Source organism: Notamacropus eugenii, chromosome 1 (genome assembly GCF_028372415.1).
Source record: "Notamacropus eugenii isolate mMacEug1 chromosome 1, mMacEug1.pri_v2, whole genome shotgun sequence".
Lineage (NCBI taxonomy): Eukaryota > Metazoa > Chordata > Mammalia > Diprotodontia > Macropodidae > Notamacropus > Notamacropus eugenii.
In genome coordinates, this window is record NC_092872.1 from 712,897,891 (window position 1) to 713,186,248 (window position 288,358).

General features: G+C 44.9%; 5 protein-coding genes, 1 long non-coding RNA gene and 1 pseudogene across 10 annotated transcripts in view; 3 read left to right on the forward strand and 4 right to left on the reverse strand.

Annotated features, from left to right (window-relative positions):
* Positions 1-1,455: 1,455 nt before the first annotated feature.
* On the reverse strand, positions 1,456-2,365 carry LOC140521479 (GTP-binding nuclear protein Ran pseudogene; annotated as a pseudogene).
* A 17,706-nt stretch (positions 2,366-20,071) lies between these two features.
* Positions 20,072-128,345, forward strand: BCAR1 (BCAR1 scaffold protein, Cas family member). Of its 2 annotated transcripts, none has more exons than XM_072636539.1 (7): positions 20,072-20,346; positions 100,628-101,293; positions 123,531-123,689; positions 123,895-124,011; positions 124,451-125,653; positions 126,797-126,886; positions 127,419-128,345. In XM_072636539.1, the coding sequence occupies exons 1-7, from the start codon at positions 20,335-20,337 to the stop codon at positions 127,929-127,931; spliced, it is 2,760 nt and encodes a 919-aa protein (XP_072492640.1). In that variant the 5' UTR covers positions 20,072-20,334; the 3' UTR covers positions 127,932-128,345. The 2 variants fall into 2 exon arrangements, with proteins under 2 accessions (XP_072492640.1, XP_072492639.1); XM_072636538.1 differs by lacking the exon at positions 20,072-20,346 and adding an exon at positions 86,473-86,813.
* On the reverse strand, positions 75,156-78,007 carry LOC140521482 (uncharacterized). The gene is made up of 3 exons (XR_011972947.1): positions 77,530-78,007; positions 76,481-76,738; positions 75,156-75,982 (listed from the first exon to the last, which is right to left on the reverse strand). It is a non-coding gene; the product is annotated as an uncharacterized lncRNA (long non-coding RNA).
* A 12,219-nt stretch (positions 128,346-140,564) lies between the features above and the next one.
* On the reverse strand, positions 140,565-146,828 carry LOC140528473 (chymotrypsinogen B-like). The gene is made up of 6 exons (XM_072646342.1): positions 146,686-146,828; positions 146,397-146,476; positions 145,614-145,692; positions 142,905-143,085; positions 142,609-142,742; positions 140,565-140,771 (listed from the first exon to the last, which is right to left on the reverse strand). The coding sequence occupies exons 1-6, from the start codon at positions 146,800-146,802 to the stop codon at positions 140,589-140,591; spliced, it is 774 nt and encodes a 257-aa protein (XP_072502443.1). The 5' UTR covers positions 146,803-146,828; the 3' UTR covers positions 140,565-140,588.
* Positions 146,829-184,018: 37,190 nt separating this feature from the next.
* LOC140521483 (chymotrypsinogen B2-like) lies at positions 184,019-192,157 on the forward strand. The gene is made up of 7 exons (XM_072636540.1): positions 184,019-184,445; positions 185,693-185,796; positions 186,305-186,381; positions 186,543-186,621; positions 188,834-189,014; positions 190,383-190,516; positions 191,921-192,157. The coding sequence occupies exons 1-7, from the start codon at positions 184,394-184,396 to the stop codon at positions 192,080-192,082; spliced, it is 789 nt and encodes a 262-aa protein (XP_072492641.1). The 5' UTR covers positions 184,019-184,393; the 3' UTR covers positions 192,083-192,157.
* Positions 192,158-195,927: 3,770 nt separating this feature from the next.
* Positions 195,928-205,195, forward strand: LDHD (lactate dehydrogenase D). Of its 2 annotated transcripts, none has more exons than XM_072636541.1 (11): positions 195,928-196,087; positions 197,493-197,605; positions 198,319-198,460; positions 199,782-199,923; positions 200,299-200,458; positions 201,644-201,843; positions 203,354-203,482; positions 203,646-203,773; positions 204,016-204,106; positions 204,220-204,331; positions 204,661-205,195. In XM_072636541.1, the coding sequence occupies exons 1-11, from the start codon at positions 196,016-196,018 to the stop codon at positions 204,824-204,826; spliced, it is 1,455 nt and encodes a 484-aa protein (XP_072492642.1). In that variant the 5' UTR covers positions 195,928-196,015; the 3' UTR covers positions 204,827-205,195. The 2 variants fall into 2 exon arrangements, 1 of the variants encoding a protein (XP_072492642.1); XR_011972948.1 differs by having other exon boundaries at positions 195,942-196,087; positions 203,904-204,106.
* Positions 205,196-212,409: 7,214 nt separating this feature from the next.
* ZNRF1 (zinc and ring finger 1) overlaps positions 212,410-288,358 on the reverse strand; it is a 95,353-nt gene continuing 19,404 nt past the window's right edge. Inside the window, exons 2-5 of one of the 3 annotated variants that reach the window (XM_072636544.1) lie at positions 243,704-243,799; positions 216,329-216,434; positions 214,564-214,654; positions 212,410-213,582 (exon numbers count right to left, since the gene is read on the reverse strand). In XM_072636544.1, coding sequence (XP_072492645.1) covers positions 214,597-214,654; positions 216,329-216,434; positions 243,704-243,799 — 260 coding nt within the window. In that variant the 3' untranslated portion in view covers positions 212,410-213,582; positions 214,564-214,596. Of the gene's footprint in view, positions 214,293-214,563; positions 214,655-216,328; positions 216,435-243,703; positions 243,800-288,358 lie in introns of all 3 variants that reach the window. The other 2 variants (XM_072636545.1, XM_072636543.1) reach the window with 2 other exon arrangements.

The following is a 288,358-nucleotide window of genomic DNA, read 5'->3' on the forward strand; positions in this document are numbered from 1 at the left end:
CTTAGGAAAAGGGCAATGAGTAAATTCTCCTTTTGGACTGGGCACAAAAAATCCCTTCTCATTGGTCCCAGCAGCTTGCTTGGAAGCTTCCCATTTGGAGGCTAACTCTTCCAGATCTCTGTGCCTCAGGAGTTCAGTCCCAGTAACAGCAGGGGCCCCAACGATCAACAAAATTAAGTAGGTAAGTCACCTTCACATTAAATAGAAAGAGTACTGGTAAATTCCCAGAAGTCAGGGATCTTGCCTCATTCATCTTTGAAACTTTCCAGTACCCCAAAGCACAGTGTATATAACAGGAGTTGAATGAATGTTTATCGAATTCCTTGAAACCTTGGCACATTCACAACTAGCCAAGGACATCCTTCCCCAAAACAAAGCATGTTTATCCAGGAGGGTAGCCTTGAATTGGAGAAAAGTCATAATGTGGAAAGGGGGGGGAGGATGAAAAGTCACCCTGATGCTTTGATGATGGTAGGAAATTATGAGATGATTATGTAAGACACTCAGGTCTTTTTTAATTTTTTTTTTAAATTAAATGCTTCACTTTTATTATAGAACCCAAAATACAAAACTCATTCCAAGGCTTCAATTTAGATTGACATCTCTGAATATGGTCCATTTTCTCACTCTTCTGGTGGTGTTCATCACAGCATTACCTGATTAATGACTTTTTGTCTTGATATGCTTCCTTCCCAACAAGAACACTTTGCCTACAGTGGATTTAAAAAGCTTATCAAAGTTGAAGTTAACAGAATCTAGCTTTCTTCCACAATTGCCTTAAGCCACCCTTTTAAAGCATGGTTACCATTCCCATGTATGTTAAGCAACAGAGTCTTTTAAAAGCTGCATTCAATTGATACTCAACCCACATAAATTAAAAATTCTATTCTATTGACAGCTCATACACAGGAAAAATGAATAACACTCGTGATTTTTTTTCTTCAACTTTACCCCTTCTTCCACAAGCCACCTTAAGTGAGATATACTACTTAGCTAGTGTGAAAACTTTTAGCTTAACGGTCTCAGATTATATATGCTCACACCTTTTAACTGTATTACCAAGTTGTGACCAGTCATCTAACAGCAGCACAAAGTTTTTAACCTGTCCAGCCCCTAGCTTTATTTCATGAAATATATGACTCAGATGCATCTTATTGATATGTTTGAAATACATTTTTAAAACAACCAGTCATGTGTGAAGGCCATTTAAACAGTAACATGGTACACATCTACCACAGACCTTAAAACAAGTTTTAAAATGCTTATTGTAAACAAGGGATAAAAGCTCACTTGCTTAGATATTTGAAATACAACTTTATTACGATCTAAATGAAAAAGGAATGGGAATGACAGTAACAAACAAGATTCACCACTGAATATGGTGATGGGAATGCAGCAGTCTTATATTTGAAACTCAAGGGGACGTAATTGCAGTCCAAAACAGCTAAATACACAGATCCAAAATATGAATTATATATATTTTAAACTGCCACATTCACTCCAAAGCCCATTCATTTCCTTCAGCATCCCAAAGATTAAGCACATGTTCTGCTCAGCTATATAATAAAGTAGCAAACACGCTACACCACTGACATCACAGGACAGTTGCCTTTAAAACTAGACCTCTGACGCTGGGCTCTAGCTTCATTCCCTTACAGGTCATCATCTTCATCAGGGAGCGCAGTTGTCTGAGCAATCTGTAAGTCCTGCTCATACCGTGCGGCCAGTGCTGGATCCCTGACAATCTCTGGAGGTGCAAGAGCAAGCATGGCAACAAACTCCAAATTAGGGTCTCCAATAAGTTTTCTAGCAAGCCAAAGGAAGGGCTTCTCAAAGTTGTAGTTACTTTTGGATGAGATGTCATAGTACTGGAGATTCTTCTTCCTATGGAAGACAATTGATTTTGCCTTGACTTTTCTGTCCTTAATATCCACTTTATTGCCACAAAACACTATAGGGATATTTTCACATACTCGTACCACATCTCCACGCCAGTTAGGTACATTCTTGTAAGTAACTCTTGATGTTACATCAAACATTATAACGGCACACTGAGCTTGGATGTAATAACCATCTCTCAGACTTCCAAATTTCTCTTGGCCTGCTGTATCCCATACGCTGAATTTAATAGGACCTTTGTTAGTATGGAACATGAGAGGATGGACCTCAACACCCAGAGTGGCTACATACTTCTTCTCAAATTCACCAGTCAAGTGACGTTTTACAAATGTGGTTTTTCCAGTACTTCCATCTCCAACTAATACAAGTTTGAACTGTACTTGGGGTTCTCCTTGGGCGGCCATCACGATGGTTCTTCCAGAAGCGTCTCCGTCTCTGCCTGACTGTCAGGTCTTCTTTTAATCATCTGCTGGAAGTCCTTCTTCCACCACCCCCATCACTTGTCTCCCAGATTTGGTCCTTAATGGAAAAGTACTGTTCGATCTTCTGTGCCCTCAGGAGGTCCTGGGATGAGACCACTATGATTGGGAACAGGTATGTGTCTTCTCTGCCTCAAATAGTCTTCCTCCTCATCTTTGCTTTTCAGAATCTCCATCTTCCTTCAAGGCTATACTCAGTTGCCACCACCCCTGTGTAGTTAGCCTCCTGTTGGTCCCCTCTTTCTTCCACTAGCTCTTCCTCTTCAAATATTCCTAGTATTTATCCCCTTCATTCTCTAGTCTGTGAAGCAAATATACCCAGGAATGCCTTAGGAGGAGCCCCGCCCCCTCTCATGTCTCCTCCTTACCCAACTGATAAGACCTTTGTTTGGGTGGCAACTCAAGTTCAGAGCTAGTTCACATACCTGAGCAACTTCTTTGGGGAGCAGAGAGGGGCTCAACCACACACAAATATGCACTTGGTTCCTTGGAGAGAGGTTTACGCAACTACCATGGACCCTCCAGGATACTACACAGAGATTAGTAAATAAAAGGAGCTGAAGACTGGCAAAGAATTCCCAAACCAAGTCAAAGACACGGTTCAAGGCAGGAAATTCAGGAATCAGAACGGAAAATGAATGACACTGGTACTGTGAGTCCTATGGGCTGCGCAGGTCCAGAGGATTGGGGAAGGGGGGTGGGGAAAGGTGTTAACATCGGACCTGCTCTATGTTAGCACAACTGCTACACTCATAGTACATTTACTTATGTTCATTTTATCCTGTAGCTCTGTTAGAATATAGGTTCCTTGGGGGCAGGGAATGGTTACATTTTGGATTTTGTATTCCTAGTGCCTAGCAGTGGGGGAGTGAAAGGAAAGGAATAAGCATTGACTACATACCAGGTGCTGTGCTAAGCTGTTAGTTCATATGATTGATCCTCATAACAACTCTGGGAGGCAGAAGCTATTATGATCCTCATTTTGCAGTTGAGAAAACTGAGGCAGACAAAGATGGAGTGCCTTGCACAGAGTCACACAGTGACAGCGTGTAAGTGTCTGAGACTGGATTTGAACTCAGATCCTGCTGAATTCAAGCCTAGTGCTCTATGCACTGTTCCACCCAGCTGCCTTTACACCCCATGGTACTTTGTACATATTGTTCAGTCATGTCTGACTCTCCATGACCCAATTTTGGGTATTCTTGGTGAAGACACTGGAGTAGTTAGCCATTTTCTCCTCCAGCTCATGTTACATATGGGGAAACTGAGGCAAACAGGGTTGAATGGCTTGCCTACAGTCACATAGCTAATGTCTGGATTTGAACTCAGGTCTTCCAGACTCTAGGCCCAGCACTCTATCTAGTGTACCAACTAGCTGCCCATTTTACACGTAGTAGTTGCTTAATAAAAAGGCTTGAGTTGAATTAAATGGAAGTTTTATTTGTAACAGTAAAAAGTTAGAAACAAACCATATGCCCAAGAATTTGGAATGACTGAACAAATTATTGTATACGAGTGTAATGTAATATTATTGTGTCTAACCATTAATGAAAAAAAGATGTAGGTTCAATAAAAAGAGGTGTTTGAAGCATTTCTACAAAGAAAACCAGACCTGAACAAATTATTTGCTTTTCAAACACCCCAGACAACAGAAATACAAGAAATGTAAATAGATACAGCAACCAAGGACAGCAACCATGAAATAACAGAGATTTCTTCTTAAAGTACACGAGGAGACAAGGGTGAAAGCCAAAAGCAAACCGAAGGGATGGTGGAGAATGAAGTTTGAACCATCATGTACTGAACCTCATAAAGCTGGGGGGAAATAATGCCTTTCATGGGACTACACTCAGAATGGGAGAGCACATACAAAGGGAGAGAGGAGAAGATTGAAGAGAACATGGCACGCACCCTAATCAAGTCAAAAGTTAACAAAAAGGGGAAAATAACTCCCAGGCATAGGCAAAGGGGCAAAGGGGCAACTGAAAAAATGCTACCATTGAGGAAAAGAGATATTCTACAAGGGAAATGGGGAATCTTACCGTGAATGTAACTTCAGGAATTTGGTGCTTAGAGAGATTAGTCATCCTGTTTCAGGAAAAAAGGGGAACCATCACTCCTGGGGGCAACTGACACCCAAAACAGTGGGAAGGCATGGATCTAGGGTAGGGGATGACCACAGGGAGGGCAAAAGTTAACTGAACAATCATGGACATAGGAATAATCCTACCATAGAGCAATACTACTTTTCTGTCTATCACCTGCAGGATTTGGTATTTCTAAGAGTGAGGCACACCAGGAAAAGGGTACTAGGGGACAAGATAGACAAGGTTAAAAACAGAAACTATTCAAAAGAGGGAATCCAAAATACATGCTTTGATTTCATGAGAAATACAGAGACTAAATAAATATAAAGGACCAAATAAATGTCAAGGACTAAGTAAATATAAAGACCGTGAATCAAAGAATAAGAAGTCTAGAATGGACAAAAAGGGAAGAAAAATAATGAACAAAACAAGGAAAAGGTTCTTTTTTGCTTGTTTTTTGTTGTTGTTGTTGGTTTTTTTTAGAAAAAGGCACAGAAAAATTTTAAAAGCTAACAAATTAGTTGGGAGGGAAGAAAGGAAAGGGTATTTTACTTCTCTACTTAACTGAGAGAAAAAAGAAGGGAAGAATTGGATAACTAGACCAAAGGAGGAAAGAAAAAGGTAAAGTAATAAGCTAATTGAACCTAGGGAAAGGGTAACAACAGGGAGGTCCTGCAGGGTAGAAATAGGGTTGCCTTAAAGTAGATTAACATAAATAATGGAAGAGACAAAATACTGTCTTTATAAAGGAAGAAGGAGGAAAAAAATCCTAATCTGGAAAAACACCAATGTTAGAGACAAATGGAGGAACACATAAACGTAATTCAGAACTCTGAATGTGAATGGGTTAAACAATCCAATAAAACAAAAAAGAATGACAGATTGGATGAAAAAACAAAAACAAACCCCTCAATCTATTGCTTATAAGAAACACATCTAAAAAACAAAGATATTCATGGAATAAAAATGAGGGTCTAGAACAAAATTTATTTCTTTTATTTAAAAGAAGAGAAAATCTGGATGTTAAAATACAAAGGTCATTTGAGGATACCCCAAACTACAGATACTCCTGTAGAAATTGGGATCATGATACACTGAGAAGAGTTTGCTCATTTTTCACATAAAGGTGATTTATTTCTAGATAGTTCAAAGGCTACCAATTCGATCAAAATCTTCCTGAAATAGAAAAAAAGACTCATAGGAAAACAACTGAATACCAAAAACTATTTGAGTTGGTGTTGCTATGAGAAAGTGAACTTCTGCTCTTTAGGTTTAAATTTGTGACCTGAATGTGGCAACGACGGAGTTTGGCTATTTAATAATTCAGAGAATGTATACTATTCGACCCAGCTGTTTCATTCCCCAAATACAGTATTTATAAATTCAATCACAATCCCCTGGAGATTATTTCCAGTGAAGAGTGATGTTCCATTTGTTAGCATGGAAGAAGATGAAAGCCTTTTGCTGGAACAGACTCTGTGTCATTAGTTATTTACGAACATCCAACCTGCCTAAGGCAGCTGACAATCTATATGGTTGAACAGAACCCACTGCAGACCCATATCTGTGGGCAAAACCCAGGACTTCACAGCAGGCCCTGGGCAGAACAGTAAAGTCAGGATAGTTTCCTTCGTTACTCATCAAATAGCCAACAAGCATTTATTAAGCACTTGCTCTGTATCAGGCACTGTGCTAAATGCTGGGCATGCAAAAAAGACAAAAATACATGATCTGTCCCCTCAAAAGAGCTCATTTGAAGCTGGGAATATACAAACAACTTAGAATGGTTGAGAATAAGGAAAGATGGGAATATACAAACAACTAAATACATTCAGATATCTATAGAGTAGATGGAAGGTAACCTCAGAGGGAAAGTCCTGGGGCTTTCCTGAGTGGAAGATGTTTTGGAGTAGGGATAGAACAACCAAAAGACCTACTGTCATAGTTACTGTATGGAGTGTTGAGAGCCTGCACCAAGATGGTGGCTGTATTAGGTAAGATAAAAAGACAAAAAAGAGTGATGTGGAAGTAATGATTACAAGACTTGGCAACAGATTGGACATATGAAATGAACCAATAGTTAATCAACATTTATTAAGTGCCTATTGTGTGCCAGGAACCGTGAAAGAGAAGAAAGGGAAGGAAACAAGCATTTATGAAGCATCTACTATGCTAACTGGGGTGTAAGGTGCGTTCAAGGAGGACCAGTACTTTTGATGTGATGGCTGCCAAGCCCTTTTTGGGGCTCTTTCTCCACCCAACTCTCACCTATGGCTCCAAGAAGTTGTAGCTTGTGCAGTGGCCACATTCCGGTAAACCATTTCAGCAGACGTGGAAAACTAAGTTGAAGGTAACCAAGGGGTCTCAAACCCATTGGTGAGTTAGGGGGGTGTCTACCCCAAGCATTTGAAGATTTCCACTGGTAGAATGAGTGGATGAAAACAATTTGTTCCAATGGCCATGAAGGCAGCTAAAGCAGGAGATATGGAGCGCTTAGTGTTTGGTTAGACAATGAAGACACGAAGGTCATTCACTGCATCCTGAGCCATCACCAGCCATCTTGACTCTGTCCTGCCACTGGACTATGATGACTCTGGAGGAGAGAGTGAAGCTGATGCACACTTATAGACAACAAAAATCCAGTAGACCTGAAAGATGAACTGCTCTTGTTGCAAGAGAACTCAACAGGTATCCCATCCAAATAGCAGCCCTGAGTGAAATAAGGTTGGCAAATGATAGCCAGCTTACTGAAATTGGAGTTGGATACACATTTTTCTGGAGTGAGTGCAGTGAAGGGGAATGCTGTGAAGCTGGCATGGGTTTTGCAATCAAAACTAATCTAGTCAGCAAGCGGCTATGCCTACCAAAAGGAGTGAATGACAGGCTCATGACAATGCAATTGTCACTTGCAGGAAAATGCCATGCCACCATCATCAGTGACTATGCTCCCACCATGATGAACCCTGAAGAGGTCAAAGAAAAATTTTATGAAGACCTAGAGACCCTTATCATCAATGTGCCAAAAGAGGACAAGCTTATAATTCTGGGTGATTTTAATGCTAGAGTAGGCTCAGACTACCAGACTTGGCAGGGAGTCCTAGGAAGGAATGGAGTCAGCAAGAGCAACAGCAGTGGTCATTTACTGCTGAACACTTGTGCATCGCATGACCTTATCACCAACACTGTTTTCTGTTTACCTAAATGCAGTAAAACTTCATGGATGAACCCTTGGAGCAAACTAATAGACTCACATCTAATAGACTATGTGATTTTAAGGAGAAGAGACAGACAAAATGTGAGAGTGACAAAGGCAATGTGTGGTGCAGAGTGCTGAACTGATCATAGACTTATCCTTTCCAAACTAAATATTCACATGCATCAAAAGTGCTGGCTTCAAGGCAAAATGACTACCAGAAGAATTAATGTTAACAAATTAGAGCATGAATGCTAGCTTGGAGGGAAAGCTGAGCCAACACACAGTTGGCAGTTGTGGAGCAGAAAAGGAGTGGGCAGCTTTCAGAGATTTGGTGTACAGCACTGCATTTGCTCATCTGGGTCAGAACACTTGCAAACACCAAGACTGATGTTGGATGAAAATGATGGGGAAATTCAGAAACTGCTAAACGAAAAATGAGGACTCCATGGGCCATACCAGCAGGATAGTTCATCCACCTCTAAGAAGGCAGCATTTAATTCCATCAAAAGCAAAGTACAAGCAAAGCTTAAAGAGATGCAGGATGCCTGGCTCAGTAAGAAGGAAGATGAAATTCAATTTTATACTGATAGTAGCAATCCAAAGTGCTTTTATGATTCCCTGAAAGCTATTTATGGACCAAAAACCTATGATGTATCACAACTACTCAGTGCTGATGGAGCCACATTGATTAGTGATAAGGACATGATCCTAGAGAGATGGGCTGAACACTTCCATAGTGTTCTCAATAGACTGTCATCAATCAATGCTGAGGCCACTGACCATTTACCTCAGGTTGAAGTCAATCCCTCCTTAGCTGAACTTCCAACTGAAAAAGAGGTTTTGAGGATCATCATGCACCTTTTCTGTGGCAAAGACCTGGTGCTGATTCTATTCCAGCTGAGATTTCCAAGGTAGGGGGACCATTGCTTATACAAAAGGTGACTTAAATTTTCCAGATTATGTGGCAAGAGGAGGTTATCCCCCAGGGGTTCAAAGATGTCTCCATTGTACATCTCTATAAAGGTAAAGGGAATAGATTGTCCTGAAACAATAACAGCTGGCGGGAGTGGGGGTGGGGGGTGGGGGGGAGGGGGTGTGTCTCTCTCTTATTCATTGCTGGTAAAATTCTTGCTAGAGTTCTCCTTAATAGGCTGATTCTTCACCTGGAAGATGGTCATCTACCTGAGAACCAGTGTGACTTCAGAAAGGGTCAAGGAACAGTCGATATAATGTTTGCTGCCTGACAACTCCAGGAGAAATGCCAGGAGCAGAACAGAGGTCTGTACACAACATTTGTAAATCTGACCAAGGCCTTTGACACTGTTAGTGTCAAAGTCGTGAGGGCTTATGGAAAATTATTTCAAAATTTGGTTGCCCGGAGAAGTTCATCAGTATTGCACTTCAGTTTCATGATGGCATGTTTGCCTGAGTTCTGGATAATGGACAATGCTCTCATGCCTTCCCAGTCACCAATGGAGTGAAACAGGGCCGTGTGCTTGCTCCTATGCCTTTTAGCATGATGTGTTCAGCCATGTTGACAAATGCTTCCAATGAAGATGAACATGGCATCAAGGTCAACTGCCATACTGATGGTAAGTTCTTCAATTTGAAAAGGCTACAAGCCAAGACCAAAGTAGAGGGTGTGTTGGTGCATAATTTTCTGTTTGCACATGATTGTGCACTCAATGCAGCCTCTGAAGCTGAGATGCAACAAAGTAGGGATCAATTCTCTGCTTCCTGTGCTAATTTTGGCCTAATAATTAACACCAAGTAAACATAGGTGCTCCATCAACCACCACCACACCATCCATATGTGAACCATTGATTACAACAAATGGAGAAGTTTTGAATGCTGTGGATAAGTTCACTTATCTTGGTAGTGTACTTTGCAGGGATGTACACATTGACAATGAGATTGATGTATGCATTGCCAGAGCTAGCTCAGTATTTGGGAGACTCCAGAGAAAAGTTTGGGAGAGAAGAGGTATTAGACTGACTACCAGACTGAAAGTCTACAGAACCCTTGTGCTGACCTCATTGTTGTATGCCTGCGAAACATGGACAATGTACCAGTGCCATGCCAGGAAACTGAATCACTTCCATTTGAACTGTCTTAGGAAGATTCTGAAGATCACCTGGTAGGATAAGGTACCAGACACTGAAGTCCATGCTTGAGCTGAACTGCCAAGCATTCAAACTATGCTTCAGAGAGTGCAACTCTGATAGGCTAGTCACATTATTCGAATGCAAAATGTATGCTTGCCAAAAAGACTATTTTATGGAGAACTCACATGGGGCAGGCGATCACATGGTGGTCAGAAGAAGCGATATAAGGACACTCTCAAGGTCTCTCTCAAGAACTTTGGATTTGACTGTGCAACATGGGAGACGCTGGCACGGTACCGTGGCCTGCCCACATCAGAAAGGGTCCTGTGCTCTTTGAGCAAAGCAGAATTGAGACAGCACAAAGTAAATGCAGGTTGAGCAAATTTGTAGTAACCACCCCAAATCTTCACACGGACTATCTGTGCCCAACCTGTGGTAGAGCATTCTGAGCTCATATTGGTCTGATCCTCCACAGTTGGACACACTGAAACTTCACTTTATCATGGTGATGTCATTTTGATCCTCTTTGAAAACAAAGGACAACAAGCAACCAACTATACTTAGTGCTTTACAAACATGATCACATTTGATCCTTCTAATAACCCTAGGGGATGGGTGCTATTATTACCCTCATTTTACAAATGAGGACACTGAGATAGAGAGAAGTTAAATGGCTTGCCCATGGTCACTCAAGTAGTAAGTATCTGGGGTTGGATTTGAACTCAGGCCTCGTGACTCAAGTCCAATAATTACCACTAATTTTGACTGCTCTTAGGCTTGGATCTTTAGGACAACTGGGAGTTAGGACACTATACTGAAGAAATTCAGAACCATGTTGAAAGTTTGATGTCTGTGTGGTTGGGAGGAACTCTATGGGGAAAAGATCCCTTCCATCCCTGCTTGGACCTTGACAAAGAGAGGCTAGGAGAGGTGGGTAGAAAGGCTGGAGGCATCAGCAGCTTACACCATAGGAAACAGCTGCCTGCCCACCCCTCCAATCTTTCTCATCTGCCTTTGCCTCCCTTGGGTCCTGGCACCAGCTTATTCAATAGTGGGAGCAGAAGGGATCAGAGTACAGTAGCCCTGAGCATGAAGGGATAATTCTTCTCCCCTCCCCATCCCACTCCACCCCCTACTTGCTCCTTCCTAAGGGCCCATTGTCTGCTGCTGACACTGGGCAAGGGAAACAATCCTTTCCCTCTGCCCTCAAGCAACCTCTGCCATTTACCCAGCACTTTATCCACAGGGCTCAGGCACCAGGGCTCTGCAAAGACCTGCAGTTAGCCGTGGGAAGGAGCGAGTCTTTAGGCAGAGACCATCCTTGGTCAATTTATGAAATAGGCGAAATTTATCTCCAGTTTCCCACAGTCCTGCTTTTATGCCCTTTTCCTGCTGAACATTCCCATTCCTCCCATGCCCCATCCTTCCTGGCCCCTCCAACAAAATCTGGACTGGGAAGGATTTGGGGAACTCATTTTCAGATGTAAATAACTGAGAATTGCAATTCTTTGAGGAGTGGTAGAATTTAAGGCCTATGAGAAGGGGGTGTTGGGGCTGCCTCTTCCACCCTCTCTATAAGTCTATAAGGCTGTCATTAATTCACTTGGACCAGTCATTTCCTTCTGGGACTCACTTTTTCCTCTGTACAAGAAAGAGGTTGAAATAAGGTCCCTTATAGCTCTAACGTTGCGTGATCTAAAGTTGATTGTATCTCTAAGGGACATGAAGAAGAAAGGCAGATTTCCTACATTCCAACACAGTGAGGAAGGACACAGTGATAGGAGAAGAGTCCCCAGGGGAAAGAGGAGGATAAAAATAGTTAGAGTTCTGTGAGGCTGGACCAGTGAATTCATTTAGCCATTCTTGGAGGTCATCTTGGAGAGTTATAGAATCATCTTCCTAACTCTTAGGTCTCAGATGTTCACTGACAGTTTTTCCTCATGAGTATGTACTGCTATAACCTGAGACATCTAAAGCCAACTCCCAAGGCCAATTCTGTTGGTCTTAACTGTTGATTTAGGTGCCCCAACTGCTGTGTTCTTTATGGGAGATAAAGCAATGTGTATTTCTTAAGTTTTTTTAATTATTCGGGCCATTCCCCCCAAAAAGTCCGTTTTCTGTCTTTACAGAACTTAGCAGGGGTGCCCTAGTCTACTGACCCTAACCTAACCACAGCATCTGTGCAGTGTTTTTCTCTCCCCCATCTCTAAGGGAGAGAGAAACAGGATTAGCACTAGGAAACTGAGCAACCTTGGGCTGTGGGATTAGTTTGCCTGCCCTACTGCCTGATTTAGACTTTACAAACACATTGTGGGGAGAGGAAGAAAACTTGTCACACTGGCTTAGAGAGGAAACTAACTCTGAAACCTACATTCCTATTGATACTCTCAGTTCAAATGAAGTCCGTGAATACTCACAGAAAACCTACTCAGTACCTACCTGAAAGCATACTTTCTCGTTTTTTTATTCTGCCACATATATGAGGGATATTTCTCATTCCATTTTCTTATGAAAAGAGTCACATTCTGACCCTGATAATTAGACTACCCTCATAATATTTTAGAAGTTCAACCACCAGGGGCCACTGATTGCCACTTGCCTGATCCTGTTCAATAATAAGACCCAGAGACTAACAATCCTACACTCAAGCCAGAAGTTATTTATCCCTGACTTAGACCAGAGGGGGAACTGTCAAGTTCCCTATGCTTCTCAGAGAGTTAGTCCATCCTTTTGGTGAGTAATAGAGCTTGTTTCCTTAGTCTAAGGTTGTCTTGTATATATATCCTATGCGGTTATCTAATTAGACCTTGGCTTAGCCCTCACACAGGATTTTTCCTTTGGTGCTATGTTTTAATTCAATAACTTTAGGATCATAGGTTTAGAGCTAGAAGGAAACTGAGAAGCCAATCCTCTCATTTTACAGCTAAAATAACTGAGGCCTAGAGAAATTACATGATTTGCTTAGCGTCACACAGCTAGGAAGCGTCTGAGGTAGGATATGAACTTGGGTCTTCCTGCCTCCAAGACCACTGCCCTATCCACTACACCATGGAATTAGGAAAACACAACTAAATCATTCTTTCCTAAGTATCCCAGAAGCAAAAGGGATTAAAACAACTGCCTTAGCTCAGATATCAGTAGTATAATATAAGCACTTAGATTCAGACATCCTTTTTAAAAAAAAACAACATTGCAAGGAGAAAGAAACATTAGCCACTCATAGGGTTACTGCTGTCTGACCTTTCTAGGTCTTCAACAGTTCCTGATATACCACTGATTTTTCTCTCATATCTCTACATCAACAAGTATGGTAGATGCTGGAATCCATATGACATAGGCAGCCCAGGAAAGGACCTTGTTCGGTAGCCTGGGGGAATCGTGTAGAGATGAGCCAACACATTACTGTTTTTACAATATTCTCCACCTTTTTTCCCCCAAGATTGCATACTGCCCCCATCCTATGTCATTTCCACCTCAGGCCCCTCTGGACTCCTCCACATACCAGCTTTCTGTCCTTCAAAGGCAGCCAAAGCTTGATAGACATATCCATCATCAGCTTTCTCTAAACCTTTTTAGGCAGGGTCAACCAAAGACACAGGATCAACAGCTGTCAGCTGAGGGCATAAATACAATCCTTATACATAAGTGAATTCATGGACACTCTCTGTAGGACCTTTATATCTGTGCTGTCAGGGTTTGTTGAGGTCCTGAGTCCTGGGAGAGCTTTCTTAACTCTTTCAATATAGCACCAAAAACAGTACTATGTTTCCTGGGTCACAAATAAATGCTTTTTGATGAAGGTAGAGGTGATGGTAACAGTGTCCTCCCCTTTCACCCACAGCAGCAAACTAGAGCCTCAGCCCAGGGCAGTAGTATGTCCACAGATCCCTCAAAGAGGAGAAAATAGTAAGCAGGAGTGGGAGCTCTGAGGAGCCTCTCTGTTTGGAGTTTAGAGAAGAAGGGATTATTTAAAGGTCCCAGCTGCAGGAAGTCCCCTGCCTTTAGCTGTTTTCAGACTCCCTGCTCTAGGAAGGGTCCCTTGTTTCTCCAAACTTGGATGAGCAGCCCCTCCCTAGCTCCTGGGCTAGAGTTTCAGGAGTACCACAAGAGAAAGGGAAAAGGAATGAGACAGAAAATAAGAATGAGACGCTGAGGAAGCAAAGGAGATAGAGACAAGACTGAGCAAGTGTGGAGCAGGCGTCAAGTGGACTTAGTGGAGCCAGCCCAGAGGGCCACAACTGAGGTTCCAATCCCTGCACAGAGACCTTCTCATGCCAGCTGGACAGAGGCATGGGGGGAGGACAGATAGGGCCATATGCCAGGAGCGGACAGAGATTCCTTTCAGGAGAGGACAGATGTCAAAATATATTAATACTTATACCACTGTGGCTCTTTCACTCCCTAAACCCCTGGTGTGTACTAATGCAGGCAGCTGAGGAAACTGAGGCACAGAGAAGTGGGTCAGCTTCCAAGATGAGAATCCTTGCTCTACCCTCCAGTCTCTAATCATAAAGGACATTTCTTTAGCACTTTAAGGTTTGCTATTTATATGTATGTATGCATGTATGTATATATATATGTATATATACATATATAAAATCTCTATAATCTATCATATAGGTAACATCTCATTTCATTTTTAGTAAGGTAAAAACTATTTATTGGTTCATTTATTCAACAAGTATTTATTAAGTGTTTAATAAGGTACTGGGGATACAAAGACAAAATGCAAGCTGTAGTGCCTGACCTCAGGGAGTTTATATTTGACAAACAGGAAAATCTCAGAGAGTAAAAAAAAAGCTCAGAGGGGTCGCCCAGGTGAGTTTCCAAAGATCACACATTGATTAAGGGTCTGAGGTTGGATCTCCAGGTCCAAGGCACTTTCCTCTACAAAATCTCTATTACATTTGCTCACAGTGGTGTTATTGATGTTTGACCTTCGTTCTCCAAGAGGACCATGACATTAGGAAGGGGATGCCATGATGTGCATGTCAATTGGATTGAAGTGAGGCAAGGCTGTGCAAAGTCACCAGCCTCACTCTCTCCCCCAGAGCCATCTGGGTCCAGTGACAACTTATAGATCAGGATGACTGGAGATGGCCCTCTGCTCACATGAGGTGGGGAGCTCTTTGAGGGCAATGACTGTCCTTTACCTCTCTTTGCATCCCTAGGGCTTAGCACAGTTCTTAGCATGTAGTTGGTGCTTAATAAATATTCTTTGAGTGACTATTGCAGAACCTGATCTGAGTAAGGTTAATTATGTACCCAGAATTCTCTGTGGCAGTTCCACTTTCAAGGGGAGAAAATGGATTATTAACAAGACTTGGGAAATGGACAAGCCTTTATCAGATCATGTACCCAACTTCTAGTTCAAAGATTACAGTCATCAAAGTCCTATGACCAGGGCATAGTGTGTGCAGGGGCAAAATTCTGAAGGCAGAATTCTGTGTTCTCCTTTGGTCCTTTGCTGTCTTTCTGTCAGCTTATTCTTCTCTATTTGTGCTGTCAACCAATCCCTTCTAAAGTGTCAAGATAACTAAGGTGTTTTCCCTCCCACAGTACTGGCATTTGCTCAGCTTTTCTGGGATGATTTGAACTCAGATCTTCCTGACTACAAACTCAGCATTTAAGGCTTAAGATTTGTGGCTTGGATTTTGTAATGCCAAGACAGCTCTAGCAGGGAAGGGAAATGAAATATCTGGTGGCTTGGAGACCTTGAGTACCTTTCAAGTCAAACTACTTACTGTCTGCTTGGGAGGGCATCTTTGCTGGTCTTCAAATGGAAGGGGCTTCCAGCTACACCTGTTTGGAGGGAGGGTGAGAGAGAGAGAGAGAGAGAGAGAGAGAGAGAGAGAGAGAGAGAGAGAGAGAGAGAGAGAGACAGAGACAGAGAGAGAGAGACAGAGACAGAGAGAGAGACAGAGACAGAGAGAGACAGAGACAGAGAGAGAGAAAGAGAAAGAGAGAGAGAGAGACAGACAGAGAGAGACAGACAGAAATGGAGAGACAGGGAGAGAGAGAGGGGGAGAGAGACAGAAAGAGAGAGGGAAACAGACAGAAATGGAGAGACATGGAGAGAAGAGAGAGAGAGGGAGACAGAGAGACAGAGAGACAGAGAGAGAGAGAGAGAGAAAGAGAGAGACAGAGAGAGAGTCCAGAGAACAAGTTCAGTTGAGTTAGTCCATATTATAATCACTGAAATTCTCTCCAGGGGGTAACTTCTTTGCATTTTGCCTGAGGGTAAAGGACACGGTGAGTCAGAGAGGGACCAGACTTCCCAAACAATTTGAGATCTGCAGTTTGTAATCAGTCTTGGCCCCATCTGTATCCAGATAGAGTCTGAATTCCCTGAAGCTTTGCCCACTCTCTTCAAAATAATTTCTTTCTTTTCTCCTCCCTCCCAACCCCCAGCAGGATGCCCAGAAGCTTCTGTCAGGCTTTTTTTTAGGCTCTTGTTTAGGCTTTTCTTAGGCTCTTGTTCTGGAATAAACATGACCTGTTTCAAACCAGTGCCCTGAGGATTTCTCACCTAGCCAGGGAGCACTGTCCTGGACCACTTTTCTTGGTATTCATCCTTCAGAGAAGAGGAAGAGGAACTGAAAATCAGGTGGATATTTCTCTGGGTTATTCAGGTCAGGTAGTTTAAAGCATCCAGCAGCAAGAGGCAGGAAAGCTCAGACTTCTGGAATTGGAAAAAAGAACCCTGTTCTTTTTTCTTCACCGAATCCATCCTGACACCTCTAGCCAGGGTAGTCCTTAAATTATTCCTGACAAACAGTATCTAGCCTATTAAAGTCAAGGTCCAGAGCATTGTGGGTGCTCAGTGAATATTCATGTTAATTGATGATAGTGCAATGATGCTTTTTGAGAAATTCTCCAATTTCTTCTCCTCTGGGAAAGTAGGTAGGCCTACAAGAGAGAAGGTCTGGAAAGAGGAGAAATGTCTATTCCTCACAGTCCCGGTGACAGCAGAATATTTCAAAGGGCTCTTAGGCCTCACGGAGGAGATGATCAGCAGCTGTGTCCAGGAAGGCAATTTCCCCTCTGGGATTGTGCAGCACAATTAAGGGCAGAGCTCTGCCTCCTTCATTGGCTGAGACTTGGGGTGTAATTACTGGACCAGGTGAAGCAGGACATCTTGCCTGTAGGGCCAAGCCTGCGTTCCTAAGGGAATCAAATGTTGGTTAACAAACCATAGGTTCATTTCACTTACCCTAATCCTCTTTGAAGAAAAACACACCAGGCCATGCCTCCTTTCCTCTCCTGCCCCATTAAATGCCTAAGTGGCACACTAGAAAGACTCAGGCCAAGGGTTTAAGACACCAGGTGAGCTCTCAGCAATTACTGAAGCCACCTACAGGGTCCTACTCAGTTTCCTGATGACAAATATAGGAATCCCAAGTGTCTCTGGGTGGCCCAGGTAATGTCACTTTCCAGGAACCTGCACAGTTACTCACAGGTCACCCAGGAGGAGGCACTTTACAATTCAATTACTCTAAAAAAAAAAAAGACTTAAAAAGGCTGGATTAAGAGATCAGAAGAGGTTTCCCCACTTGCAGGAGACAAGGAGGTCAGAGATGGTAATGCCTTCCTCCATTTTGTACATAGCTAGCTGCTGAAAAATTTCTCTCTCAAGCAGGAGGAGGATCATGGAGAGGATTTGGAGCCAGGTTTCCTGGGTTTATTTCTTGACGCTGTTACTTCTATTTCGTGTTATCTTGGATCAGTCACCTCACATACACACCCTCTCCTGCCTCAGTTTCTTCATCTGTAAAATGAAGTATTCCACTATCTAATCTCTATATTTCCTTCCAGCTCTAACTCTTATGATCCAAAGAATTCCACCTTTACCTTCCTGTCTTGTATCACCAAGGGATCAATAGAGAAAATGCTAGAAGTTGCTGCTGGCATAGTGTATGGTGGACTGAACCTAGAATTAAGAAGACCTGGGTTCATATCTGACCTCTGATTCTAACTGTGTGACCATGGACAAGTCACTTAATCTCTTTGAGCCTGTTTCCTTAGCTGTAAAGTGGTTGGAACAATGTCTTTACAAGGATAAATAAAAGCATGGATGAGTGGGGGGGAAAGCCAACAACATTAAGTGTTTAGAACATGATGATACCTGGGCCATAGATCCAAGAGCAAAGAGCAAGGTAGCCTCTGTTGTCACTGGGGGTGGGGTTGGGGGGAATGTAACATAGGTATAGAGGAATAACACAGCCAAAGAGGCTATCCTGTGACTGGGAAGTGACAGGAACACTATGCATAGGCATAGCACAACTGATTGTACCTTTGTAGGTAGTGGTAATGTTTACAGAGCTAGCTTGCGCAGCTAGATGGTACAGTGGATAGAGCCCCCAGGTGGAGTCAGGAAGACCTGAGTTAAAATCCAGCTTCAGATGCTTACTAGCTGCATGATCCTGGGCAAGTCACTTAACCCTGTTTGCCTCAGTTTCCTCATCTGCAAAATAAGCTGGAGAAGGAAATGGCAAACCCACTTCAGGCATAAAAACCCCCAATGGGGTCACAAAGAGTCTGACATGACTCAACAAAAACAATATACGAATAGTGCCTTTAAGATTTGCAAAGCATTTTATAACATCACATTTTATTCTCATACCAATTCTGATGTTATTACTATTTCCATTTTACAGTTGAAGAAACTGAGGCAAACTCAGTTAAGTGACTTGCCCAGGGTCACAGAGGTAGTAAATATTGAAGGCCAGGTCTTCCTGATTCCAAGTCCAGTCACTATTTATGCCATGTTGATTTGATTACTGTTTCTAGACCAAGAAGTGAGAAGGTGGGTGGGTGGATGAGTGAGGATGCTTTGGAATGGCAGAAAGAGGGTGTTAGCAACTCATAAATCCTGTCCATCAAGCCTGGGAGGAATTGCCGTCTCCAGGAGAGGAAGGAGTTCCCTGACTGGATGAAATCAGAATGCTTAATGGATTTACCCATGAGGAAACTGAGCCTTGGAGAGGCTAAAACAGCTTGGCACGGTGGAAACAACACTAATCGATCAGGTAGACAGTTTATGTTTAAATCTTCCTTCCTTTTCCACAAACGTCGTGGACAGTTCCTCCAGCCCCCTTCCCATAATCTGGCAACAACCCAGCCAACTTTTGTCTTAGTTCCCTATTGATCTAATCTCCTAGGGCTCTATTCACCAGCCTAGGAACATCTGGACCAAAGAGCCCCTCCCTGGGAGCATCAATCTTCTAGAGGGGTTGTTTACTGTATTAGAATATAAACTCCTTGAGGACAACAGGGACTAATTTTGTAAGTGTAATCCCAGCCTTTAGCTTAGTTCTGGGCACATAGAAAACAATCATCCCCCCTTCCCTCCTTCCCTTCCTTTCTTCCTTCTTTCCTCTGCTGGCTGTACTCACTTCTGTGACCTTGGTTGAGTCACCGCCTCCACGAGATAGCGGTCCCTTCTGGCTGTAGATCCAAGCCTCCATGACCTTAAGTAGACTTGGCATAAACACTGAATTAAGAAGAGAAGGCTCCCGAATCAATCTCAGGTCCTCTCATTATTCCCTAACTGCCTCTCCAGTCCGCTTTCAACCTCCACAAAGATTGATTAAGCGTTTACTATGTGCCAGGTGGAGGCTAGCCACCCCGCCCCCCCACTCCCCCTCGTGCCTGGACAGTGGTGCGGGGTCTTCAGCCCTGGTAAAATCTCTCGGATGGATTATCCACCCTTCCCGCGAGTTTACTCCGTCCTGAGAACTGCGAATACAAAGAGAGGCACAAATACAGCCCCTGCCCTCAAGGAGCTTATTTTCTAGCGGAGAGACGATGGGCACACCGCGGTCACCTACGAGATCTAGACTGCAGTGTGAATGGGAGGCGATCTCCTAGCGCCTCAGCCTGTCTCGGGAGCCCCTGAACCTCAGGGAGGGTGTCGGGGGCGGGGTGAAGCAGTCCCCTGAACTCGCCTTGGGCCGACAGAAAAAACCGGGGCCGGGGTCCTTCCCTTTAACGCAGCCCTGAGCTCTGAGAGAGGAGGGGAGGGAGAGAGGGAAGGAGGAGGAGGAGAGGAGGAGGAGGAGGAGGAGGAGGAGGAGGGGGCCGAGCAGCAGCGCCTGCGCGCGGGGGCAGCCACAGCCGAGTGGCACCGACCGGCTCGGGCTGCGTGCGCCCCCGGCCACCCCGAGCTAGCGGCCCGGCCCCAGGCAGCGGGCTCCCTGCCCCCGCTGCCCCCAGGAGTCCCGGCCCCCGCGGGGCGGGGTGGGGCGGCTGGCCCCGGCCCCGAGGCAGCGCCAGGGGCGGCTGCGGAGCGCGCCCCGGCCCGGCCTAGCCCCAGCCCCAGCCCCAGCCCCCGCCTCCGGGGACGAGAGCCTCGGGATGCGCCCCGGTGCCTCCGCGGGGCTCTGAGCGCGGGGCCCGCCCGGGCTGCCCCGAGCCGAGAGGCCGCCACCGCCCCGCAGCAGCCGCCCCGCCACGCGCCCCGCAGCTGCCCCGGCCCGGGGATCCGGGCCCCCGCCGCGCGCCCCCAGACCCCGCGGGAGGAGAGCGAGCCGAGGAGCATCCCCAGCCCTTGGCGACGGCCGCCAAGATGTCTGTGCCGGTGAGTACCGCGCCCGCCGCCGCCGCCTTTGTGCCAGGCTCTCCGGAGGGGCGGAGCGGGGAGCGAGGGGACCCCAGGAGCCGGGCTGCCGGCGCGTGCCGCCCTCCGGGGACCTGGCAGCCGGCCTGGGCAGAGCGCGCGGGGCCCTCCGGGGAGAGTGCCGCGGCTTTGAGGGGCGATCTCCCCGTGTCGCCCCGCTCCCGAAATGATCCGAGAGGGGGCTTCTTCCTCCTGCTCTGGGGGCTTTGCTTTTTTGGCTCCCGAGACCGTGAGGATGGAGAGCGGGGTGGGGAATCTAGACACCGACATGGGGCCGCCACTTGACAGCAAAATGGACAGCTAGGAGACCCGGGGAAAACTCTCCGGCCTTGCCAGATGGCTCTGCCGTCAGACTTTTCCTCCTGCTGGATAAAATTCCCCGGAAACTTTGGTTAAACTTCTCCGAGCTACTTGGTCTTTCCCCCTTCTCTCTCAGTCCCTTTCTTCCCTTCCCTTCCAGCTGCCTGGCCCCTTCTGAGTTTCCAGTTTAGGCTGGGCTTTGGTTTGGCTAATGTCTGGGTTGTCTGCCCAGTCGGTGCTGATGGTGCCAGCTGCCCTGGGCCATGAGCAGTTCTTTTCCAAGGCCGGGCCCCAGCAGGGGAGTGCTAGGGAGACACCAGATCAGCAGGTTCCTGGCCTGAGCGGGTCCCCCACTCTTGGGTTCTGTTTACTACAATGAATGGTCCTTCTCACCTTTGCCACCTGGGACAAGACTCAGTGGGCTGGGAGAGGGGAGGTGTCTACGCTTCAGGGTGATCTGGAAAACAAAATCTTGTGAGCCTGTGCATGAGTTAGGAGCTTTATGGTGGTGTGGCTGGTGGGGAAGGTTTTAATCCAAGCCAGTTCTGAGGTTTTTATTCCCCTCCTCCCCCAGGGGAGGGTTGGGGTGAGGAACGACTTTTCTCCATGGAAAGAGATCCACACCATCAGAGGCAGATATTGAAAATGAGGCCAGTGGGGGAGAAAAAAGCAAAGCTAGGGAAAGGTGATTAAATCTATTTCACAGTTCAAGGCACATCACTAACCGACCTAAGTATCATGTTTCTTTCCACTAGCAGGTAGGAAAACATTTCTCTGCTGGTCCAGTGCTCTTGAGACTTCTGTGGCAAACTTAGCTGCTCTGTAGTCTTACTTATGGAAAGCCAAGGCTCAGTTTCCCCTAATTCCTGACCCTTTTCTCCCTCTCTCAGGAGCTGCTGTCATTAGGTCTCCTTACCAGTTTGGGGAATAACTATTATGGCTCCAAGATCCAAATCCTGTCACATAAAGTAGTTTTTCTGTGGCCTCTTCCAGGGCTCAAGTCATAGGACCTTGAAGGTGTTTCTGTGGTACCTTGGGCCCAGCTGTTAGTTGCCTTACAAGGCTCCCCATAGTCACATAGCATCCCATTTTCCAGACTGGTAAACTGATAAGGCAAATTCCCACAATATTGCTCCCACAGGGGGGATTGCTCTGTGTGTTAGAGTGAAAGGACACTGAAATTCCAGTTCTGGAACATCCTTTCTTTGTGACCTTGAGCAAAATCCCTTTACCTTAATAAGGCCTGTTTCCTCATCCTTACCTTCAGGTAATACCTACAGCTTAGGTATTATGTCCAGGAAGCTTTCTCTCTTTCCTCCAGTTGTTAAGTTTTTCTCTTTCCTTCAATTACCCTGTATTTATTTATTTATCTGGGTCATGTTGTACATTACCTTAGGAGAATGTAAAACCCCTTGAAGACAAGATTTTTTTTTCTGTTCTCAGTATCTAGCAAGTAATAGGCTCTTAATTAATGTATGTTGAATTGAATCCGTGGAATGGAGGAAAGGAGGAGTGAAGAAATAAGGGTTGGACTAAGTCATCTCTAAGGGTCCCTTCCAGCTATGATGTCACAAATTTGGGCATCTCATCTGAGTCCCTAGCCTCTCTTGCCCCATATTTAGTCAAGAAGACATCCAGTTTTACCAACAAGTTTCTGGGTCCTTCATCTCCCCATCTTGACCCCCCAGCCATTTTCCTATCTCTTTCCTATGAAGCAGTCATACTGTATCTTCTTCGCAGGGGGTAGTTCGAGTCTTAATTAACTACTGTAAAGTGTTTGGAGATTATTGGATGAAAGATGCTATGTAAGTACTGTGCCTTGTTATTATGGAATTAGAGGCTGGCTCCCGCCCACAGTAGAAGCAGGGTAATTCAGAGTTACAGAAGAAAAAATTAGGGCTTTCATTGGGTGTTATGATTCTCTTTCCCCTTGCTTAACAATTCTGTTTTAAAGTGTTTCCAGCCTAATTATTATAGAATCATCTAATGTTTAAAACAGAAACAAACAATTCCTGCCAAATCCCACCTCTCTTCCCTTTTACTCTAGAAGCTGACCATTGTCCCACTGGGTTCACACCCAGTTCTTGGGAACTTGGTTAAGTTAAGGAGGCCGCCTGGCCCTGTTCTGTCCCATCCACATTGTACTGGGGTGGGAATATCAGAGACTCAGTTTAGACTGGCTGTGGTATTCCTGAGTGAGACAATGTGACTGTGAAGAGAGGTTTCTATGTAGAGCAGGTCAGGATGAAGGTTGCATAAAGCTGGAGTGTGCTGACCCTGTGCATAAAGATTTGGGCATCACTTTAAAAGATCATTTGGCTCGGCCAGCACTTAAGGGCCTACTAAGGGCTAGCCCAGGGGTGGGGAACCTTCAACTTCAAGACCACTTGTGGCCCTCTGAGTCCTCAAGTTTGGCTCTTTGACTGAATCCAAACTTCACAGAATAAATCCTTTTGTTAAGACTTATAAGGATAATAAATGGATTTATTCTGTGAAGTTTGGATTCAGTCTAAGAACTACACTTGAGGACCTAGAGGGCGACAGTGGTCTTAAGGCCAAAGATTCCCACCCCACCCTGGACTAGGCACTAGGGGCAACTAGGTGCCTCCATGGACAGAGCACCTGCCTCAGAGTCTGAAAGATCTGAGTTCAAATCCAACCTCAGACACTTCCTAGCTGTGTGACCCTGGGCAAATCACTGAATCCTGTTTACCTCAGTTTCCTCATCTGTCCAATGAGCTGGAGAAGGAAATGGCAAACCCCTTCAGTATCTTTGCCAAGAAAACCCTAAGTGGGGTCACAAAGAGTCAGACAACAAAAATGGCTGAACAACAACCAAAGGTTTGTGAACTACAATGTTTTTTACAAATGTACTTTATGCCATTGCTTGCTTTAGTGTCAGTGAAGCCTATTTTTTCTTGGAATGAGACACTACAAATTTGGTGAAAAACCCGAGAAAGCACTCCAAATGGGGTCATGAAGAGTTAGCCATGACTGAAATGACTGAACGGCAACACTAAAAGCCCTAGGAGCTGAGGTTAAAGAAGAGTAACAGCCCACCTTTACACCGTTTCATGTTGTCTTCTCTGATTCTCACAACAGCCCTGTTAGGTAGGTGCCATTATTATCCCCATTTTACAGATGAGGAAACTGAGGCTGGGAGAGATTAAGTGACTTGCCTAGGATCACACAATGTTTGAGGCCAGTTTTGAACTCAGGTCTTTCTGATTTTCAAAGCCCAACAATGTCACCAAAAAAAAAAATAGTAGTCTCTGCCCTCAAGGAGATTTTATTCTGTTGATATAAAATACATAGAAAGGGATTAATGACTGAGGGAGTGCTGATTTGGGAGAATCAAGAAAGCCTCTTGTAGAAGGTGGAAGTCCAAGAGTGGAGGAGAGGTATCATTATCTTGATCTGTTACCCCAGAGTCCCTGATTGTACTTGGGGTCAAAGGGATGGGCAAGGAGGTATTGGGGTTGGGACAGTGAGGATTCTGTATACTAACTAGCCTGGTAAGTGACCTCATTTCCCTCCTGTGGGCACTGTTATTGTTACCAGGTGGCTGGGCCCCCCCATCTGGCTCTGCCTCCCGGTCACATTTGGTGAGATCAGCCTCCCTAGGAGCAATGAAGGGGGTGGGGCAGATGGGGGACTGGGATGAGGTGAAGGAGGGACACCCTGATGTGCTGCCTGGCCATCATCTCATCAGGCTCCCCTCCACCAGAAACCAAATGTGGATGAAACAGGGAAGCCCATTTAACGGCTGACTTCTAATTAGCTCGAAGCCTTCTGGCAGAGACAGCTAAGCATGGATTTGTTTTGGGGTGGAAACGTGGCTATTTTATAAATTTGTCTTCCAAGAAGCTTTATTCCTCACATCAGAGCAGAGATATCCTGGGCCCTCAGGCAAGATCTGTGGGTGGGTGGTTGGGGGGGGGGATTAGGGGTGGAGAGGGTTTTTTCCCCTTCATTTTTGGAGTGGAAGAGAAAGTCTGAAATTGCTTTCATCTGCTGAGGGATGGCCACAGGGAAGTTTCCAGGCAAAGCGGTCTGTCTCTTTTAGTGCCTGAAACACACTGAGCTCAAAATAGCTGTGGATCATGTCTGTGCCCACGGCCACGTTTGGATTTTAAGCTCAGGCATTCATTGTGGCTCTCGGTATCCCAAATAATGCTGAGGCAGGCCATTTAGACCCACAGAAATGGCAAGATGCTCTGAGAACCGAAGCGAGTGCTGAACTCCTAGGGAGGAAAGAGGTGGCGTTGGGTTCTCTTATTTGTTTGTTTGTTTTTATTTATTCATTTATTTCGTGCATTTTTTTGCAAATGTGGATAGGCCTGGGTTGAGTGACTGATGGAGTGGTTGATTTTTCCCAGGCATCTAGGCTAAGAAAAACACGACTTTGAAGGGTCACATTGAGGCCTGTTGAATTTTAGACTGAATTCCAGAGGGGTGGGCTGCCACATCCATCCATTGTGCTGAAGAACTTAGGCAGCTGGGTCCCTTCACTCATGAGTTCAGTAGGGAGAAGGAACTTTGGTCTCTGGACATTTTGTAGACAGTTGCTCTATTGATGCTGCCTACCACGTCCCTGGGGCTGGATTTTGTGGAAATGTGTTTGCAGATAAGGTAGGAAGAACCTTGGAAGGTCAAAGGGATTTGAACAGTTGAAGGGTGGGGTTGAGAATGGGGTGGGGGAGGGAAGGCATTCCATGAGAAAATAGATAAAGTCATTCCTGCTCTGCAGATGACTCCCAAGACATCTGTGCTGCTCCACCGTGTTCTGTGCCTTGGTTTCCCAGTATGGATATCTGGGTGGTACAGTGGATCCTTCCTCGAATAGTTACTATCTATGTGACCTTGAATGAGTTATGACCTCTCTCAGACTTCATTTGCTCATCTGAGATAGGGATAAGAGGAGTCTCCGAGGCATAGAGTTGTCAAGAAGACTGAAGGTGTAAAGCATTTCAAAAACCTTAAAACACTATAGGAATGTTAGTTATTATTATGATATCCGAACTGGGCAGCTCAACCCTTCACAAAGGAATAGGAAAGAATGGCATTACAGAGGCAGTTTTGCTCTCAAGGACAGAGGCGCTAGGTAAGTGTGGCATCTCCTTGGGAGCCAGAGTGCTTTCCTAGCTTCTATCTCCGTTGGTCACCATGCTGCATCCTGGGATGCCTAACCTTCCCAGTGTGGCTGCAGCCTGCTCTTCCACCCTGCCCTCTCTCCCTCCCCCACATGTCATCTCTGCTCCAGCCACACTGGACTCCTCCCTGTTGGCTGAACTCATTTGCCCTTTCCTTCCTTTGCTCATGGGATGTCTCTTCCCCTTCCTGCCATCTTCTCACTCTTGAATCATTGAAATCCTCCAGCCTCCCAAAGTTGGGCTCAGAGGCTGCCTCTTACCTGATCCTCCCTGACCAGAAGTCATCTTTGGTCCCTCTGCAGATCTCCTAGCAGTGATCAGTCATGCTTTTCTTTGGGCACTTACTTTAAATTTGTGTCCTCTATTAGATAGGAAGGCTTTCTGAGAGAAGCATGGCTTGTTTTGATTTTTTTCTAACCTGGGAGGTGCTGGAAGGTTGTCATGGATAGGGAGCTGGCCTCAAAACCTGGAAGACCTGAGTTCCAGGGCTGCCTCTGACCCATCCTGGCTGTGTGACCCTGGACAAGCCCTGAATCTCAATGAAATCCCAACTCCTGGCCTGATCCTTCTAGTCTGGACTAGAATTCCTGTATACAGTGGTTTGTTCAACTGCTCAGTCTGTGTCTGACTCTTAGTCAGAGAGGTCCACCTTGGCAAAGATACCAGAGTGGTTTGCCATTTCCTTTTCCAATGTGTCCCCATTTTACAGATGAAGAACTGAGGCATATAGGGCCAAGTGACTTGCCCAGGGTCACGTTGTCTGAGGCCACATTTGAACTCAGATCTGTCTTCCTGACTGCAGGCCCAGTGTTCTGTCTACGGCACCATCTAGCTCCTAGGGGTTAGTAAGTGTTTACTAAGTTAGTTAAAATAAATAAATAGTTTAAACAGTAAATAGTTAAATAGTAAAAATAGTAAATAGTTAAATAAAATAGTTAAAATAAATTAATTAAAAAGCATTTTTTTATAAGACTTGGTTCTCTGTGCATTTTCTTCAGTCCTTTTAGAAATATCCAGGGAGAAAGGGAACATTATTGCCATCATCTTCTTAATCTCAGTTTCCCGTTAATGACCCCATATCAGGCCTGAGCTGCTTCTAGCAAATCCTTTTTGTGAAACTCTGATTCCAATCCAGGGCTATGCTGGGGTCTGTGTATAAACGGGAGGCAGAGGACACTGAGGAATTGTCCCAAGTTAGTCGTGCTGATGCCCTGGCTGATCAGAACGAATGTCATCTTAATTCAGTGCTCATGCAATACAGAGCTTTTGTGAAGGCAGTGCCAGCAGACAGGACTGAGTGCTGTGAAGGAGCTCATGGGCTGGGAATGGACGGAGAAGCACAATTCAGATATGAATTATTGAATTATTATATTGAATATTGTATACATGTGCATGTATGTGTTTCCGGGGGAGGGTGGTAACATTGACAGCAATGAGATATGAATGTAGGAGACTTAGTAAATAAACGAGTTTACAGGAATTTTGGCTGACTAAGAGAAGGGCTCACATGGAAGAGAGGGGTGTCAACAAGTTGGGAGAATTTTATAGTTCCCTATAGTTACCATATGACCTTGGGTAGTCACTTTTCCTCTTGGACCTCAGTTTTTCCATCTTAAAATGAGAAAGTTTGAAATAGGATCATAGATCCTAGAGCTAAAAGGGGGTTTCTCTCTCACAGGCCATGGATTCCAAACCACTCATTTTACAAATAATGAAACTGAGAGCCAGAGAAGCAGCAAGTGTCAGAGGCAGGATCTGGGCCTGAAATCAGGAGGGCCCAAGTTCTAATCCAGCCTCAGATACTTACTAGCTGTATGACCCTGGGGAAGTCATTTAACTCTGTTTGCCTCATTTTCCTCATCTATAAAATGAGCTAGAGAAGGACATGGCAAACCACTCCAGTATCTTTGCCAAGAAAACCCCAATGGTGTCATGAAGAGTTGGATATGACTGAACAACAACAGCCATGCTGCCTCCTTGTTTAGCTAGATCATGCCTAAGATTTCTTCTAGCCCCTGAGGGTAGGATGAGGCATCTACTACTCTCAGTCACCCTGGTGGTACAGTGAGTAGGGTGCTGGATCCAAGTCAGGAGGACCCAAGTTCAAAGATTGCCTCAATTAGCTGTGTGACCGTAGGCAGGTTGCTTAATGTTTGTCAGGCTCAGTTTCCTCATAAAATAAGAATAATAATTGTGAGGTTCAAATGAGCTGACACAGGTAAAGATCTTAGTGGAACTCAAAGCACTACGGTACATAAATCCTAGCTGTCTTTTTGTTCTCACTCTCAACCAGTTGTTGTTTTTATTTTTTCCTCCAATGAAACATTTATTTTAATCTCCAAATACTGGTTTGGCAATATGTTGAAAGTTATATAGGTTTAAATGGGACTATACTTGGGCTGATGGGTTAAAACACACAATCACATAAACACACCTAACAGTGACAACTTGATGCCTCTAGTCAGTGTTCAGAGAACACAAAAAATTAAAGCGTCAGGTACATGACCTGTTGTGAAGTCTGTTATAAAACAGAGTTTTCTCTGGGTGGATCTACCCCAGACTTTATTTTGTTTAGAAATAGAACACTCTGAACTGCTGCGTGACTGAGAGGGTATCTACACTAGGGGGTACTTAGCAGGGGCAAGGGGCTCATCTTGGGTAGAGGAGTTGGTACCAGGTGGAAAAGTTCAGTTTCTGCCCCCTATAAAGGAAGGCATTGGGAGGAGTTTGATCCGCTGCTGTCCAGCCCTCCAGTAAGAGGGGGGGGAAGTTGAGGAGATGAGATCACAGGTAATGAGTTTATCCTGGAAGGAGCAGCTTGTTGCGTGGAGTTGAAGCCAGGCAGAGGCAGATGCAGAATGTACTCTTCCGTACAGCAATATGCCTTCTTTGCTGTTGCACAAACAAGACACTCCATCTCTGGGCACTTTCTCTGGCTATCCTCTGTGCCTGGAATGCTCTGCCTCCTGGCTTCCGACTTCCTTCAGGGCCCAGCTGAAATCCCATCTTCTACAAGGAAGTCTTTTCCAATCACTTTTAATTCTAATTTCTTCCTTCTTTTAATTTCATGTTTATCTGGTGTATAGCTTGTTTGGACGGTTGCTTGCTTATAATTTCCCACTTCAGATTGAGAACTCCTTATGAAGGCAAGACTCAGTGTACATATGTATGTACGTATGTATGTATATATGTGTGTATGTGTGTCTATATGTCTCGCCAGTGCTTAGCATAGTGCCTGGTAAGCACTTAATAAATGTTCGTTGCCTGACTGCCTAGGAGTATTATCCCTGGGTCGAAAGGAACCTTATTTGCATAATTTCAAATTGCTTTCCAGGATGATTATACCAATAGTTTGGTATATAATTTTTTTATATAGTTGTTAATTATGTAACATATTTTTATTACAGATTATATAATTATAATAATCTGTGAACAATAATAGTACTAATAATGTGATTAATTAATAATAATCTATATAATTGTAGATTTTTATATAATTGTTAATGATTTGCAATTTACATTTTTATTTTTTCCCCTACTTACATGTAAAGACAATTTTAGACATTCATTTAAAACATAAGCAATTTAAAATAATTATACATGTTGAAATTTTTTTTTGGACAGCTGTTCATATCCTTTAGTCACTTATCTATTGGGGGAAATAACTTCTGGTGTGAAGTTTCTATGAACTGCCTGTATATATCTTGGAAATCAAAGTCTTATCAGAGATATTTGATACAAAGGGTTTTCCCCTATTCAATCTAGACTCCTCCTTTTCTCCTATGTGTTAATTATTCTGTGCACAAGCTTTTCAAGTTTGTGTTATCAGCTAAGGAAGCTGTTATAACCGGCCCTGGTAGGTTTATTATGGTATTATAGTATGTTGTTAGCGATGGGAGCTGGGTAGGTGTGTCTGAGGGCTAAGCCAGATGCTAGGGATGGACCTTATCCTGGGCTTTGGGCTTATTAGCTGTACAAATGACCCCTTGCAACCTAGTCTATCTTACCTTTCCAGACTTCCATATTTCTCCTTTCAGGCTCTATATGCTCTAGCCAAATTGGATTTCTTATTGTTCCCCATAAACAACACCATCTCCTGAGCCTTTCTACTGATGCCTGATGCCCGGAATGCACTCCGCCCTTCTCTCCTCATTGCGGGTTCTCCACTCTCCTTCAAAGCTCAGCTCAGCAGCCACTCCTGACATGAAGCCTTTCCCCACTAGGGCTCCCTCACCAAATTACTTTGTGTTTATTCTGTGTATAGTGTGTCTGTATATCCCCCTCTAGAATATAATCTCCTGGAGACCAGGACTTTTTCGTTTTTGTTTTTGTCTCTCCAGTCACCTAGTATAGCACCAGGTATACCATTCCTCCTGTCTTAAACCTATCCTAATCCTAATCCTTCAAAACCTAACTGTAATTCCTTCTCTTCCAGGAAGCCTCCTTGACCATTTGGGCTCTTTATTCAGCTTCTCCCTTCTCTACACTCTGATGGCCCTTGACTTCCACCCCATGATCACGTATATGCATCAAAGGCCATGTTTTTTACACTTTTTGTCTCCCCTTAGCATGGACCAGATCTCAGAGAGTCTGAGCTGGAAGAGACCACCCCAGAGGCTAGCTGGTCCAGCCTTCACTGGAACAAGAATGCCCTCCATAGTATCCCCAGGAAGAGATCGTGAGGCCACTGCTTAAGGCCTCTAGTGAGGGAGAACCCTTCCATCCCATTATTTTGGGCGGCTTTCATTTTTCAAAAGGTACTTCCTTGCAATTTCCACCCACTGCTTCTTGATCACCTTCCTGGGGTCATCAAGAGCAAGGCTCATCCCTCTTTTGTTCAGCTCAAAATACTAAGAAATGATATTTCTCTAACCTGAGACTCTTTCCAGACTTTTCCTTTTAGGAAAGTATTTGGAAAGTCAAGAACAAACAACAAAAAGCTAAAACCTTCTAAATGGACTAAGGGTACGGACCTCCTAGTTTTCCCCAACCCTTGAAGTGATTGTCACTATGACCTACCTCAGGGCAGGACTCTTTTTTTCCATTGCTTCTTGATTATAGGAAGTCTTCTTAATCCTTTAAGGGATTGATACAGGAGGGAATTAAGTAGCTTTTGAAAAAAGCTGTATTTTAACATATTTTGACCTTTGATTCCTATAAACATTACTTCAGATTGCCTTGAGGTAGAGAGATGTTCCCAGGTATCAGTGTGGACTCTTTTAGTTTGGGCATGTCTCTCTTTAGGCTAGAAATGCCTGGATTTAGGATGTTAAATGATTTAAAAATAATTTCTGGCAGACTTGGGCCTACAACACAAAGTGTTAATATTTTTTTTCTTTGACACCATCCTGGCGTTGCCTGGACAGTCATGATTTGGTCAATGTCCTTTCTAAAAGGTGGTGCCCAGAACTGAGCCTGGGGCTCCAGGTATAGGCCAACACAGGTTTGCCAGTAAAAGCTAGCCACATTCTGTGGTTGTCTGAACCAGAGGCCCTTTGACCCCACCCTACCCCTTCTGTGCTATTCTGTGGCAGCTTCCTTCTCACCCTCCACCATCCGTGAAAACTTGGATTAAGCTTTACCAGGTTTGAGAGGCTTTTCTTAGGTCCTATTCCTGGTAGGTCTTTGCTCCCTTTATTTCTCAGTGTGCCAGGGTAAAATAGGCTGCTGATCAAACATTCTCTGGGCCAGCACATTTATTGCTCCTCTCCTCGTAGAGAAGAACTGTTCTCTCCACCCAGAAATGAGATGGTGCTAGTGTTTTGATAAATGGGTTGAGACTTGGACTCTGGTCATCATGTAAATTTCAGTCGCCGTCACTGGGAGGGGTATCTGTTTCCTCTTACGGACATCCTCTCTGGACCAACATATATACTCCTGGCACTGGCCCCAAGAAAGGCCTCTGAATGCTAACACAGTATTTTCTCTTGGTTTAAATAAACTAGGGACCCTTTGTGCCGTCCCTCCGTTGATTATCCACGATTTATCCTGTCTATATCTTGTTCTGGCTTAATTGTTTGCAAGTTCTCTGCCCTATCAGACTGTGAGCTTTTTAAGGGTAAGGACTGTTTTGGTTTTTTTTTTTGCCTTTCTTTGCATTCCCAGCCGTTAGCACAGTGTCTGGGCCAGAGTAGGCATTTAGTAAACGCTTATTGACTTTTGAGTGGTTAGTAAATGCAGGGGAGGAAAGAGTCTATCTATCCACTGTACCGTTGAGCCAGCCTTTTACTAACAGACATTTGGGTGGCTAAGTATTTCCCTTCCCCTTCCCGTTCCCTCGTTTCCTTAGGCCTTGCCGCTGCTGATCTGTAGCTAAAACCAGCATTGGAATAATAATAAAGACTATGTAATAATAACTGACATTCATATTGTGCTCCCAAGTTAGCAAAGTAAAGTGTAAAGCGTTCCATGCCTTACTACAGGGCTCCTCTTGTGCCCAGCCCGGCCTCCCCTACAGGAAGGGACCTGGAGACAATCACCACCATTCTTTTGAGCTGGAGTGCTGGCTGGGGTCCTGTATGTGGGCTTGAGGCACCTTGACCCAGCTTCCCCTCCTACAAAGGCTCCTTGTTGTTTAGACTCTACAGAAGAATTGGGATCTTAATCCTAGGTGGAATTCAGCTAGTGTGTGGGATTAGGGGCTGATTATTCTCCCTCAATAGAAGCAGGAACTTCCAGGGCCTTTCTAGGGATTTTCTGGATCCCCAAAGCAGGAACTGTCTAAATAAAATCATTAAAAATCTAAGAACACTTTCAGTAAAAATAAACAAAGAAAAGGAAACCGACAAAAACGATAGATACTTATTACATCAAGGGTTTGTGATTTCAACTCCTCCGTGTCTTAATAATGCATAGTAAGTCAGCCCGGTCTAATGATGGTGAATTTGTCCAGACTGAAGTGAGCTGGTCCTCCAATGGCTCCATCCCTGGGCCTCTTGAAGCTTTTCCATCTCAGTTCCTCTGCTTACAAACTGCTGGAGTCATTCAACATGATAGCTAGGAAATGGAGCAAGAAAGATTTCTGTAGAGAATTAAAACCTTACTCTTAGTAATAATAATCACATCTTTACTTTTAACCCCTTCTAATTGACATTTTTATCCATTTACTTATATAGTTTTACCATCCTCTTTATATGGATCTGGGCATGTCAGTTTTCTGCTAGGACATTTCCAGTGGCTTCAACCGTGTATCAAATAAAATTCATACTCCTTGGCTTGGTGTCACACCAATATTTAACAATAAATCAGTACCCTGCCTTTCTCAGATTTATTTTGAATTATTTAGAGTATTTACTTCAGAGACCATCTCGCTTAACTCATATCTGAACAGGAATCATCTTGACAATGTCTCTGACAAGTGACCATCTTAGTATTGCCTGACTGGGACAAATTATAGGACTGTTACTTCCCTCATTCTGTAGAGTATACCTTTTTATGATTCAACATAAAATCACATTAAGGGTTGCTGGTTTTTTGCTTCATATTGCTGCTTTATTTATGAAGGTATATATAAGGTAAGGTGAGGTAGAAAGAAACCTTAGCGCACGGTTTTTGTAAAGGTGTACTTGATTCAGAAGAGTAAGTGTACTCCCTAAGGCTCCCATCGGTAAATTATCTGAACTGTTGTAGGTCAGCACCATCTCTTCAGTTTATAGTCGGAGTTGCCTAGGGCAGCTAGGTGGCTCAGTAGATAGAGACAGCTCTGGGCTTAGAGTCAGGAAGACATCTTCCTGAATTCACATCAGGCCTCAGACGTTTACAAGCTGTGTGACCCTAGGCAAGTCATTTAACCCTGTTTGCCTATTTGTAAAAGGAACTGGAGAAGGAAATATCTTTTCTGAGAAAACTTCAGGTAGGGTCACGAAGAGTCAGACATGACTGAAACGTGAACTATAACAACAAAGTTGAGAAGTTAAGTGGACTTGCACAGGGACACCTAATTAATATGTGTCTGAGACAGGACTGGAGAGCTAGCTCTTTTGGGCTCCAAGGCCACCGTCTTATCTCTTATGCAAGGGTTCCTCTCTGCTAGTCTGTATAAGAAGAAGAAAGATGAGGGGAACGTTGAAGTAGAACTGGAAGGGACTTAAGAGATTATCTAGCCTAATGGTCTCAGGGCCTCTTTCTTTAACTTAAAAAAAAAGATATTTATGACCCTAAAGAACTTTTATGTACATTACATGTATTAATACTTACTGTGTTGGAAATTGCTACTGATAACAGTTTTAGAAATATTTCTGTATTAATTCATTTAAAAATATCAAATCCAATTCATGTTAACATAAATGGCATTTTTATTTAAAATGTTTTCCAAAACAAAAAAATAATTTTGTGAGAAGTGGCATTATTTTACATATCTTTTGCAAATCTCTTTAATGTCTGTCTTTGTAGAAGATCACTGAATTCTTCTCTGTGCTTCTGCAGTAAGTCTTTTGCAACATACTATTTTGGTTGAAATAAATGTAAAAAATTTGGCCTCAGATATGTAGCTGGAAAAGGGAGGAGTATTTTAGTAGGCAAACAATATCTTAGTATTATTGTGAAAATAATTTTACTCTGGCAGAAGTGGGGGGAGGTAAGAAGCATTCATATGGCACTTACTCTGTCCCAGGGCTTGGCAAAAATGCTCTTATTTGGTTCTCATGACAACTCTTTGAGGCAAGTGCTGTCATTCTCTCTATTTTAAAACTGAGGCTAGCAGACGTTGAGTGACAAGGTCACATAGTAAGTCTCTGAGTCTGGATTTGAACTCAGATCTTCCGGACTCCAGGACCCAGTGAAACAGATCATTAAGTAGATTACTTGATTATTAGTATTATTGTTATTTTTAAAAAATGAGAGTATTCTTTATTGCCTTATTGTGTTCAGTCCTCTCTCTTTATGACTCCACTAGGGTTTTGGGGGGTTTTTTTGGGCAAAGACACTGCCATTTTCTTCTCCAGATCATTTTACAGATGTGGAAACTGAGACAAAGAAGGTGAAATAATTTAGCCGGGGTCATACAGCTAGTAACTGTCTGAGACCAGATTTGAACTTGGGAAGAGGAGTCTTTCTTTCTCCAGGCCAGTATAAACTCAGACCTGACTCCACACCTCTCTTCTTGCTTCTATACTGCCTAGTTCTACATTTGCTCGTCTGGGTCAGAACACTTGTAAACACCAAGACTGGTTGGATGAAAATGATGGGGAAAATCAGAAGCTCCTAAATGAAAAATGAGAACTTCACAGGATTTACCAGGAGGATAGTTCATCCGTCTCTAAGAAGGCAGCATTTAATTCCATCAAAAGCAAAGTACAAGCAAAACTCAGAGAGATGCAGAATTCCTGGATCAGAAAGAAGGCAGATGAAATTCAGTTTTATGCTGATAGGAACAATCCAAAGCACTTTTATAATTCTCTGAAAGCTATTTATGGACCAAAAACCTATGGTGCATCACAACTACTCGGTGCTGGTGGAGCCACATTGGTTAGTGATAAGGACATGATCCTAGAGAGTTGGGCTGAACACTTCCATAGTGTTCTTAACAGACTGTCATCAATCAATGCTGAGGCCATTGACCATTTACCTCAGGTTGAAGTCAATCCCTTCTTAGCTGAACTTCCAACTGAAGAAAAGGTTTTGAGGGCCATTAGGCTCCTTTCATGTGGCAAAGCTCCTGGTGCTGATTCTATTCCAGCTAGAGGGATCACTGCTCATACAAAAGCTGAAATTTTCCAGGTTATATGGCAAGAGGAGGTTATCCCCCAGGAGTTCAAGGATGCCTCCATTATCCATCTCTATAAGGGTAAAGGGAATAGATTGTCCTGTGACAATCACAGGGGGATCTCTCTCTTAGTCATCGCTGGCAAGGTTCTTGCTAGAGTCTTCCTTAGTGGGTTGATCCTTCACCTGGAAGATGGTCATATACTTGAGAGCCAGTGTGGCTTCAGAAATGGTCAAGGAACAGTCGATATGGTGTTTGCTGCCCCACAACTCCAGGAGAAATGCCAAGAGCAGAACAGAGGTCCGTACGCAACATTTGTAGATCTGACCAAGGACTTTGACACTGTTAGTCGTGAGGGCTTATGGAAAATTATGTCAAAATTTGGTTGCCCAGAGCAGTTCATCAGTATTGTAGGTCAATTTCATGATGGCATGTTTGCCTGGGTTCTGTATAGTGGACAAAGCTCTTGTGCCTTCTCAGTCACCAATGGAATGAAACAGGGCTGTGTGCTTGCTCCCATGCTTTTTAGCATGATGTGTTCAGCCATGTCAAATGCCTTCAGTGAGGATGAACAAAGCATCAAGGTCAGCTGCCATACTGATGGTAAGTTCTTCAATTTGAAAAGGCTACAAGCCAAGACCAAAGTGGAGGGAGTGCTGGTGAATGACTATCTGTTTGCAGATGATTGTTCACTCAGTGCAGCCTCTGAAGCTGAGATGCAACAAAGTATAGATCAATTCTCTGATGCCTCTGCTAATTTTGGTCTAACAGTTAACACCAAGAAAACACAGTTGCTCCATCAGCCACCACCACACCATCCATATGTGGAACCATAGGTGGCAGCAAATGGACAAGTTTTGAATGCTGTGGATAAGTTCACTTACCTTGGTAGTGTACTTTCCAGGGATGTACACATTGACAATGAGGTTGATACATGCGTTGCCAGAGCTAGCTCAGTGTTTGGGAGGCTCTGAAGAAAAGTTTGGGAGAGAACAGGTGTTAGACTGACTACCAAACTAAAGGTCTACAGAACTGTTGTGCTGACCTCATTGTTGTATGCCTGTGAAACATGGGTTGTCTACCAGCACTATGCCAGAAAACTGAATAGCTTCCATCTGAACTGTCTTAGGAAGATTCTGAAGATCACCTGGCAGGATAAGGTACCAGACACTGAGGTCCTTGGTTGAACTAAACTGCCAACCATTCAAACTATGCTTCAGAGAGCACAACTCTGATGGACTGGTCACGTTGTTCCAATGCAAAGCGTATGCTTGCCAAAAAGACTATTTTATGGAGAACTCACACAGGGCAAATGTTCACATGGTGGTCAGAAGAAGTGATACAGGGATACCCTCAAGGTCTCAGGAATTTTGAAATTGGTTGTGTAACATGGGAGACACTGGCACAGGACTGCTCAGCATGATGTGCCCACATCAGAGAAGGTACTGTGCTCTATGAGCAAAGCAGAATTGAACTGGCTCAAAAGAAATGCAGAATGCGCATATTTGGGGTATCCACCCCAAATGTTCATGCAAATTATCTGTGCCCGACCTGTGGTAGAGCATTCTGAGCTTGTATTGGTCTGATCAGCCACAGTCGGACACATTGAAACTTGACTTTATTGTAGTGATGTCATTTTGGTCCTCTTTGAGAACGGCCAACCAGCCAACCAACCAACACCATCTAACGTGTGAGAAAGCAACAACAACAAACAACTACAAAAGGTGGGCGGGCAGAAGAAACAGGTTGGCAGAGAACCCGGAATGCCAGAACTGGTGGTTTATTCAGATGGTGAGGCTAGGCCCTTCTGAAGGAGATTAGGGAATAAGTCTGCGTGTGAACAGCTGAGAAGTTCTTGGGTCTCTTGGGCAGAATGGAGGCACGGAAGCCAAGGGGCAGAAATGTCCCAAGTCCTGGTGACTCACTCCGGGTGATTCTGGTTGTTCCAAAGCAGCCTCCTCCTTCCGTAATGGTCCCCTCCCCCTTCCATCTCCCTGATATCCGCTGGCCCTATCAGAGCCACCTCAGCTGGGCAGGACCCAGGGCTGCTCTGTCCCTTGCTCGGGGCTTTGCAATCTGGTGCATTACCCACTACAATTAGCCTTCTTTTCACTGCTCATCTTTGCTCCCAGAATTCCTGACTCTCCTTTAATTGCAACGGTTATTTATTTATTTTTGACCGTACCCCAATAAAGATGGCATCGTTTCTTTTGTTTCCTAGAGGATCTCACCGCTTTTCTTTTCCCTCTTGGGATCCTTTCTCCCTTCTGCTCTACTCCTCCTTTCTTCCCTCTTCTTTCCCTTTCTTCTTCAAAGGAAAAGTAATCATTGCTGAAGAAAGGGGGGATCCTCAAGTGTGGTCAGGATATAAGGTTTTTTTTGGTCCTTTGTGTTCTCCTTTTCCCTGGTGACCATCTTGGCAAAGATACTGGAGTGGTTTGTCATTTCCTTCTTCATCTCATTTTACAGATGAGGAAACTGAGGCAAACAGGGTTGGAACTTGCCCAGGGTCACACGGCTAGTAAGTGCCTGAGGCCAGATTTGAACTCAGAAAAAGAGTCTTTCTGACTCCAAGCGCAGTGCTCTGTGCACTATGGCGCCCTCTGCCTGCCCACATTTTGGCCCGTACAAAAGTTAAAAGACTGACTACTTGGTAGAGTTGTTTGAAGCCAAGGAGGAAATGCTATTTAAACAGTGGCTTGTTACAAATCTGACTAGGGTACATCCCTGAGGGAGCCACCCAAGCCCACAAAAGAGGCCATTGGGTTAGGAGTCAGGGGATTTGGGTTCAAATGCTGACTTTTCTGCGTTTGTTCATTTTAATTCAATAACAGCTCCTGTTCCCAAGATGTTTATGTTCTTCAGATAGGAAACATTACGTGCACAAACAAGTAAATATCAAATACGTGCAGAACAAATACACAGGCATTTCAGCGAGGGTAGAGTGCTGAGGGGAGGAGGAATGGAGCACTAACACCTGGAAAATTAGGAAAGGTTTCTTTTAGGAAATGGGGCTGGAGCTGATCCTTGGGCAGCTAAGTGGTGAAGTGGATAGAATGCCAATCCTGGAGTTAAGAAGACCTGAGTTCAAAATCAGCCTCAAGACATTTCCTAGCAGTGTGACCCTGGACAAGTCACTTTACCCTGTTTGCCTCAGTTTCCTCATCTGTAAAACGAACTGGAGAAAGAAATGGCAAACCACTCCAATATCTCTGCCAAGAAATCCCCAGATGTGGTCATGAACAGTTGAACGTGAATGAAAAACAACCAACCAACCACCACAAAGACAAGTGGTCTTCTTTTTTCAGGGTTTTAGTTCCCTCATCTAATAAAATATGAGGGGTAGAGTTGGAAGGGACATCAGTATTATGTGCTTTCAACTCTCTCCTTTTTCAGATGAAGATATAGAGGCTATGAAAGGTCACATAGCTAAGAAGCAGCACAGTCAGAATTTGAACCCAGGGCTTTTGGCTCTTAATCCAGTAGTTTTCCCATTGCATTGTGCTGACTAGATGAGCTCTAATTTGAGGGGCTTCTAAATCCCATGAATTCTGTGAAATCTGTGGAAGCTTACAAAAGTGAAATGTCCCTACCCTGCACTTGTCAGAGAAGACTGAGAATGGATTCAGCCGTTTGTCCACAGTTCCCTGGGCAGAAGCGGAGGAAGAAAGGGCTAATCTTTTATAAAGCACTTACTATGTGCCAGGTACTGTGCTAAGTGCTTAGATCAGGGACTTAAAGAAATCCCGTCCTCCACCACCCCACCAATCTTAGTTTCCTGCCAGTAACTACTATCCCTAGGGCTAAAAAAAAAGATGAAAGCAAGTTTACAAGACCATCTGAACCCAGGCTATGTATAAACTCCAGTCAGCCTTACACTTCTCATTGTTAATAATTTGCCATAATAGGTCACACCCTAATGTTCTCTGTCCCTGGAGGTAATCAAAACCAGAGAAGATAAAACTGGTTTAGACCCAGTGGGACAGGAACAGATGAAGTCTCCATTCAAGGCTCTAGCTTGAGAGCAGGAATTCAAGGCTCTGCTTTGGCTATGTCTGATGGGGGTGGGTGGAGGTCAGTGGGGGTCTCAGGGCTGAGGGTTTGCCTCATCCCACCCTGCCACCCCACTCCCCAGCTTTGGTTTCCTGACAGGATACTTCACCAGAGATACTCTGTGATAACGTCGAAGGTGGCAGTTTGGATTTCTCAGCCTCTTGGTGGCTACACAAAGGTCTCCTTGTGATGGTGGGAGGGATATCCCTTAATGGCTCTCAGAATGGAGGCAGCTTGGCTTTCAGCTTCTCCCTGGAGGACACCATGGAGTCCGGGTGGGAGGACTGTGATGTCACATCTTTCCTGGAGCTGTTTCTCAGCTGCCTTGTGCTTTTCTGAGCAGCTTAGGGATGGTCAACCTGGACTTCAGAGCTTTGCCTTTTCCCTTACCTCCCATGTCCAGTCAATTCCTAACACCCATCGATTGCACTTTAGGAACATCTCTGGCATCCATTCCTTCCTCACTATTCTCATTGCTATAAACCTTCATCACCACCAGCTCGGATCAGTGAAGCAGCTTCCCTTACAGGCTTTCCTGCCTTTATGCTTTCCTCCCTCCAATCCATCCTTTTTACTGCTGCCCCAAGAGTCATCATGCTACTCTGCTTCTCAAAAGCTGCCAGTTGAATGAAGTGCAGACTCTTCTACCTGGTATTCAATCAATAAACATATATTAAGCACCTACTGTGTGCCTGGCGCTGTGCTAAGCCCTGGGGATACAAAAAGAGGCAAAAGACAATGCCTGCTTGCAAGGAGCTCTCAATCTAATGTGAAAACAAATATATACCAAGTAAGCTAAATATAAGATAAATAGAACTGATTAACAGGAAAGGGTTAACTGGAATTAAGAGGGGTTGGGAAAGACTTCCTGTAAAAGATGGGATTTTAGTTGAGACTGAAAGGTAGGCATTCAAAGCTTTGCATGATCTCCAGCCACCCTATCTCATGTTGCTCCCCTCCATGGATGGTATAGTACTGCCAAACTGGGCTGCTCTCCTCTCTCCCAGCACAGTGGGGAGTTTTCAGCCTCCCATGCCCATCTGGCTACTTCCCTTTCTTGTCTTCTTAAGACCCCACCTAGCGTTAAAACTCAACTCGGATTCCCATTTCCTCCAAGATGTCCTCTACAGACATCTCCTCCGCTTCAGTGATGACCCCGCGTTCCTTAGGATTCACAAAGCACTTTGTTTCATAATGTTCGAATGCATTCATCATATAATAATGACTGTTACGGCTATTTGAATTGGCATTTTATCCCCCCACTAAACTGTACTTTCCTCAAGGACCGGGACCTTGTTTCCTCTAAATTCTGCATCTCCCTCAGTTCCCAGGGCCATGCTTTGCACACAGTAGGCTCTTACTTTTCATTCTATTGTAGCTCAGGTGTAAATAATCAATAAAGGACAGGTGGCCACAGAGCATGGGCTGGAGATGATCTTTGTGGCTCCTTGCCTAGGATGGCTGATCCTAAGTCCTCCAAATACCAGGGATGAAGGTAGCCATTGTGAAACTTGTTTCCAGGAAGCTTGGTTCTCATCCAGCTTGGTTCAGTTTTCTAGTTTGTCCTTATTGGTTGCCAGTAGCCAGGCCCCATTAGCATCTAGCGCTTCATGTTGTCCTCTGAGGAGTATCTGTCTACCTCCTCCAGGAGGCCCTCCCAGCTCCATTCTACCCCTTCCTCCCGCTGTACAAAACAAGTCCGCCAGCCCAACCTTCATGTAGGATTTCTCTAAGGAGGGCTTTTGTATTTGTCTGGCTTTGCATTATCAGTCCTTAGCACAGTGTCTGGCACATCAATAGACAGACTGCTGGAGCTAAGTGTTAGACATCGAAATCCATGCAAGTCCTCCATAAATGTTTGAGTGAAGACATTCAATCTGGAACATGTGCTTTAGTCATGTGTGTGTCTGTCTGTCTGTCTGTTTCCTCCTCCTGCTGGGTAAGTTCCACAAGATACCATGTCTTGTCTAAACTTTCTCCCATAGGGGCTGCCATGGTGTTCTGCACACAGGTGTTGAATTAATGTTTATTGCAGGAATGGATGAATCTGAGAAAGGGGAGATTGAGAATTTTCCACCTGGACTCTGTGCTTGTCTAGAGATTTGATGACAAGCTGGAAAGAATGGAAAAGTTCAGGAACAAGGGCTTGGAGTGTTTATTGTACATTTTCCGTGTGTGTGTGTGTCTGTCCATGTAAGTGTATACCCTTAGAAAACCAAAATGTTCTTTTCTCCTGAGTCTTAGCATTTCTACATTCATTTCTCTGAATGTTGTGAAGCAAATTGGCCACTGGGGAAAGCTGCAGCTGTGTGGGTGACTTCATCCCCCTTACCTTCAGAGCACAGGACTAAAAATTCCTCTGCTGTGTCCACTCATAACCTGTTGCTGCTCTTCTTCCATCACTGTGAGAGGGTCAGGCATGGGCTGCCCTGATGTCTCATCAAGTTGCTGTCCTACAAAGATAGACATGTTGATTAAGCAGGGCGGGGACCACTCTGGCTGGCAAAGCCATTTGAGGATCCTTACACACATGGATGGATTTTTGTGGTGGGGGCAGTTGATTGGAGGTGATGGGCGGGTAAGTCAGCTCTATGGTCAAGGAGAAATTTACCAGGCAGCTTGGAAGGATGACTTGGTAGGTGCATTTTGAGTTAGGAGTTGATCAGTCATTTTCAGTTATGACCTACTATTTGTGACTCCATTTGGGGTTTTCTTAGCAGAAATACTGAAATCGTTTGTCATTGCCTTCTCTAGCCCATTTGACAGTTCAGGAAACCGAGGCAAACAGGACTAAGTGACTTGTCCAGAGTCACACAGCTGGTAGGAATCTGAGACCAGATTTGAACTCAGAAGATGAGTCTTTCTGACTCCCCCACCCAGCTCCCTATGCACTACAGCCCTCCCTAGCTCTGCCCCTTGGAGTTAGAACACCGGCTTCAAATTCTGCATTTGCTGCTTGCCAACTCAAGTTCAGGCAGATCATTTTACTTTCTGAGTAAAGCCTTCTCATCCCTAGACTGAAGATCGCTAAGGTTCCTCCTAGATGGGGTCCTAGCATTTCTACAATGGATTATGTTTTTAGTTTGTACGCATGTTCTTACTGCCTTAGAATGTGAATTCTTTGAGGCACGAACTTTGTCTTTATGTCTGTCCCCAGTACCTACCACAGTGCCTGGCACATAGTAGGTGCTTCTCTTGACTGATTCAATCTTTTCAGGCCTAGACTTTGTTTTATTTTCTTTTTAATGTTGTTTTTATGGGAAACCTTTAAAGCATCAATGAAACACTGCACCACTAGAAACCTCACTTGTAACAACGAAGTAAAGCAAATGGACAGATTATATTCGAAATATATGCCTCCTCTCACACCTTTGGTTCTTCCTACCATCTCTTTACCAAGAGGAGAGAGGTATCCCTCCAAGAAAAAATTTTTATCACGTTGACCTGAATTCGGAAGTCTTATATCGTTTTCCTTTAAATTATTTTATTTTTTCTTGGTAGTATTTTGATTTACAATCAGTTAAGACCAGTTTCTTTCCATTCCTCAATCCATGAACACTTATTTTGCTACTAGTTTTTTTGCTACTACCAAAAAAATTTCTATGAATATTTTTATATCTTCAATCTTGAACCACTTTGAGGTAAGTGCCCAGCAGTAATGCTGTTGAGTCAAAGGGTACAAAAATTAAATTACTTTTTTTTGGTATTTTTTTATTTAGGCATTTTAAAATTTTTATTTAAGTTTTTTTTTTAATTTCCAATTCCCATAGCCTATCTTCATAACACTACCATCACATAACTGATACTTGATTGAGGGCTGGGATTCCTCGGTGAGAAACATTTCCATCTTTCTCTTTCATTGTGCTGAGGTGTAAATGAGCTCTCATGAGGTGTGGAGGAAGATAGTTTTAAGATTCATCAGATGAGAACAGAAAATAGTTTTCACTGAAATGAATTTATTTGTAGATAAAAGCCTTTCTCCAGTGTATTCCAAATGAGAGTGCCCTGTCTGAGGACTACAGATTAACTTCTAACCACTTGGGGGTCTCATATGAGTGACAGATCCAGGGCAACATGGTGGCTTAGAGTTTCCTTGAGTTCTCCAAAGCAGCTGACAAGGTACCTTGCATAGAGTAGTAAAGCAACATTTGAGGATTGATTGCTATGCTGGCCTCTTACATATGGACTTAGCAACCTTGAGATGAGCTGATTGCTGTAAAGCTTAGACGTTTGTTTAGACTTTAACTAAAGCTCTAACTTTGCTTGGGAGGGGCAATTAAGTCTGGTATGATAATGCTTAGGACTTCAGTGAATTGTGGTTTGTGCGTTAGGGGCATAATGGTGTTTGCAGGGTTGGTAATAGTTTAACTGAAAAAATGACAGCGTTTATCTCCCAGTTGGGAGATATTTCAGGAAAAGGTGACTGACTTCTTTCATGCTCATATAACCTTATTCAGGACACTAATGATTTCCAAGTAATTTAAAAATTCTTTTTGGCCTTACAGTGATGGGAGCCAACAACTCTATTAATTCCAGTGAGATGGAAGACAACTGGGCCTTACCATCTGCCCTAGTTCTGTGCCCTGCAAACCTCATACTGACATATTGACCTAACCTAAGGCCCCTGGACCTTGCCATCTGCCCCTCCACTGCACCCTTTAAACTTCTGGTATTTGCTATCCATCTGGTAGCCAAATTTCCGCTTATGTGTTATTTACCTCAGTGTGAGCTACTTACAAGAAGGGTCTAGGTTGGGCATTTTTATTTCTGTCCTACCATTTGACACATAGTACTTAATAAAGCCTTTTTCATTCATTTGTAGTCTTACCTAGGAATTAAATTAATCTTTAAAATAGTTACCTAGAAAATTCAAAGACATAATTTAAGGGTCTGATTTTGTTGGTGTGCTACTGCCTTCACCCACCTCCCTTCTTAACATAGAGGATAGTCTTTATGAGTAGTTGAGAAAAGATAATTACCCTACAGCCAAACTGGTGATGAACTTCTAATAACTCAGCTGGGCTAGTGCCTGCGGGATTACCCCACCCTTACCCTGTATATGTTGTTTATATGTAGTTATATATGTATTTTGTCCCCTTCTAAAATATAGGCTACGTGAAGTTAGGAACCATGTTTTTATCCTTCTGTAATAACTGCTGGTTGACTGCTTGATTTGTTTTTGGAAACAGACCAATTGTGGTCTCTATCCATAATCAGTCCATCTTGGGGCCTATAGTCAAAGCCTTTCCAACATAGTCATACCCATCAAAATAGAACTTCGCTGCTGCAATGACATGTGCAAGCTAGAGGTGGCAAAATGGTACAGTGGATTGAGCACCAGACTTGGAGGCAAGGAAGACCTGAGTTCAAATCCTGATTCAGACACTAGCTTATGGGGTTTTTATGAAGATGAAATGTTGTGACATGTAAAGGGATCTGCTCACCTTGAAGTGCCTTATAAAGTTTGGTTATTATTGTTTTTATTTTTACCAACCTATGAAGTTGGAGAAGAGGAAGGTCTTGAGGCTGGGAGTGAAATTGAACGATGGCAGATTTTTTTGGGGGGGCCACTATTGTAGGTTAGAATAAACATCATTTATGATAATGACTAGGTCTCCCTATCTCCTCTAGGCTAGAAGTGCAACCACCACTCATACATGGCCCAATCCCAATCCCAAAATGATCGGCATGGAAATTGCTAAAGCTCTGTTTTTCCCATCCAAGCTGGTTCATCCCTCCTTGGGCAGCCTGATGCCTCTCCCCCCACATTGATGCCAGACTTAGTGAAAACACCCCATCTAGACTACTGTATTTCAGAACTCCCAAACTCAATCGATCAACCAGCCTCAACCTCAAAAGCAGCAAAGAAAGACTGTAAACTCATGGAGAGCAGGGGCCTGGTCTTTGTACTCATCTCTATCCTCCGCAGCCTCCAGGCCTTGAGTTTGCAATAAAGGTTTGCTGAATGATCAGAATATCAACTGAGTCAGTGCCTGCTGATCCCCTTCCTTGGCTGTTTATTTTGCTTAAGAAGGAGACTGACAGTGTGTGGCTCTAGGAATTCCATAGTCCAAGGAAGTCTGCCTGCGGTTGTGAGTCTTCAGGGCCTTAAGTGTCATAGGTGCTTGATAAATGTTTGTTGAATTGAATCAAATTGTCGCCAAAGGAGCAGCTGTGTTTCTTCTGTGTGGCTGAATTTCATTAGGTTTTGGTTTAGGTTTGCTGCTCATGGGGACTCGTTCCAGGGCAGGTGAAACTTTGGATAATAAATTAGACTATACTTTTTGGTTATTATTAGTATTTCAGAGTATCCTAAAGTAATTAAAAACTGTATTCTAAGTTGTTATTATTCACCTTCCCAAGGATTCCGGGCTTGTTTGAATAGATGAAGGATGGAACCTTCCTCTCTTCTTAGCCTTTCTCTCTGTGGGCTGCTACCTTGAGTTTATATATTTTAAAAGGGAGAAGGAAATTGGGATTGTTTTTATATGCTCCATCAGGGACTTGTCAGAGGCTAATGTACCAGGGAAGGGGGAAGAAGGGGAGAAATTCAATTAGTCTCTGAACTCACTGTATTGACAAGGCTGGATTGTGTGACCACTCTAGGGGTGGTCTGAACCCTGTGAAGACAGTCTGCTCAAACTGTCTGCACTTAGCCCAGGCCTGGGAACAGAGGATCTCAAAGCTTCCTCCTGATTTTAAATCCTCTCTGAGCTTTCTTTGTCACCTGCTGGTTTGCTTAGAGGCAGCTCTGGCTGAATTTAGACAAGTCCCTTCTCTTTCTCTAGGTCTCAGTTTTCTCACCTAGAGAGATGATGAGAGGGCTAAAATAGCACATGTTTAAAGCCTCTTCCCAGCTCTTTAAAAATCCAGGAATAAATTGAAAGTTTCCTCTCCATTGGTTGCCACATCATCCACACTCAAATCAGGAGACATGCATCCTTCAATCAATTAATCAACAACCATTATTAAGGACTGTTATGTGCCCAGAGCTGTACTGGGCACTGTGGCACATAGTAAAAAAAAAGGTCCCTCGAGTCTTATATTTTATTGGGGGAGTCAACTAGTATATGTTGAAATATCTATGAAATAAACTTATATAGAATGGTCCACAATAATTTGAGAGTCATTAGGGAGGGCTCTAGCTGAAGAATTAGAGCCTTTGCCACCTGTAGGGGAGTCTTCCTTCATCACTGACTGAATATAGGTGGAGGCTTCAATGAACCTAATTAAGGTAGTAACTTTTATTCAGACCATGCTTTTCTATGCCACCTAGAGAGTGGCATGTACATAGGTCTCTCCAGACAGCTGAGGAAGATGAGGGAGTTGCCCTGGTTAGGTTCATACCACTGTGTGTTCGTCCTTTGTTGCCGGAGATCATGCCATCAGAGAAATAATGACATGACTTGCACTTGACTTTGTTTTGAGTGAGGGAGGGCTGTGCAGGTCACCAGCCCCATTTCTCCTCCAGAGCCATCTGAATCCAGTGACCAGATATTCATCAGGATGACTGGAGATGACCCAGGATGAGGCAATTGGGGTTAAGTGACTTGCCTAAGATCACACAGCTAGTGAGTGTCAAGTGTGTGAGGTGAGATTTGAACTCAGGTCCTCCTGACTCCTGCACTGGTGCTGTATCCACTGCACCACCTAGCTGCCCCTAGGTTCACACCACTACCTGGCAGAGCAAGCACAGACTATAATTCTGCTGCCTGGGGTCAGACCATGGTCACTGCCTGAGTAAGAATTCAGGGACCCTACTTTTCTATATGAAGTATTGTGTCCATTCCCAGGATCACCTATGAGCATGAAAATGATCATCGAATCCACGGGAGCTAATGAGGTTAACAAGAGAGAGAACCTTATGGGACACTCACAGTTAGTGGGTATGATAAGGAAGAAGATCCACCAGAAGAAACTGAGAAGGAGCAGTTTGAGAGGAAGAGAACCGAGAGAGTAAGCTCAAAATTCTGGAGAGGAGAAAGTATCCAGGAGGGAAAGACACTTAGCAATGCTAAATATCTCAGAGAGCCACTAAAATATCCATACCCTTTGACTCAGAAATTCCACTGATGAGCAGAAGTGTGTATCTCAAGGAGGTCAATGACAAAAGGAAAGGCCCCCTTTATCCTCCAAAATATTTATTTTTGGTAGCAAAGAACTGGAAACAAAAGTGGGTACCGATTGATTGAGGAATAAGCAAATTGTGGTACATGAATATAGTAGGATATTATTATACTATAAAAGATAATCAAAAAATGCAGAGAAGCCTGGAATGACTTAGATGAACTGAGGCAAAATATTAAACATAGGATGGGAAAACAACATAAATAGTGACTACAGCCACAGAAAAAGAAAGAACAAGAAAACGATTGAACCAGAATGCCTTGAAATTATAATGAGTAAACCTGGCCCCAAAGAAGAGGAGTGAGAAGGCACTTTCCTCCTTTCTTTGCAGAGGTGGGGACCACAGGTGGGGAATGCTGCATAAGAGTCAGTTTCTTTTGATATGTTGTTTAACTTGACTGAATTTTTTTCCTTCCTCTTTTTTATTCTTTATTATAAGGGGTGACTTTGTGGGAGATGGTGAGAGGAGAGGTATAATGGGAAATGTAGGTCAGTCAACAAGCATTTTTTAAGGTCTAATTATTGTGTCAGGCACTGTGCTAAGCACTAGGGGGTACAAAGAAAGGCAAAAGACAGTCACTGCCCTTGAGGAGATCACATCCTAATTAATAGGGGAGACAGCATACAAACAACTAGACACAAATAAGATATATACAGGATGCATGGAAAACGATCCACAAGGAGAACACAGTACCATAAGGGAAAGGCTTCCTGTAGAAAGTGGGATTTCTGCTGAGATTTGAAGGGAGCCTACACATAGAGAATTGCAGGTATGAGAGACAGCCTCAAGTGTCTATGCCCAGAGTTGAGAGACAAATCTCTTATGTAAGGAATAGCAAAGGAGCCAGTGTCCCTGTATAGCCTAGTATGTGGGGGAGGGGAAATAAGGAGACTCTGCCTTTCCCTCTCATCTTCTTTTTCTTCCTTAAATGTATATAACAACAACTTCTTCAGAGGCTATGGTCATTGTTACTGTAACCTTAAAAGGAGGAAGGTTTCAGGGGAAAGATAATGAGTTCAGTTTTGGGACGTGTTGAGTTTAAGCAGTGTATGGGACATCCAGTTCAACATGTCTGCTAGGTAGGTGGAGATTCAGGTCTTCAGGTTAGAGAGGTTAGGGCTAGATAAGTAGATCTGAGAATTGTCAGTGTAGAATTGAATGCATGGGAGCTGATGAGATCCCCATCTGAAATAGTATTGAGGGGGAAGAGGACCCAGGACAGATCCTTGGGGCATACCCCTCATTAGTGAGCATGGTTTGGATGAATATCCAGTAAAGGAGACTGAGAAGGAGTGTTCAGAAAGGAATGAGGAGAAAAGGACCTATATGTACAAAAATATATATAGAAGCTCTCTTTGTGGTGGGAAAGAACTGGAAATTGAGGGGATGCCCATCAATTGGGGAATGGCTGAACAAGTTGTGGTATATGAATGTAATGGAATACTATTGTGCTATAAGAAATGATGTTCAGGAGGACTTCAGAGAGTCCTGGAAGGACTTATATGAACTGATGCTGAGTGAAAGGAGCAGAATCAGGAAAACATTGTACACAGTAACAGCCACAATGTGCAAGGACTAGCACTTCACAGCAATGCAAGGACCTAAAACATTCCCAAAGGACTCTGGAGGCAAAATATCATCCACATCCAGAGAAAGAACTATGGAATCAGAACACAGAGTGAAGCAGAATATTTTCTTTTGTGTTATGTTTGGTTTGGTTTGTTTTTTCTCATAGTTTCTTCCATTTATTTTGATTCTTCTGTTCAACATGACTAATGTGAAAATGTGGTTAATAAGAATGTATTTGTAGAACCCGTATAAGATTGCACGCCGTCTTGGGGAGGCAGGGGGAGGGAAGGGGAGAAATCTAAGGCTTATGGAAGTGATTGTAGAAAACTGAAAACAAATAAATTGATTTTAAAAAAAAGACTACTTGAATAAAAGAAAACAAATGAAATAGTGGGAGAAAAAAAAAGAAAGGAATAAGGAGAACCAGGAGAGAGAAGAGTCACAGAAATTTAGAGAGAAGAGAGTATGGAGAAGGGGGTGATTGATGGACAGTGTCAAAGGCTGCAGAGAGGTCAAGAAGGATGAGGACTTCAAACCAGTCATTAGATTTGGCAATTAAGAAGTCATTAAGTACCTTTGGAGAGAGCAGTTTCAGTTGAATGATGAGGTGGGAAGCTCGATTGTAGAAAATTAAGGAGAGTGAGAGGAAAGGAAGTGAAAATCCCATTTCTAGATGACCTTCTTAAAGAATTTATCCTCCAAAGGAAGGAGAGATGTAGGATGAAAGCTAGTGGGGATAGATGAATCAGCTGAGGTTTTTGGATGATGGGAGAGTCCTGGGCATGTGGGTAGGTGGTGGGGAAGTAACCAGTGGACAGGGAGGGACTGAAGATAAGGGAAAGAAAGGCGATTTGCTGGAGAAGACAGGAGAGAAGGGATCACTTTTGCCTTGACAAGGAGGGGCAAAGAAGGAGGGCATGGGGAAAACGTAAGAGCTTTGAGATGAAGAGGGAGCTCTCCGTGAATGGCTGCCATTTTTTTTTAGTACAACAGTGAGGCAAAGTGATAGAAAGATAAGGCGATAAAAATATTAGTAAAGTTGATTTTCTAAAACAGATCATTAGTTACTTTGGAATGATGAGGTCAGAAGCCAGATTGCTGAGAATTGAGGAGAGATAAGAGCTTTGAAAGGACTGAAGGTAGGACCTAGGGTAGAAGGCTTTTTTCAAATACCCAGACCCTTTGTTATTTTTGTTATTACTATCCCTTTGTGTTACTTTTGTAAATATTTTGCATTTACTTATCTGTGTATACATTATTTCCCTCTTTATGGCCTCTAGGATAAAATGTAAACTCCTCTTTTGGGTTTATAGCCCTTCAGGCCTGGGCTACCTTTCCCCACTTCATCTGTATTGCTCTCCTTCCTGAACTATAGAGCCCAGCCAAACTCTTCTTTTTCCTTACTCATTGTGTCCCGTCTCCTTTCTCCTTGGCTTTATGCTGGCTGTGCCCCCTGCCTGGAGCACAACTCCCTTCTTGTCTCTGCCTCATCAGATCCCTTGTTTCCTTCACATCCCTGATCCAGACCTATGGAAACCTTTCCTGACTTCTTACCCTCTCCCCTTCCCCCCTACCCCTTTCCTTCTAGGTCAGTGGTTTCTTCTTTCTTTAAGCTTGTTTCTCATGTACCTTGTCTCCTCCTTTGAATCCTAGCTTCCTGAGGGTAGGATTTGTTTCTTTTTCGCTTTGCCAGACTCTGGGTAGACACTTACTGAATGCCTGTAGGATCACTTTTGTTCTGCCTTCCTCAGGGTCACCTTCTATGGTCTCTTCTCTTTCTCCTTGGTGGGTTGGTCAGATGTATCTTTGCTGATTGTGTCTCATTGTCTTGTCTTCCCTGACTGGCAGTTCGGAAGCCCTAGTATACGGAATCCTAAAGTTGTTGGCATGTTAAAAGTCTAATTTGCACATGATTTTGCATTAATTTGCATGTTATTTGCCTATTATTTGCTTTGTCAAAATGCCTAGAAATTCCACTTCCACCCCTCCTTGCTTCCAGCTCCTCCTCTCATCTGTTTTGCTGTGGAAACCCAATATTTCAGGGATCTGTAACTTTGGCAGCACTGGGCTCAGCTCCTTTGTGACTTGGTGGTGGTTGTTGTCCACTTGTTTCAGTCACGTCCCACTCTTTGTGATCCCATTTAGGGTTTTCTTGGCAAAGATGCTGGAGTGGCTTGCCATTTCCTTCTCCAGCTCATTTTACAGATGAGGAAACTGAGGCAAATAGGGTGAAGTAACTTGTCCAGGGCCATACAATTAGTAAGGGTACGAGGCTGGATTTGAATCCAGGTCTTCCCAACTCCCAGTCTAGGACTATCCACTGGGCCACCTACTTAGTATTTATTTTGTATGTATCTTGTATTTACTTGTCTGAGTACTTATTGTATCCTCTGGGGAGAATGTAAACTCTTTAAAGGCAGGGACTGTCTCATTTTTGTCTTTGAATTCCTAGCTTCTGGGACAGAGGCACAACTAGTAGGTGTTTAATGAGAGCTTGCTGAATTAAGCTAAATTTGACTCAAACTGATGTGAGGTACTCCCCCTCTCCTCCCTTTACCAGCAGCTCTCCTTTTCTGAGCTCTCAAATTATTCTTTCCGTGGACTAGCCCCTTTCAGATACCTTAGCTGTCGTGTGTGTGTGCACGTGCGTGCACATATGTAGTTATATGTGTGTATATATATATGTTTCTGATGCTCTTTTAAAAAATCTCATTATCACTTCTTATTGACTCCCCCACCCTATCTAGAAAACTTTCCCTCACAAAGTACAGCTAAGCAAAATAAATCAACACAAGGACCATGTCCAACAATATGTGCCTCATTCTGTGCTTATAACCCCCCAACAGGCTGGCTCAGTGAAGTCAGCAACTTGAAGTCAACAGCTCAATGAAGTCATGATTGATCATTGCATTATTAAAGTTATTTTCTTTTACATTGTTTTGCTCGTTGTGTAAATCATTCTCCTGGTTCTTTGTACTTTATTCTGTGTCAGTTCATAGAAATCCTCCCAAATTTTTCTGAATTCCTCACATTCACCATTCCTTAGGATGTAGTGATGCTGTGGTGCTGTTTCTCAGTTGATAAGCATACATGGCTTACATGGCATGTAAGGCATACATGGATCTTTGTATATGTGTGTGTGTGTGTGTGTGTGTGTGTGTGTGTAAAATTTCTACAGCACCTACTGTGTACTTGTCACTGTGCTGAATACTTTTTTTTAAACAAATGTTTTCTCAATGATTCTTACAACTCTGTGAGGTGAGTGCTTTTATTATCCCTCCCCATTTTACAGTCAAGGTAACTTGAGGCAAACCTAGGTGAAGTGATATCCGAGGTCAGATTGGAGCTCAGGTCTTCCTAATTACAAGGCCAGCATACTCTGCTGTACCACCTGCCTGCATACAGACATACAAATAACTATGTCCATACAAAATAAGGTGGTGGCTGCGCTGTCTGTCCACTGTTTGGGAAGACGATCGATGACGTCTGGAAGGCATTGTCTTGATTTGCATGTGAATTGGATTTAAGTGTAAATGAAGGCTAACCTGGAAGGAAGGGAGGAGGAGGCCTCAAAGGCCCCTTGCAGAAGGTGGAATTTAGCTAAATCTTGAAAGAAGTCAGGGAAGGAGGGGAGGAATGGAGCATTCCAGATGTGGGGTCAGCCATTGTAGACCCATGGAGTTGGGAGCATTTTGGTCAAGAAACCTTGTTGGATGGTAGAAAAGGTAGAAAGGAATAAACTAACAAGCCTGGGAAGGTGGGAAGGGATTGTAAAAGGGCATTCAAAGTCAACAAAAGACTGTCATTCCAGAGCCTTAACAAGAGTGCGAGGCCAGAATTGCTCCCCTGAATCAACCCATCAGTTGACTGACCTCAAATAACTTGTTGATACTACATGGGGAAGGGAAAGGCCAGGGATATTTGCGGGCAGGGTATTTTCCCTTCTTCCTTTTCAACAGTGTTTTTCCAAGCCCCGCTGAGTGCTTAGTAAGCAGCCAAGACATTGTACAGGACTCAATCGTGCCTTCTGGTCCCAATGTGACGGACAAATTGCAGGTGGTGCAGAATCATATGGGGCTAACAGGAGCCTTGGGGCAAAGGCAGAGCTGGGGGTGGGGTGGGTGCAGGCACTGAACAATGGAATCCACATTCAGGCAGCCCCTTTGCCCCCAGAGTACCCCCCACTCATTCTTGGAAGCTGTGGAATGCAATCCCTCCAGCCTGTGCTGAGGGAGCCAGGTAACCAACCAACACAGAGAGCTGGGACTTTTCCATTCCCTATCTCTTGTGCATTCACACTCTAGTCAACCGTGTAGAGTGAGTGAGATCATAACACCATCCATCCCCTCCTGCTCTTAGTAAAGCTCCTTCTTGCCAGGGACCTCACTCATTTGATGCCTGTTAGGACCAAACTCTAGGACCAAATACAAATTCTTCTGTTTGACATTTAAAGACCTTTGAGACCAGACCCCAGACCCCAGACCCCAGGCTGCTTTTCCATTAATTCTTCTTCTTCCTGCATTCCTCAGTCAGCTGAACTGATTTCTTGTAGTTCTTCATACATGGCCTCCTGGCCCTTGTCTCCTGTCCTTTACTTGTATCTCTCTTGCCTTGAGTGCTCTCCCTGTCTATCCCAGGCTCTTGGAATTCCTCATTTCCTTCCCGCAGCCCAAGCTGCACTTCTCTAAGAGGCCTCTCAGGATCCTCTCAACAACTAGAACCTCCTTTCTCTCCCTTCCCCAGTTCTCATGTACGTGTTTTGTGTTGGAGAGGTGGTGTGATGTGTATGGAGTCCTGCTCCTAAGGATGCAGCTGGGCTGTGGGAGCCGGGGCAGCTCACCTGAACTTCTCAGAGCTCTAGGTTGGAGATGGCCCACAATACTCCAGAGAACCAGATTAAAATGTACTTGGAAATACTTAACAAAACAGATAGAAATACAATAGAACATAGACTACATTACACTTCCTAACTACGTCAGTTTGCAACCAGCAGAAAACTTATATATAGATTAGCGGCCCCTATTCTATTTGAATTTGACCACTGCTCCCTGGAGTCCGCTGGTGGACAAATTGTTCTCTATTCTCATTGAAATCATGAGTCTAGTTCTTACCCTCTCTATTTTCTATATGTTTATGCTGTCTCCTGATAGAGATAGTCTTTGTAACCCCAGCACCTAGTAGGTACTTAATAAATGTATTGATTAATTGACTGGAGTCAGGAAGATGAGTTCAAATCCAGCTTCAGACATTTACTGTGTAACCCTGGGCAAGTCACTTAACCCTCAGTTACTTGCCTCACTTGAGTCACTTTGCCTCAGTTTCCTCATCTGTAAAATGAAGTGAAGAAGGAAATGGCAAACCACTTCAATATCTTTGCCAAGAAAACCCCATGTGGGGTCATAAAGGTCATAGAGTCAGACTCGACTGAAAAGTGACTGAACAACAGTTCTACTTCTCTGCCCATGTCATTAATCTGGGTTAGAATGCAAGCTCATTAAGACCAAAGATTGCTTCAGTTTTGCCTTTTTGTTCCAATACTGGGTGCACAGTAGACACCAAACACTGGTGCCATACAGCATGCAGAGAGGAGTTACATAGACTTGTTCACAAACACCCACCGTGGTAGACTTAAGATGTCTCAGTACTCTCTTGAAGCTCTAGGGGTGAGGTTAGGACAGTTCTTTTTTAAAGTTACATGTGGCGGGGGGAATAAACCATTGAATCCCCTCCCAGACAGAAAATATAAACATCCTCAAGAAGGTCTTAGAAAAATTCACAGATGACAGACCTGTAATGAGTTGTTAAGAGACGCTAGGGATGTTTGGGGCATGTCCCTAACCTCTAGCAAGAGATCAGTAAATATTTATTCGGGGAATGAATGAATGGAGGATGTCACAGGGCCAACTAGGCCTTCTGTCCTACAGGCTGTCCTGGCTGGACTGCTTCTGGAAAAGTGTGTGTGTGTGTGTGTGTGTGTGTGTGTGTGTGTGTGTGTGTGTGTGGATGTGTGTATATATGTATGTATGTGGATGTGTGTGGATGTGTGTATATATGTATGTGTGTTTGTATGCGTGTGTGTGTGTGTGTGTGTGTGTGTGTGGCGGGGGCACAGTGGATAGATTATCTCTGGCTGGAACAAGGTTCCAAGTGGAGCCTGGAAGTTGGTCTCTGAAGAAGTTTGTCCTGGGTCCTTGGACACACTTTTCCTCCTTCCCCTAAAGGTTTTTCTGTTTTGCTCAGGCTGGCTCTGCTGTCCAAGCTCTGTCTGCTGGGAGAGCTCCTCTCCCTGCATCCTAGGTTCCTCTAACCTTTCCTTGACCCTGGCCCCTTGTTTCCCACCATCCCATCCTATCCCTCCCTCCCTCCCTCCTCCTTTGGGCAGACACACACTGTGTTCTTTCCAGGGAGATGTCAGAATGCATTGGAACAGTGGGGTGGCCAGAGGTCAGTCTAAATGAATGAATGATTAAAAAATTGCCGATGTACCTCCTTGTTGACAAGCACTGCGCTAAGTGCTGGGGATGCACTGGGGATGCACATAGCGAGCTGGCCTCTGCCCTGAGGGAGCTCACACAGTCCAAGTCAGATGGAAAAGGCCCTTGGTCTTTAAGGGGAATTGGCAAAGCAGATGGTGAGGCCTCTTCTTCCTCCATGTTGTTTGTTCCAGGTTCCTGGGGACGAGCTCCCGGCTCCTCTGTTCCTGAGCGGGTGGGGTCCCCCTTTACTGCAATGTGTTCTGTGTCCAGAGAGATGGGACCTCTGAGAGGGTGGGACACAGCGCCTTAGAGGCAGAGGAAGCCCTGGAGGGGACTGGGGGGAGCCTGGAACTCTGGTTTGTCATCCCAGATTCCTCCAGGCTGGTTGTCCCTGCCTCTGGGGGGATGGGGGAAGGGGGAAGAAAAGACCCTTTCAGGAGTTCAGCAGGGAGCAGGGGCTGATGTCTGCTGTGGGGTGGGGAGGGAGCAGGGTAAAGGGCAGGGTGTCTGAAGGATGATCTCGTAACCTAGTAACAGAAGAGGTAGCCAAGGCAGGAGGATTCCAGAGCATGACTAAGGCCAGTTTGGGCCAGCATAGGGGGAAGTCAGAGTGTGCATGTACACATACCCAATGTACAGAGAGTCATGATCTCTTCAGAGATTCTGCTGTCTCTGTCTCTATTTCTTCATGTCTTTCTTTATCTCTGGGTCTGTCTGTCTGTCTGTCTGTCCATCTTTCCAAACAGGGTGGGACCCTTTTGGGTTCAGAACAAGCAGAGAAAACCAGGCACCTTTATCTCAGGTCCATGATAGAACATCAGTCAACTGACATATTTTTAGTGTGTTCATCAGCAGGAGCTTGAGATATCACTTGAGAGAATGCCTGGAAAGTGCTTTACAAGTTTCAGGGTGCTGTAAAAATCATCATATGTAAACCATCTGAGAAGGAGTCCCAGCTCTCTAGATATTGAGAGTCAAGGCTGGTGCCCATGAAAGAGGGGGAGCAGCCCCACCTCAGACTCTTAATTAGTTGTATTGTTTTGAGCAAGCCAAGTTCACCTCATAAGCCATGAAAGTTTCCTCATCTGTAAAATGGGGCCTCAGTTTCCTCACCTGTAAAATGAACTGGAGAAGGAAATGGTGAACCTCTCCAGTATGTTTGCCGAGAAATCCCCAACTGGGTCACAGTCCGACACCAATGAAGCGACTGAACAACTACAACAGTAAATGTTAGCTATTACATAAATGTGATGTCTGCTGTCATTACAGTTGTTATTAAGGTTAGACTATAAAAACTCTTTGAGGACATGGGCTGTTTTATTCTTGTGCAGTGACTGGTGTATGGTAGGTGCTTAATCAGTTCTTCTTGATTGATTCGAGAGAAACAAATTTTAGATCGAACTCAGCCCCTGCCTTTGCGGAGCTCATAATTTGAAGGGTAACACACAAACACGTCATTGTAGTATATATTTATAACATGAAACTATAAGAACAAATTTGGAAAAGTGGAAAATAAGGTTCTGTGTGAGCTCAAAGGAGGAAGGTCATTTCCCACACCAGGATTTGTGGGACAGGGGAATCCAGAAAGGCTTCATGGAAGAGAGAGCCCTAATTCACATTCTAGTTTTCTGACCCTCTTGAATGTGGCCTGGATATTTGGAGCTAGGCCTGAGGGCCACTGGGGTTAGGGTCAATGAGGTCCCAGAACTCCATTGTGTCCTGGCCTCGCCTTGGGAAGGGAGCCCCCAGAAGCTTTTAGGTCTGAGCTGTTGGTGATTCACACCTCTGTGAACTGAGGCAACCGCCTGGAAAGCTGCTGGTACCCTCTTTGCCTCGGGCCATGTTTGCCTCCCAGCTCTCCCAGGACAGCATCAACCAGACTAGAAGAATGTGAGCTGCTGAAAGACTTAGGGAAATGGGAATTAGAGAGAAAAATAACAGCCCCCAGTCCTGAAGAAGCAAGGGAGAACAGAATGCTCCAGTTCCTCCTTCTCCAAATGCTCTTTGGAGATGGCTCCATACTCCTGCTGCCTTAAGGGCCAGTGGTTGGAAAGATGGCCTGCACGGAGGTTGGGGCCAGACTCTCCTCAGGGAAATGGATAGAAGATAGAAATTCCTGCTCCCTGACCCCCTCCCCCATTGCTGCCTTCTCATTAACAACAAAAGCCCCAGGCCCGTCCTCTGTTAATGGTAAGAAACAGCCCCTCTGCCCAGCTTCCCCAACTGGGTGCCCGTGCCCAACCCCACTGAGGAACTATGGATGACCAAGAATGGAGGATAGCCCTGGAAGTTCAGCCGAGAGTGTGTTCTCTAACAACCGTTACCCAGGCAACCTGCATCTGGAGAAACAGTTTCTGAAACTTTCAGCCATGTCTGGTGCCTGGAGAAGCCAAGAAGGCGACTTCCATGCCCACTGCCTTGAGAGAGGTGCCATGCTTCAGTGGCTAGAGTCAGGAAAACCTGCCTGGAATCATGCCTCCTTTCCCATCTCTGATCCTTAGCTTCCTAAGATGAGGAGGAGTACAGTCAGGGACTTTGAATGTCCCTTCTACAGCTAACTAGATGTTCCAATGAAAACAGTCCTCCAGATGGCCTCTGCCTAGGGCACAGTGTTACCCTGTCCCTCGTTCAGGACACTTGGCTTTTATTAATGTAGCTCAAGATTGCATTCGCTTTTGTTGGCATTCATCTACCTCTTGGATCACACTGACCTAGGGGAACCGACTTGGAGGCTGCTGCAGGAGTCCCAGAGGAAGGCAGGTAGTAACCCCAGATAGTACGAGGAGTTTTTATCCTGCTCTGGTGGGGAGCCAGACCTGCCTTGGCCTCACTGTGGTGTCCTCCCCCCTCAGCTCGCTGGGGCATGCCCATCTGCCTTCCCTCCCTCCCTTCCTGCCTTTTTCCTTCCTCCCTTCTTTCCTTCCCTCTTTCCTTCCTTTCCTTTCCTTTCCTTTCCTTTCCTTTCCTTTCCTTTCCTTCCTTCCTTCCTTCCTTCCTTCCTTCCTTCCTTCCTTCCTTCCTTCCTTCCTTCCTTCCTTCCATCCATCCATCCACTGGGGTTAAGTGATTCACTCAGGGTCACATAGATAGTGTGTCTGAGACTAGATTTGAACTCAGGCCTTCCTGGCTCCAGACCTAGAACTCTATCCATTTAATCAGCTAATTGCCTGCTCAGATGCTGGCAAGGGAGGGGCCATTTCCTTTGCTGGGGATGGGGAGTAGTCTCTGCCTTTCTTCCCTTTTAGGGCCGATGAAGTGGCCAGCTCACTTCTACTCACTCTCCATCCCTCTCATTTGTATTGCCTCCTTCCCTTGTCTGATCAGCAAAGTTGTAAAGATCATAATGAGTTTGTTAATGGATGATAACCCACATTTATAATGGATAAAGCGCTTGCTTCCCAACCTGGCTGGGATACATATGGTACAAATATCAGTCCCATTTTGCCAGTGAGAGGATGGAGGGTAAGGCTGGCCTAAGGTGAGAGTACCCTGTTGAGAAAGCTCTAGATGCCTTTTTTCTTACCATTGACTTGGAGGACAAGCCTGGGGCGACTGTTGTTCATGAGAAGGCTTCGAGTGACTTCCCAAGGCCATACAGTCAGTAAGTGTCAGAGCTGGAACGTGAACTCGGGCTCTCCTGACCCCAAATCTGTAACACTGTCTTCACTCTATCTCTCTTCTGGGGAAATGTGAAGGATTACCATTGTTCTGCTTTTCCTTGAGATATAGAATTTATTTTTTGTTTTTAGTAATAATAATAGTAATGTCTTCGTATCTGTAGAGTGTTTTGCAGAGAACTTTCACGTACGTGATCTCATCTGGTCCTTATTACAACCCTTCGAGGCAGTGTTCCCATTAGATAGATGAGGCAACTGAGACCCGAGAGATCATGCAGTAAGATAGCTGGAACAGAGGTCTCCAGATTTCCTGTTCATAAGGGATTACAGTCTGGTGTAAACCTGCTCCTTGAGAGGCAGAGAATAATCAGGGCAGGATAGATTTTTCCCAGAAGGGAGGAGGCAGACGGAGAAATAAGTAGATGTAATGTGATTCAATTCAAGTCAGTCAACGTTTGTTAAGCATCTAGCATGTTCCAGGTAATGTGCAAAGCCCTGGGCGCTCCAGATCCAGCTTTGCTTGGAAAGATAGGCTGAGAAGAGTGAGGGAGAGAAGAGGAAAGGAATAAGCACTGTTGGCAGCCAACACCTGCCATGGGTGGAGGAGGGTGGAGAAACAGGATAGAGGCCATGCCAATGTCCAGAAGCCTCTTCCCCACTAGCCTGGTGATAGCCCCACCATGTGCCATCCACACCCTGGTGAGAGACGTCACCCACCCAGAAGGAACATGTTCTCAGCACCACCCTGTCTGTTTGGGAGGGGAAGGCCTAGGGAGGGTTGTCTATGATCTGTGTTGTGACAGCTTCCGTCAGCGCCTCCAGTGCAGAGACTCCAATCCTGGGGACTAGGGGGAAAAAAACATTGAAGTCTTTCCAAAACATTGGGCTGGAGTCGGAGCTGGCGGAGGCCCAGCACCAAGGGAACCTCCCAGCCATGTGTGGAGATAGGGGTCTGGCAGGGATGCATTGTCTAGGATGTGTGTACATGTACTTGGTGCGTTTCTCAAGTTAGAACAGATGTCTTTGAGCCCCAGAAGCTTCATATTTGAGCAGGCATCCTCTCCAGGGAGGGTTGGGGGACACTGAGAACCATAATGGTTTCACTTGAGACCATGTGGGGCAGAGCCAGAAGGGTCAGGCGGTGGAGACTGGGGCTGGGTCTTCTTCTCCATCCCGTATACCCAGCCGCTGACTCACCTTTTCCCACCGGCACAAACTTGTGACAGTCTCAAGGGAAAGCAGGATAGTGATAGTCCTTTAAATTTCCCCTTGAATCAGAGTGAAGAGAGTGCCAGACCTGGGGTCAGGAGGCCCTGAGCTCATCTCCCATCTCTGACACTTAATAATTGTATGGTTGTCTCTTTCCCTCAGTTTCCTCACTTGCAAAATGGGGATAATATTTGTACTACCTGTATCAGTCACCACAGAGTGGTGGAGAAAGTACTTATTATGTTCTTCGTGTCCACTCACAAACTCCTGTAGGACAAACTCATTAATCAAATGAGATAACATGCATAGAGCTCTTGGTAAAATTTAAAGCCCTCTACAAGTTCTAGCTGTTATTCTTGGTTAATATTATTACTATTATCCTTATAACACTGTTGGATTGACAAAGGCAAGTGATTATCTCCATGCCATATCTCAGGAAAACTGAGACCCAGAGAGGGTAAGTAACTTATAGTAAGTAGAAGAGACAATGGGCGATCAAGTGTCGCCATAATGCATAGAGCATGGGGCCTGGAGTCAGGAAGACTTATCTTCCTGAGTTCAAATCCCACCTCAGACACTCACTAACTGTGTGACCCTGGGCAAGTCACTTCAGTTTCCTCATCTGTCAAATGAGCTGGAGAAGGAAATGGCAAACCGCTCCAGTATCTCTTCCAAAAAAACCCCAAGAAGAGTCGGACCGGACTGAAAACTACTGAACAACAGTAAGAAGAGACAACTCTTAATCATAAGCCAGATTTCTTTGTATTGGGATCATAGGATTTTAGAACTTCATTTTACTGATGAAGGAACTGATGCTCAGAGGGAAAAAGGCAGTGTGGAATCATGAAAAAAGGACTTAGTTACAGAGACCTGAGTGAGAATCCTGGGTGAGCTTGAGCAAGCCGCAACCTCTCCTTGAGCCTTGTCTCCCAGAATGGTGGGAATGGTAGCTCTAGTCCTTCAAATACCTTATAAATGCCAGTCGTCATCATCGTCATCATCATCATCGTTGTCATCATTGTTGACTCAGGTAATGGTTAGCAGGGGCAGGATTCAAGCTCAGGGCTCCTGGTTCTAAATGTAGGGCTCTTCATACAATACCATGTGAACAGAAGGCCTCTGAGTGTTTCAGCCGTCCCTCTGCAGCTTGGACTTCCCATCCTCCTTGAGGGTAAGAATCAGTCCATCCTGTTCTTGTTCTTATACTTGCATTGACTTCATGGTGTACATCACGCAGTTAAATACTGAATTTTTTGTTTTGTGTGTTTTATTCTTGTCTTGTCAGAAGAACGCACACCTCATCCACTGTAGTGCTAGGCGCAGACGGAGGGCATCATAAACATTTACTGAGTGTGGGGCCAGGAGTTAGGACACCTGAATTCTAGTCTGGGCTTTGTCACTAACTCCCTGTGTGAAGGCAGGCAGGTCATTGAACAGTTTGGGCCTCAGTTTCTTCATCTGTAAAATGGGAAGCAGTATGGTATAATGACTGGAAAGTCAGCTGTAGACTAGTTCCACCTCTCTCACTTACTGGCTCTGTGACTGTGGACTATTTGTCTCATTTCTCAATGCCCCAGGAAGCTCTCTTAGACTGCGTATATTAATAGACTTTGGAGGAAGGGATTTCCTCCACCAATGGAGGGGTGGGACCAAGAAATAAAATGGAAAGAAGATCATAGCCTCCATGTCTCTGTCTGCTGGAAAACATTGCTATGCAAACCCTATGTGGAAGAGGGAGCCAGTATATCCTGGCAGACTGGCCTTCCTGCCCATAGGCATGGGGGCCTGGAAAGATTCTCTTTTCAGGGAAGCCTCATGATGGAGTGGGAGTTAGAATCTAATGAAGAATTAGACGAGTCCAAATGTCAGCTGTACTGCTCACTGTGAATGGGGCTAAGCACTTTGGCATTTGCCAAATGAGGGGTTCGAAGCTCATGCTCCATCCTGAAAGTCCCTTCCAACTTCAAATCCTGTGGTGTCTTGGCAGCCACATTGACCCCAAAGAACCCCAGGCCTCTGCACAGTTGTCACCGGATGGCCGGGGGGAACAATCTCAGGACTGCAGGCTTTTCCTGCTCAGGTCAGTGCTCGAGGCTCATGGTGACTTCCCCGAAGACCCTGCCCTTTGGCTGCTTTCCCCTGCTTCTCAGCTCTCCCTCTTCCCTGCTTCCAGAGGAAGCTTCCACCACCCCCCCATTGGGGGCCCCTGGCAGAGGTGGATGGAAGGGAGCTTCTTTCTCCATCCTTTGGCATGCTGGGGTCTGGCTGAGTCATTGAGGTCTGGGGCACAGCTACCAGCATAGTCCTGTGTGGATGAGTATGAGTGCGTGTGTTCTCTACTTTATATTTAGGTATGTTTATATTTATCTATATATGTGTGTGTATATATATGTATGTTCTCTATATCTGTGTGTGTTCTCTATTTTATATGTATGTGTGTGTGTGCCTATGTCTATATATGTCTATATGTATATTCTCTATTTTATGTGTGTATCTCTATGTGTGTGTGTGTGATTCCCCCCTGCCCTCCTGCCTCTGTAACTTCCTCATTAAGCCCTTTTTTACTCTTCTGCACTTCCTTAACCCCTCTGAGCCTCAGTTTCCTCATCTGTAAAGTGAGTTTTGAGTCCTATGATCCTTCATCATGATATAACACATACATGTCCCATATATAAGAGAATATAGAAATATGCATATGATAATATAATGTTATATATATATATTCTTATTCTAGGAACTTCCTGTCTCTTTCTCACTCAGGTGTTTTTGAGGACCATGTAGAGTGCGGCCCTTGGACATGGCATGAAAGAGTACCAGCTATTATCTTTGTGGCACTGGGGGCCACATTGAGTTTGAAACGTCCAGTGGCAATGTGGGGCTATAATTCGGAAGGGAAATTAGGATTGGCTGTATAGATAGATCAGGGAATATCTGCAGAGATGATCATTGAACCCATGGGAACGGATGACATCATCAAATGAAATAAAACATAAAGGGGAGAAGAGAAGTCATAGAGCAGAGCCTTGGAGAACTCCAGTGGTAAATGTTTAACACACAGCTCTCCAGGTGGGGGAAGTTGTGCACACAGCACACTTTTATGGGGGAAGAGAAGGGAATCAGCATTTATATAGCACCTCCTATATTCCAGAAACTGTGTGTACTTTGAGCTCTTTGATGTTTAACCTGAATTATTAACATTTTTTCCATCACTTTGTTAAGTCTAGACAATCAAAAAAAAACCACAGACCAAGGCCTCATTTGTAGGATTTGGCAATTTCCAACTTGTAAATCTAGCGATTGGCTCTAAAGAACCTTGAGCAGGGTACAAGCACCCTCCAGCACAAGCCACTGCAATGCTCATAGTTAGTGGTGTGACATGGATGTCATCAGAGAAATAATGACATGACTTGCACTTGACTTTGCTTTGAGTGAAGGAGGGCTGTGCAGGTCACCAGCCTCACTTCTCCTCCAGAGCCATCTGAATCCAGTGACCAGACATTCATCAGGATGACTGGAGATGACCCAGGATGAGGCAATTGGGGTTAAGTGACTTGCCCAAGGTCACACAGCTAATGAGTGTCAAGGGTGTGAGGTGAGATTTGAACTCAGGTCCTCCTGACTCCTGCAGTGGTACTCTATCCACTGCACCACCTAGCTGCCCCTGATGACCCAGTAAAGAAGAAAGGTCAATCTGGTTGGTACTGTTGTGGTGTCCATATGATGGGAACTCATCTCTCTCACCATGTTCTCTTCCTTTGGCCCAAACACACCAGTAACCAGCACCATCTTCCATCCATCTCACCTGTCCCAATTGCTCAGGACTTGGGTGGATGTCTCAGATCAGCCATTGCTGACCATGTGTTCTCATATTTTCGCCACTTATGTTAGTGGATGTCCACACGTTTGTGTTTCTGACTGTGATGTTTCTGTGAATTCAACCCATTTCAAATCCTTTCATCAAGCCTTTCCTAAGAGCATTGTGTGTTTTAGATATTAAGCTAGAACCATTTCCATCAACCTTCAGTGAACTTACATTCACCTGGGGAGGAACAGCCTGTCCAAAGGAATTTATGAAGTTGAGGGGAGTGCTAAGAGAAATGAGGAAACGTGATCTTTTCACTTGAAGTAAACTAGAGTTTTAAGGGGTGGGGATGAGGCAGGAGAACATTCCACCAGTGGGTAACAGCCTGGATGCAAAAGCTGGGAGATACAATCTAGAATTTCACGTACCTGGCATAGCAAGTAGGCTAGTTTCAACGGACTGTGATACGCATGACGGGAAATTGTAGTCAACATGAAAAGATAAACTGAGGGCAAACTGGGAAGGCTTTAAACCTCAGATAGGAGGATTTGTATTTTTTCTAGAAGCAATAGAGAGCCAGGGAGACTTCTCTAACAAGAGAATGAAGGGGAGGGTTTCAGAGAACCATGGGAAGACTCATACAAACTGAAGAAATGAAATAAACAGAACCAGGAAAACAATGTATATGATAATAAGAATATTATAAAAACAGTCACATGTGAAAAACTTAGAAACTCTGATTGACACAATGACCAACCACAATTCCAGAGGACTCATGCTCCCCACCTCCAGATGGAGAGCTGAAGGACTCGGCATGCAGATTGAAGCATATGTGTGTGTGTATACATACACATACATACACACACATGTATATGTGTGTATATATTTGTATATATGTATGCTTGTATAGATTTGTGGACACAGCCAGCGCAAGAATGTTTTGCTTGACTATACATGTTTGAAACAAAGGTTTTGTTTTTCTGGTGTTATCAACTAGGGGGAAGAGGGGAAGTGGGAGGTAGAAAAGGGCATAAAAATAAAAGGGTTTTTTTTTAAAAAAGGAATAAATCAGTGTTTGTCCTGCCTACCTAATTAAGCTTCTTCAGGGTATGGATCCTGTCTAATCATGTGCGCATACACACATACACACACACACATATGCACACACACAATCACCACCCAGTACCTAGGACAAGGTTCTTTCCTCATGCTTAGTCAAAGTTGATAAATTACAGGGTGAATAACTAAGGGCAACCCTAGGGAATAAGAGTTACCTTTTAGAAGAGTAAGAGAAAGGTTAGGGTGGATGGAGTAGAAACCATTTGTCTCCTAGTTAAACCCTGTTCCTCTCCTGAGCAGTGAGGACTTGCTTATTACACAGTGCAAGGGCAAATCACTTGCCTTGTGATGAAGACGTGAACTCGGCCAGGAGTGCGGACCATCTTGTTCCCTCCAGGCTCTTGGGAAGGAAATTCTGAGGGCTATGAGAAAAGGAGAAAGATTCCATGGGGTTTTGGATGGGTCTCGATGGTACAGCTAGCTCTGTCAGGGAGGAGAGCTTCAGCTTGGCATACAAAGACTCCTTTCTCGGTAGTAATGCTTTGAGTCTTGGTGAAGTGGAAGATGGAAGGTAGCAGCATCAGTGAGGGCACGTCATTCCATGGCAGCCAAGCTCAGCATCTGATTTTCCTCCCACCTCTTTTGACATTAGGAAGCCATGGCCAGCCCTCAGCAGCCTAGTTCCAGGGTAATTGTTCATCTCTCCAGGCTCCTTCTTTGCTGTTTAATTTTCAAATTAGAAAAGCAATTAAAACAATTAGGGGAATTTTACTTCTGTTCTTTATGGTTCATGGTCCTTGAGAGAGAAAATAAAGGAAGATCTCTTGGAAAGGGGGGGCCAGGCTGTCAGTGAGTCAGCGAGTGAGTGATGAGGATTAAACTGTGGGTGGATGTGGCAGGAGTTCAGGAGCCAGTGGGGTCATTGGCTCTCTTGGAGAGCAGGGCAGGGAGAGCTGAGCTCCAAGTAGTCCAAAATCTGCAAAGGAGACTGTCCTCATCCGCTAAAGGGGACATGACCTTCAGCCAGGTCCCATTCTTTGTCTATCTTAAGGAATATCTAGGAACTTCAGCTGGCTTCCCAGGGTTGTGAATACCAGTGAACTCCCATTCCCTCTAGGCGTCACTGTGGGGGTCTCTGGACCTCAGTTTCCTCATCTGAGGTGACCAGAGGGCCACCAAGATCCCTCCCAGCTCTAAATCTGTGATTCTGGGAGCTAGTGCTAGTCACTGACTGCCACATCAGGGGTTTAGGCCTGGTTATCAGCCCCACCCCCAGGCTACCAAGGATGCCCCCATTGTGTGGTTCTTTGGGTTGTTGTGGGGGGGTTGCCCTCTTATCAGCCCTCAGTTGACAGCTGATGTCATTTTAGACTCAGGGGAGTACTGGAGGGGAGGGGGAGGGGGGAACGCCAATCAGAGGCTGTTGGCTGCTGATTACAGCAGCAGCTTGACGAGTGCCAAGCTCGTTTGCTGTGGCGGGTGTTGATTATAATTATTTTTCTACACAAAGGAATCAGTGCAGCACCATTTCCTAAGCCTTTCACACAAACACAGCTGGAGTCGTGAGATGGCCCCCTCCCCATTTTTCTTCTCCCCCCCCAATCTTGCCTGCTCCCTTGAGGGTGGGACAAGTCACCAGGTGGAGCAGGTTAAAGTTTTGGGGAGCTGCCAGAGGGCAGTGAGTATTGGACACAGCATCCCTAGGCCCTTGGATGATTCCTATCTTCTCCTACCCCCCAGGAAGAGAGAAACAGCCTGGAGTAATTGAAAGAACTTGGTTGAGACTCCAAGACCTGCCAGGGAGTAGCTTCTGAGACTGTGGGGAAAGTCATTTTACCTCTGGGACCCCAGCTTCCTTATCTGTAAAAGGATCAATTTCCTGCTTAAAAACTCTTATTATCCTATCAATGCACACTTGATGCTTATCTGAGGTTACCTCCCTCTGGCCTAGGCTCCTCACTGCCTAGAGAGAAGGTCAAGGGACCCCAAGGCTACCTGCCCAGCCTGTAGGAGGGAATATGCCTTTTTTGTCACCATAGTAGCTACTTTCCCCATCCGCCCTGACCAACAGCTTCTCTGAAAGTAGCCAGTTTGTTCAGGGAAAGGACCATTTTGGAAAGACAGTGGCATCTATCCAGATAGCTATGGACCTGTGGGCACAAGAACCAGAAAATCAATCACTGCCTCCCCAATCCCCCTTCTTTGTCCCCCAATTCATTCGTTCAGCCACTCATTTAGCGTCCGACAAGTTGATGGCTCGTGGAGGCCTGAAATTTCTGGAGTATGCCATGCCCTCTTTCTACCTTGCTCACTGTCAAGGGGATGTAGCTAATCAATACTTTCCAACTGTTCTGAGAGGGTGAAGCTGCTGGAAGATTGTAACTGCCGCTCCCCCCAACTTCTTTTCAGCATTTCTACCCTTCATTGAACTAATAATTATTATAGCAGTTCACAGTTAGACACCTCTTGCAGGTTTTTATACACACCAACCCTGTAAGGTGGGCAATAGATGTTCTAATAGTACACCAGTTCTCGAGATGAAAAAAAACCGAAGCTCTGAAAGATGAAGTGAATTTCCCAGAGTTGTACAAAAATAGGACTCGAGATTCCTCTCTCTTTTCACTAAACCACACGGCATCTCTAAGAAAGAGTCAGCATCAGTGATAGAGCAAGCACTACTTGAAGGAGGGGGCAGTTACAGCTGTTTTTGTCACCCTCAGAGTCTATCACAATGCCTGGCACCCTGTTGATGAATTGGTCGGTTTAACCCCACTGCACAGAAGGCTGTCCTTGGGTAGAAATTAGAGTTTTAGGGAACCACCTTTCCAAAAAGGATGGGATGCCACTGGCAGGGATGATTTAAGAATGAGCTCTCCTGAATGTCAGGAATTGGGAGAAATACGATGGACTTCAGACCTTGATTTATGCTTTCAAAAGCATCTTTACTCTCATCTTAGAACTTGGTGAAGTCATAGGGCAGATATCATCCTATCCTTTTGACAGATGAAGAAACTGAGGCATAGAGTTTAGCACAGTTTCGGGGATGTATGTTTGCTAAACTGTCGTTGAAGAACTTGGCCCTTTGCCCCTGCTGAAGAGCCTGGTTCCTCCAGAGTCCCATCAGCCTTTTGTCATAGCATCTGGCCTTGGAACAGGACTCTGTCGCAGATGCTCTGATCCTGCATGAACTTGTCCAGATATCTGAGGCTGGTCATAGAGCCGGAACTGCCCAAGGCAAGCTGAGGCTGTTGCTAAGGCAGGACTACAGGTCTTCTCTTCTCTACAAATAAAGGTGTGCTGTACTGGCTCCCTCCTAGCTCTCCAAATGGGGCCCAAGACCAGGTTATATGAGATCATGTATGTAAAGCACTCTGTAAACCCTAAACTGCCATAGAAATGTCAGGTATTATCACTATTAGTCTCAGAGGCTTGGATGGGGAGATCTCAGCCCCAGTGCTAGACCCTTCAGAGTTGATGAGAGATAGCCTCAGAGTTAGGTAGGCCACCACCCCCATTCCCAGGTCTAGCTCTTAGGTTCAGCTTCTCCTGGGCTGCAGAGTCAACTCTTATGGGTTTCTAGGTCAAGTTCATCTTTTCCCTTCCCATCTCTCCTCCGGGACTGGCAGTGCTAACCTCCAGCTTCAGGAAATCGTTTCATTCTGACAGCAGAGACCTGATAGCCTAGCTTAGGAGAATGTCCGACCTGGAAATAACTCAGTTTTATAAATGAAACTGAGGCTCAGAGAGATTCATAGGTAGTGAGATCTGCACCTCTGACTCCAAGTCCTTTGCTTTCGGCATTGCCGCAGGGCTAAAGGCTGCTGTAGGACCAGCTTGGGATGGCAGGAGCCCTGGAGGTCATCTGGTCCAGGGGCTCATCTAGTTCATCTAGCCCATCGAATTTAGGAGGTTTGGGAACTTGGATTTCAGGGGGTTCATGAACTTCACCAACCCCTAACTGAAATGGATCATTTCCTTCAATTATTTAAAGACCTGATTCCACCAAAGGGGTCCAGGACACAGAAAGGATTAGTAACTTGTGTTTTAGTCTAACACCTCATTTTATAGAGGAGGAAACAATTGCCTCTGGAAGTGACTTGCTCAGAGTGGACTGGCTAATGAAGGGCAGGGCAAGGGTGAACTCTATGCCTAAGGATTCCCAATGAGCTTCCTTTCTTCAGCTCCATTCTGAGAGGAAGAAAGAGATGGTTAGAGCTACTCTTCTTCCCAGATTTTATGTGATTTGAGTTCAAAAGGGCAAGATGTTGGGAATCCCAGGTGTTGAGTAAGTAGTACAGTGCTCCGCACATAGTAGGTGCTTAATAAATGTTTGTTGATTGACTGGTTAACTGCTAAGGAACTGGCACTATAAAGACAAAAAATGAAATAATCCCAAACTCTAGAGGAATTTGCAGTCTATTCAGCGAAGTAACATCTAAGTACATCTATTAATATACAAAGCAAATATGATGAGAATAAATGCCAAGTAATTAGGGAAGGCCCTAGCAGGAGATCAGGAAAGGCTTGGTGTAAAAGGTGATGCTTGAGATTTTTTTTGAAGGAGATGAGGGATTCTGAGGCAGAGGAGAAGAGGAAGACGTATGTACCAGGCATGGTTGAAAACCAGTGCAAAGACTGGGAGATGGGAGGTGGAGAATCAAGAGGAAAGGAAATGGAGGCATTGAGTGTACACAACATTTTCTAGGAGTTTCGCTGAGAAAGGAGAAAGGGTACAATTGCCCAAAGGGAACAGTTCTCTTAAAGATATGGAATGCTTGGGCATGTTTGAAGGCAATAGAGAAAGAATCAACAAATAGGGAGAGGTTGAAGATTAGAGAGGAGGGGTGATTGAGAGGGTAATTTGCTGGGGAATAAGGGACTGGGTGGGATCAAGGGCATAGGTAGAAAGATTGGCCTTGGCTAGAATAAGGGCCACCTCCTGACTGGGTGGGAGAGGTTATTTGTGAGTTTTTAACTTGAAGAGAATAAGATATTCCTCATGGATGGATCAGTTTCCTCCACAAAGTAAGAGGTGAGAAAATTCAGAGACAGAAAGGAATGCCCTCCTCCCTGATTCTAGACCTAGGAGAGGCATGAGAGATCATCTTGATGTAAGGAAAAACAGTTAAAACAGGAGATAGCAATAAAACATTTAAAAACAATTAGAGCTATGCAAAATTGGGATGGGCTGTGTCATGGCCAGTGGGCTCCCCATCAATGGATGGAGGTCTTCAGGTGCACAAAGGCTGGATGACTCCATCTGAACTCCATGGAACTCCTCTCTCCCCCTCACTGGGCACTTAGCATCATGGGATATGGGAAGAAAGAGCACAAGATCTTGGGTCAAAAGGCCTGGCTTAGAATCCCATCTCTGCCGTGTTAGTAAGGTTCATGTGCTTGCTTGGTTGTTGAGGGCTTGGTCTGGACCTTACCTGCTTCCCTGGGGTCTCTCACCTCTCTCTTTCTCTTTCAACATGTATTTATTTGTGAAAGGATCCTGACCTGAGGGCCCTGGCCGTTGCCCATCTTTGAAGTCCTTGTTGAGTTGAGGATAACCCAAACGGAGTCAGAAGCTTGATGCTACCTGCTGGGAAGGGCAGGGTTGTTCTTACCTGGACCTTGCTATACTTATTAACTCTAGGTGGTGCAGTGGATAGTGCACCAGGCCTGGAGTCAGGAAGATGAATCTTCCTGAGTTCAAATGTGGCCTTAGACACTTACTAACTGTGAGACCCTGGGCAAGTCACTTCACTCTGTTTGCCTCAGTTTCCTTATGTGTCAGATGAGCTGGGGAAGGAAATGGCAAATCCAGTATTTTTGCCAAGAAATCCTAAATGGGAACAAGACTGAAAATGACTGAATGATACTTAGCATCGTAGAACCATAGAGTATTAGAGGGAGAGAGGACTTCTGATATTATTTAGTCCAGTTTGCCTGAAGCCATCCAGTAAGCAGTAGAAGCAAAGGGTTACAGCATCATAGAATTCTAGAGTTAAAGCTGGGAGGGACCTGGGAGGCCACCTATTCTAACCACCTAGGGGCTTCCTTACAGATGAGGAAACAGATCTAGATTTAGAAAGAGGAAGAGCTAAATCAAATCCAACCATAGATACTCATTAACTGTGTGACCCTGGGTAAGTCAGCTTTTGGTCTTGGTTTCTTCATCTTTAAAATGGGAATGATAATAGCACCCACCTCACATGGTTGTATGTAAATCCCTTTGCAAAACTTATTATTTAAATGATGATGGTGATGGTTTTATATAGCACTTTAAAGATTGCAAAGCACTTTACAAATATTATCTCATTTGGTCCAAATAACAGCCCTGGGAAGGTGGGTGTTATTTTTTTATCTCCATTTTACAGATGAGGAAACAGATTGGGAGAGGTTAAGCCAAGATCCTCCAGCTAGTAAGTGTCTGAGGCAGCATTCAAACCCAGGTCTTCCAAATTCCAAGTCCAACACTCTACCCACTATGCTGTCTAACTAAGGTCCCATCAGTGATAAATATCAGAGGAAGATTTTGAATCCACATTCCAGTGACTTTGGAGGGTTTCCTTTTCCTGCCTGACATTCCAAAGAATTTATGAAGAGAACCAGGATCCTGGAGTGTCAGGGTTGGGAGGGACCCTGGGGTTCATCTAATCAAATCCTTTTATTTGCCAAAGGGGGAACCTGGGATCAAGAGATGGGAAGTAATTTGACTGAGCTCCCTTTTCTACTTCTCCTCCTTTCCCGTGTCAGGAGTGACCATGCAGATTAGACCTCTGAACTTCTTCAGAGGCTGGCACTGCCCTTCCTGGGACCTTGGTGGGTTCAGGTTCTCAGTCCTGGGGTCATAGGATTAGTAAAACCAGAGCTGGGATTTAGATGATGACAGTCCTTTTCCAAATACAATAAAAAAAAAAAAAAAAAAGGTCTTCTAATTCTGAGGCCAGCATTTTTTCCACTCTTGAGCATCTCATATCAGAATCTAGCTCTTTCTTGAAGCCTTTATCCCCTTCCCATTTGGATGTTGCCACTGAAACTGCTCTCCTTCCTGCTCCTGGCTACAAACACCCCCAATGCTTGTTCAGCTGCATTCTGTCTAAAGAGTCTCTAATGCTTGTACCGCCCAGCCCCTTCCTGCCCGTTCTGTCCAGGGGGCCACCCCCAGGACCTTCTCCAGGCTCGGCTCCTCCTCTCATCCTGGACACAACTTCCTACAATTGTTTGGGGAGCTCAGAAAATGGAGTCATAGAAACAGAGGAAAGGCCAGAACCTCCTAGGATGGAGGGGTGATGACTTGGACCTTGCACTGTTCCAACTTGATTTCCCATCAGTCTAAGCCAGCAGGGCTTACTCACCATCCCCTTCCCCCATTCCAGTGACCACTTTGCTCATGCTGTTTCCACCCTACTCCTTTTCCATCTAGTTCTCACCTCTTTGAATCCCAGAAGCCTGAAAAAATAGATGTTCACATAGTATAATAATGTCAAATTCAAGTAGAAATGGGACCCACTAATCCATTCATTGTGTTAAATATTTCCCAGTTATAATTTTAATCTGGTTTGGCCTACCCAGTGTTTGAGACCTGTGAAGAAGAACATTGCAGAGTAGCAGAATTGGAAGGGATCTTAGAGGTCACCTTATCCAGCTCACTCATTTATATTAATTGGCAACAACAGAGGAGCCATTTCTGTTCAATTCCTCCTTCCTTCTCCAATTCCTGTGCAAAAAAAGTTCTTTACACTGAAAATGAAAGATGAGGAAACTGAGGCCCAAAGGTGAAGTAACTTACTCAAGGTCACATAGCCAGTTAATGACCGAACCAGAATTCAGACTCATATCTTGGTTCTTTTTATTTTATTTTTTGGTTTATTGATATATTTTGTTTAAGCACAACACCTCCCAATAAATGCCCAAGCTCCAAGGGCTTTTTCGATATTTCACTGGGTCTATGATATCTCATGGATATGGATATTTCATCCAGTGATGCAGATCAAAACCTATCCATGCCTTTTCATCTTATACATCTCTTGTCTTGAGGCAGCTTGGAGTAGTGGATAGAAAACTGGATTTGGAGTTAGGACCTGAGTTCAAATCCTGCCTCGCTTACTTACTAGCTTGGTCAAGAGCCTTAACTTCTTAGGCCTCTGTTTCCTCATCTATAAAATGAGAAGGTTAGAATTGATGGCTCTAAGATTCCCTTTCAGGTCTAAGTCTTGTGATCCATATCTATCTCTGTACACATTATGTAAATGCCAGTGGATACAAGAGCTGTCTACCCATCGATTCTCCCTCATTGTCACTCACTTCATTACCAGCTCATTTCTTTTTCTAATCATCCATCTCTCTGATGCCATCTTTTGTGCCCCTTCTGTGTTGGCATATTGTCCCCTATTAACACCCACCATCTATTTCTCTGTCATCCTCCGAGAATCTGGTATCCTCTGAATCACAGCCACACAGCAAGAACTGAAGAATATTGTTTAAAATTGGTCCTTTGCTTTAGGAAGAAGCTTGGGGTCATTCAAAGATACACATGCTTTCCCAACCTTGGGGGGAAGTGATCATTCCACTTCAGAATTTGTGATAGAAAAGGACAGGAAATATGGGTATAGTTTATCTAACAAGTCTCCTCGGTTTAAGGAAAGTAGATTTCAAAGAATTCAGAGGAAAAATGGACAGGATCCCATGGACTAAAATGCTTCAGGGAAAGTGGAGAGAGACAGAGATGCTCAAGATGAAATTCTGAAGATACAAGAGAAACAATTCTAATGAGGAGGAAAATGGGATTGGTCTGAAGAGACCCATGTAGATACCTAGGAGCTCACCGACCAACGTAGGTTCAGAAAAGAAAATGGAATCAAAGTTAGATAAGAGAGGATGAATATGTGTGTGTCATGGTCCTTTGAAAATGCTAGGAATTTTAGCTTAGAATGAGCTGAGGGAAGGACGACATGAAAGGGTGGGTTTTAAAAAACTCACCTATGTGACCTTGGGGAAAAAAAGGATCGAAGAAGGATCTTGGCTGGGGATAGATAGGATAGTGGCTAATTGACAACAACAGAGAAACCATCTCTGTTCAATTCCTTTCTTCCCTTCCATTTTCTCAGGAAAAAAAAATGTTCTTTGCACTGAAAATGAAAGCTCAAAAAAGACTGACATTCCCATTGAAGTCTTACGCCTATAAGGGCTAGGAATCTTTTATCTTCCTTAACAACCTGGAGTGTGGAGAGAGGCATTTTTCAAGTCCCTTGACCTCTTCCAGGAATGACTTCATTACTTAGGATGCCTGGTCATCCTGTATTGCATTGCTTATGATAAGCATTTGCAGAAAAGTCCGTCATGAAAGTAACTGCAACTTATACACCAACATCTTTTGCAGAAAGAGATAAATTCCATGAGGAACTTGATAAGAACATCCAAAGTAAACCAAGATGTACTTTAACACTCAGTGAATTCAGTATAAAGTTGGGTGCAGGAGGAGATAGGAAAAAAATCCTACATATCATGAATACTTCAAGAAGTGAGGCAGGAGGTGCTGGACATGGTATGAAATTGCATGACAGTAAATTAAATTAGATTTTAGTAGAAGGGAAATGATTAGTTACTGATATGGGAGTTATTTTCAAATCAATAGACTGTTGTGAGTAGACCTATAACTTGTTAGAACAAAGATTAAAATGAATACTAGGGGGAAAAGCTGACTAAAAGATCACACCCAACTGAGTCAGCTCTAGCTGACCTATTTTTAAAATTTATTATTTATTTATTTTTAACATTAAAAGAAATTGAGTTCCAAATTCTCTCCCAACCCTTCCCTCACCCACTGAGAAGGCAAGTAATAGATATCAGTTATACACGTGAAGTCATGTAAAATATTAGCCACAAAAAGCCCCCAAGGAAAATAAAGAAAATATGCTTCAGTTTGCAGAGTTCATCAGTTCTCTCATGGGAGGTGGACAGCATTTTTCATCATGAATCCTTTGGAATTGTCATAGATCATTATATTGATCAGAGTTGGCCAACCTATTTTTAACAAACTGCTGATGCTGAAAAATAGGAAATAGATAAAGGAACAGACATTAGCACAGACTGTCTGGAAATGTAAAGAGCCTAGAAATCACTTTACCCAGCAAAGACTTGATTGATTTCTTTATCAAGGAGAGAGGAGGGGAAGGAGGAAGAGAAGGGAAGGAGAGAGAGGGAGCTTGCTTTTAAGAGTGAAATTGGAAGGTCATTAGACAGTTGAAAAATGGAGAGGTGGAAAAATTTCTGTCACATAAGCTTTTCTCCATTAGATCCACATAGATCTCTCCATAGATCCACTATATTTGGATGTTAATGTTATAGTCTCCAATGTATTGCATAGAAAACAATTTATTGATGAACAGAAAGCCTAGTCCTTTAGAAGAGGCAGCTAGGTGTCACAGTAGCAAAGGCTTGAAGGCAGGAAGACCTGAGTTCAGATTCAATCGGAGACACTGCAAGCTGTGTAATCTTTGGCAAGTCAGTTAACCTCTGCCTGTCTCAGTTTTCTCATCTGTAAAAGAGCAATGATATTAGCACAAACAATGTTGTTATAGCTGTCCTGGCACACCTGGATCTTTTCTTGCTGTCAGTATCCTCTTTGGCACGTAATCCCGGAAGTGTAAAAGTATAATCTCTTAGCTAACTGACTTCTTTTCCCTTATGTCATCCTTCTTCCTGCTCCAGGTGAGGCATTTTATTATCTTTATCTCTAAAGGTCAATGTGTCTGTTAGGGAATGGGGACATGAGTACAATTGTGCCTGTAAAGGCATCGGGTTTGGGGGTGGAGCACCATAGTATACCCACCAGAGTCCAGATCTGGCTTTACTAGCTGTGTGACCTTGGGCGAGTCACCTAACCTTTGTTTGCCTCAGTTTCCTCAGCTGTGAAGTGGGGATGATTACCGAATCTACCTTGCAGGGTTGTAAGGATCAGATGAGATAATATTTGTAAATAGAGTCTGCTACATGCTAGGTGCTTTATATATGCTTATTCCCTCCCCCTTCTCACCTTGTTGAATAACTATGTCCAGAAAGATGATGACAGTGTGGTAACAACTTTTTCCCATTCCACCAAGGCTGCCCAGATTTATGGAATTCTGTACTGTTATAGCAGCACAATCCATCTCCCAGAAGGTGAGGGAGGCTCACTACTCTGCCGCACTGCCCCAGTCTCCCAGAAAAATGGAGAGAGGTGATAGGCAGGGAGCCAAGGCACAGCTTGCCTTGAAGATCACATGAGTTACCACCTGGTCCTTCCATGGAAAGCCTACAAAAGTAAGGAGAGAAACTGTAATAGTGATGGGAAAGGGGACTGGCAGCTTGAGGGTGACTGGGAAAAGAGAATTTGCAGCTGGAAATACCCTCGGGGATCATCTCCCAAGGTCTTTTCTTTTATAGATAAGGAAATTGAGATTCAGAAAAGGAAATAATTCTACCTAAAGTCTCATAGCTACTAAGTGTCAAAGGCGGGATTTGAATCTGTGTCCTTTGATTCACATCATAATTTTTTAAAAAACTCATTTTTAACTAATATTCATCAACCATATACAAAGAACAAGAAAGTATAAGAAACTGAACTTCTGTCACATGTAGTTTTTAAGGTATTTGTCAAGTTTAACAAGATGGTATCAAGATTGCTATTATTCATATCTCCTTGTGAACTTATGTATATTCTTTAAAAAGTTTAATTGATGCCCTTTTTTTTCGCATTTTTAATATTTTTTACTCACTTTGCCCAATTCTCCCTTGGAAGCTTTCTCCTGTAAGGGATATGTAATGGTCAAACAAAAGAAATGCAAACCTTGGCCATGTCTGCAAGTGCACATCTGGCTTTCTATGTCTAATCCATCACCTTTTGGTCAAGAGATAAGAGGAATAGTTCATCCTCAGTCAAGGCTTTGATCACTTCTAAAGTCTTTTAGAGTGGTGTTAAGCATAAACTGGAAATCCCTCCCCACCCAGAAGAAACTCTAGCGTCTCTTTCGCTTTCAGTCCTGGCTGCCTCATCCCATTCATTCCCTATGTCTTCCATTCCCCGACCCCCATTCATCCACCGACCTGTGTGGGCCTGGAGGGTTTCCTTCTCTCCCAGGATATTGGAGCCCTTGGCGGGGGGATGCGTGGGACATTGGGTAGAGCAGCCCATGTGGTAATAATTTTCGCTGATGCAGGCTGAGTAGCTCTCCCCAGCTCAGTGGCACATTGCAAAGGTAACCCCTGAAGGGCAGTATTTCCGAAGAGGAAATGCCATTCTGGGAAGCAAATAGGGTGGGAAGGGGGGAGGCCGAGATGAGGGGAATGGTTAAGTGGAAAAGGAACAAATTCTTGGAATGCCTTTGTAAGTGTTTCCCCAATTTCTCACACACAGAGAAAGAGAAATACACAGAGGCTTGTAGGGAGAAGCAGAGATGCACAGACAGACAGACGAAATGTAGAGATACGCATCAAATGCACTGATGCCTCCAAACAGCTACCTCTCTTTCTGGGGACACAGTGGGCTATATTGGCTATCATCAAAGGAATAGGAAATGTCCTCTCCCTTTCTCCTGGATTTGTAACAAACAAGTGTAGTAGTAGCCTCAGCCTACACATACCCACCTACCTTGTTTGGGCTGCAGAAGGGACTCTGAGGGGGTCCAGGATTTCAGTGACCTCCTTAGGATGTCCAAGAAACAGATCAGGAACTTCTCATTGAGGAGTTACTGATTCTGAAACTACACTTAAAACCACAGAAATCCTTAGAAATCTTTCCCCTCCCCATGCCCTGGGCTCCTGGCTTCTTCGTTTTCTGGGTCTCAGATATCTTGGGATTAGGGATCTCCTGGGTTCGGGTCTTGTGAGAGTGGGTGAGAAAAGGAAGGGTAAGTTCAGCTCCCTTGAGAACACCCTAGATGACAAGGTCAGGAAAGTGAGGGCAGAGATCTGATATTCCCTAATGGTGAGGAATTCCTATCCAAATAGCTCTTCCCTCTTGCTCCAAACCCAAGAGTGGGTCACCTCTAAAGTATCAGAACTCCTCCAAACCAGGATTGGAAACAATTCTCTTAGCCTTATTCTATGTTACAGCAGAGATTCTGGATTTGGGGCTGCCATTGAGACATCCCAAGGGGTCCTCAACTCCACACAGGCACTTTGCATCTAACAAAATCTGCTGCATGACTTGACAAAACAAACCTACGTCTCCCACAAAGAGAAGCAGGCTTGAATACTCCTTGGCTCCAAGGTTGGGCTTGAAGTCAGGAAACCTGGGCTTCATATCTCTCCTTAATAGCTTCAGGTCCTTGAGCCCTAATTCTGACTTAAGCTCTCCAAGGCCCAGTTTTGTTATCTCTGAAATGGGGCTACCTGTAACACAGGAATTTTTAACATTTTGGGCTGTTGTGGGCAGTCTAGGGAAGCCTAGACTACTACTCAGAATAATATTTTAAAATGCATAAAAAGAGATGATAAATGAAACCAGTTATATTGAAATAAAAATCAACTTTTTTTTCCCTATGCAAGTTCATAGCCCCTTGAAATTGACTTGGGGAATGTATGGAACCAGGTTAAGGACCCCCATTGTCACAGCCCCTACCTCATGGAGTCGGTGTAAGGATCCAGTGAAATCATGTCTGTAAGGGACTTTGCAGACAGTCGAGTACTAGGTAAATTCCAGTTTTAGTTATATATGAATCATTATTTTGCAAGTGTTACCAAATTTATAGTGTATTTAATTTGTGTATTTTTAAATCATAGTGTATTTATTTTTCACTTTCATTTTTATCATGAATTTAATAATTTATCATGTGTATCTGAATGAATAAGTATTCATAGTAGAGTTGTGACTCTGTGGAGTTGGGGTGACATATAAGACATAATTTTGCTTTAAAGGGGAAAGTCTCTTAGTTGAAAAGGCTAAAACCACTCTGGATGTTCGCTTATCTCTGACAGAACCAGGAAAAGAATGAGAGATCTTAGTTCTTGTTCTTTTTTGGTGTCCTGGATCCCATTGGTGTACAGGGACCCCCTCTCAGTATGTTCTTAAATGAACAAAATAAAGGATATAGAATTATAAAGGAAACCAATTATACTGAAAAAGTTATCAAAATATTGTTTTGAAAACAAATTTACAGATGCCACATTTAAGTGCCTTAGGTAGTTATTATTCCCTCTGCTAAAATATAAGCTATTTGAAGGGAGGGGCTGTGGACATAGGTTGAATAGAATTTTTCCCTCCCTCTCTTCTGTCTATCTCGAAATTGGGCTGGTCATCTCCTTAGGTTAGGCAGTAGCATCAGAAAAGGAGATAGGTAGGGGAACTGTCTTCTGGGAAGATGGTGGGGTAGGTCAGAAATTTCCAGGCTCTCCAAATTTCTTCCACAGACAGAAAATTGCTACGAAATTAATGTAGAGCACCAATAAAGGAGTGTAGCCTAAATGCCCCCATTCTCTTTCAGGCCGAGAGAAGCTTCCAGAAAGGGATTCTGCCCCATCCTATGCCATCCCAACCCTCCCCTTCCCCCTTGCCACATGGTGTCCTTTTTAGAAACTTGTGCTCTAGGGGCTGGTGAGAGGAAATGACAGGGCAAAGAACTGGGGCAATGTCAATTATTTTGAAATCTGATTTCTTCTAAATGAGGTTATGTCCCAGGACAGGATATTTGTTCCATAAAAGAAAAAAAAAAACAACCCAAACCCATCCCTCTGCAGCCTAATTCTTCATTTCCCTTCTGAGAGTCCTCACTTGAATCAAGTGAATCCCTTGCCCCAATTACATTTGGACTGCTGAGGTCTGGAGGTGATGTTTCTCTGAACACACCTTTATCAAGACTGCCCATGGGCAGAGTTTGTACATGCTTCCCAGAGATGTTCCCCTTTGTATACCCCCACTCCCCCACAGCCTCCCTACTGGCCCCCTAGTATATCCCCTTTTTACTAAAAGAAAGGGAGGGGAGGGGAGAGCTGCTGGTGAGGAGGAGAGGCGAGGGGCATGGGGAAAGCAGTTTGGGTTGGGAGGAACTGGGGCTTGGATTCCAGAATTCCCTGTGTAATTGACTTGGGTAATACAGGACATGGAGTCTGAGAGATAGACTGTTTTGCTCATGGTTGTACAGTGAGTTATAGCTTGGGGATCAGAATCCAACCATCCTGATGCCCTATCTGGTGTCCCTTCTAATACATCATTGCTGTCTCTCACCATCCTTAACCTTTCAGGGCTTCAGTTTCCTCATAGGTAAAAAGGTGATAACTTTCCTCCTTCCTGTCTGCTTTATGGGGTAGGATGGATTGAAAACACCTGTGATTGTGCTTTGTAAAGGACTTGCAGTCAGAGGCCCAGGTTCACCTCTCCTGTCCACCACATATATAGTTGTGTGATTCCGGGCTAATTGTTTCACTTCCCTGGTCCTTACTGTCCTCATCAGTAAAAATGAGGGGTTTGCAGGGATGATCCCAAGAAGCCCTTTCTCCTCTAGATCTGTCATCCTACATAAGGAGGTGTTGTTGTGTCCCCTGGAGTCAGGACACCAGGGTCTTCACACAACTCTTTCTATTTTCGTTTCCCCAAGGGCATGTGCCATTTATCCATTTCATTCGATAAACATTCGTTAAGCATCTGTTTTGTGCCTGAGGTCAGGAATGCAAAGATAAAAAGTGACCAGACCCTTCCTTCATGGCTCTTACAATTTTTTTTGGGGGGGGGATAACATGTATGGATAAGTAAATCCAAGGATATACAAAGGAATAGTGTGGGTGGAAGGATGAATTACCCCATTGAAGCACCAGGAAAGGCTTCTGGGAGAAAGGAGAAACCTGTGCTGAGCCCTGAAGGAAGCGAGGGGTTCTTAGAGCCATTGGTGAGGAGGGGGGAGTACACGGACCAGATGTGGGAAAGTGTCTCTGTAAAGGCATAGATAGAGATGGGAGGTGGAGCATCATGTGCAGGGCACAGTGAGTGGGCCAACACTTTTAGTACTGTGGCCAGTGGCTCTAGTCAGTTTTAATAGTTTTTAAAATCTGGGAGGGAAAGAAGGAAAGAAAGGAAAAGAAGGAAGGAAGGAAATATTAAGTGCCTACTATGTGCCAGACATTGTGCTAAATGCTAAGGTCCTAGCTAGTATCCGATCAGAACTCAGACAAATTGGACTGTTCAGAACCCCAGGGACAGCTAGGCTTGGAGGATGGCACCACATCAGGTAAGAACACGTTGATTCACAGAGACAGAACTTTGACTTAAAACTGGCACTGTGTTTGGAGCATGTCCGGCAGAGTGCAGCCCCCTGGCACTTTGCCTGTCCTGGTGGAGGACCTCTGTTCCTGGGAAGAAGCCAGAGGCAGGGCTGAACAGAGAAAGCAGCCTGGTCCCCACATGGCATACTGCTTCTCCCCCCCCCCCCCCCCCAATATTTATCTTGGAAACAGGAAAGGCTGAGTCAGTTCTGCCCGGCTTCAAACCTGTGGTGCCGAGGAGTCTGGGTATTTCACTCCAGGGACTGAACTCCTAGGTGGTGACAGTGACGTCAGATCAGATGTCTGCCATGGGTTTGAGATCCAGGACTCTCCAAAGTTTCCTTCCCTGGCAGCTTGGAGATGCTTTTGGAGAAACTGATGGGGCTGCTTTAGAGAAAGCCTGTGGCAGCTTAGTGCCCAGGACTCTGCAGAGAGGGAACTAGTTTTAATAAGAGTGATGCCTCACATTTCTCTTGTTGTTTCCTTACAACAACCCTGTGAGGAAGCTTTTACAGATGAGGAAACTGAGGCTTGGGGGGGAGCAAATGTCTTGGCTACGGTCCTATAATAATAGCTAGAATTTACTATATCAAATTGCTTACTCTCTCAGGAAGAGGGGAGGGAGGGAGAGAATTTGGAACTCAATTAAAAAAAAATAATGTTAAAAATTGTTTTTACATGAAATTGGGGGGAAATATTATTTTTTAAAAATAGCTAGAATTTACATTGCACTTGAAGGTTTCCAAAGAGCTTTATGAATGTCATCTCCCTTGATCCTCACAATAAACGACTCATAGGTCCTATGATCATGGTCTGCCCCCTTCAGTTGTAAGCTTCTCAAGGGCAGGGCAGTTTCCTTTTTGTCTATGTGTTCTCAACACCAAACACAGCACCTGGTGCCATTGGGGTGGTGTTGAGTCCTGTCATTTTGCGAGCACTGGGAACTCCTGCTCTCATTGGAGTTAGGAATTAGAGAAATTTAGAAAATTATTCTTGTTTCTTCTTATTTGTATCCCCAGAGCTTAGCATAGTGCCCAGCACATAGTAGGTACTTAATAAATGTTTATCTTGTCATATTATTATCCCTATTTTACAGATGAGGAAACTGAGGCAGGCAGAGGTTAAAATGACTGGTCTAACGTCTCATAGTTCATAAGTGTCTCAGTCTGGATTTGAACTCAGGTCTTCCTGACTGTAGGAGGGGCAGCTAGCTGGTGCTGTGGAGAAAGTATAGGGCCTGCAGTCAGGAGGATCTGAGTTCAAATCTGGTCTCAGATACTTACGAGTTGTGTGACCTTGGGCAAGCCACTTTGCCCTGTTTGCCTCAGTTTCCTCATCTGTAAAATGGCAAACCACTCCAGTATCTCTGCTAAGAAAACCCTAAATAAGGTCATGAAGAGTCAGAGGTAGGCCAATATAGCGGAAATGTGGAATGTGAGGAGAGAATAAAAGACTAGAAAGACAGGATTGTGAAGGGCTTTAAATGCTAAACCAAAGATTTTCTGTTTAATACTGGAGGCAGTAAGGAGTCGCTGGAGTTTACTGAGTAGATCTGCCTTTGGCAGCTGAGTGGAGGCTGTACCAGAGTGGAGACAGACTGGAGGCGGGGGATTAATCAGCAGCTCTTGCAATAGCCCAGGTGTGAGGTGAGGCGGGCCTGTACCAGGGGGTGGCTTCATCAGAGAAGAGAAGGTGCCCCAAGGGAGATGTTGGGAAAATAGAAATGCCAAGACCTGATGACAGACTGGATATGTAGGGTGAGAAGCCGAGGCTGTGACATTGGGATGATAGTGGTGATCTTGACAGTCAGTGGGGAAGGGTGATAGGAATTCCTAGATGGGCAGAGTGGGGCAGGTTCCCCAAAGGACCAAGCAGGTCCTCAGGATCCCAGGTTCCAAGGGCTCACCTTGCTCTTGTCCCCTCCCCACATCTGGTCCCTAGTCTCTTATTTTCAATCTGTCCCCTGAAGAGCCTTCTGACTTGCTACCCACCTATAAAGCTGCCTGTCCCTCGCCCAGCCTTAAAAAAAACAACAACAAAACCTTCCCTCCTCTCAAGCTAACATCCCATGTCTCTCCTCCATTTCACAGCCAAGCTCCTGGAAAAAGCCATCTTGACTCATTTACCCCATTTGCTGTTGTTACTCCAGTCTCAATCCCTTTGCAATCTGGCTTTTGACCTTATCACCCAACTGAGAGTCTCTGTCCAGGGTAACCAATGAGCTCCTGCTCCCAAGGCCTTTTCCCAGTCTTTATCTTTCTAGAGAGGAGGACAAGAAAGCTGACGATGAAGGAAAGGCCACAGGAGTATGAGTTTATTACTTTATAGATTGTCCTCTTTCCTCTCTCAACACTCTTCCTCTTCAGCCCCAGTGGATTCTCCTGCCTCCATACAGGTGACCCCCAGATATCCAGCCCTCTCTGGGCTCCATTTCCATCATCCCGCTGGACATTTTCTGCTGAATGTGCTCAACATTCCCCTCTTTCTAAACTTGTCTATTTCCATCAAGGGTACTGTTTACAACCTCAGGCTTCCGGTCGTTTCTTCTCCCTCTCAACCTGCTATATGTAACCAGGTGCCTCCTTTTCTCTCATCCCTTCTCCCATCTCTCCCCAGACCCTCCTCCAGGCTCTCATCACTTCTTGCCTGGACTATTACAAGGATGTCCCCTGAAGTACAGATCTGCCCCAGGCGCTCCCTTGTGCTTCTTGGCTAAAACACAAAATCCTTTGGTATCTGGAGGATCTCTGTCTGCCACCAAGCCTCCCTTTCTGGGTTTTTTGACCTGTATTCTGCTTTACACACTTGACACTTAAAACCTCCCCCATCTTCCTTCAAGACTCAGCTCCTGGGCCACTTCCTACACCAGGCCTAGCCCCTTCCTCCTTCCTGATGTCCTTCCTGATGAAAATTACTAATGTTTCCCACCTCTGTTTTTATTTTATCTGTTTGCATGCTGTTTCCTTCCTGTAGTAAGTATCCCTTTGAGGGGAGGGACTGTTCTTTTTGTCTTTGTGGGCACAGTGTCTGGCACCATTGTGGTGTGGGATGAGTAAGGAACCCCTGCACTCATTAGAGTCAGAGAATGAGACAATTAGAGAAATTTCCCTCCTGATGCCAACTGATGCCTGTTCTGAAGCATCTGTTCTTAGGGCATCTCCCGGACCTTTCAGGTAGCAGCTAGCCCTCAAAGTCATACAGGTAAGAAGTGTCCAGAGTCATTGTTGAACTGACCTGCTGCTGACACTAAGACCAGCAGATTGGCAGGGAGAAGGTTGTGGGTTTGGTTTTTTGTTTTGTAAATCTTTGATTTCTGTTTGTTCTCCAACGGGCAGAGTCCTAGACCTGTTCTTATTACTCTCCAGGCAACCGAAGACGTCATGTATGACATTTGCACAGCTAATGAAGTCAACATCCTGTGATGCTGATTCTCTGGAGAAGCCAGGGACTGGGAAGGATGAGAGAGTGAGGCTTTGTCCTTCCCAGTAACTGGGTCTGTACTCTCAGAGTGAAGATGGTTAATGAAGTTCCTTCTGCCAGGCTAGTTCTTTGGCACAAAGCATGGTAGTAGTGGGCATGGAGTCAGGAGGACCTGGGTTAAAAATCTCACCAGAGACACTAGTTATCTTGCCCTTTAACCTCTCTGAGCCTCAGTTCACTCGTTTGCAAAACGGGGGATGGTATTTAAACTCAATGGCCCCCAAGGGCCCTTCTTTAAATCTGTGATCCCGGGATACTGTACAGTTGGTTTGGGATCAAAATTGCATAATTGGCCTGTGGAGTCTAGGACAGGGTTCTAGAATGAAATCATTGGCTTGAGGGGTAAGAGACCTTCAGGGAATTTTAAATCAATGTTGGAGGTGGGGTGTAGAGGGGAAGAGGAAAAGTTGTTCAGAAAATGAAAGAGAAGCAAGTTCATTTGGTTTTTGATCTGAAAATGAAATAACCCCTGCCCTCAAGGAGTTTATATTCCATAACATCACTACCTATAAGCATTATTAAGCTCCTACTGTGTGCCAGGGGCAGCTGGGTGCATCACTGGGAGGCAGGAGGACCTGAGTTGAAATCTGACCTCAGACACTCACTAGCTGTGGGACCCTGGGCAAGTCACTTCACCCTGTTTGCCTCAGTTTTCCTATCTGTAAAATGAGAAGGAAATGACAAACATTCTATTATCTTTGCCAAGAAAACCCCCAGTGGGGTCAGGAAAAGTCAACTGAAAAGTCTTGACTGAGCTTCCTGACTCCAGGTTCAACAGGGTGCCACCAGCTGCCCTTTACTACTGGCCAGTCGCTGGGCAAGACCCTGGGTTTACAGACACAGACAAAACCAGCCCCTGCCCTCAGAGTTCACATTCATTCCAGTGCTTAACCTGGCACACAGTAGGTGCTTAATAAATGTGTATTGTACTGTTATGGAAGAGAGATAGGTAGATAATTGAGAACTGAGGTTAGATACAGAGTAGATGCAAGGTCAGAGACCCTTTGCAGCAGGTGACCCTTGAGCTGAATGTACAAGAAAGACAGGGAAGTTAGACTTAAGCTGGGTCTACAAGAGGAGTCTGGCAGCGGTGAGGCAAAGGCAGGGAGGTGGGAGATGGGTGGTCTCTTGGAGGATAAACTTTAGGATAGTGGGTCGGGAACAAAAGTGCACCGTAGAAGGTGAGAAGGGGGCGGGGCGGTAGAGCGCCAGTCACGTGGCCCTGGCCGGCTCCCTCGAGGCCTCCGGGGCCGGCACGTGCTCCGAGGCCCGCCCTTCAAACAGCTCCCAGCGCGCACGCGCCGCTTCCAGTCCGAAGCTGGGGAGCGTGCTCCTGGGAGGCTGGCGGGCGCTCGGACAGCCTACGCCGCGGCAGTGGCTCATTTGCATGAGGAGCCGGAAGAGCCAATAGGGAGGCGGGCCGGGCATGCCGGGAGCCGGGCTGGGCAGTGAAGGCAGAAGGTTTGCCGGCCCCTGGGCGGCCCCGGCCAGTGTGCGAGCGCCGAGCTGCGCGTCGGGAGCCGGGAGCCTGCGGCGGCGGCGATGCGCTAGGAGCCGGGCCCTGGAGCCGGGGTCGCCCTAACCGTACCACCCTCCCCCTGCTCCCCCGCAGGGCCCGGGCAGCTGGGCCGCGTCCCGAAAAAATGAATTATCTGGTGAGTGCGGGCGGGGCGCGGACGGGAGCCGGCCGGCGGGGCCAGCCGGGCCTGGGAGAACAGGGTGCTCGCAGGACGCCCCTCCTCCCAGCGCACACCTCCCTCCGCCGAGGGCACCCCACAGCACGCGCGAAGGGGGCGCGCCCCGTCCTCGGGGATCCCCCCGACCCCCCCCACCCTCCTGTCCGCCGTGACCTTCCCTCGGCCCGCCCCGACCCCCCCCGAGCCAGGTCCCGCCTTGCTTGAGGAGCGGCGTCCCCCCGTTTGCCCAAAGTCGGGGTTCGGGCGTGAAGGGGTTAAGCGGGTGGCATTTCCTGCCGGGCACCTTCGGGGAAAGCCGCGCCCAGGTGGGCTCTGGCTCAGGTGGCCGCGCTCTGGGCTCCCGGTCCGGGGGCTCGGGGGAGTCCCCGGGGCCCTGGCCAGAAGTGGGGTTCGTCGCCGTGGGCGCCCCTTGCTGCCCCTGCCTCGTTGGCCGAGAAAGGTCGAAAAGTTGTGGTTGCGGGTGGGGCGGACGCCGCCGGGGGTCCCAGGCCGCCGTGGCCGTGCCCAGGGAGGCGCTCCGTGACCTCCTGCCCAGGTGGGTGGGGGCGCCGGGGCTGGGGACTGACATCAGCGGCCGCGCGTCACGGACTGGGAGCGTGTTAATGATTCACCCCGGGAGCGCGGCCGGGCAGCGGGGCCGGGAGGAGGGAGGCCGTGGTTCGTCCGAGCTGCCCCGAGCTGCCCCGGCCTCCCCCGAGCTCCCCCGAGCTGCCCCGAGCTCCCCCGAGCTGCCCCGGCCTCCCCCGAGCTGCCCCGAGCTCCCCCGAGCTGCCCCGAGCTGCCCCGAGCTGCCCCGGCCTCCCCCGAGCTGCCCCGGCCACCCCCGGCCTGCCCCGAGCTGCCCCGAGCTGCCCCGGCCTCCCCCGAGCTCCCCCGACCTGCCCGTGCCCAGCCAGGTGTAGGCCGGACCTCGGGGTGGCCTGCGCTGTGCCCAGAGGCCGTGGCACTGCCAAGTGCGGTCTCGCCTCCTCAGCTCCTGATTTTCCTCCCCCAGTGTGCCCAGGCCCAGGATGATAGCTGTCTGTAGAAACCAGAAATCTGAGGTGGGGGAGCCAGTGTAGGCCCAGCAGGTTGCCAACTTCGGGGTAGGTTCCTGATGCTGGGTGATGATACAAGACTAATTGTCTTCCCACCCCCCACCCCCCTGCCATCCTTCTTCCAATATTACTGTAAGGGTTCCCATTTCCTTTTCCCTTCTCCCCCCAAATCTGGTTAGAACCAATGAGATAGGCTGGAGTGTGGGCAGTGCCATGCTCAGCTGGGAGGAGCAGGTGTGCCAGGGGCTCTTATCAAGGTGCTTTGGCAGGGCGAAGGAAGCTGGAGCTGGAGAAGCAGGTGGAGTGGAGATAGGCTGGGCCAGCTCCCAGGAGTAGGGTGTGGAAGATGGATCTGAGTCTGCCTGCTTCTTTCTTCAGCACCCCCTGCCTTGAGGGATGCCAAGGAGCTGGGGGGGGGGGTGGGGGTGGTTGCCTATGCTGGGGTAGTTTTTCTTTCCATGCCCCAAGGGTGCAGCCTTTGCTGTTCAAGAAGCAGAAAGTCAGTACAGGTGTTGGAGCAGGAGGCAAGTCTGGGCTGGAGAGAGCTGTGGGCTGACTGTTTACTTGCCAGGGCCTGGTGAGCCAACACAAGCTCCTCTCACTAGCTGGCTTTTGGCCCTGCAGAGGGCACAGCCAGGCCATGGAGCAGGTTAAATAAGGGTGGAAACTCCGAGAAGGAGTTGCTCTTGTCTCAAATGGGCTTTCTGAGTTTCCGTGGCATCCCCAGGGCCCTTTTTAATGCTGTACGCTATACTCTGGACGCCTGAGAATGCTTTGGGGGTGATGGGAGGGACATAGGGTTCAGGAGACTGGAAAAAGTAGAGCTGGAGGGGAATTTAGAAACGACCTAGTCTAGCAACTCCCCTAATCTTACAGATGAGGAAACTCAGGCACAGGTCACCCATAGTTGGTGGCAAATGTGCTCTGACTACAGAGCCAGCTCTTTGACTAGGTTGACCCTTGAAGTACCTGGTGAGCCAGGATTAATTCTGTTGCCAGCGTAGTTAGCTTCCGCTAGGTGTTTGGCACTGTGCTTGACTGTGGGGGAAATCAGGAAAAGGAGGCAGAGTGAGAGAGATGCTGTCACTAGAGTCACACAGAAGGCTGCAGTTCGGATCCTGCTGTTGAGAAAGGCACTTAACCATAACCGCTGCTGTGTCTGCCTCCCGCCTCTCAGCCCCCCTTGGACTAAGGGCTTCTCAGGTACCTTCCAGCCTTAGATCTCTGACGCTATGAAAAAACAAATCATCCTCATCCCCTCAGCTTTACAGTGTTGGGGAGTGGGGTGGGGGGAGCAACATGAACACAGGTAAATAAATACAGAATACATATATGTGTACGTGTATATATATAATGTATATGTGTGTGTATAATTTCAGAGGGATACCACTAACAATAACTTTGTTTTCATAATAAAACTAAGATGTTTTAATTTCTCATGTGGCAGATATGGAGCAATATGACCCACATGAACAAAAACTCCTTTGGGGCAGAACCTCAATAATTGTCAGGATTGTAAAGGAGTTCTGAAGCCAAAAAGTCTGAGAACTACAGAATCAGATGATCTCAGTGTTGTCTCTTCTGTCGGCCTCTCTGCCCTCCTCCAACCTACAGGTCATGGGAATCAACCTCATGAACGTTAATAATACAAATGTGTGTCCTTGTATTGGTGGCATCCAGTATACCCCCTTTTCTCTAGGTGCTTCTTTGGTCTCTAAAGATAATGTCTCTTTCAGATTAACAAAACCAGAACACCCGTGTAGGAAAAGGCAGGAGAGGAGTGTTGGGGATCTTTTTTTTTTTTTTAACTAGCTGAAGAGACTTAAAGCCAAGGGGAGGGAGCACTTAATTTGCCCTCAGCCTGAAAATCTCTGGGTTCTAAGGCCAGGCAGCTTTTTTTGTTCAGTCATACCTGACTTTCGTGACCCTATTTGGGGTTTTCTTGGCAAAGATTCTAGAGTGGTTTGCCATTTCCTTCTCCAGCTCATTTTACAGTTGAGGAAGCTGAGACAAAACAGGGTTAAGTCACTTGCCCAGGATCACACCACTAGTGAGTGTCTAGGCTAGATTGGAACTCAAGTCCTCCTGATTTCAACTGTCCACTGTGCCACCTAGCTGCCCCTTGGCATCCTTAGGGAGGAAGGTAAAGTTGATGAGCCCCCTCCCTTTTCTGAGCTGCCCTGTCTGCCAGCCCCCTGCCTATCCTTATTGGAAGCAGGAGAGGGGCTGCTTATCCCTGTATGTTTGCCTCTGATACCTGCTGTGGTTGGCTCAGGTATTCATTCCTATCTCTACAAATACCCTGGACCTGTTAGCACAAGCTGTGACTGAGGAAAATTGAGGAGAAGGAGCAGTTTCCCTATGGCAGCTTCAGATCAGCACTAGGGAGCTCAGCTATTGTCTGCCTGACTGGGGCCTCTCTGGTGTACCGAGGTCCGTAAGAGCTTATCTTGCTTCTTCTCCCATGATCCTCTGGGAACAGTGCTGGAGCCTGGACAGAGTGTAGACTCATGGCTCCTGCTTGCCTGCCACTCACTCCAGGTTTCACACAGCCTCCCCACCCCACAGATATCAGTCCCGATTGGAAAAGGCTTCTCAGAAACTGAGAACTGAAGCCCTTTCTGGACTATCCTCACAGGAGTCTGTCTGAGATGTTCATTGATCGTTTGACACTGGTAGTGGCCTCCTGGCACATAGGAAGGAGTATGTTGTAAGAGAAAGCACCGGATGTGGGGTCAGAAGGCCCAAGTTTGAATCCTGGCCTTGCCCAGCTTGTGACCTTGGAAAAGTCACTCTCATTGATACAACGAGTCAGGTGACTGGTCCCCTTTCAGCTCAGGCATTCTGTGTGATTCTGGTGTTAAGGGCAGTGTTGGCAAGGACAAAGGCAATGCGCCCTATTGTGTCCCTGTTCTCCAGGAGGCCAAGGTCTGGAGATGGGAACCCCCTCACCCAAGGCCCTTCCAGGCTCACCCCAGCTGAGGTCAGAGAATACTGATCTAGGCGGAGGCGTCTCTGCTCTCCCTCAGACAAAGGGCTCCTGTGTGTGGCAGGCAGTAACGGCCTGAGCTTCTCCTAGACACATAGTCCCCTTGTTGATCTCAGCCAAGAACAGGAGCCGAGTGCTGCCAGGTCCCTTTAGAAAAGGGTTCCACCCTGCAGCCAGAGAAATGGCCTCCTGCAGGACAGTCTGTCCCATCCCTTGCCCAGCAGAGCGGGAGTAGGCAAGAGTGAGTTTAGCAGTCAATTGAAGGGGGATCTCTGGCCCTCCTGGGTGTAGGGAAAAAGTGAGTAGGGGCTCATGAACTGCATGGTACAGGAGACCACAAGAGATAGAAGTTGGTTCATTGTCCTTTCCCTGCTCAGAAATCAGAGGGCTAGTCACAAACTCTGACCTTCAGGCTTACTCTGTACTGGCATTCCTTCCTCTGGGCAGTGAGATATTGCACTGACTGAAAGGGAGGCAGTAGGAGGCAGAGATGTGACCGGTAAATCTGCCATCTCCAGAACTGCTGACCCAAGCCCCATTCCTTCTTATGCTCTAGGCGCTGAGATCAGAGTTTTCTGATGACAAGCAGATTTTCTTGCCAGAATTTTCCTGGTTTGGAGGCCCCTTAGTTGGTGATATCTTCCTGGATCAGGCTTGGAGAGTCTGGATTTCACCAGTCCCTGAACTGCAGCTGCTTTTTGGTCCTTTTTCCAGCTCATCTGATTGGTTTTCCTTGAAGAGTAGAGTAGAATTTTCCCTCTCATAGATAGCATTTAGCTTCTGGGAAGGCACAGGCCCCATTTGCTCTCACTCATTAGTGCATTCTGGGAACATTTATTTAACACCTACTATGTGCAAGGCCCTGTAGGCACAAATATGTCCCCCTGAAGTCCTGAAGAACAAATTGTAGCTTAGTTAATGTAAGGCATGATGGATTCACTTCCCTTTGTTTCCCTAGTAGATCATGAGGAAGATGAAACCCATGGGTAGGCAACACCCTAGGCTTATGCCCTTTTAGTTGAATACTCGGTTTTTTTACAGGTCATATCACTTCTAGGCCCTAGTCTCCCTGGCCTGGTGCCCTGGCTTTGGGGTTCCCCATCTCTTAGCTTCATTTGCCTCCTTTCCCATTGATAACTTGGAAACTACTTAGGTGAATGTTCTTCTAGTTCTCATAATTTATTTATCATTTCCATCCAGCTGGTACACAGTACCTTCATGAACAAGCGGCAAAGCTGCCTCCCAGAGTCCTATCTAAGGCCCACAGTAAGGCAGCCTGTGTCCTTTGGGGCAAAATAGTTTGGGAAACGGGGCTGAACAGAGTTCTTTGGCCATATTCCATACATGTCCCTACTGGACCCATAGGCCAAGGGACCTCTGAACCCTCAGGAAGAGTCCCAGAAGATGGAACCTCTTGGTGGTGCAGGGATGGGGGAAGGAGACGGATTCTTGTCTCTGTTCTTGGGTTTCTGCCTCTCCTGTGTGTCCAGTAGCAGGTCAGAAATCATTTGAACTATGAAAAACCAGAAGATTATATTGGCCTGCTCCTGAGGCTTTTCTATTTTAAGTCTTCTGCGATTTGTGCAGAACCTCCTGTGCTCATGGCCCAGCTCTATGTGGTGAGGGAAGAGGCAGGAGGGTTCACTGGGAGTCTAACAGTTTTCTCCCAGTGAGAGTGTCCATAGCACTGCTCTGTGCCCGATCTCATCTGATGCTCACACAAGCCAGCCCTGAAAGGAAGGCTGGGTGTATATATGCCTTTGTTTTACAAATGAGAAACTGAGGCCCCTGAGAGGAAGCTGCTTGTTCAAGGACTGGGAGATGGTCAGCTTCCTGCTTCAGGCCTCTTCCCACCAAGCAGAGCTGCTCTCCTGCCCCTACTCCTGAATTCACTCCCTGCTTCCCCTGTCCCCACTGGGGCTTGTCAGGTGCCTGTGTCCATGCTTTTTGGTTTTCAGTCAATCCCAGGTTCACTTCCCTGTGTCACTTAGAGCCTCAGAATGCAGCCTAAAGCCCAGTTGAAGCTGGAGCAAGCAGTCCAGCCAGTGAGCAGACACCCAGCAGTCACACTCATCACATTCACTCTCCCTGGTGGCAAAGGTCCAGTTTTCCCTGGCGTGTGTGTGTGTGTGTGTGTGTGTGTGTGTGTGTGTGTACTTGGAGGACACAATGAGCCACAGTATTTGAAGTGGAGAGCCCTCAGCACCCTTCCCCTTGAACACCCGTTTGTGAACAACTGATTTGTTGTTGCACGTGAAGCAGGCTGCTGAAGGGTTTCTGACTGTGGTGACTTGGCACTGGTGCCCACGGGGGATACCCCTTGCTCTCCTATCCCAAGAAGGGGAGGAGAGCTGTTGCAGGTTTGCACCCAGAGCATCTTTGAAGTGTATGTGTCTTGCTTGGCTATTTGAAGGGGAGAAAGTCTGGGCAAGGGACCAGGAACCAGAAGTGGGCTAGGCAATTTCACCCTTTTCTCTTAAGTTCTCTTAGGCTCCTTTGAAAGTAGGAACTCTACATTGTCCAAGAAACAGGTTTTCTTGTAAGCAGAAAGATGAGGCGGCTTTCATTTGGCCTCCCAGTGCATAGCGCTGAGATCCCAGATGTTTAATAAGGATTTATTGCTTGATTCCCAAAGGGCCAACACTGGGGCTAGAAGCAGGAATAACCCAGCCTGCAAGCTGGCCAGAGGTGAGGGACTGTGTATTATGTGAGCTCCCCAGGTAACAATATACACCTGATTGCAGCAGGATGCCTGGCCATGTCAGTGCACTGACCCAAGCTGGCATCATCTCAAAGCTCAGGTGAAGCTACTCCTAAGTTTGTCCAGTATTTTCCCTGTTCTCTGACCAGAGTGGGCTGATATTCTGTTCTGTTCTAATCAGATTTGGCCTTTCCTTCTTTCCCAGGCCAAGGACCTGGGAGTTTTCCATATATTCTCTGAAAGCACTCCCTTTGGTCTTAAAGGCCTCCCTCCACTTGGAGTTGGGTTTTGAAGAATGATTGCCTTGCACCTGGAGGGTGAGATGGGACGGGAATGGTAGCTCTGATGGGAGGAGTCTTCCCCCTCTACACCTGTCATCCCCAGCAGCAGATACTTTTGGGTGTTTCCTGTGTACCCAGGACTGCCAGGGATGTTGAGATCCAAGCCATTGTTCAGTCCCACATCTGGGTTCAAACCTGCTAGTATTTGTTGAGCATCTGCCCTCTGAGATACTAATTGGAAACACGGGACACAGACATATATAGAAAGTTAGTAGTACAAGACAGTATGTGCCATGTGTCTGTCACCAAGCAGCCCCAAAAAGCTGTCCAGGCCGTTTGGGGGTTTGCCTCTAAGGCCAGGCCATCAGGCAACTGAGCTCCATCTCAAGCTGGACCTGCAGGGGAAGTAGAAATTAAACAAGTGGAAAGGCTTGAGGGGAAGGGGAATCCAGGTTAGGTGATGGACACCTGAAGACTGAAGGCATGTGACCTGTTGGGGGATAGATAGGACCTGACATCGACTTTGTAGAAGTCCTAGATGTAGGGGGACCCACACTGTTTACTTTCTCTCCAGAGATGTGTCCTCACACTCAGGAGATGAACCTCAGGAGAGTTAAGCAAGTGGATACACCTCAAGGTCCTTTAAATGCTAGTCCCCAATATTTCCCTGGAGTACCTGGAGGAGATTGTGACAATACAAGCACATTCAGGCCTAGCTCTGATCATGAGGGCATGACTTCATGTCTGCACCCAAGAGATCCCACAGCCATTGCTTGGAGTCTGGCCCCAGGGAGAAGAGAAATCATCAGTTTTAGCAAAGAAGGTGCCTTAGAGGCCCCCAGGGTGATGAGGTGACTTGCTCAGGGTCAAATGGAAATGTTTCTAGGACAGCCTGTGTTAGAACCTATGACTGCTGACTCTTGGTCTAATGAGAAGGCATGATGACCATCTGTAGGATTGCCCCCTTCCCCCCCAACTCCCCTTTTCTGAGCTAGAAGAGGGACAGGGCACATATCCCAAGCAGTCCCAGTGCATCCCAATGCCATTGTTGGTCAGTTAAGTAGCAGCCCGAGGGAAGAGATCCAGCACCTTGAGAATCATCAGCCATAATAAATCCCCACCATACAATGCTTTATGATCCACTATTTCTTGGATCCCCACAACAGCCCTATGAAGTAGGCACCCCTATTCCCATTTTACAGAGCAGGAAACTTGAGCTAGTAAATCTAGGAGGCAGGGTGGCTGGGATCAAAGGCTGGGTCTTCCTGACTCCAAGTACAGTAATACATATTCTAGACAAATACAAGATCCATTACACCACACTGCTTCAGGTGAAAAGCTGATGCTTCTCCAGTGCCAGTGCCCTAGAGATAGCTGGTGGTCCCGTGGATGGAGTGGATGACCAGGGGTCAAATCTAGCCTCAGACCCTGAATAGTTCTGTATAACCTTGGGCCAATCCCTCCCTTCTCGGAATCCCAGGGGCCCCCAAATGAAGGTGTTTGATGGTGGAGCTGGTAAGGTTTCATTTCATAGATTCAGAGTCCAAGCTCTGTTTTATTTGGCTTAGTCATAGATTTTTCTTTCATCTCTCAGTATATATACCCTCTCTTATAAGAAAGGAAAAACTAGCGAATTTAACAACAAAATTCCCCAGCACTCTGTGCCCGTAGTCCCCCACTTCTCTCTACAGGAAGGTAGTGTGTGATCCTGAAGAGTTCCTTTCCTAGGGATGAAGATACCTTCCCTCCCCCCAAGGTAGCTTCAGCCTTCTCAAGGTCTGAGGCCTCAGAATAGACTATACAATTAGCAGCAGTCTTTAGCCAAGACCTGCACAGACATTACAATGAGCTCATGGGTGGGGGTGGGGGAGCCCCATGCAGCCAGCCCAGAAAGGGGCCAGCAGGCCAAACCCCTGAGAAATTAACTCCTTGGGACCTCCGTGTCTCTCACCTGGTGCAAGTGGGAGGTGCCCTGAGGGCTTCTTGTCCAAAGTTCATTCTTGGCCCTTTTGGGGGCCAAGGAGCAGAGGAGCTGGTGTTGTGGTAAAGAAATGGGTCTGTTTAGGGCCTGAGCAGTCCAACTGCTCCAGAGGCGGTGAAGATGAGTGCTGCTGGGAAAAGGAGACTTCTGTCTGGGCCCTCCATTCCCTGGACCAGGAGGCCTTCGACAAAGGGGAATTCCCTTTTGTCTCCAGGGTGGGCTGGATTTTGCTATCCTCCCGACCCCCACCCCCTTGTCCTAGGCACTGACAGCCTCTGACTGGGCTAGAGGGGAAATTCTCCCTCTGACTCACTTTCCAGGCACTTCCTGTCCATGGGGAAGGTGTAGGGGGAGGGGTGGGAGCTAGCCACCCGAAATGGAAATGAAGCCTGGGGTGGGTGGGTGTGATGGAGAGAGGAGGGGAGTAGTGAGCTCCTGTGTTCTAGGGTCACAGCCGTAGGCGGTCCCTTCTCCCCCATTAGCAGCCAGCTTTTGGACAGGATGTAATTCCAGAGGGGAGGCAGGCTTCAGACCATATTTGGGAAGTCTGTTCCTGGGGCATTTGGGCTCTGCCGCCCAGCCTGGCTGGGTCTCATTCATAGCCTTCTACTTCTGTGTCACTGGTGACTGGGGTAGGGGAGAGGAGCTGATTGAGGAGATGGAAGGGTTAAGTCTCTGCTTCTGCCTTTTCCCCACCCCACCCCACCCCACCCCCCCTTAGATGGTTATCTGGCTGGGCTCCTAAGGGGCTCTGCTGATTTTGTTAGCTGGGGCTTCCTCTGAGCCAAACCCCCTCGTCAGATTTAGAAATGGAAGGAACCTGAGAACCCAGACCCCTTAGTTTTATTTTGGAGGAATTTGAGAGCAGCGAGGTGAAATGCCTTGTCCAAGGTCACACGGTAGCCACAGATCAGAGGGAGCTTCCAAACCCATTCTGCCAGCTGCCTCTGCGGTTGTGCTCAGGCATCCAGTCAGCTGGAGCTGTAGGAACGCGTAGACCCTCCCTGGCCCAGCCTTCCTTCCCCCCCCCCCCCCCCCCCATCTTTCTCTCTGGTTTCTCTCCAGCTCACCCTGATTCCCCACGGAAGGGCCATCCTGTTTTTCTGTTTACATTCCCAGTAATTCTCTGTTTCCTCTTGGCTTCCAACCACTGCAGGTCTGGCTGTCCCTGGGGCCCAGAACAGCTGGTCTGGCCTTGCAGCAGTTTTCCTGGGAACCGCTAGCAGGGAGCCAGCCTGGCTGCCCCATAATGGAGAGCAGCAGCTGCCTCTGAGCCCCCAGCCCTGCCCCTCCCTTCCCCCTTCCCTCCCAGTCATTTTGGGGAGAGGCAAAGCCTAAGCCGTGCTGGGTTTGGGGTCTGGGACCTCCTTTCACATCCTGGAGCCTTTGGGTAACTCATCGAACTTCTCTGGGCCTCAGTTTTCTCGTCTGCAAAGTGAGAAGGTTGGATGATAGATAACGTCGGGTGTGAGTGTGGACCTCATCAGGTAGAGAGGAGAATTTGCTGGAGGCTGCCAGGGTCGGCAAAGGGACTTTTCTGCCTCGGAGCATCTGGAAATTGTTTGCTCTGTTTAAATACCTTCTGTGATGAAGAGCTCAGTACCTCCTTCAGCCCCTTGCCTCTTTGTGTGTACTCCATTTGGAGGCTCATTTGTGTTTGTGTGGTCTTCTGAGCTTTCTAATTTGTGTATATATCATGGATTGTCAGGGAAGGCTGGTTTTCCTTGTTTCCTCCATGGAGTCTCCTGCCGTGCTCCCCAAATTGTTTGATTTTGACTCTGGCTGGAACGGGAGGAAAGAAATAACCACTTATGCAGCTCCTTCTGGCCAGAAAATGTGCTGAGTATTTTTTTTTTTTTACAAATATTATTTCATTAGATCCTCACAAAAAACCCTGCGAGGCAGGTCCTGTTATCCCCATTTTCTACTTGAGGAGACTGAAGTCAAAGAAGTTCAGTGACTTGCCCAGGGCTACACCCCTCGGAAGTGTCTGAGGCTGGATTTGCACTCGGGGCTGTCTGACTCCAGGCCCAGCCGTGTCCCCTGTTCCCCCACAGGGTTATAGCCATAACTTAGGCCCAGCTTTCTAGATGTCCCCATTCAGCTGTCTGGGGATTCCATTTAACAAATAAGTATTTGTTCGACGGTGCCCATGTGCAATGACTGTTCTAGGCATTAAGTAGACAAAGAAGCTGAGACACCAGCCCTCTTCTCCCGAATTCTGTGCAATTTGATGGGGGAGGGAGAGGAGACTTAAGGGCAGCACTAAGGGGAGACAAGTGTTCAGAGAAATCCAAGGCAGAGGAGGAGGTCCCCTTCACTGGCAGGGGTGGGCAGGGTGGCAGCTGGTGTGGGGGTGAGGTTGAGGACGGACCTGCCAGGCATCCTTGGGTTGCCTGCAGCCTCCTTTAGGGGGGATGGGAGTGAAGGGGAAAGGGTGGCCTTGGGCTTCTTGTAGAGACCCAGAGGGGTCCTATCTCCCAGCCTGGGCTCATTCAGCCCCACCCCCTCCCAGAGCCTGGCTGCTGCATCCTTCCCAGGGGCTTGGATAGAATTTGGGGAGTGCTGTGTTTATTAAAACCATGTAGAGCTGGGGCAGGGCAGGAGGTCTTATTCCCATTGGACAGATAAAGAGTCCAGGGGCCTGTTAGAAGTGAAGTAACTCAGCTCTGGAGCTCCTGATGCCTCCTGGGGGGGGGGGGGGGACGACACAGTAAGACCAGGACAGCCTGGATTTGGGGCCCAGCCTGGCTTTAGAAGTGAGTCAGCCCATCCCCACTGAGCCTGTTCTGACTGTGACAGGCCCTTTCTGCAGCATGGCTCCAGAATCTCCTCCTCTGTGAGTCTGACACTAAATGGAGTAAATGTATCAGGAAACCCAGGACTGCTTAGTCACAGCCATGAGGCAGCAGGAGTTAGTGGAGAGAACATGGAACCCACAGTCAGAAGATCAGAGTTCAAGTTCTGATGCTGTCACTTGTTGGCTGAAGTGATCTGGGCTGTCGCTTCTAAAATCTGTCAGATGAGGCAAATACACAAGTTATGTCTCCACATCCTGGATCTTGTAGACTGTCCTGTAAGTGTGAGCCCTTCCCCCAGGTCGCAGTTAGTGCCTTTGTGGACCTCCCGAAGGGGTCACATGTTCCAGACTCACATGGTTTATTTCCCTGGAGCTAGAACCAGTGACCGTACTTTACGTAATTACAGCTTCACAGGTGACTCTGGGAGAGTCATTAGTCACACTTACCAGGGACCTCTGTGGGGAAACTGAGCTGAGGTGACTCATCTAAGGCCACATAGCCAGCCAACATTGGAGCATAGAGGACTGCAATCCAAGCAGCTGAGAGCAGGCCTTCCTTTATCAGGTCCTATGGGCTGCTGCCAGCTCAGGTCAGAGGAGTGACCGAGGGGAACTGGAAATACCTTGGGGTCATGCAGGCCAACCCCCATCTCTTCCATAAGGAATGGGATCTTACTGAGAGGCACCTGGGGCAGAGTTTGAGAGCCATGAAGGATTTGTTGGGGGAGGGGGGGGGTCTCTCCTGTTCAGCTGAGAGGGTGTCAGCCAGCCTCTGTCTCCCTCTGCCATGCTTTGCTGTTCTCCCTAGTCTCCTTAGTCTCTTCTGTCTTTCCCTCCTTCTCTCCACCTTCCTGTCCTCAGTGGCCTCTCCCTGGCTCTAGGCCCTAGTGAAGCCAGTCCTTCTGGTTGGAAGCAGCCTCAGGGCATCAAGAGTCAATCTGATTTAGTTGAGAAGGGGGCCTCAGGTGCTTTAGGAATGCTCTCATTTCCCTCTCCTGGCTTAGCTCTGTTAACTCACCTGCTGTTTTCCTTGAGCTGCAGTCTTGACCTCCCCACCATGATTGTGATCCCTGGCACACACATTCTTGCTCTGTTCCTGTCCCTTTCCCCTACTCCCTCCCACTCCATTTCAGTTTGGCTGATTCTTGCTCTACCCACATCTTGGGAGCTGAGAATGAGGAGGTAGGAAAGGAGTTGGCCAGCCTGGTGAGAGCCGGAGCTGGGGCTCCTGTCATTCCTGTCCTGGGCTCGGACCATCACATACCCCCAAGCTGGCTGGAGTTTTCTCCAGCCACACGAGGGTTGGTAAAGCCCCTGGGGAAAGTGAAAGGGAAGGGAGCACATCCCCCCCAAGTGCTTCGATCCTCCCTCTGAGAGGGGGATCTCCCCCCATCTCTCCTCATGGTGTTCAGCCCCCTGTCTCCCTTTCTTTGGCTGCTCAGAGATGGTGTATCTTATGTTTCCCCAGCAGTTTCACCCCTCCTCTGGCCTCTGATCAACTTCAGCAATGAATTCACTGGTAGAGGAAGACCCCCCAGGGTGGGGGTGGAGGAGCCTGCAGAAGGAGGGCACACACTGGGAGCTGAGAGGACAAACCAGTCCTAGAGGGTTCCCTTGAAATGTGAAGGAGGGAGTTTTAGGGAAATGAAAAGGAAATTTTACTCAACCCAGCAAAGAGGTCAATTTAATGGAGCTCATTACGCTCAGCAGGTGGTCCAGGCCAGTAGTATAAATAGCTTCAAAGGGTTTAGAGAAATTCAGGGATGATGGATCCTGACTGGATACAAAACTATTCATAAAAAGGTATTGGGGGATGTTTGGAGCCCATCTGTGGCCTCCTGATGCCTGTGTTGGGGAGGGGAGCTGTGCCTAATTCAGGGCCTCTGTCTGAGGCAGAGCCCAGACTAGAGGGAGGTTTGGAAGTAAAGGGAGAGACCCTATCAAGATCAACCTTTAACCACCCTGTCTCCTCTCTCTCCCCAGAATGTGTTGGCCAAAGCTCTCTACGACAATGTGGCTGAATCCCCTGATGAGCTGTCCTTCCGCAAGGGTGACATCATGACTGTTTTGGAGCGTAACACTCAAGGGCTAGATGGCTGGTGGCTTTGCTCCCTGCATGGGCGCCAAGGCATCGTACCAGGCAACCGGCTCAAGATCCTTGTGGGCATGTATGACAAGAAACAGAGTGGGCCAGGCCAGGGACAGCCTCAGCCCCAGCCAGCCCTGCCCTGCCATTCCCAGGGCCTCTACAATGTGCTCTCTCCAGCCTCCCAGTATGCCCCTATGCACCCTGCCTACCAGACCCAAGGAGATAGTGTCTACCTGATCCCAGGACCCAACAAGGCTCAGCAGGGTGTCTACCAGGTCCCTCCTTCAGGTGGGCAGTTCCAGACTCCTCCGGCCAAGCAGCCCCTGATGTACCAGAAGCAGACACCCCATCACCAGTTCCAGAGTCCAGCCCAGGAAATCTACCAAGTTCCCCCATCGCTAAATCCCACACTGGACGTATACCAGGTGCCCCCTGGTCCTGTGAGCCCTCCTCAGGATATCTACCAAGTGCCCCCATCAGCTGGGATGGGACAAGACATTTACCAGGTGCCCCCATCCATGGATGTGCGGAATTGGGAAGGGACAAAACCACCTACAAAGGTATAGTTGCTCTCAGGTGTTACCTGCCCGTTCTCAAACCCTTCTTGGAACAAGCCTTATGGTACTGTGGTTTCCCTGGCATTTTATTGACCACCCTGAGGTCTGGGTGGACAGCTCTTAGGGTAAGAATGTGGTGGGGTGAGGGTGGAGCAGGGATTGAGCCCTCAGGAATGTGGAAACTGGCCATGGTCATCTCACCTTGAAGGGGAAGGAGAAGGGAAGGGAGGAAGCATTGAGGAAATGTCTCATCCTGAGTGCACCATTCGATCTTGTCACCCTGGGAGGCGGGGACAATTACTATCCCTATTTTGCAGTTGAAGACAGTGAGGCAGATAGAGGTCAAGTCACTTGGCCATGGTCACATATCTGGGAAGTGTCTGAGGCCAGATTTGAACTCAGCTCTTGCTGGTTCTAGGCCCATCACTCTATCCACTGGGCCACTGACTGCCTTGAGCACCCTAGCTCTTATCTGAGCTTGGAAACTAAGTGGGGTCAGCCCTGGTTAGTGCTTAGATGAGAGAGAGATGCCCTGAGAATCCTGGATGCTGTCACTTAAAGAGAGGCATTATGGTGTGGGAGACCAAGCGAGTTCGGCCTCAGGGTCAGGAAGCCCACTTCTGACATGCATGGGGAGGGACCTTATGAGCTCAATGCTTGCTGCTCCAGACACTTCTCTAAGAACTATATGTTACAGGGTAGGGGTCATTCTGCCTTGGGGGAAAGAATCTCTTCCCCAGGACATACGATGAAATTCCAGGTCTGGGCCAGAAAAAGATGTGGAAACTGTATGTTTGAGAATGTGAGAGATTGTGTGTGTGTGTGTGTGTGTGTCAGACACATAGTGTGAGTTGAGTGTGCCTGTGTGGCAGAATGTAGGTCCTGCCCCCAGTACCCATGTCCTGTAGGAGCCTGCACTTACAGGACCACTCCCTGAGCCAGGGTGGCCTCCTTATCTGTCAGCCAGGCCAAGCTTGCCCTTTCCCTGGCTCAGCACTAGGATTTCACGGAGATCGGCAGGGGCCCGGCTTGTCTGACACAGCCTTGGACGAGAAACAGGTTCTGGATATCTACCCCTGTGACACTTGTGTGCACACACGAGTTCCCGATGGTGCCTCATGTCATCTCTGATAGACTTGTGCCTGGTGTTACTCAGGCTCCTAACCTACAAACAAACCAAGTCTAGTCTGAGTGCTCTTTAGACCCCTGGTGTGTATGTAGTAGCTCTGGGATAGGTGACCCTTTAGGAAAGACAGCTTGGCCCCTGCCCATAAGGAACCTAGAACCCATTTAGGGGGCAGGCATGACAGACCCATACTAGAAAGCTAGTATTTGCTCATTTAAGTCTGGCCTGCCTGAGGGTGGGGGTGACTTTCCCATTTGGCATTGGCCTAGGCCAGAGGAGCTCTTTCTATGAAGCAGGTTGGCAGGTCCATCACCTTTGGTGAAATAGGTAACCACCTCTTAATATGAGGAAATTGGACAAAATGATTCCATAAAAACTTCAGAATCTGATGGTTCTTTGTGATTTGGGGCATCAGAAACTGTCTCCAGTACTTTAAATCTCTTCCCTACTGGTTGTAACTGTTATCATTAGGAATTATCTCTTTGAATTTAACTGGGATGTTATACACCCAAGTTAAAATTCAGATATGTACCTTGGGAGGGGTGACATCTGAAGTCATTATCATACTTTGGCACCTTTGTACTGAATAGTCTCTAGATACATTTTGATGGGAAAGGCGCTCTGGAAAGGACCATAAGCATTTGGAGGCATCAGGGCCGTGCCAGGGACCTAGAATGGAGATAGGACCACTGCGACTGGAGACAGTCTCTGAACATAACATTTGGCCCATTTCACAATTTTGCTAAAGGCAATCCTGCCCAGTAATCAGTCATGAACAAGCTTGCCAGAATGTTCAGAGCTGCCAAAGCTGTTTCTCCCCCTGGAGGGTGGGGCACTCTGAGAGAACAGGCTGCTCTGCCCCTCTCTTTGGCTAAGCCCATTCCTTGGGTTGCTGCAGATGAGTTGGGGAACTGAGCCACCAGCTGGGTCTGGAGAGGGCAGGTGGTCAGGGCTTGAGACAGAGGAAGCAGTTTCTCTCTGTCCTTCGTTGGGAGTAAAGGGATCCTCAGATGGAAGCTACAGGGGAAGAAGGGAGAGAAGGTTGGAGAGGGATGCCCCTGGAGCTGAAATTGGGCTCTTGTAGAAGGCCTGCTCACATCTAGTCTGAGGATGGGATGCCGTGACTAATGCTTTCGTTTTAACCATCTCACATGTTAAGTGAAGGGATCTGCCTGGAAGTGCTGAAGGCAGCACTTTCCTTGGTCTCAAACTAGATTAAAGATTCTCTGTCTGGATTCAACTGGGATCCTGGCCCAGATGTGGAAGGACAGTGTGCCAGACTCGAAGGCGCTGGTCCTGGGCTCAGTAGCTCCAAACCTCATGGAAATGGGTTGAAGGACCTAGGAAGGAGATGTTAGAGGGGGCCTGTCGGGAAGACTTGTTTCCCTTAGTTCTGGAGGGCAGAACTAGAAGCTGTGGGTGAAGGTTACAGAGAGGTAGACTGAGGTTGCCTGAAGATTAGAGCTGTCCAGAAATGGATTGGACTGCCTCTAGAAGTGATGAGCCACCCATCTTTGGAGGCTGGACGACTCTCTGTCAGGAATGCTCTAGGGGAGGGATTTCTGTTCCACCTCGGATGACTTGGGAGATCTCAGCGCTCCCAGACTGGCATTGTCACTGACTGGCTGGTGCCAAGATGTAGAGGAAGGCCCTGGGAAGGGCCCGAGGAGGGAGCGGTCCTGTATCACTTCATCACGTCCCTTCACAAACTCAGTCAAGTTGGCCATCTCCATATTCATTCACTGGCTGCCCCCTGACCTGGCTCATCTTCTCACCTCATTCGTCTAATCCTGTTTCCTTTAAAGACCCAGCCTAGCAGCTCCCTTCTGGATCCCCTCCCCTATTATCCCCACAAAAGATTGCCTTGTAATTTGCATATTTTCTCTGCCCAAATGTAAGCCCCTTAGGACGGGAATGGTTTCTCTTTTCTGGGTACACAGGAGCCACTTAATCAGTGCTTGGTGATTGATAAGAGTACATGCCATGTGGTCTGGGCTTTGGGGAGTGAGTTGGGCATTTCCATGGATGGAAATGGGGAGGAACTAATTTGAGCAAAGAGGAGAAAGCTCAGGGAATCTTTGGGGAGCAGCCTGTGGGGCTGAGGGATCAGGAGTGTGAGAGGAATAGGCAGTTTCCAGGGCCAGAGGAGGGGCTCAGGCATTTTAGCAGGCAAACAGGGAGGCATCCAGGGGGTTGTGGTGATGGAACATTTAACTGAATTAGAAACTCCCCTGACTGTCTGAGGTGGGCCTAGAAGCCTCAGGAAGACCTGGGTTCAGATCTGGCCTCAGACACTTTCTGGCTGTGTGACTCAGGGTAGGTCACTTAATCTTCTTGTCTCAGTTTCCTCATCAGTAAGATAGGGGCGGTAACAGCACACACTTCTTACTTAGGGTTGCTGTGAGGATCAAACATGATTACTATAAGCCCCCAGTGCAGTGCCTGGCACCCAGAAAGCACTGTATAGGTGAGATGGGGGGATTAGGTTAGACAGCTTCTAAAGATTCTGTCCAGGTGAGTTACAGGAAGTAAGAGCTGCAGAAATTCCAGAGAAGCTTGCTGTGGCTTGTAGTAGACAGAAGCCATTGGACTCGTGTTTGACCTTGGAGAAAGGGCAGGATTCAGGATCCTAGGCCAGGGAGAGGGGGAAGGGCTTTCTAGATCTAGGTGTTCCTGATGACAAACCCTGGGAGTAGATTGATTTTCCACACACCAACCATCAGCCTCCGATTTTATGCTGTTTGTTCCTCTCTGTCAGACCAGGGACCCCCCTGAGTGCTACCTGCCTTCCCTGATTAAATTCAGTTCATGTTAAGGGCTTTTAATGGGCAGGATAAAGATGCAAATGGACAGTTCTTGCTTCTCAGGAGCTTACAGATAATGGGGAGGGGAGGAGATACCATACATACATCATGGGTGTTACTAAACAGAATGGGATGAGGGCAAAGAAGAGCCAGGCTCAATGTTCTGGGGCATTTGAGGGGGCAGGTTTTATGGAAGAAGTAGCTTTTGATTGAGGATTTTGGGAAGGGAGAGGGATTTCTAACACTTAGGCAAGTGATGGTCCTTTCCAAGCCTGGGGCAGAGTGAGGGTGGGGAACATGGAAACCAAGGCCTGAAAGTCATATTGCAGTGTAGCTGTGAGATTTTCTACATGTGCGATTGTAGACTACATGGGGGTGGGGGTGGGGGAGGGAGAACAAGATTCAAGACTGACCAGGGGCCAGATGTTAAAGGGCCTTGAGCATCAGAGTGAGAGTTTAAGCTTTAACTGCAGGCTGGTGCTCATCGGTCTGTCTTTCCTGCCCCTGAAGGGCCGTGAAAGTGAAGTCTGACCTTGTTAACTTGTCAGACCAGCGCTCTGGCCCTGCAGGGCACAAGGCCACACCCCATTCTGACCAATGCCGCCTCTGAGTGTTTTGTAAGAAAGCCCTGGCATAGCTCATTGGCTGGAGATGTACCCAGCTCACCAGCGTGGTGCGGAGCCTTGTTGTACTTCCTAGAGTACCGTTCCACCAAACCCAAAGGCCGATTTTTCTCCACTCACAACTGAACTATAAAATTGACAAAGCATTTTCTCTGCAAACCTTTTGGCCTTTTCTCAGTCCACATCCTTCCAGACCTCTGCTGCCCCTGACCTGTTGATTCTCCTCTCTTCCTTGGTCCTCTCCTTTCTGGGTCTTGGTCCCTGAATCTCCTCCCTTTCTGTTCAGTTGCTAGATAATCATCCGTGTCCCACAATGTGCCCCAGACAGAGCTCATTTTCTTTTCCCCAAACCATCCACCTTACTAACACCCCTCTTTGTGTTTGGGCACCATCTTGTTTCTAGACATTCTGATTTACAACCTCAGTTGTATTTGGTCCTTCCTGGCTCCTCATCCCCAGAACCGGACCTTTGCCAAGTCTCATTGATTATGCTTCTTAACCCCATCCCACAGTGCTTCAAGGCTTCATTACGTCTTGCCTAGGCTGTCGAAACAGCTCCCTGATTTATCTCCCTCCCTCAAGTCTCTCTCCAATCCGTATCCTCCGTGACTGCCAGAGTGATCAATGCTCCCCAAGAACAGGCCTGACCATCTCCTGGCCCTATCTAGTCAACCCCAGGTGAACTCTGTTTATTGTCTCTAGGATAAAATACTTTCCTGTTGGTCCTTTACTGCCTTCATAACCTGGCTGTAGCCTGCCTTTCTAGGTTTTATTTACCTATCACTCCTACCTACTATTTTCTCCAATAGAATATAAGCTCTTTGAGGGAAGCTACCAACTCGTTTTCATCTTGTCTCCAGCACCTGACCCAGTGGTGTGAACCCTGGGGCTTCATGGATTGTGGTTGTGAGGAGGTAGTGTGAGTATCCCAGTTTTACAGAAAAGGATACTGAGGACCAGAGGACTCAGGCCACACATTTAATAAATGTTAAAATTATGAGTGGAGTCTAGCTCCTGATTCCAAGTCCAGCGTTGTTTAGTTGTTTCAGTTTGTCTGACTCTTCATGACCCAGTTTGGGGTTTTCTTGGCAGATATCAGAGTGGTTTAATGTTTCCTTCTCCAGGTCATTTGACAGATGAGAAAACTGAGGCAAACAAAGTGAAGTGACTTGCCCAGGATTACATCTTTTATTTGGCATTAACTTATGTTTATGAATATATACCCCCTCCCTCACCATGTCTAACCATCTCTTGTAACAGAATAAAAGGGGCATGCAGTGTATATAGTGTTCTACCCATAGCCTCTCACCTCTACAAAGAAGGGAAGGGGGAGTGCATTTTTCGTTGTTTTGAGACCTGTTCAAGCTGGAAATTTTATCTTTTCTTCTCCCTTCGCTTCCCACTAACTTCCCCCCACCATCCCCTCCTGTAGAAATGCTTCCCTGTAAACAAGCCAAGCAAAACAAATGGTGGTAACCTCGTAATCATCCCCTGGACAGAAGGAGGAGCTGGGCTCCATTGGCCTTTGGAGTCACACTTGGTCACTGGAGTGATTCGAGCGCTCTGAAGCTTTTCAAAGTGGTTTTCCTCAGCTGGTGTCTGCCCACGTGTCTTCACTCCTCTTTGTTGTCCTAGACTTGGAATCAGCCTTAGGAATCTTGGGAGCTTCTGTCACCGGGGTTCCGCAGTCACAGTCTGAACTCTGTGGGCTCTAGGCTCCAATGTTAGGGAAGCCTTTTGTCCTGCCATCAGAGGTACCTTGTTGGGGAAGGCTGGACGTGGACCAAGTGACTCATCCCATAAGGCAGGAAACCCCCTGCTCTTGGGAATCCAGAGACTGAGCTGCATGTTTCTGGCCTAGGGCAGCAGATACACAAAGGTTATTTATTAATAACCCCCGGTTCACTTGATTGTAAAATGGATACAGTGGTATCTGCTGCACTGTGTTGTGAGGGATGAGTCTATCTACTAGTCCCCAGGAAGCAAATGATGACAACAGGCTTGCGTCCAGGGCCTGGCAGCACCCTATTTGGGGGCGGGGGTGGGGAGCAAACAGAGGGGAGGCTGACGAAGGAGCCCAGGTGTCCTGGAGGAGTTGGCTCCTGGTCTGGTCTCCCAGAGCTCCTTCCAGTGACAGGAAATCTGCAGTAGGGGTAGGGAGAGGGGGTGTGTGTGCAAATGGGCACTGAGCAGTTCTTCCTGCTGGGGCAGCAGGTGCTGGCCTGGGGTGGTGAGAGGCGGGCACTGTTTTCTTTGCACACTGTGTACCTCAGCCTCTGTGTTCATGACACCGTGCTGCCTTTTTTATTTAACCTCTATAGGTTGAGAGGGGTAGAGAAGGTTTTTTCTATCTCTTTATGATGTGTGTGTGTGTGTCTCTCAGCCACAGCTGGAAAGATGCTGTGTTTGGGGGCTGGAAGGGATCTTGGGAATGATCTCAGTTTATGCCAGGGCCCTTCAGAGCAGTGGGCTGCATAACCATGATCTCTCTGCAGGTTGAGGCTTTGCCCTGAGCATGTCTACATCTTTACTCATAGGATAGGCATAGAACCTCTCCCAAAGGGTCCAGAGAGAACTCTACTGTACAAGTCAGGTCATTGGGAGGACAGGAATGTTTACTCTGTAAACACAAATCAGGCCTCTGTTTATGACAATCCAGGTCACCTTTGTTACACAAGTTGTACACAGTGTACTCTTTTTTTTTTATGTTAATTTTATATTTTTAGTGTTCTACAATCACTACTGTATAACTTAGATTTTTTTTCCCCTACCTACACCACACCTCCCCCATCCCTCCCCAAGACGGCATATAATTCTATATAGGATCTACACATACATGCCTATTAAATACATTTTCACTATAGTCATGCTCTGTAGAAGAACTAAAATGAATGGGAGAAATCGTATAAGAAACCAAAACTCAATACACACACAAAAAAATGATCTGCTACATTCTGCGATTGACTTCCATAGTTCTTTCTCTGGATGTGGAAGGCATTTTGCCTTAAAAGACCATTGGGAATCTTTGTAAGTCCTTGCATTGCAATAAAGTTCCAAGTCTACCAGAAAAAACTCTCACACACTGTGGTTGCTGCTGTGCACAAAGTTCTCCTGGTTCTGCTCCTTTCACTCAGCATCAGTTCATGTAAGTCTTTCTAGGCCTCTCTAAAATCTTCCTGTTCAACATTTCTTATAGCATAATAGTACTCCATTACACTCATATACCATAATTTATTCAGCCATTTCCCAACTGATGGGCATCCCCTTGATTTCCAGTTTTTGGTGACCACAAAGAGAGCTGCTATAAATATTTTTGTACATGTGGGACCCTTTCCCATTTTTGTGATCTCTTGGGGATACAGTCCTAGAAGCGATATTGCTGGGTCAAAGGGTATGCACATTTTTGCCCTTTGGGCGTAGTTCCAAATTGCTCGCCAGAATGGTTGGATCAGCTCACAGCTCCACCAACACAGAATTAGTGTTCCAACTCTCCCACATCCTCTCCAGCATTTATCATTTTCCAGTTCTGTTATGTTTGCCGACTTGATAGGTGGGATGTGGTACCTCAGAGTTGTTTTGATTTGCATTTCTCTAATCAAAAGTGATCTACAGCATTTTTTCATATGACTATAGATAGCTTTAATTTCTTCCTCTGAAAACTGCCTTTGGCCATTTGTCAGTTGGGGAATGACTTGTATTGTTGTACATTTGACTCAGTTCTCTTTATATTCTAGAAATGAGACCTTTATCCCCAAGATTAGCTGTAAAAATCCTTTCCCAGTATACTACATCCCTCCAAATTTTGGATTGGGTTTGGTGCAACACAGTGTACTTTTGTTTCAGGTCTGGGTACCAAGAAATAGAAGTTACCACCAGTGAGAAAGTCATTGTATCTTAAGATGAGCAAGAAGGAAGTCATGTTAGCTGTAAGAAAGCTGTTCAATTTTTTCTTTAGCTCTAGATGGTCTCTTTTGGGTCAAAAAATAGGAAAGCCTTGGGGGTGGGGCTGTGACACCAGGTAAGGAAGCATGCTTCCCGAGGAGGGTACTGTGTCCTCCCCCATCACGTTGGCACCTGGGCAGAAAGTCTGTTGGCCTCTTCCTTGTGCCAACAGCCCAGCTTGTTCAGAGTTCAGGATATCACAATCACTTTGCCCGACTTTGTCTTTTCACAGGATTTGCGTGAGGATAACATGAGGGAAAGGATGTGAAAGCACATTATGAGCAGGCTGTGCTAATGAGGGGCAGCAGTCACTGCTGGATGGTTTCCAGAGTGACCACCCCCTGTGACCTGCCTTTGGCCATAGAATATGGGTCCCCGCCCTGGCCTGAAGTACAGCAGAGCTGCCTGAGAAGCCCTGCCCTGGCTCTCCACCAGGAGCTGCTTCAGCCAGCACAGGTTTCTTTTTCCTTGGAAACACCACAGTCATCAGTGTTTAAGCACCTGCTGTATGCACCTAGGACACAAACTTTGGCCCCTTCCCTGCTGGAAGTTTTAGTCTGGATCACCTAGACTGGGCATAACTCAGCATGTTCCTTCTGGAGTGACCAGATTGAGGGCCTCCACACCCTCTAGGAGGCAGAGTCTTTTCTTGGAGAAAGTTGTTAGAGGAGGCTTTGGGTCCCAGGAACCTTTAGAGTTAGCCCCGAGGTCTTAGCCTCATCCTTGGTCTCAAACTTCCTCCAGTTCCTTAGGAACAGAGGAGCCCAAAGAAACCTCTAGAAACCAACTTTAATGTGCCCCGAGAACTGTCCCCAGGCTCCTAACTGATGGGAATTGGGTTTTACCAGCATGCTGGGTTATTTTCAAGATGTCATTTTAAACCTTGTTAGGCCTTGGGCAAATCCTCTGCTTCACCACACCTGAGTTTACTTATCTGCAAAATGAGAACTGTATACATTAAGGACCCTTCCTGGGCAAACATGGCCTAGGAGACTTTGGTCAATGAGCAAGCTCCTTGTGGGGGATTGGGGGATCCCTGAACCTGACACTGGGAAAGCAGAAAGGCAAGACATGGCTGCTGCCCCGAGAAACAGGTCAGAGACAGGAAAGGCAGTGGCTGTTCCAGGGATTGAGGCTTCCCCCCAGGCCTGGAAGTGCTAGCAGAACAGACCAGCTGAGGGGGGTAGATAGGCCGGCCCCCAGGCCTCCAGCTCTCTCCTCCCTTAGTCTCAGTCAAAGGTCTGCCTTCTCCAAGAAGTCTGCCCTGGTACTTTCCCTCTGACATGATCTCCCACTTAACCTTTGCCTGTCTGGTTGGTACTTGGCTGTCTGTATGTCCCTTTGACTGTGGTCTCTGAGAATAGGGCCTGGTTTTTGCATTTCTTTGTATCCCTTGCCCTTGGCTCCGTGCCTGGCGTGGTACAGATTAGGCTGTTATAAATGCTTGCTGATTTTGCTTGACTTGATCCTGGCACTTTGAGGGGGAAGCATATCCATAGAGCTGAACTATATGGCTTCAGTATAGAGGACTGGGCAGAGAAAAAGCTAGAAAAGTAGGTGGAGAGTTCAATTGTCACGAGTGCAGAGAGGCCAAGCTGGGGCTGAGAGAGGAGTGGAGGTGTTAGTTATCCTGTAGGCAGTCAAGGAGGGTCCTCTCTGATCCAGGATGTCAGCTGTGCCCCGCAGGGACAGCTGGAGCAGCTGTGGCCTTGGCTGCCGAGGTGGCCTGGTAGGGCAGCCAGGTGGGAGTGGGGCCTGCCTGCCTCCAGCTCCAAGATCTCTCCAGCCAAGTGCACAGTTCATGATATTTAGACAAAGTTACTTTTAGCAGAGAGGTAGCTGAATTTCCTGGGATAGTATAGGAGTGTCGGTTTAGGTCATTTCAGTGACCAGTCTGTGTACCAGACACCTGGGCATGTAGGCTAAGATACAGGGTCTCCCGCCACAGGAAACCAGATTTAATTCACTAAAGCCCTTTCTTCACAAGTCCAGTGGGATAGCTAGTACAAGGGTCAGCCCCAGCTTACAGCAAGTAGACTGAGGCAAGATTCTAACCCAGATCTCTCCTGGCACTCTCTGTAGCCACACTGCTTCTCAAATGGAAGATCAGGTGAGATTGAGCCTACCACTGTTTCAGGAAGTGTCCTGTGTGCTAATAGGATAGAGGGGCCTGGGGCCTGGTTGTGCCAGAGAGTTAGAATGGAGATGGTGAAGGAGAACTTCATGACTGTCTGTGCTGTTGTTCCAGACTGAACTCTGATGGCCCAGGGACAGGCTCTGCACTGTGACGCCTTTGGCCTTGGCACCCTCCCCCTTGCCTCTGCTGGGCTGCAGCCGCCCTTGAAACCAGACCATTCCTAGATTGTGTTTGAACCTCCCTCCAGTCATTGCAGTGGTGGTTGAAATTCTGATTGGAATCCACCATCTGTCCGAGTCCTTTAGCTTAATGTTACTCAGCATGTCCTCCAGACTGCGGGCCCTGCTGGCTGTTAGTCCTGACACATTCGATTCTGCCTTCCCTTTATCCATCCTCTTCTGATTTGTGTTTCGAGGCAGGGGGTGTGGGATGTAGGGCGGACCCCCAGCATGCTGCCCTGCATCAGTGTGAGGGGAGAGGTCCTGGCTCTGCAAAGCCAAGGCTGCTCTGGGAGGGGGCCTGGCCCTCAGCCATGTCAGGGTTCCTTGTGACTTTTCCTGCTGTCTCTGTGGGGTCTTGCTTCAGAGGGTCTTGAGCTCTGGGACAGAGAAGAGACTGCCTGTGCCAGCCTGTTCTGGCTCCATCAGGGAAGAGGGGGAGAGGATGGATGACCCTTTCTTTTCTCTCCTTTCTCCACATCTGCCTCGTTGGTGGTTGACTGGCTCCTCAGCAGAACCCTGCTCTCCCTCCCCCTCTCTCTGAGAATGAGAGCATCAGACTCAATTAAGAACATCAGACGTGGAGTTCTGGCTTGACCTGCTGTTAGCTGAACAGTCTCTTTCTGCAGAGAAGCATGGCTCTGAGGAGACTGACTTTCATTTGCCATTCACTTATTTCTTCCTCTTTAATTTTTTTTTTCTAGGTAGCAGCCCATGGTAACAAGTTAGGATTCGCCCCTTCCTTTTTCTCCCCATTACTTGCCTGCTCTCAGGCTTTTGGCTCCCCAAGATTCTCCATTAGGGTGGGCCTGGACCTATGGGAGGGGAGAGGAAGGGAAGGGAATGGTGAAGCAGCCAGCCTGACTGGGGATGGGACGGAAGTTAGGGGAGAGAAGAGAGGTGACGCTTAGGGCTCACCAGAGCAGGTCTCAGGGGATAGGTGAGGACATGGGCTTTGGAGGCTCTCTTTTCTGCCCCCTGGTGATTCCCAAAGGGAATCACTTCCTGCCTCAGTTTCCCTCCTTTCCCAGCCCTCTTCCTGGAGTGAGATTGTGGGCAGCTCCTACTGTGGCATCTCCAGCCTCAGAGGACCTGCTTCCTCTGCAGTCCTCGTATGTTCTTTGTTGAAGTGCTTATTGATGTTTTCATAACAAAAAAAGATTTTCAGAAAGGAACAGAAAGGCCTGTGTCGGTGGCCACAGCTGTAACTCACATGCATGTGCTGTAAGATTTTAGGAGCGTGTTCTTAACAATGATGCCGTGAGGTCTGTTCTGTGGTTCTCACTGTCTGCATTAGGCTCCAGACTGTGAAAAATGTCAAAGGCAGGGCTTGAACTCAGGCCTCCCCCTGAGCCCAGTGCTCTTTTAATTCCTTCAGAACGGCCTTGCTGGTCTAATTGCTCCTTGAGTGGGAGGAGCCTGTCCTGCCCCCGGTGGCTGTCTCGGTGGCTGCCCTGGTGGCTTTCCAGCCCCTGTGGGAAGGTCTCCAGGGAGGAGCCTGTCCTGCCCCCGTGGCTGCCCCGGTGGCTGTCTCAGTGGCTATCTCGGTGGCTGCCCTGGTGGCTTTCCAGCCCCTGTGGGAAGGTCTCCAGGGAGGAGCCTCATTGACCCATTCCTCCTTCAGAGAGCTCTGAGAGGAGCCTCTGTGAATCCTTCCTTTGGGTGAATTCGCCTTCGGTGAATCCCTCCTGGTTCTGTGGTCTAACTGCCATCAACATGCTAACCCTTTACGAACGTGGAGATAACTGTGGCCCTTCATGTTCAACATCCTTAGTTCATTAGCCCATGTAGCTTAATGTCTGCTCGTAATAGTTCACGATTTCCAAAATGTAGTACCTGCCCCTGTAGCCTGAATCTGTCACAACTGTCTATCTCCTGGCTTTGGTCATAGTAGCCAGTCCTAGGACTGACTCCAGCTCATGCCTCAGGTCCCCTCCACAGCATCCCTGACAAGCCCACATGGCCCTGCTGACCGTAGCTTTGGTGTTGCAGGCTCCCTGATCAGCCTTTAGGGGACTTTGTAAACATCTACAATGGACATACCGCCTCCCATGGGGAGGGTGGGGGTGTATGGGATACTCAGGAAGGACTGGCACCTCTGCAGTGAGGGCTGCTCATCCACCTTTGGTGTCCACTACAACTCTCACCTAGAGCTCCAAGAAGCTGTAGCATGTGCAGCAGCCACACTCCAGTAAACCAGCTTGGGAGAAGCTAACCCAGGTTGAGGGTAACTGACAGGCCTCAGAGCCGTCGGTTAGTGGGGATGTTGTCCCCAAATGTGAAGACTTTCCCCGGCAGAAAGGCCAGATGAGAACTTTGCTCCAATAACCATGAAGGCAGCTAAAGTAGGCTCTGTGCTACACTTAGGGCTTGGTTTGACATCAGAGACGCCAAGGTCATCCACCACATCCTGAGCCATCACTGGTTGATTTGACTTTTGTCCTGCCCTGCTGCTGGATGTCGATGACTCTGAAAGAGAGGGTGAGGCTGAGGACTTTGTGCCGCTCTGCCTCACTTAAGCCAAGACATCACTCCATGATGTCATTGATCCTCTGAAGAGGAGGGACAGGCAGCACCTCCTCCCATCACCTGATCACATATGCTTGGACTGAGCATCCAGACACACGAGCTTTGCTGCCAGCTCCTGGCTTGGTCAGCTGGCCATATTAAAGTCATTTTAACTTCTTGGTGCCATGGTTTCTCCATCTGTAAAATGGAGCTAATACCCTCTTGAAAGGGATGTTTCAGGACCTAAGTGAGAGAGCAGGTGGGAGAGCACCTATCAATAGCTAAAAATAATTCCATTTCACAAATTTGGCATAGTGATGTGCAGTGTACGCAGTGCTGGGATTCTGGGGAAGCACAGGAACATGGCAGCTGCTTCCCTTGGGCTGTAGATTACAGGAGGAAAATGGTGTGAATGTTCTTCTGCTGTTTGCCATGTTAGGGAGCTGAGGAGTAGACTCATTTGCTTATAGTAATGCAGCTGGTTAGTGTCAGTGTTAGGTTTTGAAAGCGCATCTCCCGACCTAAAAACCTAAAGACCATGCTCTGGCTGTTACGCCATGATCACATGCACCGTGCACAGTCTGATATGAGGTGGAGCTGGGCCTGGACGCAGAGGGATCTCAGGGCTAGCTGAGTCACCTTGGCAAAATTCTTGACTGCTGTTTGCCTCAGTTTCCTCAGTTGTAAAGTGGGATTATTAACATTTACCTTGAAGGACTGTTGTGAGGATATTTGTAAAGTGCTTGGTAGACTTTAAAGCCCTATATAGATGCTTTTGCTTCCTCATCTTTTCACTTGAATTTGAGGAGTTACTATGAAACCTGTCTATTCCAGTAGGCCTACATCCATTAAGTAACTGTGTGTGGTGGGGATGGGGGTGAAGGTGGGCCTAGTGCTGTGGAACTAAGCAGCCCCCGCTTATACCCATGGTCTTGTCTAATCCAGTAAGCCTTCACTTAAACAAGGCTTTTCACCCTAGAAAATCTAAAAAAGAAAGCAACCTTGTTTTTGAAAGATCATCAGTTTCTCTAACAGAAGCCTTGTGTCCTACGTATTACCTCACATGCTGTGGGAGCTCCCAGGAAAATCCCTGAGCACATCTGGCTCTGGGGAACAATGATCTCCCTTGGGCTAGCCCCCCATAACCCCCCATCCCCGTAGTCTTAGCTCCCACCTTCCTAGCTTGGCTGAAGGGGAGCCTGGGGGGATTCCCTGGGCCCAACTCCTCCCTCCCTGGGTTGCTAGGAAGTAGCTCGGAGCTTGGAAACTGCCAGCAGCTGGTCGCTAGGAGGACATTCGGCCATCCCTCCACCTCTGTCCTAGCCCTGGGCTCTCCCTCTCCCCCACTGCCACGCATGCGGCTCCCTCCTCCCCTTCCCACCCAGGCAGCCAGAGCCAGCTTCAGCCACAGCCGCTCTGACAGCCTGAGTCAGTGAGCCCCCACTCCCTGGTGCAGGGGCCTCCACAGGTTTTGGCTGGGGAGGAGGTGGGTCTAAAAATAGCTCTGGAGGAGAATCAAATCTCTAGAGTTGGAAGAGATTTGTCTGCAAGAGGCCGCAGTGGCAGTAACCTAGACTCTCTGCTCTGGTCTAAGAGACAGTGGGGGTGGGGGGAGGCTGTGGGGAGGTTGCCAGGGGGACCATCCAGGGAAAGGGAGCAAATAGAGATGTGTTCGCCCAGACTGGGCACCCACTGCAGCAGCTTCAAGGATGTGGGCTCCTTTGGAGGGGGTTGTCTCTTATTGTCCAGTGAGGCTAGGCACGTGCTTTGCCTGGCTCGACTTCCCCCCCATCCTAATGATCAATCGGCTGCCCAAAAGCGAAGTGAGACACCTCATCCTAAGAGGGCCCCAAGTGTGCCGGGTCATTGTTCTCCAATGGCCTCACCTGCAACTCTCTTTTAGGGTCTGTTTTTCCTTAGAACATAAGTTCCCTGAGGGCAAGGGCTATCTTTTTCCCTGTGTTTATGTCCCTAATATTTGGCACAGTGCCTGCCCCATAGTGAATCCTTAATAAATAAACCCTTCTGCCTTTCTTCCTGCCTGCCCATCAGCCTGTTTGCACACAGGTCTGCTCCAATATAAACTGGCCTAGCTGGCCTCTCCAAAGATGTTCCTTGCAGCCCTGAGACTGTGAGATCCCAGCCTTGTGTATTTGCAGAGGCCCCAGCCTCCCAGCGTAGGGGGTGGGCCTCCTGACTCTGCTGTCTATGAGGGCTCACCTAGTGGCCAGTCGAGAGCCTGACAGACATTCTCTGTGGGCTTCTCTGGGGAACTGAGAATGAGGAAGCCTGGCCTGCCTTTCCCAGCCCTCTGACTCCCTCAGTGAAGAGGTATGTGACCTTGGTGAGCCTCTTTCCTTCCATGTTGTGATTCTTCCTTGGGTGAAGGCAGCATGTGGAACCCTTTCCCCTCATTTCTTGCCCCTTTTCTAGCCTCAGAGGGACCTTGGGAGGTGAGAACAAGGAAGCTCCCTCCAGCTGGGCTGATGCAGCCTTCTCAACTCTCCTTACTGATAGCTGACTGGCTGGTTTGGGGGCCCCAAGCCCAGTGAAAGAAGGCACTTGGCAGGAAAGCAGGAGGAGGGGAGCAGGGAGGATAAGTGCGTCATCGGGCGCTGCACTGCCAAACACCAGATCTGCTTAATGGACAATGACGTGGGCCTGGCTGGGGAAGCTGCCAGTCACTGGAGTGAGTCTGTGCTAAGGGCGGGCAGTGGGACAGAGTCGCCATATTTCCAGGGGCTGGCTCTGTGTTCTTGTGGGAGCTGGACCAGGGTTGAGTTGATGTGCCTCCAGGTTCATGGGATACATGCATGCGTACATATGTGCACTGATTACATTCAGATTTATTCTTGTGCCCAAAAGCCCTTCTCTGACCTTGGCACCACCCCCAGATGCCAATGAACATTCATCTCTGCAGGGTTCTTGGGGTACGGTGTCTGAAGAGATCATAGGAAGCAGGGAGGGAAGGGTGGCACAGGGCTTGGGTAGGGGCCAAGGGCCATTGTCTTGCAGCAGCTTTCATAACCTCCAGACCTCAGCACTTTTGGATCACTCAGATCCATGGTGCGAGCAGGGCCCCTCTGCTTACTGGGAATGTGTGCGAAGGGACCTGAGCTCAGGTCTTCAGGGGCTGCCCTTTCCTCAACCGTTCCAGTCCAGGCATGTTGCTGGTCCCACAACCAAGCTGCCCTCTTTAATTAAGAAACAAAACTCCTTTCTCTTCCTGAGTGGGACTCAGCCCCATTGACTGGGAAGCTGAGCTGGATCAGTACTTGGAAAATCACATTAGACACTCCCTTCTCAGCTACAGCCCAGCCAGCTGTGCCATGTGCCCTCTTGTGTGTCCAGGGCCCTATATTCCTTTGTTTACCCCTTTCCAGGAGTGCTGCGTCAGGCACACTTGTAAGACCTCTGTGCTCCCTGGGAGGGGATTTAGGGGTTGGTGACAGCCTCCCTCCTGTGCACTTGCAGATAAATAAGAGGGACACTGCCAGCTCCTGGTCCTGGTGGGCTCAGCTGGCTGATGCAGCATGGGGCTCAGGCCTCCCTATCTGCTGGCAAAAAACCCATCCTTCCATCTGGTCCCCTTTGGAGGGGCACCTGGAGTCTTGATAGCCAGCCAGGTTTTCTGCCACCAGTGATGCAGGGTGACTCTATGCCAGTTGTGATCTCTCCCCTGAAGCAAATGTGTCATTGCTCCACTCTGTCCCCAGGCAGCTTATGGCAGCTTTGATCAGGCAAAATAGAATTCCACAGTTGGAAGAGAACTTGCAGCTGAATCTCCATCTGCATCATTTGCCACATAAGGAAGCTGAGGTCCATAGGGAGGAAGCCATTAGGAGGAGAATCAGGCCTGGAATCGGCTGCTGTGGTGCTCAGGACCCTGCCCTCAAGAGGTGCCTGGTCTAGCAGCACTCGGCTCTCCTGTTGTTGTCTGTCCATCTCAGAAAGCCGCTTTAGTGGTGTTTCCTAACTGCCTGGCCCACATGATCCTCACTTTGCCCCAGAACTCTCCAGCCTGTCCTGCTTTGAGGGTGGGCACTGGGGCTGGTCTCCATTCTCCAAACATGTGACCAACTACTTGAGGGTGGGGACTGTCTTTCGCTTTTTTTCCTTTATTTATTTCAAGTTTTATTCCTGCCTTTTAATTTGATATCACTCTTCCCCAACCACGTGTGAACAAAAGAAAGTCATTGAGCAAAGGTGGCCTAGTCCCACGGCTGACCTAGGCACCGGGCCTAGGCCTTGTACTGCAGTCACCAGCCCCTGCCTCTCCAGGAAAAGGACGAGCTGGAGGTTCTCCTTGTCTCCTGGTTCTTTGTAATAAGAACAATGCAGTGACTTGTCAGTCAGCTAGCATTAATAAGTGCCTACTGTGTGCCTAGCACTGGGAATAGTGTAGAGTCATAGGATTCAAAGCAGGAAGGGCGGCCAAGCCGGGGCATTCCTGGATCTGGCAGGGGAGCTTCACCTTTCTTACATCTTAGCCCCTTGGGTCACAAGTTGGAGAATTTCTGCCTAAGAACCCACTGCTCAAAATCTTATTATTAAGTGCATTAAAAAACATGTAGGATCATAAAAGAAACTAGTTATACTGAAATACAGTTATCAAAATATTTTTATAAACATTTTCATATGTTGGAGCTGCTAGGTGGCACAGTAGACAGAGCACTGACCCTGGAGTCAGGGGGACCTGAGTTCAAATCTGACCTCATAGCTGTATGACCTTGGGCAAGTCACTGAATCCTGTTTGCCTTCAAAAAAGAAGGAAGGAAAAGAAATTTCCACAGCTTTCCTAATCTGCCTCAACCGCTGCATTCTCAAGATGAGAAAACTGTGAGCCAGATGTGCGAAGTGATTTAGCCAAAGTCATAAACATTGTGGATAGAGGAGCGGGAAACTCTGGCTTTGGCATTGGAGGAGACCTGGGTTCACATCTTGGCTCTGCGCTGAGTACCTGTATGATTCAATTTCCCTGTCCGTAAAATGAGAGGGCTGGGCTAAATGAACCTTCTGCCTCTAAGCCCGTGGTTCCTAGGATCCTCTGAAATCTTAACCCAGTGCCCTGCTCTCCTTACTCTATCCTGTGTTCAGACTGCCTCCCACCCTTGCTCACATGTGGGCCATCTTCTCCCTTTCTCTTGAACCCACCTTGGGATTCCTTTGCCTCTTGCTTTGCTCTCCTTATCTGAAGTGCTTTTCTCTATCTGTCCAAACCCTCTGCTTCTTTCAGGGTCCCATCCCGTCTCCCCCACCCCCCCAGTCCTTATTTGGTCCTCAACGGCTTCTCTGGTCTGGTACATCTGTTACATCCCGACCTTGAGGGGCCCTCCGTGCCCTCTGTTACCAGAGCAGCCCCTGCCCACACCCAGAGACCACCCTCATCTGTTGGCCCACGACATTGCCACAGCTGCAGGCTCCTTGGAGCTGAGGGGTGCTCCAGGGAGTGGCCCCTGGGGGCCCAGGTTGGGTAGGGGTGAGGAGATTGGGGTATAATTACCAGTGTGGTTGGGCACATTGGGATGAATTCTTTACAAAGCTGCATGGAGTCTGTGGAACCACAGGATTTAGAGACCATCTCATTCATCCCTGTTATGTTACAGAAGAGGAAACTGAGGCACAGAGAGGTCACCTACTAGTAAAGAGCAGAGCCAGGATCCATGCCAAGGCCCCCTCATCTCAACTGTGCAAGTCATTCAGCTTCATTGGACCTCAGTTTCCTCTTCTGTAAAAGGGGCACATTGGCCCAAATGGGCTCTAAGGTCCCTTCTAGATGTAGCTCTCTGTGCTACCCAGTCTCAGCCAGTGTGGAAATGGTATAAAAGACACCAGGGGATTTGGGATTGAGGAGGATTTGAAGGCAAGAGTTGACCCACTCCAACTTGGCTTTCTGTCGTCTGGCCAGTGTAGTCCTTCAGTGGTCAGACAGGACATGGTTCGCACACACACACACACATACACACACACACACGTGCACACACACGTGTCATTCAACCGGTCATTCCAGAGGCTCTGGGATTCCCTTTCCCTTCTTGGCCGGTGCAGGGCATCCTGGCTGGGATGGCCCAGAGTTCCTCTCTGCTCCCTGGGCAGCTGGGATGTCTTCAGAAGCCATGGAGGTGCTTCTCAGCCAGCATGCCCAGCCAGCCCTCCAAGGTACCCTCCACCCAGTGGCCTGCTGCTGGTGCTTCTCATTGTCACCGACACTCCAAGTGGGAGGGGGCTTAGGAGCCATCTGCAGGGCTTTCTGGAGGACCTGAGTGTGTGTAGGGGAGTACAGGAGTGGGGGGAATAGCTCTGATAAGAGTTTTCTCAGATGAAGCCTAAGCAGATCCCACTGTGCCTGGTTCTATCCTCCGAAGACCCTGGAGCATCCACGCCTCCATTTCTTTCAGCTAAGCAGCCCTGGGGATAATGCACTGGGCCTGGAGTCAGGGACACCTGGGTTCAAATCCAGCCTCAGACGCTTAGTTAGCTGTATGACTTTGGACAAGTCACTTAAGGAATAAGGGAGCCAGCATTTGTTAAACACCTATACATGCCAAGCACTTTATAAATATTTTCTCATTTGATCCTTACAACTGCCGTGGGAGGTAGGTGCTCTTATTATCCCCATTTTATCGGTGAAGAAACTGAGGCAGGTGGAGATTAAGAGATTTGCCTAGGGTCACACAAGTAGCAAGTTCCTGAGGCTGGATTTAAGCTCAAGTCTTCATGGCTCCGGGCCTAGTGCTCTATCAGCTTCAGCACTCAGCTGTCTGGAGCAAACCTCCCAGCGCTGTATAAATGCCTGTTCTTTTTTATTGGATAGAGTAGTTTGCGCCCCCCCCCCCCCCCCCCCCCCCAATCCCCTGCTTCTCATGTGCTCGGGCTCAGCTGTGGTCTGACACATCACTGTGGCTGGAGAGCTCCATGTCTGCAGTCGCCCTGGGAGGGCTTCTTTCCCTGGATCAGGGATATGGGGTTGGGGGGCAGAATCCTCTCAGCTCAGATCAGGATGGTTGGGGTTTCTGGAGGACCTGAGAGCAGTCACACCTCGTTTCATTCTCTTCTGCAAATGAATTGGTGACAGGCCAGAGGCTGGAATCTCTCTCCCTTAGGAAGGCACTCTGCTTGGTGGCAGGCCTTGGATTCAGATCCTGGCTCCTTCCACCGCCTGTCTCAGTCTCCCTTTCCTCATCTGTAAAATTAGAGTATTGGATTAGATTCCTTCCAGCTCTCAGTGTCCTATTTCATGTTGTGCATTAGTTTTAGGTGTTTGTATCTTACGTGCAGTAGGTATTTAACAAACACTGCACACAGTAGGAACTTAATAAACAGTCATTATATAAATGAAAGTTTACCTTTGCTCAAAAAAAAAGTCCTTGGTTCTTTGATGTGGTGAACGAGGTTGTTAATGTTGAACGCATTTAGAGCCAATTTTTTGGATCTCCGGCAGGTCAGGAGCACTAAGTCCTTGGTCACAGACAGCTGAACCGCGGTTATGCCAATTACAGATCAAAAACCAGAGATCTTCAAGGCTCTGATAAAGTGGATGTTTTCTGTTTGTCAGAGCAGGCAGTACAAGAAAACTTGGGTGACCTATCCTGAGGTTGTTTAGGAGTTCAGGCCTGAGCCAGAAAGGAACTCCATGGGTCATCTGTCATCTTCCTTTTACAGATGAGAAAACTGAGGGAGAATCCCTGACTTGAGTAAGAAGCAGCAGTGCAGCTTTTCATGGGATTTGCAATCTCCACCTCCACCCCATCCCCCTATTCCCAGTTGGGCTTTATACATATCTCATTTGTGTGCACTGATGGATGTTCATCCAAACTCCCTCTTTACTGTGTCTGAGAGCACCAGGACTGGAACGGGCAGGAAGTTCACTCTACAAAGTGGCTGGAGCCCTGCCGAGGAGGGGGCAGCATCTGTGCCCCGCCCTGGGCCAACCTGGGGGTCCCTGAGCTGGAAGGAAGTGCCCAAGTCCTGTTGTGCAGGCTCCGTTTCCTTCCCGGCTCTGCTTGAGTGGCCAAGGAGCCCCAAGGTCCCTGGGAGGGCGGGAGCTGAGAGGTGGGAACTGTGGCCTCCCTTCCTGCCCCAGCTGGGAGCAACCTGGTCAGCTGCCCTTTGGGAAAGTAGGTTTGTCCAAGGGGTTGATCTTCTGTGGATGGCAAGGGAGAGGCCTCTTCTGTCTGTCATATCCAAGGCCCTTCCCAGGCTGGCTGCCCCCAAACCCTCTTCCCCGCTCTTGTGTCTCTTGCATGTGAAGTTTCACCCACTTCCTGAGATACAGAGGGCCCAAACACCTCCCTCACCCCCCAAGTCTTCCCTGATTCTGCATTGGGACACAATGGCAAGAGTTCTGGATGTGAATCCTGCCCCATCCCATTTCTGGTTCTGGGGCCCTTGGGCCAAGCTATTTCAGAGCATTTGCTCAGCTCTTCCATGTTCCAGGCACTGTTCAAGACTCTCTTTCTAGAAGGGGCCTGCCCTAGGTGGCCCTGGAGCAGAGATCTGAAGGCCATGGGGTGGCTAGCACTTCACTGTCCAGACCAGTTCTCAGCCCCAGCAGCATCCTCAGCTGAGCCTCTTCCAGCAGAGTCTGACTACTTGGGACAGGTTGCCAGGGGAGGGTCTTGGGGCCCTAGATTGGTAATGTCAGACTCAGAAATGAGGACTGCTCTCTGCAGGCGGCGTGTTAATTAGCATCATCTTTGTTGTATTTTTATTTTGTTAAATATTTCCCAATTCCATTTTCATCTGGCTCCTTGGACACCTGGAGTTCCCTTCTGCCAGTGAGATTTTGAGATTCACCTCAGCGCAGTGCATTATGCTGGTGCACAGCAGTCTCTATCAGTCTTCCTCCATCAATTGATTATCTCGGTTTCCCACTTGCTCAGGTGGTGGTGCCCACACGGGTTGGGCAAGCCTATGTCTATGAATCTTCCAAACCCGAGCAGGACGAATATGACATTCCAAGGCACCTCCTGTCAGGGACCCAGGAAATTTATGATGTCCCCCCTGTCAGGGGCTTGCTCCCCAACCAGTACAGCCAAGAGGTAAGGATACAGGGGGAGGAGGGTTCCTTCCCCTGGGGGTCCCCTCCAATCCCAAGGCACTGCAGCTTCGATACCCTGGTGTCCCCAGTTCTTTACTCCCCCAGGGACATACCTGCCCTTGCCCCCAGTCAGCAGGGACCAGGGCTGTGGGGGGTGGGGTGGCAGGAAAACAGCACCACCTTAACCGTAGGCTTTCTCCTGGCAGGTGTATGACACTCCCCCCATGGCTGTCAAGGGCCCCAACAGTCGTGACCCCTCCCTGGACATCTACGATGTGCCCCCCAGTGTGGAGAAGACCCTGCAGCCTCCAAACCACCATATGGTGAGTGAGCTGGTGGTCCTTTGTGTTGTCCCCCTCCTAGCAGGCCCGGCCTTACACATGTTGGTGGAGGTATCTGTATGTAGACTTGTAAGGATTTAGAGCTGTTGGACAGGGGATCTTGCAGAGAGGGAAATTGAGGCCAAGATCAATGAAGTGATTACTCAGGATGACAAAGATAATGAGTCTGAGGGGTTGAGCAAACCTGGTCTCAGTCCTTCCTGCCATGCACATGCATCCTCTCCAGGCACACCAAAATGTGTCCCTCTGCACACACATGCATCCGTACCCTGGATCTACAAAGTTCCCTTCTCACAGACCATGGCCCCTTGGCCTTTGGCATGGTGGTACCCTCAGTGATCCCAGCTATCTGTAACGTACCGTCAGGCCTTGGATTTTCCCGAAGGGCAAGACCCTGACACTCTGTCCCCTTACCTTCCAGGTATATGATATTCCCCCATCTGTGAGCAAGGATGTGCCTGATGGACCCTTGCGGGAAGAGACCTATGATGTGCCCCCTGCCTTCTTGAAACCCAAGCCCTTTGACCCCACCCGGCATCCGCTGATCCTGGCACCCTCGCCCATCCCCACCACAGATTCATACCCAGCGGATGATGTCTACGATGTCCCCCCACCTGCTGGCAAGAGCACTCCTGCCACAGCCCCACCCCAGGAGATCTACGATGTGCCTCCTGGCCTGCGCAAGCTAGGCTCTGGCCCCCCGGGTTCTGTGTATGATGTTCCTCGGGACTTGGCACTGGCTGGCAGCCGGGCTGCTTCTCTGGAGGCTGATGGGGAGAGTGTGTATGACATACCGCCGCAGGCTGACCGTGAGCCCCGGGCTGATGGCAAGCGTCTGTCAGCCTCGAGTACCGGCAGCACCCGCAGCAACCTGTCCTCCTCTTCCCTGGACGTTGTCCCCGTAAAGGAGCCGGTGGCGGGCAGGGAGCCGCTGCCCATAGATCTGGATGCCGCCATGGAGATGCTGGCCAAGCTGCAGCATGGTGTGAGCGTGTCTGTGGCCCACCTCATGTCCTTTGTCAGCGGCAGTGGCTGGAGGGACCCTGATCTGCTGGAGCCCCAGATTCCCAGCCTGCAGGTTGCTGTGGGTGAGGTAAAAGGCTCCGTGCGGGAACTGTTGGAGTTTGCCCGAGGGGCCGTGGGCAATGCCGCCCATTCCACGGACCGTGCCCTGCATGCCAAACTCAGCAAACAGCTCCAGAAGATGGAAGATGTATATCAGACATTGTTGGCACATAGCCAGGCCTTGGACAGCTGCCAGTGGGCGCTGAGCTCCCTGGTGGGGGGGGGACAGCCCCCGGGAGCACCCGACAACCTGGACCGCTTTGTCACGTGCTCCCGAGGCATCCCTGACGATGCCAAGCAGCTGGCCTCTTTCTTGCATGGCAATGCTTCGCTCCTCTTCAAAAGGACAAAACCGCCCAATGGGGCTGGCCCCGAGGCAGGGAGCCAGCCAGTGCCTCCCCAACCCCCCCCCAGTGGGACCCCCTCGGACAAGGCCAGCAGCATCCAGTCAAGGCCTCTGCCCTCCCCTCCCAAGTTCACTTCCCAGGACTCCCCAGGCGGGCAGTATGAGAACAGTGAGGAAGGCTGGATGGAGGACTATGACTATGTTCATCTGCAGGTAAGTGGGTGTACTGGGGCCTGGGCCTAACGGAAGCAGGCAGACGAGCTTGGCGAGGCCTAGAGGCCAAGGGGCTTGCTCTGGTGCTCAGGGACAAAGGGAAGCTTCATGGCTTGGGGGGCTTCACGGGCAGAGCCTTTGACAGCCAGGGTCAGGACAGAATGGTGGAGTGGGATGAAATAAGGCAGGCTCTGAGGGTTTGGAGCTGCCCAGGCTGGCGCCTCCTCTCACTCTATGCCTGCTTCTCCCCTCTCCGCCTCTTGTTCCCCCGCCTCAGCCCATCTCTCCCCTCGTCTGTCCCTCCTCATCCCTCTTCATCCTTCTTTCCTCCTTCACTCTAAAACAAGTCACCTTTCCCTAGAGCCAAGCCTGCAGGGTGCTGGCTGACGTGAGCCTCATCTCCCCCAGGGCCTGTTCTGTTATCCAGGAGGCCCGTTGGGTCCCCAGACAGCCTGAGAAAGGGACGAGCCCTCGAGATGATGGCAGGGAGAGGGCGCTAGGTTAGTGTGGGCAGCTCAGGTACTCAGACTCAGATGTGTCTAGGCTGGGAGTTGGTGGGGTCAGAAGCCAGGATTCTGGGTTCCTCAGAGTCCACTCAGCCTCCTTGGTTCGAGCATACTGGGCACTGTGCCCCGGCCCCTAACGACCCTTACTGACTTCTGGGGGGCCGTCTCCTAGGTTCCTCTTCCTACTTCCTCCTCAGGTGTTCCCTCTTCAGATCTGCTTGTGTTGGGTCCTGTGGGGTAAGCCCTTGAGAACCAGGAGCCAAACTGAGCATGCCCGCCACTCCCCACTCTCCTGGACCCCTCCCCAGCTCTAGGCTGGCCGCTTGCTCCAGAGGACAGCAGGGTAGAAGCCCCACATATGGCCCTTCACTCCCAACAGGGGAGCTTGAAGGAGCCTCCTTTGAGGTCACTGAGACTGGGGAATCCCTAGATGGGAAAAGGCTGAGAAAGCTCATTGGGTTTTCCCCACGTGTGGACTCCATCGTGGACTGCCATCGCCCCCTGGTGGGCACGCAGCAGGCTTCACCTTCCAGGCCCAGACAATGCTCCTTCTCTCTGACCTTGGTGTGCTCAGAGGCCAGGGGCCCAGACAAGGGCAGCCACGTCCTCATTGTCTCCTCTGCCTCCTCCTTCCTAGGGAAAGGAAGAGTTTGAGAAAACCCAGAAGGAGTTATTAGAGAAAGGGAACATCATTCGGCAGGGGAAAGGACAGCTGGAGCAACAGCAGGTGAGTGGCTGTGCCCGCCTCCCCCCACGTTCCCCCTGCCCAGCCCTCCCGGCTCCCAGCTGCAGGGACCACAGTTACACCTTCTGTAGATGTCCGGTTAGAATGGATGCAGCCCTTTCTGCCAGCATCCTTGACAGGACAATGTGAGTTCTCTCCACATTTTACAGTTAAGGGAGCTGACCTTTGTGGAGATGAGTGGCAGACTCAGGGGCCCCACTTCTCCAGCCTGGGGTACTTCCCATTCTTCCAAACCACTGTCCTCATTTACATGATTTCGAAGGAGGTGCCCCTGCCCCAGCTGCACCATTGACGTGGTCTGTGACCTTGGGCACATTAGAGTTTCTTTCTCCATTTGTGCAGTGGGGGCATGATACCTGCCCTGCCTTTGTGCCAGAGCTTTGGTCAAGTTGAGGGGATGGTTGTGAAAGGGCTTTGAAAGTATTCATCTGCCAGTAGTAGGGGTTAAATTGGTGGTAGGTCTGGCCCCGGAGACCCTTCCAACCAGTTTGTCGTTTCATTTTCTTCCTGCCAGCTGAAGCAGTTTGAGCGGCTGGAGCAGGAGGTGTCCCGGCCCATTGATCACGACCTCTCTAACTGGACACCCTCTCAGCCCCTGGCCCCAGGGAGGCCAGGGGGCCTGGGTCCCTCAGACCGACAGCTGCTGCTTTTCTACCTGGAGCAGTGTGAGGCCAATCTGACCACCTTAACCAATGCTGTGGATGCCTTCTTCACTGCCGTTGCCACCAACCAACCCCCCAAGATCTTTGTAGCCCACAGCAAGTTTGTCATCCTCAGCGCCCACAAGCTGGTGTTCATTGGTGACACCTTGTCCCGCCAAGCCAAGGCCCCGGACGTCCGGAGCCAAGTGACCCATTACAGCAACCTCTTGTGTGACATGCTAAAGGAGATCGTGGTAACTACCAAGACGGCAGCCCTGCAGTACCCTTCCCCCACGGCTGCCCAGGACATGGTAGACCGTGTGAAGGAGCTGGGCCAGAGCACTCAGCAGTTCAGGCGGGTCCTGGGCCAGCTGGCCACGGCTTGAGGAGGCCTGGGGCCTGTTTCAGGGACCTCGGTGGGGTGGGGTGGGGTGGGGTGGGAGCCATAGTTGGTTAGTGATTCAGTCCACAGGGTGTGGGGGAAATTGATTCCCTGTGGCCACAGACTGTAAATGAATGTGTACATATTTAAGAAGAAACAAACCACAGGAATCGAGAATCCTAACTCCGACGGGGGGCCTGACAAGAGACTGGCTCTACTGCCCCACTCCTGCCTGGCCAGCCCCGGCTCTCCTGCTGGCCTCTGGAGGAGCAGCACCCCAGGCCCAGCCTCCCCCAGGGCCTCTGTTGGAGGTGGCTGGGAGCAGCAGACAGAAGACACTAAAGGACTATTTTTCATTATTGGTTTTCAGTCATTTGACTAATGATCTACATTTAAATAAAAAACCAACAAACTGAAAGGACACTAACTTCATGTGTGAGTGAAGTGTGTGAGATGAGGCCGAGGTGGGGGAGATGGGAGTCCCCATCTGAGGCCAGGATCCTGGAGGTAGGGCCATAGTGCCTGCTGCTTCCATTTTAGTACCCCCAGAGTGAGGCATCCAAGGTCACCTGGTAGATGCGAGTGAGTGGGGATTTGGGTCCGGCCCCTGATGCCCTGCATACCTCTTCCTACCTGGCCAGCACCTGAGGGAAACAAAGTAAGCAAAAACTCCCAAAGGGAATGACTGGAAAACCACCACCATCGCCATACTCTGTTATTTCTTTAAAAAAATAAATTCAGTAAAGTTGGTGAAAGTTTCTGTCGCCACCACCCCAGTCTCCAGCCAGCTTTTCCCCCAGCATAGGTACATGGCCAGAATACAAGTAAGAATTGGGGCCCTGCAGTGGGTGAGTGGCTAAGGTCCCCTGGGTACAGCTTGGGAGGCAGGGAGCCTGCCAGCCAGATGAAGGTTAGCCTTGGACTCCAGTGGGCTTTGTGTTCATCTGAGCTGTCCTAGGAAAGCCCCAGGTGGGCAGGAACCACATCAGCCAAAGTCAGAGCATCCTGTGCTTCAGAGCTGAAGCCAGGCAACCCTTGGGGGCACCCAGAGTGTTTTCAGAGTGGTGTGTGTATGTCCCTGAGTGGCTAATGAGCTGAAGGTGAGAAGCCTTGTGTCTGGGTGCTCACACACACGCATTCTGCAGTTGTCTTGGGGGTCATACGACTTAAATTGTGGCAAGGTACACACCTGACCTTGGAGTGGGAGAGCAGAGGGGCCTGATGAGTGGGGAGGGCACAGGGAGGGGCAGAGGACCAGGAGGCTCATGGGAGGGCAGGGTTAGGATTTCAAATGAGACCTTTGGAGAACCTGGGTCAGAGACTGGCTGTGAATGTGCCAAACTCTCCCACACTGTCCTCGCATAGTGATTCTAACCCTGGGCTGCGTGTGCCCACTTTGCTGCACCCTTCACCTTGATGCTTGGGCTGCAGGACACAGGAGGGGCTGCCAAGGGCCTCTGAATTAGACCTGAAAGCTTAGGTGTCACAGGCCTAGAGTCAGGAAGACCTCAGTTGGAATCCAGTCTCAGATACTCCCTAGCTGTGGGATTCTGGCCAAGTCACTTAACCTGTTTGCCTCTATTTCCTCAACTGTAAAATGAGGATAAAAGCACCTTCCTTCAGGGTTGGTGTGTGAATCAAATAAGATAATCTCTAAAGTGTTTAGCATCATTTCTGGCACATAGTAGGTGCTCTATAAATCCTGATTCCCTTCCCCCAATCCATAAACTTGAATAATTGTATACCAAGTGCTCTTGGGCCCCGGGCATCCCAAGACAAAAGGGGTGGTCTCTGCCTTCGAGGAGCTCACAATATAGAGAGATTTGCAAAGGGAATTTTTTTGAGGCGGGGGAGGTAAGGGGAAGACAGTAGCAACTGAAAAAATCAAGAAAGTCTCAGAGTAGAAAAATGGTGATGACTGAGCCACCAACAAACTGGGGGTTATGAGGCCTGCTGCCTCAGAACAGGAGCTGTGTCCAAAAACCCCTCCCCCAAAGACCTAGGCTCTGGGCCCATCTCTGCCATTCAACTCTCTGCATGACCTTGCCTCAGTCTTTTTACCTCTGTTGGCCAGCCCTTGCTGCCTTGGGTGAGCTGGGGCCTCTGGGGCAAATTAAAGGGACAAAGGCAAAGCAGTTAGCTTCCTTGGGTTGGAGGGGCCCCCAGGGCCGGCAGCTCTCATCAACTGTAATGGAGGAGCGCTTCCCCCCAATAGCTCCGGAGAGGAACGGTGGATGGAACCGTCCCTCATCCCAGCACTGGTCTCCAAGGCCCACTCGATTCTCTGCCCACCCCTGACCACCAGAAACAGTCCTGGGAGCCATATGACCTGGCACTGCAAATAACCAACCCCATTGCCTCCTCCAGCAGCTGGCCACAGCAGCTGTTAGCTCTGGTGTTAATGGCTCCGGCTGCGCGGGCAGGGACGTGGGTAGAGAACACAGTGGGCACCTGTGCCTTCCACAGAGACACCCTGTCAGCAACTGCCCATCTCTGTGCTAATTCCCCCTTATATAATGGCCTCAGAGTCTGGTTGAGGGCATACTATGTCAATTCCTAAATGCAGAGGAGCCAAGGGAGATGGGGAAGTTTGTTCTTCCAGTGCATGCAGAATGTGTATTTAGAGACGTGTGTGTGTCTACACTATGTGTATATGCTTTTATAGCATGTATATTTTTACCCCATGCATACATACTTTTATTATTTATATTCAGCACCGTGTGTGTGTGTGTGTGTGTGTGTGTGTGTGTGTGTGTGTGTGTGTGTGTAATCCCTCTTCTAGTGTGTAATCCCTCTTCTACTTGATGGCTCTCCAAATATTTCAAGATGATTCTTTTCTGGGCCATATTGTCAAGTCTTTCAAGGTCCTCATGAGGTCGTTTCCAAACTTCTCACTATAGTATTGCTGAAAGTGCATTAAATTTTGATTCCACGAACCTGGGCTCAAACACTTCCACCATTTAGACAAGAAGTAACATTAGGAAGGGAGGAAATGAGGAGATCTGAATATGGGGAAGGGTAAGGAGAGCTGGGGGCCATGAGAGGAAATCTCAAGGCACAGCCTTCCAGGAAGATCATCCATCGGCCTCTGGGGAAGTCTCAGCCTGTACATTGTTGGGGGTGAGGGGGAAGAAGGGCAGAGACACTCCCACCCCAAACCACCCAGGGCTCCCCGTCTGCCTGTACCTGGGTCTGTGATGGGTGTATGTGTGTGTGCTCAAGACATGTGGCCCTGCCCAAGTCCTTGGGGAGGAGGAGAGGAGCCCAGGGTCAGTTTTTGAAGCTGGTGAACCCCCACCCCATAAGATGGAAAGATTCAGAGAAGAGCCCTCAAGCAAATATTCTTAACCTGAGATCCACACATAGATTTCAGGAAGTCTGTGAACCTAGAATTATGATTATTTTGAAAACTATTCAATAGAATTGGTTTTTGTTGCAATCCTGTGTGTTTTATTTAAAAATATCATTCTAAGAAGAGATCCATGGACTTCACCAGGTAGCCATAGTGGTCCAAGCATACAAAAAAGGTTAAGAACGCCTGGTCCAGAGGATTCATTGGGTCAGGCAAGGTCTTGCCACCAGTGCCCAACACTGTCCCCCATTCCCCCCCTGCCCTCAGCTGAGTCCAAGCAGAACGAGAAGGAGGTTGGCTGGCTTGCTGCCATACAGTGAGTGGGCTTTACTGAGATTTCAAGGTTACCCTGATTCTTGGGGGCTCAGTTGGCCTCCACGATTTCCTGAACACAGGTCAGGAACTCAGTGACATGGGTGTACACCCCAGGCTTAGAATGGACACAGGCATTGCTACCCCAGGAGACAATGCCCATCAGGGCCCAGGTGTCCACCTTTTGGCAGACCGGGGGCCCACCAGTCACTCTGGCGAGAGAGAGAAGTGAGAATCAATCAATGCACTTTTATTAAGCACCTGCTGTATGATACACACTGGGGTCACGAAATCTCTGCTACGTACTTACTTTGTATACACTTTTATGTAGTGATAGCTATAATCGCTACTTTTAACAGCTGCATAAATGTAGTGGTTATTACGTTTATATGACGTGTTCAGCTTTGCAAAGCACTTTACATGTGGCACTGCAGGGTTATGACAGTTGTCCCTTCCACCTCGTGGGCATTAAGGGCTCTGTGTTCCCATAACTTGGAAAATCCACGTAACATTTTGGCCCTCCTTTCTTACCAGAGAAGCAGTCTGAATTATTATGGTATTCAAAGATAAAACAGATTGATATTATGTAATATTATTCATATGTTTTGTGCATTTCTGAGTTTCTAAACTTTTTCTGTATCATCCGCAGGTCTTAGTGTGTTGTGTGCGACTTTTGCCAAACTCCCAAAAGATTCTCACTTAATTTCTTATGCCAACCCGTGATGTAGCAAAACCACAGTGGGAAAAGTCACCATGTGGAAGGGATAACTGTATTATCTTGTTTACACATGAGGAAACTGAGGCACAGTGGGGTGAAGTGACTGGCCAGGATCACACAAGTGAACAACTCAGGTCTTCCTGACTCCAAGTCTAGCACCATCCACTGGACCACCTAGCTTCCAAGTCAGCTTGAGAGTAGGGATCATTTCATTTTTTTGGGTAGCTTTTCTTAAGTACCTAAAAGGTGCTTAATAAAACAAATAATCCTTGATTAATTTAGCTCCTACACTCAAGGAATTTACCTTCTAAGGGGGAGATTAAATATATATAACATTGTCCTGTGAAGTATTTGCTATTTTTAATCCTGATTTTACCGATGTGAAAACTGAGGCTGAGAAATGGGAAGATGTGGTGGCGTAGTTGAAAATGAACAGACAGAAGGAAAGAGATTTAGTCCCTTTAGGAGAGGAGGCTTCGTGGAAAGAGGCCTGAATTTGGAGGCAGAGGACATGGCTTTCCAGTTCTGCCTCTGGCTGACTTGGGTGAGTCACCTAACTGCCCTCCACCTCTGTCTGTTTCCTGCTTGGTAAAATCTGAGGGTTGAACTATAAGACTTTCCTCTTGCTGAAACTCTGATCCTCCAATCCATGAGGGCTGCCAGGCCTAGAGGCCTGTGTGGGCTACCCGAGTCTTCTTACCTCACCTCCGAGGTCTTCGGTTGGCCAAAACCGGATGCTCATATGAGAGAAAGGACGTTCCAGAGTCGAACAAGGGTTGAGCTTTATTTCAGGGTCTCGGTTACAAGTGCAGGGGGGTCTTCCTTAGGAGGAAGAGGGGGAGATTTCCTAAGGAGGCTAAGATCTTAAGGGATTGGAAGTAGAAGTACAAGCGGGGAGAGAGGGGGAGGGGAGAGAGGAAAGAAGAAAAGCAGAGCCTACTGTCCTCTTGGCTCCTCACGTGCTAAGAGAGCTTTCAGGCTTCCTCAATCCTACTTAACCTTCAGCCGCATAGTTTGCATCTGAATACCGTGCTGTTAGGTAACTAGGTGTGCCCAGATCCGGGACAATCTCGAGGGCGGGGAGATCTCTCTCCCATCACGTTTCTCACGGGAAGAGGCGGAATTACTCGAGATAGCTCGGTTCACCTCGATTCCCAGCCGTTTCCTGGGGGGGTCTCGTGAGAGCTCTAAGATTTAGAAGCTCCCACCTTTACCCGCCCGAGACTGTCCACACGGAATTGAGCTTCCAATCCCAACAAGGGCCATGGGGGATACTGGGATTAGAGCAGGGACAGACTCCCTAGTGATGGGCCCAGGAAGGAAGGGAGACGAGGTTTGCAGAGTGCCTTCTTACAGCCAGCCTTGTGAAACAAGCTGTGCCTGGGAGTACTGTCATGTTGAGGTAGCTGCGTGACAAATGGATAGAGCCTGGAGCTTAGTTCAAATCTAACTTCAGATACTTATAGGCTGTATGACCCTGTGTAAGTCACCCTCTGCCTCAGTTTCCTTAACTGTGAAATGGGGAAAATAATCACATCTACCTCCCATATGGGGTTCTTAGCACCCATATAATAACTAATCAATTCTTGTTTCCTTCCTTCCCCCTCCATTTTACAGACAGGAGCAGTGTTGATGAGGGATGACAAGGTTCAGGGAGAAGGGCCCAGGGAGACCCTACAGGAGGAGGCTCTTTCGGCTCTGGTGCACACCACCTCTGGGCTGATGCGGCTGCCCCACAGCTTCTTGCACTGAGTATTAGACAGGAGGGGCAAGGTTGCCTGCTGAAGCTTCTTGGGCCTTTGTAGTCTGGAGAGAAAGAGAGAGAAGCCTGCATGAAGGGACAGTAACCTGTCAAGGACAAGACTGCCAGGGGATCACTATTTCAGGTTGGAAAGGGTCCTGGGCTCATCGAGTGCACCTGAGGTCCAGAGTCGTTGCCCAAGGTCACAGAACTAGCCTGGCCTCGCCCTGTCCTTTACTCACCTTTGTAACTGGTCCTGCCCCAGCTGCTAGTGACGCAAGTGGAGTCTTCAGGGAAGTAGTCCCTGGCACTGGGCATGCAGATGGGGACATGGTATCATGGAATCTGAGATTCTTAGCTTCACTAAGGCAATGTTCTCCCTGTAGGGGGTTTTGATGAATTTGGGGTGAGTCAAGACCTAAGGGGTCGAGGATAGGGCCAGGAATCAGGGCAGGAGTTTGTGCTTAGGGGCTCATGCTTGCCCCCACCGAGTCTCCCAGAGGGACTCAGTGTCCCACTCAGGAATGCCTGAACCTCATGAGCCTGAATGGGACTAGGAGTCTGACCACCAGATCTAGTCATTCCCATGTACAGTCCCCTTAACCCCCTCAGTCCAGGGCAGATGGCATCTCACACTGAGTGACTGGACCCTTCTGTTCTCAGAACAAAATGACTTGTAGAAGCAGCCATCAGGAAAGAGTTCTCAAATGGAGAATGGACCCTCAAATGGAATGGACTCTTATGAGATTGGGAGGCCCCCTCACTTCTGAAATATCCAGCAGGGGATTTGTGATCAGCTAGGAGTTGGCTTAATCCACTTCTGAAATGTTCACAAAATTCTAAATCCTGGTTTGGAAGTCAAGGGTCACTTGTGGGGATAGCCACACCCTTGGCCACCCTTGGCCTCAGCTTGATAGTTGAGATCCCCCCTCCACCCCACCAAGCCTGGGCAATAGCTGGTCGATGTCCTCATCGTCAGAGCCCTGGTCAAATTCACTGACTACCCTCCTGTGACTTCTGGGGTAGGGGGAGAGGAAGGCAAGGAGCAGCCCATGATGAGTCAAACAGGTAGCTATTGAGCTTCCGCCAACCCCCACCCAAACCCAGCTCCCCCTCCCCTCTTCCCCTTAGAGTTGGAAGCCTCTGTCTTCTCTGGTTCTTAACCAGGGGGCCACGACCTTGGAACTTTCTATATTTTTAAAATTACATTTCCACATAATTGATTTCTTTTGTAATCCTCTGTATTTTGTTATGCATTTTAAAAAATTCTTTTAAAAAGGGGTCCATGGATTTCACCAGATTGCCCAAAGGGTCAGTGAAACACACAAATAGCTTTGGACGAGCTCCCCTTTCTTGACTAGGCAGTGGGCAGCAGTGATACCCAGTCTTGGCTGATGAGGGACCCTCCACAAAAATGGAAGCCATCGGTAAGCTGGAGGAGGGAAAGAATGGAGGGGGCATCCCTCCCCTCACGGGGCCACCCAAGGAAGGGAAGAGGAGGAGGAGGAGTGAGTGTCTGGAAGGGAACTGCCCTGGCTTGGTCTTTCTGTTTTCACATAAGACCCCAGCCCCAGCCCCTTCTCAGCCTTTTGTGGAATGGAAACATAAGAACAGTAGGAGTGGGAGAACCTGAATTTAGATCCTGGCTGGCTGTGCTGCTTATAATGGTGTGACTTTGGGCAAGTCACCTAACCTGTTTTGGTTTCTTCCTCTGTAAAATGGGCACATTTGTAGTTATTTGCATGTTGTTTCTCCCATTAGAATGTAATCTTCTTCAAGGCAGGAAAGATATTTTTGCCTTGCTTTGTGTCTCCAATACTTAGCACAGCATCTGGCACACAGTAGGTGATTATTAAATGCTTATTGACTGACAGGTTGGGTTGGTGTAGATGAGCTGGAGACTTCCAGCCATAGGCCCTGAGATCCTAGCCTAGCTGGGTCTGAGCCTAATCCTGTTGAATACTGCAGCCTCTGCACTCCATACCTGATTCTATACCTGTCATGCCTTCTGCAAAAGTCTGTCCCTCTCTGCCTTCCTCACCCCCCAGCAGGCCCTGGGAGCCAGGAGGCCTTCGTGTGCCTTCCCTTCCTGTGCCAACCCTTCCAGGGCCTTCTACCCCTTTACCGGGGAGGGGGAGAAGGGCATTTTCCATCCATCCTGGGCCTACAACCTTACCTGCTAGGGCCAGGAACCAGGGAGAGCATCTTCACCAGGCCAGTCAGGACTGGCTCAATAGCTGGGACTCTGCAGCTTGGTGTTAGAATTATAAACTGGAAGCCAAGGCTGGGACTTAGCCCCACCTCAGCATATACAAGGACTGATTGAGTCCCCAAACCCACCTGATAGGATCCCTACCCCCATCTGGACCTCACTCTTTTAATGGTCTTTGCTTCTGGAGACACTGGATTTGGAATTTAGACCCAACTCCTAGAAGTCTGGGGACAAGGTGGCCCTTGGGGAGTGTCGGTTCCCAGCCCCAAAACACAGGGACAGAGGGAGGGGTGGGGGAGAACTACGGGGCCAGAGTTTGGACCACCCTGGGGAGGAGGGGCACAGCACCTGTCTCAGCTGAAACCCAGAGTCTCCTAGGGCAAAACTGTCACAGGCAAAGGTCCAGCCTTTGGACTTGTCCCTAAGACCCTAATGAAGCCCCTTGGGCCGTCTGTCTCTAGGGGGTGAGGGGAGAGCCTCCCATACCAAGAGTGAGAAGAGATCCTAAGGCAGGGATTGTGAGGGAGAGCCCAGAATGTTGAAGGAATCCTAGGGAGATGAGGGGAGACCCCAGAGAGTGTGGAGAGACCCTAGAATGTGAGGGGACCCCAGGTATGAGAAGACTTGGAATGTGAGGAGACCGCACAGACGACACAAGGGGGCGGTCCCAAAGGAGAATGAAAAGGGGACAGTTATGGAAATGCTAGAGAGAGAGAGAGCCCTCCCTCACCCCCACACCCCACCCCTGCCAAAGGCCTAGCCAGAAAGCCTCTCAGTCCCCAAAGATCCCTGGGTAGAACTGCCCACATGGGGACCCCTTACCCCCAAGAGGCCTGGCCATGTCATGGTCTGGGGCTCCCTCCTAGGGCCAGGGCCACCTGCTCACATTCCTGGTTCCCAGATCTAAATCTAAAATCCTAGGGAAAATAGGGGCTTGAGCCAAAGCTTCCCAACCCACATACCTGTCACATCTACTAAAATAGGAAAGTTGATCCTGCCCCCACCCTCAAAGACCTCACTTGTCTCCTTCAGACCTGTTCTCTCTGAAACAGCTTCCTGGTGATGTTTCAGATTCTGCCTGGGTCCTTTACTAGTTGTGGATTTAACATTTTTCAGCCTGTTTCCTTATCTGTAAAATGGGTCTAAAAACAGCATCTCCTACCTCACAGGATCAAAGGATGATCACAGACACATAAAATGCTTTACAAACCTTCAGACTCTATTAATGTTAGCTATGGTGATGGACATGTTAGCTCACTGTCCAGAAGAAAGCAGGGGTTTAGATTTATCCACCCTTAAGCAGGAAGGGCTGAGACAAGTCTTTACAATCTTCAGGGAGATTTGAGTTTTAAAAGAGGACATGAGTTGCTCCAAATGAGTCTTAATCTGAGGAGTTCCAGGCAACACTGGGGAGATAATTCAGGAGCACCAACCCCTTAAATTCTCTCAGGGAGAACCTGTGGCTGCTCCAGGATCTCCTCTCTGGGCAGAGGCCTCAGGCTCTGTGACCCAGAGCCCGAGGCCACTCTGCCCAGTCAATGGTGCTGTCCACCCAGAGCAAAGCAGAGAGCATGTCCTTGCTCCTGCTGGGAGAACTGACCAAGGAAATGTTACTTCTCCCTAAGCCTCAGTTTCCTTCTCTGTAAAATCAGGAGAATGGACTAGTCTAGGCCAACTCTGAAATGAGGAAACATGGCACAGTGGATAGCCTTGGGCAAATCATGCCTTGGGCAGCCTCAGTTCCCTCACCTATGAATTGGGGATAATAGTAGCACCTGCCTCCAGGGTTGTTGTGAGAATCCAGTGAGATAATAGAAGGAAAATACTTGGTAGACCTAAAAGTAAGTTGTAGCTAAAAACAATGGTAATAAATCCCAGGAGCCTGCATCTGAACTGTGCAGGGGTCCCACACTCACCAGAAGCAGAGCCAGTGATGGCTAAGTGGAAGAGGAGTCAGAGGCAGGCTGGTGGTAGGGAAGTAGGGGCTGGTCTTTGAGGGCCTCCTTATATCCTTCAGCCCCATTGAATCAGCCCCTTGTTATCATGAGACCTTGGGACTTGGCATATAGGGCTCCTCTCTAAGGGTTCTTCAGGTGGGGCCCTGCACCCCTGCTCCCTGCCTGTGCCTGAGAAAGCCACAGCTGGTCCTCACTTCACCTGGAGCCCAAGCCATCAGCCCCAGGAGGCCACCCCTCTGGAGATTTCTTTGGTCATTGAGCCAAGGACAATGAAAACGATGGGTGTTTTCCCATGTCTTCTTTCCCACTCACCTCCAGTACACAGCTACCTCCCTTAATTCTGAAGGGCATTTATAAGTCCTTTTGTCAAAACCCCCAGCTCTGCTCAGAGCCTTTGGTGGAGATGGGTGTGAGTGTGTGTGTGTGTGAGTATATGTGAGTGTGTGGGTGTGAGTGTGAATATGTGGGCTGAGTGTATGTGAGTGTATATGAATTTATGTGAGAATGTATGAGTGTGTGAGTGCATGAGTGTGTGTGTATGTGAGAGTGTGTGTATGTGTGAGTGTGTATAAGTTTGTGAGTGTATGTGTGAGTGTGTGTAAGTTTGTGGGTGGATGTGTGTGTATGTGTGCGTATAGGGGACCCTGAGAGGGAGCCAGGGGAATGCCCCCTGAAGTCTAGTAGTTCCGGTGCCATCTGCTGCAGAAGCCTTTCCTGAGCGCCCCCTCCTTGTCCTGAGATGACCTCGTACCTCATTACACTGGTGGACACGCACCAGTTCTGACAGGTGAACTTTTTCCCAAACCTCTGTGCCACCTTTCAGCCTTCTCTTCCTTCTGCCCTACCCCTGCTATGGGCACTCTCCTTTTCAGAACCCCGTTAGCATGTGAGCTCCCTGAGGACCAGGATTGCCTTGCCTGTATTTGTCCCCCAAATACATGCCTCACACTTGTAAGTGACGAGGACGTCTACCCCAAGCATGTGAAGACTTCCCCCAGTAGAATGAGTGGATGAGAACAGTTTGTTCCAGTGACCATGAAGGCGACTGAAGCAGGCCCTGGGGAGCACTTAGAGCTTGATCAGATATCGTAGACACCAAGACATAGGTCATCCACTCCCGTGGTCCTGACTTTTGTCCTGCCATTGGACTTTGATGACTCAGGAAGAGAAAATGGGTCGATGACTTTGGACAGCTTTGCCTCCCTGAAACCTAACCCTTGTGCAAGTCAAGACATCACTCGGGATATCACTGCTCCTTTTCAAAAACATAGGATGAACAGCCATTTGTACCCCCAGAACACAGTACAAGACCTGGTACATGGTACATAAATGGTCTGTCTGTCCATCATCCATTGATCTATCTGTCCATCCATCTATCTTGCCATCCGGTCATCATCCAGCGTCTGTGTGTGTATGAATATACGCTCCTGTCTGTTTGTCTGTCTACATGTTATTTCCCTCTAGGTGCATGTAAGCTCTCGGTGAGCAGGGCCTGTTTCTCTGTTCTCCTTGTATCTCCGTCGCTTCACCCAGAGGCTAGCACCTAAGCCCATAGAGGAGTGAATGCAGACTACTTCTGTCCCAAGCTCGATCACAAGGAAGCACGCGCATGCAGCTCGCCCACCCCTCCTTTGCAGAGGTCGGGACATTACATATTTTGATTATTTTTCGTGTGTTGACTGGTTCATTCTAAACTCATACAAAAAAATCATTCACACGCCACCCTCCTCCCCACCAAGCCTTCTTCTTCTGTTTTTAAAAAATTCTGTTTCAGGGGCTGACTCTCTGGAAGGGGCAGGAGATGGGATACAAGGAGAAATCTAGGTGATGCAGAACCCAAAGATATCGACAAAACTCTGTTTTAAAAAGGAAACTACTTTCTCCTCCAAGTTTCCCTTCACAGCCAGACTGGCCCTGAGGCTCCTGGGAAATGACAAACCCTCTCTCTGTCTCCTTCATTGTATGTACTGTGGGTGCTACTCACTCTGTTCCTTCCCAATCCCATGGCTGATAGCCAAGAAAAAGCCTTCCCTGTCCCAGAGCAGGGCTTGGGGGAGCCTTTGGGTGAGGGAGAGGACCCTGGGAAGAGGAAACTATGGGGATGTGAGGTGGTCAGGAGACACAGGGCTAAGGGCTCCCTGGGGGGGTGCACTACCAAGCTCTTGCCCTGCATTCTCAGCCCAGGACTGGCCTCTGGAGAGAAGGAAGGAGGAGAAGGATGGGGGAGAAATCCCCAGAGGCCAGCCACAGGTCAGGTTTGCCTCCCAGGCATAGACAGGAGTCAGAAACAACTCTTCTTCTGTCCAGGAAGTTTATTGTGATCTCCTATAATCACATGGGAAATACAGGACTGCGCCCTGTAGGAAACTCAGTTGGCAGCCAGGATCTTCTGCACCCAAGGCATGAGTTCAGTCACCCGGGCATACACACCAGGGCTGGAGGTAGAGCAGGTGCTACTGCCCCAGGAGACAATACCCAACAGGGTCCAGGTGCTAGCCTTCTGGTAGACCAATGGGCCATTAGAGTCACCCCATGGACAAAGAGAAGGGAGCTCTGGGTGCAGCTTCTGGATGGCAGAAGTGGGAAGGAGGAGGGATGGAGAAGGCTGGGTAAAGATGCCTGGAAATGGACCACCAGGGGTGAAAGGTGAAAGAAGGGCTGAACCATTAAGGATTGTCCTGGGGAGAGAGAGGCAAGATTGGAGCTGGAGGGAAGAGTCTGGGGTAGGTGGGGGTGAAATGAGAGGTGGGAGACATTTCTCTTCTCTGTCTCTCATTTTTAAAATTTTCTTTCTTTCCCCCTTTGGAGGCAATCAGGGTTTAGTGACTTGCCCAGGATCACACACCGATAAGTGTCTGAAGTCATATTTGAACTCACGTCCTCCTGACTCCAGAGCTGAGTGACCGGGGGCAGGACACGTCATTTGTCTGCCTCACTTTCTTCATCTATAAAATGGGGGATAGCACCTACTTCACAAGGTTGTTATGAGGATCTCTTTTGAGATGCTATTTTTAGAGCACTTATAAGACAGTGCCTGGCACATGGTAGGTGTTTAATCAATGCTTGTTTTCTTCCTTCCTTCTCAGGCCTACAAGATAGTCTAATCTCTTCTACATGGTATTGTCAGAGGTGGGCACCCCCATTGTTTTACTCGTTTTGGCCCCTCCCTAGAATACCCTTCTCCCTCCTCTGCCCCAATGCTTTCTGTCCTTGAATTCTCACGCAAAGGCCTCCTCCTCCAGGAAGCCCTGTTAGACTGACTTTTCTAGGTCTCCTTAGCTGTTTTTTCATTCATGTCGCTAACTGTTGGAGTCTCTAACCTTCTGTCCTGGGTCTTCTTCTCTTTTCCCCATACACTCTCTGATCATGTTTTCATCATTATCTCAAACACAGAGCCCTCCCACACCTATCCATCCAGCCCTAGCCTCTCCCTAGCTCCAGGTGAGCATCCAAAACTGGCTGTCAGACATCTTGGACGGTAGCATCTCAATCTCAGCATGTGCAAAGCAGAACATCTCTTTTCCGTCATCTGTCTCCCGAGTTCTCCTCAACTTTCCTGTTGCTGTTGACAGCCCCATCATGCCCAGAGTCACAACCTTGGAGTCACCCAATGGTGATTTCCCATTCCCACTCACTCCACACATCCTATCTGTTGTGTAGCCTTGGCATCTCCACCTTCACATCCCTTAGAAACATCCTCTTCTCACATAGATACCTCCCCAGGTCAGGTTGACCTTGACTAGCCAGCTCAGTGGTGCAAGAGATTAAAAGGCAGGAAGACATGAATTCAAACCCTGTCTGACACATAATTTTGTTGTCGTTGAATTGTCTGAGCAAGTCCAACTGTTTGTGACTCCATCTGGGGTTTTCTTGGCAAAAATGTTGGCGTGGTTTGACATTTCCTTCCCCAGTTCATCTGACAAATTAGGAAACTGAGGCAAACAGGGGTAAGTGACTTGCCCAGGATCACATAGCTACTAAGTGTCTGAGGCCAGATTTTAACTTGGAGAGACGAGCCTTCGAGACTCCAGGCTTAGTGTTCTGTGCACTATGGCGCCCCCAAGCTGCCTGATATAATGGTGCTTAGTAATGCTTGCTGACTTTTGTCTAGAAACTTAATTGTTCTCTGTAAACTCTTTGAAGGAGCTCTGTGCCTTCTCTTTTTGTGCTCCTCCAGTGTCTAGCAGAGAAATGGGCACACAACGGGTGCTTAATAGATACCTGTTAAGTGACTGAATAAAGGGAAAGATTGAGAGCTGGGGGTGAGGTAAAGATCAGAAGACAACTGGAGTGGGGGGGCCAAGGCAGAGTTAAGCCTAGTTCTAGGGGTAGTTCTAAAGACTAGCCCATATAAGTCTTGGGAGTGATGGGGGAAAAGAGGCAGGTACCATGCAGGAGGAAACACTGCTGGCACCAGCGCAGACCATACTGTCTTCGATCATGCTCCCCCAGTACTTTGGGCATTCACTGTTGGACAGGAGTGGCAGAGCAGCTTGCTGGAGCTTCTCGGGAGTGTTGCTATCTGGAAGTCCCCAAGACAAGAACGACATTAGCCAGGAGACAGAGCCTCACCCCCCTCTAGGAATCCTGACAGAGAGAAAGGCAATGGTAGCCTGGTATCTTCCAGCCAAGACCTTCAGCTAGACTCCCTCCTTGGTGCCCTCTCTCCCCTCTCCAAACTCACTGCTATACTTGGTCAGCTCCCAGCTGGTGGTGGCACAGTTAGAGCCTGCAGGGAAGTCATCAGGGGAGCCGGGAAGGCAGACCGGGGAAATGGTGTGTGAAAACTGGACAGGGGTGGCCAGCTTTATCGGAGTGACGTCATTGCTGATGGTGAAGCAGTTGAAATCAGGATTCTCAAAGACCTGTGGGAGAGACAGCTATGGCTAAGGAGATGTCCCCCCCTGGACCCCCACTCCCTTTCACGTTCATGGGCTATCCTGCCCTTGGAAGGCTAGCTTCACTTCTGCCATCATTCTTAAAATTCACGGCCTTCCTCATCTCTGTCTCTTGGAGTTCTTTGTTTCTTTCCAAGCTCAAGTCAGCTCAAGCACTGCATTCTTCCTGACGTCCAGTGTAGCTGCTTCTCTCCTCCCCCATCACGTTCTTGATTTTGTATATGAAAGCGTGTGCCCTATTTTAGACCAGCACATGTTCCTGGTTCAGTGAGAGAGCTCAGTCTACCCCACGGTGATGATTTGGTACGTCTCCCAAACCTTCATTTGTGCAGGTCAGGCTAGAACCAGGCGATAGCTATCCTCCCAATAAAATCCGTGTAGCTTTGGGAGACAGGCTTGCTCAGTGTAAAAAAAAGAAACTCTGACCTTTTGGTTTATAAAAACGAACTGCTGCACATGTATAAACAATATCTAATTGCTTGCTTTCTGGATGAGGGTAATGGGGAGGGAGGGAGAGCATTTGGAACTCAAAATTTTAAAAACAAATGTTAAACATTGTTGTTACATGTAATTGGGGGAAATTAAAATATCAAATACATACTTTTTTTAAAAAGAAGAGAAGTTTTTAAAAAAGAAAATGAGTTGCTGTGGGGGAGAGGCACCCAAGACAGTCCCTGTCCTGGGAGCTAGTTCATTTTCAGTGGCCTTTTCATATGCAGAGGAGATCCTTAATGGAGACTCAGTGAAGTGTGCCAGGCTCCAGCCCCATCAGAAAGGGCCTGGGCCTTTGGTTTCAGCGTCTCTTTCCCTGCCTCTTACCACTGCAAGTTTGTTGAACTCCGAAAGGGGCACACTTTTAACATAGATATTTTGAATTCTATTTATCTGTAGAAGGTGTTTCCTCCAACAGAATGCTAAGCTCTTTGAGGGAACAAGCCCTTGAATTTTTGTGTTTGTATCCCCAGGAGTGGCATCCTGTCCTGGCAAATTGTAGGCTCTGGATAATGATCATCAAATGCTCGGTCAATGAATGACTCCTGCCTCCATGCCTCTGGGGATCCTGCCAAATGCTATCCTTTAGGAAGGTGGAACATTGACCCCTGAGCTGGCCTGGAAAGGTCATAGGTCACATAGGCCATGGAGCCAGGGGTCCAGAGGCTTAGGTCACAACTGCTTCCATTATCCTTCAGGGCATATGGCCCCACGCCTTCAGCCTGGAGACTCAGCTGCTATCAGCTTGGAGGCTCCTTCTTTGGCCCATAGCTGTTGATGCTCCAGCTGAGAGCCCCTGTCCCTAAAGTGATGGACAAAAGGTTCATAATGCAGATTACTCTTAAAAGTATGTCCTGCATGCAGTGTTCCTCCTAGAGATCTGGTTGTTAAACATTTGTCAGCACAGCCCTAGTTCTAGCCCTTCTGGACTCTGCAGTCAGTTCTCTACCTCTAGGTGAGCTAGTAGGTTGGTCACCAACATCCTCAGAACTTCAGACTGGAGATAGCCTGGAATAATGGATAGAGTCCTGGACTTGGAAGACCCGAGGTCAAATCCTACCTTGGGTGTTTCCCAGCTTATGCATGTGGGACCCTATGCAAGTCACTGTCTGTGCCTCAGTTTTCTCATCTATAAAATGAGGGGGCCCCTAAAGTCCCTTTCAGTTCTAAATCCATGATCTTAAGTTTCAATGATTCCAGAACTTTGAGTCAGGTGCTATAGATTCAAATCTCCCCCTAAATCCTCATCAGCTCAGCTCCCAACAGAGCTCTAGCTAACCCTGCTACTTTAAGGCCCATTCTCCCCTTACTCCTCACCCCTACCATCCAGGCCCAGGCTAGCTCTCTGCTCCACCTCCTCCAGGAATGTGCTTAGGTTGACCAGTGAGTGGCCCAGAAATGCAGGCTCAGCATTAGCTGGAGCCTCACAGAGTAAGGAGTGACCTTTGTCCTTCCCAACAATGGACAGCAGTCACCAAAGGCCAAATATGGAGGATTTGGGGAGTAGCCAATCATCTCTTCTTCCTGTTGGGTTCTCAGAATCTTATCTCCTCCTTTTCTTAATTCCCATATTTAAACTCCACCAGGAAGTCCAGCCTTGACTGGGCTCCCCAAGGGCAGGCCCCACTCCCTGCCTCCCACCTCCCACCGGACCTATAGCAAGGCATGTCCTTGGGATGGTTGGACTCGAGAAACATTTATTCTTTCTCCATCAAATATGGTCCATTATAAAGGGGTGTGACTTCGACTCTCGGCTTTACCAATTTCTGCCTATGAGGAAGAGACTTGACCAAATCATTTAAATGGTCTGGGTGAGGGGATTGGTTAATCCTTTCAGTTCTAAATCTGTGAGCTCATGTCTGGTTAGTATATTTTGTGCTAGAGGCAAATAGGGCAGCCTAACCCCCCCTAGAGAGATTTAGCTCCCATTGGAAGTTTGGCTGGAGGTTAGTCGTTGCTTTTCTCCTACCCACTCCTTTAGGAGCCTCTGGGCATGGCCATACCTGGCTGACCTTCAACACTTGGGTGTTGTCCTCATCAGAGCCTTGGTCAAACTCACCAGCAATTATCAGGTCTGATTTCCTACGTAGAGAGAACGGAGAACTAGACCTTTCCCTGTCTCATGGAGGAGAGAGGTTCCCCCCCTCAGGGCTATGGAACACCAACGGACTTCATCTGGTATATGCATTTGTGTGCTGTGCTGGGAAGGGGGAGATGAGGATTCAATTCAGGACCACCATTGTGTTGTCCTGGGTTTATTACTATGGATGATTTTTGTAGAATTATTTGGTATCCTGATACTTTACTGGATCTATGAATTGTCTCAATTTATTTCTTCATTGATTGTCTGGGATTCTACAGCCCCAGTATGGGAAACAAAAGGAGTTCTGTTTCCCAAGATTAAAACTCCTCTCAGCTTGAAGTGATAGCAGCTAATCAGAGTTGTGACCTAGCAAGGTCAGGTCAGAAACTTGTAAGAAGGCTTGATGAGCTGTTTGAGGGAAAGCCTATCAGAGAGGAGAACATGAAGTCATGTGACCAATGGAAGGCGTGGCAGGAAGTTCAAATTTGGAACAGTATAAAGGGCTTCATTGGTCTGAACAAACTGTAGTCTTCCTATAGCCTTACTTGGGAGCTACCTGTTCATTCAAGGGGAATGGACATAAAGATTGATAAAAATTTTCCTGATTTCACAGGAAGTATCATTCTCTGTTTAAAGTGAGCACATTTTTCACAGGTGGGGGCTCATTTCTCACACCCAGGAAGGAATTCTTCCCACTCCTTACCTGACACCACAATGGGCAGCAGTGACCACCCAGTCTTGGTTGATGATCAGTCCCCCACAGAAGTGGAAGTTGGTTTTGTCCTAGGGGTAGAGAGGACAGGGGAAACATTACAGAGTGGAGGAACTTCAGGGATTCTGGGGCTCAGGCACAGCCTAGGGATTGGGACAGTCAAGGAATCTGTCTATGCTACCCCTCAGCTTCAGAACTCCTGGTTCTAGGACCATCATTCTGCCCTTTGGGAACTATCATGGACAGAACCCCTACCCAAAGAGCAGGACCCAGAACTCACCTGAAGGGAGACCTGCCAGGGCCAGGAGCCAGGGACAGCATCTTCACCACTGACAATCCTAGCCAGGCCACTCAGGACAAGCTCAATGGCAGGGACACCACAGCCTGGAGGAGACATCAAGATAGTTTGGAAAAGGGGAAACTTCAGGATGCTGACAATCCCTAAGCCCCAAGCCAGGTCAAGGAGCTAGCTGGCTAGCCCAGTTCACCTCTGATGGAGAATGATTCTCCCTTTCAGATCTCAAAAAGTTCATTTTTCACACATCTCTGAAATATCCACTATGTAATAAGAAGGTACAGCAAAGAACTAGGTTGAAATGTAGCCTCAGACTAGTTGTATGACTCATTTGTAAGATGAGGGAGTTGGAATCAATGATCTCCCTAGTTCCTTCTAGCCCTAAATCTATAAAATCCTGTGATCATGTCAGATGTCTTTTCTGGGCCTCAGTTTTCTCATCTGTAAAATGGGCAAATGTGTAGGGATACCTCCAAAGTTCCTTTCAGCTCTAAATCTGTGGTCCCAGGATCCTAATATCTGCATTATAGTTGTCCACATTCTAGAGTCTTATGTCTCGGCTGTAATATAAACTATATATAAGACTAGAACACATAGCATGAGGGCAGGCACCATGTCTGACAACTTTATAGATCTACTACCAAGCCCAGTGGTCTGAACACAGCTGGTGATTATAAATTTTATCATCTCAGAATTTCAGAGCTGGAAGGGACCTCAGTAGTCCTCTAGTCTGTAGGAAAAAGGAATCCTCACATCAACAGATGGATGACCATCTAGCCTTTGGGATAAAGTCCTCCAGCAAGAGGAATCCACTCTCTTCTAAGGAACCCTTTTTTGGACAGCTCCCGTTGCTAGGAAATGTTTCCTTGTATCAAGCCTAAACTGCCCTCTCTGCAGCATCTCCCCACCGCTTCTAGTTCTACCCTCCTTCTACCACAGGACCATTCTTCTAATATTTGAAGACAACTCTTGGATCCCCCTTGAGCTTCTGTTCTCCAGGCTAGAGATTCCCAATCCCATCAAACAATCTGTATATGGCCCTTAACTTGAGACCCTTGATCGTGGATGTTCTCTGGCTGATTCCCCGCTTATCCATGTAAGTGAAATAAATGTTTGTTGAATCAGTTAATTTATTTATACACGCTCTTTGTCTGAATCCTATCAAAGCCCATCTCCTCCATAAAGTTTACCACTGATTCCTCTCTTTTACATCCCATAGAATTTACTGTTATTCTGTCTTAGATTGCTTTGCATTGTGTGTGTGTGTGTGTGTGTGTGTGTGCACGTGCACGCATGCATGAGCTTCTTGTCTTCCCGACTAGATCAAGCTATGTGAAAGCAGGGCTTGTGTCTTATATTTGTAGCTCCCACGATCCCTTGCTCAGAGTAGGCTCTAAAAAAATACTTGCCAATTTATGGCTACTGTTACTGTTTCCTCTGAGTCACCCTGTTAGGAGTGTGTTACTGTCTCACCTGAGAGATCATGGGATTACTGAGAAGCCTTCAGAGAACTATGACAACCCAATTCTCCCCCTAAAGACCTTGGATGGGGGACCACCAAGGCCACGCCCAGGTCAGGGGCATTCTGTCTCTGTTGGCCCAGAGGAACAGGGGCAACAGCAGCCTGGGCCGGTGGCTGTAACTGAGCAGTTTTGGTTTCCTGTATCTAAAGGAGGAGGAGAAGAGAGAGTTGCTACAGAATTCTGTTCCCCTAGAGTCTTATACATACATATGCATGCAAAGGAACATACATGCATTGTGTATGTGCACACACACATACATAGCATTTATCATCTTGCCCCATTCAGCAGGAAAGGCTGGAATTGCTTTGAGAAACCTTGCCAGGTCCATCGTCAATGTATCTCTCTCTTCCAATCTCGTGAAGAGCCTAGTATGAGAGGGTTCCGTGTCCCTTCCCTGGCTACTGGTCTTGGAATCTGTTCAATTCAGTTCAAAGAATCAGTTTAAATCTTCCCTCTGACAGGTACTAGCTGTGTGACGATGGGCAAGCCCCTTAATCCTTCAGTGTCTTAGACAACTCTAAGTTTTGGCTGAATTGTTGGACTACATTGGTGAAAGGAGTTTCAACACTGGAATGTTCAACATGGATATAACCACTAGCCTGGACCAAGCCTTAGTCACAGTATTAGTTATGAAAATGCCACAGTAGCTCATTCTGGGATTCTAGCCAGATTTCTATTTTTGTAAGGTCCATTGGTAGATTTTGGGGGTGGGGTACTGGTATTAAGAGGCTTCATGGTTGAGTAGAACAAGTACTATATGTGGATCCTGAGGAACTATGTTCAAGTACTGGTGACCATGAGCAGGTCACTTAGGCCCTCTGGGCCTCAGTTTCCTCCTCTGTAAAAATGAGGGGATAAGATTAGATGATCTCTAAAGCTCCTTTCAGCCCTAGAACTATGGTTCTTTCTCCTAAATATTTCAGGTCAGGAGACAGTCCTTACCATCAATGGAGAGTCTACCCATGGAAATATCTCTTTCTGTTTCCCAGAGGGGACCCTAGCACTTACCTAAGGAGGTGCCAATGAAGGCAAAACAGCATAGGAGTTCCAGGTAGGACATGGTGTTGGGATCAAGATAGTATTAGAGCCTGCTTCAGAATTGTGATCTCCTTATATATTCTTGTCCCAGTGTATGATTATACACTGGCCCTGTCTTTCCCTACCTAGGGGTGGGATGACATCCAGAGATTGGTCCTCATTTCTTTCCTTTTCTCTTCTGCTATCAAGATACGTTGGCGTGATAAGCACATGGACCATGTCACCCATGCTTCCTGAGCACCTTTCCAGATGTCTGAAACCCAGCTGCATGCCAAGGGAGAGCTGGCATTGTTACTTGAGACCACAGTTGCCCTATTGATTCAATCTGAGATCCCTGGTGGAAGACCAGCCAGAGTACCCACTGATTTCCAGCAGAACTGAACCCAGTTGGATCTCAGCAGGACGTCCAAGGGGAGGGTCAGCTCCTGGGGATCTTTCCACAATTGAAATTCAACAAGTATTTATTAAGCACTTATTGAATATCAGGCATGGTGCTAGGTCCTGGGGAAACAGACAAGAATCAAACAGTCTCTTCCCTTAAAGAGTTTATATTTTATTACTGGGATGGATTTTGTTGTGGAGAAGGGTCTAGAGGAATGATGAGAATTCCTGAGTCCCTAATGACCAGAGGAATAAGGGAAGGCATCTTGTAGGAGGTAGCTTGGGTTGAGCTGGAAGAGAGAGCGCTCCAGGCCTGGAGGCTAGCTTATGCAACGACCAGTAGAAGGTTGTACAAGAAGAGCAGAAAGTTGGCAGTTAGGCCGCAGCGTAAACTGTGGGAAGGGACTCGGTGTGTAATCAGGGAACCAGATGGGGAAAGGCTTTCAATGCTAAACATCAGTTTGTATTTTATGTCAGTAGAAGTAGGGAGTCACTAGGGCTTCTTGAGAAGGAAGAAAGGAAGGAAGGATCATTTATTGGGCACCTACTGTGTGCCAAGCATTGTGCTAAGCAATTAAAAAATATCTCATTTGATCCTCACAATAACCCTGAGAGGTGGGTGCTAATATGATCCTTATTTTACAGTGGAGGAAACTGAGGCAGATGGAGGTCAAGTGACTTTCCCAAGGTCACCCAGCTAGTAAATGTGTGAGGCCAAATTTGAACTCAGTTCTTCCTGTCTTCAGGCCCAGAACTCTATCCACTGGACCAACGAACATCTGCCTCTGGCATAGTGAAATCAGTTTGGCATCAGTGTGGAGAATGAGTGAGAAAGAGGAGAGATTGTATACAAACAGACCAATGGAAAGGGTTTTCATAATATTCTAGAAAAGAGACAATGCTTGAGTATAAGGAGAGGTGAGGATGGAGAGTTAGGGATTCCTTCAAGAATCTGCCTGACCAATCAGAAATAGGGGAAGTTCAAGGGGAAGGAGGAGATTAGGGAGAAAGCTAACGAGTATTGGACAGATTGAGTTCGAGATGCCTCTAGGAATCTAGTGGCAATGTCTAAGAGGTAACTGGAGAACAGGAGAGAGACCAGGAGTAGATATGTATATCTGGGAGTCATCTCCATAGAGATGAGAGTTGAATCTGTAGGAAATGATGACATCAGCAAGAAAGTACGGAAAGAGGGAAGACCCAAGCCAGAGCCCTGGGGCCCACGTACACATAGGGAGTAGGAGGTGGATGATGATATTGAAAAGGGGATTGAGAAGGTTCAATCAGACAGGGAAGAGAAGAGAAAAGACAAAGCAGTATCATGGAAACAGAGAAGAAGAAGAAGGGATGACCAATGGTGGAAAATGCTACAGAAAGGTCAAGAAAAGTGAAGAGAGGAATTTGGTGATCATTGGTGACCTTGGAGAGAAAAGTTGTAGCTGAGTGGTGGTTACAAGCCAGATGTTAAGGAGGTTAAAGACTAATGTGGAAACATGTTTAACATTATTGCACATGTATCACCTTAAAAAAAAGAGGTTAGAAAGTGGAGACAATGAGTTTAAATACCTTTTTCTATGAGTTTGGCTGTGTAGCAGATGAGAGATAAAAGCTGATAGCTAGAGGGGATGGTAGTTTTTTCTTGTGTGTGTGTGTTTTTTTAAAGATGGGGGAGATCCAGGCATATCTGTAATCATTAGGAAAGGATCCAGTGGATAAGAAGAAATTGAAAATTAGGTAGAGAGGAGATCAAGAAAGGTGTATGCTCCTAGTAGAGATGATGGAGGTGATATCAGCAAGGAAGAGAGAACAGGAGAAAACTTTGAGGAGATTTGAGTTGGGGAGAAGAGAAAGCTGGTAACAAGTAACCTCATTGTCTTTTCTGTAAATTATGAGGCAGGTCCTCAGTTGAGATGGAGAGAAGAGTGGGTGTTGAGGAGAAAAGATCTGGAACAGAAGTTGTGGGGAATGGGACAGAATGAATCAGGGAAGAGTAAAATATTTAGCAACATTTATGCAGTAGCAAAGGCCCAGTTAGAGTTATATAGCAAATTTATAGTGGACCCTGTTAATAAGATTATATAATTTTTTTAATGTTTTATAGCATATGGTACTCTTTATTGGGACACCATGGTGGCTGCAATATTCTAAGGAAGACTGTATAACATCTTCAGTTTGCATTCACTGAAGTAGGAGCAGAGAGGATTGTGGGAATAATCAAGGTTGGGGTTCTGAGGAATGAAAGGACAAGGGAACAAAAGATTCAAGGATAGAGGCCAGTGTAAAGTTGAACTGATTAATTAAGGGATGACAAACAAGGTGAGATCAGAACAGAGGTGATGGACTGAGAAATTGAGAGAGGACAGTGTGAAAGAGGATTGCAGTAAAGCTGAATAACTGGGTCTGGAAGAGACATGGGGAGGGCAGTACACACAGCAAGAGGTTCAAACAGCAAGAGGCCTTTGAGAATTATGGATGATGGAGCACTTGGGAGTGATGGAGATCAAGGATGTGACCATCCCTATGTTGAGTAGTTGGGAAGGTGCTAATCATGGGAGTCACAGGTATTGATGAATAGAAAGAGACATCAGTCTGTAGGCTGAAGGGCAGAGCTTGGGGTGGAAAAGAAGTCTTTGAGCCAGGTACTGAATTCCTTAAGAAAGGAAGGAGAAATGACTTGGTAGATAACTACCACCAAGAACTGCATAAGGTTGTCTATGGGGTTGGAATGAACCTTGGAACTGCTGCCTGATAGTGGTGGATAGACAGTCTGGGAGTGGCCTGGAGATGGAAGAAACAGGTCTACATCTCCTCTTGGCCCAGTATGTTGGCAAAAGAGAGATGATGCATGTGATACTGGAGAGAAGGACTGGGGATACAGGGGGACTCAGGTTCCTGCAGTCGCAAGAAGATGGAAGGAAGACGAGAGAAAGAAATCGAAATCTAATCATTAAGAGAAGTTTTTTAATGAAGAGAATGTGAATTCTAGAGGGAACAGAGGAAGGAAAATGGAATGGGATAACGTATAGGAGGGCTAGGACTTACAGGTGACAGTGTCAGGTGATGGACAGGTTCAGTGCGTAGTTGATGGGTGTCCCCCCATGTCTTGTGGTAGTAATACCAGTCCCATCTGACTCATTGCTCTACTTCCTTTTTGTTTTCTTAAATTATATTTTATTGATATGTTTTGTTTTTACTTTGCAAATATTTACAGATTACTTTTACTACATGAGCATGTTCTCCTTCCAAATTAAAACCGTTAAGTAAAACTAACCATATGGTGACCTCATCTGAAAGTGCCAGTAAACACTTCACATTTGTGGCCTGCATAATCTCTATTAAAAACAAACAAAACCAAACAGAAATATATTCTCTGCCCATCCTATCCCCCACCGCATCAAAAAGAAATTTTAAAAAAGCAAATTTCTTCTAACAAATATGCACAGTCCAGGAAAACAAACTCCCTTAGTTGATGTATACAAAAATATATCCATGTCTCATTCTGCACTTTTTATAATATATAATTTATTTATTTTCAGTGCTTAACATTCACTCCCACAAGAATTTGAGTTCAAAATTTTCTCCCCATCTCTCCCCCCCCCCATCCCAGCACAGCATGCACCCCATCCACCACTTCCTCCAGTCTGTCCTCCCTCCCATTACCCCCCCTTCCTCCATCCCCTTTTTGTTGTATTTTCCTAAAGGGTAAAATAGATTTCTATACTCCATTGCCAGTATAGCTGGATTTCCAGTTGCATGCTAAAACAATTTTTAACATTCATTCTTAAAGCTTTGAGCTCCATATTCTCTCCCTCCCCACCCACCTTCATTGAGAAAACAAGCAATTCAATACGTCATACATGTGTAACAATGCAAAACACTTTCATGATAGTTATGTTGTAAAAGACTAACCACATTTCCCTCTGTCCTATCCTGTCCTTCATTTATTCCATTCTGTCCCTTGATCTGTCCTCCCAAAATAGTGTTTGCTTCTGATTATCCCTTTCCCCAATTTGCTGTCCCTTCTATTGACTTACCTCACCTATCCCCTTCCCCCTTGCCTTCCTGCAGGGTAAAAGAGATTTTCATATCCAAATGAGTGTGTGTTATTCCCTCCTTAAGTCAAATCCCATGAGAGTAAGGCTCAATTATTTGCTTTCATCTCCCCTCCTCTTCCCCTCCATTGTAAAAGCTCTTTCTTCCTTCTTGTATGTGAGATGATTTGCTATATTCTACCTCTCCCTTTCTCTTACTCCTAGTACTTTCCATTCAACAGTAAATTGTAATTTTTTAGATATTCTCCCTTCATATTCAGCTCACCCTGTGCTCACCCTAAGTGAGTACCTGCATAGACCTTGGCCTAAAGGGGCCAAGGCCTCCCAGTGCATCCTGAGTCATCTCCTGTCATCCTGATAAATATCTGGTCACTGGATTCAGATCGCTGTGGTAGAGAAGTGAGGCTGGTGACCTGCACAGTCCTCCCTTACCCAAAACAAAGTCAAGTGCAAGTCATGTCATTATTTCTCTGATGGCATGGTCTTCTTTAGCAATGAAGGATGAATACAAGATATGTATACATACATATATATGTATGTAAACATACACATGTAAACCCATGTACATACAAATACCCACACATATATCATATAAACATATATACATACCCATACATACCTACATATATATATATATATACACACATATATTTATATGTATGTATATATTCCCTCTAACTACCTTAATACTGAAAAAAGTCTCATGAGTCTCAAATAACACCTTTCCATGTAGGAATGTAAACAGTTCAACTTTAATGAGTTCCTTAAGACTTCTCTTTCCTGTTTACCTTTTCATGTTTCTTTTGATTCTTGTGTTTGAAAGTCAAATTTTCTATCCAGCTCTGGCCTTTTCAACAAGAATGCTTGGAAATCCTCTGTTTCATTGAAATTTCATTTTTTCCCCTGAAGTATTATACTCAGTTTTGTTGGGTAGGTGATTCTTGGTTTTAATCTTATCTCCTTTGACCTTTAGAATATCATATTCCAAGCCCTTCAATCCCTTTAGTGTAGAAGCTGCTAAATCCTATGTTATCCTGATTGTATTTCCACAATACTTGAATTGTTTCTTTCTGGCTGCTTGTAATATTTTCTCCTTGACTTGGAAACTCTGGAATTTGGCTACAGTATTCCTAGAAGTTCTTCTTTTGGGATCTCTTTCAGGAGGTGATCAGTGAATTCTTTCCATTTCTATTTTGCCCTCTGGTTCTAGAATATCAGGGAAGTTTTTCTTGATAATTTCTTGGGAATGATGTTTCGATCATGGTTTCAGAGAGATCAATAATTTTTAAATTATCTCTCCTGGCTGCATTTTCCAGGTCAATTGTTTCTCCAATAAGATATTTCACATTGTCTTCTATTTTTTCATTCTTTTGGTTTTGTTTTATAATTTCTTGGTTTCTCATAAAGTCATTAGCTTCTATCTGCTCCACTCTAATTTTTAAAGAACTGTTTTCTTCATTGAGCTTTTAAACCTCCTTTTCCATTTGACTAATTCTGCTTTTTAAAGTATTCTTCTCCCCATTGGCTTTTTGGACCTCTTTTGCCTTTTGGGTTAGTCTATTTTCAAAGTGTTATTTTCTTCAGCATTTTTTGGATCTCCTTTAGCAAGCTGTTGACTCACTTTTCATGATTTTCTTGCATTGCTCTCATTTCTCTTCCCAATTTTTCCTCCACCTCTCTTACTTGATTTTCAAAATCCATTTTGAGCTCTTCTACGACTTAAGACCATTGCTTATTTTTTTGTAGGTTTTGGATGCAGAAGCCTTGACTTTGATGTCTTCCTCTGATGGTATGCTTTGTTCTTCCTCATCCAAAAGGATGGAAGAAAATACCTTTTCACCAAGAAAGTAACCTTCTATAGTCTTATTGTTTTCCCCCTTTTTGGGCATTTTCCCAGCCAATTACTTGACTTTTGAGTCCTTTGTCAAGTGGAGGGTATACTCTTGGGGCCTGTAGGTTCTCAGTTCCTCCAAGGTGGCACAATCAAGGGAGAGGAGTTTGCTCCTCTCTTGGCCTGCACTCTTGTCTGTGAGAAACCACAAGCACTCTTTTCTGTCCAGGATCTGCGAGTAGGGTTCCCTTTCCACCATCACCACCAGCTCCACCATTTCTCACCTCAGGACCGCCATTCAGGACTAAGACCCAGATCAGTTGCTGGATTTCTTCAGGGTCTTTAGGCCTAGGGCTCCAAAAAGGGACACTGCTGCAGTGACTGCCACTACCCTGGGGACAGGGCTTTCATCTCTCACCCAGGTAGTTTTCTTATTGGTCTTTGAAGCTGCTCTTTAGGCGTTTGTGGGTTCAGAAATCTGGGAACCACAGCTGCTATCCGTGATTCTGCACCCTGAATCCTCCTCCAGTCCTGTCCATGATGCGTGGCCAAGGCTGGGTTGCATTCTACTCTGAGTCTGGTGCAATAGACCTTTCCTGTTGGCCTTCCAGGCTGTCTTGGACAAGAAATCTCATTCTGTCATTCTGTGGCTTCTGCTGCTCTAAAATTTGTTTAGAGTCATTTTTTTACAGGTATTTTATGGGTTATGGGGGGAGAGCTAGAGCAGGTCCATCCTTCTACTCTGCCATCTTGGCTCCACCCTCATTCTGCACTTTTAAGCCACTCACCTCTTTGACATGGATGATATGTTTTGTCATCTGTCCTCTGGAATCACGAACGATTATTGTACTGGTCATCATTCTTATGGCTTTCAAAGTTGTTCACTTTTACACCATTGTTCTTATATAAATTGTTCTCCTGGTTTTGCTCATTTCATTCTTCATCAGTTTATAACAATCCTTACAATTGTTTATTTTTCTGTTAGAGTATATATTGTTCTGTTGCTGCTCACTTCACTCTGCACCTACTCATACAAATCTTTCTACTTCATTTTGAAATCAACATTATAATCGTCTTCCATCGTTTCCATTTACCACAGGTGGTGCCATAGTGCATAGAGCACTGGGCTTGAAATCAGGAAGACTCATCTTCCTGAGTTCAAATTTGGCCTCAAACACCTCCTAGCTGTGTGACCCTGGGTAAGTCACTTAACCCTGTTTGCCTCAGTTTTCTCATCTGTCAAATGAGCTGGAGAAGGAAATGGCCAACCACTTCAGCGTCTTTGCCAAGAAAACCCCAAATGGGGTCACAAAGAGTCAGATACAATGGAACAACAAAATAGCACCCACTTACTGGTCTACCAGGAATGCATCAATGTGTCTGTTTTCCTGCAGCCACTTCTATATTTATTATCTCCTCCCCCCTTTTTTTTTACCACTCTGATGGGTGTGAAGTAGAAGCTCAGAATTGCTTTAATTTACATTTCTCTAATTAGTAGTGTGTGGCTATAAATAGCCTGAGTTTCTTCCCTTGAGAACTGTCTATTCACATCCTTAGGCCATTTATCAATTTGGGAATGTTCTTTTTTCTTATAAATTAGAATCAGTTCCTTGCATATTGTAGAAACACTGCAAAGATTTTTTTTCCACATTAATTGTTTTCCTTTTAATCTTAACTTTTTAAGTGCAAAAGCTTTTTAAATTTTATGTAATAAAAATAATCCATTTTATGGTTTATATTTCTCTTTATTCCTTGTTCAATCCTGAACTTTGCTCTATCCATACATCAGCCACAGTCAAACACACATAGTAATGTCATTTGGGTCCTCTTCCAGCACGAGGGACAACAGCCAATCCATACATCTGACAAGCCATTTTTTCCATGTTTGTCTCATTTGTTCATAATGTGAACTTTTATATATATCTAGGTCATGTGTCCATTTGCAGATTGTATTCGTATAAGGTGTGAGTTATTAGTTTAATTTCTGTCTGACTGCTATCCAATGGTCCCCGCTGTTTTTGTCAGATAGTTAGTCCTTATCTCAGTAGCAACTCAGTGAATAAAGCTCTGAGCCTGGAGTCAGGAAGACCTGAGTTCAAATGTGGCCTCAGACTCTCACTAGCTGTGCGACCCTGGACAAGTCACTTAACCTCTGTTTGCCTTTATCTATTGGAGAAGAAAATGGCAAAACCACTGCAGCATCTCTGCCAAGAAAACCCCATGGACAGTATTGGTGTGTGCTATCGTCCCTAAATGGGGTTACAAAGAATCAGACATGACTAAAAAATGACTGAACAGCAACAAATTTGGCCATTCCTCAGTTACTGAACATCCTTTTAGTTTCGTGGTTTTTGCCACCACAAAAAGAGTTGCCATAAATATTTTTGTACATGGTGTCATAACTTGAGAACAATACTGAATATTAAATTATTAGATATATTTTCTTCTGTATATTGTGTACCTGCTCTGTTCCACTGATGAACCCATTCTGTAGCCAGTAACAAGCAGTTTGAATAATTACACCTTTGTAGTATAGTGTAAGATCTAATACTGCTAGAACCCCTTCCTTTCCATTTCTTTTCCTTATTTCTCTTGAGATTCTTGACCTTTTTTTTCTCTCCACATGAATATAATTTTTATTTTTTTTCCTACCACTATAAAAGTTATTTTTTGGTAGTTTGATTGGTATGGCATTGAATGAGTAAATTATTTTAGGTAGTTCTGTCATTTTCATTATATTGGCTTATCCTACCCATGAGCAACTCATATTGTCCCAATTATTTAGCTCTCCCTATGTCTATAAATAGTGGTTTGTAGTTGGATTTATATTATATAGTTCTTATGTGTATCTTGGCTTTGGGAGAGAGGTCAATTCTAAGCACTTAATACATTCTCTAGTAATTTTGAATGTAATTTCTTTTTCTATGTCTTCCTGCTGGGTTTCTTTTGTATTTTATAGAAATGTTAATGGTTTGTGTGAATTTATTTTATATTCTGAAAGTTTGCTTAAGTTATGAATGGTTTCAATGAATATTTTTGGTTTTTGATGTTGTTGATGTCATTCTTGTTGAGACATTTTAGTAGTGTCCAACTCTTCATGACCCCATTTTGGGGTTTTCTTGGCAAAGATGCTGAAGTGGTTTGCCATTTCCTTCTCCAGCTCATTTGACAGATGAGGAAACTCAGGCAAACAGGGTGAAGTGCCTTGCCCAGAATCACACAGCTATTAAGTGTTTGGGGTCAGATTTCCAAGCCGAGTACCCTATCCTAGCACCACCCAGCAGCCCTAATTTTTAGTTTATAGTTTCTTTAAGCACACTATCATATTTTTTGTGAAAAGTGATCATTCTGTTTCTTCTTTACTTACACTTTGTCCCTCAAATTCTTTTTCTCGCTAGAATCAACATTTCTAGAATTGTATCAAATAGAAGTGGTAACCACGAACATCCTCGTATCACCTCTGACTTTACTGGGAAGGATTCTAGTTTTCTCTTTATTACATTATTACAATAGTGCATTTATAATTATTATAATAATTACATTATTACAAATTATAGTAATTCAACTTTACAGATAAACTATTCATCATTTTAAGGAAGGGTCCATTTATTCTTATGTTTTCTGGTGTTGTTCACAGAAATGGATGTATTTTGTCAAAAGCCTTTACTGCATCAACTGATATTATCATTTGATTTTTGTTATTAATTTTATGGGTATCCCTCTTATTAAATTCAACCTCATCAGAGTATGTTATCTTTGTGATACATTGTTTTATTTTCTTTGCTAATATTTTATTTCAACTTTTTGCATCTTTGTTCATTAGTCATATATATTTATATATGTATATTTATATAGTTTTCTGTTTTGATTCTCCCTGATTTTTTTTTATCAAGACTATATTTGTATCGTAATAGAATTTTAGTAAGATTCTTTTTTTAAATATAATTTTTTATCATATTGTGATCAGTAAGGGATGTATATAATATTTTTGTTTTTCTGAATTTGTGAAATTTTAATGTCCTAAGACATGATTACTCTTTATAAACTTGTCATATACCGCTGAAAAATATGTATATTCCTTTTTATTTCTTTCAATAATTGCCAGAGGGTTATTGAATCTAATTTTTCTAACATTTTGTTCAGATCTTTAACTTCTTTTTTTGCTTGTTTTCTGATAGATTTGTCTAGGGCATAGGGATAAATGGAGATCTTCCATTATTATGGTTTTATTGTCTAGTTCTCATAATTCATTTAGTTTTTTTCCTTTAAGTGTTCAGAAGCTATGCCACTGGGTGCCTACATGTTAAGTACTGAAATCTATTCATTGTCTATGTAACCATTCAACAAAAATGTAGTTTCCTTCTTTATGCCTTTTAATTAAGTCAATTTTTGCTGTAATCTTGTCTGAAACTGTAATTTTTACCAGCGCTTGTGTGTGTGTGTGTGTTCAGGTGAATGTTCAGGAACATTTTGTTCGGACCCCTTATTTTAAGTCTGTTAGAGTCTTTACAATTCAAGAATATTTCTTGTAAACAACATATTGGTGGCTTTTGCTTTCCATTCTGTTCTCATTACCTCTTCCATCTGATTAGTGAGCTCATCTTATTCACGTTCAAAATTATAATTATTTATTTCTTTCCATTCTATTCTCATTTTTTTCTCTATACTTTTTGATCCCTGTTACTCTTTCTTTTTGCCTTCCTTCCTTCTCCACCCACTATCTTCTCTCTAAGCTTAAGATTTTATTTATGATTAATCCCTTCCTGAGTCTTTCCTCCTTCTTCTATTCTCCTTTGCCACTTTACTGTTCTATCTGTATTCCTGTCACATTGGATGTATTTCTACACCAAACTCTTTGTGCAGGTGTGTTCTACCCATTTTTTTTAAAAATTTAGATGAAAGTGATATTCAAGTGACACCCTCCCCTCTCCTCCTTCCATGGCTGAATATTATTCAATTTGTACAGTTGGATTATGCACCTTGATAATTTTGCTCATCTTTTCTCCTATTTTTTCTTAATGTATCCTCTCCCTTGGCAGCTAGGTGGCACAGTGGATAGAGTGCCTGACCTGAAGTCAGGAAGACCTGAAATCAAATTTGACCTCAGACACTTCCTAGCAATGTGACTCTGGGCAAGTCACTTAACCCTGTTTCCCTCAGTTTTCTCATCTGTAAAAAGGGGTGGAGAAGGAAATGGTAAGCCACATGGGGTCATAGAGAGTTGGGCACAACTAGTCAACAAAACAACAAATCCTCTTCCTTTTTCTTTTTTCTTATAACATCTGCAAAACATAACAAAACTATTTACAGATCTTCTGTTACATTGACCATTCCTACGAATTCTTGTGACATTAGCATTGCCCTGCTTTTTGCAACCTAGGCAAAAGCAAGTTGTCTGTTAACCAGTGAAGGAATGCAATATATAATTTGTTCACTAGGTGGCACTATATCGGAGCCACCAACCAAATTCGGTGCCCTTGTGTGCTCAGGCATTCTCAAAGGTTACAGGATTTCTACTGCTCCTCCTCTCACACTTGCAAGGGCTTGCAGTCCCTTCCAAGGCTACTCCCTCTCCCTGCTCTGCTCAGTAGGTTAAATAGCATTCAATAGCACAATCCGAAATTTAACCAGGAGGCAAATAAATGGAATGTTACTCTTCACTATAAACATTATGAAAACTTAGTGGCTCTTCCCCCAACCTGCATTTGGGGAATTGTATGCATAAGACACACATGCAAGGGTGTGTAGTACTCAGCTCTTACCCAGTTGTGAGACCCTATTGTTAAATCTTAGTGTGAGTATTTACATTTGGGAAATAGATGCTACAAACCAGGGCTTCAGTTACTGTTTTGTTAATTTCTAGACTTAAGTGATAGAAAAAAATGTTAATAATGCAGATTAAACCTAAAAAGTGTATCATAGGTACCTTGTTTCCCCCCAGAGAGCCAGTTGTTAAATGTTTACTAACATGCACTTGAATATGATCACCTTTTCAGTGGCTCTCATTGTTCAGTTGTTTTTCAGTCATGTCCAGTTCTTCATCAGAAGAAACAATATAAGAACAGTCTCAAGGTCTCTCTGAAGAACTCTGGAATTGTGTGACATGGGAGACACTGGCACAGAACCTTTCAGCATGGTGTGCCCACATCAGAGAAGGTGCTGTGCTATACGAGCAAAGCAGAATTGCAGTAGCTCAAAAGAAATGTGACATGCCCAAGTTTAGAGAATCCATCCCAAATGTTCACATGGACTACCTGTGGTAGAGCATTCCAAGCTCATATTGGTCTGGTCAGTGACAGTCGGACACACTGTCACTTGACTCTAAATTAGTGATGTCATTTCAGTCCTCTTTGAGAATGAAGGACAACAACCAATTAACTTTTTTGTGACTCCCTCTGGGGTTTTCTTGGCAAAGATACTGGAGTGAAAGTATGTATTTGGAACCCAGAAGGATCAACTTTGCAAAAAAAAAAAAAATCAGCAAAAACAGGAAAGATGCACTAGGTTGGGATCAGTTTTTGAATCTGCTATCCCCCGTGGCTGAGATCTCACAATGGTTGTCCATTCAATCTCAGTCTTTGCCTGTGACTGCTTTGCCTTCTCACCCCAAAGTCTTGACCATGTGTCTGCTCCAGGACCTTGGTGCTTTCTTAAAAGTCCTCTGTTCTGTTCCAATTTTGCCTTTTCATGTAGCCACTCAGAATCAAAGTCAGGAGCCAGAAGTAATAAGTACCTGGGGGCACATTTCCCCACCAAGAGCACCCCCCTTTCCCTGCCTCTGTCTGCAGACAAAAAGTGGAAAGAATGGTGTCTCAGAGTTTCTTCAAAGGCAAAGAAAGAAGGAGCTTGAGGATTTGGAAAAATGTATGCCCCCATACATTTTCATACCATCCTTGCGTCACTGTTTAATTCCCTTCCAAGTTAAAAAATATCATTCTCTCTTTTTGTGCACTTAAAAATCATGAACATTTCAATATGAAAGAACAAACATGGTTGTATAATGAACTGTGAACTATTGCAGTCTGTGTTTTTAAAAATATATTTGTACTGAATCTAACAAAGTGGTGGGGTGTATGGGGTGTTCAAAGAAGGCTAGCACATCTGGCATGAGACTGCTTTCAAGGCTGCTCATCCGCCTCTGGTGTCCACCTGACACTCAGCTCTCACCTGAGGCTCCGAGAAGCTGTAGCACATGCAGCAGCCACATCCTGGTAAACCATCTTGGTAGCCGGGCTAAACCAGGTTGAGGGGAACTGACAACCTCAAACCCATCAATGAGTTAGGAGAATGTCTACCACATGAATGTGAAGCCTTCTCTTGCAGAATGGGCAGATGAGAACAATCTGTTCCAACAGCTACGAAGGGGACTGATGCAGGCTCTGTGGAGTGATTAGAGCTTGGTTAGACATCAAAGCATCCTGGGTTATTGCCAGTCATCTTGACTTTTGTCCTGCCATTGGGCTTTGATGACTCTGGAAGAGACAGTGAGGCTGACGACACAACTCTGCCTCATTTTAATTAGATTTACCCATGAGTCAAGACATTACCTAGGACGTCATTGGTCCTCTTTGAAAATGAAGGACAAACATCAGTAATAAAATTGGTCACAAAACTGTATCTCCTTCTATACCTTTTTTCTCCCGTGTATTAAAAAAAGAGCAAGAAATAGAAAGTGGTGGGTGGATAAGGGAAGAGTGGTAAAGACTGTAGTTACACATAGGGCAAGAGGCCATTGGGGTCTAGGTCTCTGGTGACTGGACCTGGTGATGAGGGCGATGCAAGATAGAGCTCAGGATCATCTGGAATGGTATTTCTCCTTTCCCATTCCCAGGGTTATAGAATGCTGTATTCTGGTAAATATCAAACAACAGGTCTTTTGGGGGGAATGTATGCACAACACACTCTTAAGACTTTCTTGAATGGACACACCAAAGTTGGCATCACCAAGAAGCTGATGTTTCTTTCCATCTATGTTATGGATGGACATATACATTTGGGAAGGAGGGGCTGTTGGATGCTCAGTTTATCAGGAAACCCCATATCTTATTCTTTCACTCAAATCACTCTTTTGACGAACTCTTCTCCTCTGATAACTCCTTGAAAAAAGCATCAGCTAATCAGGGAAACTAAAGCACATCTCCAACTACTTACTGAGGATTCATAATGTTCCTACCAGAATTAGGCATTTGTGAATTTCCCAAATTGTTTAATTAATAACCATCTTAGACTTTTTATTTTTTGCTTGAAGCAAAGGCAGATTGGCAATTTTTTTTTAATCTTGCCTTTCTTTTCATTTTTTAGTAATCATACAGACTAAGAGGAAACAGGTTTTTTTCCTCTTTTTCTGGACCTTATTTTATTAAAAATTGTGACCATAATTGTGTACATAATTCTTCCATTAATTTTGTGTTTAAATTAATAAAATTGATTTGTGAAATACTGAAAAAAAGACTTTCTTTAGTCTAGATAATCAATAAAACAATAAATGAAGCCCTGATTTGTAATATGTGCAAATGCTCACAATGAAAATTTAACAACCAACTTTCTTGTGAGCTGGTTCAAGCTTGCTCCAGCATATCCCTGGCTGGATGCCAAGCTGCCTTCTCGCTGTCCTTGTCAATCAAAACAAAGTCCATTTCTAGCCTACCCCTTCTGTGAATTCTTCCTGGACTATACCAGTCCACACATCTCTCTCCTTCTGTTGAGCACCTACAGGATAAAGAGTCTGCAGTGTGCATTCTGGTTCTTTATTACACGCTATCTGATACTATTCATTTATTGTCCCCTAGAGCTCCCCAGAAGCAAGAAGGTCTTGGAGAGCAGGGACATGTGGCATGCTTCTCCTTTATTCCAACCCTTTACAGCATAGGGTTGAGCCCATAGTTGGCCCTAAATAAATACGTATTATCTCTGAACTCCATTACCCTGGATGTTTCAAGATGGAAGCCATTGAGGCAGAGGCTTTTGCACCTCCAGAACTTTGAGGATATTTGTTTGAACTCTCCCTCAAAGTCAGAAGAATTCCAATCTTTGTGGAAAAACTAACACCAAGGACACAGGTTGGCCATAATGGGAGGGTTCATTCCAAACCATCTGAAACCACTCTGAAGGAAGAAAGACTAAGTCATGTTCTTTAGAAGTGATTGCAGAGTAAACAAAGAAGGGAACAGATTCTAAGAATTCTGGCTCTGGAAATTTGTCCTTGGTGAGTTAATAAAGGCAGACACAGCAGGCCTGGTTCCCACAAGGTAGGATTTTGCTTCTTCTTCTGCTTTGGGCCTTAGATGTTTCTTTGCATTTGGCAGGGGCCACAAACCTAGATGTGGCCATCTATCTACTATCTATCTATCTATATCTATATCTATCTATCTCTATGTCTACATCTATCTACTATTGCCTGGTTTCCAAATATTCAGTCCAATTAAAGTGAACAAGTTACTATACTTATCAAATATATTTTATACCAGCCCTGGCTATGGGGGGACAAGAGAAGGGAAAGACACAGGAACCCTGAGGACAGGGCTTCAGGAAGCTGAGTTAGAATATAAAACAATTATGACATCTAATGAATAAAGAGTCAAGCAGAATGTAATCTAGTCCCCAAGGTACCACTCAGTAAGTGCTGTGGACAGTTGAGAGGCAGAGATCGTGAGTGTTGGAAAGTTAGGTAACCCACAAGGTGAATTCTTCCGGCTCTCCATTATCTGTACAAATGGAATGGAGCAGAGGCACAGATAATACAAACTATCAGGTGTCCAGAAATCCCTAGATTTTTTCTTTACAATGTATTATGTATATAGGACCTGAGAACACTCACAACTCACAAAATGAGCTTCCCAGATGAAACTTTCTCAAGTTCAAGATACTTTATCAGTCCTTGTTCACTCAAAGCCATAGCTCGTGAGCCCCCACCAATAGACATTTATTTATTAATCAGCCAGAAGAAACAAGTTAAAAACAAAGACATTTAATGTTATTTCATAGTAATAAAGACAGCAATAAAATATTTCCTCCAATAAGTCTGGGGCACACTTTTCTCCTCAATATGTAAATCACAGGGCACAAGGGACAAAGGACTGATGTCTCCAATGCCATAAGGACTTTGATATCGAACATCTTCTGGTTATGTTATTGCACGTTCCAATTGAACATGCTTCTTGCTGGTCTCCACCTGGTACATCGTTTCTACCAGACAAACAGTCTTGACTGGATTTGTAGTCTCTGTGGCTGCTGTCAGGCACAGTGACCGTGGAGTTTCTGTCACCTTCCCATCTCTGGCTTCAGTTGGAGTTCTTGACTGGAGTGCTACCTTTTCCTTGTGAGAAGAAAGGGCTCCACAACACTCTTTTAATTAAAAGTCCTCAGGCTTTCTGACCTTTCACACATTCATCTGTGGATCAACAAAAGTCCTTCCTGGAGAAAAAAAATCTTATTCTCCTCTGAGTCTGTTGGCTCCTTTCAGACTCTTGGCTAGATCAGGCTTTTCATTTCCACCATCATTTTGTTACTGTGTTTGTTGTTCTGCCCTAGGTGCCAAGATCTTTAGAACACAGAGTCACAGAGATATCTATCACCCAGAGAACTCCCTCAGGTTTCGTTCTATTTTTGACTTCAACTTCCTGGTTCCCAGGGTTTGGGTCTCTCTCACGCAAGAGATCTCATTCTGCCTTGAGTTGGCCATTCCTTACGCCTCCCCCTTTTAATCTTTGATGGCTGAACCCCACCAAGGTCAAGTCTCTCCCAAAGAACAACTAAGGGCTCTGGGATTCAGAATCCTAAGTTTCTCAGTTCAAAAACCCCTCACTCTCTCATGCAAATAAGTAGGTAAGGGTGGGAGAAAGTCTCTGAGACAAAACCAATCCCAGAGGTGAGGAGTTTTTCCTTCTCTCTGTTTAACCACATTCCTGCCTTTATGATATCGAAATGGCCAAAGCTGAAAGTCTTTTCAGCTTCTTTGAGTATCAGTATCTTTGAGTATCAGTGAGTGAGTTTGGATTAGAACATTTCCCATGGAGCTCAATGTGGCAGGTTCTCTGATGTCTTGCTTATGTAATGAGATGCCTCCCCACATGTGGCATGAGAGTGTTTTTGTGTGGCTTGAGGAGGGCAGAGTACATATCTCTAGCCTCTTTTTCCCCCATCCACTTTTCCAGGGAAAACTTTAATTCCTGCCAGAAGGGGAATCAGGAGGTTGGAGCCAGAAGCTTGGCTACTCTGTTCTCCTCAGAGAGAGGGAATAAGAGGCTAGAGTTATATCTATCTGGTCCCTTAGAAGTTGTTAGTCTAGAGCAGGGGTGGGGAACCTGCAGCCTCTAGGTCCTCAAGTGTGGCCCTGTGACTGAATCCAAACTTCACAGGATAAATTCCCTTAATAAAAGGATTTGTTCCATAAAAACTTGGACTCAGTCAAAAGGCTACACCCAAGGACCTAGAAAGCCACAGGTTCCCCAACCTTGATCTAGGGGAAATAGCTTTCATACTCAAGTTAAACTTCTAATCACTATACATTAATGGGAAAAGGAGAACCCCAAGCTTTATAACCAAGGATTGATTTCCTTCTAGATACCAGTTCTACAATGAACACTCATAGTAAGAAGCAAAGATATCCATTTATCCAAGTTGATAATGAAAAAGAAATTAGAGAAAGTATACAGAGGAGAATATATGTACACCAGGCAATATAGAATAAAGGAGTTCTCACCTTGGTAGTGAAATAACTCAGTTCAACCAAGGGAGACAGTCCCAGATCTCACCCAAAGGGAATATGCCCTGAAGTCTCGAGGTAGCTTAGTGGATAGAGAACCAGACCTGGAGTCAGGAAGACCTGAGTTCAGATTTGGCCTCAGACACTAGCTGTGTGACCTGGGCAAGTCACTTAACCTCTGTTAGCCTCAGTTTCCTCATCTGTCAAAAGAGCTAGAGAAGGAAATGACAAACCACTCCAGTATCTTAGCCAAGAAAACCCCAAATGGGGTCATGAAAAGTTGGACACAACTGGAAACGACTAAACAACAAAGGAGCTAGGGACATGGTGGAGATGGCTAGCTCCTCTCATGCTGGCTTCCTCCCAGTCTTATTCTCTGTTCAGCAAACTGAAGAGGGGCAGACATCATCCATCTTCTCTCTCAAAGATGAAAACCTGAAAGGGATGGCAGAGCCTGAAGAATTGCAAAGAGTCTGAATCTCTTCTCCCTCTCCTTCTATCCACCTGCCCCACCCCTCACACAGGCACATTGATCTCCATCCAGGAGGAGAAAGTCCCTTACAAATGGTCTTTGGGACTCAGGGTACTCTTAAAGGGCATGTGGGTGATCTCTTGGTCCTCACAATGGGAGGTCTGGGCTGAGAAGGAGGAGCCAGGAAGAGCTGCCCTCATCTGCCTCTCTTCCCTACTACATGGAGATTCATTCATTCAGTAAATACTTATTAAAAGTGTCTACTATAGGGGAAGGCATTGTGTTAGATATTAAGTATTTAAGCACAACAGGAAAACCAATCTTTCAAGTACTTTATATCATGAGCGGTTGGCATCATGATGCCATCTTAGGTTGTCTAGGCATGTACCAAACCCCTCATTACCTTTGCACATACAGATAAGTAGAAAATAATCTGAAGAAGGAAAGAACACTGACCATGAAGGAAAGACTAGGAGAGACATCCAGAAAAAGCTGGAAGGAAACAGAACTCTAGGATCCTCCAAGCTGACCTCAGAACTTTCTCTAACACGTTCCTGGGTGGGGGCATGTCTCCCCATCCCCTACTCAGAGCTTTCTTCTATGGGTTCTGTTCTCTTGTTAGAATGCAAGGAAAAATAGACATCTCTAGCCTCTTGAGGGCAGGAAGGGACTTTCTCTCTGCTTGTATTTGTAATAATAAACACTTAATGGATGCTTACTGACTCATTGACTGGAAGAGCTTCCATTCCGTACACACACACACACACACACACACAACATATGCACATGTACAGACTTCCCTATGGTGATTCCCTTGGAGCAGACTCATTCAGTCAGGCAATGCCAATGCACAGAACAGATCAAACTCAGCTTTGGAGTGTGTCCTTATGGTTCTACCTTATGGTCCAGCTCTGTCTCCATTTCCCTAATTCCAGCCTTTCCTCAGATCCTGAGAAATCTTTTACCCAAGGTCTTTCTTTCCCTTTTTATATCCTTAGTTTGTCTTTCTTCCTTTTCCCTGAACAAGGATAACCAGAAGGGATAATTTTCCTTTCTTCCTCAGGAACTTCACCAATCCCAACCCATTCAGAATGGATATATAGCTTTGTTGAGTTACGCCTTCTCCTTCTCTCTCTCCTGCAACTTCTGCTTTTCCTACCCATCCTTCAAGCCCCAACTCAGATCTCTCCTACTCCATGATGTCATCCCTGACTTCTCCAGCCTTCTTTTCTGGACTCCTATGGTACTCTGAGTCTGTCCCAAACCATTGACTTTTAATAGTTCTTATATTGTTTAATGGCCATCAAACAAGGGAAGGAGGGTGGGCTATAGTCTTTTTGGGAAATAGTAAAATGCTTGAAAGTTTATAAACTTCTCCCTGAAACAAATGCCCAACTGTTTAAAAAAATGCTTTTTGAAGTGAAATTAGACAGGGGGAGGGAGCTGACGGGGCAGCACTCCTCTCACTCTCTGACAATTCTCAGGGCCTTTCTACAACTTGAGAAACAATTCAAAGATTTGACCTCTAGATGGTAGCCATGCTTTTCCGCTCTGCAGAAGTTCTCTGCCAATTAGCTGGCATTCCACTGCCTGCCTCCCTCCTGCCCCAGTCAATTGCGGTTCAGTCCGGCAGGGAGGAGGTGAGGAGGAGGATGCAGGAGATCAGGGTCATGGAACCATGGGCTCGAAGCTTTAGAGATGGAAGGGAACTTTGAGGTCCTCTAGTCTAACTATCTCAATCTCCATCTCCTGTAGGAAGCCTTTCCCCATCCCTCCAGCCATTAGAACCTTCTCCTCTCAGGTTACCAGAGCTATTTCCATCTAGTTATTTATATGTTGTTCCCTTCTTATTATTTTTCTCTCCCTTTCACTCCTTCCCTCCCACAACCCTCCCCAATAAAAAGAAAAAAACAAAATCCCAGTAACAATACAGATAGTCAATCAAAATAAATCCCCAAAATGGCCATGTTGGAGACTATAGATCTCACTTATTCCATAATCTTTTATTGCTTAACATTTCCTTTTCTGTGTGGAATAAATTGCATGTTCTTTATCCTATGTATGTTGCATGTTGGGTACCATTTTTACTTCCTTCCGTTGTTGGGGAAAACCCAATATTTTGAGCCCATAACCACTCCTAAAATTACCAACCCTGTAAGTACCAACTTTCCTTGAAAATCCAAATTGGGGATAGAGTTAAAGTATTGAAGAATGTAATTCCCCTACTAAAAAATCATGTAACCCTAGAGTAATGAACCTTGGACAGACATATTCACTTCTTCAGATCCAAGCAACCCCTTTGAGTTATATAGTGATGCCAACTTAGGTGGCTTGGAAATTTTGTACCAAGAAACGTTTGGCCATCAGAAGCCTGGAACATTTGTTAATAGCTGATTTATTGACAGTGAGTTACAATATCCTATCCACAAAGTGGAACTGACTTTGAAACAAGCCATCCTGGAAAACTGTCAGGACTGTGTTTGGAGCTCCACTTCAAAAATGGAATGAAAGCAATCCACTGGTTAATATTCTGACAAAGGCTAAAATTGGATGCCACCAGCTAGAGATGGATAGCAGCCTGGCCAGCTGAGGTGAGCTCCCATTAGGGGCCAAGGAAGACCAACCTAGATACAACTCTCCTGTTCCATAGATTCAGAAAATTTGGTGAGCCCCAGGGAAGGGATGAAGGAAATTTAGGACATTACAGGAGCAGAACCAACTCACAAGAAAGCCTAAGGACTTCTTTTGGAGAGTGTACTATTGGTGGAATTGAAAAAATATAGGTCAATCCACCCTGCCCTGGCTTTCGTGGACACTGTCAGTGAGCATAGCTGTAGGGGGTTTATCTATGGGAATAAGAGTCATTCTTCAATTGATGTCAAAAGACATAAATAGGCACTTTTCAGAAGAAGAAATTCGAACTATCAATAACCATATGAAACAATCCTTCAAGTCACTAGTAGTTAAAGAAAAGTAAATTCAAACAACTCTGAGGAGCTACCTTGTACTCATCAGATTATCTAAGTTGAAAAATAAGAATAATGACAAATGCTAGATGAGATGTGGGAAAATAGGTGCTATAATTCATAACTGATGGAGCTGTGAACTTGTCCAACTATTTTGAAAAGCATTTTGGAATGAGGTCCAAAGAGGCATTAGACCAAAGAGGTATGTACCCTTTGACCCAGCAATACTGCTACTAGGTCTACAGCCCCAAAGAGACCAAAGAAAGAAGAAAAAGTCACAAAAATATAAATAGCAATTTTTTTCATTGTGGCAAAGAATTGAAAACTGAGGGCATACACATCAATTGGAGAATGACTGAAGAAGTTATGATATATGAATATGATGGAATACTACTGTATTATAAAAAATGATGAAGGGGATGGTTTTCTGAAAAACTGGGGAAGACTTATATGAACTGATTCAAAATGAAGTGAACAAAACCAAGAGAATAATTTATACAGTAATAGCAATATGATAAAGATAATCAACTTTGAAAGACATGGAAACTCTGATCAGCACAATAACCAAACCACATTTCAAAAGACTCATGATGAAACATGCAATCTACCTGCTGATAGCTGTTGTGTAGATTGAAACATATTTCAATATTTCCTTCCTTCCTTCCCTCCTTCCATCCTTCTTTCCTTCATTCCTTCCACATAGCTAATGTAGGAATTTGTTTTGCATGATCATATATATTTTGTAATGGTGTTTAGTTTTTCTTGCCTTCCTAATGTGTGGGTGGGAGGACAAGGAAGGGAGATAATTTGGAAATAAAAATATTAACACAACTTAATAAATTAATAAAATAAAATAATTGAATAATAAAGTTTGTTCTATCCTTTAACCACTTTTCCTTTTTTGCATTTTAAGTTTTTATGGATATCTTTTGTTTTTACATAATCTTTATTTCCAAATGTATCCTTTCCACTTTCCCAGGCAGTGAGATATCCTTTTAATTTTTTTTTTCAGTTTGCTTATTTGCAGTTCAAAATTCTCTTTTAACACCTCTTTTAATAAAGAATAAAGGGAAAGAGAGGGAAAAGCAGTTCAGCAAAACTAATCAACATATTAATATATCGGACATTTCAAATCTGTAATCCTGCACCCTCTTCAAAAATGTAGGGAGGCGCATTTAAAATTTTTCCTTTTTCATTATGAACTTAACAGACATCAGTAAAGGAACATTTCATTTACAAAGTAGTACAAAGGATAATATTTTCTTTTAAGTATTTTAAATTGAATAAGCCAGACAGAAAAAATTGGTCCTTATGTCTGTGTCTCCTTTTGATTCCGTCTTTTCCTTCTGCTCTCCTCTGTATACTTTAAAAATGTTTCATTGAAGTTATTTTCCCTTTTTTTTTTGAATCATCATTACCTACTGACTCCATCCTCTTTCCATCCCACCCGAGCAAGTTCTGTTGACACGCTGAAAAAAATCTGTCATTATATACGGTATTGCACAGCCCTAAGCTCCGACTTTGCAAAAGAGTTGTGGGCACAAGAGGACAGAGATGGGGAATGGGTTGCCTTCTCATATCTCTTCTTTGGGTGCAGAGCTTATTCTTTATACTTCATACGTTTATTTTAAATTGTTTTGTGCTCATTCTTTTCACTTACATTGTTGGAGTCTTTGTATGCATTGTATACAATTATATATATTGTATATATATATATTATATCTACTTACTTCACTTTGTATCAGTTCTTGTAAATCTTTTCATGATTTTCCATGTACATCACGTTTGTTATTTTTTACCACTGAGTATTGTTCCATGCCAGTCATTAGCTATAATGTGTTTAGCCATTCCCCCAACTGATGGGCATAATGACAATAATTAATATTTATATTACACTTTCAGCTTTGCAAAGCACTTTCTTTACAAATATTATCTTGTTTTATATTCACAGCTACTCTGGGAGGTAGGTGCCATTATTAATCCCATTTTACAGACGATGAAACTAGGGCAGACAGAACTTAAGTGATTTGCCCAGTTATATAGCTAGTAAGCATGGGAACACTCTGTTTTGCTTCCAGCTCTTTACTACAATAAAAAGTGGAGGGGGAAGAGCCAAGATGGTGGAGTAGAAAGACACACATATGCTAGCTCCAAACCCACAGCCCATAAATTACCTGTAAAGAACTCCCAACAAATTCTGGAGCAGCAGAAGCCACAGAACAATGGAGTGGAGGAGATTGCTGCTCCAGAGAGACCTGAAAAACTGACCCGAAAGGTCTGTTGCGCACCAGACCTGGAGCAGAGCCCAGCCCTGCCTTGGCCACGCGGCACCGAGAGGAGCAGAGCTGAGCAGGCTTCAGGGACGGAATCTCCAGCGGCTGCACAGGTCCCTCCACCCACAGGTGATAAAGGTCAGTGAGAGAGTCTTTTTGGGTGGCCAAGAGGGGAGTGGGGTGTCCCTATGATTCAGGCCCTCTTGGGAGGCAGCAGCTGAGGCAGCAGCGGACAAGGGCTCCCAGGGCAGGCAGGAGCTCGGATCCATTGTTGAAGGTCTCAGCATAAACCCCCTGAGGGAACTGAGCCCCAGTGGCAGCCCTGCCCCCACCTGAGCATCTGAACTTAATTTCACACTGAATAGCAGCCCTGCCCCAGCCAAAAGCCCCGAGGCTGGGGAGCAGCATTTGAATTTCAGACCCCAAGTGCTGGCTGGGAGGATCTGGAGGCATGGTGGGAGTGGAAAGAAAACTCAGAAGTCAAGTCACTGGCTGGGAAAATGCCCAGAAAAGGGGAAAAAAATAAGACCATAGAAGGTTACTTTCTTGGTGAACAGATATCTCCTCCCTTCCTTTCAGATGAGGAAGAACACTGCTTGCTATCAGGGAAAGACATAGAAATCAAGGCTTCTATATCCCAAATATCCAGAATAAATATTCAATGGGCTCAGGCCATGGAAGAGCTCAAAAAGGATTTTGAAAATCAAGTTAGAGAGGTGGAGGAAAAACTGGGAAGAGAAATGAGAGAGATGCAAGAAAAGCATGAAAAGCAGGTCAACACCTTGATAAAGGAGAACCAAAAAAATGCTGAAGAAAATAACACCTTTAAAAATAGGCTAACTCAACTGGCAAAAGAGGTTCAAAAAGCCAATGAGGAGAAGAATGCTTTAAAAAGCAGAATTAGCCAAAAGGAGGTTCAAAAGCTCACTGAAGAAAATAGTTCTTTCAAAATTACAGTGGAACAGATGGAGGCTAATGACTTTATGAGAAACCCAGAAATCACAAAATAAAACCAAAAGAATGAAAAAATGGAAGCTAATACGAAATATCTCATTGGAAAAATAACTGACCTGGAAAATAGATCCAGGAGAGATAATTTAAAAATTATGGGACTACCTGAAAGCCATGATCAAAAAAAGAGCCTAGACATCATCTTCCATGAAATTATCAAGGAAAACTGCCCTGATATTCTAGAACCAGAGGGCAAAATAAGTATTCAAGGAATCCACAGATCACCACCTGAAAGAGATCCAAAAAGAGAAACTCCGAGGAACATTGTGGCCAAATTCCAGAGTTCCCAGGTCAAGGAGAAAATATTGCAAGCAGCTAGAAAGAAACAATTCAAGTATTGTGGAAATACAATCAGGATAACACAAGATCTAGCAGCTTCTACATTAAGGGATCGAAGGGCGTGGAATAGGATATTCCAGAAGTCAAAGGAACTAGGACTAAAACCAAGAATCACCTGCCCAGCAAAACTGAGTATAATACTTCAGGGGAAAAAATGGTCTTTCAATGAAATAGAGGACTTTCAAGCATTCTTGATGAAAAGACCAGAGCTGAAAAGAAAATTTGACTTTCTAACACAGAATGAAGAGAAGCATGAAAAGGTGAACAGCAAAGAGAAGTCATAAGGGACTTTACTAAAGTTGAACTGTTTACATTCCTACATGGAAAGACAATATTTGTTAACTCTTGAAACTTTTCAGTATCTGGGTACTGGGTGGGATTACACACACACACACACACACACACACATACACACACACACACACAGAGCACAGAGTGAATTGAACAGGATGGGATCATATCTTAAAAAAATGAAATTAAGCAGTGAGAGAGAAATATATTGGGAAGAGAAAGGGAGAAATGGAATCGGGCAAATTATCTCTCATAAAAGAGGCAAGCATAAGACTTTTTAGTGGAGGGAAAAAGAGGGGAGGTGAGAGAAAAACATGAAGTTTACTCTCATCAGAGTCCACTAAAGGAAGACATAAAATGCACACTCATTTTGGTATGAAAACCTATCTTGCAATACAGGAAAGTGGGGGAGAAGGGGATAAGCAGGGTGGGGGGGATGAGGGAAGGGAGGGCAATGGGAGGAGCAAGCAATTTGAAGTCAACACTCTTGGGGAGGGACAGGATCAAAAGAGAGAATAGAAGCAATGGGGGGCAGGATAGGATGGAGGGAAATATAGTTAGTCTTACACAACATGACTATTATGGAAGTCATATGCAAAACTACACAGATATGGCCTATATTGAATTGCCTGCCTTCCAAAGGGAATGGGTGGGGAGGGAGGGATGAAGAGAAGTTGGAACTCAAAGTTTTAGGAACAACTGTTGAGTATTGTTCTTGCATACAACTAGGAAATAAGAAATACAGGTAAAGGGGTATAGAAAGTTATCTGGCCCTACAGGACAAAAGAGAGGATGGGGACAAGGGAAGGGAGGGATGATAAAAGAGAGGGCAGATTGGTGATAGGGGTAATTAGAATGCTCAGTGTTTTGGGGTGGGGGGAGGGGACAGAGAGGGAGAAAATTTGGAACCCCAAATTTTGTGAAAATGAATGTTAAAAGTTAAATAAATTAATTCATTAAAAAAAGTGGAGCGATAAATATTTTGATATAGATGGATCCTTCTGTCGATGACCTCCTTAAAATATATTGGGCTATTATTTTATTATTTATTTTAATTTATTTCAATGAACAAAAATCAATTTTTATTCCCTCCCACTTGTCTCTCCATTAGGAAAAAATAAAAACAAAATCCTTGCAAGTAGGAGATATAGTCAAACAAAAGATGCCCAAATTGTAGCCTATTATCTAATTCTTGCTTACTGAATCTCTTCCATTAACCTAGTTTTCTATTTTTTAACTAGTACCACCACTATCATTTCCATCATCCTCCCTTGTGCCTTCTTTTGTATTAAAATCACAGCATGTCAAGTTTGTTGACTCAACTGACAAAATCACTTCTGAGCTCTTTGGCCTTTCCCTTTTTGTTTTCTGCAATACTCTTTGGCTTATCTTTATTGTGGTCTTTTTGTTAATACTCATCACGAGCGCTATAAAGCAACATGTCCACGTGTCCAATGAAATGGGGTTTCTTATTGTCTTTGGATGCTCTCAGAAACCCACTGTGCCAATACCTTTATTTACCTCTCCAAGGAGAACCCCTAAGCCTTCCTTCCATTTAGCTGATATTTCCTTATGAACTTCTGGGTTTTTCTATAAATAGGGCAAAAATATAAATGTTGTTATGGTTGATCTCTTCTAATAAAATGTTTCTTCCAACCCTTCTCAGCTTCTGACTCTGTGGTCCACTTTGCTCTCCTGAGGGTACCTTCAATGTTCTGCCCCCTTCTCCCCTCTCCTGCTCCAGTTCCCTTTTCTGTGATGTTTTCTTTAGAATACAGTTATTCTTTCCACATTGTGGGGGTTAGGGGTACACCCCTATGATGTGGAAAATCCATGTAAAAATTTTGGGCCCTCCCTTCTTACCAAAGAAATCAGAATTATTATGGTGTTAAAAGAGAAAATATGTTGATATTATATAACCATGCATATATTTTATGCATTTCTGAGTTTCTAAACTTTTTGTGTCATCTGCTGGCCTTTACGTATCATCAGCAGCTTCCACAGAACTCCCCCCAAATTCCCATTTAATTCTTATGCTGACTCACGATATAGCGAAACCACAATGGGGAAAGCCATGATGTAGGAAGAATAACTGTATGAACTTCTTCAGAGTAAGGACTGTCTTTCTCTTTGTTCTGTGTACAGTGTTTGAGACATAGTGCAAACTTAATAAGTACTCTATCTAATCTAACTCAATGGTTATTAAACTGAGAACTCACGTAGTACCAAGAGTTAAATTCACGTTTATTAAGAAACGAAGATTTTAATGTTCTGTCCTCTCTTTACATCACCATCACTGTAGAAACAGAGGGGGATCATGAAGGTATTTTTCTTTGTTTCATGGAATGCCCTGACCAACAAATTCATCACCTGGTGGCTAACCAACTGGTGATGAGCCTCTCTGTGCTTTTTGAAGTTAGTCTTTGAACAGCAGATTCAGACAGCTGCTGTGACAATAACCTGAAGCCTTACCACCTCGGGAGGACCTATCTATAAATATCTTCTGCTGACGTAGCCTTTGAGAACCCAAGGTCAAGGCAATGAGGCATTGAAACAGGATTTCATGAATAACTGATAAGAATCTCTTGAATGAAGGTAGGTACTTATACTTTCCAAAGTATAAATTTAAGAGAGAATGCGACATAGTGGATAGAGGATTATCCTTGGTGTTGGGAAGACCTGAGTTCAAATCCTATCTTTGATATGACCTAGCTGTGTGACCACAGACAAGTCATATTTAACCTCTCAATGCATCAGGCAATTCTCTAAGACTCTTAAGTCACAGTGGAGTTACCAGTATGTACCCTGATCCTAAGCTTTAGGGAAGAGGCCCTAGCTCCATATCAGGGATTGTGCATCTTTTTGTGTGTGGTGAAGTCCAGGGACCCCTTCTCAGAACCATATTTTTAAATTCATAAGATAAAATACAAAGGATTGCAAAGAAAATCAATTACACTGAATTCAGATTAAAAACTCCTTTTTAAGCCTTTTTTTTATGATTAAGATCATAAAATCTTGGTTAAAATCCCTCTTCTGGTGTGAAGTGTGACCTGAACAAGTCACTCAGCCTCCACAGACCTCAGTTTCTTTGTCTGTAAAATGAAAGGGTCAGGCTGGGTGACTTCTGAAGACGATTTACTATGATTTCCCTATACCACCTGTGCTCAAAATGTGGCATGCGCACCCCTGGGAGGTTCCAAAGATCCTTTCAGTGGGTCCAGGAAATCAAAAGTATTTTTATAATAACCCTAAGATGTTTTAATTTCTGATAAATAAATATTGATAGATATAACCAAAGGTGTGCTGGTAAATATTTAACAACCACTCCCATCCTCCCTCTCCCATCTATGCAGGATACACTGTCTACCTTTAATCTGCATTGCAGTATTTTTCCATAACTTTCTTAATTCTAGACAATCAAGAAAATAATAAATCGAGCCCTGATTTATAAACTCTGCTGATTTCTGAGGTGTAAATACGCACTCTGAAATTTAACAATCAGTTTTCAGACCCAGCTGGAGTTGGCTCCAGGATACCACTCGATATGACCCATAAATAAAAATTCTTTGGGAGAGATCCTCAGTAATTTTTAAGAGTGTAACTGGGTCCTGATACCAACAGGTTTAAGAAATATTGCCCTACACATATGAAATTACAGGTCAGGAAGGGAAAAAAAGACTTTTAAAAACTTCACATCCATTTTCTTCTTTGATCATCAAAATAAAAAATTCCTGTGGATTGAACCCACAAGGGTGTTGGAATCCACTTGAACAAGTTGTTCAATTGTTTTCGTTGCATCTGACTCTCTATGACTCCATTTGCGGTTTTCTGGGCAAAGATCCTAGCATGGTTTGCCATTTCCTTCTCCACATCATGGTACAGATGAGGACACGTAGGCAAACAGGATTTAGTGACTTGCCCAGGGTCACACAGCTGGTAAATGTCTCAGGCCAGATTTAAAACTCAGGAAGATGAGTCTTCGTGACTCCAGGCCTAGGGCTCTGTGCGTTATGGCTGTCCCTGATTTCAGCAAGAGCTGGTTGTTCCATTTTCAACATAAGTATTTGTATGCCCAGAAATTGGCAAGAGCCAAATAAGGGTTGGATCGATTATTTTGCTGATTGTCTAGACTTAAGAAAGTGATGGAGAAGATGTTAAGAACAGATTAAACTCAAGAGTGTGTCTTGAATACTTTTTTGGGGGGGAGGGAGAACTGCCTATGAAATAGTTACCTGCACAGCCCTGATTAAACCCACAGAATCAGCAAAACTGCCTCTCTTGCCTAGAGGTAAGCCTAGGGCCTTCACTGGGAACTCGCCTATCCTATAAACCACTTTATTCATCTCAGTGGACTTTTAGAACTATCTAATCAGTGCCTCCAGACCTGAGATCTTTGATCTAATAATCAGACCTGGGTCTACATTCCGAAGGGAGGGGCTGAGAAGAGACAGTTTGTGATGACATGCAGAGTAACAGGCTTCTAGGGAAGGGGAAAGCAAATCTTTTTATGCAAATTCACTTTGGGAGGAAACAGGAAGCTTTGAAATTCTAGGATAAACAACAGATGAATGAGGTTTGATTAGATAGAAGGTTTCGGAAAAAGCATAATAGGTGAAATTTAAATGTCCAATTAGAGGAAAAATAAAAAGTTGGTTCTGCAAAAAGAGAACATTGGAAATTATTTGTTGAAGTAACTGGGAAGAAGTTACTTCTTCTAACTGGATAGTCAGTTGCCTCTGGCTTTCCCAGGTGACCAATAAACTGTCTTATTGAGATCCACAGAGAGTCAGGCAGTATGGTGTAGTGGGAGTGGGGAACCTTTGCATTTTGGAAATGTAGCTGCAAACAAATAAGGCCCCATTCAAGAAACTTCAATTAGATGCTTTCAAATATATATTATTTTGTAAAAATTGAACTACTTAATAATTCCCAAAAATGAAAATTATTTGTTAATTTTAAAGTTAACTAAAGCCACACGCAACCCCTGTGGAAACAGTCAACCTTGGGGTCAGGAAATCTTGGATTCAAGTCCTGATTTAGATATATACTGGCTATCTGGGAAAGTCATTTACATCATCCTCATCAATTATCTAAGACTCCAAGTTGTCGACTGGTATTTGTAGAGGAAGTTTTCCTCAATGCAACACCTAAATATCAATGAAATCACAGATCCAGTGCTTAAAAAACAACAAAACCCCCAAAACAACAGTACAAAATTTAAAAAAAAACCTTTACCTTAGTGACCTTGAGCAAGTTGTTTCACTTTTCTGTGCCTCAGTTTCCTAGTCTATAAAATGGGAAGGGAGGGAAGGACTATAATGCTTCTGAGCTTCCTTCCAGCCCTAAATTTATGATCCTCAGAGCTCTGCACATAGCAGATGCTTAATCAATATTCATTGAATTGAATAATGGACTAAGGCTTTGGAAGACCGTCTGATATCATTAAAATAAGAAGTAAATTCTGCCTTGTGTAGTTCCACTGTCACGCACGTTTGCCTAAGCATATATTCAGTACTTCAAGGACAGCATGTTTTCATCAGTGAGAGCGTTCTTTCCACTCAGACAGATTGCAGTGGCCTCTATCTCATGGTGGATGCTTCCAGAAGTTGTCCTAACCCTAAATATTTAATGAACATGTGAAGGATACGCATAATTTTCTTCCTTTTAAAATATTTTTGACTCCTTTGTTTTTTATAGCCTCTCCATCTCTGAGTGTGTTACATGCTCCTCCTCCACTCAAGGAGCTGCACCTTATGTCAAAGAATAGAAAAGAAAGAGGACAAAACCCAGAACAAGCAGTTTAGCAAAACAGATCGACACACGGATGGAGTTCACACCCCAAATCTCTCACTTCTGCAGAGAAGAAAAGGAGTTACATCCTTACTTTTCTTCTGGATCAAGCTCAGTCATAATTATTACATGGTATTCAACATTCAGCTTTGATTTCTTGCTGATGAACAGACCGTTTTTGAGAGGAGAGTTACACGTTGTTGGTAATTGCTTGAAACAATACTGGATCTAATAATCAGTGATGGAAATTAAAACATTTTTGGTGTTTCGCTCCATAGATGTTACATTGACAAAAATGACAAGACACATGAAGAGTAGTGGAATTGCAAACAGAATCTTTGAAGTGTGTTCTGTTAGTACCTAGGAAAAGTTACAAAAATTTTTGTACCCACTAACCAGGATTCTATTTTTAGAAATATACCTTGAACGCATGATTTAAAAGAAAAAAGAGCCACCTATTCAAAGATTTTGACAGCAGTACTTCATGCAATTGCAAGAAAAAATGGAAACAATAATTATAGTTATAATTTAAGATTTGCAAAGTACTTTACAAATTTTATCTCTTGATCCTCACAAAAACCCTGCAGGACAGGTGATATTATTAACACCTTCATTTTATAGATGAGGAAACAGGCAGAAATTAGGTGACTTGCCCAGATTCATGCAGCTACATGATACTGGATTCAAACTCAGGTCTTCCTGATTCCAAGTCTAGGGCTCTATCCATTGCACTGCTCAGCTACCTATACCTCACTGATATAGAAACATGGGTGAGGAACTTCCCTCTACTGTTAGAGACTGTACCTGTTGTGCAAGTATGGCCTCAAAGAGCCTGAAGCACTGAGAAGTGGTGAACTGGATGAGATCACCACAGTCAGTATGGCAGGGGTGGATCTGAACCTGGCTCTCCGTCTCTACAACACACCACCACCCTGAATGGAATATCACGCAACTCCAGATACAAAGAAGGAATACAAAGAAATTGGCAAAGACTTATCAAATAACTCAAAATGAGGGAAAAAAGCAGAGTCAGAAAGACTCTCATACTCCTGAGAATGAACCCCAGAAGAGGAAAAGTGAATAAGAATGAACAGAGAATCCTGATGAATATATAGAGGAAGTGACTAAAATATGTATAAAATATGGTTAGAGTATATGGGCCCAAAATCAGTCATTTAAATAAAAGGAGTTACTAAGCAAGTGAAGTTGGTTGTATTAATGTGTAACATTAAGTTTTTAATAAAACATTTCATTGAACCAACATTTATTACCTGGGAGTCATCTTTCTGACAATGAGCCCCAACTTTGCTAGGCTAGTACCCAGATGACGGATGTTTAGTCAGTCAGCCAACCAACTCTCATAGTTCATCATCCATCCTTGAGCTCATTTTCAACATTTTTCTAGCTTGATAGGGCATGCTTAAATATAAAAAAGATCTCTTTTAGAGGCAGAAGATGGTGGAGAAAGGCAGCAACTTACCTGAGCTTTCCCCAAAACTCCTCTGAATATCTTTAATAAATTCCATAAAACAATTCTTGGAGTAGCAAAGCCCGCAAAAGGACAAGGTAAAATAATTTTCCAGGTAAAGGCAACTTAGAAGATCAGCAGGAAAGGTCTGTCACCTCTGGGTGAGAGTGGAGCACAGTCCAGCACAGACTGCACCAACACAGCCCTGGCCCCAGGAAACCAGGAGCAGGTCTTGGGAGTTGGTAAATTAGCAGCAGCAGCAACTTTTTCTAGAACTCTCAGCCCACACACAGGAAGGGCATCAAACAACAGATCAGTAGGAGATTACAGGGGCCTCTTTGCTAGCACTGAAACAGGGCTCTGTTGTTTTGCTCATACGCAGATCCAGGTCGAAGTCCTGGGTGTCAGACCCAGGGCAAGGACGAGCATTAACACAGCAGAACTTGTGGTCACAGTGGAGGGGGGGACCCTTGTTACACTTCCAGAGCAGAAAAGAGTGATTGTGGTTGCTCAGAGACCAGAGCACAGGCCAGAAGAGTAATAAACATCTCTCCTTAGATCCCACCACCTTGGAAGAACTGAAAACTTACAGACCACTAGAAGTGTCTCTGAAAATAGCTTCACAAAGTCTCTGAAGCTTGGGACAATGCACCTTCCACCCTGGAAGTAGAGTCCCACTTTAACAAAGGGTTAAAAGTCAAGAAATAGACTGAAAAAATGAGTAAACAGAAAAAAATTCTGACCATGAGGAGTTACTGTGGTGACAAGGAAGATCAAAAACACATACTCAGAAGAAGATAATAAAGTCAAAGCTCCTATATCCAAAAACTCCAAGAAAAATGTGAATTGGTCTCAGACCATGGAAGAGCTCAAAAAGGATTTTGGAAATCAAGTAAGAGAAGTAGAGGAAAAACTGGAAAGGGTAAGAGAGTGATGCAAGAAAGTAATGAAAAAGGTATCAACAGTTCAGTAAAGGAGACAAAAAAATTCTGAAGAAACACCTTAAAAAGCAGAATCAGTCAAATGGTAAAAGAGGTACAAAAAAACCAATGAGAAAAATATATTGAAAAGCAGAATTAGTCAAATGGAAAAAGAGGCACAAAAACTCATTGAAGGAAAAAAACTCTTTAAAAAGTAGAATTGAGCAAATGAATGACTTTATGAAAAATAAAGAAACTATAAAACCAAAAGAACGAAAAAGGAGAGGGAGAGAGGAAGAAAAATTTTAAAATTAAAAATGTTAAAAAGAGAGAGAGAGCGAAATGATGAGCAGGATGCTTTCAAAAAAAACCTGGAAAGACCTACCAAAACTGATGCAAAGTGACGTGTACTATGTACAAACTAACAGCAATGTTGTAAGACGATCAGCTGTGAATGACTTAGCTGTTCTCAGCAATTCAATCATCCAAGCCAGCTCTGAAGGACTTATGATAAAAAATGCTATCCATTTCCAGGGAAAGAACTGATAGTGTCTGAATGCAGATTTTTTACTTCATTTTTCTTGAGGTTTTTCAGTGTGTATTTTCTTTTACAACATGACTAATAAGGAAATGTGTTTTACATGACTGCATATGTATAACCTATTCTGAATGACTTGCCTTTTCAATGAGGTGGGGTGGAGAGTGAAGAAGGGAGAGAATTCAGAACTCAAAGTTTTTAAAACAAATATTAAAAATTGCTTTTAACATGTAACTGGGGAAAATAAAATACGAAACAAAAACTCAAAAAATATATTTTGAAATTAATTTTGTTCAATTAGCAAGCATTTATTTTTCTCTCCCTCTCTCTCCTTCTTCCCCCACTCCCCCAATTTTAAGCCCTGCTGGCAATTTTAAACCCCTTGAAGAACTCAGAATCACCTGTATACCATAAGTGCCTAATAAAAGTTTGTTGAACTGGACCTTCCTTTCCTAGACTGGGAGCCCATGACTAGCTCAGATTTCTCCCCTTCAGTGCTTTGCAGTTAGTAAGCTCTAGGTAAATATTTTTTGAATAAATAAATGAATCGCTTGGGACAAAGGAAAGAGAAGGCTGGGAAGCACGGGGTGCCATTTTGAAATTTGTGGCCACAAGAATAAGATTTACTGCCCTAGAGCCTTTGGGGGGGTGTGGGGTGGATTGGATGAGCTCTGTTGCTCTCAGCCTTCCGATATTGAGTCTTCAGGGTCTCTGAGTTCTTGCATCCAAACAGGGAAAGTTCAGTTTCAGGAGCAGAGTTAGTTGGCAAGGAACAGAAGGCAGTTCAGGCCTCACAGCCAGCCCAACTCAGGCTAAGTCGGGGTAGTGGAAGCAGCTGCAGTGTTCCCAGGCTGAAGGTAGGGGGAAGATGGGGCCGAACCCTTGGCCCTTGGGGAAGGAATCTCGAGAGAAAGAGCAGCTGGCCCACCTGCTTATCACCCCAAGGTTTCTTGAAGGGGGAGGGAGGGTAGTGGGGAGTAGGAAGGTACATCTCTGACCTCTCCTGAGAGTCAAGGCTATTGGCCCAGTGCCCTACTGGTGAGCAAAGGCAGGGATATAAGGGAAGGCACTGTGCCTGTTGTTTCCCACTGGCATCATGGCCTTCCTTCAGCTCCTGTCCTGCCTGGCCTTTGTGGCTGCAGCTTCAGGTGAGTCCTGTTCCCTGACCCTCCCCAGCAGACAAGCTGGCATTCTCAACCCCACAGGTTTACACAATGAGCTATGATGGATTGGAAGATCCTGGAGGTATATTCTGTCTCTGACGCTTCCTACCTGTGTGTCCTTGGGCATGTCATTTAATCTCTGTGGGGCTCAGTGTTCTCATCTGTAACATATGAGGAGGAAAGGGCATTGTCCTTGATGGTTTCTGGGGTCCCTTTCAGCACCAGATGTCTAGGCACGGGCTCACTTGATGAGATAAAAGGGGCCCCTGTTTTCATTCCCCCCCAATACTTCCTGGAATTCCTCAGATTAAAAATGTACTTTGGAGGGGAACAGATGTTCTCTTTGAAAATGCAAATGTCCCTGAAGGGGCTTAAAGACTCAACTGCTCACATGTTAATATGAATTAGTTTGAACCTTTACTTTGCTCCAACCATGGAGTTGAAATCAGTTGTGTTAGTTGGGGAGATTTGGAGGAGGGAGTTATTTTGGATCTGGTTGAAGGACACTAATGCCTGAGGGAGATACTTCCATGGGAGTGAGGAGAGGGGGAACTGAGAAGCTATGTTCAAATTTCAGTCCTGGCAGGGAGACTGGGTGGGGAGCACTGGCTTCTTTCACAGTTCTGGAGTGGGGAGGCAGCTGTGCCCAAAGCCCAGGGAAGATATCTGGGCACCCCCAGACTATGGCAAGGCGAGCCCAATGGTCACTGAGTAGCCCTACTCAAGGCTTTGTTCAGGGAGGCTGATGGGAATAAGGGGCTACCTGGGCTTTGGAATTCCCTCTTCAGCTTCTCCCAAAGGCTATCCTTCATTTCCGGCCCTTCTCCGCTTCCTTCTCTTCCTTCCCATCCTCTTCCAGAAATGGGACAGTGTCATATCCCAGATCCAGGGGTCAGTTAAAAACCTTCAGGGTGACTCCAGCAATGAGATTTCTTTGCTCCTTGAGTTTTTGAGTCCTGGCCGAGACAGACCCTTACCCCTGCTCACACCCCAAGGGCCCTGGCCAGGCTCCCTGGACCAGGTGTCTGCCTTCAGCTCTCCTATCCTCTTTCTCCTATTTCCAGCAGGTGATCTGGGCTCAACCTAAAGTTGATGATTCTCTGGGAACAAGAGGCTATTGAGGACTGGGGTAGGGGTGGGAGAATCCCAACCCAGGTGTCTTCAGCAGGCCCCACAGACTGAGTGGGGTCTACCTACCCAGCTAAGCACCTTCATTTTCTGCCTGCCCCCAGGCTGCGGCGTCCCTGCCATTGAGCCTGCCCTGTCTGGTCTAGCCAGGATTGTCAATGGTGAAGATGCAGTTCCTGGTTCTTGGCCTTGGCAAGTGTCTCTGCAGGTGAGCACCCAGACCCTGCTTCATGGGGAGTGGTGCTGTTACTCTCTCCTTTTCCTTCTCCCATTCCAAGATCCTTTTGGATCTATTCCTCCCCCTACAGGACCACGGGAAGTGGGCGGAGGGTGGAATGGCCAGAGGGGAAGAAAAGAGTGATTGAAAGGCTGTCCTGGGGCCCCAAGAAGCCTCTTGTCTAGTTGGCTACCCCTTTTTTTCAGTCCCACAAATATCAACCTCTAGAACCCATAGCAACTTCTGCCCTACTAGGCAAGAAGGAAATGCCATTTCTAGCTGGTGCCCAGCTTGGCAGGAGATCTAGCTAATCTTCTCTGGGATCCCTCCTCATCCCCATCTCCCAAAAGAATAAAAAAGACCCATTTTCCTGACCTCAGACTAGGGCTCTTCTCAGGACCATGGCTTCCTGGGCCTCTTCTCTGTCCCCAGAGGAAGTTCTTGAACTGTTGAGGTTCTTAGGATGCATATGATTCCTGTCTGTTCTCTTCCCCTCTAGAGATCGGGTTCCCACTTCTGCGGAGGGTCCCTCATCAGTGAGAACTGGGTGGTCACAGCTGCTCACTGCAGTGTCAGGTAGGTCATGGGATTCCACCAGAGGTTTCTCTTTCATTTTTGGAGAGGTGGTGGTAAACTGGGTTGGATAACAAAGTTCTTGGGATATTAGGTGAGCCTTCATGCAACCCACAGCAGGGCCTGTTTGGCTTTTGATATGCGGGTCCTTCGCTCTGTTTTAGGACAACTGACAAGGTGGTTGCTGGAGAATTTAACCTGAACTCGGCTGAGGATAATGTGCAAGTTCTGCAGATAGCCAAGGTACAGCCTGGGCCCAGGGATGGGGGATGGGAGGAGTATGGTGGTGTGCTGGTAATATGGCAGCCACTGTCTGGCCTCCCTACGTAGACTGAAGGTAATTGCAAAGGAGAAGTAAATCATTTATTAAGCTTTTATCAGTTGCCAGACACCGTGTAAATAGAGAGGGTCAGCTCTGGGCTGGTAACTAATAAAATCTAAGCCAAGATTTTTAATTACTACTTTATTTATAATTTATGATAAATATTTGGCATTTTAAAAGGGCTTCACGTGTAGTTGGCCAATAAGCATTTATTGTTTCTACGTGCCAACCACTGCACTGTCTGCTGAGGAAACCAAAAAAGGCAAACGAAAAACTAGGGTCCTTGCCCTCAAGGAGCTTATACTCCAGTGGGGGAGAGGGCAAACTGAATGCAGTCTCAGGGAAGGCTCTGATAGAGCAGGAAACTGGGAAATAAAAATAATTCTGACTAGCATTTAGGTAGCAATTGAAGACTTGCAAAACACTTTCCAAATATACCTCATTTTGTTCTCACAACAATTTTGGGAGGTTGGTGTGTTTATTATCCCTGTTTTATGGATGAGGAAACTGAGGCAGACAGAGGTTAAGTGATTTGATCAGGGTTACCCCGCTGGTAGAGATGAGGCCAAATTTGAATTTAGGTCTTCTTGACTTAGGCTAGCCCATTATCCACTGCATCATGTAGCTAATAGTCTCCTGCAGAAGGTAAGATTGAGCTGAGTCTCAAAGTAGGCTATTTACATTGGATCCCTTGTGAGGCAGGGAGGGCAGGTGGCAGTCTTCCCCACTTTCCAGATGAGAAAGCTCAGGCTCAGTGTGATTCGATAACCACGGTTGCACAGAGGTAAGATGAAGTGCTCCCTTGGAGATTCTCCCTTTCCTTGGATGGGAAGAAAGTTTGAAGGAAAATGAGCATTGTGGTAAGAATGTTGGTCTTGTCCTAGGCTCAGACAGAACACCAGGTTCCAAGGACCTCAGTGTGTCATGGCCAGTTCTAGAGACTGGAAGGAGCTGGAGATGACTAGCCAGCTTGATGGTGTTTGGGTTCAAATTGCAGAGATAGGGAAATGACTTTCAAAAGAGACACACAAAAGGAAGGGAGATTTATTATAAGGATCCTTGGAACTGGTGCCATGCACAAGAATGGTTACTGTAAGTCTCCAGTAGACAGCCTCATCAACAGGATGATTTCTGTAACCCCACCAGCCACACAGCTCACCTAGGGTCCCAGACTCCCGATTACTGGGGTGCACCAGGGGCCCTGTTCTTCAGTCTGGAATACATGACAGCAGTCAGAGTTCCTGCCCCAGTGTGGAATAAACCTTTGCCCTCTGGGGCAAAGTGGGCTTTATACCCCTCCTAAATAGTAAGTACAGGTACAACTAAGTTTTCTCACTAAGACTAGTTCAGAGGGTGAAGGTATACAGTGGAACCTGTCATTCCTTTTTTTTGTTTGTTTCAAAATGAAATCCTCCCTGGCTTGTCCAAACTGAGGGAAGCTAATTCTTTTTGGAGGGGAGGGGATGGTAGAAGAGACTTATACAGAAAAACAAAGCTGAAGACAGGCATTGTGAAGGCAGCCTTTTAGGTTGATTCTTGGGCCAGGAAATCAGTGCCTCAGGAATGCTACATTTGGGTTCAAATCCCCGCTCTGCTCCTTACTGCCTGTTCTAGCCATGGGCAGGGCAGCTAGGTGGAGCAGTGGATAGAGTGCTGAGCCTAGCATCAGGAAGACTCCTCTTCTCCAGCTTAAATTCAGTTCCAGACACTTCCTAGCTGTGTGATCCTGTGCAACAAATCCTGTTTGCCTCAGTTTCCTCATCTGTAAAATGAGCTGGCAAGGGAAATGGCAAATCACTCCAATATTTTTACCAAGAAAGCCCCAAACGGTATCACAGAGTTGGATGAGACTGAAACACCTCAGTAACAAAGAAGGAAAAGCTGCCTAACAGAGCAGGCTTTCTTGCAAGATAGTGAGTTCCCCATCATTGGAAGTCTCCAAGTGAAATCTGGATAACAATTTGTCAGTCATGTCATAGAAAGGGCTCCTCCAGGTATTTAGTTGGACTAGACCATCTTTGAAGTCCCTTCTAATTTAGAGGTACTACAAGGTACCAATGAAAATTTGGGGGCAGAGCCAATACCTAAGATTCAAACCAAGATCTCACTCTCTTGTCCCTGGTTTCCTTTCAGGTCTTCAAGAACAAAAATTATAACGCACTCACTATTAGCAATGACATTACCCTGTTGAAGCTGGCTACACCTGCACGCAGCCAGGAGACTGTGTCCCCTGTCTGTCTGCCCAGTGTCGATGATAATTTCCCTGCAGGCACCACCTGTGTTACAACTGGCTGGGGCAAGACCAAGTATAATGGTAAGTGTGAGGTTGGCTAGCTTAGCACTAGATGCTCTGCACATCTCCAATAGCATTTTTTGTTAGTTGGTTTGTAATTAAGACCGCTTGGTCTACTACACATATCCCATAAATAATATGTGAACGAATTCACATATCCACAAGGCATGTGGATTTTATTCTGTCTGAGAACTAGAAAATGGTCACATTTGTCCCTGCTTTCAAATCATGATTTTTCAGACTGACTTTACTTTCACCCTGAATTTTTAACTAAAGAGTCAAAACCTTTTCAGAGTTGGAACATAGTTCTGAGACTTCAACTTAGCTTAAAAATAAAAAGCACTTTTTGATGGGTAATCCCTGGGTTTGGATGTTTAAGGAATCCTTCCTGCAACTGCCTGACTGTCCTCAATTTCAAATCCATTAGCTTAGTGGTTAAGTTTGCTCAAACAATTTGCAAGAGTTTCTGGTTCACTTGTAATGAATACAAGACATCAGAAGCAAACCTAGTGCTTCGCTCTTGAAAATAGATTTAATTATAATACAATCTCAAGAAAATAAGGAATATAATTGATTTATAAATGATTTACAGTTTAAGAAGGCTATATAGTATAAACTTTAGCAAGAATAACCATATTTGCTCCTTGTCTTTTTCCAGTCCCTTCTGTGTATGCTCAATCTAATTTTTTTTAATATACCTGTGCAATATGTATCTTTTGATTCCTATAGGATTATTACTTTTTAAAATAAGTATTGATACTTTTTTGTTTTTTATTAGTTTGGACATATTGTCCTCTGTCCTCCCTCCCATGCCTTGATTATCATGCCTCCCTGTAACAAAGGAAAACAATTAAGCAAAAAATAATATCTACAGTGAGCTAATTTAACAATGAAAACCCAATTTTGTCTCAGTAGACCCCTACCTCTCTTCTCTGCTCAGAAGAGGAAGGCATGTCAGATAATGTTTTTTGGAACCAATATTGGTTTGTATGTAGCTGCTTTTAATAATTAGAATTTAATTTCCTACAGACTACTCCTTTTTAAATAATGAATTTTTCGTTCTCAACATTCACTTCCATAAGATTTTGAGTTGTAAAATTTTCTCCCCCTTCCCCCCTTCCCCAAGACTATGTGCAATCTGATATAGGTTCTACTTATACAGTTGTATTAAACATATTTTCACATTCAGACTATTCCTTTTTTAAAAGTATTTTTAAAGAAAATTTTGAGCATGGATATTTAAGCACTATTTCCAACAGAGAAGAAAAGGTGGAGTGGCAAGGTTGGAACAGAGCAGTCTTCAGTCCTGACTGTCAGGATCATTCCTTCCAGAATCCTACCCTCACCCCCCTTCTCCCTCATCCACCACCTTATCTTTTGTCTCCACAGCCCTCAAAGTCCCAGATAAGCTCCAACAGGCAGCTCTGCCCCTGCTGACCAACGCGGAATGCAAGCAGTACTGGGGAAACAAGATTAAAGACACCATGATCTGTGCTGGAGCCAGTGGTGTTTCTTCCTGCATGGTACCTGGCATTCTCTCTCTCCCTCCCCTCCCCATTTCTCTCCTCTGTTTTCCTTCCTCTCTTTCCCTTTGAGAATTGCAAATGATATGGCCCTGAAAGGGATCTTATCATTATCTATAATACAGATGAGAGACTTAGAAAATCCAAGTGATTTGGCATCCTGATAGTAAGGAGCAAAGGAAATCCTAGAATCTCCACGTAGGGATTCTCTCCCAGCCCAGGCATCCCTCTCATGAACCACTTTTACAGAATCAGAGTGAGAAGGGACCTCGGAAGACGTTTAGTCCAATGCATGCTTCATCTCTCTAAACTGCCTGACACAAGTGGTCACCCTTCTCTAGGAAAGAGGAACTCCCTGCCTAGTATACTTTTGGACAGATCTCATTGTCAGGGGCAGCTAGGTAGCACAGTGAGTAGAGCCCCAGTTCAAATCCGGCCTCAGACACTTCCTAGCAGTGTGACCCTGGGTGAGTCACTTCACCCTGTTTGCCTCAGTTTTCCTACCTGTAAAAAGAACTGGAGAAGGAAATGACAAACCACACCAGTATCTTCTCCAAGAAAACCCCAAATGGGGTCACAAAGAATCAGACATGACTGAGAATGATCGCACACCAAAAATTCTCTTTAGTCCTGTCAGTGACAGGGCTGAAAGGCTTAGCCCTCCTTAATTTCCAGGAAAGGTCCTTCTCCCTTTCCTTCATGTAAGCATTTCTCTTTCCTCTCCCAACCCCATGCAAGGTAGTATTTCATTAATGTCTCCCTTTCTTAAACTTCCCATTAGTCTCCACTGCCCAGCCACATTTTCTGCACTAGAAAAAAAATCTAGCTTCTGTTCTTGGCTATGTTACCAGTTCATTAAGTAACATCACAAACTTGGATCAGCCTCAGTTTTCTCATCTGTCAAATGGGGATTAATACCCATACTCTTTCTACCTACCTTTTTGGGCTTTTGCAAAAAATAAATGAGATCATAGACATGAAAACATTTTTGAAAAGTTAGAAAGCTTAGAAAAATGTGCCCGTTATTCTCTATTTTCCTCCCCTCATGCTTCTGAAAAGTTCCAAACCAAGCCTCGGCAGTGTCATGAGAGACTCTAGTCACGGTGTCATGACGTCAATTCCTAGACTAGGTCGCTGAACTTTCAGTTCTTAATAATTTCCATTTATTTCTGTGGCACTGTCCAGCTTGCAGCAAGCCTATGAGGCAGTTAAGATAAAGTGGGGTTAAAACTCCATTTGACAGTGTTCTTCTTAGTCTCCCATGAAGTCTCTGGTCATACAACTATGAAATATCAGCTCTGGAACTCCAATTTGGATCTTCTGAGTCTAAAGTTAGTGTCCTAGACCACCCTGACACTCCTTTGGGGGGCTGACAGACCCTCTCAAGCTCTCTTGTCTCCCTAGGGTGACTCTGGTGGACCCTTGGTTTGCCTGAAAAATGGTGCCTGGAACCTGGTTGGTATCGTCTCCTGGGGAAGTAGTGTCTGTTCTACCACCACCCCTGCTGTGTACTCCAGAGTCACTGAACTCCTGCCCTTTATCGAGGAAACCCTGGCCAACAACTGAGCTGCTCAGGGGCTGAAGAATCATCTTGTAACTCTTTCCTTCCCCCACCTCCAATAAATGTATCTGTGCAGGATATTCTGGGCTACAGTGTTCTCTTTGCTTGCAGTAGAGATCTAGAAAGTCAGGCCCATCCCCAGGAGGCCAGACTGATGTGGTTTTGAGGGGTTTGGGGATCCCTCAAGGACCAGGATACAGGACAGAATTGTCTGGAAAGAATTCAGACTCGAGCATTCTTTAAGTCAAGTTGGTAAAGAATTATTTTTACTCTTTTCAGGGGGCAAAAGTTCTTGAGGAACCTGCGACCTTAGAAACTGTGACAGTTAAAGTTTATATAGAATGAAGTACAGTAAAAACATGTGTCAAGTATGCTAATTAGGTGATTTAGGGCAGGATTAGGGAGTAGTTAATGAGTGTTCTTAAAAGAACATGCATTTCTAGCATCTACTTGTGTAAGCATTTTACCCACAGTTCACTAGGAAAAGCCCAAGGTGGGAGAAGGGGGCCAGGGAGGTATGGTTTTTAGGTACGCTAAGTCACTAAGTTAATTAGTGCTCAGGGCTGACTGAAGATTGCCCAGTCTGCCACAAATCGGTGTCATGTTTGACAAGGTAGATATAGGGGATATAGATATATCTTAAACCTAGGTTACTCATAATGAGGAGTCCAGGATGCATAAAATGAGGTAGGGAGTTGGTATAGATAGTCCAGTGGGTACTGAATATCTTTAGGGTCCAGAATAAAGCCAATTCAAGCCAATAATTCCTACAGGTTCAGTTTGTTACTGTACCAGGGGGAGAAAGAAGTGTTTTACTGCGGCCTATTCATGAGTCTAGGCATAGTGTCCTTGGGCTGGGGAGAAACTGCCAGGGATAGTGTTTTTGAGGCTAGGGAGCACCATTAGCAGAGGCTTCTGGGGAAACAAACTCCATTTCTAGTGATTATGTTGCTGAGGAGGCTGGGAAGAGGAAAAAAAACCTGTTCCTACTTACCTTACCTGGCAAAACGTGACCTCCACACCTTGGAGTTGGGGCTCAGTAAATATACGCCTTTTAGGAAGAGCTGATACCATTCGACTGATTTTCTCTGGATGCCTGACTTCAGTTGGGTTCTTCTGGACACTCATCTCACAAACTTTTCCAACAGACATGCTCCCTACGTACATACATACGTACATCCTTTCCCTTAATAACTTTTCAGGGCACCATATTCTAGGCAGGACATTAACACAAGCTGGAAGGTGTGGAGAGGAGGAAGGGGAGTGGACTAGGGAATGTACTGATGAGGGCTGGAAGGGGAGGGGTGTGAGACCCCCCACAAAGACCAGGGTTCCAGGGGCAGGTGTCTGGAGAAGAATTCACGAACTCAAGCGTTTGTTGAAGTCAACGGGCAAGAGTTCTTAGGGAACCTGCAACCTTAAAGGGGTACAGGGAAAGTTTATATAGGACATTCTGTAGTATCACTTGTGCCAAATATGCTAACTAGGTGTTTTGGGGTGGGATTAGGGAGTGGTTAAGGGGTGGTCAGTTCTTAAAGGAACATGCACTTTTGGTATCTAGCGAAGGTATTTTACCCCAAATTCATCGGGAAATAGCCCAAGGCAGGGCTATCTGGAGGTGTGGTTTTAGGTCTGAAATGTCACTAAGTCAACCAACAGTCAAGGCTGACCAGGAAAAACCAGGCTTCTCTTCTCAATATCTTGTTAGACAAGATTAATGTAAGGGAGTATAGGTGTGTCCAAGTCTAGGATACATGTGATTGGTCAGTGAGTAGTAAATGTCATTATGACCCAATGAGCAGCTGGTTCAAACTAATGAGTTCCATAGATAAAGTTGGCTACTATAGCAGGAAGGGAGATAACCGTTGTTGCTGGGACAGGCTGTGTCCTTGGGCTGGGGAGAAACTGCCTGAGATAGTATTTTGAGGCTAGGGAGAAATGTGATTTTTAAAAAGAAATGTGATTTTAGAATTGGGGCCCAAGTACATGCAACTAAGCACCCCATCAATCCTGATCAACAGATGGAACTGAAGCTGTTCAACTTAAAGAAAAGACAAGGAGAATGGGGAGTGAAAGCTGTCTTCTAGTATTTGAAGGTGGTCGGGAAGACCCGATTCAGAAACTTTGTAGCCATGTGACCAGAAATTTCAGTGGATAGTGGAAAGAACTGTTGTCTTTACAGACAAAGGACTTGAGTTCAAATTCTGATGCTTCCTGCTTGTGGGATATGGAAGAGGGAGGAGCTAAGAACAATGGGTAGAGGGTCAAAGTGGCAGAGTCGGATTTAAGCTCAGTCTAAGAAACACTTCGACAACTGGAGTTGTTTGTTCCAAAGAACAAACAGACTCAGGATAGATTCCCCTTTAATGGAGTTCCTCAAAGATAGTCTGGATGACATATTCAGGGATGTTGTAGAGGGTATTTCTCTTTAGGTATAGGTTGTATGAGATGGCGTCCAAATTTCCTTCCAAAGTTGAAATCTTGTGGCAAATTTGTAGCTTATTTGCTCTGGCTCCTCCCAGGCTTGCTATATCTGCCCATCAGAGTTCTGGGGTACCCTGAAGGTTTTGGGGGTTCTCTTCCCTACTGCCATTGGCTTAAACCCCCACTAGCTTCGTCCCCTGCCGTGTTTGGGTCCTGTGACTGGAGTCCAAGTTCCATTTAATCACTTCATATCAATCAGCTTTTACAAACGAAAATTTACTTCAAAGATATGGCAGGAGCAAACGTACAAATGCTTCCCCCAACCTTTAGGCAGCACCACCCCAATTCCTTGCTCATAATTTAGCTTAATTCCTTTAGAGCATTGGTCCTACCAAGTTTATGTCCAAAGGCAGTGTTTCTGCCAGATGAGTCCTTGTCTCAACTACACTGGCCTGGGGTCCCAACCTTGCTGCTCTGGGCACTGATGTTCCACGGTCTCTGGAACATCCACATATTAAGGTACCTTTTGAACTCCTAAGGTCATTGAGGTTCTAATAAAAAAAAATATCTATGGGCTCCAGCCTTAAGATCCAGTCCAGATCACATCCGTCCAAGACATCTGGCCCACCCAGACTACTTGCATGTACCCACCACTTTTTAATCCCACCCAGATTCTTTCACTGTCCCTTAGTAAATAAGCACCAGTCTGATCCTGATTAGTTTGCAAGTCCCCCAAAGGAACTTTGCCTTCCATTGGCATCCCAAACTTTGCCACTTGACTGAAAATAAAATCTAGTATTTCTATATTGGTTCAAGGTTTGCTGTATACTGAGAGTTAATCCATTTAGCTGAACTGTCCTGGTTGGTGGGAGAGTCCTACTCAAACAATGACCTGGACTTTAGGGAGAACCCTTTGGCAGCTGAATGGATTAGAATGGGAAGGGATGAAGCAGAGGAATGGGAACCCGCCCCCCTAGACCAGTTAGATTTTTGTATCTCCAATGCCTGACACACAGTAGGCACTTAGAGGCTTAGTGATCAATAAGCTTCTATTGGTCTCAAGCAATCAACTCTTCTATGCTGTTTTCCTTCCTTTTTTGAGGGGGGGAATGGGAATGGGGGGATTTCATCGTGAGATTAGTGAGGTTCGGCCCATGTATTGAAACTAAATCTGTAATTCAGCCTCCTGTGGAAGGCGTCCAGCGATGGGGGCTCCCTATTCACCAGCCTCACCTGGTCAGAAAGGGCGATGAGTCTGGAATCTCCAGTCAATGATTTAGGACTCTGGAGCCCCAGCCTGGTATCAGTTCCCCGGGGCTGGGAGCTCCCTAACTGCTGACTGGAATGAGGCTTAACTACCTTAACAGCCTGGGCTCCCTTAAGAGAGCAGGCCCCCTGCAGCAGCCAATGGGAGCGCAGCAGGGTTGCCACTGGTGGGTGCTCAGAGGTTTTCCTGGGATTCTGCCCAGAGCTGGGGTTCTAGAAGGCCTGCTTGGATCTCAAGCCCCTTTGTTATGGCGGGACAGCTCCGGGGAGCTGCTCGTATCCTGGGCAGCTGGAGGAGCTACTGCTTGAAGGGGCAGCAGGTAAAGGCCCAGAGCTTGGCTGGGGTCCCTGCGATCTGACGAGTGCAGAGGCTGGGGCCCCCTCCTTCCCACAGCTACCTCTCTGGCCCCCAATCCTAGCCCGGGAGGCAGCCTCTTTTGACGGGGGTGGGGTGGGGGGGTGGGGGGTTACCCCGGGATCCTTTTGAAGAGAGATGCGGAGAGAAAGCTGCAAAGGTTTAAAGCCCCACCCCCCCCCTTCCACGTTCGCAATGCCAGCCTACTCTGCGGCTCCCCGGCGATGACACTGGCACGTCGGTGCCATAGCCCGCAGGAGTGAGCACTTAAGCCAGATTTCCTGGAAGGACCTTGGAGTAAGGGCTGGGAAAGTGGAGTTCCTTTGGCTTAAGGCTTTATTGGCCTGTTTAAATGGGCCCTGGAGATTTGGGTGTCACCTGGCATTAATGTGCTGTGGACATTGGGCAACCCCTCTCTGAGCCTCAGTGACTACATTCGATGGACAAAGATGATTTCCCGCTTGAATGAACCAGAAGTATTGGAACTGCCATTTTTCTATTTATGAAACAGGGGAATGGACAAATTGATCTCTGAGGCCCCTTCTAGGTCTGACATTCTTTTGAGTCTCTGAATCTTCTACTTCCCTAAGTAAGGCTGAGCAGGTTATCTAAGCTGTGTCCCTTTAAAGGACATTTGGACCTCATTTTGTATAATAATTCTGAAAAACTGCACAAAGTATCCTGTTCTGTCAACAGATTTTGTCTTCAATACCCCCACTGCTAGCACAGTGGGGGCATATAAGGATAAACCTTTTTTAAGTTTTTGAATGGACAAATTTAGTTTTGTCATAGGGCAGGAGTAGGCCACATGTGGTCTTCCAGGTCCTCATGTGCAGCTGCTTGATTGAATCCAAACTTTATAAAACAAATCCTCTTCATGAAACAAATCCTCTTACATGTTCTGTAAAACTTGGACTCAGTCAAAAGGCCACATGTGGCCTCGAGATCGTAGATTCTCCACCCCTGATAGGGTATGAACCCCAACAAACTCGACAGTGGAACCCCCAGGACAATTCCCCTCAAAAGTTAAGCAAAATAGCACAGAAGAGTTGGTCACTTGAGACTGATAGAAACTACATGTTAGAAAGTTACTATTTTTAATAAAAAAGAAAGGGTACATACTTTAATGAGGTTTTTCTTTTCAAAATTACATTTAATCTTTGTTAATTAACAAATATCCATTTTCCCTAACACCCCTCAATGTAAGCTTCTTGAGGGTAGACTATTTCATTTTCATCTTTTTATCCCCAGCATCTCCATCACTGCCTGACCCATAGTAGGTGCTTAATAAATGTTTGCTGATTAGACCTTCCCCTAAGAGTGCAGATGTGCCAGAACCCTGAAATACTGCCCCCTTGTGATCTTTGTAGGTGAAAGTCAGTGCAGATTTTGTGAAGAAGCTGAAGGCGGTGGTAGGAGAGTCCAATGTGTCCACCGCTGATGTGGTGCTTGAACAGCATGGTCATGATGAATCTACACACAGGTAGGTGGCAGGGCAGGGGGCGTGTATGTCCTTGAGTCCTGTTCTGAGTCTGGGCCCCTCAGCCTTAAACCCAGAAGACAGATGAGTCAGAGTGGCCACAAGGCCTGTCTATCCTTCAGCCCCTTCTCTTTGGAGGCCTCTGCTTTCCCTTCCCATCCTGATTTGTCCATTATCAGACTTTTCTGTACCTGTATCTAACCATAAGTAGCTATCTTCTGCTTTGAATTAGACAGGTGACCTTGGGGATCTCGGTTCTTTTTGGGTCCTAGTTTGTCTGTAAAATAAGGGTTGGGGTTAGGGGACTCAATCATTCCCAAAGCCTTCTTTCTTAATCTATGTGTGGTTCATTCTTCTTCTACCCATTTGGATACCTCCTTCAAGGCTTGGTTTTGCTCTGGGCTTGATAGAAGAGGTTTTAGGAGCAGGGACCAAGCCTTTTGGCTCCATTCTTACCTGGTCTCTCCTGAAGCCCTTTTCCCAGAGAGCCTTGCTTCTGGCTCTTGGATGGAGACAAAGTTCAGCACTCCAGGCAAGAAGATTGCCTTTTGGTCTCCTACTTCAGGAATATTCTCTTCCACTCCTAAACCTTAGCACAGAGACTACCCTCTGGGCACTACCTATTCCCCACCATCTTGAAGTCTGAGGACCTGGCTGGCTCTCTTTTGAGCTGGGACCTGCCAGCCTCCTCTGGCCAGCCTTGTCTTTTCCGGCAGGTGCAGCCCCCCAGATGCTGTTGTCTGGCCCCAGAATGTGGAGCAGGTCAGCCGGCTGGCAGCCTTGTGCCATGATTACAGGATCCCCATCATTCCCTTTGGCACTGGGACAGGGCTGGAAGGTGGCGTCAATGCTATAAAGGTAGGACCAAGGCGGGGGCTGGGTCTCTTTAAAGTGGGGTCACTTTCCCTTTCCATCTTTGACACTATTGTCTCCTTACCTCCACCCATATTCCTCTAGGTTCCCTTCCCCAATTTGGACCCTATTATATAAGAATCTGTCTCTGTCTGTCTGTTTGTCTGTCTGTCTCTTTCTCTCTCTCCCACCTCTGATTGGGTAAGGCAAGATGTTCAATATCTGCTACTTCCCAGCTCTATCCTTAACACCCCTCCTCCCTACCTAATGAGGCTTGCTATTTCCTTCCACCACCACCCCCTACTTTCCTGCCTCCCCCTTCCCACAACTATGCCCACTAGCCCAGGAATCTTGGATAATTGAGCCCCACAGAATCCTAGGTAAAGAGTCCCAGGGGTCATGGGTTAGTACCTGTGCTGGTCTATGCTGACCTCATGGGAAAATGAGACTTATAGACAGTGAAATTTAGGAGGGAGAGACAAAAGTGTTGGCTTTGGAGTCAAGAAGATTTGAGGTCTGCCTCTGGTACTAATTAGTTATGTTACCTAGACATGGTATAATGAAAAAAGAATTGATGTAGGAGCCAGGAAGACCTGGGTTCAAGTCCTGCCTTTGGGCAAATCACTTTATCTCTCTAAGATTCTAAACTGCATAGATGTGGTAGAGAAAAAAATGGGGAGGCGACTTAAATAAAGTTCATGAATTCATCATGAATTCTTTTTTAAACCAATTTTTACTGATATATGTAAATATACATGTGTGTGTGTGTGTATATCTCCTACACTTCGCCCTGAATCCCTTACCCTCCCTGCTCCCAGAGAGCTATCCCTTATGGAAAAGAAAAAAAAATTAAAGAAAAAATTCCAGCAAAACAGATCACCAACCATGGACTCTTAAGGGAAGCTTGGTATATTGGGGGACAGCCTTGAGCTTCTCAAGCTGGAGTCAGAGGACACACTGATTCCCTCTACACCCAGCCCTTGGCCCTTCATCCGAAGCAGAACCTGGCATGAGGGGGCAGCTGATGGTCTTGGCATTCTGGAAACAATCATGTTCTCCTTTCTCAAAGAGTTTGCACTGTAGGGGGCACTCTCCTACCTTGCTTTAATCTGGGGTTTTTATTTCTAGGGTCTTCAGTGTGCTTACCCCTTCCCTTCCCCTTCCTTTCTTCTTCCCTCATGTTTCCTAGACACTTAGCTCTCAGCATCTATCAATCAATAAAGGGGTGTGTGGAGGGCATCTGAAAACTTTAGGGGGGTGTGGGTGGGGCAGATGGAGACCTGTCTGACCTCTTTCCCTTCCTTGCCTTCCCTTTATTCTGTGATAGGGTGGCATCTGCTTTAACCTCACCCACATGGACCGTATCTTGGATCTGAGTGTGGATGATTTTTCAGTGACTGTGGAGCCCGGGGTCACCTGGAAAGCCCTTAATTACTATCTGAGGGATACTGGTCTCTGGTTTCCAGTGGGTATGACTGGGTTCAAACTCTGCGGTATTTTCTTTTGTTCCAGTAATACCATGGGTTTTCCTTCCTTCCCTTCTCAGGGAACTGACCTTTATCATGGCTTTGAAGAGGGTCCCTTGTAGGTGTTTTAAGGAGGACGGCTGGGCTCAGCCTGGAGTTTCTGGCTTCTTTCCACCATAAGTGCCTATGCCTCAAAGATTGGCCACTTTCTCCCAAACTGTCTGGTCCCATCCTCAGGACATCAGACATGGATCTGGCTCAAGCCACCTGCTTCCCATCCTGCCCAAGTCAATGGGTTGGTTTCATTCTTAGATCTCTTGGGAGCTTCACACCCTCTCCCACTTTGGTTCCCTTCTCCCATGTACTCTTTCTTCCCAGATCCAGGAGCTGATGCTTCCCTCTGTGGTATGGCAGCTACTGGGGCCTCAGGTACCAATGCTGTTCGATATGGCACCATGTTGGAGAATGTTGTCAACTTGGAAGTTGTGTTGGCAGATGGGCAGATCCTGCACACTGCAGGTCAAGGTCGCCGATTCCAGTGAGTTGGGTTATGGTGGTAGGAAGGAGTATTGAGAATTAGGGTCAGGACTTTCAGCAACCAAGGTGCTAACCAGCCCTCAGGAGCCAGTGTGCAGATGGTATCTGTTGAGGGACTCACCCCCTCTTGCCAAGTTTTTGGATTGGTTACACTCACGAGGGGTAAAATAATACAGATAATCCAAAGCAGCAGATAAGCCTGAAGCCATTTCTCAACTGATTTCTTGGAAAACATTCTGTGATTTCTTTCTCATCCCTAGCCAGATTTATCTTCTTTTTTATGGTTGGCATGACCTTCATATTTTGGAAAAAATATAGACATTAAAAGATATTAATATTTTATATCACCTGTATTTCCTAATATGTCCCCTCTTGAGTCTCCTCCCTGAGAACCATCCCTTATAATAAGAGGACCCCCCAGTTTAGCAAAACTTACAAGATATGAAAAAAAGCATGACCCTCTCTGTAGAGTCATTCCTGAGGAGGGGCTGTCCCTTCTCCCCTCCCTTCTTTGGGGCAGGTTCAGTCATTCTGACTTTACTCCTTACTTCCACTTACATGGCTGTAGTCATCATGTATTTGACCTCAGACGGCCTCGGGGTTGACTGAGCAGTTGTGACAGTCCGCGTGTCCTCAGTATCATCCGGTCTACTGGAAGGGTCCTTGTACTAGGAGCCAGAAGACTTGAGTTCGGGTCATTGCTCTCTTACCCTCTAGCTGTAGGACGCTAACATTCAGTTTCCTCATCCGTAAACTGAAGGAGTTGGATGGGACAATCTCTTCTGACCCTTGGATAGTGATCCACTTGAGCTCTTTAGACCTTGGTCCTGGCCACTGGGAAATAGAGACAGCTTCATTCAAGGCTTAAGTAGGTCAGGCCATGGCTCCCAGATTGCCAACAGGTTAGTTAGGACGACTGGGGTTGTATAGAGCTCATCCCTGATCCCCAACAGTGTGTTGGGGAGAGCTCTGGATTGGGAGATAGAGGGTCTGGTTTCGAATCCTGACTATGATTGGGCAGATTTCTTTACCTCTATGTATCTGTATTTTGTGAAATGATGGGGTTGGACCAGATGTCTTCTAAGGAGCCTTCTAGCTTGTAATCTATGTTCCTGTGAGCCTATGTCATGTGGATACTACCTTGGGGTTGACCCCAGTAACCACTCTTGTGTTCCCTGGGGTCCAGGAAAAGCTCGGCTGGCTACAACCTGACGGGACTGTTTGTTGGCTCAGAGGGAACCCTGGGCCTTATCACCACAGCAACACTCCGACTGCATGGCATCCCCGAAGCCACCGTAGTTGCGATCTGTGCCTTCCCCAGCATCCAGGCTGCTGTGGGTAGCACTGTACAGATAATCCAAAGTGGACTGTCTGTGGCACGCATCGGTGAGGGCTAGGGGCAGGGGCTCTGCTCGGCTGGAAGGAAGATGGAGTGGGGGGGTGGCATCCTCTGTCCCACTCCCACCTCTCACTGCTAGAGAGTTTTGAAAATAAGTTCCCTGGTATCGGTCACTTAACACCTTGGGTTAAGCCTCTTGGGGACCAACACCTGGGACCAGGGTCCACAAATCCAGGGAGAACCTAATCCCACCCTCAGGTGACAGCCCAGTATAGCAGAAGAGTCCTGGACTAGGGATCAGGGAAACCTGGGCTTTGGTCCCAGCTTTACCATGAAGGAGTAGTGTGACCCTGGGCAAGTCACTCCCCCCCAGGATTCACTTTCCTTCCCTTTCAGCTTCTCAGTGTGTTGGAGAATTGTAGTAAACATAGTAGATGGAGTAGAACATAGTAGGTGCCATCATCATTGCTCCCTTATTATTTATTGTCCTATTTTGGGGGGTGGGGTGTGGAGGAGGAGACTGGGTCTCTATCTCACTCAGGCTGGAAGTTCTGAGGTCTCTCATTGGCCCTTTCCCATTACTGATCAACATAGAAACTTTCACCTGCTACAACACTGCCCTGGGCTGCCTGGTAGCACCTCCCCCTTACTCCCAGGGGCTCACCATATTGGCACCAGACTTACTATAGACCCCCCAATCAGTTTAACTCAAAGAAGCTCAGACCCCCTGAGTGCAAGTGAACCACCAGCTTCAGCCTTCCCAGTAGCAGGGATCATGGGCATGTGTCACCATGTTTGGCCATCATTCTAATTTATGTCATACAGATGTTACTTTGCACAATTTCATGTTGAACTTAGTTGATGTGGTACCAAGAATGCTGGATCTGGAGTCAGAATCCATGGGTTCCCTGGGAATCCTGGCGTAGATATATATCACTTCTGTGACCTATGACCAACCATGTGTCTTCCCTGAGCCTCGGTCTTTTCATTGATAAAATGAATCTTGTAGCCCCTGGTCCCAGGTGTTGGTCCCCAAGAGGCTTAACCCAAGGTGTCAAGTGACTGATACCAGGGAACTTATTTTCAGAGCTCTCCAGAAGTGAGAGGTGGGAGTGGGACAGAGGGCTTTTCTCAGGATCATGTTTTTAAATGCATAAATTAGAGAATTATAATTCTGTGTCATTAGTTAACAAAATATTAAAAACAAAAAGCCAAGTTCTCCGATCCCCTGAAATCTGTCCTAAAACCCTAGCTGAAGAAGCCTTGGTCTAGATGCCTGGGTCCTTTCTAGCTCTAAATAGTGCCTAGCTCATATAGATAATTGAGTGATTAAATATTATAATTCTAGGAGATGTACCCAGCCAATTGGTCAATGAATCAACATTTAGTATGCAGGCACTATGTGCCAGGCACTGTTAAGTGCTGGGATGTGTGGGTTGGTGGAAGAAGAGGTCATTCCAGGTGTGCATGGGCGGTTCCTCTGCCAAGGTCTGATCTTCCTGCCTCTTTTTCATTCACCTTTTCTGCCCCTCCCTGCCATCCCATCCCCCCTTCCAGAGTTCCTAGATGAGGTTATAATGGATGCCTGCAATAAGTACAGTGGTCTGACCAATGCTGTCACTCCCAGCCTCTTCTTGGAGTTTCATGGCTCCCAGCGAGTGTTGGAAGAGCAGATGCAGAGGACAGGTGAGGCCTCCTCCAGCTTTGGCAAGAGGAGATGGTGTGCAGGGTAGGACCCTGGCCCCTGGGGAGGCCATTCCTGTAGGAGTGTGGTTGCCTCTGGGCAGGATCTCCCCTGGGTCCCAAAGAGGAGGGAAAAGGAATCTAAGGTGACAAGGACCCCCCACAGAGGAGATCATCCAGCAGAACGGAAGCTCCCATTTTGCATGGTCCAAGGACCCAGAGGAGCGGAACCGGCTATGGACAGCTCGGCACAATGCCTGGTATGCCACCCTGGCACTTAGGCCTGGTTGCAAGGTGAGCCTGGGCTGGGAGAAGGGAGAATCGGGTGGGAGAAACAGGGCCCCTTCTCTCCAAGCACTTAGGGGGTGGGGAGATTCCCTTCTACCCCATGCTCTGGGACCTGACATGTCATTCCCCATTAAAGCTTCCTGAGGAGCCCTTTTCCCCTGCTGGAGGAGGGAGAAAGAGCATACATCATCTTGCCAGGGGGCAGTCATTGATGGAGCTGACTGGATCTGTATCCTTCACCCACTCAGGGTTACTCTACAGACGTCTGTGTCCCTATTTCACGGCTCCCAGATATTATGGTGCAGGCCAAGAAGGACCTGGAAGCTTTTGGACTCATAGGTAACCTCTTCCAGACCAGAAGAGGGGAGGTGGGGCATGAATAGGGGGGATGTGTATGTGTAGGGGCATAGTGATGTCTGGCACTGGGCAGCCACCTCTGTCTTCCTTCCTAGGGGCCCTCGTTGGGCATGTTGGGGATGGAAACTTCCACTGTCTCTTACTGTACAACCCTGAGGATGCTGATGAAAACCGCCGAGTAAAGGAATTTGTGACACATCTGGGAAGGTACAAGATTCTGCTGATTCCTCAATTGGGAGGGCAGGTGCGGGGCAGGGGGGCTCAGAGCAGGAGGCAGGAATCACAGGCTCAGGGACAGGAGGGTGGGGTTCAAAGACCACATTCCATGTCTGGGGAGAGATATGGGTGAGCTCAATCCTGGAGGATAGAAGGAAGGAGGCAGCTGGCCCAGGTGCTCATGGATGCTGGTGCCAATTCCAAACTGAGTGGTCCTCCTCAATCACAGAAGAAACCACAAAAGCTTCAGGGCCTCTTGAGAGGTCTCAGCCTGGTCCATCCTGACTGCTTCCACTAAGCTCTTGAGTTGTGTATCCTAGGACTGCACTGGCTATGCGTGGGACCTGCACTGGGGAACACGGCATCGGGCTGGGCAAACGCCAGTTACTCAAGGAAGAGATTGGCCCTGTAGGCATAGAGACTATGAGGCAGATCAAATCAGTCCTGGACCCCAAGAACCTCATGAATCCTGGCAAAGTGCTGTGACAACCAGGCCCTTCTGCTGGTCCAGGAACTACTTACTCTCCTTGCAGGGATCAGGCTGTGGAAATGAGGCTAGAGACTAGAAAACCCAAAGCATCATCAGCTAAGATAGTGGGTAGTCCTGGCAGAGGTCACCTCAAGAGATTTGGAGGGTTGGGCTGTATGTGGCAAAGACTTTAGTGGAGGAGATGGCTAATCACCTTTTACCTGGGCAAAAATCTCCCTTTAGGCCCGAAAACACTGATTTAGGTCGCTCCTAAGTAACCTGGGAAAACGAGACCACAGGGGTGGACTTACTGCTTATCTGTCTTGAATAGCTCAGTTTGGGCCCTTTGTCTATCATGATTTTTCTAAGTAAACATTTTAAAATTGCCCTTGTGAAGGCTCTCTCTTCTATTTCTCACCCAAACTCATCAACCTAGAAGCTGTGGGGAAGGCAGGATCAGGCTACATCCTGATCAGTCTACATTCAGGGTCCCAGTCAAAAGTCTTCCCCTCCTCTTGTTCTGTGGCTTATGATAAAACACTGCAGGGACCTCATGAAGGAAAGGCTGGAGCAGTCGTGGGGTGGGGTCTGGAGGCAATGCTGCCCGAGCTCCCCAGATCTCTGGAAAAGGAATCATACTATCTTCAGTGCTGGGTCAGTAACCTGACCTCCTCTCCCATTCAGGAATTCCCTCTAGGATATCTCTTACAGATAAGCATCCAATTATCTTTGGAAGACCTCACAGGACAGGCCTTCTCATCTAGGGGCAAAGCTATTAGATGAAGTCTGTGACTGTGAAGTCCAGCATTGGTCTCAGTTCTGCCATGCAGTGTGACCTGATCATCTGGAGCACAGCAGTCCTCCTTCTCAGATCCCTCCTTCTCTACAAATTCTTTTGTCCCTTTCTGTGAATGTTCTTCTAAAAAATATGACACCCAGAGGGAAACATAATCTAAGAGTGGTTTGACTGGGCCAGCATACAGTGGGCTAGCTATCAGCTCTCTTGTTCAGAACATTACACAGCTTTGGCTTTGGTTTTATCGACACCCAAAACCAGCCTCGTGACCAGGTCATGTTAAGCACTAGATCCTCTGTAGTTTTTACATGACTGTTTTACCAAGGAAGGTCCTGGTGCCCAAGCAGTACAGCTAAAGAGAATTCATGATTTCTGATACTGAATGTACTCTCTCTCTTTTCCCACTACTGAAATACCAAAAGGTATTTTAAGAGCTCGGTTCTAGTTATACAAGATGAAAACATAATGTGTGGTAGTAGAAAGAGCATTAGAGTAAGAATCAGAAGACTGTGTCCTTCGTCCCATCTCTTCCACTAATCAACAAATTACTTTCCCCCTCTGAGGCGAAGTTTCTTCAGCCAAAAATAACTAACTGGAATCAGTGGTTACTAAGTTTCCTCCTAGTTCTAAAATTCAGTGATTCTGTGAAACCCAAATGTACCCTTTGAGAAAGAAGTGATTATATTCCAATAATGAATTAAAACAAAAAACCCGAACATCTACCTAGCCCAGATGATGAATTTTGGTGGAAGAGGATGGTTGGAGAATGTGCGTCTGAATCTGGGTGTCCTCAGTAGGCAGCTATGGTAGAAAGGGGACTGGACATAGACTCTTACCTTATGTCTCTCACCATCCAACCCTTCCTTGGAAAGTGGGTTTTAAGGAATTAATTGTGTTTGCCATGGTCCAACTCAGCTTGGTGTTTCTTTAGGTCAAACAACTGAGCTACCCTCAGGAAGGTTGGCTCAACAGATCCCAGTTCTCTCCCCCAAGGCCTACATTCATCACTATTTGTGGGAAAGCTCAACCAAGTCCGGTTGGCCGGCCTTTTTGCCAGTCTGGGCCTGCTGTTCCCAACATTATCCACCAGAGGGTGTGTAGTATACTGGAAAAGGATCAAGGCAGCTATTGGCCCCCAATACCGCCAGCCTGGGATGCAAATCAAATCCCATTCCTCCTGGGGTCCTGATAAGGATCAATTGGGGAACTTGGCAGTCCTAGGCTTTCTGAAGGACAGATAGAAGATGGGATGTCTCCTCCCACTGGACAAACTGAGTGGGGCTGGGGATGACTGGGAGGTGGATGGCTCCTTGGGTCTGGCTCCAATGGGACCTCTCCCCCCATCCTTCCCACCTGCCTGGGCCTTTCTTGGCTCCTGTCTGGTCTGAGGCACAGACGCAATTTCTCAGGCAGCAGGAGTACAAATAGTTATTTTTTTCTCCAAATTGTAATGGAAAGTCCAATCCCTGGCTTTGGAAACCGGACCCGTGTTCAAATTCTGCCTTTTTAATAGTACCTGGCCTGAATTCCATCAGCTACTTGTTTTTCCCCACTTTCCCATTATCTACTTCAAGTTTCTCATCTGTAAATAATAAGTCACATGCATATAATGCTCAAAGACTCTGAATATGTCTCCTTCATAACAACCCCAAGTAAGCAATAAAAATATTAACCCACAGGCAGATGAGGGAACGGTGACTAGCTCGTAACACATGCACCAGCTCTGGGCACTTGGACCAGGTGGGGAGGGACAGAAAAGAGCCGGTTGAGGCAGAAAGCTCCAAGACAAGCCTGTAGGCAGGTGCTTCACAGTGTAGACATATATCTGGAAGTCTCTGCTCCTTTAGGCAATTCCACCAATCATTTAAATGGTGCTTTAAGGTCTGCAAAGTACTTTGGATATGTGGCCTCAGTTGGTACTCGCAGTAGCCCTGTGAAGTAGGTGCCACTATTCCCATTTCACAGATGAGAACAGGTCATTGAAATTGTCTTGCCTGGTGCCAAGGAACCAGAATGTGTCTGAAGTTGATCCCAAACTGGCCTGACCCCATGTCCAGCATCTGCCAGCTGTAATGCTGCCTCATCTGGCCTCCAGGGTCCAGTCCCTTACACTGTCCTCTGCCCACAATCTTGCCCAGATCACCAGCCCATGCTCAGCCATGGGGAGCCCTGGGAGAACCTCTGGTTTCGGCGGTCTTTGGCCCTCACCCTCACCCCCAATCCTGGGCTGTCAGTTCTTGATTGTGCCTCTGCTTCATTGTTGGTTCACCAAGGGGGTATCATATAGGCAGGTCAATACTTTGAAAAGGTGAGGTAAGACTCCCCTAGTGTACCTGTTGCCACATTCTGACATTCCAAAGAAGGGAAAGGGCCAACAGTAAGCTCTGTCCCTGTGCTTAGAGGGATCGGGGGTTTGGAATGGGACCCACAGCCTCAGGGTCCAGGATGCCTCCCTTTCTACGCGTTAGGGAGATCTGAGATTCAGTCCCTATAATACCATGGATGCTGTAGCATAGGTAAAAAAACAACAAAACAAACCCCAGTGCACATGGGGCTGGACAACCTGGACTCAAATCCCAGCCTTTAGATATGACCTGTCTGATCTTGCTAAGCTGGTCATTTTCTGGGCCTGTTTCCTCATCTGCCAAATAAGAAGGCAGGCCTACACCAGTGGGGTCCAACTCCTCAGCCTTATACATCTCCCCGGGAGGGTACAAGTGACTTGAAAACCACAGGTTAATATTGGTTCAGTTAACTATTTCCCGACTACATTTACAGCTGGTTGGGGCTGTGCTTGGGAGTGCAGTGGGCCAAGGCCAGCGGGATCTTTAAGGCAAAGGGCTGGGGCTACTTTTCCCTTTTGCTCTTTTTTTTTTTAAAAAAACCACAACAAGTTCTGGGCTTCTCAAGGTAATTTGTCCAGGTCAGCCACCACAGGACCAGTCCCAGGCTCCTCCGTCCGCTAGGAGAAGAGCAGAGTAGTTTCTTCCCTCTTCAGAAGCCAGGGCTAGCTCTTAGACCATTTTTATAAACCACTCAAGTGGCTGGAAAAATCACAGCATGAATGCTCACAATCCTTCCTTAAGGGGTGGTATTTCTGCCTGACTTAGGCCACTGTCCTTAGGCTCCTGGGGCTGCCCAGTCCTGCAGAGGGCCACGAGGACAGGTTAGGGATGCCAAATTAAAGGACAAGCCACGTTGGCACAAATGACTTCACCTCAATTGAGCCTCAGAGAACCCAGAACTAGGCTGCTTGGTTCACAAGCTCAAGAAGGTCAATGGACCAGCATTTGTTAAGGGGCTGGGGTGGGGGTGGGGGGTGTGTGTCCTAAACAGGGCCTGGAAGGCACCCATCTTTCAATCTCCCCTTTGTCCCCTTCAACTCCAGCCTGCCTCCTCACGGAAGCCATCCTCACCCCAGCCCCCAATCCAGGTCTCAGTTCAATCAATGGTGTGTGGGTCCAGAGGTCAGGCAAGGAGATCTCCTTCAGAGTCACTTCCTTCCCCTGCTTGCGTTGCCAGGGGAAGTAAATATAGAACAGGGAGACACAGTTGCCAGGCAGGATTGGGGATGACGTCTATACACTGCAGACAGACAGACAGACAGAGGAAGAGAGGCATGCGGATCTGACATCCTTTGTGATAACAGAAAAGCTGTGGGATTTCCAGGCCCAGGAGGAAGTCTCTGACTGACCATTTCTCTAGCTCCTCAGGCTGCCTCTCAGTAGGTATTCTTTGTTTTAATAGCAAGGCGTTACAGGCCCTGCCCCTGTCTCTCCCTGGGGAGCTGTCTCTCATTTAGAACAGACTTGGAAGGTTGAAGGACACAGCAACAAATGAGTTCTGAAGTGATCCACTTTTAGTAAGCATTTCAAGAAAGCAGCAGTAAAAAAATATACCCTCATTTTACAGATGGGTAAACTGATGGGGGGGAGTTCACAACATCAGAGTGGGAAGGGGCCTCCAAGTCCATTTGGTCCAGCCTGCACCTGAGCAAGAATCATGGAGATCACATCAAAGATGGTCACTTCGGCTTAGATCCTACTGGGGGGGCAGGGTATGCTTTCCCTCACATTACATCTACATTTTCCTCTTTGTATCATCTTTCCCACAAAGCTCAGATACTACATCTGACTGTGGCCTCTCCTAAACTGCCCTGCATCTGTATATATGTATACGTGTATATGCTGTCTCCTCTGAGGAAACTGAGGCAGACAGAAGTTAAGTGACCTGCCCAGGGTCACACGGACAGTGAATATCTGAAGCTGGATCTGACCTCAGGTCTTCCTGACTGCAGGCCCAGCACTCTATTAATGGTTACTGCCTATTTGTTCTTAATTCTGCCTGGAGGCCAACCAGAAGTCTAGTCTCCTTCCCTTTCAAATATCTGAAAGCAGCCCCATAAAGCTTATTTTTCTCCAGGATTCCACAGCTCCTTCCTTCACCCTATCCTCCTATGGTATGAACTTGAGGTCTTTACCATCCTGGCTGCCCTACCCTGGATGCCGGCCAGTTCATCCCTGACCTTTCTAAATGTCATGTCCAGAACTGAGCACAGCATTCTAGACCCAGCACAACCAGGGCTGAATACAGCAGGATCATCACCCTAAACCCGGACAGCATGCTTCTCCATCGGTTTTTCTTGCCTGCTATGTCACAGGTGGCTCAAAGGGAGCTTTCAGTGCATGGAAATGGGCAGATCCTCTCCACATGACCTGTCTCACTGCGCCTTGATCCCTACTCTTGTGGAACTGATTTCTTGAACCCCAAAATCTCATAATGATTCAGCCCCATCTTGTAGCTTCTCAAGATTTCTGAATCCTGCCATCCTGAGTGTGAGCTCTCCTTGCAAATCTGAGAAATACACCATCCATATAAGCCTTTAAGTCACAGGGGTGGGGTGGAGGGGGAAGCTGACCATCACAGGACCAGTGGCACAGGTCCCCAACAAATGTTCATGAAGACCCAAATTAACATCATCTTTAAGCACCACTTTTTTGGGTCCAGGCGTTCAGTTCCAAATCCATCTAACGATCCTCCTGTTATGCCACAGATCTCTCCATATTTTCCACAAGAATTGCACGAGTCTGTCAAATGCTTGGCTAAAACCTAGGGGAGCTAGAGTTACAGTACTGCTCTGATTTACCAATGTGGTAACCTGAGTCTCACTTGACTCGTTCTTAATGAAAACACATTGGCTCTCTGCAGTCATAGATCACTGCCTTCTCTTGTGCTTTAATTAGTCCTTTAAGAAGGCAGCACAATTTGGCCATGATCCGAGTCTCGCCCGTTGGCCTACAGTTGGTATCCTCCTCCAATCCTGAAGCACCTTTTCATACTTCTAATCTTTGAAAGATTACACAGTTGTACCAGCCAGTTCAGACCCTGAGATTAGTCACTCCCCTCACCCCAACTGTGTTACTTGACCCCATCAAGGCAGCTACTTGCTTGGCTTTGTTGTCCTACCCTGGCTACCCAAAGCTTGTTCGCTTTGGCAGAGAAACCAGAACTAAGGCTCCACCCTCCCCTCCCCACTATTTACTCAACCTTGTGTCCTTCTTTAAAACAATCTAGTTGACTGTCAAAGAGACAGTAAGAGTCATTGGCTGCTGTGCTCCATGCCATAGATATTGGTTTCTATCCCCATTTTATAGGGGCTGAGACAAGTTCAGAGGGGATTTGCCCAGGGGCACATAGGCAGGCCTGAAGAATTGAGAGTTGGAGGAGAATTTGATTGGTTAACCCTCCTCATTTTGAAGATCAAGAGAATGAAGTCAAGTGGCTCACCCAACAGCTAGTAAGTGAAAGACCTAAGATGCGAACCCAGGTCTTCCGACTCCAAACACAGTCCTCTAATATAGCTGGGGCACAATCGTAGCTTACTAGCAATTCAAAACTGACCGACATTCTCTGTCAGAAAAGGGAGGCTGGTTCTTTGGTACTGGTATCCCCTCTACCCAACTCCCCTTTTCCAGTACTTGGAATTGATGTATATTTAAAATATTGGCTGTATTTACCTAAGTTTTGTATTCTCTAGCTTTCATTTTAAAGCTATTTGGGTAAATCAACTTCCTATCTCTTATTCATAAAGCCTTTTGGGCTAGGGAAGAATGAAAGGGATCACCACTTGACACAGGGCCACAGACATGGGAGGAAGGCTCGCAGCCTGCAGCGCCATCTTCAGCTGGAGGCATTAGCCAAGCCTTGAGCAAAGCTATTGAAATGATCAGGTCAGGAAAGGGATTCAGGGACACAACAGTGAGGGCCCACCAACTTCCTCTTCCTTGTACTGCTAGGAGGGCCTCATGTCTCTGACCCCTCTCTCTGTAAGTCCCCACTGAAGCCATCATGACTCACCGCATAAGATGCAAACTGTTTATAAGCCAAAGGGAGGAATGCATGAGCTCTGTCCAAGGTCATCTAAGGGAAGCCAATCAAGCAGCCTTTGAGCCAGGCCAACTACTGTCCCTCACCTTCATCCTTCCTTCCCCCTCTGCACCAGCATCTTCCCAGAAGGGACAAGATCCCCCGTCTCCATTTAACACGTCACAAATTTGGCTGTTGGGCCCCTGATTTTTCACCACTGAACCTGGGGGTCCCAAGCCTGAAAGGGCCAGCAGAGTTGGTCAAAATGACTGTGAAGATGAGTCTTTTTCCTCTGACCCTGACAGGGTATTTGTATCAGTGACTTTTCAACGAGTAGAACAATCCCAGGTTCGATGGGGAGGCCATGAGATTAAGAGGGGGAGGCAGGAGCCTGAGGCATCTCTATTTCTCAGCATCACAAGCAAAACTCCATTAAAATAAAATCACACCAAGCATCTTTTATTGAACATTATTTTAATACCATATCAAAACACCTTGACTAATGAAGAAAGCTTCCCCCAAGCTTTGAACAATTTTTTAAACATTTTAAGTTTTTTCTTCTTTAATATATAAATACATAAACCTATCCTGCATGGGCCGATGCCACGTGTGAACGTTGATGGCTAAAATGTTCTCAAACAGAGTGCCTGAAAACAGGGGTGTGGCTGTACCTCTTTTCCTTTTTTTTTTTTTTAATAAATTTTTAAAAGTTTTTTGAAAAAAAAAAAAGAGAAAATATCCACAAGGGTCTAAGAAAAATGTTCAGGCATCTTTGCAGGACACTTGTGATTTTTAGATCCTCTGAACTGTACTGAAGACCAAAACTGGGTGAAAAGAAATGGAGATGGAAGAGGAAGAGAAAACAGGAGGAAAGGTCTTGGAAGTGTTGTCTTTTGGCAATTAGGAGTCATGACACCAAGTACAGTCTAGAGGTGGAGAGGAGGAAAGTGCAAAACCAAAACTGAAGATGGGCATAAAGCTGGTTTGGGAGGGAGGTGGTGTGGGGAAGGGAAGGAGGGAGAGGACAAGGAGAAGATGCTGGCTGTGAGGACTTGGCTGGGATCAGTCACGCAAAACAGGAATCTTGTAAACATCACCAGGAAAAACACCAGTGGACACTAGACTTGTTTGTTTGTAAACACGTTAAAGACAGACCCACAATGCCTTTCAAAGGTAAAAGAAAATGCCCTTTCCCTCCTGGGATGGGTGTGGGGGTGGGGGGTGGTAGGGAGAGGACTGCAGTAGTTTCTTCTTTCAAATTCATCCTCATTTGATTTGGTGTCCTCAAGGGAGAAGGGGGAAACAACTCTTTCCAAGTCAGTGCAGAAGGGGGCGCCTTCCCCATGGGCGCTTGGGGAGCCTCGTCTCAGGGACTGGGGGCTGTCCTTTTGTGAACTGTAATAAATAAGTCGTGCTCCGTCTGGCCGGAGGCCCGGGGGCCCAGGGTCAGGTCTGCTGTTGGTGTCTGGGGGAGCCCCCTGAGGCCAAACATCATGACAGGACTTCAGCATCGCCATCCAGACACAGGCTCCTCTCCTCTTCTCTCCCCATGTCATCATTATTTGAGGTGAAGGTAAAAATAGCAGATGTCCCTGATCGGCCTGACATCATCTGTTCTGGGGGTTCAGTTGAAATAAATAAAATAAAACAAAAACTAACCCAAAACTATGAAGACAATAAAAACCCAACAAGGTGCTGAAGTGGATTAGAGGGCACTGGCGGGCTTCTTTATAAAACAAAACACCAGCCCAGAACTGGGAAGGGACAGGTGGGATGGGGAGAGGATGGTCAGCAGTAAAGCAAGGTGCCAAGATCAAACCCCTAAGTCCACACATGGGAAGGGCAACAGGGTGGGGAAACAGCCACTGGTGACCGGCCAATGGGCGTTCTGCTGGGAGCCTGGGGGTTTAGACAGCACTCGATGAGCACGGGGACTCCCTGGCAGAGCCCACTGAAATGAGAGGGGCACACCAGACTCCCCGAGAGGAGGCCATCTGATCCCAAGCCTGACTAAGCAGGAAGCTGGAGGGATTCAGGGATCACCCCCCACCCAGGTTTGTGACAGTCAGCATCCATCCCCCTCACCACAACTGTTTTTCACTTCCTTGTCACAATTGTTTCTAGAATTATGCTCAAATAGATGCAAAGTGGATAAAGAGCTGGCCTTGGAGCAAGTTCAGATCCTGCCTCTTCACATTTAGTGACTGTGTGACTATGGATGTCACCAAATTCTCTGCAGCACCCTCTCTCCACATTTAAGTGGCAGAAAAGGTACCCTTGGTTTGGGCAGAGGGAGGTCCCTCATCCAGAGGTTCTCCATACTGAAAAAAAAAAATCCACAGCTGTAGCTCCTATCCTTAATTACATCCCCATCAGGCAGACTACTCCTTTATTCCCCTTCTACATAAGAACATTTTCCTTTCGTGAAACTGTCATTTTGTCCTCTGTTCTCACCCTCTTACCAGGGCTCAGTGTGCTAAGAATGCCACGGCCTCCTACCCCCAGCTGAAGCAACAACCTGAGCATCCTTGCCAAGGCTGCCAAGGACCCCGAGGGAGGACAGCCCCGGAGGCCTCTCCTGCAGCAGCTCACCTTTGAGAGGAGTCAGCAAGCATGCCTGATGAGTCAATCGGAAGGGTGCTCTGGACAGGATCTGTTCACTTCAAACCAAGAATCTATACAGCTGAGGCAGAGAGAGAGAAGGGGGGTGGGGGTGGGGAGGGAGGGAGGGAGGGAGCACACAAGAGCACCAGTCACCAGGGAGTCCAGTCCTCTTACCGCCATTCCCATTTCAAAAGGCAGGATTCCCAAACAGCAGGAAAAAACGACTGATCTTTAGATCTCCCTGCTCCCCACCCCACCCCTCACCAAATAAAACCATGGGAGTCTGATCACACGGGACCCTGGAGACAAATTCATATCACTCACTGGACTGAGGCTAAGCTGGCTCTGCCACTGGCAAGGTGGAGAACCCTGGGTAAGTTGCTTGGCTTCTGAGCCCATTTTTATAGATTTAAATGAGTCTAGATGATTCTTCAAAACCCATCCTTTCAGCTAAAAAGTTCCATGATTTAGAAGCCCAGGGGGACAGGGCAGAAGAGAGGGTAGTCTACTAGGAAACGGTCCTCCCAGATGTATAAAGGGAAGAGATGGAGAGAAGCACGTGGCTAAACGTGGGCCAGGGGCACAAGCCCCAAGAGCAGGGAAGGTGTAGCAAGAAAAGAAAGGGTTGACCAGCTTTAGTCTTTCTTGGGTCAGAGAAATATATGTTTCCTAGAAGAGGATCTCAAGGCTTAGAAACAAGGCTGTCTATAGGGAAAACCCCTGGAGCTGGAGCTGGTTGAGCAGTTAGGGCCTCTCCCTCTGCTGTAGGAGGAGGAGGTGGCGGAGGAAAAGAGAAGCTGCTACTTTCTGACAGCATGGAGGGAGAGAACTGGGGAGAGGGCTGGGATGGGAGAGAAATATAACTGTTCTTCTTAGGACAGTCATAGTCTAGGGATATCGAAAGAGAAGATTTGCTTATTTTCTTTCCTGGGGCCAAATGTTTTCTTCCCCTGATTCCTTCAAAGGTTTCCCCTGGGCCCTATGATACCAAGTCTCTGAGTCAGTGACTTCCATCAGGTCATCCTGGCCCAGTGCCCACCTGCTAAGTAACTCTGTGGATTCGGTGGCCCAGGGCTTTGGAAAACCATGTTGGCCCGGGAGCTAGTTATGACTGCAAGTGGGTGGGAAGGTGAGGGAGGGAGAGATCTGCTGGCAGAGAACAGGTGGTGTCCCACCAAAGGTACACAGTGTCTCTTTAGCAGAGAACATGGAGTCATCAGGGAGGAAGTGTCTTCTTTCCAGCTGGAAACAAGACTGAGGTGCTGTGGTAGAGCATGCAGGAGAAACCTCAGCAATGCTAAATACAGCAGCTATTAGAGCCACAGTTCAACAGGTAGTGCTCAGCGCTGTCTCAAAGCTGTCCTCTGAAAGGACGCTGCTGGGCCCCTGCCCACCCTGCACAGCTCAGGCCCATTATGCCCAACTGGGTAAGGAGGAGAACATGGCCAAGAAGGATGATGAGTGAATCCTGCAGCTGGGACAGGGAATGTGACAAGCACAGAGCTGAGGTACAGCTTCCTACATGGGAAGGAAAGCAGAAGTGAACCCCAGCCAAAGGCAGGCTCACCCCTCCCCCACCAGACCTGCTCTTCTGCTGTCCTGATGGACACCTGTGTGACCGAGTGACAGCCATCTTCTGTCCTACTCTGTTCTGTGGGTCTGTCCTTTCAAGCTGCCCAACATACTTCCATCCCTCTAAGGTGACACCACTGTGGGCATGGGAAACCTGGGGACCCTCCTGAACTTTCTGTACCTTTTGTGATAAATGCAGAGGCAGGGAAGCCTCGCTATGGTGTCCCCCTGAAGTAGCTCCTCCAGGCAGATCACGCATTCTCCTGCATCTTTAGTCAGCACATCATCTGTAAAGGGAATGAGAGGAGAGAGGACAGGCAGCATTAGGCACTGTATAGGTAGGCACAATATCCTGCTAATGGGGGAGAGGCGTAGAGCTGCTGGTAAGGGAGACATGGTCTTGGCCCTTTTGGAAGGCATTTTAGTGGGAAACCACAGATAGAGGACGGCAGCTTGAGAGGAAGAAAAAGTTGAAAAAACAATAAAAAGCAACAGATGATTAAGTGCCAAATGGGTGGTACTAACAATAGAAGTCACCCGTGGGCTGGAATGGGGAGGGTAATATTCATAGAAGAGGTGGAGCCTGAATTAGGTTTTGAAAAACAGAGAGGAAAGAGATGTAGACAGAGTAAGAAGGAGGGCATTCTAGCCAGAGGGAGTGCCAGGGAGCCAGAACTGGGAAGGGGGCAAAGAGGCAGAGAAGAGAAGGGGAGGAGAGTAAGAAAGTGGGAGGACAGGAAGGAGGAAAGGGGGAAGGGAAAGAGGAAGAAGAACAGAAGGGAAAAGAGGAGAGACAAGGGGAGATAAATTCTGAGAAGAGTGGGAAGAAAAAGGCCAAACTGGAGAGTCATTGGAAAGAACAGCTGGAAAGGTAAGATGGAGTCGTTAGGGACCTTTCTCAAAAGCAGGAGGCCAGACCTTTCCGCCACAGGAGCACAGCAGACTCCCTACTCACAGGAACCGTATTTTCTCAGCCAAAAATCAGGGCAGACTCGTAGGAAGGATATTCTCCTTGTCAAGCCTCATTAAAAAGTCTTTTCCGCAGTTGGTTTGGTTGCTGTACCCATGCTTGTATCTCTTCTGATCTAGGGGCCTCACCTATTTCAGAGAGCTTAGAGGATGGTGACAGACTCTTGCAGATGTCATCTGTCTCGCAGAGAGATGGCTTTGCATACCCAGGATGTACGGTTACTGGGGTAATATGAGACAACACTACTGGGCTGCCTGCTATTGTAAGATTTCACAACTGACTGGGGACATGACAAATTCATGTCATCCCATTTCAACTGGGCCCTTATTGCAGTAAAGAAGGCCTTTATTCCTCTCTGAGACAGGTCTCATTCCACACAGAAGCTATTCCAAGCCTCTCTTCCTCCCCAAATGTCCCCCCTTCTTCATCACTCTGAGGACCTTGACAAATTTTACTGAAAAAATGGAGGTCATTCAGTATGACTTCCCTCTGCTTCCATTGTCTACACCTTCCCTCGATTTCTCTCCCTTAGTCTCTGACAAAGAGGTGGCCCTTCTCCTTGCCAGGGTCGATCCCCTCTACATTCAGCCAGTCGACTAGCCCTCATTAAGCCCATCCTCTGTGCCAAGTGCCGTGCTAATCACTGGGGATACAAAAAAAGGCAAAAAATAATCTCTGCTCTCAAGGAACTCACAACATGCCAACAACCACATACAAACGATACAGACAGGACAAACTGGAGGCAGACTCAGAAGGAAGGCCCTGGAATTAAGGAAGAACAAGCTAGGCTTCTTTATTTATTTATTTTTTTTAATTTAACTTTTAACATTCATTTTCACAAAATTTTATGGGTTACAAATTTTCTCCCCTTTTATCCCCGCCCCCCCCAAACACCAAGCATTCTAATTGCCCCTATGACCAATCTGCTCTCTCTTCTATCATCCCTCTCTGCCCTTGTCTCTGTCTTCTCTTTTGTCCTGTAGGGCCAGATAGCTTTCTATACCCCTTTACCTGTATTTCTTATTTCCTAGTGGTAAGAACATTACAGTTGATCCTAACACTTTGAGTTCCAACTTCTTTACCTCCCTCCCTCTCCACCCCTTCCCTTTGGAAGGCAAGCAATTCAATACAGGCCAAATCTGTGTAGTTTTGCAAATGACTTCCATAATAGTTGTGTTGTATAGGACTAACTATATTTCCCTCCATCCTGTCCTGTCCCCCATTATTTCTATTCTCTTTTGATCCTATCCCTCCCCATGAGTGTCGACCTCGAATTGCATTCTCCTCCCCATGCCCTCCCTTCTGTCATCCCCCCACCCTGCTTGTCCCCTTGTCCCCCACTTTCCTGTATTGTGAGATAAGTTTTCTTACCAAAATGAGTGTGCATTTTATTCTTTCCTTTAGTGGAATGTGATGAGAGTAGACTTCATGTTTTTCTCTCACCTCCCCTCTTTATCCCTCCACTAATGAATCTTTTGCTTGCCTCTTTTATGAGAGATAATTTGCCCCATTCAATTTCTCCCTTTCTCCTCCCAATATATTTCTCTCTCACTGCTTGATTTCATTTTTTTTTTTCATTTTTTTTTTTTTTAAGATATGACCCCATCCTCTTCAATTCACTCTGTGCACTCTGCCTCTAAGTATGTGTGCGTGTGTGCATGTGTGTGTGTGTACTCCCACCCAGTACCCAGATACTGAAATGTTTCAAGAGTTACAAATATTGTCTTTCCATGTAGGAATGTAAACAGTTTAACTTTAGTAAGTCCCTTATGACTTCTCTTTGCTGTTCACCTTTTCATGGTTCTCTTCATTCTTGTGTTTGAAAGTCAAATTTTCTTTTCAGCTCTGGTCTTTTCATCAAGAATGCTTGAAAATCCTCTATTTCATTGAAAGACCATTTTTTCCCCTGAAGTATTATACTCAGTTTTTCTGGGTAGGTGATTCTTGGTTTTAGTCCTAGTTCCTTTGACTTCTGAAATATCCTATTCCATGCCCTTCGATCCCTTAATGTAGAGGGTGCTAGATCTTGTGTTATCCTGATTGTATTTCCACAATACTTGAATTGTTTCTTTCTAGCTGCTTGCAATATTTTCTCCTTGACCTGGGAACTCTGGAATTTGGCCACAATGTTCCTAGGAGTTTCTCTTTTTGGATCTCTTTCATGCGGTGTTCTGTGGATTCCCTGAATATTTATTTTGCCCTCTGGTTCTAGAATCTCAGGGCAGTTTTCCTTGATAATTTCATGGAAGATGATGTCTAGGCTCTTCTTTTGATCATGGCTTTCAGGTAGTCCCAAAATTTTTAAATTGTCTCTCCTGAATCTATTTTCCAGGTCAGTTGTTTTTCCAATGAGATATTTCACATTATCTTCCATTTTTCCATTCTTCTCTCTTTGTTCTGTGATATCATGCTTTCTCGCAAAGTCCTTAGCCTCCATCTGTGCCATTCTAGTTTTGAAAGAACTATTTTCTTCAGTGAGCTTTTGAATCTCCTTTTCCATTTGGCTAATTCTGCTTTTGAAAGCATTCTTCTCCTTATTGGCTTTTTGAGCCTCTTTTGCCAATTGAGTTAGGTTAGTTTTCAAGGTGTTAATTTCTTCAACATTTTTTTGGGTCCCCTTTAGCAGGGAGCTGATCTGCTTTTCATACTTTTCTTTCATCTCTCTCATTTCTCTTCCCAGTTTTTCCTCCACCTCTCTAACTCGATTTTCAAAATTCTTTTTGAGCTCTTCCATGGCCTGAGCCCATTGGGTGGGCTGGGACACAGAAGCCTTGATTTCTGTGTCTTTGCCTGATGGTAAGCATTGTTCTTCCTCATCAGAAAGGAAGGGAGGAAATGCCTGTTCTCCAAGAAAGTAGCCTTCAATAGTCTTATTTCTTTTCCCTTTTCTGGGCATTTTCCCAGCCAGTGACTTGACCTCTGAATATTCTCCTCACACCCACCTCGCCTCCTGATCCTCCCAGCCAGTGTTTGGGGACTGAGATTCAAATGCCGCTTCCAGCCTTAGGGCTTTTGGTGGGGGCAGGGCTGCTATTCAGTATGAGATTATGTTCAGGTGGTCAGGTCGGGGCAGGGCCGCCTCTCAGGCTCAGTTCCCTCAGGGGGTTTATGCACAGACCTTCCACAATGGATTCAGGCTCCCGCCCGCTTGGGGAGCCCCTGTCTGCAGCCGCCTCTCAGCTTCTACCTCCCAGGGGGGCCCGAATCATGGGGGCACCCCACTCCCCCTCTCGACCCGCCAAAGAGACTCTCTCACCGACCCCCGTCACCTGTGGGCGGAGGGACTTGTGCGGCCGCTGGAGATCCCGTCCCTGAAGCCTGCTCGGGTCTGTTTCTCTTGGTGCCGTGGCCGCAACAGGTCTGGGCTGGGCTGGGCTCCGCGTCTGCAGCGCGAAGGACCTTTTGCGAGAGGTTTGCAGGTCCCTCTGTGGGTGGAGGGACCCACGTGGCCACTGGAGATCCCGTCCCTGAAGCCCGCTCGGATCTTTTCCTCTTGGTGCCGCGGCCGCGGCAGGGCTGCACTCAGCTCCCAGTCCCGGCGCCCAGTCCGCAGCGCGAAGGACCCCCCGTGAGAGGTTTGCAGGTCCCTCCGGAACAGAAATCTCTCTCGCTCCAATATTCCGTGGCCTCTGGGTGCAGAATTCGCCGTGAGTTACTCCCCTGTAGCCGTTCTGTGGGTTGTGGGTTCGGATCTATGTGTATGTGCGTCTTTCTACTCCGCCATCTTCAAGCTAGGCTTCTTTAGAAGAGAGGACTTTAGCTGAGCTGAAACATGGACAGTCAGGGGGACATTCACAAAGCACTGGGGATTGTAGAGTAAGTGTCAGGGAGAAAGGGCTCAGAGCCAGACAGAGGATCTGACAGGTGGTCCTGGAGGTGAGACCTGCACACTGGACAAATCACTGTGAGGGTGGAGGGTGGGGGGCAGTATCAGGGAGGCCGGCCCCTCTCCTCCTATCTTCTCTAGAACATCTGCATTCTCAATCTCCCTCTTCTCTGGAGAACCTTCAGCTTCTCCCCATCTGCTACCTTCAAACTCCCACTCCTTAAACAAATCTCCACCAGACCCTAACCTAATGTCCTCTCTAGCTATCATCCTACATTTCTCTTTTTCTGAAACTCCATGAACGAGACCTGCTTATCTTTGCAGCCTCCACATCCTCTCCTCTTCCTCACCTTGCAACCTGGCTCCCAACCATCGAATTCAATTCAAGTCGCTCTCTCCAAAGTTAACGATCTTTTCCTTGCCATATGTGAAGGTCCCATCTCAGTACCCATCACTCTCAACTTATGTGCTGACCACAATGTCCTCATGGATCCTTTTTCCTCTCTGGGTTTTCATGGCTCATTATCAGTTAAAGAGTTGAGTGTCAAAGAACCTTGGGGTCAAGAAGACCCAAATTCTGGCCTCAGACACTTAGCCACATGACCCTGGGGAAGATTAACCTCTGCCTGTCTTCTCAGTTTCCTCATCTGCAAAATGAGTGTAATACAGCACCTGCCTCCCAGGGTTGTTGTGGAGGTTAAACGTGACAACAACTGTAGAGTGCTTAGCCCAGTGCTTGGCACAAAGCAAGTGCTCTATAAATATTAGCCAGTATTAATAATAATACAAATGTCATACCTCCTTACGGTGAGTGTTTCTCAAGGTTCAGTCATAAGTCTCCTCAGCTTCCATGGCCTTAAAATCTGTCTCTAATCTTGTCATTGAACTTCAGGCCCACATCGTAAATGGCGCGTACTGGACATTTCAAATTGGATGCCTCAGAGCGAACTCAAACTCAATAAGTCTAAAGCTGAATGCATCATCTTTCACCCAAAACCTCTCTGCTTCTGTCAAAGGTATCACCATCCATAACAATTTCAAAACCTCAGCCTTAACCTGGACTCCTCACTTGCCCTTACCCCTGGTTATCAACTGCCAAATCTTGGCTCTCTTCCTTCACAGCATCTCTTACATCTGACTTCTCCCCCACCCCTACACACACCTACTGCCTGAGGACCAGGCTTCTCCTCACTTCTAGTCTTCTGCTACTCATGTAAACCACCCCCTGCCAACTCCAAGGCTTACTATTGCCTCCAGAGTGGGATAAAACAGAAACTCTTCTGTTTATCTTTTAAAGGCCTTCCCAACTTGGCCCCAGTCTATATTTCTACCTTGAACAGATATTACTTTTCTTCTATACTCTGCAATCCACCAAAGTGCCTTTTCTCTCTTTTTCACACGTTCTACTCCATCTCCCATCGCTGCAGCTTTGTGCTGCCCATTTTCCAGGCCTAGAATGCTCTTCCTCCTTGCCTTTGTCTCACAGAATCCTTCCCGTTAAGATGCAGATCAAAAGCTTCATATTCTTCAGGAAAACTTTCTGGATCTCTCCCAACTAATTACCTACCTTGTATTTATATATACGTGTGTGTGTGCGCGCACGCACTGTATATACTTCAATGTCGTACTGTTTGTTTCTCCCACTAGAATGCAGGCTCATTTCAAGGTGAGATCACTGTATTCTTTGTACCTGTATCCCCAGTATCTGGTACACAGTAAGCACTTAATAAATGCTTACTGAATGATTGCTTTCTCAATTTACCAACATTAAGGCATCTCACATCAAACATTTGATAAGAAGTGAAATAAGCCCCTCCCTTAAGCCAATTCCTTTAAAGGAGCTCCCATGCCTCAACAGAGCTGGAGAGGGACTGCTGAGCTTCACCGTGCTCATGGTACTCCTCCACATGTATAGAAATGCTTTTTGGATTTGAAGAGTACTTTTACTCTCATTCCATTTGAGCCTCACAAGCATCCTGCAAGGTGAACAGAGCAGATTCGGACTACAGGATATACACTGACTCAGAAAGCTTTACTGGCTCAGAACCAGAAGTAGAACCCTTTCTGGTACCTAGGGAGGGGCACTTTCCATTCTAGACCCCTAAGTATTCTGATGGAGTATGTACATATAAAAAGGAATATGTTTGAAGATTACATAGAATGGTGATACTGCATGGCCTAGAATGAGGTCTATAGAGCAAACACAGGGTAAGCACTAACCCTGAGTCACATGGGCTCCACAGAGTCATGAGAGAATCAGTTCATAAGAAAGAACATAGTTAATAAGCACATATTGAGTGTCTACTATATGCCAGGTACCTTGTTAAGCACCAAGGATACAAAAAGGCAAAAGACAGTCTTAACCCTCAGGGAGCTCAAAAGCTGAACAGGGGACAAAAAGCAAACATACGTACAAACAAGTTATATGTAGGATAAATAGAAAATAATTAAGAGAGAAAAAGGCACTAGAAGAGGTGTTGGGAAAAACTTCCAGTAAAAAAGGGGATTTTTTTAGTTGGTACTTCAAGGAAACCAGGAGAGAGCACTGCAGGCCTGGGGGATGGCCAGAAAAAATGCCCAGAGCTCACAGAGATGGACGGACAGTCTTCTTGGTTTAACAGCAAGGCAGCCAGCATCCGTGGATCAAAGGCATAGGGGAGCAAGGTGCAAGGACACGGGAAAGGTAGTGGGGAGTTGGGTTATGAAGAGATCTGAATGCCAAACAGGACCAAGAGAAGAAAGGAGGCTAATGTCCGATTCCTGACTCGCAGGTATGTATCAAGTGGTCATCCGTCTGCCTGGCTCCACATCAAGCTAATTGAAGGATGTCTGTTTGAAAATGAGATAATGAACAATGAATTCCACCAGAAAGGGCAGAGGGCACAGTGCTCAAAAGTGGAGCAAGATCATAGCTTTTACCATATTTGCATATAGTTAGGAAGAGGCCACTTTGTCCCCTTCCCTCTCTGAATCTGAAAATAAAAGGACTAGATTAAAGGATCACTATAAAGCTCCGTAAGGTCTTTTGAGTTCTAGAATTCTCTCACCTGACATTTTAGGATACAAGACAATATTAGCAATCACCTTTTCTAAGGTAGTTAACTCTTCTTTTTAGTTGTGGTTGTTGAGTCATTTCAGTCTGTCTGACTCTTCGTGACACCATTTGTGTTTTTGGCAGAGTGGTTTGCCATGTCCTTCTCCAGCTCAATTTACAAATGAGGAAAGTGAGGCCAACAGGGAGGGCCACACAGCTAGGAAGTGTCTAAGGCCAGACTTGGGGTCTTCCTGACTCTAGGCCTTGTAATCTGAGCACTATGGCACCACCCTTCTCTTTGGTAATACTGGCCAAACTCAAAGGAGGAAAAAGGAAGAGGAGGAGAAAGGGAAGAAAGAAGTGGTGGGGGCTTCATTTTCCTAGGTTACTCTAATACCAGCTGAAAGACTTACTCAAGTGCCCCTGGGTCTGGTGCTGGCTTCTTCTGAAGCGATGGCTATCGAGTCCCTCACTCTGCGCTGAAGCCTGCTCTCTACCTGACTGGCCTTTACCTTCATTTCACGAGGGGCTTTCCTGCTTTGCAGACATCTCTGCCTCCTCAGGCATCCCCTCCCCCACGTGTTGTGTTCTCCTATTAGAATGGAAGCTCCTTGAGGATCCACTGTCATGTTTGATAGTGTTTGTTCCCCGTCACTTAGCACAGTGATTGGCTTATAGTAAGTGCTTAATAAATGCTCCAGCCACTGATCACTTGCTAATCCTGCACTGTGTACTCACACATGGGGTGAGGAGGGGTGGTGGGCAGGGTAGCGAGAGAAGGGGATAACTTCAGAACTTTGACGACTGGTTAATAAGGGTGGTGAGGTGTCAAAGAAATTCCCCAGAAAGCAGAGTGGATCCAGTGGGGCTACTGGCTCTCCTGAGCATCTAACGCAGCCTGCAGAAGTCCTTCACATAAAGAGGAGTAAAAATGGAAGAAAGAGGGAGATCTCCCACTGTGTTTCCTGCCCTTTGGGCAGATGACTGTCGTGCAGCCAGCGGGTACCCGAGGGGCTGTGAGAAGACCAGCCATTACTGGAAACCTCTTCCTAAGTCCAATGCCTGAAACCTAGCCAGCTAAAGTTCCATTTCCATCTTTGTGGTTATTCTTTTCTCTCATTAAAAGAATATAAAGATCCCTGTTTCAAGAACAGCAAGTTCTTATCAGTAATTTATACCTCATTGAAAGAGGTTCTGATCCCTCAGTGAAGATGTTTAGTAAACAAGCATTTATTAAGTGCTTACTTGGTGCCAGTCACTGCCCTCAAAGAGAATACAGTCTAGTGGGGGACATGATAAAGAAACAAATAACCAGGTACAAACAAACTGTATACAGAGACCACCAGTTGGTCAATAAGCGTTTCTTGAATGTCTCCCATGTGCCAGGCACTGGCAGAGAGAAAGGTAATCTGAAGAGGGGAGACAGGAGAAAAGGAAGAGAATGCCTGGGGGCCTGGGAGCTAGAAGTCACCTGTTTCTTCTGAGTTTGTGTTGTGCACTCAGAGCAGTGGAGGGAATGAAGCCTGGCACACATCTTTCTCTGCAGCCCCCTTTACTTTCCCAAACCCTTTCACACAAATGATGCCTTCTCTGAAGATGTTCATGATCCTGTGACACAGGGAGGGAAGGCATTACAACTCCCATTGTACAGCTGGGGAAATGAGGCAGCTAAATGAAGTCCCTTGCTCAAGGTCACATAACTAGCTGGTGATAAAACTAGGATTAGATATCCCAAGCTTCCTGACTTTGTGCCAAGGATCTTCCCTAGACCAACGGTTACCCTGTCCTGCTGAATGCTTAAATTCGTTTTCCAACTATTGTATTCTTGGGTATCAATGCCAATAGAGTGAAGCACTGGCATGTAGAGACCAGTTCAGTTCAGAGATCTCTGAGACAGCGAACAGATGAAAGCAACACCTCAAGGTCTGATGGGGCTAATTATCATCTCTTGCTTTCTCACCTCATGTTGCTAGTCGAGTCAATAAGCACATGGTAAGTGCTAAGTACTGGGGATACAAAACAATTCCTTTCTCCCAAGAAACTTACATTTTAATGGGGGAGACAATATGCAAATAGCTATGTACAAACAAGATGGTGACAGGATAACTTGGAGGGAATCTCAACAGGAAGCTGCTAGCATTAAGGACGATCAGGAAAGGTTTCTTGTAGAGGGTAGGATTTTAGTGGAGAATTGAATGAAGGCAGGGAAGCCAGGAGATAGAAGAAACAGAATTCTTGGCTTGGGGATATGAAGAGAAAGCACACAGAGCTGGGAGACAGAGCGCCTTGTGTTAGGATCAGCAAGGGGGCCAGTGTCACTGGAGCACAGAGTATTTGTAGTTGATGAACTTCGTTAGATTGTGAAAGGTTTAAAAACAAAAAAGGGGTCACTGGAGTTTGGTGGAGAGTGGAATGACGTAGCCAGATGTGCACAGTTGGACGATGGACTGGACTGGAGAGAGATGAAGTAGGGAGACCGATAGGAAGACTGGAAATAGTCCCGGTGGGAGGTTAAGAGGGTGGGCACTAAGGTGTTAACACGGCTAGTGGAGAGGAGACCTATAAAGGTCAAATCTATAGGACCCGGCAACAGATTAGCTCTGGGGGTTGGCTGTGGGGCAGTAAGAGTGAGAGGGACTGAGGCTGACATGTAGCTGTGATCCTAGGTAAATGGAAGAGGATTATGTCTTCCACAGCAATAGGAAAGTTAGGAAGAGAGGAGGGCTTGGGGGTGGGAAAGGAAGATAATGAATTCAGTTTTGGACATGCCAAATTTAAGATGTCTATGGGATGTCCAGTTTAAGACATAAAATACACAGCAGGAGGTGCAAGACTGAATATTGTGGAGAGAGAAGTTAGGGCTAAGAATCATTTGCCAAGAGATAATGGAATCTATGGGAGGTGGTGAGATCACCAAATGAAATAGTATAGCGATGAGAGTGCCCCTGGGGTAATAAGGAGCCTTGGGGGACACCCTTGTAATGTTAAGGAGTGCAGCCTGGATGAGGAGCTGGCAAAGGAGTTGAAGGAGGAGGAGTCAGACAGCCAAGAGAAGAAGGAGAGCAGGGGAGAAGGGAGAAACACGAAGGGGATGAGGGGCAGCATTGAAAGTGGCAGACAGGTCAAGAAGGATGAGGACTGGGAAAAAGCTTTTAGATTTGGCATTTAAGAGATCCTTGGTAACTACAGAGAGAAGAGTTTCACTTGGATGGAGTCAGAAGTCAGACTATAGAGAAGAAGAGAGGCTCTGGCTGCAGACCGTCTTCTCAAAGAGTTCAGTCAAAAAGGAGAGGAGATAGGATGGTACCTACTGGGACGGAGGGGTTTTGTGGGGGAAGGGGGAAACATGGGCACATCTGTGGGCAGTAGGGAAGAAACTAATGGAGAGGGAGTGACAGAAGACTGGTGAAGGTGGGGAGGATCAATGGGACAATGTACTAGAGAAGACTGGACACAATGGGACATCTTGTGAAAGTTGGGGGCAGGGTTTTGGCTTGGTGAGGACAAGGCGGGGGTGGAGAGGGGGAACAGAGGATGATCATTTTTTCAGTGGCTGAGGTGGGGGGGAGGGTGTCTATGGATGGTCTGAAGAGGGAGATGAAAATGTGTGGAAGAGTCGCTGAGGAGAGAGGATAGCAAGTTGGTTCAGGAGGTTCAGGAGTACTGCCTTCTCTAATGAGGGCCCATAAATTAAATAACACGAATTTGCATCAAGGTAGTATCGTCAGTAATCTTGGTCTGGGATAAAAGAAGTGGGGAAATTTCCCTACTAACACTCAGGAAAGGGCAAGGTGAAGATGGAGGCCAAGGCCTCAGAGGGCTGCATGCTCAGAGTGAGTGGTTTTTATCAATTGTCCTTTTCATGACCAGAGAAGGCTGTGGGTGGGTGGGATGGGGGAGAAAAAAGGTACACTTGAGAGGTCATTGACTGATATAAAACTAAAGAGATTAACTCAATTTGAAGGAAAAAAGGTGGCAGTTTGGAGCTTCTATGGAAGCTGTAGCTAAAGGATCAGAGTTTCCCATCTGGCTTTTAGTCAGGATAAGGACAAGTATAACCCTCGGACTGAAGGAATTTGTATAAACGCTTTTATTACTATTCCCTGGAGCTTCTGGTTCACAGTGGCTAAAACTCCCCCGGGGTAATGTGGCGGAATGTATTACAGGGGCTGGAGCTTTGTTGGACCTGACTTGTAGAGCTCTCTCAGCTCACCTGTCTGGGGAGGGGGGGATGGCATGCTTCATTTGGTTGTTATAACCGTGTTATGGATAAAGGTAAGGAGGTCAGAGCCACTGTCTACTCAGGGCAATGGTCTGTCTGCACATTGCCCTGCACAGACATCAGCAAAAAATGGAGTCCATCCACTAAGAGCTGCCTCTTCTCCCTTTCCCTCCATGACCCCCACTCTCCCATCAAGCAGACCCTCCTCCTTGCCAAGCCAAACCCTTCACACACAAAGTGCATACAACATTGCCAAAAGCAGACAACAGTTTTACTGTGAACCCATGAGAAATACCAAGAATTCAAGAATGGGCAGAGGACAACGTTTAGGTTGTGTAGTGGATAGAGTGCTGGATCTGGAATTCTGGAATCTGAATTAAAGCCTCAGACACTAACTGTGTGACACTGGGCATGTCAGCCTCTATCTGCCTTAGTTTTCTCATCTGTAAAAAGCAGATAATAATAGCATCTAACTCCCAGGATTGTTGCTGGGATAAAAATGAGGTATCTTGTGCTTTGCAAACCATAGTGTTATAAAAATTCTAGGTATTATTATCTCACGTTGGAGAAGGATGAAGACCACTTTTTGTTTCTAGTATTTAGAATAGTATCCTACATATGGTGAGCATTAAAAAATGTTGGAGAGAATATAAAAATAGAGTAGCAGTTTCTTTGCGAGGAGGGAAGTAGAATGGGGAGTTATTAAACAATAAAAAAGTTCATCCCTTGGATAGTTTGCCTTGAGAAACCAGTCAATAGCCAATGTGCCAACTTCAAACTGTCAGCCTGGCTTGACTAAAGCTGTATCTGGTGGTATCAGATGGCTGGTGACTGTTCTACTATCCAGATGGTCAATTAGCTTTCAGGAGCCACAGTCCAAGCCAGCCAGTTGTTTCACTTACATTTGAGAGGTAAGGAAGACAGAAGATGTTAATGACAGGGACATCCTTTATCTCTTGACCAACGGAAAGGCGCAGAGTTGTTGAAGGTACTTCTGGTTCATGCTTTAGGAGGAAATTCATTGGTTGGCAAACAAAGCAACCTCTCCTTGGCCTGAGAGATGAAGCAAACCTTTCCTCAACCATCATCAGCAGGTGGTCTCCCTTCTCTGGGCTGACTGCAAACATGTGGAGGAGGCAGAGCCAAACCCAAAATTACCTCTGAGGAGCCTCGTTTGGAGGAGAGGAAACAGGCCAGATTGCAGGGACTCCGCAGTTATTCCTGGCCGATTTCAGGGAGGAGAAGGGGGAACAGCAGGGGCCACAGGGATCTCTGGCCAAAGATCACCCTCCTATCCCCTGAGACTCTCTTGGCATGACCCATTTCAGGAGGGAGTAAGAAATCCCAACATGCACCTCATTGTTCTGCCAACAAAGCAATGGAACTCTTCAGCTGGAAAGGAAATTGTCATCCTGCTTTTTAAATCAGCAGCTGGGAGGAGGAATGCACATTCCCTTCAGGTCTGATGACAATTAAAAATTTCTGCCATAATTTACTGAGTAGGGAGGTGGCAGCCAGGGGGAGAAAGCCCCAGCGAGTGATACAGAGACAGTCTCCTCCCTCTGACCTGATTTCCCAACTTTGCTCCCAGACTTTCTACTGTCAGTATGCAGAGGAAGATTTGGCTGCCCAGGTTCCCATGTGATGGGGAAGGTGTAGTACCACTCTGTTTCTGGCACTGACAGCTGGCCCAGATTACTGTCTCTATCCTTAGCATGACCCTGGTGGAGAGGAGAGGGGCTTGGCTTCCTCCCCCAACTCCCTCACTCCCAATGTTCCAGGGCTATGAGGTACAATACAGCCGATGCAGTCCAGGTCCAGGGGATTGCAACCATGCCCATTTTCTGTAGACAGGCTCCTGCAGACCTTCCTCCCACTCTCAGCCACTCAGACCAAGTGAATCTGTAACCTCTAAACTGGAGCAGTCCCACTGGGCTTGGTGAGCAACTTATTTCAGCAGGGTACGTGACACCCACGATGAAGTTGGCAGCTGCAGCAGCAGCCAGTAACAATGATCAAGCACCTGAACATAAACTATTAGGCACTATAGTAAGTAAGCAACCATACCCTGCCTTCCAAGAGCTTCTATTCTAAGACAAATGAGAGGAAGACAACACGAATCAAGAACAATTAGACAAAAATAGATGGATAACAGAGAACAGTGACTACACAAATAAAAAAAAAGAAATGTTATTGGCCCCAGCGAAGGATGTAGTTTGTTGGTTTTTTTTTAACTGGACTCCAATAAATCAGGTGCCACCTTGCTCACTTTAAAGATCTGATGCTAAAAAACAAACCACCAAACCCAAACCAGTACTTCAGCCCCGCCCCTCCACTTCATCTGTCTCCTCCGAGGGTCACTCCGTCCATCTGCATCACCTGGATCTTTGCTGCCTTCCCCCTCCAGCCCAGTCACTGAAGCCTAGGGTAGTATTCCCTCCACTTGACAAAGGACTCAAAAGTCAAGAAACTGGCTGGGAAAATGCCAAAAAATGGAAAAAAATACTATAGAAGGTTACTTTCTTGATGAAAAGGTATTTTCTTCCATCATTTTGGATAAGGAAAAGCAAAGCATACCATCAGAGGAAGACATAAAAGTCAAGGCTTCCACATCCAAAACCTCAAAAAAAAAAAAACATGCAATGGTCTCAGGTCATGGAAGAGCTCAAAAAGGATTTTGAAAATCAAGTAAGAGAAGTGGAGGAAAAATTGGGAAGAGAAAGGAGAATAATGCAAGGGAATTATGAAAAGCGAGTGAACAGTTTGCTAAAAGAGACCCAAAGAAATGATGAAGAAAATAACACCTTTAAAAATAGACTAACCCAAGTGGCAAAAGAGGTCCAAAAAGACAACGAGGAGAAGAATGCTTTGAAAAGCAGAACTGGCCAAATGGAAAAGGAGGTTCAAAAGCTCACTGAAGAAAATAATTCTTTAAAAATTAGAATGGAGCAGATGGAAGCTAATGACTTTATGAGAAACCAAGAAATAATAAAACAAAACCAAAAGAATAAAAAAATAGAAGACAATGTGAAATATCTTATTGGAAAAACAACTGACCTAGAAAATAGATCCAGAAGAGGTAATTTAAAAATTATTGGTCTACCTGAAAACCATGATCAAAAAAAGAGCCTAGACATCATCTTCCAAGAAATTATCAAGGAAAACTGCCCTGATACTCTAGAACCAGAGAGTAAAACAGAAATGGAAAGAATTCACTGATCACCTACTGAAAGAGATCCCAAAAGAAGAACTTCTAGGAATATTGTAGTCAAATTCCAGAGTTTCCAAGTCAAGGGGAAAATAATACAAGCAGCCAGAAAGAAACAATTCAAGTATTGTGGAAATACAATCAGGATAACATAGGATTTAGCAGCTTCTACACTAAAGGGGTTGAAGGGCTTGGAATATGATATTCCAGAGGTCAAAGGAGATAAGATTAAAACCAAGAATCACCTACCCAGCAAAACTGAGTATAATACTTCAGGGGAAAAAATGGAATTTCAATGAAATAGAGGACTTCCAATCATTCTTGTTGAAAAGACCAGAGCTGGATAGAAAATTTGACTTTCAAATACAAGAATTAAGAGAAACATGAAAAGGTAAACAGGAAAGAGAAATCTTAAGGAACTCATTAAAGTTTACATTCCTACATGGAAAGGTGTTATTTGTAACTCATGAGATCTTTTTCAGTATTAGGGTAGTTAGAGGGAATATATATATATATATATATATGTGTGTGTGTATATATATATATATGTGTGTGTGTATATATATATATATGTATATATATGTAGATGTGTATGTGTATGTATGTATGTGTATATTATATATGTGTAGTTATGTATATGTATATGGGTGTATGTGTGTGTATATATGTATATACATAGACAGAGGGCACAGGGTGAGCTGAATATGAATATGAATAAAATTTACTGTTGAATGGAATATATTAGGAGTAAGAAAGGGAGAAGAAGAATGTAGCAAAACATCTCACATAAAAGAGGGAAGAAAGAGCTTTTACAATGGAGGGGAAGAGGAGGGAGATGAAAAGAAATAATTGAGCCTTACTCTCATGGGATTTGGCTTATAGAGGGAATAACACACACTCAGTTGGATATGGAAATCTATTTTACCCTGCAAGAAGGCAAGGGGGAAAGGGATAGGTAAGGTAAGTTAATAGAAGGGACAGCAAATTGAGGAAAAGGATAATCAGAAGCAAACACTATTGTGGGAGGACAGGTCAAGGGACAGAATGGAATAAATGAAGGACAGGATAGGACAGAGGAAAATGTGGTTAGTCTTTTACAACATAACTATTATGGAAGCACTTTGCATTGTAATACATGCATGACCTATATTGAATTGCTTGTTTTCTCAATGAGGGTGGGTAGAGAGGGAGGGAGAGAATATGGAACTCAAAGCTTTAAGAATGAATGTTAAAAATTGTTTTAGTATGCAACTGGAAATTAAGATATACAGGCAATGGAGTATAGAAATCTATTTTGCCCTTTAGGAAAATAGAGGGGAAGGGGGATGGAAGAAGGCTGGGTAATAGAAAGGAGGACAGACTAGAGGAAGGGGTGGATGGGGTGCATGCTTGGGTAGGGGGTGAGGAGAGATGGAGAGAAAATTTTGAATTGTGGAAGTGAATGTTGAGAAATGAAAAATAAATTATATATTTTTTAAAAAGTGAGTCAAGGGGTGGCTCCTTTAATAAAAAAAAAAAAATTAAACTGGGAGGGGAAGACCCTCAATTGCTGGCCAAGAGAAACAGTTACTATTTACAAACTTTCTTCCAATGGCTTCTGTAAAATTCTCCGTCTTACTGCTGAGTATCAGTTTCCTTTTCTGACCACAGGAATGCAGATTCATTGCCTGAATGGACTGCAGAGGTTGGCTATCTCATACTTTCATTTTGTAGATGAGGAACTGAAGGCCCACAGCCGCCCAAGTTCTAAGTGGGAAAGTCAAGATTCAAACCCAGGGCCTGGGGCTCCAAACTGACCCTTCTTTCACAGTAGTACAGTGTGCCTTATTTTGTCATACTGAGAACGTTTTGTATTTTCAATTCTGTTTACACACATATAATCGTAGAGCCTTCCTTCAAAACTCTTAATAAATATCCACAAGTCTTTCTGACACTCTCCCTGTCTCTGTCCCTCAATGGTTGCAAGATGTTGGCTGAGAATGAAGATTAGTACACCTTCTCCCTGTACCTCCCCTATTTCAGTTATTCTGAACCTCCAATAAACTAACCCATGGTCTGTGTAGTATCTGCTCCCTCATGCTAGTCCACCTGAACTCTCCCCACCACCACTGTCCTGCTCCAGCTCTCACTCCTCCACAGTGCCTCTGTGTGATGCCCAATCCATAACTCAAACTTTCTTTCATCCTAATTTTCTTTTACCCTCCTTCCATCACTCCCATCCTTCTTGATGATGCCACTTTCTTCACCACACTTTCCAATACTGGTACCATTTTCTGTCACACCCTTTGACTTACCAGTCTCTATGGAGGCATCAGTATACTCTTTGCTCCCCATTTGAGGCTTCTGTACTTTCCCTCTACCAGCTTTCCTAAGCATTTTCTCCTTCTTTAGGGTTGGCACTACCCAAATTTCTCACTCAGTTCAGATCCTGGCATTATTATTTATTGACCTCTAAGACATACTCTTAAATTCTTCAATAAGTTCAATGCCCTCTCCTCCTCTCTTGCTCACATACTAGGAGACTTCAAAAGAAGTACCGATTCTTCCTCAAATACCTTGATTTCCCAGTTCCTCAATCTATTTGCCTCACTTTCTTCATTTGCAAAATGAGGATTATAATAGTACCTACCTCCCAGTGTTGTTGTAAGGATCAAAATGAGACAATAATTCTGAAGTGCTTGGCACAGTGTGACACAGAGTAAGTGCTACAGAGATGGTGGCTGATACCATTATGACTGTCTTGCCATCATCCATAAGGATTCTACTTCCTTGCTCATAAACTCTGAATTATTCACTGAATTACTGAAATTTGAAAATACTGAAAGTTGAAAAATTATACATTTCTATCATTCCATCTTTTCCTATACTTTACAACCCTTAACCCTGTTCTCAGTCCTTATCATGATCTTCCAGCCCCCAGGTCTTTCCCAGGCTATGACCACTGCATCTCCTATTCTCTTATCATAACCTCTTGGGGAACCAACTCAATTGTACACCACCTTTCCATCAGATCTTTGAGTCCCACCTTGCGAAATTCCAAACCCATCTTACTTTCCCCATCCACCTCCTCTGCTCTTATTCACTTGTTGCTGAACAGGGTCAAAGAAAACCCCAAGCCATATGTCTTTGGCCATTACAATTTTCTAATCCATTGGGCTCTCATATCATTTTATTTCTTCCTCACCAATCCCACTCTCCAAGGATGCTGCTCCAAACATTCTCATTTCTCTTCCCCACCCCACCCTCTATTTCAGCTCTGGACCTCCCTCCATACTTTGCTGAAAACACTGAGGCCATTTGCCAAGAGCTCACCTTTCTCTCCTTTTCCTCATCTCACACCATTCATGCATCTTCCCCCACTATCTCTTCCTTCCCCTCCCACATCAGCCCTTCTCCTTGCCAAGGCCAACCCTTCTACACACACTCCTGATCCTATTCCTCCAAACTTTTCCAGGAAACTGCCCCTACTATCATTCCCATGGTCTCTTATCTTCAATCTCTCTGTATCTGCTGACTCCTTAGAGGTGGTACAGTGGATAGAGCACCAGTGCAGGAGTCAGGAGGACCTGGGTTCAAATCTCACCTCAGACACTTGACACTCACTAGCTGTGTGACCTTGGGCAAGTCACTTAACCCCAGTTGCCTCATCCTGGGTCATCTCCAGTCATCCTGATGAATATCTGGTCCCTGGATTCAGATGGCTCTGGAGGAGAAGTGAGGCTGGTGACGTGCACAGCCCTCCTTCACTCAAAGCAAAGTCAAGTGCAAGTCATATCATTTCTCTGATGGCGTGGTCTTCTTCGGCAATGAAGGATGAACACACTGGCTCCTACTCTGCTTCTTGCAGCGTGCTCCAGTGTCTCTGATCCTTAAGAATCCTGTGCTTGACTATCCCTTCTCCCCTTTGTGAATAAACTCCTTAAAAAAAACCAAAACATCTATATTCAATGGCTTCACACTTCCTCTCCTTTCAATTGTAATCTGGCTTCCTGACCTCATCACTTAAATGAGACTGCTTTCTCCAAAATGACCAAAGATCTTTTACTTGCCAAATTTAAAGTCCTTTCCCAAATCTTCATGCTTCTTAACTTATCACCAGTATTACAGTTAATTACCAGGTCCTTCTGGATGCTCTTTCTTCTTTAAGTTTTCATAACACTGTTCCTACCTGATCCTCCCATTAGTCTGACCAATTGTAATGTTAATGCAAGGTTAATGGTGGGTGGGGGGAAGAAATGAAGATCTTCCCCACCTATTTCTAATGAAGCACGATTCTGAAGGGTGTCTTTATGCCCTCTGGCTCTGAAAAGTATATAAATATTCTGAGGTGAGGTTACACTTTGGGGCTTACTCACTGGAAGTGTTTGTTTGGCCAGACAAGACTCTGAGTAATTTCTAAGAAGCACCCTCTCCCACCTGGGCTTTGAAAACCCAGATGCGGGTGCTTGTCTCTCTGGTAACTACATATGTATGTAACAGTCAAGACAACTGGATCTGTCTGTTGATTTGTGATGTATGTATTGCTTATGGTCAAACAGTTGGAAGCCCTGTCTGTTGGTCTTTATTTCTCTGCTGGTGAATGTAATTAAAGAAAATTGTCGACTTCCCTCAAAAGTTGCTTTCCTTTTAGAAATGTAGATCTAAGAACCTGTACAGCAGGCCCTCCTGTGTATGTTGGGGTCCTTGCCATTACACCAATACTCAGTCTCCTTTGTTGGGTCTTCACCCCTTTCTTAAACAGTAAAGGTGAGTGTCCCCTGAGGCTTTGTCCTGGGCCCTCTCTACTTTTCTTTCTATACTATCTCATCTGGTGATCTCCTCAGTTCCCATGAATTAAATTATCTCTGTGGAGACATATCCATCTCTACTCTGTGATCTTTCAGTCACACATCACCAATTGCCTCTTAGACATCTTGAGCTGGCTATGTCCCACAGGCATTAAGCTCAACATGCCCAAGAGAAAACTCATCCTCTCTCCTCTCAAAACCTGCCTTCATTTCAGCTTCCTATTGCTGTTACATGTACCACCATCAAGCAGGCTCAAAACTATTATTTCTGACTTTTATGTGTTATCTATGCCAGATATTATCAAATTAAATGCCCAAAATCCACACTGAATTTCTACCTTCACAACCTCTCTCGTATCTATTCCCTTCTTTTTCATTCACACAGCCACAGGCCTGGTACAGGTGCTGCTCCTTCTTGACTAGTGGTCTCCTGTCCCCACACCTCCATACTCTAACCCACCCTCCACTCAGCTACTAAGGTGATTTTTTTTCTAAAACTCAGATCTAACTATGCCAGCCTCTCTGCTCAGTGAGCTCTTGTGGTTTCCTATTACCTCCAGGATTACAAATAAATAAACTCCTCTGTTTGGCATTTACAGCTTTCATGAACAGGCCTCTTTCTACTTTCCTACTCTTATGCTTTATTCCCCTCGATGGTCCCCCAAACATGATACTATTTATTGATTCTATGCCTCGACATTGGCTGGTCCCCCCCATGCCTGAGATGCTCTGCCCCCTCCCTTCCTCTCTTGGTCCTCCCTCTTCTGAAGAGGCCTCTCCCACTCCTTCTCTCTTGACCTTTCTTAGACCTTGTAGGTACCTAGTTAGTGACATTTGTCTCTGCTCCATTGATTTCTAGCCCCTGCAGGCAGGGGCTTTCTTTGCCTTCTTTATATTCCCAGCACCGTAGCCCAACGCCTAACATTCAGCAGGTGTTTAATAAATACTTGTTGATGGATTATATGCTGTATAACAAATTAACAACTGAGAATTATTAGAGATCATTCTTTCATTTTACAGTGGGACAATGAACTTACTTTCTCTCCCAACAGATGACATGCCTAGAGTCACAAAGGAATCAAGGGGCTTGTCAAGATGGATAAGTAACTGTCAGGTAGCTGATTTCTCAGTCTTCCAAGGCTCAGAGTAGACACCACTACCACCTTCCATCTTCTCTGTGATTCCCCTCCTCAGCTTCTCCTCAGATCAGCTTGTTCTCATTTGGCAAAGTTCCTAAACCATTCATATCCTTTGACTTAGCAACAGACATGGAAATGTACAGGTATACAACACACACATACCCCCTAAAATATGCATGGTAACATTTTTTGTGGTAGCAAAAACAACACAGAAAACAAGGCAGTTACGTACTGATCAGGAAAGAGCTGAACAACTTTCACACATGAATGCAATAATGCAAGGTAAGAAATAATGAACATGAAGAATTCAGAGAAATGTGGGAGGACTTATATGAACTGATGAAAAACAGACCCAAGATAACAAAGTGCATGATTACCACAGAAACGTAAAGCAGTGACAACAGACAGGTGAGCTCAGATTAAACATAATCACCCATCCAAGTGGAGCAGGTGGCTAGTCCAATGTAGACATGAAGGATGACTTGGGTAGTGACACACGCTACTGCTTACAGAGGGCTGGGATGAAAACTTGCACACCAGGGGAAGGAAAAGTGGCTTTTAGATGAAATATGACTAAGGTCTAGCTAGGAGGTGACAATGAGAAAAGAGTGGGGATGGGAGCTAAAACTGAAGAAGTAACAGAATATGGTTAGGGAAAGGCTCCAAGGAGGAGCACATCACTGAACTTTCCCTAGGCCAGCACCTTAGTTATGAGGGCCAGGGAATTAGTAATTTGTCAAAGAATCACAGCTGACAGATTGTGGCTAAAACCTAAATCTCCTCTTATTGCAGTGCCTAGCCTTCAGCGATTTCAGAGACTTAGGGCATGGAAAACGTAAAATGACAACAAATTCCTCCTCCCTAATGATACTTTCCAATTCCTACATGGTCAGGATGACTCAGAGCCCCCTGCCCCCACCAATGCCACTGTGCATCATGCCTGGAGGATTGGGTCCTGAGGACAAAGCCTTCCTTTTCCAACTTGAAAGCAACCGTAATGGCTCAACCATTTTCCCCAATTATTTCCTGAGAGATACTGCCAACAGGTCTCAGAATTTACTGGTCTTCTCACCCTTAAACGTTAGTCCTAGATATTATGCCTGCAGTGCCCCATGGCAGACTTTAAAGTGACATGAGTAGCATTAGCCAATGGCCAGAAGGGTGGTAAAAGAAAAGATAAAGATTTAAGTTTATTCTCATATCCTTAAGAAGATAAAACATAAATAAAAATAGCAACACCAACAACAGAAGCATTTAGATAGTGTTTTAACAGTGCATTTTCTAACAGTACATTTTTACACAGAAGGAATCTGAGGCAGCCAGAGGTAAAATGACTTGCCCAGGGCCACACAGCTATTAAGTGAACCCAGGTCTTCTTGACTCCAGGCCTAGAGCTCTATCCACTGTGGTGCTCCATCTACTGTGGCTTCTTGGTTGCCTAGCAACTCGCTTAATTCAGTCCAGCTTTAACCTTTTTCTAACTAAGTATATACCTTTTATACACCATAACCCTCTAGAGGTCAGGGACCATTATTCTGTACCATGCCTAACGCACCAAAGGATCTTAATTAATATTAGGTAACCAACCCTAAGCCCAATTTGTTTCTATCTTGGATTGCTGAGGCTCTCTCTGTGCCTGTAATTTTACTGGGGTAGGGAACTCCTGGGTAAGAACCTTCCTTCTTCTGCCAGGCAGGCTGGAACCTCTTCTGCACCCCAGCATTTCAGAAGTGCTTCTCACAATACCAAGAGTAAAGTGACAAGCTCAGGTTCACCAAGATAATCCATGGCAGAGGCAGAGCCTGAATACAGTGTGCTAGGCTGCCTCTGTCCTTATTCTACCCTGAAATTAAGGTCCTCCTGCTCATGCTGAGGCCAAACCACTTTAGTTACCCACATTGCTTCTGTTAGACAAGTAACCCAAAACCCTAAAACTGGAGATGCTCAGAAGTAAGCCCAGTCCTAAAGTGCTGTAGAGAGAGACGGAGGATGGGTTAGAATCTTAAAAAGCCTTCAGGGATGACTGTGGCTCTCAAAGAAATAATAGACTCTTGAGATGGATGGTCTTAAAGGCCCTCAGAGGTCAGGTGGTGCAAAGGTCACCAAAGTGTGGGCTGACCCCAAGGTAGGAGTGAGGGGCAGATGGGCTGTATCCCACCATCCTCACAACAACCAGTCATGGCATGAGGCTTTGCTTCAATAAGATTCTCTGACCCCTTTTCTCCACTATGTAAATTCCCTGTGAAATCAGTCTAGTATGACATGCTGAACTATGTCCAAAGGACTATAATACTGCATACCCTTTGATCCAGTAACACCACTACTAGGTCTATATCTCAAAGACATAAAGAAGGAAAAGGATCCACATATAGCAGCTCTTTTTGTGCTGGCAAAAAATTGGAAATTGAGGGGATGCCCATCAATTGGGGAATGGCTAAACAAACTGTGGTAAATGAATGTAATGGAATACTACTGTGCAATAAGAAATGGTAAACAGGCAGATTTCAGAAAAACTTGGAAAGTTTTACATGACCTGATACAAAGTGAAATGAGCTTAACCAGGAGAACATTGTACACAGGAACAGTAACACTGTGTGATGATCAACTACGAATGATTTAGCTCATCTCAGCAATACAATGACCCAAGACAATTCCAAAGAACTCATGATGGAAAATGCTATCCGCATCCAGAGAAACAGTGATGGACTCCGAATGAAGATCAAAGCAGATTATTTTCACTCTTATATTTGGTGTTTTTCCCCTTTTGGTCTGTTTCTTCTTTCCCAACTGTGACTAATATGGAAATATGTTTTACATGCTTACACATATATAATCTATATCAAATTGCTTACCATTTTAGGAAAAGGGGAGAGGAGGGAGGGAGAAAAAATTGTAACTCACAATTTTGTAAAAATGAATGTAGAAATTGTTACTACATATAACTGAAAAAATAAAACGCTATTAAAACAAGGGAAAAAAAAGTTTGCAGAACACTGAGCATAAAAAAAAAGGATAGGTTAGAGTCAGAGGAATTTTCCACTTTATTCTAGAGACAAGAAGGAGTCACTGAAGCTTTTTGAATATGGAAATGCCTGGTTGGACCTGTGTGTTAGACCTAACATCTTAGCTGCCACGTGAAAGATGCGCTGGAGAGGACGGCATGGAGACAGGAAAGACAATGAAGTTACAATAGTCTTGGTGAGAAGGGACTGAATTAGGGAGATGGCTGTGTATGTGTGCAGGCAGAATCAATGAAATTTGACAACTGGCTGGATATGGAGGGTGGCTCTCTGATTTTGGACTTGAGTGGCTCCTTTCCATATGGATAGAGCTTCACAAATTACAACAGACTTTCATACTGTTACCTTACTTGGTCTTCATCATACCACCCAAGTAGGAAGGGCAGGTAGAAGCACAACCAATCTTACAGAAAAGGAAAACTGAGGCTCAGAAGGTTACATGATCAACAAGTATCAAGGCCAGGACTAGAAACCAGACCTTTCTGATCAACCTGTGTTGCTTCTGTGCTGACTCACTGGAGACAGTGACAGAGAGCTCCCTGCTACAATCAGACGACAAGGAATCTTCATGTGTTTTAAAAGAAACTATTATATGTATTTGAGAATGGAGATTAGAAAGTATTGTGTAACATGCTGTTGCTCAGAAAATAAATCTGCTCTGTTGTCTGCCCCTCACCCTGGCTCCCATCTTACGAAAACACCAGAGCACTAAGGGATAGAGCGGGCTTGAGAAGACACAGGAGAATGTGAAAAGACAAGTCAGACAGGAAACACAGGGCATATGTGGCAACAGATTAAGAACATGGCAGGCAGTTGTTCTCAGGAAATAGAGAAAGCATCCCGAGGGGAGAGGAATGCTAACTAGCATTCTCTGATGCTATTTAGGATGTGAAAGAAAATATTCAGCAAGGTTAGAATTGGGTTACAGTCTTGCCCATAACTCATCTGCAGGCTCTTAGGACATAGGCAAGAGCTTGGCCTACTAATTAACAGGCTCTCTCACATTTTGATGTGGTCAACAAGTGAAACCAGAGAGATGTGAATACAGATCTCTTTTCAGAAGCAGAAACTGAACTAACGCTCCTACTCCCTTCCCCTAGGGCAAAATTTAGAAGAGATATGGGTAATAAACCTATTTTCTTTCTATTCTTCCTCCTCTCCATCCCCATGAAACACAAAATCATTGTAACAAATATAGAGGGTCAAGAAAATCGTCATTTTTGGCCATGTCCAAAAATACATATTTCATTCCATATCCTGAATCCATTACTTCTCTGTGAGAAGGTGAAATCCTCTGGAACCATGGTTGGTTAGTGAACTGGAAAGAATTTTCATAGTTGTTTGTCTTCGCAATACTACTGTGTAGAACCCATGTTCTCTGGGTTCTGCTCACTTTACTCTGTACCAGTTCCTACAAGTCTTCCTAGGTTTTTCTGAAATCATTCCCTTCATCATTTCTTACAGCATCATAGGATTCTATGCCATTCACCTAGCATCACTTGTTCAGTTGTTCCACAAATTGTGGGTACCTCCTTAGTTTTTGGTTCTTTGCCACTACAAAAAGAGTCGGTGTAAATGTTTTTGGAACATTTGGGTCCTTTTTGGCTTTCTTTGGTCTCTTGGGGAATGGGCAGACTTAATACGCTATCAGTGGGTCACAGCATTTGTCCAATTTAGTGACTTTTGGGGCACAGTTCCAAACTGCTTTCCAGAATAGCTAACCAAGTTCACAGGTCCACAGTGCATTCATGGGCCTGTTCTCCCGCAGCCCTTTTGGCCATTTCTTCCAAATGGATGTGTGTGAGGGTATGAGACCTCAGAATTACTTTCATTTGCATTTCTCCTTTTAGTACTGATTTGAAATATTACAATGGTTTGGATTTTTCCTTTGAAAATTGCCTGTTCATATCCTTTGACCGATTATCAATCACAGAGCAGAATCTCACTGTGTTAAATGGTAGTAAAGGAGTCAAGTAGAAAGCACTGAGATCAGCGATGGAGTATCCACTTGATTTTCACAGAACAGGAAAAACTGTGGTGCACCTTTGTCAACACAGTAACAATAATTTCTCACAGGCAATTTAGCTTGAATCAACTAATGTTAAGGGTGGCCCCAATTCACTGATAAGACCTATACATACAGATAAAAGCAAGACGAGGTATAAACAAACTTAAATCCCAGAACCAGGACAAACCACGTAAGTGTAACAGCGCATACACTCAGTGCTGGACCACTTCCCTCTCCCTATTTCAGAAGGTACAATAATTCCTGGCTGAACATAATAGAGTTCACTAAACATAGGATGCAGATGAAAAGTAATCAGTGACTGTGAAAGTGAGGGCAACTTGAGAGAGGTTTCTTCAAACAGTCAAGCTCCTCCCAGGAGGGTCCCAAACTGCTATTTAGGTGAAGTTGGTTCAAACCTTTTCTTCTAAGTGCTTACTAAATTAAAATTAAGGAACAGCTTTCTGGATCCAAGGTACCATGTCAAGCCAACAATCTCTCCCTAAATCTCCTCATTCAAGAGTTCTGTCCCCTCCCTTCAGAAGTTGCCAAAGATCTCTATGGTGGGCCTGGTGATGGATGACATTACACACACAAAGCATTACCTCACTGTAACAAAAATGGCATCATAGCAAAGGCCTGAGGCTCCCTTCTCATCTTCTCTCCCTACCAATGCCTAAAAGAAAAACCTGAGGAGGATATATGTGATATTTAGTAACGTGGGGTTTTTCTCTTGGGGACTTAGCTGCGCAATGTGTAAAGTCCCACTGTTCATGGCTGCCATCTATGTGGGCCTCCAAGGCTATGACACAGCGTCATGGCTAGGAAGTGCAGCATTCCTAGGGGGTCCAAGTTTTGCTTAGATCCTGTCTAGTTGCCACAAAAAGTGTGGATAGAAGGATCTTTAACTGAAACTTTCATGTCAAAAAGACCTGGGGAAAAGAGGGCATGAAATGGCCAGAAACTGAACATTGGGAGAGTAAGTGATCCCCAACCTGAATAAACAAGTCTGCCCATCTCTTCCCCTTTTCTCCAGCATAGCCTGGGCCACATGCCTCAGATCTCCCCACCCCCAAACTCCCTCCTTCCCCTATTTCATGGCCAGGCTCTTGGGAACTGAACCAGTCTGGGGAATTTGTTGGCTCTGTGACTCTGCAGAGCTTCCTCAGTTCTACACAAATACTCCTGCCAGAAGGACTTCTCCAAGAGCAGGAAGGCTTTAGAAAACAACTCAAGCTTGGCAAATCTCTGATCCAGAGAGCACCTGAACAGCTCTACTATTCAGTGGTGTTCCCTATAGAATCTGCTGTTTGGTATCCACAGGCTGAAGCTAAGCCCTCCTTACCATTGTAGGAGAGGCGTGGTTTGCTCAAACACATTATAAAGTGCATTTCCATCTCATCAGAAGCCACAGACTTAGAGCAAATGGGGCACTTGAAACCTGAAAGAGATAAGAAAACATAATGAGATGTATTTTTCTAAGCCAAAGATGTACACAATAACTTTGTTACATATTCACTTAACCATCATGGAAGAAAGAAATTAAATTTATTCATTTGTTCATTCATTCATTCATTCAATACTTTCATTCTTGTTTTCAACATCCTTGCTTGCTAAAAACCCATCCACACCAAACTTTCCCCTTATCTCTGCTCTTTGGTTAGCGCTTAACAAATAACAGCAAAATGTCTGATTTGATTTCAGTTCTGCTTTTTTTACTGAGGAGTGGGGAGAGAAGAAGGAATGAGGAGACCTCCAAACAACTGATATGAATAATCAGCTCTTGAATTATAGCTGGCAAACACTTGCCCAGCCCCCCAACTCCCAACCACAGAGGTACAGAGGAGAGATGCAGACAAGCTTGGGGAAGGAAGCACCTCGTTATAAGCAGAAATCATCAGTTAGCACTCCTACCTCATATTCCGGGGGTCCCTTCCTACCCTCTTCCTCTTACCTCAGGGACAAGGATGGCAAAGTTACCCCCAATGATTAAGCAATGTTCTGGCTGTACAGGCTCAAGACAGACAGACAGACACACATAAATATATAAATATATATATGTATGTATGTGTATATATGTGTGTGTGTATGTATATGTATAGATAGATATAGAGATCTCTATTTATATATCTTTGTCACTGGTGTTGCTTCATCCCTGAGAAGGACCATGGTATCAGGAAGGTGATGACTTGCAAGTAGATTGGATTGAGGTGAGGTAGTCCTCACTTGTTCAAAATATAGATCAGGACGACTGGAGATGTCTTTGTCAACTATCAAACAGAAGAGTATTTCACAAACTCGATGAATCATGTTCTGGGTTTAGAAGCATAGCTATCAAGGTCTTCTTATCTGACCTGCATCCTGTTGTTGTCATCTATGCCCATTACCCCTGGATGTGCACTAAGAAGCCTTGGCTTTCTAAACAGTAGCATTAATTAAATTCGGCACTGTAACCAGCCACTGAAGATTAAGCCTCTTGCTTCTTTCAGAGTTTCATACAAAATTTGAGTAAGCCTTAGAAATTTATTTCTTGCAAGTCCCTGGAAACTTGAAACTGTCACAGGGGATTTCTGATTCACCAAGTCACGTTCCCTTCTTTGCAGTTTCTCTATTACTAGCAAGGGCATCATAATCCTCTTCATTTGTCAACCTGGCTGGCAACCTTGGAGCACTCCTTGACTTTTCACTCAACCCACACATCCAATTCACTGCCAACTCTTTGTTGGGTCATTTTTTGGATAGATATCCTTCTCTCCCTTCCCACAGTCACCACCCTAGCCCCAGTCTTTATTGCCTAGACTATTGCAATAGCCCCTGAATAAGTCTCACTGACTCCATTCAGCTGTCAAAGCGATTTTCCTACAACTCCCTATTGGACCATGCCATTCTTTTATTCACTAAGTTGCAGTGGCTCCCTATTACCTTCAAGATCGAGTATAAAAAAATCCTCTCTTCGACATTTAAAACCCTTCCAACCCAAACCTTTCCCAACTTTTTAGTTTTCTTATACACTTGGCTTTCTCTAGGATTCAGCTTCCTTGCACATGCCTTCAGCTCCCATCTTCATGCATTTATTTGCCTTGGCTACCTCTCAGGCTTAGAAGCCTCTCTCTTCTTCACCCTGGGTTCTGAGATTCCCTGTTTGAGATCCAGTTGAAACCCTGTCTTCTGAAAGTACTTTGTTAAAGTACAGAATATTATATAAATGCAAAGTATTATTAATACTAATTTTTTTTAACCCTACTCCCTACACTATATTCTGCGCCCTGAGTAGTTTTTACTACGTACTAGGTACTTCAGTTTTTTTTGAAATTCTGTTGATAGGCAAAGAAGGGGAAAGAATCTCAGATTGTACCCCGAATGATACTATGTATGCCATTTGCTTTACAAATTTAGTTTGCAGGTCATAGTCTAACAAAAAGCTAAAGGGAAAAAAGCAAGAAAGAGGTTCTATCCAAGAGGAACAAAAAACTAACTTCATTTGGACTTTACTGAAAGTTTATTTGGTGACTAGGATTCAATTAAGGAAACGTAGCACCATGCAATAAGTCACTGCTCTGGGACACTGGAGAGAAAAACAAAAATGACAGTCCCTGCCCACTAAGGCTTACACTCTACTGGGATAGGAACAAATGCCACCGTTCAGTTTTGAGTTTAAAATTCAGTCACATCTAACCTAAACATCCCCAAGAGACAGGAAATGATGCCTTTATCAGCTACCTGAATGTTAAAGAACCAGGAAATATGGATGCCAATTAAGGAAAAAGGTCTGCCAGCCCCAATCAAATGAAAGACTTATCTGGAGAAATCTAATACAGATCTTTGTTAATTTCTAATTTTAAGAAACTTAATGCTGCTTAAAGACAGAACACTGTAAACCAGACCTCAAAGCATTTCCTAAGAGTTTCAGACCCACCTTTCTATCTCCATAAAAGCCAGTGAGTGCCTTACTTGTTACTTAGCAAGGAGGACAGCAGGTAAACAACTATGGGGTACTAAAATCCTTACTACTGTCACCACAACCCCACCTCTGAATAGTAGTAATTACCTTGAGAAACACTAATAAGGTATGTAAAGGAAAACCCTTCCTAGCACATGACTGCTAGCCCAAGTCTATGAAGCTGAAATTTTCACTGAGTCCCTCACGGGCTTCTAATAGCAGCTGGGAACTAATGAATGGAGTCAAGGAATCTCTATTCATTTGCTTTCAGGAACAGTAGGGACAGTTAGGGGAACGGTGCTCAAGCTAGGAGTCGAGGAAGTCATAACACTTTCAAAGAACAGGTCAAAGCCACAAAGTCCAATGATTCTGCTCCATCTAACTTATTTTTTTATGTCCCTCATTTAGTAGACTGTACTGCACATTCAATAAATTTGTTGAAGCAAACTGTGTAAAACTCAGTTCTTTTCCAATTTGGTTCTATCAAGGACAGGTTGTTACTTAGAAGAGGATAATATAGGGCCTCGTCTGTTCAAGGTAAAAACCAAATTTCTTTTTTTCTTCTTGTGATCAGATCAGATTTGCAGGAGCTCAGCTGACTCCTATGCTTCAGTGTACATTTTCCCCTGGTCTACTGGGGAAGTTTTCTCTGCTGGAGCATTTAGAGCTCTGTACTGGTTTCCAACCTCAAGGAACTTAGATCTAGGCATCAGAGGACTTCAAGATATTTTTCCTTCAAAAAATGTAAATGAATTTAGGAGTAGTAACCATATCAGCAGCAATGACGATAACATTAACATTTATTCAGCAAGGTACCTCAAATTTGTGCAGCACATTTTGTTTATCATTTAAATGTACTTCCCAGAACTGAGGCAGAAAATAGGCTGGATGCTCATTAACATTTGACAGAAAGGGAAACTGAGTTATAACAGGGAATACTGGCCTAAGATCTCTCTGGAATTGCTGATCTGGCTTCTAGTCTCATGCTTTGCCCATTTTATTTGCATAAATGTGACAGTCTGTGTCAATATCAACTTCCATGTCCTAAAATTAAGCTTCTCCTTTAAGACCTGATTTCACCAAATCTTGTGGTTACTGCACACTGCTCCATTTTCCACCCTCCCTCCTTCATGCTGATGTGCTATTTTAACAGCTGCCCTAGTTCTGCCTGTCTCTGGGATCACCTGAAGGGATGAACAGTCAGAAGAATCAAGAGAAGCAACCAGGGCTTAAAGGATGGAAAAAGGGGGGAGGGTAAGAGAGAATCTGATGAGATTTTTTTTCTTACTAGTGCACAAAAGCCCATAAAGGACCAAGAAGCTTTAGGGGCTGGTTTGAGCCCAGTCTCTTCAGGAGAGGAACTAGACATCATGCCACTTTCCTCACTGAACTCTTGGTTATGAGCCAAGAAGAATTCTTTTCCTGTCATTTCCTTATGGCGTTTGAAGATAAATAAGATAGGACTTGATCAATGGATTTTATTAAATGGATTTATTACAGTTGGAAGTCCAAAGGGGATACATTGGACTGACTGCTCTTCCTTAAAATTCTGCATACAATCTAGGGCACTGTTTCTAGCAGTTGCTGTGGATCCCCATTTCCTCCCCCATAACACTGCATAGTTCATTTGGTGCTCTGGTGTAGGTCAGTCACAGTTCCAGAATCCTCTTGGTCAAGGACAGAATCAGCAGGTCTGGCTTTTTCCAACCTGTGAATCCACAGTTCACAAGCCTCCCAAACATCTTTTTGCTTTTGCTTTTGCTCCTTGGGGCTAGTGATGTGTATACCTGTCCCCGAAGAGATCTGGGAGTGGTCAATAATGTACTCACTGGCCCCTAAGCAGAGGCTAGAAAAAGAACAATTCTGACAATAATAAAAGGTCACACTCCAAAACGAAGACTACGCTCTACTGGTAAGGGGGTGGGGGGAGGGGGTGGGTACCTGCTCCAGCTGTTTCTGGCTAGGAGAGAGAAAGCCTATATGCTAATACAAGATCCAGTCCAGTTCTTCAGCAATATAATATTTTGTTTTTTTCTCCATTTGTGATTTAGCTTCTTTTAGCCTTCTTATTTGAATATCAACAGCACATTCAGAGACAGGCTAGGAATGACTGCAGAATTAACTAGTACCTAATGAATGGAAGCCAAAGCCTCAGTCTTCCTTTCAAAGGCCCCTCATAATTCCCCACTTCAATACTTCCAGAGCCCTTGTGTTTTTCTGTGAGAGCCCTCCCAGCATTTTCACAGACCACAAGTGTTTTCTGCCTCAGCTAAGGACAGCCACTCTGTGGCCAACCTCAGGATGAACTTTTCTGAATGAGTCTACACTGGCACACAGGTGGTCAGGCCTGGCATGTGGCTTTTCAAACGGCTCACACCTGTTGACTTTGAAGTATGGCAGAATCTTTTAGTCACTAACAGAATGAGATGCCTGATTCTCCCCCTCTACTTCTAATGGTTGCTTACCCAATTCTGATATAAAACACAGTCAGAAGGCCTTGATGAGGGCTTAGATGGGTTTTTCCTTTTTTCCCATTAACTATCCATTCACCTTTCCCACAGTTGGCTTTTCTTTGAGCATTTTACTCAAGTGAAAACACAGATCACAGCCAAAAGGAAAATAAGACTTCTGAAGAAGTAGCACTGAGGTATCATGGTGCCAAAATAAGAACAAAACAACCCTAAAATGTGTTCAGAATTCTGATTCAGAGGAGGCTTTGGAAGCACTAATGACAGTAAGGCGACCACCCCAAGCTGCTAAGCTGCTGGCTCCATGGAGCCCCTTTGTTTGGAAGTGTCTCATTATTACTGAAACAAAATTTGGGAACAGCATTGTTACCACAGAGAATTGATCCCCACCCTGGGGATCTGACTAAAGCGTAGCAAGTTTTTGAAATGAAAAGGCAAGACCTGGATAGGACGCTGCCCAAATAGCAATCAATCAAAGTGCATTTATTAAGCCCTTACCATAAGCCAGGTACTACATACTGACAATACTACAGCTGCTGCTATTGCTGCTGCTAACAGCCAACATCTCTATGTAACTCTGAAGGGTGTGAAGCACTTTCTAAGTTAACTCACTTGAGCCTCAAAACAATGTGGCAGAGGAGGTACTATCATTCTTTCCATTTTACAGATGAGGAAACTGAGATTCAAAGAGGTCAAGTGATTTGTCCAGCTTCACACTGCTAGTGGGCACCTCAGGTTTTCCTGTATTTCCAGACCCAGATCTCTACTAGAGTGACCAAGACCAGAAGAAAGTTACAAGTTCCTGCCCTCAAGGATCTCACATCTAATGATGAAATTTGTTGTAGTTCATTGAGACAACTCTCTATGAGCTCATCTGGGGCTTTCTTGGCAAAAATACTGGAATGGTTTGCCATTTCCTTCTCCAGTTCATTTTGCCAACGAGGCAAACAGGGTTAAGTGACTTGCCTGGGGTCACATGGTTAGTAAGTATCTGAGGTCTTCCTGACTCCAGGACTGGCACTCCTATCACCTAGCTGTCCTCTAAAGGCAGAGACAGTATGTCAATAACTAGGTCCACAGGGAATGTAAACAGGGTAGAAGTGGGGGAAGGTGCCAGCAGCTTGTCGGGGCTGAGACATGAAGGCAAGGGTAGCTAAGAGGTGGAGGTGAAGAGGAAGAGCACAAGGACGGCTGGCTAGTATAAAGCCACAAGGATAGCAGACTGAGGAACAGAGGGGAAGCTGGTGCAGCTGGATCCCAGAGGGTGTGGAGGGGAGCCCTCTGCCTCCTGACTGGAAGGCCCCACACCTAATGTCCCCATGGATCTGGAGGAGGCATCTCTAATTTGCCAACCTAGTCAGGAGGCACTATCTGCAACAGGGAGGGGTGAGGCAGACATAAGGCCCACCATATTGGCCTGTAGCTCTTTGAGGAGCTTCAGTTGAAGTCTCAGAACCCAATTATGCTTAACTGGGTCATGGAACAAGATTGGTGGGGAAATGAGGCATGTCTTTTGAATTCATTTCAGTTAAACCAAGCATATAAGACACTCACTGACTTTAAAAGAAAAGCGGGTCTCAATTTTAGTCCCAGCACCTCCTCTGGAGAAACTACAACACTTTCAACCAGTCTTTGGAGCTCAGTCTTGCCACCTGAAAATTTGGAAGGCTAAATGAGATCTACAAAAGGGATTTTTTTTCTTTTATAAAATGCAATGTAATGAAAAAAGAAAAAAGGATTAATCACCATTTTTACCACTCACACACAGAGGGAAGTCAATTAGTAGATTCGCAGATTCTCTACCCTCTTTCTTAATAATGATCTGTTTTCTACTTGTCTTTCAATCCCTAAACATTTTCCCAGTTCTTTAGTTCCTTCTTTAAATAGCATATGCTCTGCTGAGGGCAGGGATCAAGTCCTGCTGTTTCTCTCTCTCCCAGGACTTAGCAGAGCGCTCCACAGAGTGCTGAATGTTTGAAATATGCAAGTTTAGATCTCATGTGTCTGTCAGGTTCCAAAGTGACACATATAAGAACTTCATGCTCTTCAAAAGGTGACTTTTAAGCATGCATGTAAGCATTACATTTATAGAACTCATGTGAACTCAGAATGAAAAAGCTCCAATGAATCTATCTACCCACAAATGGTTCTTAGGTTGCCCAAGGAAGAATTCTCAGCCATGTAAGCTATGTATGATGAAATGGACAGTGTGCAAATGTTTATCGATTGACTGTATGAATACCATTTCCTAAAGCATTTCTGGTTGTTAGAGAAGGTGTAGGCTAAACATCCTTGCAGTTAAGTGAAAAACAGACATATTTCCTAGAAGCAACAGTCATAAGCTATTAACATCTGGCCATTAATGATTAATTACTGTACTTCCTCTCCCCTTGCATCTCTAACCTGATATTCTTCCACAGAAAGAACCAGAAGAGTAATTAAAGAAACTTGGGGGTGGGGTAGAGTGGAATTTCCTTTACAACATCCATGATAAGTGGTCACAGAGTCAACAGCTAGGTGGCTCAGAGGATCGAGTGCCAGGCCTGAAGTCGGACAGACCTGAAATCAAATTCAGCCTTAGGAACGTGCCAGCTACATGTCTCTGGGCAAGTCACTTAACTGCTTACTGCCTCAGTTTCCTCATGTTTCCACTGCCTCCATCCCCATGTAAAAATGGGGATAATAATGGCACCTACCTTCCAGAGCTGTTGTAAGGATTCAAATGAGATAATATATGTAAAGTGCCTTGCAAACCTTCAAATGCCATGTACATGCTAGATATTGTTAGATGCAGTTAGGTGGTACAATGGATACGGTCAGATTCCTGAGTTCAAATCTGGCTTTGAACACTTACTATGTGACCCTGGGAAAGTCACTGAACTTTCGCTTGTCTCTGTTTCTTCAAAGGTAAAACAGAAATTTGGCAGGGTTGTTGTGAGGATTAAATGAAATAACGTTTGAAAAGCGCTTTAGTGCAGTGCCTGGCCCGGAGTGGATATACATATTTGTTTCTTTCCCCCTTCTCTATCTGAAGATGTATGAGAAACTCATAACTGACTGGGCAACATATTCCACTTGTGGATAGCTCAAACTGTTAGGAAGCTTCTATCCGCAAGTCTTTTTCTGTTAACTTCTCTCCAGCGATCCTGGAAGACCAGGAAAGCATTCTCTTCTATATTCTAGCCTTTCAAATACTTGAATACCATGACTCCCCCCTTAAATCTTCAAGTTGTCGGGTTGAACATTCCCAGCTCCTTCAATCATTAAGGTTTCCAGTCCTCTTAACATCCTCTTCATCCTCCTCTGGATTTGTTCCCAGTTGTCTATGGCCTTCTTAAGATCCAGTGCCCCTGAGGATGGAGATGTGAACTGATCCAACCATTCTGGAGATCAGTTTGGAACCACGCCCCAAGGGCTATAAAACTGCATGTTCTTTGACCCAGCAATACTAGGTCTCTACCCCAAAGAGACAAAAAAAGGGGGAAAGGATCTACCTGTACAAAAAATATTTTTTTTGTAGTGGCAAAGAACTGGAAATTGAGCGAACGCCAATCTATTGGGGAATGGTTGAACAAACTGCAGTATGTGATTGTAATGGAATATTACTGTGCTATATAAAATGATGAACAGATAAATTTTGGAAAAACCTGGAAAGAGTCATATGAACTGGTGCAAAGTGAAGCGGGCAGAACCAGTAAGAGCAACATTGTATGATGATCAAATGTGAATGACTTCGCTATTCTCAGTAACACAATGATCCAAGGCAGTTAAGGACTCATGATGAAAAATGCCATCCACCTCCAGAGAAAGAGCTGGCGCAGTCTGAATGCAGATACATGAAGACTATTTTTTCACTTTATTTTTTTCATGTATTTTTTCCCTTTGGGTCTGTGTTTTCTTTCACAATATGACAAAAATGGTAATATGTTTCCCATGACTGAACATGTGTAAACCTACATCAAATTACTTGCTGTCTTAAGGAGAGGAGAAGTGAGGGAGGGAGAAAGAAATTTTGGAACTCAAAATTTTTAAAAACCAAATGTTAAAAATTGTCTTTACATGAAACTGGGCAAAATAAAATATTACTTAAAAAAAAATGCAGTGCCCACAACTCAACACAATACTCCAGGTGTGTTCTGATGAGGACAAAGTACAGTGGAATGAGAGTCTCCCTTATTATTCTGGACACCATGCTACTATAAAGGCCCACCTGAAGACTAAAGCAGCCTGCTAGCGCCTGTGACTCAGGTGGAACTCACATTCTATGGAAGGCCCGAGTCTTTTTTATTTGCCCAGCTACACCTCTACCATTATGCACTTTTACAGTAAATCTTTAAAAATCCAAGCACAGAGTTGGACAATTATCAATAGTGGATTTCATCTTATTAGATTTGGTCCATTATTCCAACCTCTAAGATTCTTTAGATTCCAGATCTTTCATCCAACAAATTTGCTGGCTGTCTGCTTTCTCCTTCCAGCTTTATGTTCTGATAAGCAAACCATTTCTGCCTTCATCTGTCATTGACAAAAATGGTAAATAAAACAGGTCCTTATGTTCTTCCTCTAATCAAACCTCACTTCAATATAGTCATAGGCTCAAAGACTCAGAGCTAAAAGGTACATCAAGTCATCCAGTCCCATATCTTCATTTTACAGATGAGGAAACCAAGGCTCAGAGAAATAGAGAGACTTGCCTGAGGTCCCACAGGTGTTAAGTGATTGAGGCAGGGGTTAAAGCCCAGGTCACTAATTCCAAATCCCAGGCTCTTTCCACTGTACCATGCTGCTTCCCTGAGAAGTAACAACATGGAGAAGGTCAAGAACTCCAGGATGGCCTTAGGTGAGGTCCTGAGGCATTTGTTGAGGAGAAGAGGTATGGTGGCCTATACTGAACTGATTTTCCTAAGCAAGACTTTTTAGGGCAAACCTGACAAGGTATAGATGGCATAGCCTTGTTTTTTGTTTGAAAGTCATCCACTTGTTTTCCAACCGGAATATTAGTTGGAAAATGGGAGAGTTGAGGGTGCACAGAATTCTTATGGCTAATGTATGCTTAAATCATCTAGAATTGTCTACAAGCTAGATAAGAAACCTTCTCAGTCCAGCTAGAAAGTACCTCATTGGTGGTTGAGTTGTCAGGTTTTCCTATCATGCTACTCCACCCACTTCTCCCTCACTCCCCTAGATACCACATCTCCCCACAGGCTGTAAGGAGAGCATGCAAAGAAGGGGTTTTTTAGCTGTTCCTGGGTGCTGCCAAAGCATGTTCATTATGCCAGCTGTGAGCACAATTTCCCAGCCTTCTTTCTACTTCCCAAGGGATAAGAGTAGGGAAAGAAATCATCTTTCTTAAAAAGGGTAAAAGAGGATAATTATAAGTCCAAGACAGAAGTCCATGACCCTTTCACCCTTGGGATTTATGGAATGTCCCAACATTAGTCACTAAAAGTTAACCCTAGGAAATACGCAGTATTTAATCAGGCCAATAGTCCTGCTGTCAAGACTCATGAGCTTCACTGTTAACACCCTTACCTCCAATGTACTTTCCTAAATGAAACAAAATTTGGCTTTGGTAAATCTTGCTACAGTTCCACAAGTTTTTCAGGTCCAAAATTCTTTTCTTATGTAGTCAAGAGTCCAAACTATAAATGAAGTTTGTATGCTTGGGAGTAGGAAAAGAATGAAAGACACAGAAGGAAAGAACATATGGTAAGTTCTTGAAGGCTGAGCCTATATTAAGTCAACAGTTTATTTCTGGACTTCTGAAGCCACCTGCTGCTCACTTGATTGTCTAGACAGCCAATGGCAAGAATGGGAGAAATGTGCGAACATTACCACTGGATCAGGTCGAATCTAGATCATTGGGAAATGGAATGTGTATTCACTCAGTGATTCGTTACTTCCTGCACTGTACACAAAACCTTTTTGTCTCAAACACTTTACCTGCTAATGTAGGCAGGTCCTCTGAATCAGAAGAAAACCACCAGAAAGTCTGACTTATCTATGGGCCATCTAATTAACTGTTTCAGATTTACTATATTTATTTACATTCAGATTTACTGTATTTATTTTGCAGAAACCAGCAGTTCAAGCTACATTTTCCCATTGTAGACTGATATCTGCCATTTGGCAAAATGAAAGCTAGCTTGCTGGCTCCTCGTCCCCGCTTAGCCCTCCTAAGCAAAGACCACACCTACTTACTGCAGAAACATTTTCAACACTTTGGCCTTAGATGCAAGTGAATGGAGAAGGCAGCCAAGGGCATATGATTTCTCATGGAAAAGCTGAGAGGGAGAGAGGAAGGGGAGGGAATCTAATTCTCAAAAGAAAAGGATTCACGTAGTAGAATTAAGCACCTTAAAAGAGTAAAGTCTTCATAAAACCTTCATAATCAAATTAGAAAGGGTAAAAAAGTAACTGAAATGTCTACCTTCTTGCCTCTAACTTGAAGAACTTCCAGATGTGAACTGTTAAAGTAACGAAGAAAAAACTAGTATAAGACTCCCAGGTGATAAGGAAAGTTTCATTGGCCAGTGCTCCAATCCAAATACCACATTAAACATGATTGAATAGGGATGCTAAAGCATTTTTTGTCTACTCTTGACAAGCGATGACTTCCCTGACTATTTAATGGAAGGGGAAGCTGAAGCTAGATATGCTCTGGACAGTCAAAGGAACTTCCCAATGAGACCCTATGATGCTTGCTACCTAAAGAGGTCATTCATCCTACTGGTTCTTAAAACAATGTCTGAAATCCAGGCTAGCACTAAAAGCATCCTTGTTTGTGACCCTTCATTTCCCAGCCCTTTGTTGAAGTTATATTAGAGCATTCTGTGCCTACGAGGGAGATTCTGTGGAGTTCATGTCAGTAGTAGGGAGTGTGGGTCGCTGACAGCATTTTAAGTAGATAAACCCCTCTAAGAAGGTTTCCTGAAGTACTTTTCAAAAGTGAACTTTTTCTTCCCAAATTTTGATTCTTCCCCTCTCAATCGACAGTGGGAAGGCTTTGGGCAAAAGTTAGCAGCTAGATAGTTGAGTGTTAGATAACTACTGAATTCTCTTCTGTCTTTCTCCCAAATGAAATAAATCACATCCCTGGAGAAACCCTCCACAACAGAACAAACAGAAAGAGTGGCTTTAAAAGAATAGCAGCATTTCTGTGAGGCTGTATTTCAGAGCACTTCTATTTGTTTATTCGACACAGTGAGTATTCATTCCCACATACTAAGCACTTGGCTCACAGGAGGCACAAAGGAATCAAAGATCAATCAATCAATTAGTAAACATTTAATAAGCACCTACTAAGTATGCCTGGCACTGTGCTATGCCCCAAGAATACAAAAAGAGTAAAAAGACAGACCTTCCTCTCAAGGTACTTAAAATCTAAAGGAGACAATATGTAAATAATTCTACAAACCAGCTAAACAGCATAAATAAGAAATAATTAGGAGAGGAAAGGAACTGAACTAGAACTTAAATTTGGAGCCAGTGAAGTCAGAAGTCCAAGCAAAGGAGGGAAAGCATTTCAGGCATGGGGACAGCCAGAGAAAATGCCCAGAGATGAGAGATGGAATGTCCTGTTCATGGAACAGCCAAGAAGCCAGAGTCACTAGATCAGAAAGTACAAGTTGGAGTATAAGGTGTAAGAAGACTGGAAAGGTAGTAAGAAATGAGATTATGAAGAACCTTGAATGTCAAACAGATAATTTTCTATTTGATACTGAAGGCAATAAGGAGCCATAGGAATTTACTAAGTAGGAAAATTACATGACTGGACTTGAGTTTTAGGAAAATCACTTTAGTGGCTAAATGAAGGATGTACTGGAGTTAGGCAGACCCACCAATAGCCATTGCAATAATCCAAGTGTGAGGCAATGAGGGCCTTCACTAGAGAGTTGGCAATGTCAGAGAAGAGGAAAGGGTGTGTTTGAGAGATGTTGCAGAGAGGAAATCAACAGACCTTGGCATAACTTGGATATGGAGGGTGACGAGATAGCGAATAGTCCAGGAAGACTCCTACATCGTGGACCTGGGGGACTGGGAGGATAGTGATAGGGAAGGTAGGGAGCAAGGGAGGATTTAGGGAGAAAGATAATAAATTCTGTGTTGAGTTTAAGATATCTACCAGACATGCAGTATGAGATGTCCGAAAGGCAGGTGGAGATGCCAGGTCAGAGGCCAGCAGAGTGACTGGGGCAGGATAAGCAGATTTAAGAATCCTTAGCAAAGAGATGGTAATTAAATCCATGCAAATTAATGAGAATATCAATTGAAGTAGCACAGATGGAGAAAAGAAGAGGGCCAAAGACAGAATCCTTAGGGAAACCTATGGTTAGAAGGAATGAGCTGGAGGAATACCCAGCAAAGAAGACAGAGACAGAGTGGTCTGAAAGGTAGGAGAAGAACCAGTAGAGAGAAGTATGCTGAAAACCTGGAGAAAACAGAACAGCAAGGAGGAAAGAGTGATCAATACTGTCAAAGGCTGCAGAGAGGTCAAGGTACAAGAAAAGGCCAAGATAATGCTTTTAAGGAGCTTTCCATCTAATTAGATACACATCCAAAACAACAGTAAGATATCATTAACACAGCCAAGATTCACCGAAAAATAAACAGCACTAGAAGCTATCTCGCTGGTGGGGGACAGAAAGGGTCATAGCTTCATATAGAGCTGGAAGAGACCTCAGGGGTCATCTAAAACAGATGAGGAAACTGAGGCACAATCAACTGTGAGTAAAAGAAACACTCAATTACCTTCTCGGTGGGGTTAGGGCGCAAACCTGGCACTGGGAATTCCTAAATATATGAAGCACTGGACTTCTAGTTCCAAGGTTTCTTCATTTCAGAGTTCTAAGGATCACAACAAAACCTGACAGAATCACCTAATCTACCCTGACCTTGGACAGGGAGGTGTTAAAGGATAATCACATAAGTGCTTAGTTCCCCTCAGCTGGCTGGCAGTTCTGGTGGTTGAAGGAAACCAATCCAAACATGGGGGGATTAACACTACTCTAGGCACAAGGAATAATTCAAAAGTAGCACAAGGAACCTGGAGTCAGAAGATCTTAGTTCAAATCTGACATCACAAGCTATGTGGCCCGGGAGAGGTCACTTAAACTTCTGTCACCCTCAGTTTTCTCATGTTCAGAACAGAGGTAATAATAGCACTTACCTCCCAGGATTGATGTGAGGATCAAATGAGACAGTAATTGCCAAGTACTTTTCAAGCTTTAAAATGCTATACAAATATGCCAAATAAAGGACTTTATATTTGACCTGGTGGTTTTTAGGGAACTAGGGGAATTTAATAATAAAGGGATGATACGGACAGATCTGTACTGTCAGAAAATCACCTTGGCAGTTAATAACTGACTGGAATGGAGAGAGACAGTCAAGGCGAGGGGGCCAATGAGATGGCTGACGCAACTGAGCTCAGTGAGAGGTGATGAGGGCCTGCCTGAAGCAAAGTGGGGGTCTCTGAGGGGAGATGCTTGAAGGTGCAAACTACAAGATGAGGCTATGTTTTGGACACACAGGGTGAGGGAGAGCTCAAGCCAAGGCTAACAACGAGGTTCCAAGACTGCATGACTGGGAAGATGGCAGGACTCTCAATAGGGAAATCTGGAAGAGAGGGTTCGGATAGAACAACAACGAGCTTTGTTCTAAACATGCTATGTTGGAAACGTCCAGACAGCTGGTGCAAGCTGTAGAAAGGGGAGTGTGGGATGTGGGACTTCAGCTCAGGAGAAGCTACTGGGACTGAAAATGCAGATCTGGGAATCATCTGAATAGAGATGATCGTTTAGCCTATTGTAACTGATGAGATCACCATTAAAGAAACGGTGATGGCCATTTCATTAAGCTCAAGACTGGTGCTGTCAAAAGCAGGGTACAGAGCGGCATACTGACTTAGAAAATCACAAATTAATATTATCTATATTCTACTGTATTTTTATTTATTTTGTTAAACATTTCTCAAATGCATTTTAATCTGTTTCTGGCTTAGCCACAGGAGGCTGGTCCCGAGTTTGACACCTTGGCTCTGGGAAACTCTTTAAGACTTTCAATTACAGAGCAAGAGTCAACTTGCATGAAGAGAGAGATCTGAACTGGGAATGTCTGGTCCATGAATATGTACACAACATTCTGCCAAGTACCATAGTAAACACAGAAACTTATAGTTACGCCATTAAAAAATAATGATAGTTTTTATTTTCTGTAAATCTACTAATAGTGTCATTATTAAACTTCAATTTGTTAAAAAAAAAGGAAGAAAGGAAGAAAGAAAGACAAAAGAGCAGAAGATATGGGCTTAAGACATTAAGAAACCTAAAGGCAAGGGAGCAAAGAAGGTTCCATTGCTAGTCAGATTCATAAGGCAAGATATTCTCCTTTTGGGATGGTATCACCAAAAATTACAATGACATTTGCAATAGAGGAATTAAATGAAGCAAGATGGTCAGTATATGTGCATTTATAAAGCAACAAGTTATTAATATTAAGCACTGGGATAACACACAAAAGATTAACTATAGTCCCTGTTATGGATTGGCTTCATTCTCCAAGAGGACCATGACGTCAGGAAGGTGATGCCAGGACTTGCAAGTGAATTGGATTTAAGTGAGGGAGGGCTGTGCAAAGTCACCAGCCTTACTTTCTTTTCCAGAGCCATCTGGATCCAGGGGCAAGTTATAGATCAGTACTGCTGGAGACAGCCCCCTATGGAGTGGCAGTCAGCTTTAGAAGAGAAAGGATTAACAAATACACAATGAGATCAAAAAGTACTATTTATTAGCTTAGTGGTTTCCACAGCCTCACATATCTGTTCAACTGAGCATTCATGTGATTTCAATTTATTATAGGAAGCTGGGGACTGCTTTAAAGATAGTGGGTGGGATTCAGACATTCACTTTAGGATGGGGCAAGGGAAAAGGAAGTATTCTAAGGAAAGAAAAAAGCCTAAAGAACACTGATTTGACATCATAGAATCCCATTAGATACAAAACATGGGACAGCCATTTTAAAAGTTTCCATATAACATCCCACTTACTGGGATGTGTTTTAAACAGTTTAAGCGGCATAGCTGAAAGTAAAAAGACATAGTAGATCAGTCCATTCCTGAATTCTGCTCTTACCTCTTATCAGTCATCTTCTAGAATTAGGCAACTGCATAACTATATTCAGGATGGACTGAAAGAGTTAAGAGAAGTGGGTCAAACTATCTGAACTGACAGGAAGTCTGTTAAAAACCCACTGAAGTCATGTTATTTCCTGCCTACTACGTGGCCCTGACCAAGCTGGTATCATTTGCAAACACACATACATGGGTGCATTAACACCTCTACATGCTTGGTAACCGTAGATCATGAAGCCCACTTCCTGCTGTCACATGACCTTGTGTTGTTCTGAGCAGGCAGGTCACTCACGGAATATGAAAAAAAATGACCTGTGCTGGAACACACTAACTCCACATACCTCCTGGCAACAACTGTAGCAGGAAACAAGTCTACGAATACTCTTCCTCCCCAGGAAGAGCTCCTGAGCCCGTGGGATTAGTGGTCTGTTTCCCACTTAACAAATCTACAGGAAAAAATCAAGAAATTCCAACTTTCACTTCCCAAATGATGAGCAGAGAATTTCTGCCTGGTATGAACACTTAGATATTAATATTTTTTAATTCTGCCTCTAGAGAGTTCCATTTACTCCAGGGTATAGTACCTTCGTGTGTATTAATTTAGTAATCTTTCTAGTCTCTGTTATGGAATAAGGCAGCCACCCATGTCTTACAGATGAGGAAACAAAGGAAAAACAGAAGCAAATACGGCAGGACAGCAAATGAACAGCAAGAAGAGAATTCAGGGAAGTCTGGACTGCTCACTTTATGCTTGGGCCATAGAAGCTATTTCAAGAACACTGGGGTAAAAGAATCCTACAACTGAGGAAGCTCAATCTACCCACAAACAAATGAACCCTGTGCCATTTCTCTGTTTTCCAGATCCCTCGTTCCCTGAGCCCCAAGAGCGAGGGCTAGAAGGAAGTCTAACTTTTAGGAGGTCACAGGACGAGGAAACTAAGGGGACCATCTCCTCAGGAGGCTGAGGGCAGGTGCCTACTAGAAACTTCACAGATGGTAAGAGAGCTGGCAAACTCCACAGAGGAAGGAAACAAAACTACTAATTCCAACACGCTACCAGTTACCCAAACGCCTCAGGGCCTCATGCTAGCTGTCTTCTTGATTTCTTCATGCCTTCTCCCACATGGAGGCAGATAATTGTTTGGTCAATGTCCCACGCCAGAGTCCATATAGCTTTTTTCTCCTTTCCAGACATAACACCTGGGTTGGTTGGTTGGTTTGTTTTGGTGCCATGAGAGAGATGTTTGTGTTCATTTGTAAGAGTGTCTGCACAATTATGGAACAGCTGTTAGAGATCATTTAGTCCAATTTAGGGATTTGATGGACAGTAAATCAATGAGTCTATAGTGGGAGGTTGTAGTCAAAAAAAGGCAAGTGCTAAATAAAAGTTGTGTAGTGTTTAGAACAAGAGAGGTGCCTGTTCAAAATACTCCTAGAGGACCAACAGTGAGGAGATTAAAGCATATGTGATAATAAGGATGACCTGAAGGAAACTGAGGATTACACACTCACCAGTGTGTACGGAAGGGGTGAAGAGGATAATAACGACATTCACATAGCGCCTCCTATGAGTTAGGACTGTGCTAAACACTTATAATTATCTGGAAGGAAGATGCTTTTATTATGCTCATCCTGCAGACAAGGAAACAACAAACAGAGGTTAAGTGACTTGCCCAGGGTCCCACAGCTAGGAAGTGTCTGAGGTAGAATTTGAACCCAGCTTTTCCTGAAGCCAGGCCCAGCACTCTGTGTATTATGGTATGCACTTGGCATTGTGTTAGGTGCTGGAAAAACAAAGACAAAAAAACCCCCAAAACTGTCCCTGCCTCTCAGAATCTTACATTCTATCAGGGGAAACAACATAATAAATATATATTTAAAATAACAACAATAAGAAGAAATTTGGCCTATTTGGGCCACATTGAGCTCACCTTGGAATAAGGAAGACTTGGGTTCAAATCCTGCTTTGGACACATACTAGCTACGTGACCCTACGAAACATCACGTCAAAGTCACAGGCTACTCTCTGAACCTCTATGTTGGAAAGCAGGTGCTGTCTACAGTGGGGGGAAGGAGGCATTCAACAGTCAGGAAGACCTGAGTTTAAATCTCTGCCAGCTGGGTGACCTTTAAGTTCTCTGTGCCTCAGTTTCCTCTCACATAAAATGAAGATAACAATAGAACCCACTGCACAAGATTGTTGTGAGAATCAAAAAGATGACGGATATATTATAGCTGACACATAGATACACAGATATACAGGATAAATAGATGGATCACAGATTTAAGACTGAAAAAGTCTCTTAAGGTGACACCTGTCTCAAACATTTGAAGATCCATAGTGTGGAAAAAAAATCCAACTTGTTATGCTTGGTCCCAGTTGGGAGTAATATGAGTGATAAGGAAAAGTTATGGAAAGGTAGATTTAAACTCAAATAAAGAAAAACATCTTCACTAGAGTTGTCAAAAATATAATGGGATGCTTCAGCAAGTGGTAGGCTCTTCTCTGTGGTGATTTTCAGGTGCAAGCTGAGTGACAACTTGCTGACAATGTTGTGGAAAGAATTATTGATCAAGCCTAGTTAGGATAAGACGGCCTTTCAGCTCCTTTCCAATTCAAATTCTGTGAATATCCTCATTTCAGAAATGACAAAAACAGAGAAGAGAAATTAAATGCTTTGCCAAAGATCACAGCTATGTAATATCAGAGTCATGACTAGAAAGAGCCCAAAGGTTCTGATTTCTAGTCCAATATTCTTTCCATAATGATCACTCCAACTCTGATAGGACGCAGTGACTGATGATCATTGGGGAAGGGAAAGGAGGTGGAAGGTTTGCTTCTGAATTATGTTAAACAAGACAACTTTTCTGTGACAAACTGTTCTCGTCTACAATATCAAAGGGCTGGATACACACACACACACACACACATTTCTAAGGTTCCTCAGACAGATCTAAAAGTCTATGATGGCACATATCACCATTATACTATACACATCAATATGCCTGCCTATACTCAGGAAGCCAACCAATCTTCAATTGTAACAGCACAATGCCACCACTAGGGGGTTAAGCAATGAAAAAGGAATATATTTTCTCTGTCTGTCTGTCTGTCTGTCTGTCTGTCTATCTATCTATCTATCTATCTATCTATCTATCTATCTATCTATCTGTCTACCTACCTACCTCTCTATCTCTCTATTAGCTGCCCAGCCCTTCTGAATTATACAATGGAAGAGGATGGAAAAGCATTTATTAAGTGCTCACTACATGCCAAGCACTGAGCTATGCACTAGCAACACACAAATAAAAATCCAGACAGTCTTGTCATAGTGCCCACATGCTAACAGGGGACAACCATTCACAGAGGAAAGATTCAGTTGTAAGGAAGGTAGAAAGGCCTGGCATTCCTTGTTGTTGGCAAGGAGAGAACCTGGTAGGATCTGGGGAGGTGGATCGTGGGGGAAAAACAAGACTGGAGTTCTTAACACTCAAGCCAGGAAGACAGGTCAGTTGCTGTAATCCTGTGGTCTGACTTAAGTCCTGTGATCTGGCTTAACAAACCAACTCTAATGGTCTAGATAACGTGTGCAGAACAAACTGGGATGATCAGAACACATCTCAGCCTAGCAGGACAGACTGTTGCTTAATTTCTCCATGGACTGCAGAACCTCTAATGTGGTTTCTTAGAACATTCCTTAATAATGGTACTGTTAATAATTATATTTGGAGAGATTTGCATCTTTCAAGCACTTTTCATAAAGATGGTCACCTTTTAAATGGCTAACATCACTGGATAACAAGGCGTAGGAGCTTCAAAGACTGGAAATTAAGATACCTTATTACTGTTAGGGTGAGTCCTGTTTTTAATATTTTCAATTAGAAAGTTCAGTCAATGCTTGAAAACTGAGACAAATAGCCAAGAGAGGACTGATCAAGACACTTAGGACAAATGCTTGATCCTTCTGTCTACTCATCCAAATTCAGTTACCTGTTGATATTTGTGTGGGGGTGGGTGAGTGGGGGGAATCTAACCAACCACCAGAATGTTTTACATAAATTATTACTATTGTTTGATACAAACTTCTCAGTATAGGCCTGGCTCAAGGGGTTCCCCCTCTGGTGTGTATCAGATTATCTAAATTCAGGTCTGGATTCAGATTCTAGTTTGCTCTCTTTTCATGCAGACCTCTTGGTGGAATTAAGATCTCTCATTAAGAGGAACACTCATGGAAGGCAAGTCATGCTGCTCTTATGAAAAACAAGGCTGATACATGGGACATCGGAGAAAAATGATCTGTTGGGGCTATAAAGATACATTTTCTGAATTCTCAGAAATCTTGAATCCCTTTGTTCCTTTCAAGGAGGCTCCCCTTGTTCTACAATATATTAAACTTTGACAGCTGCTTATGGAAAACTTGAGAGCCTGAGTTATGGCCTTCTTCTTCTTTCCCTCCCCCACACTCTAGACTTCCTGACCTGACTACACCCACTCAAACTGTTGTCTTCTCGTTCAGTTCTCCAACCTGGGTGAATGGACACCCCCAGATGAGAATTCTGAAAACGAAAACCAGCTTAGTTATCCTTGCATTATTTCATCAGTTTGCCTTAATCTTTATAGAACCTCCAAAAATATTAGGACAAAGAAAAGAAGGGTGACCAGAAAAGTGGCCCCTTCATTCTCTTAAGATCCAATAGCAGGGCCAACGGAACTGGGCCTAGGGAGCAAAAGTTTTGACTCTATCACCTTTCTGGGCTTCAGTTTGCTCTATAAAATAAAGGGACTAGGTTAGATAGCTTACAAAGCTTGGCTCTAAATCCTCTGTGAAGAGCCGGGACCTGCCCTGCTTCCCATTTTGATGAAACACTGACACCCTCCCCACCTTCAACTTACCTTCCAGCTTCAACACCTTAATATCAATCTGACATGGGATCAGTGGAATATATGACAACTTAGGAAAAGCACAGCTTCCTTTTCCTGAAAGGGTAAAGCCACTTAGCAAGGTACAAAATCAGCAAAAACACAAACCATCATAAAAATGACGACAGCACACGGAGGCAGGATGTCCGTGCATACAAATAGCTTTCAAGTCAATTTTACCGCTTAACATCTGTGCAGCCTGAGAAGGCTTCTATTTGTGGGAAAGGCCCTTTCTCCTGGTTCAGGCACTGGCCATGGAATTTGGAGAAGAGAATTCTCATGAGATGGGGGAGGGATCAGAGGAGAGGGAGGGAAGAGGAGAGCATGGGCAACAAGACAGACACCTAACCCACAGAGGCAGGAAATAGACCCATTTGTTGCTACAGTAAACAGGAACAGGGAGCTCCGGGGCAGAGACTGGCAGACAATTCTGATTCCTCTCAGGCTAATACCTCTAAACTCCACCCCTTTTCTCACTCCCATCCGGACATCGGCAAATATTGCTAGGAATAGTTTGGACTAAGCCTTTTTAAAATTAATTCAGATTTTTTTTCTCAGTAACTTTGACCTTGGACTCATTTCTCTTTTCCATCCACCCACCTCTTTCACTGGTTTACATCTGGAAAGCACATGTTCATGATGGCAATAAAACAAGAGAACAAAAGCTAAAGGGATTCAGGAAAAGACAACCAGGAAGTATTATATGGTGAGAAGAAAAAAGCAGAACCACATTAAGGAATTCATTATTCCCTTCCCCTCCAATTTGGGTGAGTGGGAGAGAGAATTGGGAAACCCGAGCAAATGTTTACAGTAAAATATGATTTTCACATGTGAATTAGGCAAACAGTGCTGGGAAGAATTTCCAGGAATAACTCCTTCTATAACTCTTCTGGTGACTTAGAAACATGTTGGAAGAACTAAAAAGAATGTAGAGGAATAAACCCTTTGATTTTAAAGTCAATGTAAGGATCATGCCATGTGAGCATCTGTTGAAGGAGCTGGAGAGATGATCAACCTGTAGAAAGGGGTGGGAGGGAAGGGAAGGGAAAAGGACAACTGTCTACCAGGCCATGGAGAGCTCTTATGTAGAAAAGGGTTTAGGCTTATTCTGTTTCTATCCAGAAAAAGGGATAAAGGATAAAAGTTTACAGAGGCAGATTTAAGTTTGATATGAAGAAAAATTTCTGAACAATCACAGCTATTTAAAATTGGAAAGGCCTGTCTAGGGAAGTAAAAAAAGATCCTTCAAGGACAGGCTAAGGGACTATCTGGCAGGTGTTATTGCAAAGGGCATTTGTACTCAGATATGGTTAGACTAGATGACCTCTGAGAGTCTGTGAGATTTTGCTCTCTCTCTCCAAATCAAGAGCAAACCAGGAGTTCGGAACCCCTTTTTTTTGTGTCCTGAACTGCTCTGGTAGTCTGGTGAAGCCTAGAGGCCCCTTCTCAGCATATGAATTTTAAATGCATAAAATCCATAGAACTACAAAGGGATTATATTGAAATACAGTAATCAAAGTATTGAAGAAGAAAACACAAGGTCAAAGACCCCAGGTTAATATCTGCTCTCTTACCTTGCTGTTTCACCATCATCACTAAATAAGCCCAATTAATCTCTCATCAAGTCACTCAATCCAAGCCAATCCACTCCTTTCTCCAACAATCTAGCAACATAAGCAAACTTGCTATTTAGCACTGCGATTACTGGGAGAGCCTCCGCTGGGAGTTGGGGGAGGGGCCCCAGGATGCTGGTCCAGCACAAATGCCCTCTGACCCCTGGCTGGGCCTCATTCTCCTCACCTGCAAAATGCCAGGGCTGAACTACATCACTTCTGAGGTCCCCCTGACTGCCATGATAAAGCTTTATTAGTTTGCTGTCTTCTCTGACCCTCCTCAAAGGCTGATCCTTGTCCCTCTTGTCCTTCCCAATGGTTACTCTTTGGTGGGCAAAAAGATCAAGCGTTTCCTTTTCAAGGCACCGATGAGCAACAAATACTTGTGTTTGCCTTTGTAACACTTACAGCAGTGGGTACAAGTATAATTTCTGAACGCAAAAATGCTGCAAGTCCCTGACTACATCCCTGACTACCTCGTGATAGGACCAGCACTGGATTATTACCAAATTGATTTATACAGGATGTAAAAACTCACTAAAAAGAGAAAGAGCTTGACCAAGAGATAACTATTAGCAGGAAAGGGAAGAAGGAGAGGGCTCTTTCAGACTCAGTTCCCAAATCAGCAGGAGGAATTAACCTTCTACCTTCTCCATATACCTCCCCCACAGGCAAAAAGCAATTTTAAAGAAAAAAAAAAGAACTTCTTTCAGTAGGGCACGAGGGCCTCAGATAACAGGACCAAAACAAAGCCACAACCTCCCTCTCAAGGCAAATGATGACCTAGAATTATAGGATTTTAGAGATGGAAGGGACCGTAGCAATCATTTGGTAGAATTCTCTCATTTTACAGAAGAAAAATGGATCTAAAACGAAGGGCAATACAGGAAAAACAAGCGGCCACCTCCCTGCTCTGTGCCAGGCTCCCATAGTCTACAATCAGCAGGACTGCCTTCTCTGCTTCCTTTCTATATGATTAGCACCAACGATCTTCTCCTACCCTTTTCTACTTGACAAATCCTAAGGGGGTTTTCCTATCTGAGGGTATTTGTTGATAGAGAAAGACAAAAACGTGTGTGTGTGTGTGTGTGTGTGTGTGTGTGTTGAAGTAAGCTATCCACTGCATTTTTCAATTACTCAGAAAAAAATACAGATTGAAAGGGCCCAGGAGAAAAGAATACAGAAGAAATCTTACCAAAAAATTCACAGGAGCTACCCTGTGAAGAGAATCTATGATAACAACCACCAACAGTCCTTCCCATCCATCTTTGCCAGTCACAAAGCTGAATGCAGGAATCAGAAGAGCAGTGACCCCCAATGTTGATTCCCAAAGCCTTTAGATTTGTCTTACTATTGTACTTTTAAAAAGGTAAAAGATTTCTTTTAATTAGGCTTTTCAGCAGGTGCTAGGCAACATTTTCTACCATCTTTCTCTGATGAGAGAGATCATACCCTTATACTCTCGTCTTTTTTTTAAAAAAATGCTTCATTTGAATCAGCTACCAGGGGACTCCCTTTACTTACACAAATGTGGGCACCTGGACACATATCTAACTTTTTAAAAAAAGTTTGCTGATAGCTTTTGTTTTTTACATCACCTAAATTTTTTTTACTGTATATGATATAACCTCCTTCCGGAGAATCATACTGTCATAGTGTCATCTTTTTCAGCAAATAAAAAAAAGTTCCACAAACTTCACCAACATCTTAAAATTTTATGCAATATTACACATCCATGGATCCCCCACTTCTGCAAATGAGTGAGGGGAGGGTGGGGGAGGTGTCTTTTCATATTTCTCCTTTGGAATCAATCATGGTCATGGCAATTTCACAGCTGCAGTTTACATTGTTTTGTTGTTCCCTGTAACCATGGTTTATATTGTTTTCTGTTTCTGTACGGTGCTTATTCACCTTACATCAGTTCATAGAAGTCTTTCCATGCTTTTCTATACTCATAATGCTCATGAACATTGCTTGAATATGAATGAACATGAACACTGTCTTCTAATAATATTAAGTGTTTACATAGTCTCTCAGGAGAGTATTATTCTAAGAACCATAGATATTCCTGTTTTGGGGATGTTATAGAAATAACCTTTGGAATATCAGCTGATCCTCAAAAGGGTAAATCATAGAGAGATTGGGAGTTCACTTAAACTCTTTTGAACCTTGGGGTCTCTTGGAATTGTCAACTTACTTAAAACCTTTGGTAGTTCTCTTTTTCCATCAATAAGATGGCACAATGAAAACTGACAATAGGTGAAGACACTTCATTAGCAGCTACATAAGAAGATTCCAGAACTGGGTGGGAAATTAGGCTAAATTACCTCTAAAATCCTTTCTAATTTTAAGTTACAAAGAAATTTAAAATTATAGCTTTTTACAGCAAGACACTTCACATTTATCAATGGTCACAGGTCAGCATTATTTTTAAGTTTGACATTTTGACTACTAGAAATGAATGTGCCCATCTAGAGATCATCTGGTCCAGCCCCTTCATTCTATTTAAGAAGCCCAGACAAGTGGAATTATTTCGTCCACATTACATAGCCAGGATCAGATGTATTAGGTGCTCAGCAGCTCTGAAAAATGGAGGACAATGAACTGATCCAATACAACTTATAAAAGTATAGCTGGTCATGCTTTGAGATAAATTTTAACTAAACACCAACTTGGCTTGGTAACTGATGGGCCAGCATGTAACAAGGACCTAAGTTTTTAAAAGGGATCTTAGAGAGGTCAAGCCACTTAAGCCTCATCTTAAATATTCAATCCTGAAGTTGTGTCTTCAGGTTCCCCTGGTACCTGTAGGGTACTCAGGCTCTCTTACTGCTCTCTCTTGCTAATGATCAGCCCACCTTCTTTTCTGATCCCACATTTCCTGGATGGTACCTTTCACACCAATTCTTGATGGCAGGTCATGGCTGGTAATAGGCTATGTCTGTTTATACCCACCATTAAAACAACTATGATATTTAACAATTTCCCCTCAAGCAAATAGTCCAGATTGTATAAAGTTCCATCCTGTGTGTTCTAACAACAGTCACTGCATTCTGTTTGAACTAATGTTTCTAGATGGCTTTAAAAGATGGTCCCAGGTCTTAGATTAGCAAAAGACCAGAATTCACTACATAGGGCATAGCAGAAATGTCACGTGCCTTCAAAGTTTGTTATTTAGCATACAATCCTCTTGAATGATTATAGGATGTGCCCAGTTTAGAGACAATGCTGGCTTTTCACAAGGAAACTTGGAGGCACTCTCATGTCCAATGCCTAGAAGATTCCACTAGTTACTACATAGCTTCTGAACGCAAGCAGGTTTGATGAGAATGGTGGAGAACATAGGAAATATCCCCTCCAATGTTTCCCTCTCTCCTAGTAATAATAATAGATAGAAGTTCCAGAGATGTTGATCTAGGATAGATAGAGGGGAAGATTTCCTGTTGGTTTTCCCAAAGTGAAATGGGTTTCCTTAAGAGGTAATTAGGAGGGTTCAAATCTCACCTCAGACACTTGACACTCACTAACTGTGTGACCTTGGGCAAGTCACTTAACCCCAACTGACTCATCCTGGGTCATCTCCAGTCATCCTGATAAATATCTGGTCACTGGATTCAGATGGCTTTGGAGGAGAAGTGAGGCTGGTGACCTGCACAGCCCTCCCTCACTCAACACCAAGTCAAGTGCAAGTCATGCCATTATTTCTCTGATGGCATGCTCTTCTTCAGCAATGAAGGACAAACACACAATTAGGAGGGTTCCCCATGACTAGGCCTTTAAACAAAGGCTGGATGACTACTTGTTGAAGTAAGAGGGTTTCTGTTTAGATACTTGCTGAACTAGATGATGTACAAGGCCCTTTTCAACTCAGAATCTGTGAACCTATGAAACCCCAATTCTATTGGGGGAAATAGCATGCATATTCATAAGCATATAGAGAATAAATACACAGTAATGAAATATAGGTTAGTTAGGGAAAGCTGGCAATAGCAGTTGGGAAGAGCTTAAAAGAATTTGTAGAGATGGTGGCATTTAGGCTTTGCTTTGGAAAAAAAAAAGTAACTATGAGGAAGACGCAAGAGTGCATTCCAGGAACAGGGGACAGACAGTTCAAGTGCATGAGATGGGAGACAGGAACAGAGAGGCCAGTTTGGCTGAATCATATAGTGTAGGAAGGAGGATAATGTATAATGAGGTTAGAAACGTAAGGTGGATCAGCTTTAAAATATACTTAACACGGTCGTGTCCCTATTGTTTCCCTTATACTTTTTCATATTCTTCACTATCCATATGATGTGAATTTGTTTCTATTATCTTCTTTTTCTACATGTTTTAAATAATGTACATATTGTTCTTTTCATTCTGTATCACTTCATATATTGTCATATTTTTTTGAAACTATCCAGTTTCTTGCAGGACAATAACATTATTCAGTCATTTCCCAACTGACACCAAATTTGCTTCTAGTTTGGGTTTTTTTGATAACCAAAGCTTTTGTGCAGATAGACATTTATTTATTTTTCTTGTCAATGGAGGGTACAGTTCTTAGAGTGGATTAAATGGTATAACTTTTAGAGGTACCTTTCATTGTATAATTCCATAAGCAAAGCATGTCAGTACAATCTACCAATCAAGTAATATTAAGGGAAAACTCAGAGAAATGGGGCAATGTCGCAGTAGAACCTCCAAGTTCAAGAGCAAAACATCTGAAAACATTAATGGAGCTCAAGACATAAGCATTAGCTGGAGGCTATAGCAAATTATTTCAAAAGTCTATAAAGTAAAATTATTTTCTAGACCTTCAAGTTCAGAGATTCTAACTTGGGATCCATTAACTTAAAAAAATTTTTTTGATAACTATTTCAATGTAACAGATTTGCTTTGCAATCCTAAGTATTTTATTTTGTGTATTCAAAATCATTCTGGGAAAAAGAGTAACAGGCATCACTAGACTGCCAGTGGGGTCCATGACACAAGAAAGGCTAAGAATCCTGGCTTTCATTATTGATCAAGGTCTAATGAAAAACACTAGGATGCCCAAGGAAAAGCACATATAGGGTTGGTCTTTAGCTGCCCTCCACAACAGTCTTTTTCCGTGGTGTAGGCAATCTCTCCTTTCAAGTAATTCGACACTGTCCCATGGTTGGTGGCAGCCATGGAGCTGGTTTCTCAAACCAGAGGCTCTAGTGTGATCCAATAATTTTGTTCTGACACAGGCACATCCCAAAGAATTTCTTACCAAAACACACAGACACACACACACAGACATACACAGACACAGACACAGACACAGACACACACACACACACACACACACACATACACACACACATACCCGGGCTCTGCTTTCTTCACTCAAATCTTTCCATGTTTCTCTGAATTTTTCATAATAATCTTTCCTTGGGGTCACAATACTAACCTATTAACACACACACACACACACACACACACACACACACAAACATACACCAGTGGATTCATTCTCAAATCATTGGACACATTTCATTTCCTATTTTTTATTATAATTCATGCTATGCTTATTTTTGTATATATGTATCTTTTCTTCTTGTCATCAGCTTCCTTGAGGTGGGATCTCTGGATCAACAGATATGAAAAATCTCATAATTTTATTGTTATTATTCTAAACTAATTTCCAGAACAGTTGGACTAATTCCTGTTTTCCACAACTCTTCTCATACTACACTTTCCCATCTTTTATAACTTCATAGATATAAGGTGATATCTAAGAGTTGCTTCAACTTGTATTCCTAATTGTTAATAATTTTCATTTCAAACTGTTGTTGAGAGCTTATATTTCTCTTTTTGAGAATTATTTGCTCATCCCCAGGGGTTGTTGAACCCATGTGGTACAGTGGTTCCAGTCAGAAGAATGGGTTCAAATCTCTCTTCTGATACTCCCTGTACAATACTGGACAAGTCACTTCGCCCCCCAGGCCTCAGGTTCTTCAGCTAGAATCCTATGACAATTTGCTTACTAGGGAATGCTTATTCTTGTTCTCTGCCAATTTCCTATGGATTTTAGATCCTAGATTAATTAATAATAATCACTAGCACTTTTATAGTGCTTTAATTTTTGCAAAACACTTTACAAATAATCATCTCAATTAATCCTCACAACCCTGGAAGGTAGGTGCTTTTTATTTCCATTTTATGGATGAGAAAATAAGGTTGACAGGTTAAGTGATCTGCCTGGGACTATATGGCTAGGAAGTGACTAAGGCAAGATTTGAATTCAGGTCTTCCTTGCTCCAGGTCCAATGTTCTATTCATTGCAAACACCTAGCACATATTTCTAGAAGTCACTGAGTTTGTAAAACTGTGGGCTCCCCTAAACTGCTCCCCCCGAGAATACAAGCTAGTTAATGGCAGGGACTTGTATCCCCAACAGCTAGGACAGAACATTGTACATAAGTGTTTGTTGAACTGGCACTTCAAATGGAGTATATAAAAGAGGAACAGTAAGAGGAAGCAATGTTAGCTCCTTCTGATACAGGTACACCTGTAGGGACATCCTTCTGAGGACCTGAGTCCACTCTACCTAAGAATGAGAATGGAAAGCTTTAGTTTAGCTTAAGTGGACAAAGAGAACAAAGGGTAGAAGAGGGGGAAAACCTATATAAAATACAGGAAAGCAGTGGTGTTTTATTAGTTCATACAGAAGTTAATCTACAGTGATCACTTAGGAAACCTACTTGCTACCTGACATATCCATATGAAGAGATATTCATGGCTGTTTAAGAGTACGTCACATCTTTGTGATGCTGAACAAATCTTGACCCTCTAAAAATGTTTTTCCCTACATTCTAGACATCTCAATGTCATGTCTCTGTCCTCCTCTTCTACATACTGAAAAACTGGGTTTGGTTTCCTAGGTATAAAACACAGAAACTTTTAAGTGAAATAGACCTTAGAGTGGGCAGCTTGGTGGCACAAGTGGATAGAGCGTCAGACTTGAAGTCGGGAAGACTCATCTTTGTGAAGTCAAAGCCAGCCTCAGAAACATTAGTTATGTGATCCTGGGCAAGTCATTGATTGCCTCAGTTTCTTTAAATTTTGGGGGGTTACATTCTAAGTTCCAGACTTTTTCCCTTTTCTCCCCACCCTGCACTGGAGAAGGCCACCATTTGATCTGGATATATAGATATATATATAGACATAGATAGATAGATGGACAGACAGACAGATAAATATGTAAAACCACACTGTGCATACTCATATTTATTAGTTCTTTCCTCTGAAGGTGGACAGAATCTTTCAGCACAGGTCCTTTGGAGTTGATTTGAGTAACTGTAATATTCAGAATAGCTTAGCTGTTCAGTTATTCTTCAAACAATATTGTTGTTACCGTATACAGTGTTCTCTTGGGTCTGCTCATTTCACTCTTCATTATTTCATGCAAGTCTTTTCACGTTTTCCTAAAATCAACCTGCTTGCCATTTCTTAGAGCACAATACTATTCCATCACAATCATATACCGCAACTTGTTCAGCCATGCCCCAACTGATGGATGGGCAGCCCCTCAATTTCCAGTTTTTTGCCACCACAAAGAGAACTGCTATAAATATTTTAGAACATATAGGTTCTTTTCCTTTTTCCCTGATCACCTTGGGAAACAGACCTAATAGTGGTATTGCTGGCTCAAAGGGTATACACAGTTTTATATCTCTTTGGGCATAATTCCAGATTGCTCTCCAAAATGGCTGAATTAGTTCACAGTTCCACCAACAGTGTATTAATATCTCAATTTTTCCACATCCACTCCAAAACTTGTCACTTCCCTCTTCTATCATTTTAGCCAATCTGATAGGTATGAGATGATATCTCAGAGTTGTTTTAATTTGATTTTTCTGATCAATAATGATTTAGAGCATTTTTATATGATAATACATAACTTCGATTTCTTCACTGAAAAGCTGCCTGTTAATATTCATCAACTGGATAATGACACATATTCTTATACATCTGACAAAGTTTTCTATATGTTTAAGATATGATAGCTTTATCTAAGAAAATGTCTATAACCCTCCAGTCCAGATTTTCTGCTTTTCTTCTAATCTTGGCTATACTGGGGGGTTTTTTGGTACAAAAATCTTTTAATTTAATGTAATCAAAATTATTCATTTTACAATGAATGCACAACACTATCTCATTTATTCATAAAATTTTCTCCTGTTTATAAATCTGACAGATAATATATTTCATGTTCTTCTAATTTATGTCTGATATCTCCCTTTATATCTAGGTCATGTATCTATCTATTTTGACCATATTTTGGTAAATGGTATAAGATATTGGTCTATACCCAGCTTCTGCCAGATTGCCAGTTTTCCCAGAAATTTTTGCCAAATAGTGAATTCTTATCCCACAAACTTAAATCTTTACATTTATCAAACACAAGGTTACTATAATAATAATATAATACTATATATTACATGCCTACGTTGTTCCACTGATCCACCTTTTTATTTCTTAGTCATTTTCAGATAGTTTTGATAATTACTGCTTTATAATAAAGTTTAAGATCTGGTAGGGATAAACCTCCTTCCTTTACATTTTTTCCATTAATTCCTTTGATATTCTTGACCTTTTGTTCTCCAAATGAATTTTGTTATTATTTTTCTAGCCCAATAAATTTTTTTTGGTGATTTAATTGTGATGATATTGAATAAGTAAATTAGTTTAGATAGACTTCTCTTTTATTATATTGGCTCTGCCCATCCATGAACAATGAATATTTTTCCAATTATCGAAAAATGGCTTTAGGTGTATAAAAAGTATTTTATAATTATGTTCATGTAGTTCCTGGGTTTGTCTTAGCAGACATACTCCCAGGTATTTTATGCTGTCTATGGTTGTTTTAAATGGGGGTATCTTTTACTGTCTTTACCTTGTAGGGTTCTGTTGGTAATATATATGCTGGTGATTTATGTACATTTACTTTCCATTCTATTACCTTGTTAAAGTTATTGTTTCAACTGGCTTGATTATCAAAGACTTCCAAAGTGTATCAATTCATATCATCTACAAAAAGAGCGTTTGATTACTTCATTGCTCATTCGGATTCCTTCAATTTCTCTTTCTTTTCTTACTGCTATTGCTAGCTTGTCTAACACAATGCTGAACAACAGTGGCGATAATAGGCATCTTTGTTTCATTCCTAATCTTAGGGGAAAGTCATCTGGCTTATCCCCATTACAATGAATGCTTGCTGATGGCTTTAAGTAGATGCTTATCATTTAAAGGAAAAATCTATTTATACCTACACTTTCAAGTGTTTTTAATAGGAATGAGTTGCATTTTGTCAAAAGCTTTTCTGCATCTATTGATATAATCATATTGTTTTTGTTCCTTTTGTCATTGACATAATCAATTACATTAATAGTTTTCCTTGTTTTACACCATTTCTGCATTCCTGGTATAAATCCTGCTTGGTCACAATGCATAATCTAATGTGATATATTGTTGTAATCTTCTAGCTATTTCTTGAAGACTAGGCCAATGAAATGTTGTGGCAAGCCATACCAAGGAAGAAAGATTTTGAATAGCGATCAGAGAAGAAGAATTCATAACCAGAAAATGTAGTCATCAAATTATGATGTTTTTGGGGGGAGGTTCAGAAACTCTTAAATAACTATGTAATGAATAGGTTTCAACGTGTGAAGGTGGAAAGAGAACCTATTCTATTAAAAATCACTGTTCCTTCTGCCTAAAGGGCCATCAAACTGTGCACATACTCTTTGATCCAGCAATACCACTATTAGATCTATATTGTCTTTGATAAGACAATCCAAAAAAGGGGGGGGACTAGAAATTGGGAGATGCCCATCAACTGGGGAATGGCTAAACAAGTTGTGGTATTTGATTATGATGAAATATTATTGTGCTATAAGAAATGACAAACAGAATGATTTCAGAAAAACCTGAAAAGACTTACATGAACTGATGCCAAGTGAAGTGAGCAGAATCAGGAGAATGTTGTACACAGTAACAGCAACATTGTACGATGAATTGTGAATGATTTAGCCATTCTCAGCAATACAATGATTCAAGACAATCCCAAAGGGCTCATGAGGAAGCATGCTATCTACCTTCAAAGAAAGAAATGATACTGTCTGAATACAGACAGAAATACAGAAAGTATTTTCACTTTATTTCTTTCATTCTTTTAAAAAAATGTTGTGGAAGGACTTATATGACCTGATGCTGAGTGAAAGGAGCAGAACCAGGAGAACTTTGTGCACAGCAACGACCACAGTGTGCGAGAGTTTTTTCTGGTAGACTTGGAATTTCGTAATAACGCAAGAACTTCTTTAAAAAAAAAAAAATCCCAATGGTGGTTTTCTAAGGCAAAATGCCTTCCACACTCAGAGAAAGAAATATGGAAGTCATTCGCAGAATGTAGCAGATCATGTTTGTGTATGTGTATGTGTTTGTGTATCATGTTTTGATTTGTTATATGATTTCTTCCATTTATTTTAGTCCGACTACATAGCATGACTATAGTGAAAATGTACTCAATAGGAAAGTATATGTAGATCCTATACAGAATTGTATGCAGTCGTGGGGAGGGAGGGGGGTAGTGGGGGGTAGGTGTGGGGGGGATAAAATCTCAATTGTATGGCAGTGATTGTTAAACATTAAAAAATAAAAATTAAAAAAAAATGTTGAGTCTTCTTGTACAAAATGACTAATATGGAAATGTTTTACATGACTGCACATGTATAAACTATATCAGATTGCTTTCTGTCTCAGGGAGGAGGTAAGAAAGGGAGGCATGAGGGATAGAATTTGGAACTCAAAACTTTAAAAAATGTTTAAAAATTGTTTAACATGTAAGTAGGGGAAAATAAAGTATATATTTTTTAAAAGTCACAGTTCTTCCAAAGCATCAGTGAAGAAAATGTAATTAGGAAAGTTTGTGGGATAACTAACTGGAGCTGTTAGAGAAATTCAAGTTACTCATTTCTCAGTGGCCCAGAAAGTAGGAGACTTATCGACGATTGGTGGGAATTGGGGAATGTGGAAAATACTGATGGAGCAACAGAGCAAACTGATCTGAACCTTTAGCTCCCAAAGGAAATAAAATAAAAGAAATAACACAGAAGGCTATCTGCTTTTTGCTACCTGCATATAACAATCCACTTTTACTTTAGAAGAGTAATTAGAAAGCAGCATTTTATATTCCTGGTTACTCCTAACTGAAGATTTAATGCAATGTGACAACCAAAAACGATAGATGATGAAAAGGAAAGGCAAGTTATCTCTGATGTCCCTCCCCAGTGCAGCCCATCCTCTACTCAGTGATAAGATACTCTCATCTCCCTACTTTGTGCATTTTCACTAGTAATCCCCCAGGCCTGGAATTCTCTTTCTCCTCATCTTGGTCTCTTGGTTTATAATCCCAGCTAAAATCCCACCTTTTGCCAACATACTTTTCCTTTTCTCTCAAAGATTATCTCCAATTTATCCAGTATATGTCATGTTCATATATAGTTGTTTGTATGTCATCTCTCCCATTAGACTGTGAGTACTCTGACAGAAGGGAATGTTGCTTGCCTTTCTTTGTATCCCTAGCACTTGGTAGTGTCTGGCACATTGCAGGTATTTAATGATTGCTTGACTTGAATTTTTCCTGTAGCCTACAACTTGCAAATCTATTAATTAAATAGAACAGTTATGGAATATACTTTAAAAATCTGAATGTCTATTCTAATGAAGTCTGAATGAAAAACACTAATCTAGGTTTACTAAAAAGGGTTTTTAGAGTTTCATGACTATTGAAGGCAGTATTAGTACTAGCTAACTTACATCTAAGAATAGAACCAGAAAGGTGCTAGAACTGCTTAACAGTTCCAGGGTGGGACCTCTGTAGGGCTGTGGTGGGAAGTCTGCTCTAATGGCAGGAAGACAGGTTTCTTAGCTTCTGCCCTAGCTCAGGCCTTAGACGTGGGAATCTGAGCTCTGGTCTGATGGGGAGGAATGGAGGCACATCCTCAGGCTTCTAGGAGGTAGGTGGGTTGCCCTCTTCAGGCCACTATTCCTTGGGTTGGTAAGGTTGGACCAGTACATACCCTGCAAAGATTGAGGCATCCTTCTGCCTGCTCAGCTGTTCATCTTGTACCATGAAATCTGGGGTTTAGTCTCTGTTTTGACACTATATGAAACTAAAAGATTTTCTTTTCATTCTCTGTAGAATGGAGCAGTAGGAGAGGAGTGGACAAAGTGTTCCATAAGATCTTTTCTATCTCTTACAATCCAATACTGAGAACTGGTCTCTGTTTGACTCTCTCTCAGCTTAGTCTCAATTTCAGGAGTGTGACCTTGGGCAGATCACTTCCCCTATATGGGGCCTGGGTTTCTTCTTCTGTAAAAGAAAGGATTGGAAGAGAAAAACTCTTGCACTTGAAGCTCTAACATGGTCATTATACTTGGAGGGTTGAGGAAGTAGATGGAGGCTTCAAGCAGTCTTCTAGCTCCTTTTTGCTGTGAGGATCTTCCTTGGCTACCCATCATAGCACCTAGTTATCCAAAGTAATTAGTTAAGATAAGAAGCAACCAACTGACCTATCAGCTCTCTCCAGACGCAGGCTCCCCAACAGCAGCCTTCAGTGATGACCTCCCACAGAAGTTGATGTCCCCATCAGAGGAATGTGTCTCCTCCCCCTAAGGCACCCCTTGTGCTAGCTGTTCTCTGCCAAGGGTTTGCCCTGCTTGCCATGGGGGTAAAAAATTCCTAGTGATGGCTCAGCCAAGACACATTCTCTGGCTATTGTTATTTCCATGTTTCTGAAAATAAGACCCTATCTAAAAAAAGAAAATTACCCAAAAAAACCCCACAAAGCCTTCAAACTGAGACCTCAGCAGGAGAGCAAACCACAATTCTTTTCATCTTTTCTATTTTAATAACTCTGTTCCAGTTTAATCACATATTGAAAATAAAATCAAACCCACACATTCAAATGCTGATGTGCTGATGCCCTCAGAAATAAAAGATTAAGCAAGATAAGAATAGGATAAACCTAATTTTCTCATGATAGTTCTTCATTAGTGAGTTCTGTGCAAATAGGGTCAAGATTTGCTTTTGGTCACTTGCTCTATTCTCATTTCATGAGTGACTATCTCTATAGTCCACTAACAAATATGAATATTAATCCCTATAAGAACTTCGAATAAGCCATGTCATTTCATTAAAAGTCCATCAATCCTCTTATGAATATGATGGTTAATTCTATACCTTCTCTTTCCTCTTATTCTTTACTACCTACATGTATGAAAAGGTAGAAAGGACGTGTTTGCAGGGCAAGTGAAGATCACTCCCAGGACGCACATAAAGGAGGGGTAAGAGCCTGAGTTACTGAGATGCTTATTTTTAAGTCAGAACATAAGGCAACCTTAGGCAATGCCCACTACATGGATTGTTTGGTTTCTTGCAGTTCAAAAGGTATCAGGGCTAAATATATCAAAAATTTCATCCAGGTCAATTACTCAATGAGATCATTAAAGGGAAGATTCAGCAGAGGAGGGAGAACTCAGAATACTGCAAATGGACAATCAAAGTATTATTCACAGGTCACTGATTAACGGCCATGATCTAGAGATAAAAATCGGGTGGCTCATTAAGAATGTTACAGAAATTTTACCAAAAAAATTTTTTAAATTCCTCTGGCCCAATAAAATGCTTACCATTCAATTTGAATGAGCCCCATCTATACTTACTAATACTAAACTCCCTAACTCTTTCTTTCAATTTTCTTCCAATTCTCTAATCCCTAGAATAAGAGGATTCAAATATCTGCTCAAGCTAAGTTTCCTCTTTAAAAAAAAATTCTAATGAAGATAGAATCAAAGACCTAATGGAAAAAGGAAGCAGGGTTCAGGGCTTATTAATTTAATTGTAGGTCAGCTGCCAGATTTTCTTTAGGTGCCTGTGTTTCAACCCAGGACATGGGAAGACATGCACATTTGCAAGAAAAAATTCATTCCTTCAACAGTTGTTAGTGCTAAATGAGTTAATCCTCTTCTCTATTAGGGTGTCCGGGCTGCAAGCACTGCACACTTCAAATGAATGACGATCCATTCAACAGTACTCTGTGCTAGAGTAGGTGATCATCCATATACCTGAGAGGGACTTGTTTTCTGGATGACAGGATCACTAACTGAAGCTCTCTGTCACCTTTTTGCATGTATATAAATGTTTGAATCAAGTATTAAACAACATTAGGGAAAGGAGTAGAAACCCAAGGGGCCCAATAACTACTCACAGAAGGAAGACCATTGGGGAATATGTAGAAAATAAACCGGGCCCTGTCTTTAAGGAGTTTGTACTATAATAGCTGTAGCAACCACAACAGTAAGAAATCTTGTGAAAATTTAGTAGCTGTCTTACATATCAGGTTTTATGAGAAAAGAAACAATAAAATAATTTAATAAAATGTATTCCACACTTGCCATAAAATTATGAAAAATTTAATGAAAGCAGTAAGGCTAGGGGGGCCTTTGAGGGTCAATTAGTCTGTTTCTTCTACATATTGGATTAGAGCTATATCTTGTACCCATCTCTTCAGTGTCCTATTAAGTCCTACCACCTTCTGTGCGGTGGTTATGGAAAATATAAAGGGAATAACATACCAAGGAGCTTTCTGCTTAGAGTTAGCTGCAAGGTCTAATAAACAGAAGACACAGTGATTGAGGAGTTGACTGGAACACCATTACATAAGCATCCCATCATTAGATTCTCATATTTTACACCTTTCAGGATGCAGCAAATCCTCTCGAAATGTAGAAAACAAAACAAAATACTGGAAGATAGACAAAGCAGATATGTATTATTTAGGGATACTTTTAAAGGGATGTTTAAAGCATGTATGCTTTAAGTTCTCCAGAAATTCTCCCTCCATAGGGATAGGATTCCCAAGCACCTACACATTTAGAAACACTGGAATAGGGACTAAAGAGAGACCATTATAGAATCAGAGTGAGCTGGGTGAACCAAAAGTTTCTACTCTGATATTCAGTAAATAAAAATCAAGAAATACAGAACTGGTCCTTTATTTTCAACTTATGGTGCTGGTTCAGTAATATCTGTCTTAAGACTATACATACAGTAATTTTTCTTTTAAATAAAGTGCTACTTATTCACAATATTTTAATATATTTGCTTGTTCCAACTCCTACTTTTCTAATGTTTCCTTTTAAAAAATGGTTTAGGTTATGTTTAAAACATTATACTTACTGCCTTCAAATCTGAAAAGTGTTTTTGATTTTTTTATGGAAATGTGTAATTTTTCAATCTATAAAAAAACCACTGAATTCTGCATTGTTTTGATAGGCACTAAAGTGATACCTTGGAGCATTAAGACTACTGCTATAAATTTAACTTGACAAATACTAAGTCCTTACTCTAGGATGAATGCTGTGGTAGGTAGTAAAGAGGTCCCTGTCCTCTAACTATTCTAAATTTCATTAGGGAGCCAAAACTAACACTCAGACTTCTAAGTAATACTACAGTTAGCCCCTCCACATTGTGGTTTTGGCATATCACAGGTCAGCATAAGAAATTAAATGGGAATTTTGGGGGGGCTTTGCAGAAGTCATAGACAACACATAAAGGTCTGCAGATGACACAGAGTCTGTGATCAAATACTTAGCCCAAATTTTATAGTGAGGTACTATAAATACCCCCAAAAAGAAAAAGACAAAAACTAGACTTCTTCTTTAGTGTGAAGGGAGGGTAAAAAATTGTACACAGATTTTGCAGATCACAGGGGTGCCAAGTCCCTAGCCCCCCACAATGTGGAAGGGATAACTGTACATGTTAGGATATTATAATGAGCAAGACTGTGTTATCAAAAAGTACTATAGGAGTTCTGAGAAAAGAGTGATGATGTAGACAGAACTTGTCAAGTAAACTGGAATTACCAAGAAATAGAATGAGGTAATACTGAAGGGTCTTCAGTCTCTCTACTCTGCGAGGCTCAGGGGATGATGAGAAGCTACTGTGGAGGATATGACACATGATGTTCCACCTTCTATAAGCCATCAGAAACATGGCTGAAGATAACCATATAAGTGGACTCCCAAGCAAGGAGAAGCAACTCATTTCCAATAGCCCTTTAGGATTCTTCACACACAGAAAAGATGAGGCCAGTAGCATCAAACTTTACTATGAATGGCCTGCTTGGCATAAAGGAGAACACAGAGAGAGGACAGAAAAAGAAGTAGCTGAGACTACCACATAAATTCACATTCAGAAAGATGACAAGCTTCGTGCAGATTATTATGCTGGTTCCAATGACTGGGTAAAAGTTATTGGGTATCAGTTTTTTTTGCCTACGAAGCCTTGGCTTAATCTAGAGGTCTAGTTAAGAGATACAAAGGGTAAGCAACCAAAGAGGTCATTAGTGACTTCCTGAATGGCCCCAGAATTTTGTCTTAAGGGTTTTTGTTCCTGACCTATACATTAAAAAGCTACTTGCACCTTGTGTTCTTTTCTGAAAGTCATACTACCAAGAACAGGTGAGGTACTTTTGGTCCTTCCTTTCTACGTCTCATGGGGAGTCCAAAATCTTGAAACAAAGTCTAGGAATTAAAAAGAAATTGAGAGAGAAGAGGTGGAGGAAAGAAGTTAAAGCATATTTATTCATAGAATGTAGGTATTAATGAAGATTAATGAGCTCTGATGATTCTAGGAATAGACCTATCTCCAAGGTATCCTTGCTTAACAAAACTGGTAAAGCACAGGACTCCTTTTGGGCATCTCACTCTTAGATTTTAGATGCATCTTCAGAAAATACAATAATTTTCAATGAAGAATGACTTCTAACAAGAATTTTCTCTTCTGTTGTTTTTTTCCATGTCCCAATTTTTTTTTTCCTAATGATACAACAGAGAGGAAGATCTAGAGCAGGGGTGGGGAACTTGCAGCCTCAAGGTCACATGTGGTCCTCTAGGTTCTTAAGTGTGGCCCTTTGACTGAATTCAAACCTCACAGAACAAATCCCTGTAACAAAAGGATTTACTCAGTCAAATGTGGACTTGGTCAAAGGGCCACACTTGAGAATCTAGAGGGCCAAATGTGGCCTCAAGGTCACAGATTTCCCACCCCGATTTGGGGTTTCACCATCACAAGGGATTTGGGCCCTAACCACATCTAAATCTTTGTCCACTATGGAAGCTATAGAGAACAAATGCTTCAAAACTTGATGGCTGACTTGGATAGGGTGCTCTGTCCAAGTTGACCTAAAAATAAGATAACTCCAAGTTCTTCTTGTAGCTAGATGGGGGTAGGGGTGTGAAGTGGATTGAGGGCTGGTCTTGAAATCAGGAGGTCTGAGTTTGAACCTACCTCAGAAACCTTATAGGTGTGTGATCTTGGGGTAAATCACTTAACCTCTCAGCCTAAGTTTTGTCATCTGGAAAATGTGGATAATAACTGCACCTACCTCACAGGGTTTCTGTAAGGATCAAATGAGGTAACATGAGCAAAGTGCTTTGTACAACCAGAAGCACTCTATAAATCCTAGCTATTGCACCCTGCAGGGCTCACACAAAATTATTAAGACTTGCTACATGCTAGCTACTATGCTACGGATACAAAGTAAAAGAAAAACTGAAACAATACTTGCTCTTGAGGAACTCCCAAGCTACGAAGAAAGAGACAACATGTATAAAGATATAAGAATATATACATAAGGAAAGTATGTTTCAAAACCACAAATCAAACTGAAAATTTTATCTGGATAACATATAGTTCAATTCCCATTGGGCATTTGGGTCAGTCCTATAAACACTCCTCAAAACCCTCCTGATTAGATTTGTGACGACACTTGTTTCTTGGGAAGGAATTGGAATTGATACAGAACAAATGAGCAGAAAAAGGAGAACATTTACACAATGACCAAAACGATCATTTCTGCTATGATGACTCTCAGATCTACTCATCCACTCCTAAATCTCCTTGCTGACTGGATGTCCTATAGACATGTTAAGCTCAGCATGTCTGAAATAAGTCATTACCTCTGCCCCAAATCTTCTCTTCCTAACTTCCCTATTACTCTGGAGAGCACTGCCATCCTCCAGTCATTCAGGTCTGCCCCTAAGTGTCATCCTCTGCTCTTCACTTTCTTGCCTAACCTCCCTCCTCCCCCTCCTCCTCTGACACTGCCCTCATCACCTGACGCCTGCACTATAATAGCCTGCTCTGATCAGTTGTGTTTTCAGACAGTAAAACATACCACTTGCCTTTCTATAGAGAGATGGAAGACTATTAAAGTTCATGTTGTAAGCCATGGTCGATTTCTTTTGCTTCACTGTATACCTTTTGTTAAGAGCTAAGTTTCTAATGCTGGTGATAACAGGGAAGTTAATGAGATGTGATACTGATGTAAAATAAAGGGTATCAATACAATATTTCTATATTTTAAAGCATATTTTTCTTTTAAATTATAATGAATAACTGTTTATTTCATTTTTTGTAATGATTACTGCTTAATATATCTGATATCCTCTAACTCTCCTCTTAAGAAAAGTATTAATGATTAAAAAAAAAAAGACAGGAAGAGTCTTTTAGGGAGTACAAACCTCTGGTTTATTGTTTAGTAATCCTGAACTACACTTTCCAATATATTTTGTGAGAGAGTAGCCATATGCCACCATGGAGAGTTAAGATTTAGGAAGACCTGAGTTCAAATCTTACTTCAGATACTTCCTAGCTTTATAACCTTGAGCAAGTCACTTCAAGTCTTTCAGCTGCCTTTAAGGAATTTAGTAAGCCCTTAATAAATGCTTGTTGACTGGCTGTTCCCCCAAACTCTATTTATATCTCCAATCTCTCCTCAACTCACTAGTCCTACATTTGGTCAGATCACATTGATACCGTACACTTCATGTGTTCAAAACTGAATTTCCCCACCAAACCCTGCCCCTTCCTCAACATCTATTTCTGTTGATATCTCTAATGTCTCAGTCATTGTGTACCTACTATTTGGTGACCTCACAACAATAGTACTAATAATCACAGATCTCACACTCACACACACACACACAAATTATATTTCAGGCACTAGAGATGGCTGGTGATACAAATAAGGGTAAAAAAATAGTATCTGTGCTCGAGGAGCTCCCCTTGTAGTGAAGGAGACAACGTGCAAGTAACCTTGTACATACAAAATCATCTCAGAGAGAAGGAATTGTAAGCGGCTCTAAGAATGGCTTACTACAGAAAATGGCTTTTGAGCTGAGTCTTAATAACAGAGTTATAGTCTCTTATTACAATCCCTTTTTTCTGCTCTACATAGCAAAGAAAAAATGTACTCTGCATTTCAGGCACAAATTTGATAGTAACAATCTTTATTAATTTAATATTAGTTTAAATCCAAGCCATTTCTACCTTAGAAAAAAATCCCAATTAGCACAGTCCCCCTCAATACCCTTATAGGTGTCTTTACCTCAAGATGATTGGAGGTAACATTTATAGGTTACCTTGAACATGGAAAATGTCACAATGTGAAAATAGTTTTGAGCTGACACAGGACAACAGTCACTTAATAACTATTCAGTTTCTTTCAGGACAACTCCCTCATTCAAGTGTTCTCCAGGAGCATCCAAAAGACCTCTTTCTTCTAATCAATGTCTTAATCCTTTCTGAATGGAGAAGACTCTACCCCAAAGTGAGATAGACAGAACCCAATCACTTCAGGGGGTGAGAAGGCAAAGATTTAAAAGAATATAGAAGGGATCCTTTGTTCAAGTTGGTTTTCTACTCCTAATCCACTTCTTTTAAAAAGGCCTTTTTTTTGGTCTTGATCAAACATACCTGAGACAGTCTGACAAGTTTTTACCCTAGAGAAATGTTTTAACATTTCTAGAAAAAGATGAAATGGCTTCCACATGTATGGGGAAATTAACTTTCTATTTGGTGTTTACTGGATTCAGAGTAAAAATAAAGTTTTTAAAAAGATGACTGAACAATAGTCTAGCTGAGAAGTGACGAAGGCCTGAATTGTGGAGGGAGATATAAAATTTATTAACAGATTAGATATGAAGGGGGGGAGGAGCTGAGGATGACATGAAGAGCCTGGGTGATTGGAAGAATAGGATGGTGGTGGTCTCTCAACAGAAATAGTTTAGAAGAGGGAAGTGCTGTTGGCGGAGGAGAATTCCTGTGGACATGTTGAGTTAGAGATGCATGTAGCTGCTTGGTAATTGGAGCTCAGGAAGACTAGAGAAGGGTATGTAGATCTGGGAGTCATCTGCATGGAGATAATAACTGAAACCTTGGAAGTTGATAAGAAAGCCAGGTAGAACAAAAAGAGGTCCCAGACCAGTGCCTTAGAGAATACCCATAGTTAGTGGGTGTGTTTGACGTAAATGAAGATCCAGCAAAGGATAAATGAATAACCAGAATAAATGAATGAATAAAAAAACCCTCTTTATTAAGCACTTGATGTGAAAAGTACTATTCTAAGCAGGAGAGATACAAATAGAATTGTAAGACAGTTCTAGCTCTCAAGCAGCTCCCATTCTAACGGGGGAAACAACACATATTGAAGATCTGGTCAGGCAGTAGGAAGAGAAGGAGAGAGCTGTGTCAAGAAAATACAGAGAGTAAAGATGAGGTTTGAGAAAAGGCCCTTGTCTCTGGAGCATTGTTTTTGGAGAGGGCACCTAAGCAGGTGATAACAGAGCTAATCTAATAGAAATTTCTCTTCTTCTTCCTTTGCAACAGATATTGGTACGTAAGATTCAGTGATCTTCATAGCATTTTAAATTATAACTACACAGCACTGCAAGTCGAAATGACCATATGTTCTAGGGATGATTCCTCCTGTTGCCTTTGGACACATGATGAAACCTAACAATGTCAGTCTCTAAGAAGAGGCTGTGATGTGAGTCAGCCTGCCATTTAATTCCTCTTATCTTCTAGTTTCATTTGTAGAGACTATCAATATTAACATAGTTTAGCTACTCCAACAATACGTCAACTAGGTAGCTGTTAAAGATCTCACACTTAGAAGGCCAACAGTTAATTTAAGATAGAGATGGTCAACAACCATGATTTTTAGCCTCCTCTGCCTTATACTTTTCTACTATCACAGAATAAGATGGTTGTAGCAGATTCTTCCAGGCCTCTTGCCAAAGCTCTCCTAGTCTTCAAACTGATCCCAACAAAATGCCAGGGCTTAGCAACCTATCAGTCCACACTGCCTGGCTTCAATTCATCGAGCTACTCTTTCCTCCCACAACTGCTGACTTTCTGTGACTTGTCCAAAGTCATTTAAAATCTGCTATTTCATCTACGAAATTTGGGAATTATTATTATTAACACCTCCCTTCCCACATATACACTCTCTCAGCTCAGACACTCCTGACAACCCTATCATGGGGATCTAAATCAGTCAGTAGGCAGCTAGGTGACACAGTGCATAGAATTTGTCCTGGAAGAAGGAAAATTTGACTTCAAATTTGGCCCCAGACACTTACTAGCTGTGTGACCCTCGGTAAGTCACAATCTCTGTGTACCTTAGAGTCCTCATCTGTAAAATGGGGATAATAATTATATCTCCCTCCCACAATTGTGAGGACCAAATGAGATAGTTATTTGTCAAGTACTTTGAAAACCTTAAAGTGATTTATAAATGTTAGCTGTTATTATCAGTAAAGCATTTAAAGATTATGAGATAAAAGTTGATGAGTGCATGTGTGTGTATATATATATGTATGTATAAATGTGTATAGATATACATATATATGCATGTATGGGAGGTGTGAATATGAAATATATAAAATTTTCATTAAAGTCATATTCATCTAGGTCGGGGATGGGGAACCTGCGGCCTGGAGGCTACATGTGGCCTTCTAGGTCCTTGGTCCAAGTTTTATAGAACAAATCCTTTTTATTTATTTAAG

Excerpts from the sequence above, each read along its gene's own strand:
- BCAR1 (XM_072636539.1), top strand. Across the intron at positions 101,294-123,530 it reads GGACAAAACCACCTACAAAG|GTGGTGGTGCCCACACGGGT; the intron begins GTATAGTTGCTC and ends CCACTTGCTCAG. Across the intron at positions 123,690-123,894 it reads CCAACCAGTACAGCCAAGAG|GTGTATGACACTCCCCCCAT; the intron begins GTAAGGATACAG and ends TTCTCCTGGCAG.
- LOC140528473 (XM_072646342.1), bottom strand. The coding sequence starts at position 146,802 with ATGTCTCCTCCAGGCTGTGGTGTCCCTGCCATTGAGCTTGTCCTGAGT. Across the intron at positions 146,477-146,685 it reads CCTGGCAGGTCTCCCTTCAG|GACAAAACCAACTTCCACTT; the intron begins GTGAGTTCTGGG and ends CTCTACCCCTAG. Across the intron at positions 145,693-146,396 it reads GCTGCCCATTGTGGTGTCAG|GAAATCAGACCTGATAATTG; the intron begins GTAAGGAGTGGG and ends CTCTCTACGTAG.
- LOC140521483 (XM_072636540.1), top strand. The coding sequence starts at position 184,394 with ATGGCCTTCCTTCAGCTCCTGTCCTGCCTGGCCTTTGTGGCTGCAGCT. Across the intron at positions 185,797-186,304 it reads CTTGGCAAGTGTCTCTGCAG|AGATCGGGTTCCCACTTCTG; the intron begins GTGAGCACCCAG and ends CTTCCCCTCTAG. Across the intron at positions 186,382-186,542 it reads GCTGCTCACTGCAGTGTCAG|GACAACTGACAAGGTGGTTG; the intron begins GTAGGTCATGGG and ends GCTCTGTTTTAG.
- LDHD (XM_072636541.1), top strand. The coding sequence starts at position 196,016 with ATGGCGGGACAGCTCCGGGGAGCTGCTCGTATCCTGGGCAGCTGGAGG. Across the intron at positions 198,461-199,781 it reads GTGGCGTCAATGCTATAAAG|GGTGGCATCTGCTTTAACCT; the intron begins GTAGGACCAAGG and ends ATTCTGTGATAG. Across the intron at positions 201,844-203,353 it reads ACTGTCTGTGGCACGCATCG|AGTTCCTAGATGAGGTTATA; the intron begins GTGAGGGCTAGG and ends CCCCCCTTCCAG.